The sequence below is a fragment of the Acomys minous genome, assembly GCF_964271855.1.
Source record: "Acomys minous genome assembly, chromosome: 7".
In the NCBI taxonomy this organism is placed as follows: Eukaryota; Metazoa; Chordata; class Mammalia; order Rodentia; family Muridae; genus Acomys; species Acomys minous.
Window position 1 is genome coordinate 57,788,426 of NC_140488.1, and position 288,358 is coordinate 58,076,783.

The 288,358-nt window shown below is 35.3% G+C and overlaps 3 protein-coding genes across 3 annotated transcripts; 2 read left to right on the forward strand and 1 right to left on the reverse strand.

The window, feature by feature from the left end:
- Positions 1-21,266: 21,266 nt before the first annotated feature.
- Positions 21,267-189,758, forward strand: LOC311601189 (uncharacterized protein; the record flags this gene model as incomplete). The annotated part of the gene is made up of 7 exons (XM_084788600.1): positions 21,267-21,276; positions 22,105-22,195; positions 128,607-128,920; positions 131,573-131,680; positions 131,899-131,939; positions 175,341-175,396; positions 188,918-189,758. 7 exons carry the CDS (start codon positions 21,267-21,269, stop codon positions 188,967-188,969), a joined length of 672 nt encoding a protein of 223 aa, XP_084644726.1. The 3' UTR covers positions 188,970-189,758.
- Positions 128,915-131,453, forward strand: NAP1L3 (nucleosome assembly protein 1 like 3). The gene has a single exon (XM_084789432.1). It carries the CDS (start codon positions 129,001-129,003, stop codon positions 130,576-130,578), a length of 1,578 nt encoding a protein of 525 aa, XP_084645558.1. The 5' UTR covers positions 128,915-129,000; the 3' UTR covers positions 130,579-131,453.
- A 46,384-nt stretch (positions 189,759-236,142) lies between the features above and the next one.
- On the reverse strand, positions 236,143-237,192 carry LOC311601446 (small ribosomal subunit protein uS2-like). The gene has a single exon (XM_084788900.1). The coding sequence runs from the start codon at positions 237,091-237,093 to the stop codon at positions 236,206-236,208; it is 888 nt and encodes a 295-aa protein (XP_084645026.1). The 5' UTR covers positions 237,094-237,192; the 3' UTR covers positions 236,143-236,205.
- Positions 237,193-288,358: the final 51,166 nt, after the last annotated feature.

The following is a 288,358-nucleotide window of genomic DNA, read 5'->3' on the forward strand; positions in this document are numbered from 1 at the left end:
CCCTTATTTTAAGGTACCAACAAGAAAAGATAACACAATTCACCAAGGTTCACACTGGGAAATCAGTGAGTTTATTAGGCTTTCCTGGAGAGACTATATGAGGAGTTACTTATGTGAGCATTCCTCCTTCAATAGGTCATACCTGAAATGCTTTTACAAAGCATGGATGAGTGCTTCTCTGTAGCAACTTGGATGGAGCTTAGATTCTCAGGCAAGGTTATCATGACCCTTCCTGCTCCTCAAAAAAGGAATATAAATAATCAAAGAGAACAGCAGGAGTGATCTTTTGCAATTGATAACATCCAAAGCCCTCAATATTATATTATTTTGGATTGGAGGATAGGTTGGTAAAACAAGTGTCTTCTTCTGGCATGCTCCATGTCATTTTTTATTTTTATTTTTATTTTTATTTTTGAGAAAGAGACTTCGGCTGAGTCTAGAGCTCTCTGATTCTCATGGATTGTCCTGCTGGAGAGTTCCATGCATCTGTCTATTACTTTCTCCCTAGCACAGAGACTACAGTTGTGTTTCACCATACCTAGTTTGCTTTATGTGGAGGTGGGGATCAGGAAGTCTGGTCCTCATGTTTCCATGGCAAGCCCAGCACCCTAATAAAATTTTTCTTTTCAAGTCAATTTTGTGACCTAGGAAGAATTGTACATTTCATATATTTTTATCCACAAGCAATGATAGACCGAAAGAAGAGTATTTTCTACATTTGAGTTAACAGATCTTTAAAAATTATTTATTTCATTTTATTTAGTTAGTTATTTTTTATTTGGTGTGTATGAGTGCTTTTTGCATATATGTCTGCACACAATGTGTGTGCTTCATGTCCATGAAGGTCCTGCAACTAAAATTAAAGTGAGGTAGAAAGTGGATGCTGGGAATTGAACATAGTCCCTCTGGACAAGCAACCAGTGTTGTTAGATACTGAGGAAACTCTCCCAGCCCAAATCATCTCTTCTTATAACAACTCTTAGATTATAAACTGCCAAGTACTATAAACACTCAGCACACTAAAACTTGACTCTTCATACTAATGTAAATTTTTTTACCAGCTTAAGATTATCCAAAAAATAACCACTGAGAGCACAGAAATCAGCAGTTCTTAACAGGGGTCGGGAGGCATAACCCTTTGGAAAATTGCTATCTCCAAAATATATACATATGATTCATAACAGTAGTAAAATTACAGTTTTATAGTACCAAAAAATAATTCTATTGTTAGGGGTCACCACAACATGAGCAACTGTATTAAAAGAGTCACAGAATTAGGAAAATTGACATAAATGATCAATAAACATATTCCCACTATTTAAGAAGCAAGTTATTAGCTCTTGATATACCTATGCATGACAATTTGTCAGAACAAAACTTCAAAGGTACCATTTAAAATCAAGTAAATAAGTAAGAGGGTTGATTGCAGCAATATTTCTAGGAATGCTTTTAAATCCTGGACCATATGTGGAGTAGAAAAACTTGAACGTCCATTCACCAAACCAGTGAATGTACTCCAGGCTAGGTGAGTTGTTGCTAATGCTTCCAGTTCTAATGACAAGGAACAGCTGGCTTACAGGTTGGAAGACAATCCCCTCAAGGCCAGTAAACTACACATGCACAAAAGGACATTAACTGCAGAGCTAATCTGTTCCTCTAGGCTAAAAATAATAAAGTTCATTTTTGTACAGCAGTTAATCAAAAGGCATTAGAGAAACAATCAAGGGCTAGTATGATTTTAATTGAACAGACTGTTCCTCAGCAGCAAACATGTTCCCTCTTTACAAAATTATAATTTTCTGACTCTTTATGTGGTCATTCTTTGCTGTTTTCATTGATATTATACCCTCATATCAAATTCTCTAACCAGTCTGCTCTCGATATTAAAAGGTTTCATCTCTGAGATAAGCATCAAATTATCCTCAATTGCAGCTAATTGTACCAAAGTCATATTTCTCCCCTTTAAGGAGAAGCAAAACCTACTGAATATAAATATTATTATTCATGAAGCCATGGAGGCAGTTTGTCCAACTAAGCATAACCAAAATGTATTATGCATTCAGCCACTTTTATTTCCAAAGGCAGAACAAAATTAAACAAGAAAATCAACACCACAGCCTTCTAAAAGTGCACCCGATTATTGGAAAATTCAATTTATAGTGACAAACATAAAAATACAAAACTTTTAGAAACTGAAAACATTAATATATTCTCTAAGGTCACATTGGTAATTCTAACTGAATAATGAGACAAAGATATTTTACTGTTCCTGAATACTTTCATGTTAAAAGACATTATAGTATCAAAAGCATAGTTTACATACAAAACCCCTTAACTGAGGGGCAAAAGTTCATACAATTCATTAGTTCAGTTATTTTATATTAGAGAATAACCACAGGAACATTGTGTTATGAAGTTCAAATAATACTATTAATGTAATGTTGTTATTAATTGTCTACTTGAATGCATTTAAAATTACCTAGGAAACACTCTTCAGCACATGTCTATGAGTGTGATTAAAGACAAGAATAACTAAATGGAGAATATGTACCCTTAAAGAAGGCAAAAACTTTACCCGTGGCCTGCAATGCTTTTTAGAATTAGAGCATCATATACAGCTTCAAGACTCAGGATAAGATTTCCTTTATTTTGAATGTGCCCATATATAAAAGTTAATACCTAGAACCTATTCCTAAGGGAGAACATGCATTATTTGTCTTATTGAGTATAATGCTTAATGTAATATTTTACAGTTTCATCCAGTTACCTCTAAATGTCATCATTTTTTATTATCTATTCATCTTTAATTTTTATTGTTTGAGGATACCATGCTGTGGTAGTTTGAATTTGGAACTTTTCCCATATGGTATTTGAACACTTTTTCCCAGTAGGTGGTGCTTTTTGGGGAAGTTTAGGAGATTTGGCTTTGCTGGAAAAAGTGTGCCACCTAAGACAGCCTTTGAGAGCTTACTCTCATCTCACTCAATGCCTAGTGGTTTTGGCCCACTGCACTGTATGTGTGGTTGAGGTGTGATTGCTCATGTTCCTGCTCCTGCCACCTTTCTTGGTGCTGGCTGCCATGTCTTATTGCTATGACACCATAAGCCAAAATAAACTTTTATTTTCTTCCATGGTATTTTATCAAAGCAATAGAAAGTTAATTAAAACATATGCATATGGTGTAGGGTATTTCTTACTAATTTTTAAATTAGCAATTAAAGTAAAATTATATCATCCCATTCTGTTTTAGTTAGGCTTGATATCATAAAACACAACAACAAAAACAGCTTGAGGAGGAAAGAGTTTATTTACTGTTACAGTTTACTATCTGTTATTTAGGGAAATGATGCAGAATCTCAGAGACGAAACTTAAAGGCAGACAGAAGCTGATGTAGAGGCCATGAAGGAGTTCTGCTTACAGGTTTGTTACATATGCTTTGCTCATCCTGCTTTCTTAAAAAACTCAGGACCACCAGTCTTGGGGAGGTACCACCTATGGTGAATTGGGACCTCTCATTTCAATCATCAATCAGAAAAATGTTACACAGACTCTTTTGCAAACCAATATTTTAAACCAATTATATATATACATTTATTTATTTATTTATAATTATCTCTGCCTTCATATAAACCTGAATAAACCTGAAGGCCAGAAGAGGACACCAGATCACATTATAGATGGTTATGCGCCACCATTTGGTTGCTGGGAATTGAAACCAGGACTTCTGGAAGAGCAGTTAGTCCTCTTAACCTCTGAGCCCTTTACAAATCAGTTTTATGGAGGCATGTTCTCAAATAAGATTCCTTCTTCTGAGATGAGGCCATCGTGTGGTCTATTTCACTTACCCTCAAATTCATGGCCTCTTTTTCTTTGAAAAAATATTAATAAATATATAATTATAATCTACTGAGCCAATTTACTACTGCTAGTGTGCATATGAATTCAAGGCTGACAATTTGGTTTTGGACAAACAAATAACGGGGTCATCTATTGAGAAAACTAATTCTCCCTTTCTCAATAGTCATTAGTTTTTGTATAATGGGTTGTCACTGTTTAGCTCTTGTCTAGGCTCTCATCTTATAGGGGTATCATGGGTATAGTTTCTCTGTCATTTAGCAGACTCACAGTAGACTTCCTTCACAATATTACAAATTTTGTGAAAGCCTCTATTTCTGTAATTTTTCTTGAGTTGTCAGGGCAGAAGCTATGATTTAGCCACACTATGATCAGTTCTTTGTATTTTGACTAATTGTTGTTTTTTTTTATTGACTTCCATTTCCTGCAAAGAAAAGTTTCTTTGATGAAAGGTGACAACTACATTTATCTTTATGCACATATAAGCATAAATAGAATTCAGTTAGGCCTTATGTTTGTCTGCTAAAATTGTAGTAATGGATATTCCTCTAATATACATGACCTCACTAGCCTCAGATAAGTTTTCTAGGTTTCCAATATTAGGCATGATTTCCCTGCTAACGAGCAAGCCTTTAGTTCAATTAGATAGCTATTGGTTACTGCAAAGATATGAGTGTCACTATTGTGCCCTTAGGGATATCTTAGCATTTTTATCATTGTTTTGGTTCATGAAATCACAGCAGAATAGGACAATTAATTTCTTTTCTCATTTCATGGCTTGCATAACAACTTCTGGTACTATGAAAACTAGTCCAAAGGGAGAAGACATTGAAGTCAAATCCAGCTCCAGTTCTCTGGGTCTTCTACAATATAGACATTTACCTTCAACCTTTAGTAGACAAACAAGAGCAAGAGCAATAGCCCATGTTGTTTTGGAAGTCTCTTGGAATTCCCTGAAAGAACAATATTTTGAAAAGAGGTTTCTTACATATGGTTCTTTTGGGGGAGTACTTTCAGAACAAGCATCATTGTGTTATGAAGAGTAAAATGGAAAAGATGCAATAAAGAGGTTTAATTGGAAAAAAGTCAACAGAAGAAGGAGGAGAGATAAATATTACTAAGTAAGGATGTTTGAAAAAATCTTGAAGAAACATATTATTTTCTGTTTACCTAAATATTGCATATAATGTTTATATAAACTATATACATATATGTATATATATATATATATATGGAGTATATGTTGTGTTTTAACCAAATCCACCTCTCAGCACTTCACAATTCTTCTTATACCTACCACAACTTTTCCTTTCTCACTTCTTGTGCTTTGTTTTTAATTTATTTTAATTTTATTATATATATGTGTATATATATTTGTTTTGCCTATGTGTATATGTATGTATTATGTGTGTCCCCGGTACTTGTCATTGCCATATAATAGCAATAGATGCCCTGGAACTGGAGTTATGGGCTTGCATGTGAGTGCTGAGAATCTAACCCAGGTACCACTGAAGAACAGTAAGTGCTCCTAACCACTGAGAACTCTCTCTAGTGCCACTTGCTTTGTATGTAAACCCACTGAGTACGCTTATTGCTGCCTATATAGTATGGGTGTAAGGCCATCTAAAGGAGGATGGCTAATATTTCCCGGGTCACATTCCTGAGGAAAACTGATTCTCACTACATCAGCAAACATCAATTACCAATAGCGTCTCAGCTAGAGAGGTGGGTTCATAAGCCCTTTTCCTCTCATGCAGGAATTTTTATGATTTGATTCTGCATAGACCTTAGGTATTTACTTACAGAAGCTGTAAGCTTATGTGTGCAGTAACAAATAATATTTTGTTATGTAGGTTTAGTACCTCTGACTCTTACCATCTTTCTGCCCTATCTTCTATAGTGAATGCTGAGCACTGAGTGGTGGAGGTGGCATAGATTTCACACGTAGAGCTGAGGGATTTATAATTTAATTCTCTGAATGTTGGCCAGGTATAGGTCTTTGGACATCGAGCCTGATTTCATTGTCTTATTATCATGAAGAAGGCATTGATAAATGTGTATGTGTGCAAGTGCTTCTGCAGTAGGATACAGACTCCACTGAGTCTATAGCCAGATATAGAATATAAGGGTTGGTATGAATGTAAACTGTCCTAGCAATGGTGTAAATAACTGTTTCCACAAACAGTTCCTGTCATTTTATACTCTCATTATATCATATAGCATACTTTGTAAACACATTTTCACTGAATAATCATATTATTATTTGCCCCCTGGAAAGTTCAATAAAATTAAGTGATGCCATTCCATAAAGGAATAAATAAATAAACCACACATTGATTTTATTGATGAAAGACATCATTGCTGATGCTCCTTGTGTTCTAATATTAAATTTTATGTGACAAAAAAAATCAGTAAGTTCAAGTAGGTGAAATTTAAGGTGACTGAATAATAGCTGAACTTTTGTCTGATTAATATGTAAATGTATCTTTTATTTACCTTATGTAATGGTGGTCTCTTAGGATTATTGCCTTTATCTACCAACCTAGGCCTATTCCTGGAAGCATATACCTTCTGTACAATCTGATCTTGGCCCAGAATATTTTCAGCCTCTGAGATGTAATTCTTAGTAAGCTCACCCTTTTTAGTTCTTTCTGAATTCTTTCTGGCTGGTTCATCTCAGGTGTTTTGGCTTAAACTACTCTTCAACTGACTGATTAGATTTGGTTTTAAATGTTTCTCACTGAATTGCTCTGCTTGGTTTCAAGGAAAATCTAGTGAACTCTTCTAAACTTCTGACTCCTTCTCATTCTCTGTCTCATTTTATTTTCACCTGTGTCTATCTTGTTCTTTCTGTGCCTGTACCTGTAAAACTCTCTCAGTACAACTGCCTCTGAATTCCACAAGGTGAACAGTAATAAAATCAAGTCCTCTTTACTACCCCTCAACTGACTCAACCAAACTGACTAGAACTCAGAGATCTGACTGCCTCTGTCTCCTAGTGGTGGGGTTAAAGGCATGTAACACCACACCTGGACTTAAACTTTTCTTTACCTTAAACTTTCTCTATAGCAGGCTGGCCTTGACCTCAGAGATCTGCTTGCCCAAGCTTTCTGTTATTAAAGTCATGTCTGTATTACAGCCAGATCACACAGACCTAGAAGTTCTTTGGAAGCAATGTCTTGCCAAAGCAGCCATATTCTGAATTAAAATTCTTCTATATCTTCTCCCTTTCTCTTTAAGCTAAAATTTGTACAGTTTAACTTTAGCAAAATAACCAATTATCAATCCTACAAACATAACCATCTGAACATCTTTATGAAGATCCACTCAGACATTGGTGTGATGATCCTCCATAATTGCAGTCCTGATTATCTGTTCTTCAGCAAATGTCCATTTCAGCATCAAGGTTTTCCAGTCTAAAAGTCTGATGAAAGATCTGTCCTTCAACTGGATTTCTGAGCTATCTCTATGTAGATATATCAGCTTTCTGTATCCTCTACATGGCTGTCTTTCTGTGCCTCTTCCTGCTTTGATTCATGTCTTTCATGTAGTAGCTGCTATTATTCAGATTGGATCTTTGTCAATTTATATGGAACCCATCGTCTTTTATCACCTGTGGAAATATAGGTAAAACATCTTCCCAAATATAACATATTCCTTATTTACATTGTGATGTTAGCCAAAACACTATGAAAGTAACATTTATATAATTCCTGATTGTTTTTTTTTTGTTCTTGCTGTAGGTAGTTTATTGCATATATGTGTTTCAATATAAATTAAATGTTAAAATGCCAAAAATGTTTTAAAGTATATATGTTAATCTAATTCAATAGCTTTCTCTACAATCTTGTGTCTTTCAGCTAATATTATTCTCCCTTTCCAAATATCAAAGTGTAATTAAATATTTATGAATGCTTACATGAACTAGACACTTAGGCACTCAAATTCCATGCACAACTCCGTGACAACAAGCGAGGCCTCTTATCCATTGTCAATGGACTGTCTATCTTGATTTTTAATTTATTTAGGTTCCATAGATTCACAATTTATATTTTATATTTTTATTCTTTTAAAATAATTTATTCAGATTATTTCCCTTACTTATATCTTCTTCTTCCTCCTTTCCTCCCTATTTCACTCTATTCCCTCCCCTCGACCTGCCAGAGAAGGGGACCTCCCTGCCCACCATATGACCATAGCCTATCAGGTTTCATCCAGATAGCCTGCATCACCTTCCTTTAAGTGCTGCCAGACCTCCACACCAAGAAGAAGTGGTCAAATTGGGGGCTTCAGAGTTCATGTCAGAGACAGTCCCCACTCTACCCACAACTATGGAGAATGTGCTGTCCATTGGCTAGATCTGAACCAAGAGTCTAGGTTTAGTGCATGCATTGTCCTTGGTTGGTACAGCAGTTTGTGCAGCCTTCCCTGGGTCCAGACCCACCAGACTTGATGGTTTCTTGTAGGTTTCTAGGACCATCTGGATCCTTCTATCTGCCCATTCTTCCATATCCCTCTCACCTGAAGTCCCAATAGTAAGTCCCAGCATCTGTCCCAATCCCATGCTGAGTAAAGACTCTCAGAGGACATCCATGCTGGGCTAATATTCAATTATAAGTGAATATATACCACATGGGTCTGGGTTAACTCACCCAGCATGATCTTTTCTAGCTCCATCCATTTGACTGCAAATTTCAAGATTTCCTTGTTTTTAATAGCTGAGTAGTATTCCAATAGTGCGAATGTACCACAGTCTCTTTATCCAATCTAGGTTGTTTACAGATTCTGGCTATTATGAATAAGGCTGCTATGAACATAACTGAGCACATGTCCTTGTGGTGGAGCATCTTTTGGGTATATTCCAAGGATTGGAATAGCTGGGTCCTGAGCTAGCCCTATTCCCTATTTTCTAAGAAAGCACCAGACTGATGTGCAAAGTGGTTGTACAAGTTTGCACTCTCACCAGCAATGGAGGAGTGTTCCATTTTCACTACATCCTTGCCAGCATGTGAAATAACTTGAGATTTTGATCTTAGCAATTCTGTTGGGTATAAGAATGAATCTGAGAGTTGTTTTGGTTTGCATTTCTCTGATGACTAAGGATGCTGAGCATTTCTTTAAGTGTTTCTCAGCCATTCGATATTCCTCTGCTGAGAATTCTTTTTTTTTTTAGTTCTGAACCCCATTTCTTAATTATATTATTTGGTTTGGTGGTGTTTAGTTTCTTTAGTTCTTTATATATTTTGGATATTAGACCTTTGTCAGATGTAGGGGTTGGTGAAGATCTTTTCCCAGTCTATAGGCTGTCGCTTTGTTCTCTTGACAGTGTCTCCTGCCTTACAGAAGCTTCTCAGCCTCATGAGGTCCCATTTGTTAATTGTTGACCTTAAGGCCTGGGCTGTTGGTGTTCTGTTGAGGAAGTTGTCTCCTGTGCCAGTGTGTTCCAGGCACTTTCATTTTTTTCTTCTAAACAGATTTTGTGTACCAGGTTGTGTGTGTGTGTGTGTGTGTGTGTGTGTGTGTGTGTGTGTGTGTGTGTGTTGAGGTCTTTAATCCACTTGGACTTGAGTCTTGTGCACAGTGATAAATATGGACCTATTGCATTTTTCTACATGTAGACATCCAGTTAGACCAGCACCATTTGTTGAAAATGCTATCCTATTTCCATTGTATAGATTTGGCTTCTAGTCAAAAATTAAGTGCCCATAGATGTATGGATTTATTTCTTGCTCTTCAATCTGATTCCATTGATCAACCAGCCTATTGCTATGCCAATACCATGCTGTTTTAATTACTGTTACTCTAAAGTACAGCTTGAGATCAGGGATGGAGATTCCTCTGGAGGGTTTTTAAATGTACAGGCTTGATTTAGATGTTCTGGGTGTTTTTTTTTTTTTCATATGAAGTTGACATTTGATCTTTCAGGGTCTTTAAAAATTATGTAGGTATTTTGATAGGAATTGCATTGAATCTGTAAATTGTTTTTGGTAAGGTGGCCATTTTTACTATGTTAATTCTCCCGCTCCACAAACAAGGGAGATCTTTCCGTCTTCTGATGTCATCTTCAGTTTCCTTCTTCAGAGACTTAATTTTTTTCATAAAAGTCTTTCACTTGTTTGATAATGTATATAAGTGACCCCCAAATTCCGTGGAGAGAATTCCTGCAGTTGAAAAATAATTTCAGCAAAGTAGCCAGATAAAAAAATCAACTCAAAAAAGTCAATAGCCCTCCTGAATACAAATGCTAATCATGCTAAGAAATAAATTAGGGAAACTACACCATTCATGATAGCCACAAATTTTTAGGGTTCAGGTTATCTGCTGAAGAAGGATCACAAGGCAGTATGCAAAAACAGAGTGTTTTTATTCTAGCATGCTAGGATCGCCTCTCTCTTCTAGAAGGCAATTCCAAAATGAACAGGCAGGCTCAATTTATAGACAGTTGGAGAGATTTGTGACAAGCTTTAATTGATTGGTCAGAATTGAGTAAGAGGATATGAGGGGATTCAGGATTGGCTGGCTGTTTGTTTGGTAACTGAGGACCTTTTCAGTCACTGAGGTTTTGGCTTTGACTCAGGAGTTTGCCTTTAATTTGATTGGATGGGGCGACCTGTGTCCTTTACCAAGGAAAGGAAGTAATAAAAACCTGCTATCTAGTTATTTTGTTGTATAAGCTGATTAGCTGCCCATGAGCATCCATGAGCTGTCCACAACTTGTGGTTTTCCTTGAAATAGTTAGAAACTAGGCCTAATTAGGCAGACTGAAAACCTGAAGACTGTAATAAAATTGGTCTAGTCCAGCAAACTAGAGTCCTTGGGGGGTTTGGGATCCCTGGGGTTGGGTCGTTTCAAAACAGTATAAAGTATCTACATGTAACCATAAATTCACAAATAAGCACTTCTTTTCTCTTACTTTCTCTGTGTCCTGTTCCCCAAGTCTTTGTATTATCACTGCTAATTTTTCTTGGTCAGCCATTTTTCATCCTTTTTTGAGAGGAAAAATGTAAAGATTGCAATTGAAAGTATGGCGAGGATTACAACAGTGGTCACAATTGCAATTGAGTACTGCAATGGGGTTTTCAAGTAATATTTATGTCCCCTTAACACTACCTTTAGTATTAAGGTATCTGAAATCAAGTTCATTTTTTAATGCAGGAAGATTCTATCTATATAATTAACATAGTCTTTCTTGGTGACTTACAGTGATTTGCTGTCGCAGAGACTCCTGTATCTTTCCTTGCTCTAGGCTTGAATCTCCTGCCACTTTAGAGTCTCCTGATTCTCTGTGGGTGTCCAGTGAAAGTCACAGAAATATTTAATTTGTCAGAAAATTTCATGTAAAGTTTTTTACTACTGAGGTACCTTAAACATGATAGGGAAAGTTTATTCCAATAAAAATAGGAGGAGGAGGAAGAGGAGGAAGAGAAGGAGGAGGAAGAAAACAAGAAGACAAAATGGACGTTTTTCCAATTCAGTTTCGAAAACAGTCACAATTTCATTTCATTTCACCCTCGTGTTCAGGTATACTGAGTAATCTTGCAGTCCTTTTACATCATGCCCCCAACTGTAGCTTCTTCCTAAAGGTCTTACTTGCCTTAGATGGTATGAATTCTGTGGATTTTTTCTTTTTTATTACACCCAAAGGATTGTAAGAAGAGAGATTAGCTTGCCCCATTTTCCTTTCCAGTCAGTCGAAATAGCACACTTACTCCATGACCAAATTGTTATTGTGTTTTTATTAATGTTAAATATGACTTCCTATTCACGTAGTTAAAATAATCTTTATATGTTTTACCTTATTACATAATGTTTACTATCTTCAAAAGAAACAAATGTATAATGGAAAAATCATCTCTTGGGGAGATATATAAAGAGATAGACATTTAAGCCCAAACCAATTTTGTTTCAGAAATAATGATCATAATGAGTGAGTTAACCCAGAAGCAGAAAGACTAAAATGATATATACTCACTTGTATCTGCATACTAGCCCAAGGGGCATGTCCCATGAAAGCCTTCACTTACCAGGAAACTGAGACAGAGGGGAGGATATGCTATTGGGACTCTAGATGAGAGAAGCATTGGAGAATAGCAAAGTAGAAGGATCCAGAGGGCCCTAGAAACCTACAAGTAGAACACTATGATAGGCAGATTTGGGCTCAGGGGTCCCACTCAAACTAAGTCACCAGCCAAGGACAATACAGGCCTTAAACTTTAAACTCCTACCCAGATCTAGCCAATGGACAGAACATTCTCCACAGTTGAGTGGAGAGTGGGATATGACTTTAACACGAACTCTGGTGCCTCATATTTGACCATGCCCCCTGGATGGGGAGGGCTGGTGGCACTCAGAGGAAGGATAGCAGGTTACCAAGAAGAGACTTGATACCCTATGAGCATATACAGGGGGAAGAAATCCCCCTCAGTCACAGTCATAGGGGAGGGGAATAAAGGGAAAATGGGAGGGAGGGAATAATGGGAGGATACAAGGGATGGGATAACCATTGAGATGTAACAAGAATAAATTAATAAAAAATTTAAAAAATAAAGTATAACAAGAAAAAAATAAAATAAAATAAAATAAAAGGGTCCCATTAAAAAAAACAAAAAAGAAAAAAAAACAAACAAACAAACAATCAAACAAAAAATCAAAGCTTTGGTAACCAAACTCTGAAACTGATCTCAAAGTTAAAAATGGAAGTCACATATTAATGGCTCAGAGAAGAAACATATCGTAATTCAGGCAGTAAAGGTACTGGGAAAAGAGTGTCTTATTATGGAACTTTACAAAGTGTGAACTTATCACACAGTTGCTAAAAACAGTATCTAGAAAAATCTTTTAAAATAATTGCTCTGCCAGTTCTACTACACTTTAATTCTAACATAGGGCTGGAATACAGAAAATATAGTAATACTTTAGCAGATATTTCTGGATGATTTTTGTGATATTTAATTACTATACTTTGTTGTGCATCTCGTAAATAATAACAGAATTAGAAAGTATAGTAAGCTGATTAGGTCAAAAATATTATTTTATTTTTCAGTCAATATGTGAAAATCACTGAAACCTGTTATATTCTATGCCTTGGATAAGAGCATATTTTATACAGCCAATATATCTGACTTCAGGTTCAGGCTCCAGTACTCAATAGCTCTCTCAATTTGAGCAGGTCAGTCTTTTAATCTTTCTGTTTTCTGAAAGCATAACAATACTACATATCTAATTCTTGTAATTAAAGTAGATGGCAATCCAAAATTATCTACAGTCTCTAGTACGAGGAAAGTTTTTCATAAATGTTAACAGTTAGTTTTGCTATTATGTACAGCCAAGGTTTGTATGCACATAGATGTTCCAGGCATTACTAACCCATAAAAAGACACATCGCTAAGATTTCAACTCAGCATACCTCAAAGAGAATGATGAACATCAAAGAACCTCCTTATGGAGATGGCTTCAAATGTGGCAAAAAAGCCACTGGGCAAAATGTCCTTATTTCTTTCTACCACAGACAGAATTCTGCCTTAAAAAAAGACAAGCTTGGATACAGGCAGATTTGATGGCCAAACTCTGGCAAGACAGAGTAAGCAAGCCCTCAATAATTCTTGCCTCACACATATGTCTGTCAGATATATTGGACCAGAAGGCTGAAGATGATGCTCCAACATAATAGGGAGTTTTGGGTGACTATTCAAGTAGCAAATTGTCTCTGTCATCTTCTCATTTGGAAAGCTACTAACCTGCACTCCCAGCATACTCAGGTAATCAAGTTTAGTCCTTCTTAAGTCTCTGATGGACTTCAAGACCAGGTAGCTTAGATTTACAATGAAACTTAGTTGTTTAGGGGTAAAGATGTTTAGGTCTATGTAGATGTTTTAAGTTGATAATGACAAGATGTGATGGAGATTGACTTACATTCAGAATTTTAGATGCACAAAGATAGGAAAGATGTTTTCCTCAAGGCTTTCTAATACAAATAGTCAAAACACTAAGAATGTAACATTTATATTATTCCTGATTGTGTCATGGTTATTCATGCCATAAGTAGTTTATTTTACATACATGTAATAATATAAATGTATATGTAAAAATAAAAAGTGCTCATATATTATGCACTTAGGAATATCATAAGCACCACCTGCAGACAGCAATGATAAACAGACAGACTATATTTTTAATCATTGTTTAAGAAGATAAGTGTTGCAAATTCACGGACACCAAGGTCGGAAGACTTAATCTGAGAAGAGACTTGGTATAATGTATGGACTCAATCACAACTAGCAATATGATGCTGATAAAAATCTCCTAAAAATTTTAAAGCATCAGTGATTGGATGATAGAAATCACCATATCCCAAAATGATTTTGAGAATGATACAGCATGTGTTAAATTTTCAACATAGTTTTTGGAAGTTAGCAGCATTCAGGAAATATACTATCTGCTAGAAGTAAGAACTATTGATTCTGTGAGTGGCATGAATTCACTTTTTCCCTCCTTACAAATTTACTCTATTTCCTTGAACAAAAATATCTTTGAAGCGGAAACTGGCAAATCAGAGAGTAATTTCTTTACTACCCTTATGAAAAGTACAAAATATAAGTCTAGATCATCACTGGGGTTGAACAAATTCCATGTACAGAGCTGCTTGTGAATTGAAGATATTACTTAATCTCCTACTGCTATCATTCCCACCCATGGAAAGCCTTTTGCTTGGAGGCTAAGAGAAAAGGATAAAAGGAACACTGCAGTTTCCTTTTGAACTGTAAAGAAGAGGGTAGCCATGTAAAACCAGCAAACTCTTCTTGTACCCCGTGAAAGGAAAAAATGTAAAGACTCTCATATTACAATGGGCAAAGTGTCATATAAAATTGTAGAAAACTGTAGAGTTAAACCTGAAGGGAAACCTTTCCTTTTCAGTACTGTATTTCCCTGTAGCCATTTGAGATACTTACTCCAATAGCTGTTGCTAATGATCTGAATCAAAAGAAGAAAGCAATTTGAAAGCACATTGAAAAAGAAGTGCAAGTGTGCACATATGCAGTGCACACATGCATGTGTGTGAGTGTGTTTTAAATTGTAGTACATCTTAAACATTGGGTTTTAGGAGAAAAATGGTTTCATGTTCTACAAAGCACATCTTTAAAGAATGTAAAAGGGGAAATGTTGCCTTTGCGATAGAGAAGGTTATCTTTTTATCTCAAGATAGCAAAAGAAACATTTTGTCCTTTATATCTGGTATTTAGAGACTTTCATCCTTTTTGCAAAGGAATTTTTGAACTACTGAAATTTAATGTTAAAGTTAACCTACAGCTTTAACAGAAACCCTTTGAGTGATGTGGTCAGGAATTAATAATACATTATACATAACACTGTGTCTAATGGTCTAGATGAAAAAATGTGTTTCAGAGTTCTTTAATGATAACATACATAATTAAAACATGTCATCAATGATACTTTAAATGTTAGAACCAAAGGCAGTTTATAAAACACAAATGTTACCCCTTACTGAACATACCCTATCTGTCTACAAATACAGATTCACAAAGCATGGTACTATCAAGAGATAACCATAACAGTGGAAAAGAATTACAAGATATTTCAAATGCCTTTAGAAAGAAATGCTACATGTTCAGGGATGAATTGGCCAGTTTCATTAACACACTTGGTGGTAGGTTCCTAGGGTCATGTACACCAGGTTTTAGGTGTAAATGTATTTCACATATTAAGTCCAACTTTAAAACCAAACTGAATTGGTGGGTGCCTTTAAGACAAAATGCTAGATCAAACCTGACTAGCATTTTCAAAGGAGAAATAAAATCATGAATATAAAAACAAATTTAAGACCAATAAAGTGGCACAACCATTTCTGCCTTAGTACTACCCCTGTGGACTGTCCTCAAAGGATGATCATTCTTTCCAAGTGGCCCCTAATGACATGTGGCTCTCAGTGGCTGTAAGTGCTTCAGCTGAAGAAAACTGTAGAATCTAAATCCTTAAGATCACCACTGTTGTCCATATCTAAGATGGAGGTGGGGAACAATTCAATGAAATCTTGGTTATAAAGGGCTGAGCATGGAGACAAATATGCAGCAAGTAGCCAGTCAAGGCTTCCTGCCTTTTCTCACACAGTTCTGAGGCTTAAGAGTGATGATTACTTGCTAGTGATAGCATCCATGTACCCATCGCCAGGAGTTTTGTTGCTCATCTCTGACACATCTGAAAAATGACAATGTAGCCCTATGCTATGTCCCAGGTAAAAGTTAAAAATAGCTATGTTCATAGTATCTCTTCTTGATAATAAAGGTTACCTCAAGTGTCAGCTCCCCATAGGAGGTTCATGCTAATGGTTTCTCTGTAGATAGTGATGAAGGCACATTTTCAAATTGCCTTAAGCCTTATATGAAATGCGTTAACATGAGTAGCTAATAGTTTAGGCGTGGATTGGTCACTTAGTTCTGTCCTTCAACTCTGCCTCCTTGGGATCTTATTCAATTATCAGACTAGGGTTGCAAACAATATTAGTAAAACTTCTGGGTACATATTCAGCACTTCCTTGCCTCTTTACCTTCAGGGAGTTACTCAATCTGAGGCAGATTGTTTTCACTGCAAACGTAGAGGAGGGCATGATCTAGGATGTTGCAACAATTAAATGAATGACATATAAAGTGCTTCTGCAATTAGTTCTACCATGTATTTAATACTAAATAATTTTTTTGTGTGTAACATTTACAATAAATACATAAGTATTCTTTAGAAAAAGACAAAATGCATTCTGAGTATTTTCCAAACAACTTGTGCAACAATCACTTTTTATCTAAAATCATGTGAGAGGATTTTCTGTTGCTCAAACAATTATCAGTCAAAATAGTGTCATCCTAATCTGCTTGGTATTTAAAGGTTTCACTGTATTGAATTCATGAATAACATGGTCCCTTCTACAAAATGTCTAGGCACATTTGAAAAAATCGTGTCAGTGTTTTTCTTGGTTTTATGGAAATGAGATTTTCTGTTTTATCTAACTCATAGGCATATTTTAAACTTTGAATTAAGCAGAGTTTATAACAAGAAATGTTGTTAAATCTTATTAAAGGATAGTTTTTTCTCAAAAGAAGAAAAAAATCTTTTTCTTGCAATATTCAAGAATTTCTACAAAACAAGTTTCTTGCTAGGCATTAATATTCTATCTCAAAGTTTCATTCTGAAATATCTTTAGTATTCTCTATAGAATGATATAGAAAAAATTACTTTGCAACAGTAAAAACAAATTGGAAATGCTGCCCCTTGTGTATTTCAAACCATAAATTTACCTGCTAAGAATGTGATAGATTCACTCAAGTAAGAGACAGGACTGGCAATGAAAGATGGCAAATAATTTAATAGAGCCAGTTTTATAACAGGATCTGTATAGTATGATTGGGAAAGTAATGAAGGCTATAAAAATACCTTCACTTGACTATGTCGTTGTCTTAAATTTCATCTCTAGAAGGCCTTTTTGCTAGTATTAGTAAACTTAATTTGGTTAATATAATCATCTTTTTGGCTAGAAAAACCCAGCACTTCATTAATGCATAGCATAGATTAATTTATCTAATTAACCTACTCCTAATCATTACAACTGCGGGTAATATATTTTTCTGCTTTGAAAGTAGGAGGGTTTAAGATGAATCCAGAAAGAAAATAAATTGCAAAGAGGGCATATGAAAAGGATCCAGAAATGCCATGTGACTATAAACCCAGCACACAATGTTTCAAACTAGCAAGTACTCTATCATGCATCTGGACTACATTTCAAACTTTCTGCAACTTTGGTTTTCTTAAAACAGAGATAGAGTTTTTAATTATGTTAACAAGATATTCACTAAAATAAACAAAATCTCCCTAATTGTTCATCGTAATTTTATATTGCCTTTGGCTAAAGAATATTTTAAAATATCTGAATCCATGAGTTCTGGATGATTCTGAATTAATAGAGACATAATCTTACAGGAGAAATTAAAATGATCCAATACCTTTTAACTAATAGAGAATGAACCAAGTATGATCACTATATAAATGTTATTTTGCTAATTTCTTTTCAGTTTTTGTTTTATTGACAAGAACCTTATTGATCACCTTAGCATCTGTATTAAAAGAAAAAGAACTATATATACTAACTTCAACACAACCCATTATTTATTGAATAATAAATTTTAACGTCCTAATGAAGGCAAAATATCGCAAAACTTTATGAATTTCTGTAAAGAATATTACAAAGGGCAAACATCTTGTTTAGCTTCTGACACAAATAAGCTGATATAGCATTATAAAGATTCCCTGGTCGACTATATTTTCCTTATTGTTTATCAAGATTTCAAATACTTTCTGCTCTAAACTATCATTATGTCTTCCTTTTTGCTTAACTTGTAGAGAGTCTATATTAGTATATTTGGCTGATTATGAGTCATAGTAACTATTAAAAATATAAAGAACATTCATATAAAATCGACGGTATTTCTCAGAGGACTTTTTTAGTGCTAGCAATGAGTGAAAAAATCAGGACAGAAAGTGAAATTTTCCTGCAGAAAAAGAAGGTACCCATGTAGCCTACACAGTAGTTAAGAGTGATTCATATCCACAGCCCAATTCGATGATTCAATAACTTGGCAGCTAATTGATACATGCCAATTTTATATAGTAATGACAGTGTGTTGGATAAGACAATTTATAACTTTTTTTTCCCTCAGAATACTGAGTAGCACTTCATACCAATAAACAAGCTAGTCAAAATAGAATAAGCTTCCAGTTTTGTTCTAGAACTATTTCTTTATATCATGCAATCAATGTATGTACTTTTTTTCAGTAATACAGTATTTTCATTAGTTTTGGGAGATAACCAAGAATGGCAACATGCTGTATTTTCTGGGAACTTTTGGTATCCTTTTGACAAAGAATTCATAAAGGATCCACACCTGGTAATGTCCATGCAGGACATTTCTTTTAAAAAATAACTTCTTTCGCTAATTGATTTTTTGTGGCATTTTGAGACAGGGTTTTTCTGTGTAGCCTTTGCTGTCCTGGACTCAATTTGTAGACTACATAGGTTTCAAATTCACAGAAATCTGATTGCCTCTCTTGAGATTACAGGTGTGCACCACCTCAACCACCTAGCTGTCAAAAAATTTCTTTAGAGAAACAAAAGACTATACTAAAGAGATACTTTCTCAGCCATAATCACTACAGTTCTATATACTTTAGGTATGAATTTGAACCTGCTTACATGACAGATCAACAGACCAATTGGAATGGAATCTGGTTCAACTATTAATAAAATTTAAATATGTAAGGAAATGGATGATAGTGCTAAATTATACTGAGCAAGGTAACTCAGTCCCAGAGATACAAACCTCAAGTTTGTTCTGAGATGCAGATCTTTTTTTTCCAGTTAAAAAAATACTTTTATTACTTCAAGAGGGAAAAAACAGGGTACAATCAACTCAAAATCAAATTACAACCATCCAATATCTGGAATCTACTCGGGATCTTCTAGGCTCCTCCAAAGGGATTACGTCACTTCTTCAGCTCTGCCCTCTATAGAACACAGCTTGTCTTCTAGGCTCCAGCCAACTCCACTCCACTGCTGCTGCTGCTGCTGGTGGTGGTCATCCCATAACACTGGACTTTCCCACAAAACACTGGGGTCCTTTGCAGCAACTTGGCTGCACTTCACCAGTTACCTCATAGGCTGTCTCCCTGGTACCAAGCCTTAACTTCTTTGCATGACCCCTTCCATTCTGGGCCTTCAACTACCTCTAAGGCTACACCATCACCAATGGTCTCTCCTGGCCTCTCACTATGCCAAGCCTCAGCTGCTCTCATTGGCCCCTTCAGGTCATAAAAACCATTACCACCTGGGTAACTCCTATACATTACCAAGTCTGGCTTCTAGCATGAGGTACAACTTTGGCTGCCTCTGGAATGTAGCTCTGAGATGCAGATCTTATATTTGAATCTTTAGATATGTGTGCTTAAGTAGAAATATCTGTAAAATTCAGGAATGAAATGTTGGCCACTGAGGGAAGGGATACAGTTAAAATAGGAAGTAATAGCAGAATGGAGGAAATATTAAAACAAAGAGAAAATAATGGTGGTGGAAAGTTTAATCAGAGGTATAAGGAGATGCATGGAAGAGAAGATGGAAAAGGGAAGGCCATTAAAAAGCGATATAGAACCCTACTACTTTGTAATGCAGTTTAAAAGATAAATTTAAAAGGGAGATAGACTAAACTATCTGTCTTCAAACCCACCACCTTGAGAAAGGATAAAACTTAAATACTTGAGTGAACCCGGAGTGCAGGTTAGCAGCTTCCAAAGTGAAAAATGACTGAAATAGTTTACTGCCTGAACAGTCACACAACATCATCTTCAGCTTCCTGGCCCAATATATCTGACAGACATATTTGTGAGGCAGGAACTCTTGATGACTTGCTTACCCTATCTTGGAAGTGTTTGGCCATCAACTCTGTCTGCATCTAAACTTGCCCATTTTTAGGCAGAATACTTTCTGTGGCAGAAATGAGGAAACCAGATAGTTTAGTCTTTCAATTACGCTTAGTAGGTTAGGGGTTAAGATTTTTTCAGATCAAGATAGATATTTTAAGTTAATAGAGATGAGATATGATAGATATTAATCCCCATTCAGAAATTTAGACAAAACGAGATAGCAAAGATGTTTACTTCAGGTTTGCTAAATCCAAGTATCCAAATCACTATGAATGTAACATTTATATAATTCCTGATTGCCTCATGGTTCTTCCTGCTGTATGTAGTTTAGTTTACCCATGTTTTATATTATAAATGTATATACGAAAAAAGAAACATAGTAAAAATTTTAAGTGAAAAGTAAAACAATAAAAGGGAGATAGAAAAGATATTTTAATATATTGCAAGATTGAATAAGGCTATTCCAAAATTCCTGGGTTAAAAGACAAAATGTCATATGTGCAACACCTCCTTATAAGCTCTATTCAAAGAAGCTCCACAGTCTCTCATAACAGTCTTATTATAATTCTGCTAGATTGCCTTCAAAAAATAGATGATAAGATCCTGTTGCTGAAGACACAACATACCTTATTTATAAGTTACAGAGAAAACAAGCTAGCATTGAAATAGATTTTTCTCTTAACTGGTAAACGTTTCATAGTGTTGGAAGGTGTTAGCAGAGGGCTGCAGGAGAAAAGGTACCAATAGTATTAACCCAACGCTATCATATGTATCCTATGACAAAAATAAATTTTATCTATATTCATTTTTATTCTATTCAAAAAATCTAGGAAATGAAAGCAGTCCAAACATCTATCAAATTATCAATTGATAGTGAAAATATTGTATATATACAAATGGAATTATATGTAGCAATAAAGAAAATGAAATAATAATGTTTGAAGGTAAGTGATGGAACTTGAATATATTACAGTGAATAAGGTAACCAGGACCAAAAAGATAAATGTTTCATAGTTCTCTTGTATGTGTATCCATCCTGGCTTTCAATGTTTAGATATGTATATGTGTCTAACTTGGAGTATTGACTTGTAGAGTACAACAAGGTAGAAAAAGGTCATTGTGGTGTGCAGAGTTGCTTCAAGAAGTAGGATAGAGAAATATAAGTGCTATGGAAATAAGGAGGCAAAAAACAGAGATAGAAATGTTCATATGGAATGAGGGTGGGAAAGAGAGTGATGAGAGGGCAGAAAGGTCTAAGAGGAAATTCAGGCATGAACTTCAGGCCAACCTACCTGACACTCTGTATTTCTAAATAAGAAGCATAACTCATCATACCCCAGAAGTTAGAACACTGAATTTTGAAGTGGCATGCTGCTAACTGGCCTGCAGATGAGTCTCCACACCTACTTTCATGTGGTGCACTTGTAATGACTGTAGGAAGGAAATTTTAGCTACAAAAATGGGGATGTATAAACAAACAATGAAACAATATGGAACCTAGTATTTTGAAAACCAAACCAGATTTCCTTAAAAAAAAAAAAACCCACAAAACATCCATTTGTCTAATTGTATATAAAAAACATTGTATAGATAAACTGTTATGATAATTCGGACTTTCTTTAAAATAATCCAAACCCATTAAAGCAAGATTAGCTCTTGATTAATAATGGCTAGTTAGGTGATTTATACTATGGAGTTCATTATATTTTATTATCTGCTTTTTCACATCTTCAATATTTCCAATGACTAAAACATATTGTCATTTTTTTTAGTTTTTGCACTAGATCATAGGCTTCAGAGGGCAGTGAAGATAAGAAATGAACAGCAGGAAGCTTGGTATTTCCAAATAGGCTACACCCATAAGTAAGAGAGTGAGAGAGAGAGAGAGAGAGAGAGAGAGAGAGAGAGAGAGAGAGAGAGAGAGAGAGAGAATAGCTAATTAGGTTATTTTTAAACAATTAATTGATGTATAATTTTTAAGAGATTAGGCCTTAACACATTTAGGGTTTGATGATAAATACAGGATTGCCTATACATAAATCAATCATTAGCTTAAATAACTAATTGCTGAAAAACTATCAAATATTTCTAAGATTCAGGAATTATAATAATTAAATGGTATTATGTGATACAGTATAGCAATATTAAAAAAGAAATGGCAAATCTACAATTTTTCATAGTATATAAATCCATGTCCTTTTATATTTCTTCTTCTCCATCTTTTGTCTTAATTAATCACTTTTTTGGATAATTCATTACACTTCTGGGATATAGGCTATTATCATAGAATTTAGCATAAGGAAAAATATTAAAAACTGAAATATGTAGGAACATATTAATTAAATCATCCCATTTACAAAATTCACAAGTATTCAAATTAGTGTCCTTTAAAATTTCTTTGATCCCTGCTTTCTATTTTGATGAAAATAGAAAGCCAAACAAATAACATCAGAAAGTGACTGTCAGTGTTAGATTAGGCTTGATTTGAAAATTGAGTGTATAAATCTCAACCTGAACTGCCGGTAGCATTTGGCCTATGGAAGTAAGGAAAAGAGTGCACTGCAATAAAGCAGATGAGGGCAGTATATACCAAGCCTAACATATCTATCCATAATTCCAAATAAGTGGTGGAAAAAAGAAAATTCACCAGGGTCTCACAGTAAGAAACATTCAGATATTTCAAACTCTCTGCAATTTTCACTTTGCAGGAGGATATTAGGTTTACTCAGCTATAACAATATGATTCTACAGATAAGTCCATGAGTCTATGATTTCATACAATTTGTTTAGCTGTCATGACATGTATCTAAGTGACAGTTTTTATCACTAGAAATTGCTAGTGCCCATGATTATCTTTTGAAAGCAATGGAGCTTAGCAGGGTTTTACAAAAAAGTAAATGGCATCTATTTTTAAATGTAGACTCAGAACATAGAGTTAGAGAAAGAACACTGAAATAGCAGTTTAAATACCTGAAATTCTATCATTTGTTAGCTATATGACTAAGGAGAAGTCACATTAACTCTTAAGCCCTGTTAACACATTATTAAAATAATCTATGTAAATTGGATTATTTGCATAGTATTTTGAGTTCTAATTAATTGAGTGCAAAATTATTGAATGCTTTTTTCTTTGCATTGTCAATTATTCCTGAGGGGAGATAAGAAGGCAACTCTCCTAGGTAGAAAACCACATAGTCTAGATCACATACATTTTATACTCAAGTGGCCACATGGGGTTCCTGGGAAGGAAACTTATAGAAACCATAAAATACCCCGTAATCATTTCTGAAGACCTCCAACACAACTCACCTCATTTATGCAGCCCTATTTACCCACAGACCCATCAACTGAAGTACCCTGAACTCCAAGTGGTGAAAGGAGTTGGAGCAGATACACAGGGCAGAAATCAAAAGTACCACAGAGCTGGTTTGCTTGGGAGATTCTAGCAGAGAAATTATCTTCCTTAGGAGTAGTCTGAGCCTTTAGATTCAGTTTTGGTCTGGAGTAGGAAGTGACCTCTGTCAGAATCCCGATTTCTTTCTTGACCAAAAGGACAATCACCCTTGTCTTTATTAAGTGTTTGATTAGCAATATACACTTGAATTATCCCTGTTACCTAGAAACTCTTCATTGAGACTCAGTGTACTGAGTGGAGAATCCAGGTCCTCAAATTCAACATAGTCAAAACTTTTCAACCTATCTGGATTGCTGGGTTCAATTGGTAAGAATTCCTTAATGGAGTTCTCTCTCACATCATAAGGCAAATTCCCCAATAAAGCAGTGTAGGGTGGCAATTTAGGAAGATGTCTCCTGTCGATATTGGGTTCTCATGCAGCCTATGGTACAGTGGGAAGGATGGAATCAACAACTGGAGGTGTCCTATATACATCGTCATCATTACTATGCCAAGAAGTTGACACTTTTCCTTCCAAATCTGTTTCCTCAGCCCAGCTGACTGGTTTGGGAACATAGGTGCTTCCTCCATCAGTTCCCCCACCCTCAGTTAGAAAGTATGTTAGGGAGATGGTTTCCCCCTTCTTATTCATTTTTTTTTTTTTGTTTTCTGAAGTCACCCTGTTGGGAGTGGGAGAGAGCAATGACTGAATACTTACTGTAAAAGGTACAGCATAATAGTTAAGCCTATGCTTCTGAAATTACACTCCTTAGTATTTTTATTAATTTTTTACACATGAATTTATACTATTACACATATATACAATATATTACCTACAGCAAGAAGAATCATGAAACAATCAGGAATTATATAAATAGTACATTCTTAGTGTTTCGGCTATTTGTATTTGGCATCCTTGAAGAGAACATCTTTCCTGTCTTGTTGCATCTAAAATTCTGAATTCGGTGGATCCAAGATGGTAACACCAATAACACACTGCTTCTAATTGGGAGGAAACCCAGGACTTCAGAGTGATCTAAAGACCAAACTGAGAGCTACAAAATACCAGTGCTGCTGATTCTCAGGTGAGTAGGATCTACATTGTGTGCAGCATTGGGTGGTCCAACCCCTGGCCTCCCAGATAACCTACAGAAAAACCCTGGAGGACAGACCACATTCGCTGCCATTTTGGGAAGGGCTGTGGGATATTCCTGCAGCTTCAAGCTCTAATGGAGACATCTACAGCTTGTGGGATCCTAAACAGAAAGACTGTGGAATATTCTTGCAGCTCCAGGCCCTCACTATCATTCTACTGCTTTCCAGATCCAGGACATGGAGTAGACAGGCAGAGCTAAGTTCTGGCACGTGACACAAGCCACATTAGCTGCCTCCTGAGACAGAGTGCAGGGCACCCAAATATCTTTGAGTATGATCTCTCTCAGCCCCCCAGCTGCTTCCTTTCCTAGCCTAGCTGGGTTACAGAGCAGGTAAGTGTACATCCACCATCTCAAGATGGCCTGTGGAACTTCTGAGCAGCTTGGAGTTTCCATCTTTCACAGCACCAGCCTTAGCTGCTTATCAGCCAGGCCCGTCTGTAAGAAGGAGCATACCCAGCAGAATAATACCTGACTTCTCATCAGAGACTACGAAAGCTAGAAGGGCCTGGACAGAAGTCATGCAAACATTAAGAGACCACAGATGCCAACTCAGACTACTATACCCAGCAAACCTTTCAATCACCATAGATGGAGAAAACAAGATAGTCCACAAAAAAACCAAGTTTAACCAGTACCTAACCACAAATCCAGCCCTACAGAAAGTACTAAAAGGAAAACTTCAACTCAAGAAGGCTAACTACACCCAGGAAAACAAAGGAAATAAATTACTCCAAATGCACAAATCTAAAACACAGAAACACACTCACACTACTACCACCAATATCAAAACAAAAGGAACTAACAACCATTGGTAATTAATATCTCTTAACATCAATGGCTTCAGCTCTCTAGTAAAAAGATGCAGACTGACAGATTGGATGCAAAAACAGGATACATCATTATGCTGCATACAGGAAACATACTTCAGCAAGAAAGATAAATATTACCTCAGAGTAAAGGGTTGTAAAACTGTTTTCCAAGCAAATGGACCCAAGAAGCAAGCTGGAGTAGCCATTGTAGTATCTGATAAAATAGACATTCAACCAAAATAAATCAAGAGATGGGGAAGGTCATGACATCCTCATCAAAGCAAAAATACACCAAGATGATGTCTCAGTTCTGAAATTCTATGCCCCAAATACAGGAGCACTCACATTTGTAAAAAAAAAATGTTACTAAAGCTTAAGCCACACATTGAACCCCACACATTGATAGTGGGAGACTTCAACACCACTCTCTACCCTACACCTTTTCAGCACCTCACAAAAACTTCTTCAAAATTGACAACGTACTTGGTCACAAAACAAACCTCAACAGATACAAGAAAATTGAAACAATCCCTTGCATCTTATCAGACTTCCATGGATTAAAGATGGAACTAAACAACAAAAGAAACAACCAAAAGCCTACAAACTCATGGAAACTGAACAACTTCCAACTCCATGACAACTGGGTAATGGATGAAATAAAAAGAGAAATTAAAAACTTCCTAGAATTCAATGAAAAAGAAGGCACAACATACCCAAATGTATGGGACACAGTGAAAGGAATGCTAAGAGGAAAGTTCATAGTACTAAGTGCCTGTATAAAGAAATTGGAGAGATCCAATACTAGCAAATTAGCAGCACATCTGAAAGTTCTAGAACAAAAATAAGTAGGCTCACCTAAGAGGAGAAGGCAGCTGGAAATCATCAAACTCAGGGCTGAAATCAATAAATTGGAAACAAAGAAAACAATTAAAGAATCAAGGAAACCAAGAGCTGGTTCTTTGAGAATATCAATAAGATTGACAAAATTTTAGCCAGAGGGAGAGTATTCAAATCAACAAATTAAGAAATGAAAAGGGAGACATAATGACAGACACTGAGGAAATCAAAAGAATCATCAGGTCTTACTTAAAAAGCCTATATGCCACAAAATTTGAAAACCTAAAGGAAGTGAACAATTTTCTTGATAACTACTAACTACCAAAATTGAATCAAGATCCGGTAAACAAATTGACTAGTCCTATCACACCTAAGGAAATAGAAGCAGTCATCAAAAGTATCCCAATGAAAAAAGCTCAGCACCAGATTGATTCAGCCCAGATTCCTGCTAGACCTTCAGAAAAGAGCTAATACCAATTCTCTACAAACTATTCCATAAACTAGAAACAGAAATAGAAGGAACATTACAAAACTCATTCTATGAGGCCACAGTCACCTTGATACCTAAACTATAGAATACTCAATAATGAAAGAGAATTTCAGATCAATTTCTCTTTACTTTTATCACAAGAATATACATCTTAGGTACAACATATAGATATGATTCTATAGAAAGATAAGGTAGGATTGTTAGATAAGGTCTTCAAAAAACTCAGAGACATGCAGAATATGGCATTTAAAATGTTTTTATTATTTTAAAGATCACTGAACATGAGAAAGGTTAGCTTCTGGCAACACCCAGCCTACCTCAAAAAGGATGATGAGCTTCAAAGAACCTCCTCATGGCTAAAGCTTCAAATGTGGCAAACAAGCCACTAGCAAGATGCCCTCGTTTCTACCACAGACAGAATTCTGCCTATAAAGGGCAAGCTTAGATGCAGGTAGACTCAATGGCCAAACTCTGTCAAGACAGGATAAGCACATCCTCAATAGTTCCTTCCTCACAAATACATCTGTGAGACATATTGTTAAAGAAGGCTGAAAATTATCCTCAAACACTATAGAGAGTTTTGGGTGGCTATTCAGATAACAAAGAGTCTCTGTTGTCTTCTCATTTTGAAAGCTACTAACCTTCACTCCCAGCATACTCAGGTAATCAAGTTTATTCCTTATCAAGTCTCTGATGAAGTTGAAAACCAGGTAGCTTAGTTTTACAATGAAGCTTAGTTGTTTGGGGGTTAATATGTTTTTTTTTTTTTAGCACAACTTTAAAATTCTGTTTTATTTTTTTCCAAGATACATATTATTTTATTAATTTGTTCTTGTTACATCTCAATGGTTATTCCATCCCTTGTCTCCTCCCATTCTTCCCTCCCTCCCATTTCCAATGGTCAGAACATTCTCCGCAGTAGAGTAGAGAGTTGGATATGACTTTCTCACGTACTCTGGTGCCTCATATTTGACCATTTTCCCTGGAGGGGGAGACCTGGTGGCACTCAGAGGAAGGACAGCAGGTTACCAAGAAGAGACTTGATATCCTATGAGCATATACAGGTGGAGGAAATCCCCCTCAGGAACTGTCGTAGGGGGCTAATATGTTTTAAGGTCTAGATAGATGTTTTAAGTTGATAAAGACAATATGTAAGGAAGATTGACTTACATTCAGAATTTTAGATGCACAAAGATAGGAAAGATGTTTTCTTCAAGGCTGTCAAATACAAATAGCTAAAACACTAAGAATATAACATTTATATAATTCCTGATTGCTTCATGGTTCTTCTTGCTATAGGTTAGTCTATTGTATTTATGTGTAATAATATAAATCTATATGTAAAAAATAAAACATGTTTAATTAATAAAAAATCAGTAAAAAAATGAAAACTTCTAAATGTAAATTACTATCTATTACATCTCATCACTATCAACTTAAAACATCTATATAAACATAAACACATCTTAACCTCCAAACATCTAAGCTTAATTGTAAAACTAAACTATCAGGTCTTTAACCCCATCAGAGAAATGATAAGGAATAAAATTAGTTACCTGAGTTTACAGGGGGTGCTGGTTAGCAGCTTCTCAGATGAGGATGACAGAGATAGTTTGTGACCTCAGCAGTCACCCAGAACTCTCTATAATGTTGGAGCATCATCTTCACACTTCTGGCACAATATATCTCACAGACATATTTGTGAGGCAGTAACTATTGAGGACTTGCTTATCCAGTCTTGGCAGAGTTTGGCCATCGACTCTACCTACTTCCAAGCTTGCCCTTTTTAGGCAGAATTCCATGTGTCTTAGAAATGAGGACATTTTGTCCAATGGCTTTGAAGCCATCTCCAGAGTTCTTTGATACTCATCATCCTCTTTGAGGCAGGCTGAGTATTGCCAGAAACCAACCTGTCTCATTGTCAATGAATCTTTAAAATATCAAAAAAAATTTAAATGCTATATTCTGTATGTCTCCGAGGGTTTTGAAGACTTCATCTTACTATTTTACCTTATCTTTCTATAGAATCATATATATCTGTTGCACCTAAGACATATATTCTTGATATAAATATAGACTAGTAATTGTTATGACCATGATTTGATCAACAAACAATTAACTTGTATAACTTACTTATCCTAAACTGCCTGCCATAGCACATTCAAAGTATTATAAGTATACCTTGTATTACAATTGAGTTATATGGGAACAATACTTCATTTTAAGTCATGTTTCATCTTAACATAATTGTGTGCCAATAGACTACATATTTCAACTTCTCAATGCTTCAGAATACTTATTTATTTACTTACTTATATTAAAAATATAGTTTTCTCTCATATTGCACATCCCAATCACATATTATCTATCCCCTTCTACGACTCCTAGTTTACCTGATCTTACCTTTCCCCAAAATCCATTCCTCCTCCATTTCCTCTTTTGAAAAGAACAGGTCTTCAAGACAGGATAGACAAACAAACCAAAACAAGACACAGTAAGACAAAGTAAAAGCCCTCCTTTTAAAGATGAATAGATCAGTCCAATAGGAGCAAAAGAGATTCAAGAACAGGCTAAAGAAGCACATCCAGACACTACACAAAGAAAGAGTCTAAATTGGAGGTCTCTAACTTGTACCTGACCACAAAGATTAGAGAACCTTGCAGAACACAGTATAGACAGAATATAGGAGTCACAGAGGATGAAGGATACCAGGAGGTTATGGCCTACTCAATTAATTATGCAGAGCTCATATGGACTCACAGAGACTGAGTAGCCGGGACAAGGCATGCATAGGACAGCACCAGGTTATTTGCTTATGTGTTGTAGTTGTTAACCTGGTATTTTTGTGAGACTCCAAGATGTTTATTTGACTTTTTCTTACTCAGGATCTTCATTTATATGGTCAGTTAATAATAGTGCATAACTCAGTGACTTATAAAAATTAAAAGAAAATTCTGTGCATACTGAATTTAGAAGATTAAATGGTGTTCAATACATTTTTAACTAGTATTATTATAAACTAAGCCTCAGGGACACAGTAGAGATGTGTTGGTATAAAGGAGAGTTGCAAAGGTTCATGTGTCTGTTTCCAGTTGGTGAAACTGTTTGGAAAGTATTAGGATGAGTGGCCATGTTGGAGGAGGTATGTCACTGTGGGCATGATTTACGGTGTCAAAAGACATGTGTAATTATCTGCTCCTTCAGTCTCTCCTGCTTGGGGATTAAGATGTAAGGACTCTTCTGTTCCTGCCAACAGTATTCTAACTCTCTGAAACTGAAAGCCCAATTAAATTCTTTTATAAGTACCTCAGTCATAGTATGTTGTCACAGCAATATAGAAGTGTTTTTTTTTTCCAGTAGTGATATATTGCTCTGACAGAACAGACAGTGCTGTTCTGTAAAGGAATGTAGAAAAATTTAAAATTTAGTATTAAGAAAGTGGTTCAACATTGTAACTATAGCTTAATGTCCTATTTCTATTAGGAGTTTGGAAAATTATAGTGCTGATATCTATGTGGAATGTGTAGTCCCGGCTCAAAAGATTTCAGAGGAGAACAGTGTTATGACTGAAAGACTGGGATCTTTGAAGGTCTATCTATCAGTGTATTTTACATTATGATATGGCCATCAGCTTATGGGGGCAGGAAGTGGTTTTAATAAGAATGGAAACCATTTTATACTATGTTTGAATGCTTGGTCCCCAGTTGGTGGAATCATTTCCAAAGGATTAAGAAGTATGCCCTTATTCAAAGAGATGTGGCACTGAGAGTGTTCTTTCAGGTTTCAAAAGACATGTGTCATATCCAGTGTGTTCTCTGTCTCTATACTTCCAGTTTGAAGATCAAGATGTGAATTCTCAACTGTTTCTACTGTTGTGTGTGCATGAACTGTAACACTATGAAAACATAAGTCCAATTAAGTACTCTCTTTCTAAGTTGTGCTGCTTATGGTGCTTTCTTACAGCAATAGATAAGTTTCTAGGAGAGATACTAAGGATAAGGTAATCTTTTTGTAAATGGAACATCCAATGAAGAACAGAAAATGAAATTTCAATGATGGATAAAATCATGTTGGATAGAACAGAAAAATAACCTAGTTTATGGGGGTGCAATACAAATTTTGAAGAATATACAAATTAAGAAAAGAAAGATACATTTATTCTGCTTAAGAAGGAGAGAATTGATTTGTTTTAGGCACAATCTGAGTTCAGAAATTCTATAGAGAAAAATGGTATACCAAAGAAACACATTCCATACAATAATGTGCTTACATACAATATGCTTATCAAAATATATCATGGAACATAAAAGTAAACAAATAAATTGGAAAAACATATTCATGGTACATGTATCTATCTTAGAACTTATGAAAATAAGTCTTTTATTTTGAAAAATAAGTAAAAAATTTAAAGAGATACATAATAAAGAGGTTGTACAAAGGGCTCATAAACACAGAAAAAACCTATAATTTCACCAGTTATTAGAGTAATATAAATTAACACCATAATTCAGTATAGTCATACATCCATGAAAATGTCTAATATGAAAAAAATAAAGTCAAGTATTAACAGTGCCACAGAGAAACAAAAATATTGTATAGTGCTTTTAGAACACTAGTATCTTTTAAAATTTGAGTATAATCATACTCTACAATCCTGTTGTGTTCTTCTTTCAGCTATACTTTACAGAAATGCATACATGTATTTTGCAAAGAGCCTTACCAGAGTCTTCTTTGCAATATTTTATGCAGTATATTACTATGTTAAAAGTCTTAGGATTTTTAATATCTTAATATTTTTCAACAGTAACACAGATAAATAAAGGATAGCACATTGGAATGGAAAAATACTATGTAGCAAGGACAATGAGTTATGTATAAAAATTGAAAAACAAACCTAGATTCTTACACACATATGCATGAAAAAATTCAGGCTTACATACATACTATGGAAATCCATTCATCAAAATATAAAAATTTAAAATTTCTTCTATAATCTCAGAATTAGGTTAGAGGTTACACTGAGGAAGTAAGTATTAGGAGAGCAAGAATATATGCATGGGCACCAGGTTTCTCCTAATATCCTGTAATTCAATTACAATGCTGGTAAAGTAACCTACGAATCATACTTGAGTCTTCTATTTTAAAATAGAATGGTAATACTTGTTAATTGTAGAGAGAATTGATGTTGCTCTTACAAATATTTAACAATTAACAAAAGAGATGATCATAGCAAGTTCAAGAAATTCATACATTTGTATATACCTCTCATTTATGAGTATAAGATGATGATGCCTTCAAATCCAGAATAATAACAAAAAGAAATAAATTGTGGAGAGACCACTGACAATGTGAGTGATTTTCAACAACAAAGCTAACATAACAAAGAAGCGGATGACATATCAGGTATTATAAATAATAGGTTACTCACTTTTCTTGGAGACAACATAGTATGTTTTATATATTTATTCACTAAATTTACTCATATAAGTAAAAATATTGGTGACATATCCTTTTTATGACAACTTTTGTAAGTAATTACTTGATTTCCCAGGACAATTCTTGTGCTCACCTATCAGGACACAAATTCTACCACATCCTAAGACATGTGGGTCAGCATACTCAGTCTATGGGGTTAACAGCAATCTTCTCATTTTCAATAGGGTAAATAAAGTAATCAAGATATATCTCTTAAACTTAAGTTTATGGTAATTTTGTCTCTTACAGAATCTATTTTTGACCTAAATTTTCAACAATTTAAGAGCTCAATGTAGTATACTGAGTTTAAGTTAACAGGCTATAATCCTTAGAGCCCATGAATATTACCTCACAATTAATTAATAAAATTTTGCAGATATGTTAAACATTTTGACAAGGCAAGATTATTTTGAGTTCTCCAAATGGTTCCTTAATCCAGTCACAAGTGCTTCATAACAGACAAGCAGAAAATTATAAAACCACAAATTAGAAGGCTGTATGAAGACAGCTCAACACAAAATAATGCACTAACACATATAAAAGAAATCCTGCAGCTCTTTTTGCAATACTTTTTATATTTATTAACTTTAAACCATGGTCATATCCCCTCCCTCCTCTATTCCCATTCCCACCCTCCCTCCCTTCCTCTCATCATTGCTCAGAAAGAAACATTACCAAACTCATTCTATGAGGCCATAGTTATCTTGATATCTAAATCACACAAAGAGCCAACAAAGAAAGGGAATTTCAGACTATTTTCACTTATGAACATTGATGCAAAACTACTCAATAAAATACTTTCAACCCAAAAATTAATCCAACATGGCCAAGTAGGCTTCATCCCAGGCATTCAGCAGTGCTTCAATATACAGAAATCCACATAAACAAACTAAAATAAAATAAAACACATGATCATCTCCTTAGAGGTTGAAAAGACATTTGAAAAAACCTAACAAATCTTCATTTTTAAATGATTTGGAGATATATGATACAAGTTTCATACTTGAACTTAGTAAAGACAATATGCAGCAAGCCTATAAGCCAACATCAAACTAAATGGAGAGAAACTTAAAGCCATCCCACTGAAATGAAAGACAAGAATAGGCTCTCCACTCTCTGTGAATATCTCCAGTATAGTACTTGGAGTCCTAGCTAGAACAATAAGAAAACTAAAGGAGATCGAGGGATATAAATTGGGAAGGAAGAAGTCAAAGTATCAGTATTCATGGATAATATGATAGTATACATAAATGAACCCTAAAATTCTACCAGGGAACTCCTTTAGCTGAGAAGCACCTTTATCAAAGTGTCTGGATACAAAATTAACTCAAAAGAATCAGTAGCTCTCCTGTATACAAAAGACATATGGGCTGAGAAAGAATGGGGAAATAATAGCCTTCACAACAGCCACAAAAAACATAAAGTACCTTTCAGTAACTCTAAGCAAGCATGTGAAAGACCTCTACAAAAAACTTCAAGTCTGAAAAAAGATCTTCCATGCTCATGGATAATAGTATTAACATACTAAAAAGGGTAATCTTACCAAAAACAATCTACAGATTCAATGCCATTGCCATCAAAATGCCAACATCATTCTTTACAGACCTTGAAGGGACAAGTCTCAACTTCATTTGGAAAAGCAAAAAAGCTTCAAATAGATAAGACAATCCTAAACAATAAAAAAATCTTCTGGAAGTACCTCCATCACTGATCTCAGGCTTCACTATCAAGTAACAGTAATAAAAATTGCATGGTACTGGCATAGAAACAGACAGATGGGTCAATGGAATTGATTCAAAGTCACAGAAATAAACCCATACACCCATGGACACTTGATTTTTTAGAAAGAAGGCAAAAGCATGCAATGGAAAAAAGACACCATCTTCAACAAATGGTGCTGGTCTAATTGGATGTCTGTCTCCATGTAGAAAAATGCAAATAGATCCATATTTATCAGCCTGCACAACACTCAAGTCCAAGTAGAAACACTAAATATATCAGAAGAGAAAATGGGTAAGAGCTTAGAACTCATTGGGACAGGAGACAACTTCCTTAACAGAACACCAACGGCTCAGGCCCTACAATAGGAAATTGATAAGTGGGACCTCATTAAACTGAAAAGCTTCTATAACGCTAAAGATACTGTCAATAAAACAAAAGGATAGCCTACAGGCTGGGAAATCACCTTCACCAACCTTACATATGGCAAAGGGTTAATACATATATACATGTGTGTGTGTGTGTGCATGTGTGTGTGTGTGTGTGTGTGTGTGTGTGTGTAAAGAACTCAAGAAATTAAACACTGAATAAACAAATAATCGAATTAAAAATGAGGTACAGAGCTAAACAGAGAATACTCAATGGAAGAATATCAAGTAACAAAGAAGCACTTAAATAAATGATGAGTATCCCTAGTCATCAGGGAAATGGAAATCAAAATGACTCAGATATTCCATCGTACACTTATCAGAATGGCTAAGATCAAAAACTCAAATGACAGCACATGACAGCAAGGATGCAGAGAAAAGGGAACACTCCTCCATTGCTGCTGGGAGTGTCAACTTGTACAACCTCTTTGGAAATCAATCTGGTGCTTTCTCAGAAAATTGGGAAAAGCTCTACCTCAAGACCCACCTGTACCACTCCTGGGCACATACCCAAAAGATGCTCCAACATTCAACAAGAACATTTGCTCAACTATGTTCATAGCACTGTTATTCATAATAGCCAGAAACTGAAAAAAAAAACAATAAAAGAATGGATAAAGAAGCTGGTACACCTACACAATGGAATACTACTCAGCTATCAAAAATAAGGGCATTAGGAAATTTGCAGACAAATGGATGCAACTTGAAAAGATCATGCTGAGTGAAGTAATACAGACCCAGAAGGATAAACATGATATATACTCACTTATAAGTAGATAATAGCCATATAACAGAGGATAACCATATTGCAGTCCACAGACCTAGAGAAGTTAAGTAATAAAAATGATCCTGGGGAAGATGCTCAATTCTCATTCAGAAGGGAAAGTAGAATAGACACCGGAAGCATTTAAGGAAGGGAGCAGCAAAGAAGCCTGCTATAGTTGTCCTCGGAGAGACTCTACCCAGCAGGGGATGAAAGTAGCAGCTAAGTGTCATAGCCAAACTGGCAGAGTCCAGAGTGTACTATGGAAGAGTGGGAGGAGAGAAGTACCTGGCAGGGACAGGAGGGCCATGCCTGCAGAGGACCTAAGCCACCTACTCAGATGTAGATAATTAGCCATTTCAGTCTCTACATGTGTCCCCTGTTAAGGAAAGCATGAGTTTTCCCTGTCATGGACTCCATTGGCTAAACTTTAATCACTTCCCCCATGTAGGGTGCCTTACTATGCTACATAGGAAGAAGATGCAGTTAGTCCTGATGAGTCTTGATAGGCTGAGGTCAGTTGGTAGAGGAGACGGGCTCCCTGTCTCAGAAGACTAGGGGAGGGTTATAAGGAATAGGAAGAGAGAAGGAACATGGGACAGGGGCTACAATTGGCATGTAAAGTGAATATTTTTAAAAATAGATTAAAATAAAAAACAATAAAGAACAAAAAGAAAACCAAAAGCTAATATACCACTTTAAGCACAAAATGGAAAAATATACCATAATATTAATATATGAGACCTATATTGAGACTCAATATAGGTATACATTTTATTTTTATTTTATACCATCTATGAAATCTATCAATTGTTTCATAATGTTGTAATTATAAACATCACCAAAATTCCTGATAGCAAATGCCTAGGGCAATGCTTTTTATAAATCAAATGCTGTGGTCAGATGGTGGGGTAGGAGGAGATCCCAGTCAGAGGTCTAGGGCTGGGGAATAGAGCAGACATAGGAAGGAGGGTAGGAAATGGAAGACACATGTGAGTGGTTAACAATTGGGTTGTAATATGAATAAATTATAATAAATAAATAAAAATGAAGTGAATGAATGAATGATCAAAATGTTACTCAATTTTGACATTTGATGGCATGTTTATGAGTAATCCCTAATGGTATAACTATATTCTGATACACGCAGTATAAATGGTTTTTTTCTTTTGGATGAATTAAGCAAGCTTTATTTTCTGTCCAACAGGACCATCTCCCTAAAGCAAAATTTGAGAAAATAGCAGAGAACACAGGAGAGAGTGGATTTATATAGCTTAAAAGACTGCAAGACAACTTATACAACCACTATGGAAATCAATCTAACACTTTCTCAGAAAACTGCGAATAGGGCTACCTCAAGACTCAGCTATTCTACTCCTAGGAATATACCCAAAAGATGTTCCACCACACAAGGACATATAGTCAACCATGTTCATAGCAGCTTTATTTGTAATAGCCAGAACCTGGAAACAACCTAAATGTACCTCAGTCAAAGAATGGATAAAGAAACTGTGGTACATTTACACTGTAGAATACTACTCTGCTATTAAAAACAAGGAAATCCTTAAATTTGTTGAGGGCAAATGGATGGAATTAGAAATGATTATACTGAGTGAGTTAATCTAGACCCAGAAGGACTCACATGGTATATACTCACTTATAATTGGACTGTAGCCCCAAAGGGATGTCCCATGAAAGTCTTCACTTAGCAGGAGATTGGGATAGATGCATGGACTTCCTACTGGTACTCTAGGTGAGAGAAGTATGGAGAATGGGGAAATAGAAGGATCCAGAGGGTTCTAGAAACCTACAAGAACATCATGATGGGCACATCTGGACCAAGGGGGTCTGCTCAAGCTACTGCACCAACCAAAGACAATACATGCAGGAAATATTGACCCTTATTCAGATCTAGCCAATGAACAGGACAGTTCCACACTTGTTTGGAGAGTGGAGACTGACTCTGATATGAACTCCAGTGCTCCATATTTGACCATTTCTCCTTGGTGAGGAGGGCAAGGATCACTCAGAGAAAGGATAAGCAGGCTACCATGATGAGACCTGATAGGCTGTGACCATATGGTGGGGGAGGATGTCTCCTTCTGTCCCAGACACAGGAGAGGCAAATAGGGTGAAAGAGGGAGGGAGGGAGGAATAGGAGGATATAAGAGGGGGATAATAACTGAGATGTAATCTCACTAAACAATTAAATAATAAAAGACTCCAAGTCTAGGAAGTTTCTGAGGGCTGGGAAATTTTTTGGTTATCTAGTAATTTGACTGAGCATTATTTTTGTCATTATCTATGATGCAGTCTAGAATATTGGCAACAACCAGGAATATCTTAGAAAAACAACATTATAGAGTGCAACTTGCCTCTCTTAAGGTTGAATCAGTTGAAAAAAATCTCTAATGATTCCTAGGCATATTAGATTTGAGATGTATTAATATATTTTATAATTAATAAATTCTGACCTTAGTATTTGATATTAAGAATCAAATTTCAACATTTAATATTTTGATGATATTGGGCTGAGCCTTTTCAAGTATACACACAGAAATATATATGGATAAAATTAATCCATTCAATTTTCTTTAAGCCATTCTAACAGTAATAATGGTAAGATAACAACATGCAAAGAACAATTTTAACCATAAAATAATAACTTATTGGGGCTATATAATAAACATGTGGAGGTTAATGTTATTCCCTCTAATGTTATATATAAATGAAGTATGTACTAGGAAGCCTTCCTAAAAGTTGAAGTATAAAGTAAGTTGTTTCTACAATATGTCTTATATATGTACATTAGTATATTTTCCTAATAATAGTAAATAAATCTATACTACCATTATATGTAGGGGAAAGGCATGATACTGACCCTATATTTTTCTTCTACTACTGCCACCTGATTTCTGGAAGAAAGTTTGCAGATGAGATGGATAAAATGTATCTAAAAGAAAGTGTTCATAAAGGATTCCTGGGAATTATTTGACCTTCCTCATCTTTAGAACAGAGAGAGTCTTTCCATTACCTACACAGGCCCTTTGTACAAAAGACTTTCCAAATGCTGTAGATATTCAGAATTCTTGATAGTGAGTGCAGAGCTCTAAAAACACCATCACTGTGGGATGGACAGAATACATATATTTTTTTAAGAAATGGATTTTCTGGTATCCCTTTAAGGTACACTGAAAATAAATCACTGAAAATAAAACAAGTGTAGTATCACCTTACCATTATTACAGAGAAGCATTTTATTGATGAAAGCAGTATTTTAACTGCTTCTTAAGCATGAGTCTGAAAAATTTGTGTTCCTAGGCTATTTAGTTACATTTCTGTAGTGAGAGTTTTGGTTTCTTTAATATTCCAGTAATGCTATATGAATTTGTTTTTGCTTTAATCCCAGGTGTGGGATAAGAGGCTGTTTCACAGCAGGTGATTATAATTTGTCTCCTGCACTAGTAGGGGTGTGACTTTCGCAAGCTGTGGATAGTTTATCTTTGGATTTCTGGGGACTCTTGAGAGAGTATAAATGACAGAACACTGAGAGGTTCAGGGGCATGCCAACAAAAAGAAGGAGAAAGAGGAGGAGAAGAAAAAAGGAGGCTACCCTTGGTTGGGCTTACTGCAGTTTATTAAATCTTCCTGAGCAAAGAGACTACATGGAAGAAATTGGATATCATGTTTGGGAAGATCAATTCTTCCCTAATCAACAGGAAGTAGTCCAAAGTGTTCTATGTCCCCTTTCCCTTCTAACATTCTTTTTCTCCTACCTAATGTTGGGGGTAGAGGGAGATGGGTTGAAAGGGAGGGAGCAATGTAAGAATCCAATACAAGAGATAAATAATATGCCAGCACATTTCTAGGCTGAGGATTTTTAACAGTGGTCACTATTAATCGCTCTTAAAGAAGACATCTCTTGGTACTGAAGGAAAGCTGCAGAAATAGCTTCTCCAGCAGTGATTGATAGTTGGAAACACTGGTATTTTATCCTGAAGCACTGACACACTAGGCCCTCTTTCATGAACCAACAATGACGGCATTGTTTCTGAAGTTTTGATTCATCTTTTAGTTATCATTCAAAGGTTCATTTCAGTATAATAAATTTGGATACAGAAAAGCAGAAGATATGATTCCTCTCCTCACCTCATCTTTAATCACTTATAAGGCATATAGAGCAGGCATAATTATGGCAATGCTTTCAAAAGTGTGCTTAGGTTTTTCTGCCTGCTCAGGACTTATTATGTATAACATATCAGGTCACATCCTAGATTGAAAGCCTAAAAAAATAGACAGATAAATTGGTTTCAAAAATAAGATTGTGACATAACTTGCCACTTCTTAACTACTTTAGGAGCTGAGAAGTAGATGGGTGGAGTGAGCAAGAAACAGGTTTTTAAATATAATGTAATTATGCTATATAATTTAAAATTCAATTACACTCATCTTGAGATCAATTTAATGATAAAAACTTTGTAGTTCTTCAAATGTCAAATCCCTCTCTATCTAAAGGGCACTATAGTTACTAATCTTTGAACTTAGCATAGGAGCACTTCAGGTTTAGACTATATCTTTCTTATGTTAGTCTTTAACTAATGGCACAGGTCACTTATTGTGGAAAGAAGCCTTTGGATGTGAAGGCTGATGTCAGGCACATCATATATAATGTGAAGCTGTCAGGTTGAGATAAAATGAAAAATTGTTGCCAGAAGCTTTGTATTATCTGTTGCTACCTAGAATTTAATAGATCCTTACAATAATTTCAACCTCCAGTTAAAAAATTCCAGGGCATTCCAATTCCCACAACATGGATGTAAAGTCTAGCCTAAGTGTTCAACAGATTAGAAACAAAAAAAGAAATATGTAGTATAGATACAATAGATAAAGAAAATATGGAGAGTTTACACACAATAGAATGTTTTAAATCCATACAGAAGAACAAAGCCGTGTGCAGAAAAATCTACACAAATGAAACAAAAACATATTAAGTAAATTAAGTCAATCTCAGAATGATAAATGTTTCTTCTAATGTATTTATTAGTTTTTATATAAATACATAGTATCACATATTTATATGAAATATTAAAGTAGATGTTGTGCTCATTTTACATATTAGAAATTTAAACCAGAAACAATGAATGAACAAATGCTTTTTAAATATGATATTTTAATCTACTCTATTAGGTCTTTCTGTGTAATTCAGCGTAGTTTTCCTCAAACTGAAATTTATACAGTCCTCATAATGTATGAATACTTTCCAAGAGTAGAGATAATTTTTCAATCATCTCTAAACTTTCAACTTCCCAATGCATATTTTCCCGTAAACTGTCCTCCACTTCAAAAAGAAAAAAAAAATCTCATCCCTATGTAGAAGTTGCCTAATGAGACTTGTTCCAGACTATACACCTTCCAAGCAAGAATTAAATAAGGATGAAGTTTAAAAATCATTTAAGACAGTTAAGATTTGGAGAGGCTTAAAGGGAGCCAAGATGGCTCACAGCTCATGTAGCTTGCTAGAGGTAGAAGAGACCACGTCAAGTCTCTTCATTAAAGAAATGGCAGGGTAGCAGGTCCAGTTCCTGTCTGTAGTCATGGAATATTGCTTGAGGGAGGCAAGAAATGTTGTTATACAATCACTCTTTCTTCTGTACCCTGAGAAGTCAGTGCTGAGGCACAGCCCCTCAGGTAATAATACCTATGATTGAAGTTCAGGATGACTTTCTTTTTCCCTTCAGATAGACATCTTTGGAAATAACATCACACAGAGGCATAATTCCTCATTCTTAAACCAATGAAGTTGTTGATCAAAATTGACCAACATATCATATTAAATAAATTAATGTAGATGTCATAGATTTGATGAATCATTCTGAACAGCAACTGGCACTATCAGATTAAAAATCAAACAGGATTTAAAAACAATTTAAAAAGGGTTTTTCTATTTATGAAGGAAATGCTTAATCAAGGTGAAAAACAGTGAATATGAATGAAAAATAAAAATTACATGTAGTCAAAGTACCCAAAGAGATGCATGTATATCATGTCATACAGTGTAGTCTTTTTTGTCAAATATTAGCAGATACAACTAAATTCTTGATAACTATTGAAAGAGATAGCATTTTTGAAAATGATTAAATAGAAACATTTATAGGCCATAATATTTTATACACAGAATATATAAGAATATCGAGTAAAATCTGTCAGGCTTAATATGAAACTTTAACAAATTGACTACACATGAAATGAAAAATAAGCAAACAAAAACATTTTCCCCGTGTTCTTTCACAGATGATACAATGAAAGGATAATTCTATTCACAACATTTTAATGAGATATAGAATCTATTTACAGAAACATCATAGTGAATTGGCAGTGATAAATGGGAAGAAAAGTCATGTATCTAAGTAACAATATTGAACATTCTGCCAAACGTGTCTAGACAAGTTTGACCTAACTATTTCTATCATGCTTTGCAGAGTTTCATCATCTATTTAAAATTTGTCATTGGGTTTTCCATAAAATAGCATAGTAATTGCTTCTAAATTTTTATTATTTCTGTATTTATCTTTGGAAGATAAGAAGACCTGCAAAAACAGACAGAGGAAAATGAAAGTAACAGTTATTGAGCATCTACTGCATGCATTGAATTATCTTAGGAAATTTATATTAATGACTTTGTTGGAGGAAGGTCCGTCCAACTGTGTTTTCAAATGTTAATTTTAGTTCCTTCAGATCTGGTTACTGCCCTGCTATATCATTGCTATGAATGTTGAACTATCTCCTGTGGTTACAAGGAACGTTCTCCAGTTATACCTGATTGGCTACATAAAGATGCTGAAGCCTATGACTGGGTTGAAGAGAGGAAAGCAGAGTTTTATGTGCCTGAGCTTGGGTTCTAAGGAGGAGGAAATGGGAGAGGAAGAGGAGGACAGCAGGGGAGGAGGCGAGAGAAAGGAGTGGAGAGAATGAAGATGGCATCAAGAAAGTGGCTGTGGAAATAAACTGATGGAGCAGAAGCCTACACTGCAGACAATGGATTGGTAAGTTATTGCTTTTTATATGGGTTTTAAAGATACTAGGATTAGAAAAGCTCAGAATGTACCCAGCATAGTGTTTACAGTTTAGAAGTATATCATAGTCTCTCTGTAAATCATTAGACAACTAGCTAGTTAAAGAAAACTACTTCCTTAATAATTTACTGTATTGATTATTATAGAAAAAATTTTCTTCCTTTTACAACATTACATACTTTAATTCTGGCACCTACTTGTTCAAATAAATAGAAGAACATAAGGTTTCATAAAATTAAATAAAAGGTATCTATACTATTTACTTTTAATTTTTACATTGATTCAAAAAAATCTAGGGATTATTGAAACATATTTCTGGGTGTAAATGATAGAATATTTAGAGATAAGTAAATTATGCAATCTCTGATCTAATCAGCAAATTAATAATCACTGCCGTATTCATAATATGATGACATTATTAGTGAGTGGTAAAAAGGTAAGATTTATTTGGAGAAAGTAAATCACTCACATCATGCCCTTGAGACCTACCTATATCTTGCCCTAAATGCTTCCTCTACTATGCTCTATTTTTCCCTTCCATCAAAATGTGAACAGATATAGTGGGACACTCCTTGCCCATGAGAATAGGTTTGTACTTCTGGAACTGTGACCAAAATAAATATTTTTTTTCTTTATTTTTCCTTTATATATTTTGGACATAGGAAGAAAGTGACTAATACAGCAAGTCTCATCAATTCTAAACTGTAGCTTAGAGTTTTTAGTCTCCGATCATATAATAAAATCAAACTTTTCAAATGTTATTTTTATGAGATTGAAGAAAATAACTAGCTTGTGTCTTAGTTTCTTTAGAATAAGAATAAGAGAATTAGAATACCTATTTGCATTGAGTTGGGAGGTTAAGGTTATATGATCCATGTAATTACTGGACATAGCTAGTGTCCAATGCAAAATTAATATCAATATTATTATTGTTATACATTTTAAATGTTGAGAAAGTTACTACCATCAGCTTATTTATAATATCTCTTATCACTACAGAGGTAGTGTGAATTTTAATAGCTTTTAACATATAAACTGAATATTTATTATGTATCAACATAATTCAAGACATATGGCGTAGATAAAATATAGAAAGGAACCCTATTTTGAGCAGGACCCCTGGGCCCAAATCTGCCTATCATAATATTCTTCTTGTAGGTTTCTAGAATCATCTGGATCCTTCAACTTTGCCATTCTCCCATGCTTCTCTCATCTAGAGTCCCAATAGGATGTCCTCCCTTCTGTCCCATTTTCCCGATTAGTGAAGGCTTTCATGGGACATGCCCCTTGGGCTAGTATGCAGACATAGAGCCGGGCGTGGTGGCTCATGCCTGTAATCCGAGCACTCGGGAGGCAGAGGCAGGTGGATCGCTGTGAGTTCAAGACGAGCCTGGTCTACAAAGTAAGTCCAGGACAGCCAAGGCTAACACAGAGAAATCTTGTCTCGAAAAAAACCAAAAAAAAAAAAAAAACAAAAACCAAAAACAAAAAACAAAAAAAAAAACAACAAGTGAATATGTACCATTTAACTCTTTCTGCTTCTGGGTTAACTCACTCATTATGATCATTTCTAGTTCAATCCATTTGTCCACAAATTTCGGGAATTCCTTGCTTTTAATAGCTGAGTAGTATTCCATAGTGTAAATGTACCACAGTTTCTTTATCCATTCTTCTACTGAGGGACACTTAGGCTTTTTCCATGATCTGGCTATTATGAATAAGGCTGCTAGGAACATGGCTGAGCAAAGTTTCTTGTTGTGTGGTAGAGCATCTTCTGGGTATATTCCCAGGAGTGAAATAGCTGGGTCTTGAGGAAGCCCTATTCCCATTTTTCTGAGATAGCACCAGATAGATTTCCAAAGTGGCTATACTAGTTTGCATTCCCACCAGCAATGAAGGAGTGTTCCTCTCTCTCTCCACATCCTCGCCAGCATGTGGCGTCGCTTGAATTTTTGATCTTAGCCATTCTGATCTGTGTAAGATGAAATCTCAGAGTTGTTTTGATTTGCATTTCCCTGATGACTAAGGAGGTTGAGCATTTCTTTAAGAGTTTTTCAGCCATTTGAAATTCCTCTGTTGAGAATTCTCTGTTTACTTCCAAGCCCCATTTCTCAATTGGGTTATTTGGGTTGGTGGTGTTTAATTTCTTTAGTTCTTTATATATTTTGGATATTAGACCTTTGTCAGATGTAGGGGTTGGTGAAGATCTTTTCCCAGTCTATAGGCTGTCGCTTTGTTCTCTTGACAGTGTCTCCTGCCTTACAGAACCTTCTCAGCCTCATGAGGTCCCATTTATTAATTGTTGACCTTAAGGCATGGGCTGTTGGTGTTCTGTTGAGGAAGTTGTCTCCTGTGCCAATGCGTTCCAGGCTCTTCCCCACTTTTTCTTCTATCTGACTTAGTGTCTCTGGTTTTATGTTGAGGTCTTTGATCCACTTGGATTTAAGTTTTGTGCAAGGTGACAAATATGGATCCTGTTGCATTTTTTTACAAGTAGACTTCCAGTTAGACCAGCACCATTTGTTGAAGATGCTATGCTTTTTCCATTGAATGGATTTGGCTTCTTTGTCAAAAATCAAGTGACCATATATGTATGGATTAATATTTGGGTCTTCGATTCAATTCCACTGATCACCCAGCCTGTTGCTGTGCCGGGACCATGATGTTTTAATTACTGTTGCTTTATAGTACAGCTTGAGATCAGGTATAGAGATTCCTCCAGATGATCTTTTATTGTACAAGATTGTTTTAGCTATTCTGGGTTTTTTTGTTTTTCCATATGAAGTTCAGAATTGAACTTTCAATGTCTTTAAAAGATTGTGTAGGTATTTTGATAGGGATTGCATTGAAGAAGAGACTTGATACCCTATTAGCATATACAGGGGGATGTAATCCCCCTCAGGAACAGTCATAGGGGAGGGAAGTAAGGGGAAAATGGGAGGGAGGGAGGAATGGGAGGATACAAGAGAGGGGATAACCATTGTGATGTAATATGAATAAATTAATAAAATAAAAATTTAAAAAACAAAAAATAACAAAAAATAACATAGAAAGGAAAAGAAGTGGAATGCTGATAATTTACCTGAGCTATTAATAAAAAAACGTTAGTAACATATGAATGTTACATGAAATAATTACCCTGTTCACAGGATTGCATTCCTATGTCTATGTTTCTAAGTAGCACATGAACTATGAATTCTATTTTCCACTTTCACTTAGTAAGTATCATTTAACCACACATTTGAAATATTTTGGTATCTATCATCCAAGTGCATTAATTTCTCAGACGGGAAATTGAGATTAGTTACAAATTTTCCCATAAATGAAATGATATGTAATTAGTTTCAGTATGTTTTCTTTGCTTTCTTCATGAACTGGCTTAGGAGAATATTTTCTGTGGTTTTTTGAGACAGGGTTTCTCTGTGTAGCTTTGGCTGTCCTGGACTTGCTTTGTAGACCAGGCTGGTCTTGAGCTCACAGAGATTTGCCTGTCTTTGCCTCCATGAGCACTGGGATTATTGGCATGTACATTTGCCACCATTCCCTGCTAGGAAAATACATCTAATGGGCATGAGAAACTCAGCTATGCATTTGAATTTTAATTCAAAATGTGTATTAATAAGATAGTAAAGAAGGAACTCATTCAAATGCTTTAGTTCCATAAAATCATGAAAAACACAAAATAAATCTGTAATAAGTTGTAAAAAGTGTGAGGACACATACAGAATAAGAAATTCAATCAGTTAGTGAATAATTAAGTATAGCCCAGGGAAGCCTTGAACATTCACTTTCCCTAAATCTGATTTCAGCACTCCCTTTTGAGTAACCTCTGATAAAAGAGCACCAAAATAGAGTATTTTTGGAATCACTGTGCTCCTTTTCATTTCCATGGACATTTACTATTGAAATTTCCATCACTTAGGACTCTCTTTATAAGAAATTACTTTGACTTCTTGGAAATCTAATCATATATATAGTTTGAAATAATTTTCTTACCATATATGAGGGAAAAGATAATTATTCTGTGTCATTTTTATTTTGTGTGACTAGTATCTGTTCCAAAGCATTTTCCACATTCCTGACTTGGTCTCCCTGAGAAGTGAGGTTGTGTTCAGTAATGTGTCTGCTGAGATTTGAATAGCGCCTAATACAGTAAAACTGTTATTTAAACTATTGAAACAATTCTCTATTCCTAATATACTATAAATTTTTCACTTTCTAAAAATATATTTCTTCAACAAATTTATTTAGTCTCCATTACTCTGTGACTAATCTACATTCCTGTATTTGAAAATGGTTGGAAATGAATTTTCCAATAATAATTTCCAGTATTTTTTAAATTTGGGAAGCTCTAATAAAATATTCATATTGAAGTATAACTTCATTTGAAATAGCAACAGACTAGGAGTTTAAAATCATGATGTATGTTCACTGCATGCGTGGTCCTTGGTTGGTGCAACATTTTGGCAGGACTCCTGGGGCCAGATCCGCTGGCTTTGAAGGTCTTCTTGTGGGGCTCCTGTTCAGATATAGTCAATGGAAAACTCATTCTCCACTCTTGTGCAAGGAGTGAGGGAGAGGTGAACTGCCTCTGACATGAAATCTGGTAGCCCTGATTTGATCACTTCTTCTTGGTGGAGAGACCCAAATGGCACACAGAGGAAGGGGAAGTAGGCTGTCTGGATGAGATCTGATAGACTGTGGTCACATAGTGAAGGAGGACCCCTTCTGTTAGATATCTAGGGGAGGGGAATAGGAAGAAAGAGGGAGGGAGTGTGGACGATGTTAACAAGAAGATACAGCCAAGGTATAACAATTGGGACGTAAGATAAATAAATTAAAATTTAAAAATTATGACGTAAATTGTGATTCCACTCACTATGCAAACTTGTCCATAGTTTTCTGATCCAGAAAGACAGTTGAACAAAGGCTTTTCTTTTGCCTTTGTGTAATGTTTTTGGAAATCAGTAGGATATAGTGCACACACACACCACACACACACACACACACACACAAAGGGGGGTGGGGAGCAAGCTGTGTCAGGTAATTAAAGCACATTAAATAATGCTAAACTTTCTTCCATTGTTTTCTATGGATAACATTGTTAATACTTGATTCTGAACTGCAAAAATGTTGGTATTTAAAAGATATAAAATAACTTGGCCATCTTTGTTACGTGTTTTCAACTCATGAAACTGCCATCATCCACAGAAATGTCTATTTTTATTCACAAGTAAATTCTAACTAAGAGGTTACATATATACTTAATCTTTCCTTTGGAGCTATGAAAATATTGCCATTAAGTACTGAACAAACAAAATAAAGCCTACATTCCAGTGTTATTCTTATTTACACAGACATTTAGACTTTAGCACACTATAGTAAACCTTGACCATGCAGAGGTTCAAAAAATTGTAATTTGATATTAGTTAGCTATGGACCTGAACAAATCTGACCCTCTCTTAGTCTCAGTTACTTTCTGTAAAATAGAAGTCTGTTTACTCAGCCTTTCTCTCAAAATATTTGGTCCAATCCTTAAAATGGTGTATGTGAAATCATTACTCTGCTGTATTTTTTGAAGACTGCAACCATATGGATATATCTGTTATGGTTTTAAAGCATATTATCTCCCAAGTTCATGTGCTGTCCCCTAGAGGGTGGTGTGGATTGGGAGATTATGGGATGGACCTTTAAGATATGTGGATTCCCTGGAGAAGATAGGTAACTAAGTACAAAATATATGCGTTAGAGATTAGCCTGGTTCCAACCAAAGCCTTCACTCTGTTTTTGGATCCATTTAAACAGAGCAATTAATGTATTCCTACCACTGTGAACTCAGCCATTTTCTTTATGGACTATATCCTCTCCAATTGAAAGGCAAACATAAATACTTCTTGCTTTAAGTTACTTCTTTCAGGTATTTTATTATACTTATAAGAAAAGAAGCTAATATGCATCATTTTTATCAGTAAGTTCATATAATATTTCTCCAACTAACAATTTCTTTGCATACTGTGTTTTTTGGCTCTCCTCCCTGGCTACATTTCATTTTTCTTAAATTCCACATATTCTGGATACGTCATCTATTGTGCTAACAGTACTTCGAGTAATTTATAATATTCTATAACAGATGATATTTTCTTTTTCTAATCTGTAGAAATTTTAAATTTTATAATAAGTATGTTTTAATGCAGTTATAGCATACATGAAAATATTGACATGTATATCTTTGTAATATATTTAGAGATGAATTAAGCAAAATAAATTTCATAGAATTTTCTGTGTTATAAATTATAGATAGTAATATTTTAATATATGGCATCTTATATTATATATTTTCAGTAAATTGAATGAAAAATGTCCCCTGGGTAGTGAAACTGGAGAATACAGCCTTGCTGGAGGAAATTCATTGTTTCTAGTAGTATTTCAGAATTTATTAATTCACCTTACTTACTCTTCATTCTCTGCTTTTTGTTTATGTTTGCTTGCTTGCTTGTTTGTTTATTGTTGTGGTTGTTGTTAATGAAGTGTTTTCTTGGCTCCATTCTCCACCCTCAGTGTTTCCTTCTTGCTGTAAGCACCCTCCCTCACACTATGATGGACTCATTCATCTGCAACTATAAGTCAAAACAAACTTTTCCATAGACTACTTTTGACTATGGTGTTTTGCTAAAACAACAGAAAATAAATAATACAGAAGTTGGTTTGTTCTCCTGGCTTGCAGTCTTGCTTTGGATTAGTATTTCCTAATATCCCTCCCAAAGTTCTTTTTTGGAATGGGAATGTATATCGTGTGTCATTTTATCAAGTATATACTTTGTATTTTGATTTTATTGGGGGAGGGATTACAATGAAATGATTGCCTTGAGAATCAAGAAAGACTCTTGGCACCCAGAGGAAGGATAGCAGGCTACCAAGAAAAGACATGATACCTTATGAGCATATACAGGGGGAGGAAGTCGCAGTAATTGGGGAGGGGAGTAAGGGGAAAATGAGAGGGAGGGAGGAATGGGAGGATACAAGGGATGGGATATACTGAGAGAATCTGTCACAGTATGATTCATCTACACAAAGTGCTCATTTACAAGTCAAAAGCAAACATTATACTCACTGAGGAAATCTTGCTTTGTATCTAAGATTTCTAAGACATGACACAAGGCAACAATACCAACTTTTAGTACTTTTATTGAACAAAGTAGTATACATTCTAGACAAATTATTCAGTAAAGGAAAACAAATAAGGGGAATGCAAATTTAAAAAGTGAAAAATCTCTATAACATTGGAGCATTGTCTTCAACCTTCTGGCCCAAATGTCTCACAGACATATTTATGGGGCAGGAACAATCGAGGACTTGTTTCCCTTGTCTTGACAGAGGTTGGCTGTCAACTCTGCCTACAACCAAACTTGCCTATTTCTAGGCAGAATTCTGTCTGTGACATAAATGAGAGCATTTTCCCAGGGCTGGTTTGCCACATGTGAAGCCATCTCCATGAAGTAAGTTCTTTGATGGTCATCAACTTCTCTGAGGTAGGCTGGAAGTTGCCAGAAGTTAATCTGCTTATTGTCAAAGAATCTTTAAAATTATAAAAACATATTTAAATGTCATATTCTGTAGGTCTCTGTGGCCTATGAAGACCTTATAAAAACTATTTTACCTTAAATATCTATACAATCATATCTATCTGTTAAACGTTGGGTGACTGTTCCAGCAGCAAACTGTCTCTGCCATTTTTTCATCTTTAACAAATGGTACTTGTCTAAGTGGGTGTATACATGTTGATAGGCTATGGTCATATGGTAGAGGAAGATGTTCCATTCTGTCAGAGGTTTAGGGGAAGGGAATAGGGCAGAAGAGCAAGAGAGGATAGGAACAGGAAGATACAAGTGAGGAGATAACAATCGGAATGTAATATGAATAAATAACTTATAATCTCCTTGTGGATCTCAAAATGCGGAGAATAGAGACTACTTTGGACATGCACTCTAGCTACTGAACTTAGATCACTTCCTCCTGGCAGGACAGCCTTGCCAGACTACAGAGGAAGAGATTACAGGTAGTACAGATAAGACTTGATAGACTGAGGTCAGATGTTAGGGGAGCAGGGCTTCCCTTTCTGAGGACTAAGGGAGGGAAGGATAAGGGATGAGGGAGGGAGGAAGATCCAGAGGGGATGAGGGAGGAGAAAAGATCAGGATATGAAGAATTTAAACTGCAGAACATGCAGGTAACTTATCTTGCTAGTCCCACTATATGGGAATACCTCTGAGACTGGCTGAGACATGAATGTCTAGGCATATATAATGCTTCTTGTTGGCTACAGAGCCCCTATGAATTACCATTAGATGTAATGCTTTATATGGCATGAATGAATACTTACAGATGTCTTTTTTTTCCTGCTCATACAAAGAGTAGAATCCAGCCTTAATTGTTCTGTATATCACACCCACCTTATACACTTATAATTTTAGGACTGTATAATGCTTGTGAGAAAATATATGCTTTCAGAAGAAAACAACTGGGTACTGACATTGGATTAGACCTGACACGATTCATTCCTCTCAGCTTGCTGGACAATGACATCCTATATCCTTCATGTTCCATCACAAAGTCCTTCAATTGCTGTTCGTCATCAGAAAGACAGCTCCCAGGAAACTTTCAAAGAAAGCTTCCAATCCAAATTGGTCAAGCATTTCAGACTGTCTCATACAAGACTCTAATTAAGCCTGGAATTTCTCAACATTTAGAAACTGGACCACAAATGCTATTCCTAGATTGTTTAACCATTTCCCTAATTTTATTTGGACCCCCACTAACTATTATCCATCCCAATTCAGCCAGAAGAAATCTTAAGAGAATGATGTCTCATTTCCTTAAAGGGTGGTTGGGTAGGTTTTTGGTTGATTTCTTGGGCTATAGAGGGTTACTATCTGTGGGAGTTGGTTACAAGTTATTATGGATCTTATTTAGAGAAAAAACAAGGTTAGACTCAGAGATGTCTCTCTTTTCCTTTGTCTTACATTCGTAGGTTTGGAGAAAGGTGTTGAAAAGAAAACACGGGGAATTTAGAAATATATAGGGAAGATATAACATAAAGTAGATTAGTGAATTTACTTCTCAACTTAGTTCCTCAATTGTCACTCATAATGTTATTTTTAACTCACTGATATATAATTTTGTATATAGATGCAAAAATAACTTTAATTCTTGATACAATGGTATAGAACTCAAATGTCAGATTATTCTTCACACATTTTATATATATGAGGTATGCAAGGTTTACTTCCAGTGCTTTGAAAGTGCTATTGTGAGCCGTTTAGGATATATAAGTTATACAAGTTGTTAGTTGATCAAATCATGGTCATGTCAATTGCTAGTCTTACTTTTATCACATGAATATACACTTAGGTGTAAGAGATAGATATGATTCTATTGAAAGATAAAGTAGGATAGAGACATGCAGAATATGGCATTTAAAATTGTTTTCTTTATTTTAAAGATTCACTGACTATTATAGAGGTTAGCACCTGGCAATACTCAGCCTACCTCAAAGAGGATGATGAGCATCAAAGAACCTTTTTATGGAGATGGCTTCAAATGTGGCAAAGAAGCCACTGGGCAAAATCTCCTCATTTCTACCAAAGACAGAATTGTGTCTAAAAATGGGCAAGCTTGGATACAGGCAGAGTCGACAGCCAAACTCTGCCAAAACAGAGTAAGCAAGTCCTTACAAATATGTCTGTGAGATGATATATTGGGCCAGAAGGTTGAAGAAGATACTCCTACATGATAGAGTGTTTTGTGTGATGATTTACGTAGCAAGTTGTCTCTGTCATCTTCTCATTTGGAAAGCTACTAATCTCCACTCCCAGCATACTCAGGTAATCAAGTTTATTCCTTCTTAAGTCTCTGGTGGAGTCAAAGACCAGGTAGCTTAGTTTTACAATGAAGCTTAGTTGTTTAGGGATTATGATATTTTTAAGTCTAGATAGCTGTTTTAAGTTGATAATGGCAAGATGTTATAGATGTTCAGAATTTTTAATGTGCCAAGATAGGAAAGATGTTTTCTTTAAGGCTGTCAACACAAATGGCCAAAACACTAAGAATGTAACATTTATGTAATTTCAGATTGTGTTATGGTTCTTCTTACTATAGTTATTTCATTGTATATATGTGTAATAATATAAATGTATGTGTAAAAATACAAATTAAAAATTTAATATACTAATAAAAAAGAAATACTCAATATGCTTATTCATCAGGGAAATGGAAGTCAAAACAACTCTGAGATTTTATCTTATACCTATCAAAATGGCTAAGTTCAAAAGCCAAAGAGACAGAACATTTTGGCAGGGATGTGGAGATGAGAGAACACTCCTCCATTGCTGGTGAGAGTGTAAACTTGTATGACCACTTTGGAAAACAATCTTGTGCTTTCTCAGGAAGTCTGGAAAAGCACTACTTCAAGACCTACCTGTACCACTCCTGGGCATATATCCAAAAGATGTTCCACTTTACAACAAGGATATTTACTCAACTATGTTCATAGGAACTTTATTTGTAACAGCCTAAGTCTGGAAACAAACCAGATGGCCTTCAGCTGAAGAATGAGTAAAGAAACTGTGGTACATTCATACAATGGAATACTACTCAGCTATTAAAAACAAGGAAATCTTGAAATTTGTAGGCAAATGGATGGAACTAGAAATAATCATCCTGAGTGAGGTAACCCAGACCCAGACAGACATGCATGCTTGATACTCAGTTATAAGTGGATATTACCCACATAATACAGGATAACCAGAGTACAATAAATAGACCTTAAAATGTTAAATAACAGGGCTAAGTGGCCTTTCCAGACAACAGAGGAAGAGGATGCAGTCAGTCCAGATGAGACTTGACAGGCTCAGGTCAAATGATAATGAAGCAGGGCCAGGAAATGGGGAAGGGCAGATGATGGAGTGAAAGTGGGACTGGGAGGAGAGGAGGAAGGGGCTACATTCTGGATGTAAATTGATTAAATTAAAAAGTCAAATTAAAATAATGGATTACTATTAATATCCTTCATATAAATGTATGTACAGAAAATTAGTAAAATATATAAATTCATAATGAAGTCTTAAAATATGGTGAAGGAAAGAACTAAATAAAACATAAAATAACTTCATACTAAATAACACACTTGAAAAATTAAGTCCATATTTTCATTGCCTGCCATTGTGGCACAGTTCAATATGGCCTTATTGAAAACCAGTATGTAAGCATCCCTATTTTATATGGGATATGTTATTTATTTTCATGTATTATATATTTCCCATATATACTTCATCTTTATAATACATTTATTTTTATCTTAAGTATATGGATGTTTTGCCTGCATTTGTTTATGTACATGATTGGTGCAAGTAGAGGAGAAAAGAGGCCTTTGAACCTCTTATAGCAGGAGTTTTGATGATTGTCAGCTCCCATGTGGCTGCTGAGAAGCTAATCTGTTTCCTGTACAAGAGCAATAATTACTCTCATTCACTGGGAAACCTCTATCCCTCATATTTATGATGTTTTTATAATTAGCATCTAACTATATAGCCAAATAGTATTGGCTGGGCCAGGTTTCAACTTATATCTACTTGCTTCTTCTACCTCAGTGCTGGAGTCATATGCAAGTGTCAAAGGATCAATTTGTACATAATATTTTACTTCATCCAGACCTCTGCTCCATTTTTCTCTTTTTAATTTGTAATAATCCCCATTTTAATGTTATTCTTCTCTCTTTTCAGCTTTACTCACTGATCCTTTTCTTCAATTACTTTCAAGTTGATATCCTATACTATCATATGTATATGAAATTTCCAAAAACAATGAATTGCAAATTAGAAAACATGGAAGCAATAAAACTCTTATTTTATTTTTATTCTAGCAAATTCAATTAGATATATTTCTATAAGCATAACTTACAGATTCTAACCACTGCTGACCTCCCAGGAAAAGTAGGTATTTGTCCCAGTGTCTCTTGTAGATGTTTATTCTATTTCATAGAGTGAATCTTTTCTACTGTTTGCCATATTGTACTAACCTACGAGAAAAGATATGTTCATGCAAAACCTGATGTGTTTCCATGCTTCCAAGCTTTATATTAATATCCATTTATATTAAGCATTATTTCTGTTGGTTCTATCTATTTTTTCAATATATATACACACACACAAATATGTGTATGTATATATATATATATATATATATATATATATAAGATTACAATTTTTTCTTACCTTTTAATCTTCCTCAAACTGTATTTTTTCTTCTTTTACTAGATAGCCACCATATCCTTAGTTTATTTGCTAGTTTATATCAGTCCATAAACATTTTAATGTATCTCATGTTTAAAGTGCAAAACCTTTGATCTCTCCCTATCCTCAGGTGTGGTTTGAATTAGGTCTCACAGATTTGAATGATTGCTCCCCAGTTTGTGGAGTTATTTGGAAAGGATTAACTAGTATGGCATTGTTGGAGCAGGTGTGTTAGTTGGGGTGTGCTTTGATGTTTCAAAATACTTGTACAATTCCCATTCCTAGTTTCTCTTTTTCGTGATTTGCCTTGTGATTGTGAACCAGGTGTAAGAACTCTGCTACTCAAGCAGTGGTGGCACACACCTTTAATCCCAGCAGTAGGGGTGCAGAGGCAAGTAGATCTCTGAGTTCAAGGCCAGCCTGTTCTATAGAGTGAGTTCCAGAAAACCCAGGGTTACACAGGGAACCCTTGTCGTGCAAAACAAAACAAAAATATTTCTTCTACTTTTCTATTGTTTTGTTTGCCTGTATGTTGCCATGCTCCCAACCACGATGCTCATGGACTCTGTCCCATAGAAACTATAAGAATCACCCCATAAACTCTTTCTTCAATGAGATGCCTTCCTTGTGGTCTCAACACAGCAATAGAAAAGCCATTATGACATCTCCTTTCAAGTGTTTGTCTTTCTCTGTTAACCTTACCTGTTAACCTCAGATAAGGGTTTTCTTTACTTTGCCCAGCACATTTCCTTTGTATATCCATCCATTCTGACCTCTCTTCCCATCACTGTATCAAACTGCATTCAATTCACTGTATTCTTCAGAATGCAATAGATGTCACCATAAAAGTTTATAATTCTATGACATAAAGAAACAATTTCAGGGCCGGGCGTGGTGGCGCACGCCTTTAATCCCAGCACTTGGGAGGCAGAGGCAGGCGGATCGCTGTGAGTTCGAGGCCAGCCTGGTCTACAAAGCGAGTCCAGGACAGCAAAGGCTACACAGAGAGACCCTGTCTCGAAAAAAAAAATACTAGTAAGAGTAGGTCACTTCTACCACATTTAAACTCATTTGGGAAAGTAAACAAAACAGAAATTTGGAACCAAGGGATGTTGAATCTCTAAAACCCACTCTTCTTCCTTCCTTGGATTTATTGCAAGGGTTGACCAACAAGTGAACCTAAATAGAAGCCACTTGACTAAGTTGACACCAATATTGGGATCAGACCAAGCTGCCATTTTTCAATGTGTTATTTGTTTGGTGTCTGCAATATTTGACACTGTTGTTCCTTTTGCTCACTTTAAATTGCTAGTATTTTCCATTTCATAGATGAGAAGTGCAGTTGAATATCTTATCTACTTACAGTTACAAGGCTGGTGATTTACAGATGAAATATGTAATGCACAGCTTTCTGAACTGAAGATTTATGTATCTGCCAATATGCACAGGGTCTTTGACCTTGAACTTAAAGCGAGACTACTTTGGTTTAGTTCTCATTTTAGAAGCTTACTAGTGGTTATGAGGATTAAAAAGCTCTATCTATATTGAACACTTACAATAGTCCCTGACATTTAGTAAGTACTTCCAAAATGTTAGCTACTACTATTAGACACTAGGCTTTAAGACTTTCTGAGACGTGAAGGAGTTAATGGCTTTCTAAAGCCACTACATTGATTGCTCCTCTCCTTTGACCTGCAATTGCTTTTCTGTAGGAAATTGGAACAAGAAATGTTGCTGATCCTCATTCTGCATACAGGGCAGATTTTGCCTGAAAAGGAACTGCAGCATATTCTCATTAGAAATTCAAGACCACATCCGCCTGCAGCCTCACAGCAAGAACTTGTCTTTTTGAGCAATCACTTTGTAAAACAACTTGAAAGGCACAAGTCCAGATATAGTTTCTCATTCTGTAGCAGTGGGGGAAGGGTCTGCTGTAGATTTTGTTTGTCTATTTGTTTGTCATTGGGAGAACCAAACTGCCTTTAGGCCAGTTTGGAAAAAGTACACTACCTCAATACCGAATCAATGTGTGGGGACATTATTTAATTTATAACATGTGTGTGTGCATACACACACATACACACACACACACTTTTCTTTTATTCTCTTACTATACTCTGTGTCTCTACAACATGAGTGAATCATCAAGCAAGATGACTGCTTATAAAATAAAGATATAGTAGTACCCTGTGTCTCTTTTGTCACTGCCAGCAGCTCTAAACCCTAAGTGCCCATTTTTACTTGCAACCTACTAAGAAAAAATCAGCTGAATGACTCAGACATTTGCTTTTCTCTATTTCTTACATAAACATACATGTATTCTCTCTTTATAGAATCTACAGCCTTGAGAAAAACAATTTAATTTGGTTTATACTGATGAAGATAAGTAATAAAATTTGTATTCTTTTGTTTTCTCTTATTTTTGTTACTAGAAAATTAAAATATCCATCATTTTCTTGAAAACTCTTCCTTAATTAGTTTTATTGTCATGAAAATCAATGGCTTCCATAAAAATCACATTAAAATACATAGCATTCTCTATCATCTATCTATCCATTTGTATCTCCCCTCCCCTTCTCTTTGACTTTCTTTTTTTCCTCATTCCCTTCTTATCCATCTATTCATTTATCTCCTCATAAAATGTAGTAAAAGAAACGCATAGTCAATATAAAAATATTTGATGTGATCTCTCTGCCTTGAAGAAACTCTCATTTTGAAAAAGAAAGAGGAAAGATTAAAGGACCTGGAGTTGACAGGAGCTTCACAAGAAGACCAACAGAGCCAACTAACCAGGGCTCATAGAGGCCTGCTGAGACTGAAGCACCAAGCAAGGACCTTGCATGGACTAGAGCTATGTACCCTATAAAATGTAACTCATGGCAAGCTCAGGATTCATGTGGGTCCCCTAGTAAGGGGAGTGGTAGGCTTTCTCTGACTGGGACTCTCTTGCCAGCTTTTTAAGCACTTTCCTCCAACAGAACTACTTGCCAGGCCACAGGGCAAGATGATACCCTCAGTCCTGATACGATGATGAGCCAGGATGGATGTGAAGGGAGGAATCCCCTCTTCTGAGCAATAGGGAGGAGGATGTGGTAGAGGGGGTAGAGTGGAACTTTGAGGTGAAGAGAGATAGGGCTATGACCAGGATATAAATTTAATAAATAAATAAAATTTAAAAAGAAATAAAATGATTTGACATCTATCTAATAGGTAGCTTAGCATTTAAAAGCTATAGTATGCAATCACTCACTTTTAGGTAACACAGATGGATACAAGTAGAACGTATTGTTTTAACACATTATTTTTAATTCGTGAGTAAAAAATTAAATAAATGCAATAGTAATGTAAAGTAAGTCTTCACTGATTCAATCAGAATCATAATTAAATGAGCCATATACAGTTGTTTTCTATTACTAGAATTTCAAACTTGCCATTATAAGGGTCATTTTCACTTATATCAAGGAAAACAAAAAGCAAAGACATGCTAATATGATGTCAAGACTGTAAGAAATTTTGACTTCATTAATGTTCAATCACTAGAAATATTGCTTCTCTTCTATACTCTGAATATGTTATTTTGCTTATAAAGATGATACAAAGAGCCATACTTGGGGTGATTTTTCATGGTTGATTCAAGGAATTGGATAAAAGCGCATAGACATACTACTTGAATTTCTTATGAAATAGACTTTGAAATAGATAACAGATATTTCCATTTAAAAGTTTTTTTAAGGGATGGATAAATGGCTCAACAGTTAAGAGCACAGTGGCTGCTCTTCCAGAATATTCCAACCTCAGAACCCAAACTATGGCTCAAGACATGTAGGAAAACACTGATATGCATAAAAATAATAAGCAAAGTTTGTATTAGCTACTTTTCTTGGTATCATGACAAGATATTGAACAGAAGAAAGTGAAGGAAGGAAAGGTTTACTTTGGCTCAAAGTTTTAAAAAGCTTTCAGTCTATTATAATAAGAAAAGCATAGGGAAGTGGTTCCATTTTGTGGTGGTCAGAGCTTTCATGGGCCTGTTGTACACATGGCATCAACCCAAAGATTGATAGCTAAACATAAAGAAGACAGGAGTAATATATTCTCAAGTATCCTTCCTCAGTGATCTACCTCCTTCTATTAGATTGCTAACTTTCCCAAATTGTTACAAAGACAGTGCTGCTAGGTAAGAAGCAACTGCTCAAAACATGAACTTATGAAAGTAATTTAAAACTCAAATCCAAACAAAAACAAGTTTGCTGTTGGGACTGTAAGGCAAAGCAATGTTCCCCCTTTTCCTACTAAAAATACTGCATTTCAAAGAAAAACATTTGAGGAAATACACACACACACACACACACACACACACACACACACACACACACACACACACATACATTCTATTGCCCTAACACTGAGAGTTTTGTGATTTCAAAAGTCTGACCAGCACTTATTTCGGAATAATAACATCTTCACTGCAAAGCTGCAGAACTAACTAATCCTTAGTAGCATTGATTCATCAAGGATATAATTGAGTTGGGTTTTTAGAAGTTCTTCTGGCTGTTGAGTCTTCATAGATGAAACTTTATATTTGATGTCATAAAGTATAAATTGTTGTTTAAATAAAAGACAACTGAGTCAATGTTTTTGAGGTGGCGGGATCTCCATGATAAAAAAACAGAGCCAAATAACCAAGGCCCAGGGGTGGCTTATGGAGACTGAAACACCAACCAAGGACCATGAATAGACTGTACATAGGCTCCCTATACAGATGAAGCTGATGGGAAGCTTGATCTTCATGGGGGTCCCCTAGTAAGGGGAGCAGGGGTTGTATCTGACATGAACTCTTAATAACTGCTTTTTAATCATTTCTTCCAGGTGGGTCTACTTCACCAGGCCACAGGGGAAAAGGACATATTCAGTCCTGATGCTACTTGATGAGCTGGGTGGGGCTTCCTCTTTCTGAGGAATGGGAGAAGAGGAAGAGGGATGGAGAGAGGGATGTTGGTACTGGGAAGAGAGGAGGGAGAGGGCTACAATAGGCATGTTAAGTGAATAAATAAATTAGTTTAAAAATCAACAACATCTGAAATTCATATTTTCTACTTTTTAATTATAGTAATGTTAGGAAGTTTCGCACCAAGAGTATTTCTATTTCTCGTAAATCATGAATGAGTATTAAAGAAGACCTGAGTGAAGTGTATTATTGACATAGCCATGTCAATAACCAGTGCCTCAGACTCATGGGAATTTGTCAAAGTCTTCACCAGGAAAAAATAAGACTCAGAGAGATGGTAAAGCTCTCCTTTAGTCAGAGTATGAATATTGGCAATCTCTTCCTCCCCTCAGTATATTTACAACTTGATACTGCCAATCTATAGAGACCTCCTACTAATCCTAGATATTTCATCCTCCCTGTGCTTTATATAATAAATACAAGGTTCAGGTTGTATGGTAATGCATGCATCTCCATTCCATCTGATGGTTCACAACTCACGTGACACAGTTTTTCCATCTCACTGTCTGCCATTTCTCAATATTTTCATTGCTCCGAGTCAGGTTTAGGCCCCAATTTATGCAGAACAAGACAGCCAACACTCAAAATCTGTTGCTATATGTTTTGCTGGCCATCATATGATTAAACTGTTTCAGCTTAAATTTATGTAAAAATGTGTTTTGTATTTTATCTCATTATGTATTCCTATCCGCAACACATACATATATTTTCAATATATATGTCTATATGTGTGCATGTACAGACATGTATACATATACACATGAGACAAAACATCCAAAAAGCAAAAGTAATATATTCTTTTACCATATGTCTTGTGTTTTGTATTTACTATTCTGATTTAATCTATTTTAAAATGTTTTTAAAGTCATAATATAGTACTGATATAAAATTATTTGATGCCATACCCCCAGAAACATGTTTTCTTGCTCTTTATTACTAACCCATGAAGCTGACAGCAGCCTTAGCCATTCCTACCAAACATCCTGATTAGAGATCAAAGGTGCTCTCTTATTATTGATTTAAGACCTCACTTATAGCAAGATAATGAGAGGAACTACAAAACTACAGATAGTATTTTTTATAGTTGAAACTTCCTCTGCATGGGGAATTTTAGATATGATCTATACTGTTAGATATTATCTGACTCCTTTTAGATATTATCTGTATTATTTGTCTCATCTAAGGACAAGTTTATTCTCACAGACAAAACAATGGTGGTTGAACAATGAAATGACCTTACTAGACTCTACTTTGGTAGCCTAATAAGTTAATTGGAATGAATTTTAGGAACATGAGTGACTCAGTGTTGCCAAACCCCCACCCTAATATAGGGGACTGAATCATAAAAGATGTATCTCTGGAGCCTAACTTGCACTTCAGCATCACCAGTATTAGTAAACATCTTACACAACCTTGAGAAGAGGGCCTCATGATTTTGTACCCTTTTGAGACCCTGGAGTCATGTAGGTTTCATTTGCTTGTTGAACCAGCCTAAATTTCATTTGATGTTTTAATTTCATGATACTCTTTAGTACAGTGCTGTATGTAATAGGTTCTTTTCTCAAGTTTTTGAGAGTAATTGAATAAAAACTCAGAGAATAAAGAGGTGTTCTTCAGATATGTGTTTCTTAATCTCTTGGTATCATTTATGCAAAATAGAGGTTGTCATTTTTAATGTCCCAATTAGATTAAACGTAACACATGTACTCAAGTGTATGATCAATATCAAAAGATATAGGATATTCCCTTTCCTGAAGAAAGTTTACTCACGATCTCTTGAGGTAACTCCTAGTAGCCTCTTGGCTCTGAAAGCCAGTGTTACCTTTGTTATATCTCTGTGCCTGGTTTGTTACATTTAGAATTGGAAAATCCAAGCATCCTGAAGGCACTGTTTTACAAAATCCCAGTGCTTGGATGACCTGGACTTTTCACTGCCCTTGATGGAAATTTGCTATATAACATTTGCTTATATTTATATTTATTACTCTTCAAGGCCTCTTTCCAAAAACTAGAGCTGGGATAATGTAACAAAAGCTGGTGTTAATAAGAATGAAATTAAGGGAAGTTCCCTGGGGAAAACAGCTATGTATAAAATTGTGTCTTTCATAGAACTTACTACTTAGCTGCACATTTAAATTATTAATAAGTGTTAATAGAGATCATGAGACAGATAATTTGAGAACAACTATTAAGGAAGAAAAACTTAGGGAAATTCTACAAGTTGACAAACTATATGTAAATCACTAAGATTTCATATCCAGTTTCAGAAACAAAGAACTAATATGGAAGAAATCTTGATCATACAATTAAAGGCAAACTTCAATATATTCCTGAAGGCAAATTAAACAATTTAAGGAATCCTGATGCTCTTCTATTCTTTACAGAATTTTAGTAAAGCTAGGAATCATATAGAAAAAATGTTTCATGACAGCTACACAGAGGAAAACATTTTGGCTCAGTGAACTGCTTGCCTTACTGAACAGACTTGTTAGACCAAGCGTATTCTGTTATTGTAGAAAAGCAAAGAACAGAATGCCTTTGCTTAAGCAAGGGGCTGCAGAATATTTTAAGTATCAATGGAAGAGGATGGTATGGTAGTCTTATGTCAAATACAAAAGAAAAATAGAGGAAGGAAAGGAAAATTTTAAGAGTCAAAGAGATTGGACTTCTGTAGAAAGAGAAAATTGATATAACAGGTAATAATCACATGATAAGACATACTATTACAATCTGATTTTAACAATTAGAAAACTAGCCAGGTGTAGTGGTCCATGACTTTACTATAAGTACTTATGAGGCAGAAAAAGACAGATCTATATGAGTTCCAGGCAGGTTCCCTCTACATATTAAGTTTACAGGCTAACAAGGCTATATAGTTAGAACCCCTCTCAAAGAAAAGAAAAGAAAAGAAAAGAGAACAGATTACAAAAGTAAATATATGCAAGTTAAATTGCTAGACATATTTAAAAATAGTTTGGAATTAAAGTTCAATTCTCCACTAAGAGATTGTGTTTTTACAATACCATTGTCTCTTTGTAGTTTCTAAGGACATCAAATAATTGTAAAGAAATCCTGAAACATTCATAGTAGCAGCAATTTTCCTTTACAGTATTTAGGAGACTGCCTCTTGTTGTTTGAATGCTAAATATCCCCCATAGGCTCATGTATTTGAACACTTGTTTTCCATGTTTGTAGTATTGTTTGGGAAGATATGAAAGCTGTCTTAAGCAGAGTCTCTCCAAATGTAGTACAACACTGAGGACATTCTCTAAAGTTTTAAAACATTGCTGGTCCCCACTTAATGTTCAGTCTCTGATTTCTATATGCAGATATGAGATGTTTATCCAGCTTACTCCTGCTGCCACTATGGTTTCCCTGACTGTTGTCATGTTTTCCCACGAATGGTGGACTTGAAATTTCTAGAACTGTAAGCAAAAATAAATATTTTTTTCTCTAAGTGTTTTTTTCTTAGGGTATTTTATCATGGCAAAGAAAAGATGGTACAACAGTGATTAATTAACATTATGAATTATTAATCAACTTACTATCACTACTTCCATTAATGTTTTGACTTGTAACTAAAGTTACTAACTTTATCCTTGGAAAAATTCCTTATAGAGTCATGCACCCTCTCATTTGTTTCTCTATATCTCATTCTTTTTCTCATTGTTTGGTTGGTTTTTTGGTTGGTTTTTTGTTTGTTTGTTTGTTTGTTTGTGTGTTTCATTGGTTCGTTTTTGAAGGCATGGTTTCTCTGTGTAGCCTTGTATGTCCTGGAATTGCTTTGTAGTCCTGGCTAGCCATGAGCTCATAGAGATTCACCTGCCTCTCATTCTCTATTATATATGTTTACTTATATTTTGAGAAACGTGATGTTTTCTTTTTAGTTGTCATTTGTTCTTAATATTTACCCTCAAATCCATACCTAATGCAAATGTTGAAAATGTTGTTTCTATCACAAAGGCTTTCAGATAACTTTGAATTTTTTTTGTAATTGATACAGCATTTTAAGGGTAATAATAACATTGAATTAACTATTACTTAATATGCTAATACTCAAAATTTTAAATTATTCTAATTCTTAGAAATTACTAATAATACATTACATTCAGAGAATGAGCTTGTCAAATATTTTTATACATATCACCCTTCAAAAAGGGATTCTGAACCAGGTTTACTGAATTTTAATTATAGTTCTCTTTCATTCTTTGCTGAAAAGAGTATACTTTTTAAAAAGATTCAAAACAATATTCTGTATTTTCTATATTTTAAACAGCAAAGCCAGATGATGATAGCACCTAGTAAACACTTGTTTTTAGACTGAGTATTAAAGGGGCTAGAGAGATGTATCACTAGTGAAAAGTGCAAACTAGTTTTCTAAAGAATGTGAGTTTAGTGCATATCCTATCAAGTGGCTGTAATTCCAGCTTCAGTGGTTTCTCACATCTCTGGCCTTTTCAGGCAACTGCACTCTTATACACATATTTATATACACACGTACCTACACAAAATAAAAAGAAATCTTATAAGTGAGTATATACCGTTTGTCTCTTTTTGCTTCTGGGTGAACTCACTCATTATGATAATTTCTAGGTCAATCCATTTGTCCACAAATTTCGGGAATTCCTCGTTTTTAATAGCTGAGTAATACTCCATAGTGTAAATGTACCATAGTTTCTTAGTCCATTCTTCTACTGAGGGACACTTAGGCTGTTTCCATGTTCTGGCTATTGTGTATAAAGCAGCTATGAACATGGTTGAGCATATGTCCCTGTTGTGTGTTCGAGCATTTTCTGGGTATATTCCAAGGAGTGGGATAGCTGCGTCTTGAGGAAGCCCTATTCCCATTTTTCTGAGAAAACGCCAGATAGCTTTCCAAAGTGGTTGTACTAGTTTGCATTCCCACCAGCAGTGAAGGAGTGTTCCTCTCTCTCCACATCCTCGCCAACATGTGGTGTCATTTGAGTTTTTGATCTTAGCCATTCTGATGGGTGTAAGATGGAATCTCAGTGTCGTTTTGATTTGCATTTCTCTGATGCCTAACGAGGATGAGCATTTCTTTAAGTATTTCTCAGCCATTTGATATTCCTCTGTTGAGAATTCTCTGTTTAGTTCTAAGCCCCATTTTGCAATTGGGTTGTTTGGTTTTGTGGTGTTTAATTTCTTGAGTTCTTTATATATTTTGGATATTAAACCTTTGTCAGATGAAGGGTTGGTGAAGATCTTTTCCCAGTCAGTAGGCTGTCGCTTTGTATCAAAACACTAGTCCAAGGGATACGTCCCATGAAAAACCTTACTTACCAAGAAAGTGGGTCAGAGGAGAGGACATCCTATTGAGACTTTAGGCGAGAGTAGCATGGAAGAATGGGGAAATAACAGGACCCACAGGGTCCTGGAAACCTACAAGAAGAACTTTATGACAGGCAGATCTGGGTCCTGGGGTCCTCCTCAAACTAAGGCACCAGCCAAGGAGAAATAGGCAGTAAACTTCGAACCCCTACCAAGACCTAGCCGACGAACACGATATTCTCCACCGTTGAGTGGAGAGTGAGATCTGATTCTCACGTGAACTCTGGTGCCCCTTTTCTGACCATGTCCCCTGGATGGGGAGGCCTGGTGGCACTCAGAAGAAGGATAGCAAGTTACCAAGAAGAGACTCAATAATCTTAGAGCATACATAGGGGGAAGAAGTCTCCCTCAATCACAGACATAGGGGAGGGGAGAAGGGGGGAAGTGGGAGGGAGGGAGGAATGGGAGGAAACAGGGGAAGGGCTAACAATCAAGATGTAATATGAATAAATTAATTAAAAAAAAAAGAAAAAAAAGAAAAAAAAACTGACAAAACGAAAAAAAAAATAAAAAAATAAAAATAAAAAGAAATCTTAAATAAAAATGAATTAAGCAGTATAAAAATCACATATTAGAACCCTGGCTTAAGGTAAAATAGCCTTCTTGTAAAGTTACAACTCAAAATCTAGACAAGATATAAAAATTAACTAACAGAAGAAAGATAATTGCCCATTAATTTACTTGAGTATTAAAGTAGATAGAATTGTACCCCAAAATGCTCATGTGCAATTCCCACAAACCTGTTAACACATTAATAGTAGAAACATAATTTTGTGTCTAATGTCAAAAGCAATAGTATTTTGAAACATCCAGTGAATGTGAAAAATTGTATCTGTCTTTGCTGAAGGGGAACACTGGAAAGCATGTGAGGGAAGGTGGCTAGTACCCACAAGTAAAGATTAGTCCTACTTGACAATCAGAATGTGAAGACGTTAGTATTCCACGATTGAATAACGTTTAAACCAGCGTTTTACCTGATTACCCTATATGGATGAGTTTACCTCTATGGGCTTCATGATGACTTGAAAATGGACTCTACTGACCCTTTTATCTCAGAAATGTAAGACAGTATATAGATACAATTTTAAACTAAGTTTGTGAGAATTTTATCACATCTGTATAAAATTATGCATATCTTACAACCAGATGTCCCCTTGGGGGGGGGGGAGACCTGGTGGTACTCAGAGGAAGGACAGCGGGTTACCAAGAAGAGACTTGATACTCTATAAGCATATACAGGGGGAGGTAATCCCCCTCAGGAACAGTCATGGGGAGGGGAATAAGGGGAAAATGGGAGGGAGGGAAGAATGGGAGTATACAAGGGATAGGATAACCATTGAGATGTAACAAGAATAAATTAATAAAGAAAAAAATTAAAAAAATAAAAATAAAAATATGGGAAAAAAAACTGGGAATAAGGCTTCCTCAAGATCCAGATATTCTACTCCTGGGAATATACCCAGAAGATGCTCCAGAACAACTAAGACGACTTGTTGAAGATGCTATCCTTTTTCCATTGCATAGATTTTGTTTCTTTGTCCAAAATCAAGTGAATATATGTGTGTGGATTCATTTCTGCATCTTCGATTCGATTCCATTGATCAACCAGCCTGTTGCTGTGTCAGTACCATGCTGTTTTAATTACTGTTGCTTTATAGTACAGCTTGAGATCAGATATGGAAATTCTGCCAGAGGATCTTTTATTGTACAAGATTGTTTTAGCTGTTCTGGTTTTTTTTCTTTTCCATATGAATTTGATGTAATTAGACCCATATTTGTCTCCATGCACAAAGCTCAAGTCCAAGTGGATCAAAGACCTCAACATAAAACCAAAGACACTAAATCAGTTAGAGGGAAAAATGGGGAAGAGCCTGGAACACATTGGCACAGGAGACAACTTCCTGAACAGAGCACCAATAGCCCAGGCCTTAAGGTCAACAATTAATAAATGGGACCTCATGAGGCTGAGAAGCTTCTGTAAGGCAAGAGACAATGTCAACGGAACAAAGTGACAGCCTACAGACTAGGAAAAGATCTTCTCCAACCCTACATCTGACAAAGGTCTAATACCCAAAATATATAAAGAAGTCAAGAAATTAAACACCGCCAAAACAAATAACTCAATTGAAAAATGGGACTCAGAACTTAACAAAGAATTCTCAACAGAGGAATATTGAATAGCTTACAAACACTTAAAGAAATGCTCAATGTCCTTAGTCATCAGGAAAATCCAAATCAAAACACTCTGAGATTCTATCTTACACCTATCAGAATGGCTAAGATCAAAACTTCAAGTGACACTACATGCTGGTGATGATGTGGAGAAAGAGGAACACTCCTTCATTGCTGATGGGAATGCAAACTTGTACAATCACTTTGGTAATCTATCTGACACCTGCTCAGAAAACTGGGAATAAGGCTTCCTCAAGATCCAGATATTCTTTCTACTCCTGGGAATATACCCAGAAGATGCTCCAGAACAACATAAGGACATATGCTCAACCATGTTCATAGTGGCCTTATTCATAATAGCCAGAACATGGAAACAGCCTAAGTGTCCCTCAGCAGAAGTATGGATAAAGAAATGGTGCTTTATTTACACTATGCAATACTACTCAGCTATTAAAAACAAGAAATCCCCGAAATTTGTGGACAAATGGATTGAACTAGAAATGATCATAATGAGTGAGTTAACACAGAAACAGAAAAAGTCAAATGATATATACTCACTTTTATCTGGACACTAGCCCAAGGGGCATTTCCTATGAAAGTCTTCACTTACCAGGAAAGTGGGACAGAGGGGAAGACATCCTATTGGGACTCTAGGTGAGAGAATCATGGGAGAATGGGGAAATAGAGGGATCCAGAGAGTCCTAGAAACTTACAAGAAGAACATTATGATGGGCAGATCTGGGCCCAGGGGTCCTGCTCAAACTATGGCACCAACCAAGGACAATATGTGCAGTAAACTTCGAACCCCTACCCAGATTTAGCCAATGGACAGGACATTCTCCACAGTCAACTGGAGAGTGGGGACTGACTTTTACACGAACTCTGGTGCCCCATATTTGACCCATTCCCTGGATGGGGAGGCCTGGTGTCACTCAGAGGAAAGATAGCAGGCTACCAAGAAGAGACTTGATACCCTATGAGCATATAGAGGGGGAGGAGGGGAGTCAGGGGAAACAAAGAGGGAGGGAGGAATGGGAGGACACAAGGGATGGGAAAACAATTGAGATGTAATATGAATGAATTAATAATATATTCATAAAAAGGCAAATAAAAAATAAAATAAATAAAAATATATTTTAAAGTGGAAATGGTTTATTAAGTGAAGTGTTATATTGATAAACATGTTAGATAAAAGCATAGATGTTCCTCTATATCTGGTCAGTATAAATTCAGATGCTACTTGAGAATGTAATTTAATTAAAGTAGAAAACTTAATAAGAATGGTAAATCATTTTGTGATAGTCTAAACCACTTAAATGTGTCAATAATAGACAATAGGATTTCAGGAATACTGTTGATGAAAGCTGAGAAAGGAAGGAAGCTATTTTGTAAACAGGTGCAAAGTGAACCCTTTTACGTTGACAAATATATCAATAGAATCTTCATTATGTAAATAGAAGTATTTGCAAATATATCACAAATCTAAGATTGTGAAGCATACTGATGAAGATGCAGGCTTATGTCTTCCCAGTGCTTCTCATAACATAAAAAAAGAGGAGAGATACATTAAAGGAAGAACTGTAAAGCAAACAGAAATATCTTTAGCTGCCAAAAGTCATAGAAAAGTTCACTGGTGAGATAAAGAACATGACTCACAGACTACTCTTTTCAAGAAAATCACGGAATCGCTTATTGTATTAACAGCAAACCTACAAAGTTCTTTAAAATTTCATATCACTGACACTGTCAGCATGGTTTGAAAAGAAAAGAAAAAGTACATAATTCAAGAAGGCTGTCAAACTTTCAAAACGCTGCTATAAGTAACCAGGCAAGCACTTGCTACTTTCTGTGAATAAGAAAGGATTAATGAAGGGTGAATGTGAATATTCTAGAAAGTATAACATGTATAGTGCAGAGGAGAAGATAATAAAAATTTTCCAGGCATGAATCATAGTTTATTGGTGACTTTTTATTTCTCTATTTTTAATTTAAAAATTTTTACTATTCATTTCTCCTTTGGAAAATGAGATGCCTACCCTGTTGTAGCTTGAACATGAAGCATTCCCCTAGACTTGTGTGTTTAGGTACTTGTTTCTCTTCTGGTTACATTGCTTGCAGAAGTTTGAAGGCTTAGCTGGCAAGTGCAGCATTTGAAGGCAGGCATTTGAGGGCAATAGTCTAGTCCTGGATTTTATCCCATACTTTACTTTTTACCCTGTGACACTCCTTTTCACATGCTTCTGCAAACCAAGAACTGCTAACCTATGTCTCCCTTGACAAGAACCTGTATGTCAAATGAACTTCTCTTCCCTTAAGTTATTTGTGTCTGGCATTTGGTTAAAGCAACATAAAAATAAGTAATACTACACCTTGTATTCTATGTTCATGGTACAAGTGTTCATTAGGAGCAAGCAAGTTGTTTCTTTAGTTTCACAAGTTCATAAACAGAGGAGAATTATGTTCAGTGAACAGAACATAAAACTGGGCTTGCTAGGTTTATGTCAACTTCACACAATCTAGAGTTATCAGTGAGGAAGGACCACCAATTGAAAAATTATTGCATAAGATTAGGCTGTGGGCAAGCCTATAAGAAATTTTCTTTAATTTTTTATTTCTAATCTATTCACTTTTGATCCTGATTTTAGTCTCTTCTCTCATTTCCTCCCAGTCTCACTCTCCCTCCTCCATCCCTCTCTCTCCTCCCTTAGTCCTCAGAATGTGCGAGTCCTCCTCTCCTATCATTGAACCTCAGCCTATCAAGTCTCATCTGGACTGACTGTATACTTTTCCTCTGTACTCTGGCAAGGCCATCCTGCCAGGGGGAAATGATCAAAGAGTGGGGACCAGAGTCCATGTCAGAGGTAGCCCCTTCTCCCCTATTATGAAACCCACAAGGAGACTGTGCTACCTATCAACTACATTTGAGCAGAAGAGCTAGGAACTAACTAGGCATGGTCCTTGTTTGGTGCATCAGTCTCTGCAAAATGCCCCTCCTCCACCCATATTTGTTGGCTCCATTGGTCTCCTTCTGGAGCTCCTGTCCCCTCCAGATCCTTCTGTCCACCAACTGTTCCATAACACTACCTATGCTTTACCCCAAAGTTTCACTATGAATGTCAGAATTTGCTTGGATCTCCTGGTGGATGACCTTTCAGAGGACCTCTATGGTAGGCTACCATCCTGTACCTTCTCATCAACCACATCTTATGTCTATTCCATTTGCCCTTGTGAATGATAATGCGGAATTCTCCTTAGGGGCCTCCTTGTTATATAGCTTCTTTAGGTCTGTGTATCGTAGTGTGGTTATCCTGTATTATGTGGCTAATATAGATTGTAAGTGAGAATATACCATAGGGTATATTCTGGATCTGGATCTGGGTCATGTCACCGAGGATCATCGTTTCTAGTTCCATACATTGGCCTGCAAATTTCAAGATTTCTTGTTTTTAATAGCTGAGCAGTATTCCATTATGTAAATGTACCACAGTTTCTTTATCCATTCTTTTGTTGAGGGACATCTAGATTGTTTTCAGATTCTGGCTATTACAAATAAAGCTGCTATGAACATAGTTGTTGTATAATGGAGCATCTTTCATTTATATGCCCAGGAGTGGTATAACTGAGTCTTGCGGTAGCACTATTCAAAATTTTCTAAGAAAGTGCCAGATTGCTTTCCAAGGTGGTTGTATAAGTTTGTATTCCCACCAGTAATGGAGTTTTTATTCCCTTTCTCTACTTTCTCGCTACCATGTGCTGTCACTTGAGTTTTTTTTTTATCATAGCCATTCTGATGGTTGTAATATGGAATCTCAGAGAAATTTTCTTAATTTGTGATTAATGTGGGAGGGTCTATCCTATTGGAGGTTGGGCCAAGCCTGGCTGGTGGTCCTGATTTCTATAAGTAACCAGGAGGAGCTAGCAATAGAGAACAAGCTAGTAAGCAGTACTCCTGCTCCTGTGTGGTGTCTTTATCACTTCCTGCTTCCTATGCTTCTCAAGTTCCTGACATGATTTCTTTCAGTGATAACCATTGCTGTGGAAAAGTAAGCCAAATAAATTCTTCCTTTCTAAGTTTCTCATGGTAATAGTGTTTTATTACAGCAATAATAGCCCTAAGACATAGACCATATTCAGCACCTTCTCTTCATGTGATTCTTATGTGCTTTAGACTAAGATGATTTAGATTTTTTTTCACCTGATGAAAATTATGACATTTTTGCTCATTGACTTGAGAACAAAATGGAATAACATTAAGATTTTGCAGGTACATGAATGTTTAGAATTTTTTGGAAGAACTGTTGTCTCTAGAATGGTATACCAATTCTCACAATCTAAATTATAAACAACTGTTAATATGTTGTATTACACGGAAAAAGGAATTTCAAAATACAGTTAAAGTCACTAACATTAAGGCAGAAAGATTATGCTTGATTATCAGGTAGGCTCATTGTGGTTAGTTGAGTCTTCAAAGCAGAGAACTTATTCAAGATAATGTCAGATAGATGCAGTATTAAAATATTTGAAATATGAAAATTTAAAGTCTGTTATTGTGAGGAAATCTAAATGAAAGTTATTAAGCCTAACAGAAAATTGTGTAGCACCCTAAAAAGTTCAGCTATAGAATTTTAGATCCATAAGTACCTGAGACAATGAAAATGTAATCTGAAACTCAGGAGAGTAAAAGGATGAGTGTAATATTAAAAGTCACTAGTTAATTTTTAATTACATTTTTACACTTCAGCAATTTAGATGATAGGAAGACGACAAGTGTATATGCAGACATGTAGATAGATGATAAGTAGGTAGATGGATGAATGGATGGATAGATATGCAGATAGGTATTAAAGTGTGATGTTGAGTTTCTTCAAGATAAAAGCTCTCATATTCATAAATAAATGTGTTTCTTTGAGTAAAGTATAAAGAATGAGAAGTGACAAATTTTAAGCTCTGTGAAATGGATGAATTTGAAGTTGAGTAAAAAAGGAAACTGAAAATTTTTGTGCCTAAATATGTAATTGGTAAGATATATAATAAGATAAATAAGCTAGAATAAGGAACCATGAAAACTAGAAACACCAAATTGGGAGTTTTGGTAGAGTCCAGAAGCTTGTATGGACCATAAAAAGAATTAAGAGAGTAGAAAAATAGAAAGATATGACTATATTCTAGGAAATATTAAATAATTCTAGGGTTCAATAATTTCATTTATTCAGATATCTACAGTGGGTTACCATAAGAATAAACCACAGAAGTGTTGGTGGGAATTTTTGGTGGAATTTAATATAGATATCAGAACTAAAAACTTATATATTTGAGTCATCAATATTATTTTGAATTTTCTGAAAACAAAGTGTCTCAGTATAAGAGATGACTAATGACTGATAATATTAACAGTGATGAACTAAATTCCTCCACAAAGAAAAGGCATGCCCAATATATTCATTTGTAAAAATAATGAATCTAGGATAAAGGCACAAAACAGCAATATCCAACTTCATTACTGAACAACATTTTTTAAAAAAATCTACAAAGTACTTATATGGCTTTTGGTTGTCTCTTCTGAAATTATGTGTACCTGACCATGCTCTATCAATTCCTATCACTTGGATGTATATATGTGACCCTTATTTTACTAAGTCCACTTTAGCCTTTCCTTTACGATTCTGCTCAGGAATCACCATGCCTACAAATACACTCCTAACTACTGTGGAGAGCCACAGAGCCCTTTGTGGAACTCGCCCCAAGATGGCGCCTGGCATGCAGCCAGAGCCACCTCGATTTAGACAAACAACCCCTTATTTGGAAGACGCCCGCTGTTTGTATTAGCTCCGCCTCTATGAGCCTATCAGCGTATGAGACGTGGCTTAGTGTGACTGGCTGTTTGGGTGGTATAAATGAGCATGACAGGAGTGGCTCGGGGGATTCTCCTGGAAACAAAGCCTGAGTAATGCCGCTTGAGAGAAGAACTGGTGGTCACGTCTTTCTTGCTGGTCGAGCAAGGCGCGACAAGTGGTGGCCCGTACGGGGACCCGACTCCCCCACCATTAAGTTCAGAACTCCAAGTGGTCAGGGATTGCCAGCGGGTAAGTTCCTGGTAAGTGGAGCTTACAACCCCTGGGGAAGGGGAAAGTCCTCGGGAGGGAGGCTATCCTTAGGTCTCCGGAAGGGAGCTAATTCTTAGGTCTCCGGAAGGGAGCTAATCCTTAAGTCTCCGGAAGGGAGCCAATACGTAAGGTTTATCTTGGAATAGAAAGTGAAAATATGGGTGCGTCACAGTCTCAACCTGTTTTCACCGCTCTTCAAGAGCTGTTAAAATCAAAGGGAATCGAGTTAAAGAGTAAAACCTTGGAAACCTTTTTGTCAGAATGTGATACCGTAGCCCCCTGGTTTGCTGTATCAGGTCAACTAACCTCCCGATACCATCCAATCCTTTTAACAATTGGCTCCTTTGTGGGGTCAGTGACAGCTGACGCCAATGGCCATGATTAATGGAGGAGCATTTGGTAATGCTACTTTCAGCTGGAATACATCTGACCTTTTTGAAACTTCTAATGCTTTAGTGGCTACAGGACACAATGTTTCTTTGGGCCCTACTCCTGTATGCGTTTGGCCACCGCCTTAGAGGTTCAGACTGACATAAATGCACACTTGAAAGGTGGCATCATGATTTTAAATCAACGCGTTGATCTGGTACAAGAACAAGTAGATATCCTGTTACAGGTGGTTCAGCTCGGACGTGAATGGAAATGTCAGGGTTATGCATTACATCTGTGCCATATAACAATTTTACATGAGCTGCTGATTTGTCTAAGAGTCTTTCAGCTTATCTCCAGGGGAACTGGTCCGCAGAGTTTGGACATACCCTAAGAGATCTGTGCCTTGCCATTTTCACTGTGAATTCAATGCGAGTGGATCCTCCCATGGCATTGGGCTTCTCCTCCTGGATGTCGGTGGCTATGAACCACCTGAAAGAATGGATGGGAATAGGAGCCCTGAGGGTTTTTGATGCTTGTAGTATGTGTGGTATGCTTTTGGTGTATTTGTCCCTTGTGTGCGTCTCAGATGCATACTCAAATCATGATGGCTTAGGCATTTGCAGCAGTTGAGGTGGGGCAATCTCCACAAGTGTGGATATTGGTCCTGAAGAATTGATCACCTCGTCACGCTCAGGGTGCAAGGCAAAGCACTGCACAGGAGGTACATTGTTTGCAGTTAATGGCCTCCTGGGGAGCAAGTCTGATTGCATGTGGGTTGGTACCCCAGACCCCACCTCCAGAAAAAAGGTACCGGACGGGTCCAGTGCTGAGCCAAGTGAAGGGCTTTGGCTGAGTACTGTTGTACATCAGTGTCCATTCAACAGGATGGGTTCAGCACTCAATCTGGTGGAGGGCTTAGATTTGGGGCTGTTATACATCAGTGTCCTCCTGGAGATCAGAACTCTACTCTCACCTATTGCGTCAGCGCTAATAAAACAAAAAGGAGGAACTGTGGAGAGCCACAGAGCCCTCTGTGGACCTCGCCCCAAGATGGCACCTGGCATGCAGCCAGAGCCGCCTCGATTCAGACAAACAACCCCTTATTTGGAAGACGCCCGCTGCTTGCATTAGCTCCGCCTCTACGAGCCTATCAGCGTGTGAGCCGTGCTTAGTGTGATTGGCTGTTTGGGTGGTATAAATGAGCATGACGGGAGTGGCTCGGGGGATTCTCCAAGAAGAAAAGCCTGAATAAACCGCTTGAGAGAAGAACTGGTGTTCTCGTCTTTCTTGTTCGAGCGAGTCGCGACAAACTACTTCAATGTCAACGTCTTTATCTATAACTATTAAAAAAAATCTACTCACAATTCAGTGCAGTTGTATATTTGCATGTGTACTGAGATTAGAAAATAATAGTCTGTATTCATAGTTACTAACAATTTTTCACATATGATTTTCTCCCTATAAATATAATGAGATAGATATTCTACTTTAAATTGAAATTTGTTAAGATTTTACTTCATCAAATCTCATGTGAAAAAATCCTCAATATATAATCTCTATTGCCACTACTATAATTTTATTCATAAACCAATTCCAAATTTAAAAGCTATCCTTCAAGTTTTGTCTAAATTTTGCTAAAAATGAAAACTCTAAGGCTTCTATCTGAAATATTTAATCTAAGAAATCTACCAAGTCACAAAAAATCTATTTTTCATAAGCACCCTATGTGGTTCATACAGATTTATTTAGAGTAAAATATTTTGTAAAGTATTTTCTAATTGAAATGCTCAGGAAAATGCTAATTCATAGATGTATAAATAATGAGATCTATTAGACATGACTTTATATTAGCATTTTTCTTTTCTGACACGGATTTTGTCACATTTAACTGTGATCCAGATGTCAAGATTTTGTAGAAAATATTTTATTAAGTTTCTCTATAAGTATGAGATGAGATATTGATAGTATAAGATGCCTTACCAAAAGGATAAGTTAGAAATAGAAATAATTCAGGATAAAATCTATTTCTAAGTAGATTCTGACATCATTATCAAAGTTATCAGATTTTGCAAATCATCATCACAAAAAAGAAAATATTTTCCTTGTCATCAAAATGTTAAAAGACACCCCCAACCCTGGCAATGGACAAAGAGACACCTTTTTGGTTATGCTCTTTTATCAGTCAGGATTAGATCAGATGGCAAACCATTGCTCATGCTAGCTTGGTGCTTGGATTGATGGCCAAAGCTGTTTTATGCCTAGAAAACACAAATATCAAACCAAGTGCAGGAAGTGTAGGAGGAGGAAGACACATAGAGATCAGTGTTTTGTCATGCCACACCATACAGTCAGGGAAAGACACTCATAGACCTGCTCTCTGCTCCACAGCATAAATGAGCCAAAGATACACAAAGCCCCACCTACTACCAGTATAATGAGGGATGAGGAAGACAGATCTGCAGACTGCCATGCCACCCACAGTTCTGCCTGAATAAAGGATGAAACACGGGGCCTACCAGCCACATTGTCATTGGACAGATGGGAGAAAAAATGTGAAATAGCTTGAGTATTATGAAGAGAGATGGAGCTGGACACTTGAAAGTGGAGAGGAGTATCCTGTTGTGAGTGGCCAGCCCTGCCACATGAGGCCATGGTGAGCTCTCAGCCTAGCTACCATGAAGGAGACATCCAGGTCTCTGGATATGCAGCAATAGGGGATCGGTGTTAACGTGTATTGCTCATTTTTCCACTAGAGAACGTGGGGATGTCCCTGGTCAGGGAAATGTTCAGAGACCATGTCCAAGGGATATACAGAATTGGTCCTCTACCTTACTGCCTGTTGGGCTCTGGAGAGCTGCTGCCCCAACCTGTCACCAGCCTCAGCACTTGTGAAAGGAAAACCTGTACCTTACCCAGGAAACACAGCACATCTGGTTCTGGTAGTAGGGGTGTGGTTGAGCCTCACCAGGGCTATGCGGGTAGAAATGCAGACTGTGGAAGTCATAAAAGCTGCCCAAAGGGTCATGAGTGAGAGAAAGCTATCCTTGCCCCTCATCAGTTGCACCATTCAGCAGAACAGGCCCTGCTCCTCACATGGACAGCACAGTAGATTTTACCATGGTGGTGGGGGCACAGGTGAGCTGGGCCCAAATGTGAGGGCTTGGGAGACCCAGTCCTGCCATGAGGTTGCATGGATGTGGGTTGATGGCCTTCTTCACATCTGCCCAACCCCCCCTTGACATCTCAGGAAGTCTGGAGAGATGACTCCATGGGTAATAAGAGAAGGTGAGCTGACCCTGTCCATTGTTAGCTGTAGCACTCAGGAGAATGGGCCCTGGACCTCACCTAGGCAGCACAATGGAGCTTGCCTTGATGCCAAAGGCATGGGTGACAAAGCCCAGAGAGTATAAGAGCATGAGAATTGAGCCAACCCCTCATATGCTGCATCACTTGGGAAATTGGGCCTCACAGGGTTACTGGGAAATATAGTAGAGCTAGCTTTTGAGGCATAGGGGCAAAAGGGCTGGCCCTTATGGCATGAGATCAGGAGAGTTGACTCTACCTTTTGATGATGGACTTGGCTTCCCTAGCAGGAGCAGTGCTGGAAAGCTTACCTTGATGTTGCAGATAAAAGAAGACCTAGAGCGCTGACCTGCTCAGCTACCACCCAGGCCCAGATCCAGGGCTCCCAGTTTTCCTACTGCAAAATCTATATCATGTGTGAGTGGTTGGGACACAAGAAATGGCCAGTCCTTCTGACCCAGTGCTGCACGCAGGATTTCCATGACACAGCATAACAACAGGACAACCAGGAGGAGTTCCAGTAAGGATATAATATTGATGGCATCACAGAAGCCCAAGACATTGATCCAGACCAATGACTCATTGCATTGAACATTTGTAAGTAAAGACGTGTGGACAAAGTGATATACTGTGGGACACATGTAACATACCAAAGTCTCTATGAGGAGATGCTTTTCTATGCTGTGTGTGTGTGTGTGTGTGTGTGTGTGTGTGTGTGTGTGTTTTAGTTTCAGAGGAAACTAGTAGGTGTGGGGTGCATGATGTGAAATACACAAAGAATAAATATAAACGTTTAAAATATTAAAAGATTGTGTTAATATCTCATGAAGATTTACAACCATAAGAATGTACCAAAAAACCAAAAAATATTTGTGATCATATTTCCCTTTCATTATTATATAACATGTTGAATATATAAAAGGGTAGGGAGAATGATATGATGTACATCTACTTTAAGATATAAAATATGAAGGTTTATTCTTAGTCTTCTCTTACCATATTCAGTTGATTTCACTTGGACGCATGCTTTTTTTCCAAAAGGACACAGATGAACAATGGATTTGCAGGAGGACCGGGATGGAGGGAGGGAGGGAAGGAGGAAGGGGAGGCTCTTGATTGGATGTATTGTATTAGAGAAGAAAAACATTAAAAATTTTAAGGTAAAAGATATATAATATTTCAAAGACACATATTCTGGCAAACAAAGCCCAGTAAGCTTTTTCTATTCAAAACCAAAATTAAGTGATAATCTTCCATTTTGTGATTAATATTCATTTCATGGCGCTGGAGAAGGAGTTGAGAATTCTAAATCCAAATCAGCAGGCAAAAGGAAAAGAGTCAGAAGAACATTATGTATAGGATCTGTCTTAATTTTTTTTCTTGTTGCTGTAATGAAATATCAAAATGAAAAAAGCAGCATAATGATCAACGGTTTTATTTGGCTCACAAGTCTAGAATACAATCCATCCTTCCCAGGAAATCAAGGCTATTTGCTGCATTTAGTGACATTACATCTAGAGTCAAGAGAAGAAAGCAATGAGTTAATGGATGCATGCTTATGCTTATCTCAATTTCTCCACTCACACAGTTCAGAATTCTCGGCCTACATAACTGTGCCACCTACAGTAGACAGCTCTTCCCACCTGAATTATCATAATCAAGATTGTATCAAGTTATTAAAGTTAACCATGAGGAAGGCCAGTGGAGAGAATAAGTCCACTTCTGACATCTGACAGCAGCCAGGGATGACTACAGAGGAGCCACTCATGGGACACATAGGAACAGCAAACAAAAAAAACCAAAGATGGGAGCCAGCTTAGGAGCATGAACACTGAATAGAAACGTTGTGTGTTCTCAGCAAGAGATGAGAGGAAGTGTGGCTCTTGAGATCATGTAATGAGAAACAGGAATAGAAAATGATTCACAGATGGAGGCTTCCCCTGATGACTCATATCTCTTAAAGCTACACACAGTTTGTGTCCTTCTTGTCTCTCCCAATTTCTGGATAGTATAGAGAAATGGATCAGAGTTCATTAGGGAGTCCTTGCTACCTTGGAGACTTCTAAAGGACACCCCCTTGGCCTGGGGCAGAAGGCTCTAAAGAGTCCTGCAGCCTCCCTACACTGGGTAGCACTTGCATTATAGAGAAGGACTAGTGCCTCTTGCTCACTCAGCCAATCTGACACAACTGGGCCCACAGCAACCCCAACAGCACCTGTTTGTGTGGTCTCTAAGCAAGCAGAAGCATCTCAAACTCTCCTGTAAACCATAGTTCTTAGGGCCTAGACTGTTTCTTAGGACCTAAAGGAGTGAATAGAATTAGCCAGTAGCTTTGGCACACATTCAGCAGAAAATAGAATAATAATGAATACTTTTTAAATAGAGCCTAATTGAAAAATAGAAAATGATACCATTTGAAGATTCATATATCCACCCTTTCATTATGCATTCTCCTCTCTACTTTCTCCTGGCCTTCTCGAAGACCCCCACCAATGCTACCTCCTTCTGCACCTCCAGGTAACCTACCCTCAGTCCTGGCAAGATGTGCCCACCTTTCATGCTTCCTCAGACCTTCCCCACCTGGGATTTTCCCATCTGTTCCCTTGTCTAAAAGAGAGGTGCTGAGTGCCTCACCCAGCCTCATTCATAGACCAAAGGTATATGATGCAAATTCAGCCACCAACGAAAAGGAACGCACAGCAACCATCAGTGGCAAGCTCCAGATCACCAGTCCCAGGACACAGGACACATGATTTGTGCCCACTGCAATGAGAATGCACCTGGATAATGGGGGGACTACTGCTGTTCCCAAAAGAAGGTCAGAGGATGACTCTGCTGTGCCTGTTGCCAAAGCAGAATGGAGTATTACTCAGCTATTAAAGAACAATGACACTATGAAATCTTCATACAAATGAATGAAACTAGAAAAGTCATCCTGAGTGGGGTAACCCAGACCCAGAAAGAGAAACAACATATATATTCATTTATAAGTGGATATTAAAGTACAGATAACCATGCTACAATATACAAATCAAAAGAAGCTAAGTAATGAGGACTCAAGGTAAGATGCTTGAATCTCACTGAGCAGGGGAAAATAGACATAGGAGATGGATGAATTGAACTGGGTGGGAGGGAGGGATGGATAGGAATATGAGGAATCAAGTGAAGGGAGTATAGAGTGACAAAGTGAGAATACTGGGAGAGAGAACTGGCTTCTTCAGTGATGCATCTCTAGGACTAGCTAGAAATCTTGGAGAATTGAAACTTTATGAGGTGGCCCACTAAGAATCCTAGCAATATGGGATATAGAAGCTGATATGACTACCTCCTGTAACCAGGTAAGACTTCCAGTGAAGGAATGGGAACATGAACCCAGCCACAAAACCTGCCCACAATTTTTCTGCCTATAATATATACAGGGATAAAGAGAGAGCAGAAATGGAAGAGTAGTAGACAAGACAGGAAGATGGGGGTACTAGAAGATGAGGCAGGGAAATTGGAGTCAGGATGAAATATATGAGAGAAGACTAAATAAATAAAAACAAATTAAAAATAGAAACCAGGATTTTCAAGACATCTGTACTTTCTTCTTAATTTACTGTTAGTATAAAACTGCTCTAAAAATAACACCGATAAAAGTTAAGAAGCATACACCTTGGACTCTTATGATGTATGACTTGTCCTTCAATTTATCTATTACTTTATGAAATTAACCTTAAAATATTATGCTAATTGGATGCAGGAGAGGATTTCAAGGTCTGACCCCTAGCTGAGAAGCTGTGGGCAGTTGACGGCTGAAGATGGAAAGAGAGTCATTTTCTTTGAGTGTGTGGTGAGTGATGGTTTTACATTCATGTGCATTAATTTGACTTGGTGGACATTTTTTAAAATAAGGAAAGGAAGTTACGAGGGGCCATGTTGTGGTAAAGATTCCAGAATCGGTTTCTTGGGGGAATTGAAGTGTACATGATGAAAATAGATTGTATATATTAACAAAATTTGAAAACAGTAAATAAATTTTAATTTCAAAACAGTAGAAATATGCTAGCTAAACAAAGCTAGAGCTAAAGGGGTATCATTCTACTTGTATGAAATGATAAAATGGAGAAAAAAACAGAGACAGAAGGTGGATCAGTAGTTTTTAAGTGCTTGCAGAAGAATTGCTGGTGGAGGAAGAAAGTACAGGGGGAATAGACTTTTGTTGAATTATGTTTATTTATTCTATTCCTACCTTCTTCTCTCCCTCTCTCTACCCTCCTCAGTGTGTGCATGTGTGTGTACACATGTGTGTGTACATGTGTGTGTAAATGTTCTGTGAAGTGATTGAAATGTTCTTAACCAATTATAGTTATGCATATATGTATTTGTGAATATAATTAAAGTTGGATTGAGTCTAAAGAATATAAGTACAATATATTAATTACATCTCTAGTTACTGCAAAAAGATAGGGTTTATTTGAAAAATCAGTATATTTATTTGTTATCTCCTTTCTTTTATGAACTGTCCAACTACTTTAAATTAAATGAGGAGCTCACAAACACCATCATAGCAAGAGAAAAAAATAGAATACCTTCTAGCTTTAAGAGAGTAAAAATACACTCCATGCAAATGATTGTACAATAATATTGATAAATATATTAGAATATAATGATAGTATACTGGGCATACACTCTTAATCCAAGAATTTGGGAAACAGGCAGAAGGATATCTATGAATTCAAGGACAGTATGGTAACTATAGTGTGTTCTAGACTGCCAGGGCTACATAGTGATTCCTTGACTTAAAAGGAAAAAGAAGAAATTGATGATAATAACAAAAGAATGAGGTGAAAATTAATGTCAAAGTTTATTGTGTACCATGTACCTGGGACTGAGTTTAAATGCTTTAAATGTATCTTAGTCTTTGAGATAATTACTATTGTTTTCATATACTACTTTGAGCTCTAAGCCTGATTTCCCCAGAATGATAATGTACTGTGATGTACATGTATAAGTAAATATATCCCTTCCTCTACAAGTTATTTCTTTTCATGCTTTTCCTCAGAAGAATAGAAAACAAGTTAGAACAGTGTCACTAATGAATCAAGAAAAAAAATGCTACTCAGTCCCCTGCAGGCATAAACTTGTTATGGTGTTACTCTTAGCTTTCCAGAGGCAGGCTGATTACAAGTTCAAGGTTATTCTTGGGCCTCATGGTGATCTTTGAGTTTTACCTGTGATTTACCATATTCTGCTACAAAAAGTTTTTTTTTTTAAGATAGCAATGTTGATGAAAATAATGTCCTATGTGCAGTTCCATTTAAATACAATACGAGGATATTTCTGAATGCCTGCCAAAAATTTTCATAAAGTACAAACTATTTTCCTTTTGAAGGTAAATTTATGAAACATAGGTAAACAGAAAATGACTGAGTGCTGTGGAAAAGCTTCAAAGAGAAAGTGCTTGAAATAAATACACAAGCGTCTGAGTTTAAATCACAAGCATCACCTGAATTTTCAGTAAAAAGGCATATCGGTAAGCCAAGTGCTCAGAGTAGGGTATGAGGTAATGGCTACCCACTTGGCTGAATCAATGAGGTTCTACTTCCATAAGAAGCCTTGCCCTACATAAAAGATAAGGTAGAAATTGATGGACAAATGTCAACCACTGGCTTAAAGTTATGCTAACCCTCATACACATGAATCTATAACACACAACAGCAACACATACACACACATAACACACAAACATACACACACTCAAAACAATTGCAATGAAATTATCATGTGTAATAAATCAAAATAAATTTATAGTTGTGAAATTATCACCAGAGGAAAAGACTGGGCACTTGATTTTATTGATTCTTTTATCTCAGTTGAAACTCTCATCTTCAACTGAAGAGCTTTCAGATATTCTTGCAATTAAAATTTTCATCTAGATTGTACTGATGTTTCCAGTCTCCCATGTTTCTTATTGATGTCTGGCTGCTTCCCTTTCTGTATTAAAGTTAGTTGAATGTTATTGTTGAAGCTTTCTTACTAACCACATAAAGCAAAGAAAACAATACCAGTGCTTTACAGGTAGACATAATGCTTCAATATGGAGACTACATGTTAAATATCCTTACATTTACTTATACAAAAAAAAAAAAGAAAACAATATTCTTCCTCATCAAGTAACAATGAGTGTTTTAAAATAACATTTTTCCTTAAATTGGTTCCTGGAAATGTGTTTAGGCTATAATAAGAGGAATGAATTAGGATATAAAACCAACCCATTCTAGTATTGGTATGTGAAAATGAATGCAAATAAAATAAACATGTTCTTTCAGTATGACACACATATATATATATATATATATATATATATATATATATATCTTTTGGATTAATCAGCCATCTGTAGAAATATCTAATAAAGGTAAGTGAATTACTTTTGTAAATGATGAACAGACGTTTTAGAGTTCTCTGTCCTGTGCAAGTTATTTTAAATGGTGATACAAGAATACAGGACTCAAGTGGCTGAACACATAACAATTTATTTCTTACTCTCAAAAAGTCAATTGCAAGTTCATCAGTTTTCCATGGCAAAACCCTTCTAAAATGTGACATAAAGATCCAGATTTCATCTTTCTTGGTGGCTGGCCTCTGCATTACAGTTATGGTTAAAGATGCAGGAACATCTAATGAGCATGTTTCTGCTCCAGAAGGGAAATGAAAATATCACTTCTTTTTTCAGTCCCTCTGCTTGGAATAGTCAAACAGGTTCCCCTAACTACAAAGAGCTGGGAAGTGAATGGAACACAGAGATATAAGATGAATTGTTAGTATTTTTGTCATATTCAACAAATAATACATCTTTAAAAACATTTAATGAGGGATTCAAGATGGCAGTGAGCAGTGTGGACCGTGTATGAAAGCTCCAGTGAACAATTCAGGGAATTGCACAGATTTCTGAGTCAGGAACACCAAGGTCCCCACACCACGGCAGCAAAAGTGCTCCACGGTTCGGAGGGACCAGGGTGCTGAGGACCTGCTTGCCTCTGCACACGGGAGGAGCACGGACTTTCTCGGATGAGAGCAGCAGCAGCAGAGACAGCAGTGTCACCAGCGGCACCAGCGGCACCAGCGGCGGTGGCTGAGGTTTACAGCTCAGAGCCTTCCAGTGGAGGCGATTGGTGTGGTGGACAGTGGGAGTTGCTGCGAGAGAGGGGAGTCTGGACTGGATTTGGGTTGCGTGGTGGCCTTGAGACCCAAACTGGACTCAGCAGACAGTTCAGCCCCAGAGTCCTGGGTTTGCTCAGTGAGCTGTGCCTTGGAGAAGCTGGCTCAGCTCAGCAAGCAATTCTGCCCGAGGCACAGCTCCCCTGCTGTGACACAGGCTGGGCGGAGCACTCAGTTCCACCCTAGGTGCATGCTCAGCGCAGACGCAGTTCTCCTGCAGTGATGCAAGGTGGGCAGAGCACTCAGTTCCACCCTCAGCGCTTGCTCAGCGCAGTTGCAGTTCTCCTGCTGTGACGCAGGCTGGGTGGAGCACTCACTTCCACTCTAGGCACCAGCTCAGCGCAGCCGCAGTTTTCCTGCTGTGACGCAAGCTGGGTGGAGTGCTCAGTTCCACCCTAGGCACTTGCTCAGTGCAGTCACAGTTCTTCTGCTATGACAGACGGTTCAGGCCCTGAGAATCTAGCTGAGCTCGAGGCGTGGCTCGGGCCCAGTATCCCTAGCTGGACTTGGCAGGGGACCCAAAAGGCTGTGGATACCTTGGCCTGATCCAACGCTCATTCAGAGACCCAGAACAATTGCAGGACCCACAGAAAAGGGGGGCTGAGGATCACTGGCTGTGAGAGCCCAAAACAACAGGGATAACCTCCTGCCATCCACACCAGTGAAGTATCAGGGCTTCCAGCCTACAGAAATCGTGAGAAAACAAGTGAATCTATCATCAGACTCCCTCAACCCAACTCTGGAAGTTACCCAACAAAAACAGAGATGGCAAGATGTCTAAAGGACAGCAAAAAAGCATACGCAAAAAACCCCAAAACAACATGGCGTCTCCAGTTTCCAGCTATGCCAAAGAAAACAACCCAAAGAACTCAAATACAATGGAAACACAAAAAAATGACCTCAAATCCTTGGTAATGAGGATGATAATGGAGGAAACAAATAAAATTCGAAATCAGATGCAGGAATACACAGCCAAGCAGGTGCGAGACATAAAAGAAGCACATAGAGTGGAACTGGAAAATTTTCAGAAAAAATGTAAACAACCAGCTGAAAGAAATAAAAAAATCTGTTGAAGATATGAAAATGAAAATGGATTCAATGATAAACACACAGACAGAAGAAAAACGAGAACGTGAGACCTCAGAGAAGAAGGCGAATGACACAGTGCTGAGCTTTTCTAAAGAATCCAAGAAATGGAAGAACGAATCTCAAGTCTAGAAGATACAATCACAGATCTTGAAGCAACCATTAAAGAAAATGCCAAATCTGAAAAAGTCCTGACAGAAAACATACAATAAATTAAGGACACCATGAAAAGAAGAACTCTGAGGATAATAGACATTGAAGAAAGAGAAGATATCAGACTCCAAGGCCCAGAAAGTATTCTCAACAAAATCATAGAAGAAAATTTCCCCAATCTAAAGAAAGAGATGCCTATAAACATACAAGAGGCATACAGAACACCAAATAGAATTGACCAGAAAAGAAAAACTGCCTGTCACATAATAATCAAAACACAAAACATACAGAACAAAGAAAAAATATTAAAAGCTGCAAGGGAAAAGGGCCAAATAACATTTAATGGCAAACCTATCAGAATTACACCCGACTTCTCAGCAGAGACCATCAAAGCCAGAAGGGCCTGGACAGAGATCCTGCAAACCCTAAGAGACCACAGATGCCAGGCCAGACTACTTTACCCAGCAAAACTATAAATAACCATTGATGGAGAAAACAAAATATTCCATGACAAAAACAAATTCAAACAGTACCTATCCACAAATCCAGCTTTACAGAAGGTGCTAGAAGGAAAACTCCATCCCAAAGGGTCAAGTTACAACCCAAACTACTCAGGAAATAGATAACTATACCATGGCAAAATCACAACTATACAAACGCTCGACTGGAACCAACATCAAAATTAAGACTCTTAACAGTCACTGGTCATTAATATCTCTCAACATCAATGGTCTCAATTCTCCAATAAAAAGACATAGACTAACTGAATGGGTGCATAAACAGGATCCAACATTCTTCTGCATTCAAGAAACACATCTCACCCATAATGATAGGTATTACCTCAGGATAAAAGGTTGGAACAAATGTTCCAAGCAAATGGTCACAATAAGCAAAAAGGCATAGCCATTTTAATATCGAACAAAATAGAATTTCAACCAAAATTAATCAAAAGGGATGAGGACGGACACTTCTTACTCATCAAAGGTAAAGTCAACCAAGATGACATCACAATTCTGAACATCTATGCTCCCAATACAAGGGCACCCACATTTGTAAAAGATCTGCTAAAAAGGCTTAAATCACACATCGATCCCCACACAATAATAGTGGGAGACTTCAACACCCCACTCTCACTGAAGGGCAAGTCATTGAAACAGAAAGTAAGCCGAGAAATAACATCATTAATGCCATGTTTCAAATGAATCTAACAGATATCTATAGAACCTTTCACCCCAAAAAGAAAGAATATACCTTCTTCTCTGCACCCCATGGAACCTTCTCCAAAATTGATCACATCGTAGTTCACAAAGAAAGCCTCAACAGATACAAAAGAATTGAAATAATACCTTGTATCCTATCAGATCATCATGGGCTTAGGCTGCAATTCAACAACAGAAATAACAAAAAGCCTACACGTATGTGGAAACTGAACAACTCTCTGCTAAATGACACCTGGGTCAGGGAAGAAATAAAGAAATAAAGGAGTTTCTGAAATTCAATGAAAATGAAGGAACAACATACCCAAATTTGTGGGATACATTGAAAGCAGTGCTAAGAGGAAAATTCATAGCACTAAGTGCCTTTAAAAAGAAATTGGAAGCATCGCACATAAGCACCTTAACGGCACAACTGGAAGCCCTAGGAAAAAAAAAGAAGCAGAAACACCCAAAAGGAGTAGACGTCTGGAAATAATCAAACTCAGGGGTGAAATTAACAAATTAGAAACTAAAAAAACAGTCCAAAGAATCAACAAAACCAAGAGCTGGTTCTTTGAGAAAGTCAACAAGATAGACAGACCACTAGCCAAACTAACTAAAAGGCAGAGAGACAGTATTGAAATCAACAAAATCAAAAATGAAAAGGGAGACATAACAACAAACACTGAAGAAATACAAAGAATCATAAGATCCTACTTTGAAGGCATATATGCCACAAAATTTGAAAATCTAAGGGAAATGGACAATTTTCTTGATAAATTTCACTTGCCAAAGTTGAGTGAAGAACAGATAAAAAAGCTAAATAATTCCATTTCCCCTACAGAAATTGAAGCAATCATTGATAGTCTCCCAACCAAAAAAAGCCCAGGGCCAGATGGTTTCAGTGCAGAATTCTACCAGACCTTCAAGGGCGAGCTAATACCGATACTCTTCAAGCTACTCCAAAAGATATATAGGGATAGAACATTACTAAATTCATTCTATGAGGCCATAGTCTCATTGATACCTAAACCTCACAAAGACTCAACAAAGAAAGAGAATTTCAGACCAATTTCTCTTATGAACATCGATGCAAAAATACTAAATAAAATACTTGCAAAACGAATACAAGAGCACATCAAAGATATGATTCATCATGACCAAGTAGGCTTCATTCCAGGCATGCAAGGATGGTTTAATATACGGAAATCCATCAATGTAATCCACCGCATAAACAAACTGAAAATAACCACATGATCATCTCTTTGGATGCAGAGAAAGCATTTGATAAAATCCAACACCCATTCATGTTTAAAGTTTTAGAGAGATCGGGGATAGAAGGCACTTTCCTCAACATAATAAAGGCTATATATAGGAAGCCAATAGCCAAAATCAAAGTAAATGGTGAGATACTCAAGGAAATTCCTCTAAAATCAGAAACAAGGCAAGGCTGACCTCTCTCTCTCTCTCTCTTCAATATAGTACTCGAAGTTCTAGCCAGAGCAATTAGACAACAAGAGGAGATCAAGGGTATCCAAATGGGAAAGGAGGAAATCAAATTATCCCTATTTGCAGATGATATGATAGTCTACATAAGTGACCCTCAAAATTCCACCAGAGAACTCTTACAGCTGATAAACACCTTCAGCAAATTGGCTGGATACAAAATTAACTCAAAAAAGTCTATAGCCTTCATACACACAAATGACAAGCTTGCAGAGGAAGAAATTAGGAAAACTACACCCTTCATATTAGCCACAAGCTATATAAAGTACTTAGGAGTTACTCTAACTAAGCAAGTGAAGGACTTGTTTGAAAAAAATTTCAAAACTCTAAAGAAAGAGATTGGAGATGACATGAGAAGATGGAATGAACTTCCGTGCTCATGGATCAGGAAAATTAACATAATAAAAATGGCCATCCTACCAAAAGCAATCTACAGATTCAATGTATCCCTATCAAAATACCTACACAATTTTTTAAAGACATTGAAATTTATATTCTGAACTTCATATGGAAAAACAAAAAACCCAGAATAGCTAAAACAATCTTGTACAATAAAAGGTGCTCTGGAGGAGTCTCCATACCTGATCTCAAACTATACTATAAAGCAATAGTAATTAAAATAGCATGGTACTAGCACAGCAACAGGTTGGTTGATCAGTGGAATCGAATCGAAGACCGAGATATGAATCCACACACATATGGTCACTTGATTTTTGAACAAGAAGCCAAATCCATTTGATGGAAAAGCAATAGCATCTTCAACAAATGGTGCTGGTTCAACTGGATGTCTATGTGTAAAAAAATGCAACTGGACCCATATTTGTCACCTTGCACAAAACTCAAATCCAAGTGGATTAAAGACCTCAACATAAAACCATAGACACTAAGTCACGAAGAAAAAAAGTGGGGAAGAGTCTGGAACATATTGGCACAGGAGACAACTTCCTGAATAGAACACCAACAGCCTAGACATTAATGTCAACAATTAATAAACGGGACCTCATGAGGCTGAGAAGGTTCTGTAAGGCAGGAGACACTGTCAAGAGAACAAAGCGACAGCCTACAGACTGGGAAAAGACCTTCACCAACCCTACATCTGACAAAGGTCTAATATCCAAAATATATAAAAACTCAAGAAATTAAACACCACCAAACCAAATAACCCAATTGAGAAATGGGTTGGAACTAAACAGAGAATTCTCAACAGAGGAATATCAAATGGCTGAGAAACACTTAAAGAAATGCTCAACCTCCTTAGTAATCAGGGAAATGCAAATCAAAACAACTCTGAGATTCCATCTTATACCCATCAGAATGGCTAAGATCAAAAATTCAAGTGACACCACATGCTGGCGAGGATGTGGGGAGAGAAGAACACTCCTTCATTGGTGGTGGGAATGCAAACTAGTACAACCAACTTGGAAATCTATCTGGTGCTATCTCAGAAAAATGGGAATAGGGCTTCCTCAAGACCCAGCTATTCCACTCCTTGAAATATACTCAGAAGATGCTCCAGCACACAACAAGAAAATTTGCTCAACCATGTTCATAGCAGCCTTATTCATAATAGCCAGAACGTGTTCACCTTTTTAAATCTGTTTTCTCTTGTTTCTTTAATATGTGCTCTGAACTAGCCAAGCACTAATAAAGCAGATTTTTTTCAGAAGCCCTCCAGGACATTTGGACACCTTTTCAATCCATCTGCCTTTTGGCATAGGCAGAATGAAAACTTCTGTCTTTTCTCATATGCCTAGTAATGATTTCTGCATAGCAATGTGGCCTCACTTGAGTCAAGGAAGGACAAACGATAGCTAGAGCTTCCTTATTGCTACACATTTTACTGCACTTCCCCTGCCCTGCTCCTCACTCTCTGCAACAAACTGACACACACCTGCTTACCTGGCAGACTAAGATTGGCATTCAGATCATATCTGCAAGATAGTGGGGGGGGGAAGGGGAGGGGCCAGGAGGTGGTGAGCATGAGAAGGGATTTTGGTGTTACCACCCATGCTTCTTCCTGTTCGTTCAGATACACTGAACACTGCATTAGTTTCTCAGATGGAACACTGAAGACACTGGTAAGTGACGTCTTTGTTGATGTCTGATGGACAACAATGAAATGATAAGGAGCACCGTAATTCCCCACTCCTTTTGGTGGTGGTGGTAGTGAGTGTGTCTTGTTGTCTGAAAAATAGGTAGGTATAAGGTTATTATTTAACTCAAATGGTGATTTCTGTATCCCCACTGCCCATCAGGTTGTAATCCGTCTTCTGAGAATCTTCTGTTTCAACATTACATAAACACTGATTCCCAATTATCCCCTGATAGGCCCATAAAGCAGCTTCCAGCCAGTCACTAAGCAAGGGAAATAAGACATAGCTGTATAACATATAGCTAAGTCAGTCCTAATTGAAAAGTCATATATTCTTGTAAGTTTTAGACCTTGTTAAACTTTAGGCCTTGTCAACTCTGAACTTTCTGTGAACTTATGTTATGGATATATAGGTAAGAAATGTTTAGCTTTAAAACATGTAACCTGTTGTATTTTAGAATTCATGTGTTCTTGTGATTAATTGCTCTCTTTGACTATGAGGTAATTCTCCTTTTTCAGAAGTATAAGTATGGTAGCCAATGATAAATGGCATTGAAATTAGGAAGCTTAACTTCAGTTGACGTTAAGATGCCTAACTTTATTCACCTTTCTCTTGAAAGTATGTGTGTGTGAGTGGTTTATTTTCTATCTCTCTCTTATTTCTTATTTTTCTGCAGATTCACAAATAAGTCAGCAGACTCAGGGCTTTACCATCAACCTTCTAGGGCTAGTAGGCCTTAGCTTACTGAAGACCTCCACAAAGAGGCCTATCTACAGAACAAAGAGCATCCTTTTATTACTTCCTTCAGTTTCTAACTAGAAGCTGCCTTTACAGCCTCAGCTATAGGAAAATTATGGTCAGTTTAAGTTTTGCACCTTGGTCATTGTACAGCTAGACTCTAGAGAAGGAACCATGAGATCCCTTTCCTCTTTCTTCTTTCAATCCTGATAAGTTGGAAAGAATCTGCATCTGCCCCCCCCCCGAGACCCTTCCCTGGACCTTCCCAGAGCAACAGCTGTGCATTAATAATCTGGGCCACTACAAAGGTATTATTTGTCCCAAATCAGCCAGAATAAACCTTAAGAGAATGATGCCTCATTTCCTTTACGAGGGGTAGGGTAGGTTTTAAGTTGCTTTCTTGGGCTATAGAGTGTTATTTTCAATGGCAGTTGGTTATAAGTTGTTAATGGTCTTATTTAGAGAGAAAACAAGGTTGGACTCAAGGATGACACTCTTTTCCCTTATCTCTTATTCTTATGTTTGGAGATAGGGATTGAAAAGAAAAAAGAGGAAATATAGAAATATATAGGAAAAATAGAACAAAAAGTAGATTAGTGGATCTATTCCTCAACTTAATGCCTCAATTGTCACTCACAATGATATTTTTAATTCACTCGTATAGAATTTTGTATATAGATGCAGAATAAATTTATTTTTAGAAACAGTGGTATAGAATTCAAATATAAGATTATTCTTCTCACAAATTAGATATATTTCTACTCTAATATGAGGAATTGTACCCATTCAACTCAATTATTATACAAGGTTTACTTCCAATTACATGTTTTTTTTTAAAAATCACAATTAGGCTTAGGTTGTATGTTATTTCAAAGAAGAACACAAAGAGAAAGTATTGTTGTCATCATATCATATTCATACTATACATTACTCATATGACTTATCATTAATATTAATTTGTTTGATCATTTGAATGGTAGTATGCCATTTTGTCTACTGTATGATTACTCTTCCTCCTTTTGCTTATGGTACTCTATCTGGTCTTGAGTGAAGTCAGTACATTCAATCAACACATAAATCTTAGGAATATATAATTTACTTTGCTGATGAAGAAGTAACAATATAAATTATTCATAGCTATGAAAGACTCTTCAATTCATTCCCATTTATTTATTGAGTAATTTATTGTCCATTTCTGAGTGTTGATATTAACCTTTTTGAAGGTATTAATTAATTTTGTCATTCAAAATATATTAGTTTTGGCTATTAACAGTTCTTCACTTAGCTCTTTTTTATCTTGTGAGCAGGTATTACTTTGTTTTATTATTTAAATACTTTCAGAATTAGCAGTTATAAATATGGTAAATTGTCTCCTTTGTACATAAACACATAATTTTTTCTCTTCAATATTCTTATACTTTCTGACACTTAGAAGGCACTGCAAGATATTTATGTCCATATCCTACATTATCCCTGGAGTCAGCCATATCTACAAGAAGTTCTAGGTCTTTTACTATACAATAATCTTTTTTTAAAAGACTAGAGTTCTGGGCATATTATTGTGGTGTTTAGCTTTATCTACTTGAAACAATCTAGAAAAGCCTCTGGAAGATAATTTCAATTATGCTGTAGATTCTTAACTGAAAATCTACAGTGGGTTGACCTTTAATCACATTTGTGGGGGATTGTCTTAATTAACTGATGTGGAAAGACCTAGGTATCTTTAGGTACCAGTGTTTCAGATGAGAAAAATAGAGCTCACCACATTTTTCTATTGACATTTTACAGCTCTTGAGTGTGCATATGATGTGACCAGCTGTTTGTAGTTCCTCTACTGAATTTCACACAATGATAAACCATAAGTTGGAGTTATGAACTGAAATACATCTTTCCCTGCTAAATTGTTCTTTTCAGGTTTTTTTTTTAAACCACAGAAAGAGAAACTAGTATAAGTAATATTGCTCCTAGGCACTCTCACTTACTGAACTAGGAAACATTCAAACTGTTTTTAATAATATACAATATATATTATATAGGGATGCTATATGTACAGCTTTAATAACCATATAACAATATCTAAGCGGAAAGATGGTTTCATCTTAACTAGACTTAATCTTTTACTTATCACTGAAGTAGTATGAAGATAAGTCTGTGTATATTTCTCAAATTGCTTGAAAAGACCAGGAGCATGATTGGAACAAAAGAGCAAATAATATCAAAAATAGCAAAATCACTAGTGTTGTCCATTTTGTTTTAGCCAAGAAACCACTGGAAAAACAGAGGTGATTGTCAATATAAATGCTCCCACTTAACCATTTCTCCAATTATATTTATCGAGTCAGAGAAGTTGACACATTTTTGATATGCACACTTCTATTCTTTGACCAAATATGTTTTTCTAGAATATTGCTTTTATATGTATTAAGACATGGCTATATATGATAGATCTAAAAGGGTCTGAAAATCCTAGTTATTATTCTACATAAGATATTATTTAACATAAACCAAAACTAGCTGAACTTTAATTATTTTTCATCTGTGATAAAATGATTATAAATATATACCTCAAACAAATAAAATTTTCACCTATTCTCTTCCCATTATCCTAGTTTCTATTTAACTACATCATTGTATAAATGTTATAGAAACTGTTAACAAGAATTCTTTTTTGCAATTTTTTATCATATTTCTTTTTACATATACATTTATGTTATTAGACATAAATAAAGTAAACTACGTACAGCAAGAAGAACGACAAAAAATCAGGAATTATATGTTACATTCATAGTGTTTTGGCTACTTACATTTGCCAACCTTGAAGAAAATATCGTTCCTATCTTGGTGAGTCTAAAATTCTGAATGAAAATCAATATCTATCATATCTGTATCAACATAAAATATCTCTTTAGACCTAAAAACATCTTAACACCTAAACAACTAACCTGAAGTGTAAGACTAAAGTATCTGGTCTTCAACCTCATTAGAGACTTGAGAAGGAACTTAATTTCCTGAGTAAATCAGAAGTGCAGGTCAGCAGCTTGCCAAATGAGAAGATGACACAGAGAGAGAGTTTGCTGCCTGAAGAGTCACCCAATCATTTTCAGCCTTCTGTCCAAATATATCTGAAAGACTTATAAGTGAGGCAGGAACTATTGAGGACTTGCTTAACCTGTCTTAGCAGAGTGTAGCTGTTGACTCTGCTGCATCCAAGCTTTCCCATTTTTAGGTAGAATTCTGTCTGTGGCAGAAATGAGGACATTTCCCACAGTGGCTATTTTGCCACATTTGAAGCCATCTATATCCCACACACCTCATACACTTATAATTTTAGGACTGCATAATGCTTGTGAGAAATTATATGTTCTCAGAACAAAAGAACCAGCCAGAACGCTGGATCAGACCTGACAGGATTCATTCCTCTCTGCATGCTGAATTCTGATGTCCTGTATCCTTCATGTTCTATGCCCAGGTGTTTCTGTTGCTGTTATTTATGAGAACAGGAGAGCTCCCAGGAAAGCTTCGAAGAAAGCTTTTGATCCCAATTTGCCCAGCATTCCATACTGTCCCACACAGGACTTCTCTTAATTCTGGAATTTATCAACAGTTAGAAACTGGACAACAAATGCAATTCCTGGCTTGTTTAACCATTTCTCCAATTTTAATTGGGGCCTACAAAGTTATTATTTGCCCCAAATCAGCCAAAGAAACCTTAAGAGAATGACACCCCATTTCCCCTAAGGGAAATTGGGTTGATTTTGCTTGTTCTCTTGGGCTACAGATGCTTATTTTCATTGGGAGTTGTTATTATATAACATAATAAAATATAAGTTATTATTGAAAATTGAAAATATTAATATAAATGTAGAGATATACTTATGACAGTTATTATCCATCATATATCATGGTAGCAACTATGAACACTCTGGTGATCAGGTACTGTTTGAGTGGTTTTCATGTATTTTCATTTAGCTTTCAATAATTCTATGGATTACCATTTTCCTTAATTGACAAATGAAGAAAGAGTCTCAGAAAGTTAAGTAATGTGTCCAAATTCCCTTAGCTAATAAAAGATAAATTAAGGTTAGTCCTTTAGCAGTGTGATTTAAAGTCTGCCTGTTTAGGAAGACAAATAGAAGAGGACACATCTTTTTTATAACTTTATATTATACTTGGTGTTCAGGTATGAAGTCAAATATTTTCTTGAGAAAGTAGGGGATAGTATAATGAAAATTAAATATAAACAACCTGATGAGATCAATTTTTATTCACTGTGATAACTTTAAGCATTTTTGGAAAATTTATAAATTTAATCTAACGTTTCAAATATTTATAGCAAAAAATATCAGTGGTATGGCAAGGTAGCAATGAGGTTCTAGATAGATTAGTAAATGGACTATTCTTCACTGTCATGAGGCTACTTACAATTTACTTTTTCAATACTGCTTATAAATTTGGGGTAGGGGCAGAGATAGATAAGATACTTCCAAATGCCACTCATTAGTTTCAATGTCTTTCTTTCCTTATTCAAATTGATTATTAGTTCTGATAAAAATTCAAGGTTTCAGTTGTCTTTATACCCTTGAGAAAATTGATGGCTAGGGAAATATGTTATTTAACCAACAAAGATGAAATGAAAACTACACAGTTATACCTTAATTATCTATAACTTCTACTAAATGTTTCTTCCTTTTCTATTTCAGATTACTACCTATATATCTTATTTGGCAAACCAATATTTTTCTTCCATTTTATCTGTAAAGCATCGTTATAATTTTTTCTCACTAGGATGATAAGCCTTAAGGATGTAAAAGCATAGGCCCACACATTGTATCAAATAGTGGGCTGTATTTGTCACTTTCACAGATACTCTGAGTAAATAGACAATTAATACCATATCAGATAAGCCAGACTTACAAGTTAATGTTTCATATTTACTAGATAATTTCAAGGAGCAGTTGTCATATAGTAAAGTTCCAAAGTAAGATGACAGTTGTTTTAACATAGCCCTTGTATTTTTTTTTTTTTACTCTTTGACTGACATTAAACTAACCTTCCTATCTACATAGTACTTGAATTATGGTTATAAAGATGTCAATATATACATGCTATTTACCCTAAACTCAGCAACTGTTTGCCTCTGTATAATAACTTAAGAAATTAACTTTTTTCCTTTGTAGAATACATTTTAAATTCTACTTCAACAATAACCATGAATGTAAACACACACATAAGCCATTTCACACGCTAAGTATTCTAATAAGCTCCTCTATAAAATCCCTTAAATTCTACTTGATACAAGGCTTCAAAATGTATCAATACAATGTTACTCCTCATTAGAATAAATTTAATAATTAAACAAGATAGAAAATCATGAACAAAGTGTGGTGGCACAAACCTGTAATTGTAGCATATGTAAGCAGAGGCCAAAGTTGTATAAATTCCAAGTAAGTGTCATTTTCATAGGGAGTTCCAGCATAGACTGCACCATGTGACAACAGTTTTTCTCAGTATCCAAAGGAAAAATAGATGAGCACTTTAAAAGTTTATAAACAGCTGACATAGAGGACAACTTGCTTTTCATAAGTTTGAATTATTACCTTAGAAAATAAAGCATGACTACATAATTTAGATACAACCATCATTTTCAAATGCAAAAATAAATTGACCCACAGTTTAATTTGTATGGAAAAATCAGGCAATTAGGACGTGAGAGTCTTAATGTTTAAAGGAAGAAATAAAAGTTAGAAAAACTAAGTTTTACTTAAAATGTCAAAAAATGATTGGAGCCAGTGGTTTGTCAGAAAATAATCATGATGTATCATGGAACGTACAAAGAGAAACAGGTTAAATTATGTAGTGAGGAGATCTGACCTATATTAGTGGAAAAACGAAGGCTGGGTCAGAAGGGAAATATTTAAATAGATATAATTAAATGCCATGGTTTGCCTTTACTTTGATTTGAATAATATGTGTGTGAAAATATCAAAACTCTATGACGTAATTAGTACACATATGACTGTAATAAACCTACAAATTTTATATGCTGTAAAACATATTAATTTTTAACAGAGAAAAAAGTCAGTAAATTATGTTTATAGATGACCATAGTAGTTTGTTATTTATCATCTCAACCAATTTGCCTAATGTGTGGATTGAATACCTAAAGTTCTCCCAGTTGCTTGCTAAATACTGAAAAAGAAACATAGTTAATTACAAAATAATTGATTATAAAATCATAAACTTGATAATAAACTCATGACTGCAACATAATAAACGACTACATAATTCACTTTTCCATCTGGCTTCTTATTTGTTCTACTTTTTGATTTTCAGTTTTGGCTGGTACATTTTTCATAGCTCAAGAAATAAAAGTTAATATCTTCATTGTTCCTAGCCAAAAAAAAAAAAAAAAAAAAAAAAAAAACAAAAAAAAAACCTTAAATGGCTCATTTCCGTTTAACATACTCATCCGTCCCTTTCTCTTTACTTCCAACTCAATGACCTTCCACCACTATTTCTGATATACTACATTTTTTTTCTATGCTGGGTAAATAGTATTACATTCCCTAAGCAAACTTAATATTATTTATTTACAGGAGACTTTTTATACTTGAAAGAGTTAGGTCTCATGAACATACTTAGATAAGATTTGATTCATTTTATTTTAATATGCATAATATTTAACAATTAACTATTTGTATAAACATTTGTATTTTTATCATCTAGATTATATTTCACAAAAAATGATTGATGTAATGGGACTCTAGATGAGAGACGCATCAGAGAATAGCAAAGTAGAAGGATCCAGAGGGTCCTAGAAACCTATAAGTAGAACATTATGATAGGCAGATTTGGGCTCAGGGGTCCCGCTCAAACTAAGGCACCAGCCAAGGACAATACAGGTGGTAAACTTTAAACCCCTACCCAGATCTAGCCAATGGATAGAACACTCTCCACAGTAGAGTGGAGAGTGGGATATGACTTTCTCACATACTCTGGTGCCTCACCTTTGACCATGTCCCCTGGAGGGGGAGGCCTGGTGGCACTCAGAGGAAGGACAGCAGGTTACCAAGAAGAGACTTGATACCCTATGAGCAAATACAGGGGGAAGAAATCCCCCTCAGGAACAATCATAGGGGAGGGGAATAAGGGGAAAATGGGAGGGAGGGAAGAATGGGAGGATACAAGGGATGGGATAACCATTGAGATGTAACAAGAATAAGTTAATAAGAAAAAAGAAAAGAAAAAATTAAAAATAAAGATTATTTCAATATAAAAAATGATTGATGTTTGTGATCTTTGCAAAAGTTCTCACAAGCATCTGTATAGTAACATGTCATAGTTTCTCATATGTAAGAAAATACCCAGAAACCACATATCTAAATGATATTTCTTCTATCATCTATCAATTCTTTATTTCTCTGCTTCTTTTATAAGAAAACTGTAAGAAAAAGCTTTTAGAAAAACTCACTACTTTATTCAGTTTCTCTTGAGCCCACACCAATGGCAATTTAACCTCAACCACTCCATGGTAACTTCACTTGTCAAAACAATGGTAAGCATGGAAATGCACATGAGCAGAACATGCCTTTCCATGAAACATCACCATAGCAATGCAAAATGGTTGGCTGTCTCCAGGAAGCTCACTTGCTCACTGCAGTTCCTCTTTCCTGGCCTCTTCCAAGTAATACTGATCAATTTTCTCTGATTTCTAAGCCAGTCTTTGACAATTATTGTTCTTTTAATCTCATTATCAGCATGACTTGAGAGTACAATATTCCCTTTTCCTGGTATATTCACCTAATTTGGAATCTTAAACATCACATTTTTTCTGTCATCTCTCCAGATTTTTCCCTTCAAATTCCTTTTCTGGTTCCTTTACTTTTAGCAAATATGAAAAAAATTAAAAGTCTATTAAAATCCTTGCAGTTACTTGGCATTAAGTTTTAGATTATAGAATAATGAAAGCTTAAAGTAACACTTGTAAATAAAGTTGGTGAAGAGGGCTAAGAAAATTTTTAAAAAGTTTCTTTTATTTAGATAAACTAAATACTCTCCTTAAAAAGTGGATGCATATTTTCCTACTATTACTAATATATTCAGTTATGTATGTCTACCATAAGCCAATAGAAATTGCTTTCTACTCTCATTTTTGTATCCATACTTGTTTACCAAATACATGTTTTTCACGACTCATAAACTCCCCCTCTATCGTCAGTCACATAAATGTCCATATTAACTTTCTACAGTGCTTTAAAATCAAGAAACTAATAGGCTATTGTAGCCATTTTAAAGTTTTTATTAACATAGACTAATTATACATAATTATGGATTATTACATTTTCAGGAACACAGTATGTAGTTTGATCACATTGAACGGCATTGCACACTCATGCGCCATTTCATTCCCTCTAATCTATTTCCACTTCCCAACTATTTTCCTTCTACATTCGAGCCCTATTGTTATCCATTAAATTTAATGTGGCTTGCTTACAAGAGTATGGGTAAAGGGTTATTTATAAAATGGGTAACTTTTATATACCTACACTGGAGAAAATGAAATACTTTCTTCTAGAAATGTTTCATTTTCTTCTAGCTATTGTTAAATTCCTACGTATTCTTAGGGTCTAGGCATTCTGGAACTTCTCCCATCTGTGATTAAATATCAAAAAGTCTAAATTTCTGCATCTCTTTTGCAGGCAGCTTAACTACTTAGAGTTCAAGAATGCACAGCCATAACATCACCAGAATCCAGCGGTCCACACTACTCTAACTCTATCTCCTGCTCTTATATTCATTCTGCTCTCTTTTTCTTTATGTTTATTCAGCCTTGGAGTAGTTGATATAGACTTTAATAAGTTTCTAAATTTCATACTGTACTGAAATTGTAATGTCCAATGTATACTGATTAATATAGAAATTTCTAGTGACTCTCACAGATATGATATAGAACTTCAAGGAGTGGTTACAAGGTATATGTATCTTCAAGAATTTTCTCTTTCTAAACATGTATTTACAAATGAGGCTTGATTGTGTTTATATATTCAGTTAAAATATACCCTACAAAAAAATAAATGTAGAAGATATGAAAAATATTAAGTTGATAATTAAGAAACTTGGAAAACATAAATGATATTTTCCTTGCAAGTGTTTTAATGTAAATATGATATTTAAACAAATTTTATGTAAATAGCATGCAGTAGTTTTATAATTGCTATTCTCAAAAAATTTAAATACATATTTCAGTTTTAAAACCATAAATTCCAAAAGCAATGTTATATACCACATACTATTTACCACACAAAATGATGTCCTTTAGGGCCCTCACTATAATGTCAACAGTGTAAAAGAATCCTAAGACCAAACGGTTAAAAACCATAGCTTTGAAAAAATGGTTTTCTGTTCAGGAAGTTGTCTCCTGTGCCTATGTGTTCCAGACTCTTCCCCACTTTTTCCTCTAACTGGATTAATGTCTCTAGTTTTAGGTTGAGGTCTTTAATCCACTTGAGTTGAGTTTTGTGCATGGTGACAAATAGGGGTCTAATTGCATTTTTCTATATGTAGACATCCAGTTAGACCAGCACCATTTGTTGAAGATATTGTCATTTTTCCATTGAATGGATTTGGCTTTTTTGTCAAAAATCAAGTGACCAAAAGTGTTTGGATTCATCTCTGGGTCTTCATTTCAATTCCATTGATCCACTGCCTATTGCTATGCCAGTACCATACTGTTTTAATTACTGTTCTCTATAGTACAGCTTGAGACCAGGTATGGAGAGTCCTCCAGAGGATCTTTTATTGTATAGGATTGTTTTTGCTATTCTGGGTTTTTTGTTTCTCCATATGAAGTTGAGAAACGTCAACAATTAATAAATGGGACCTCATGAGGCTGAGAAGCTTCTGTAAGGCAAGTGACACTGTCAAGAGAACAAGGCGACAGCCTACAGACTGGGAAAAGATCTTCACCAACCCTTCATCTGACAAAGGTCTTATATCCAAAATATATAAAGAACTCAAGAAATTAAACACCACCAAATGAAATAACCCAATAGAGAAATGGGGCCCAGAACTAAACAGAGAATTCTCAACATAGGAATATCAAATGGCTAAGAAACAATTAAAGAAATGCTTGACCTCCTTAGTCATCAGAGAAATGCAAGTCAAAATGACACTGAGATTCCATCTTACACCCATCAGAATAGCTAAGATCAATAACTCAACTGACACCACATGCTGGCGAGGATGTGGAGAAAGAGGAACACTCCTTCATTTCTGGTGGGAATGCAAACTAGTACAACCACTTTGGAAGTCTATCTGGCACTTGCTCAGAAAAATGGGAATAGGGCTTCCTCAAGACCCAGGTATTCCACTCCTTGGAATATACCCAAAAGATGCACTACCACACAACAGGGACATATGCTCAACCATGTACATAGCTGCCTTATTCATAATAGCCAGAACATAGAAACAGCCTACGTGTCCCTCAGTAGAAGAATGGATAAAGAAACTGTGGTACATTTACACTATGGAATACTACTCAGCTATTAAAAACAAGGAATTTCCGAAATTTGTCGACAAATGGATTGAACTAGAAATTATCATGAGTGAGTTCACCCAGAAGCAAAAAGAGTTAAATGGTATATACTCACTTATATTGAGACACTAGTCCAAGGGGTACGTCCCCATGAAAAACTTTACCTACCAGGAAAGTGGGTCAGAGGGGGGGTCATCCTATTGAGACTTTAGATGTGAGAAGCCTGGGAGAATGAGGAAATAGAAGGATCCAGAGGGTCCCGGAAAACTACAGGTGGGTCTGATCCCTGGGGTCCTCCACAAACTATGGCACCAGCCAAGGAAAATATAGGCAGTCAACTTTGAACCCTTACCCAGACTAGCCAATGGACAGGGCATTCTCTACCGTTAAGTGGAGAAGGAGATTTTACTTTCACACAAACTCCGGTGCCCTATATTTGACCATGTCCCTTAGATGGGTATGCCTGGTGGCACTCAGAAGAAGGATAATAGGTCACCAAGAAGAGACTCTTGTATATACCCTATGAGCATATAGAGGGGGAGGAGGTCCCCCTCAGTCACAGACATATGGGAGGAGAGTAGGGGGGTAGCAGGAGGGAGAGAGGAATGGGAGGATACAAGGGATGGGATAACAACTGAGATGTAATATGAATAAATTAATAAAAAAAAGAAAAAAAGAAAAAAATTGTTTTCAAAAATATCCTCTGAATACTTATATTAGAGTCATTTGGGACACTATAGATCTTGGAGCTTTGCATGATGACAGAAATCTGTAATTCAAGAACACAATGTGGACAGAAGACAATTAACCACTTAGTGGCAGCTTCAGCCACACCAGAAGTAATAAGCCTACCTGGATTACACTAAAAGTTCCAGAAAACAAGTCCCTGTGATGAAATCATATTTCAAAAGCAAGAGAAAAATAAGTTATATATAATAAAACTGGAACTCCATCTTTATAAGCCTCAGCATTACATTTCCCTTCTAATATATTCCCCTACCACTAATCCTGTACATTATTTATAAAATAGTCATTTCTCTTTTAAATACTATGTTTGTTCATGAATGAATAATATATATATATATATATATATATATATATATATATATATGTGTGTGTGTGTGTGTATGTATAGATAAGTACACCCATTGAACACACACACACACACACACACACACACACACACATATATATATATATATATATATATATATATATATATATGTCATACTGTGCTTTTTATCACATTTCATACTCCTTTTTAGGTTAAAAATCCCTTATCACTGTTGTTCACTGATTATTTTCTGTAGACAGACCAATTCACTTCATTGAACTATTGTTGTTACCAGAACATTTAAACATGAAAGCATTGCTTGTCTCCTTTGTATTTGCTTTATAGTACTATCTTTCAAAATAATTTGAGTCCATGTACTACAATGCTATCTGTTATTATTTTATAAAGTTATCCTCTTATCTCAAAATAGCAAGTCACCTATACCTCATATTTATCTAGTTAAGCCTTGAGCTTTATACATTTTTATACCAATAGCACTGATGTATAAGATTTACATTTGGCAGTGTTTACATATTTGTATGATTGTCTTTTCTTATCCCTCTGCTTTTATTTATTGTCTCTTATAAAATAGATTGTAAAGTATATCTAAAGTTTCAAATTTGTTTCACTTCTATGCCTTCAGAACAATCACTATATTGGTGAGTACGCAAAGAGTTATTATGTTATTATATTAGTGTTTAGTGTTGAATTAAATTATTGTACTTAGTATCACAAATAAATGCCTTTTTATGAGCTTAACAATAGAGTAAGTGCTAAAAGGAAAAACTGATTAAATGACATCTTATCATGCCTTAACGTTTATAAATCTATATATCAAAATTATATCACATAAGAGGTTAAAACATAATTGCCATTCAAAAATATAAAGTAATCTATGATTACAAGAGAGTGAGGGAGGGGGAAGCAAATTAGTGATGTAAGTCTTGAGAAAGGGTGTGTGTAACTTGAGGCTTAAAAGATATCCTGAGCACATTTTCAGGCAGAAGAAACATACTGACTAGCAAGAAAAGATATGAGAACATGAGGTTTTATACATAAAATTAGAGAGAAACATAGACTTAAAAATGCTTACACCAAAAATAAATCAACATGAATATCAAACAAAGGCATCTAGACTTGTTAATACAGCCAATTCCTAAGCACTTATATGACTTGTGCCTTCTATGCAGAGTGGGCATCTATTTTCTCAGCCTCATGTCAACAGTCCAATGGGATCATGAACAGAGGCTTACCATTATTAAGAAACATGAAGTAATTAAGTTGACAATAAAGCTCCAGTTTATCTCATCTTTGAAATACTGCTTGTTCATTTATTTTAATTGATAACATCCTCTATATGATCACTCCATGTTGAGATAATATTTACTTCTTCAAATGGGACACTGTCTACTATCTTACCAATATAATAATAGTAACTGTATTGTTAAGGCAATTGAATCTAGCAACTCTGACAAATAGGATTATCTGAGTCTCTTTTCCTCAGAATACAATTGGAACTAGCACATACTCAGTAATGATCAATTTAATAAGTAGTGTTTTCTTTCTGTTTCTGCATAATAAACATGCAAAAACTTAATCATATTAGTGTTGTTTATAACTAAGAAATCCTAACTGACAGTTATGTAGTATTTTCTACATTTCAATGGTAAGATATTTATAAGATAAGTTGAGTAAATTTCTGAGGCCATACATGTAGCAAGTGATAAATATAAATATTCTTTACTCTGGAATCATTTTTAAAAATATTTTTCTCTGAAGTATTAATTTCCAAAAACTTACTTACTATGGACTTTGTGACATGGACAACATTTAAAATCGAAATCTTCAGTCTATTCTTTATTTGTCAACATGTTATTGTTTACTGAAAAGTCTGTATAGATATTGCTGAAGGAAAAGTATGACATAATGATGATAATATTTTAGGAGAGTTTTCCCAGCATTATACACTTTGGAAGCAAAGTAAGAGAGCTGTAGTTAAGTGGATAAATGAAGAAGATGAGGTGAATAATCTGGATATGACATGACATATCTGAATAATGAAATGGAGTTTGGAAACCAGGAACATATAGAAGGTAATAGCTATAGGAATACTTGTTCCCTTGTCATAGTTATCTCTTCAAACTGTGCATCCCATTAATGGCTTTTCATGGTGTTCTATAATAACTTCAGTTCAGTGATTTCAAATTTAGTCCAGTAAGCACTAGTCTTATAGAATGAAATAGAATCTCTTAGTAAGCGTATTACAAACTTATAAGCAAGCACACATAATTTGCAGCCAAATTAGGAGCATATCACTTGCATAAAATTTCTTAAAATCATCACAAAAAACACAAGGAAAGAAAGGATTTCATAAAATTTAGACAGATATTTGAAGGAACTGGCTGACATATTTTCTACCAGACTATAATTAAACTATTTAGAAAAGTGGTTGTCCCATTAATAATAATCATTTTCCAGGAAACTAAAAGATATAGAAGCAAAAGTTTCTTCTAGCTAATAAAACTAGCTTCCCAAGGGCCATTGAGGTGGTTTAGAGCATAAAGGAAATCTGCTGTCAAGACTGACAACCTAGATTTGATCCTAAGAACCCATATGGTGGAAAAACAGAAATGACACCAGCTACAGCATGGAACAAGTATGCTATACATGCCCACATGCAGACACACACACACAGACACACACACAGACACGCATGCACACACACACACACACACACACACACACACACACACACACAGACAGGCACAGACAGACAGACAGACAGACAGACAGAGACAGAGACAGATTGATGTGTGTGTGTGTGTGTGCGTGCATGTGTGTGTTTGTGTGTGTGTGTATGTGTGACAGAGAGAAAGAGAAGAAAGAAAAAATTTAAATGTAGATAGAAAAACCGCCCAAATTACTAGAAAACTTATATGAATTTTGAAGTAAATGAAAATATTCAACTGAAGAAATAACCTCTGATAACTTTGTAACCACTCAATAAAGTAGTGTGGAAAAGAACAGTTTTTTACAATGCTGTTCACTAACAATAAGAATAATGCATGGACCCAAGAAAACACATAGAATAAATAATTACACTGTTGCAAAACCAAAAGAGAAGAATGTACATGCATGTGAGCATATGCACATGCACGCATGTGTGTGTGTACAGACACACACACACACACACACTACCACCACCAATATCAAAATAACAGGAAGTAACAATCATTGGTCATTAATGTTTCTCAAATCAATGGACGCATTCCCCCCCTCCAAAAAAAGGAAAGAGGCTAAAAAAATTGATGCCTAAACAGGACCATCATTTTGCGGCATATAAGAAACAAACCTCAGCAACAAAGATAGATATTACTTCAGAATAAAAGGATGTCTAAAGGTTTTCTAGGGAAACATACACATGAAACAAGCTGGAGTAATCATTCTATTAATTACTGAAGGAGACCACCAACCATAATTAATCAAACATGATGGGAAAAATCACTTCATGCTCATCAATGAAAAAAATCCACCAAGATGACATATACATTCTACATATCTAAGTCCCTAATACAAGGGCACCCACAATGTAAAAGAATTAGCAGTAAACCTTAAATTACACATTGCACCCCACCATTAGTAGTGGGAGACTCTCTCTAATGGAGAGTCATCTAGACAAAACTAAACAGAGAAATGATTAAACTAAAAGATGTCACCACCCAAATGGACATAACAGACATCTATGGAGCATTTCAGCCAAACACAGAATAATATTCCTCTTCAGAGGAATTCCTCTTCATGGAACCATCTCCAGAACTGATCATATATTTAGACACAAAGCAAGTCTGAAAAGATACAAGAAAAATCAAATAATCCCTTGCATCTTATCAGACCACCATGCATTAAAGATGGGATGCAACAACAGAAACAATTGAAAGCCTACAATCTCATAGAAACTGAACAACTCTCTATTCAATGACCACTGTATCAGGAACAAAATAAAAATAAAAATTAAAGACATCCTAAAATTCAATGGAAATAAAGCCCAACAAATCCAAGCTTATGGGACACAGTGAAAGCAGTGCTAAGAGGAACATTGATAGCACTAAGTACCTTCATAAAGAAATTGGAGAAATCTCACACTAGTGACTTAACAGCACACATGAAATCTCTAAGAAAAAAGAAGCAAACACACCTAAGAGGAACAGACTGCAGAAAACAATCAAACTCATGGCTGAAGTCAATAAATTAGAAACAAAAACAAAGAACCAACAAAACCTAGAGCTTGGTATTTGACAAAATCAACAAATAGACAAACCCTGGGCAAAACTAAATAAAAGGTGGGGAGAGTATCAAAATTAGGTGGAAATTACAACAGAAAATGGGGAAATCCAAAAAATCATTAGTTCTTACTTCAAAAGGCTATATTCTACAACATTGGAAAATCAAAAGGAAATTGCTAATTTTCTTGATAGATTTCACTTACCACAGTTAAATCAATGTCATTTATACAATTTAAATAGTCTAATTACCCCTAAAGGAATAGAAGAAGTCATTAAAAGCCTCCCAACAAAAATGTCCAGGGTCTGATGGCTTCAGCACAGACATCTACTAGACTTTCAAAAAGAGCTAATACCAATACTCCTTAAACTATTCCACAAAATAGAAAAAGAACGAACATTGTTAAACTCATTTTATGATGGTACAGTCATCCTGATACCTAAATCAAACAGACTCAACAACAAAAGAGAATAGTAGAGCAATCTTCTTTATGAAAAATACATAATAAAATACTTGCAAACCGAAAGCATGAACACATAAAAAACATCATACAACATGATCAAGTCAGCTCAACTCCAGGCATAGAATGATGAATAAATATACAAAATTCATCAGTGTAATCCACCATATAAGCAAATTGGAAAAAAATACACATGACCATCTCATTAGATGCTGAAAGAAACCTTTTAACAGAATCCAACCTCCTTCATCCCAAAAAGTCTTAGAGAGATCAAGGAAACAATGTGCATATGTAAACACAATAAAGAAAATATGCAGCAAGAATATAGACAACATAAAATTAAATGGAGTGACATGGATAAGACAAGGCTGCCCATTCTCTCCTTATCCATTATACTACTTGAAGTCCTAGCTAGAGCAATAAGACAACTAATGGAGATCAAGGCTATACAAATTGGAAAGGAAGAAGTGAAAATATTGCTATTTCCACAAGATAAGATAGTATACATGAGTGGCCCCAAAAGTTCTACTAGAGGACACCTACGGTTGATAAGTGCCTTCAGCAGAGGAGCTGGATACAAAATTAACTAAAAAACAATCCATAGTGCTTCTGTTTACAAAAGACAAATGAGCTGAGAAATATATTAGAGAAACCACATCCTTCAAAATTGCCACAAATAATATAAACTGTCTTCTTATAACTCTAACCAAGCAAGCGAAAGGCCCATGTGAAAAGATTTTTAAGTCTCTGAAGAAAGAAAGTGAAGAGGACATCAGACGGATAGAGCTCTCATGCTCATGGATCAGTAGGACTGGCGTAGTAAAAATGCTCATTTTACCAAAACCAATCTACATATCCAATGTAATCCCCATCAAAATACCAAACAGTTCCTTAGAAATCTAGAAAGAACAATTCTCAAATTGATATGGAAAAAGAAAAACAAACAAACAAACAAACAAAAACCTGAATAGTTAAAACAATCTTATACAATAAAATAACTTCTGGAGGTATCACCATAGCTGATTTCAAGCTGTATTACAGAGCAATAGTAATAAAAAGGTATGGTATTGGTATAAAAATACCATGATCAATGGAATCAAATAAAAACCCCAAAAATAAACCCACATACCTACAAACACTCGACTTTTGACAAAAAAGCCAAAACCATTCAAAGGAAAAAAGAGCATCTTCAATAACTGGTCCTGGTCTAACTGGATGTCTACATGTAGAAGAATAAAAACAGATCCATATTTATCACCCTGCACAAAACTCAAGTCCAAGTGTGGAAAATATTCTTGAACTCATTGGCACAAGTGACAACTTCCAGAATAGAACACCAACAGCTCAGGCCGTAAGATCAACAATTAATAATTTGGACTTCATGAAAGTAAAACGTTTCTGTAAGCTAAGGAACACCATCATTAGAAGAAAATGGAACCCAACAGAATGGGAGAAGATGTTCACTAGCCCTACGTGTGACAGATGGCTAATATCCAAAATATATAAAGAACTCAAGAAATTGGGCACCAACCAACTAAATAGCCCAATTAAAATGGGGTACAGAGCTAACTGTAGAATTTTTAACAAAGAAATATCACTTGGATGGGAAACAAAAATTATTTTAACATCCTTAGTTATCAGGGAAATGGAAATCAAAATGACCCTTAGATTCCATCATACACCCCTCAGCATTTCTATGATCAAAAAATTCAAGTGACAGTACATGCTAATGAGGTTGTAGAGACAGGAGAACACTCTTCCATTGCTAGTGGGAGTGAGGACTTGAACAACCACTTTGGAATTCAATTTTGAGAGTTCTTAGAAAATTGGAAACAGTTTTTCCTCAAGATCCACCTATACCACTCCTGGACATTGTTAAAGAAAATGTGGTACACTTACCCAATGAAATACTACCCAGACATTAAAGACAAGGGATTCTTGAAATTTCCAGAGAAGCGGATGGAACTAGAAAATATCATCCAGAGTGAGGCAAACCAAACCCAAAATGACATGCATGGTATGTCCTCACTTATAAGTGTACATTCACCATATGATACAGGAAAAGCATGCTACAATCTACAGACCCAAATAAACTGTGTTACAAGAAGGGAAGAAAGGAGGATTCACAAATCTCACTCAGAACGGGAAATAAAATAGGCATTGGAGGTCAGTGTAGGGAGGGAACTGGGTTGGAGATTGGGTGTGGAGGGGATTAACGGTGGAGATTAGAAGTAAGGATGACAACCATCCTAGTTTATACTCCTGACAACAGGTATTATGGAGTCTCAAGTATATTGTAAGGAAGGAATTACAGTGGAGGGATAAGAACAGGAAAACACCTACAATATCTCTGACCCAGAATTTGTCCCACCTACAAGATGTACAGGGCCAAAAACGAAGCAAATATTGAGGGAATAGCCAACCAAAGACTGGCCCTTCTTGAGACCCATTCCATGGGAAAGAAACAATCCCAAACAGACACTATTCATCCTATTCTGCTATGCTTGTAGACAGATTTGGAATAGGTGTGTAGACAGGAGGCTATCACAACTCCTCTGAGAAGCTTTACCCATTAGCTGATGGAAATAGATATAGACCCACAGTCAAACATTAAACAGAGCTTGTGGAGTCCTATAGGAGAGTTTGGATTAATTGAAGGAGCCAAAAGGTCAAGGACTTCACTAAAAGACATACACATTCAAACAACCTGGGCCCAAGGGGGCTCACAGGGTCTGAACCACCAGCCAACTGCACATATTTAGCAGATGTGCATCTTGGTCTTCATTTGGATTCCCCAAAATGACCTGGGTTAAGTTTCAAACACTCATATGGTGCAACTCCAGTTCCAATTTCATCTTCCACTCTCTGTAGGCACTACACATATATGAGGCACATACATCCATGCAAGCTAAACATTTATAAACAAAAAAATGTTTTAAAATGACATGGAATTAAAGAGGATTTAAAAACATGCTTTAGGAAAATTTTTCAAAGAACTGTGTGTAGTATATTTAAAATTCGAGGGAATAACTTGGAAGCTACAGTAATCATAGTTGCAAACAAGTTTAAACATTTGTCTAACTTTCTCACTATGCTAGAATTACTTCTAAGTAACAAGAAAACTAAGGACACTCTCATGATGTCAGATTATGAAATAGTAATTGGAGTTTCTCGTTACTTGCAATCAGAGAGTATTTCATTATTTTCTTTAATTGACAAATATTGCTTATAAGAGAATCTTGTTCAATATAATGATTAAAAATAGTTTAAAACAGAATTATAAAAATATCAAGGAAGCAATACTATTCACAATAGCTTCAAACAAGATATCTTCAAGTCTTTAAGGAAAGAAATCGAAGGAGATATCAGAAGCTGGAAAGATCTCCCAAGCTCATGGATGCATAGGACCTATAGTAACAGTGGCCTTCTTACTAAAATAAATCCACCAATTTAACAAAATCCCCATAAAATTCCAACACAGTTCTTCACAGACCTTGAAAAGAAAATTCTCAACTTTATATGAAAAAATACAAAATCCAGAATTGCTAAAGTAACATATAAACAACAGAAAAATAAGAAATCATCTTAAACAAATGGTGTTGGTCAAACTGAATTCCTGCATGTAGAAATATGCAAATAAATCTGTATTTATCACTCTACACAAAACTCAAGTCTAGGTGGATCAAAGACCTCAACATAAAATGGCACATATTGAACTTGATAGAAGAGAGACTAGGGAATGGCATTGAACTCATTGGCATAGGAGACAAATTCCTCAACAGACACCAACACCTTAGGCACTATAATCAACTATTAATAAATGGGACTTAATGAAACTGAAAAGCTGTAAGGCAAAGGACACTGTCAATAGGACAAAGGTGCAACCTATAGAATGAGAAAACATTTTTACCAACTCCACATGACATAGAGGTCTAATATACAAAATATAGAAAGAAGTCAAGAAAACATGGGGTACAGATTTAAACAGATATTTACTATAATTGGAACCTCAACTGCCTGTGAAACAATTAAGGAAATGTTCAACATCCTTAGCTACCAGGGAAATGCAATTCAAAACTACTTTGTGAGTTTAGCTTACATATGTCAGAATGACTAAGATCAAAACTTAAGTGGTAACTAATACTGGTGAAGATGTGGAACAAGGTGAACACTCCTCTATTGTTAGTGGGAGTGCAAACTTGTCCAACCACTTTGGAAATCAATATGGTGTTTTCTTAGAAAATTGAGAATGGATTTAACTTACGTCCCAACTATAACACTACTGAAATATACCCAACAGATATTTCATTCTACTATAAAAACATTGCTCAAGTATCTTCTTTTCTATTCTACTCATAGTAGCCACAAAATGGAAACAACCATAATGCCCCCAACTGAAAAATGGATAAAGAAAGTGTGGTACATTTACACAATGGAGTATTACTCCATGTTTAAAAAAATGACATCATGAACTTTGCAGGCAAATGGATACAGCTATCCTGAGTGAGGTAACCCAGATCCAGAAAGACAAATGTGGCATGTACTCACTTATAAATGGACATCATCTGTTAAGTAAATTATAATAATCAAGATACAATTCACAAGCCCAAAGATATCAGGTAGAGGAGGGATACGGGGGAAGCATGTGTCTTCGGGAAAGTGGAATTAGAATAGATTCTATGGGTTGACTGAAGGCAGGTAGGGTTGCGAGTGGAAGGAATCAGGTAGGGAAATGAAGGTACAGAGTATAAGGCGGGACAACTGGAATTGTGAACATTTGAGGAGTGGTATGGAAACTTCCTATGAAGGGTAATCCTAGAGAGGACTCCTTGTCATGAAGGATATACTGTTTGAACCAGCCATCTTTTGTAACCAGGCATTGTTTCCAGTGGTGTGACTGGGTTATAACTGGTTGAGCTCTTGGTCAAGAAGGATTCTTGGAAATCCCTAAACAACCCAGGCTGATGTTAGGACAGAAAGTGGCCCTCTGAAAACTGAAAGCAGGACCCTATTGATGAGCAATACTTGCATTCAGCTCATTGAACATAGACATGTTGAGCTGGTACAGGCTTGGAAACTTCATCCCTATGTTTTCATTTCTTTTGTGAAAGAATGTACTCTACAGGCTATGGAAAGAGAAACCTGAGCACCAACCTGGCAACAAAACCCTCCATCTACAATCTGTCCTGCCTCTTAGATGTGCTGGGGCAATATTGGCACAGAAGATGTAGGAGAGGCAAATGATTAGTTTAACTCCACAAAGTAGAGCCCATGTCTTACACTGCCAGGATGACCAGGAACTAGGGATTGGATAGTCTAGAGATCTAGGTTAGAAACAAGCATGACTGGAAAAAAATCAATGAAATGATTCTTAATGATATTCTGCTATATTTAAAGATTGATGCATTTTCTATTCATCATCAGAGATGCTTACTTTGGCAGCAGATGGGAATGGGTTCAGAGACCCAAAGCCAGACATTATGAAGAGAGATTGTGTAAACTGGTGGTCTCCATCAGTTCCCTGTCTTGAAGATATGAAACGCTATGGAAAAGGGGGATTAAAGACTGTGAGAGTAATAAGGGATAGAGAACATGACCCTACAAATCAACTGACATGGACTAATAGAGAACGAAACAGCAAGCAAAGGCCCCGAATTGGCTCTACACCAGGTCCTCTGCATATGTGTTATGGATATCTGTGTGGTGTTCTTGTGAGACTCCTAAGAGTAGTAGCAAGTGTAATACTGACTCCTTTGCCTACTATTGGGATTCTTTTCCTCTTATTGGGTTTCCTTGTCCATCCTTGATCTTCACGTTGCCTTAATTGTATCTTGTTTTGTCATGTCCCACTGTCATCTTTGGGACGTGCTCTTTTCTGAAGAGGAAACAGAGTAGCAGTGGTTCTCCAGGAGGGAGAAGTTATGAGAATCCACAAGGAGTGGAAAGAAGGGACATTTTTGTTATTATGTGTTGTACGAGAGAATTTATTGTCAATAAAAAACAGTAAAAATGTTTATAAATGGAGATATTCATTTAAGAAATAATGGATTTAGAAAGAGTTATCACTCTATTTCATGTTTGTTTCTCAATACTAAATAGATTTTTATGATATCTATAAATTATTGATTCATGAGATACCTTTCTTATTTAGTACTTCCATTTAGTAATGGTGCACTCACCGTTCTTTCATCACTGAATTAAAGAACACTGATGTATAAAGTATCTTCCCATTTAACATATTAATAGTAGATTGCTGAAGCACTGATATTCTCTACATGCAAGAATATAGCTTAATAGAAAATCCTGCCAGAGGACAAAATAATTGATCCAAAAATACCAGTTGTCATCTAATAGAAATTATGACTTTCAGCTACAAAGAAAGTTTTACTTATTCTCTGATTTTCAAGAGATGGCACATTCATAAAATATGCCAATATAGATCAATAAATTCCAATTAGTCTTAATGCTGAATCATGCATATTTAATGGAGATAAGAATCTCTAAGTATCCTGGAAAAACACATAATAGACAATACTTATTGATATGCAATTTACATTAACAAATTATCAACATTTACTTATTTATTCATTTTATAAGTGTATGAGTGTTTTGCTTGCATGTATGAATGTGTACCACATGTGTGTCTGGTGGCCAGAGAATCTCAAAGAGGGAATGTTATCCCCTGGAACTTATAAACAGTTGTGAATGACCTCGTGGGTTCTGGAAATGGAACTCTGATTTTCTGCAAAAGCAACAACTGATTTTAACTGTTGAGCCTTCTCTCTAGACTCCATCATCTTATTTCTTATACAGTTACCACATGGTACAATTTCTATATCTATCTTTCTTTTATAGATAAGAAAACATGCTTATAGAAATGTGACTTATCCAAGTCCATATACCCAGGAATGGTATAGCTGGGTCTTAACATAGATCTATTCCAACTTTTCTGAGAAACTACCAAGTTGATTTCCAATGGGGATACACAAGTTTGCCCTCCCAGAAATGCAAGAGAGTTCTCCCTGTTCCACATCTTTGCCAGAATGAGCTGTTGCATGAGTTTTTTATTTTACCCAATCTCATGGCTGTAAAATGGAATCTCAGAGTCATTTTGATTTGGATTTCCCTGATGACTAAGGATGTTGAACATTTAAGTGTTTCTTGACCATTAAAGATTCCTCTGTCCAGAATTATCTGTTTAGATCTATATCCCATTTTATTTTTATATTATTTTTTAGTAATTTATTCTTTTTACATCTCAATGGTTATCTCATCCCTTGTATCCTCCCATTCTTCCCTCCCTCCCATTTTCCCCTTATTCTCCTCCCCTATGACTGTTCCTGAGGGGGATTACTTCCCCCTGTATATGCTCATAAGGTATCAAGTCTCTTCTTGGTAACCTGCTGTCCTTCCTCTGAGTGCCACCAGGTCCCCCCCCCCCCAGGGGACATGGTCAAATATGAGGCACCAGAGTACATGAGAAAGTCTTATCCCACTCTCCACTCAACTGTGGATAATGTTCTGCCCATTGGCTAGAACTGGGTAGGGGTTTAAAGTTTACCGCCTGCATTGTCCTTGGCTGGTGCCTTAGTTTGAGTGGGACCCCTGGGCCCAAATCTGCCTATCATAATGTTCTACTTGTAGGTCTCTAGGAGTAATTTGGTTAGTTGATGTCTAGTTTCTCGAGTTCTTTATATATTTAGGATATCAGCTCTCTGCTTGAATGTCAGTGAGAAGTTTAAATAAAATAGACAAGGTGGATGGACAGGAGGAGGGGACTGGATAGGGAAGGGCATTGGTGTAGTAACAGGAAGGCCAAGTCAGGAATAGTCGGAGGGAGAAAATACTTGGAGAAACAACTTGAATTGGTGGTGGTTTTGAATCTCTTAGATGGGCTCGATACCTAGAGTAATGGAAAATTCCATGAATCTATGAGGGTGTATCTAGCTAAGACTCCTAGCAATGGGGACTATGGGTACTAAACAGTCCATCTCCTGTAACAAAGACTTACTAAAAATATACTTTACTAATTTATTCATATTACATCTCAATTGTTATCCCATCCCTTGTATCCTCCCTTTCCTCCCTCCTTCCCATTTTCCTATTACTCGCTTCCCCTATGACTGTGACTGAGGGGGACATCCTCCCCTTGTATATGCTCATAGGGTATCAAGTCTCTTCTTCCTCTGAGTGCTACCAGGTCTCCCCATCCAGGTGACATGGTCAAATATGGGGCACCAGAGTTCATGTGAAAGTCAGTTCCTACTCTCCACTCAACTGTGGAGAATGTCTTGTCCATTGGCTAGATCTGGGTAGGAATTCAAAGTTTACTGCACGTGTTGTCCTTGGCTGGTGCCATAGTTTGAGCAGGACCCCTGGGCCCAGATCTGCCCATCATAATGTTCTACTTGTAGGTTTTTAGGACCCTCTGGATCCTTCTATTTCCCCATTCTCCCTTGGTTCTCTCACACAGAGTCCCAATAGGAAGTCTTCTCCTCTGTCCCACTTTCCTGGTAAGTGAAGACTTTCATGGGCCATGCCCCTTGGGCTAGTGTCCAGATATAAGTGAGTATATATCACTTGACTCTTTCTGGGTAAACTCACTCATTATGATCATTTCTAGTTCAATCCATTTATCTACAAATTTCAAGAATTCCTTGTTTTTAATAGCTGAGAAGTATTCCATAGTGTAAATGTACCACAGTTTCTTTATCCATTCTTCCACTGAGGGACACTTAGGCTGTTTCCAGTTCTGGCTATTATGAATAAGGCTGCTATTAGTGGAGAGATTGAGACACCAACCAAACCACAAAATGTTCTACCTGAAATTTTTGCTACCTACAAGAACTGCAGGTATAAAATGAATCATAAATTGAGGGAATGGTCAACCAATGACTGGTCCAACTTCAGATCCACACCATGAGAAGGAGCCCACCTTGGATGCTGTTAATGATTTTCTGCTATATTTATAGACAGGAGCCTAGCATAACCATTACCAGAGATACTTCACCCAGTAACTGATCAAAACAGATGCAGAAGGAATCTTTTGGAAGAGGGTGATAAAAGATTTTAGGAGCTAGATGGATCAAGGATATCCCAAGAAAACCTACTGAGTCAACTAACCTGGTTCCATAGGGGCTCACAGAGACTAAACAACCATTAGAGAGCATACATGGGTATTGAGGTCCTTGTTCAGAAGCCAGAATATTGAAGCCCAATTTTTATATCACCCAGCATGTCTGAGGCAGGGTGTAGATCCCTCTCTGAGAGCAAATCCCAGACCAGAACTGATTGTTACCTGCAAAAGCTTTGACAGATGGTGGCAAGTAGGGACTAAGAATGATGGTTCCTAGCAGGGGCATCCATTGATGGTGGCAAGCAGGAGGTAGAGTTGATGGCATCTAGCGCGAGTTCCACTGATGGTGGCAAGTACCTTAACAAGAAAGGTAAAGAAGGAGAGAAAAGAAACACACACACACACACACACACACACACACACACACACACACACTTATACTTGATGAAATAAGACAGAACCCAGCAGATAGGTTTCAACAAACTTCTTTCATGTTTCTCTTACTTTATACATTCACATACATACATACATACATACATACATACATACATACATGCACACACACACACAGACACACACACACACACACACACACACACACACACACACACACAGGCACACATCTTTGTAAATGTAACAAACCCCAAAGAGTGATTGTCAACCCAACCAGTTATTGTACATATGCATAAATACTTTGGTGGTGGAACAAACTCCAGAGGGCAAGTTCCAACAACTTTATACACATCTTTGTAGATGGAAAAATATACCAACAGCCTTATTATTTTTCTCACAGCTTATATATCCCAGAAAGATCTTTCAAGTAGTAAAAAAAAATCACAATGGTTACATTCTATTTCTTTTTATGTGAATGATTACAATGAGTATATGTAAGAAAAACATGTTCTTCAATACCTTCACATGAACAAATATTTTACTTGTTACGGGTGAGAAACAAATAGGAAAAACAAATTATTTCCAAGAACCCACATACATTTTTACCCAAGCAACTTGTTACATATTAACAGAATATAAGCAAACAAGGTAATTTCTTAGCCAACTTTTCTTTACTGGCAAGATGCAATTTTCAGTTACAGAGAAAGAATCAATTATCTTAAAAAGTAATCTTAGCTGCTAACTCGCACTCCCTGTTTACTCAGGTAATTAATTTATTCCTTCTCAAGTCTCTGATATTGCTGAAGACCAGACAGTTTAGTTTTACAATTAAGCTTAGTTGTTTAGAGATTAAGATACTTTTTAGGTCTAGATAGATGTTTTATGTTGATAATGATGAAATATGATAGATATTGATTTACATTCAGAATTTTGGACTCACCAAAATAGGAGAGATGTTCTTTTCAAGGATGCTAAATACAAATAGCCAAAACACTATGAATGTAACATTTATATAATTCCTGATTGTTTCATGGTTCTTCTTGCTGTAGGTAGTTTGTTGTATATATGTGTAATCATATAAATGTATATGTAAAAAATAAAAATAAAGATCTTAAAAGAATCATAAATCTAAACTCATATATAAAAAGAATCAGCCATGTCTACTTTAAATCTTAAATGTGCTCATCTACTCATTAATATGTTTTATTAAATCGCATCAGGAAGGTGAAGAGAAAATAGAATAAGGAAATAAATCATCATCTCACTCAGCAGCACAGCTTGAAAGAGACAAAATAGCTAGTGCTGTTATGGGCCATTGTTCCTCCTTTGCCAACCCGAAAAATCCCTTGGCTTTACTAGGAAGAGTGTACTTTTTCTAACTTCAATTGTTCCCTAAGATTTCCTGCATCAGAGCCAATAGCAAAATCATCTTTACCTAAATTTGCTAAACAATCTATTTTTCTAGAAGACTTTCTACATCAGAGCCAATAGCAAAAGCATTTTTACCTAACCCTGTTGAACAATCTATTTTTCCAAATTCTTTCTAAGGGTAGTAGTCATTGTTAGCAATCTACAACTGCAGGTTGATTTCCAGGGTGGTGGTTGAACCATTAATCTGCTCCAGCAGCAGTTCCCAAAAGAGATCAAGCCTTGTTATTGTGTATGCCAATGATATTGCCCAGTGATGGAATGGAAGACCTCTTTATGGTAATAACACAATTCATATATTAAGGCGATTATAAGGACCACAGAGGTAACAATCAGAGCTATGCTCAGTAACAGAATGAAGTCTTCAGGACACATAGGTTCTGGGGTTATGCCTCGTCAAAAAACATCCACCATGGGTATGCTAACAGGTTGGCCTTGTTCCATGAGTTCTAGAGATATTTCACTGTTCCTTCTGCATTGCCTTCAACACATGAAACTAATCTAGGCCCTCAAAACATATGTAACAGTTGTGTAGCTTGTTCTTCGTGTGGGACTCCTAACAGTGGAAACAGGAGCTGTCTCTGACTCTGTTTTCTGCCTTTGGAACTCTTCACTGGGATGCCTCTTCTAGCCTCAGTTGAAGATATATGTAGTCTTACTGCAACTGGATATGCCAAGGCTGGTTGGGAGGCCTCCCATTTTCTTAAGAGAAAGGGAGGAGGTGGATATGGGAGGAGAGGTCAGAAGGACTGGCAAGAGGGGAGGGAGGGGGAACTCATCAAGATGTACAGTAATTAATTTAAAAATAAATTAATGAAATTTATTTTTTGTCTTTTTAACCTCTTGTTATTTCAGTACCTCACTATTTCAGCTTGAAAACTGGTGCTCCTAAAGTTGATGATTCTACAAAAGTATAAAAGGTATGAACAATAGTTCATTCAGTACATTATATGTATTATTTTGAATCTCAGTATATAACGTCAGACCACTTCTCTGGGTTATTTTGTTAATAAAATGTGACTTTGAGCAATTAGAATACCAAGGAACCTTTACTGAGTTGAATAAAATGAAACCGTTGAAAAATTCACTTAACCAATTGTTACAGAGAAAATGATAACATTAGATGTTAGTGTTCCATCACAGTTATGTCCAATTTCTACAAGGCACTGAGGACAAGTATCCACTACTATTGCACCTGAAAGTTATATTTATTCTGCAATCTATATCTAAAGCAAAATCTTAATATCACTTGTATAATGGATACATAATAATAAACACAAGTGTAGGAACCCCAAAATTTTGTAGTTGAGTACATAGAAACACAATGTCTGTCAACTGTCTACCCAGTGAACATAAGATTGGAATAGCTATCTCTCAAATACCTTCCACTTCCAAGGGAAACAACTGATAATCCTGAGGTTCATAAACAGAAAAACATATGAAAATGAATATACTAGCTGGCTATTTAAAATGACCTCACACATACACATTATATAGACTGCTAAACTGCTGAGCATGGTGGTGCAAGCCATTAACTCCAGCACTTGGGAGGCAGAGGCAAGCAGATCTCTGTGAGTTTGAGGCCAGACTAGTCTACATAGAGAGTTGCAGGACAACCAGGGCTACATATACACCTTGTGTAAAATAAATGAAATGAATAAATACGAAGAGCAATACACACACAAAGTATGCTAAGTATTAGCCATATTTACAAAATACATATGCAATTAGAATATAATAGTACCAAAGTTTTGCAATAATAGCTTCTGTTCTTGATAAATGGGAACAGATTATAATCTGACAAATAAATTTAGAATGTTTTGATATTTATTTTTATTTTAAAATATTAGTATTATTATTTTTCTTTGTATGTGTATGACTTTTTTGCTTGCACATATGTCTTTGCACCATATGTGTACTTTGTGCCTGTGGAGAGTAGAAGAGAGCCAAAATCCTATGAACTTTTGTTACAGAATGTTGTGAGAATTTATGTGGGTGCTGGGGATCAAAAGTTGGTTCTCTGGAAAGGCACTAGTGCTCTTAAACACTGAACCATTTTTCCAACTTAAGGTATTTTCTTTTAAATGCTATTTTCAGGTGGGTGTTGAAATGAATGAGGTCATTCTACAAGTAAATAATATCAGACTGGCTAACTTTTTAATGACCTGAGAACTATCTGAATCAGGTAATGTTACAAATATCAAGAGAATGCCAGGCTGGGCATGGTGGCACACACCTTTATTCCCAGCACTTGGGAAGCATAAGCAGGTGGATGGCTGTGGATTTGAGGCCAGCCTGGTCTACAAAGTGAGTCCAGGACAGCCAAGGCTAACACAGAGAGACCCTGTATAAAAAAAAAAACAAAAACAAAACAACAGCAATAACAACAAAAGAGATTGCCACTATACATGATATTTTACCCTCAGGTAAATTAGAATTGGTAAGATTTTGTCTGTATGTAGATTTCTTTGCTACCTCCAAAAGGCAAATTAGAGCATATTCAGGAGAAATTGCTATAAGTGTTTGAAATTATAATAAAAAAGATTCTGTATAAAAACTATTGACAATAAAATATACAAAATAACAAAGCCATTAAATCTCTATTTTATGATTCATTACTAGTCCCCTTTTAAAGAGGAAAAGCAAATGCAGTAAGGTGAAATGAATTGTCCAATATCTAGAAGACTGAGTAAAGGAACAAAGCAGAAACCAAGTCTGGGAATTATGATCCCAGAGGATATACTTAAACATATTTACTATGTTAAGGAAATGAAATTTTATTATTTCAAATCTCTTTTTAAAAGTCTTGTATATTTTATATATATTACTTTGTAAAAAAAATGGCCATCAACTTTAAATCGTAATGATCATGCATTTGTTTTTATCTGCAGGGATATCTGCATTATGAGATTGCATTTTTCTCAACACAGGCATATGATGAAATTAAATATTTGTTTTATTCTGTATAGAAGTTGACAGAAAATATCAACCCATTTTGTTGCATGTGTCCAAATAAATTGCAACTTTTATAGTAAGTTATTGAGGTTAACTACATATTAACACTGTTTATTATTTAAATACTTTGATTTTCTTTTCATCTATCTTCAATAAATTATGTAAAGTAAAACTAAACTTATCATTTAAAAGATACACTTATTGGAACTATAGTGAAAATACTTTAGATAAGTATTGCAAGAATAAATCCTTGAACACCCTTGTAAAAACATCCCTCTGGAATATGACTATTCTAACTTGAATAGTATATGCAATTTTAATTTGAAAATTAACATTAACCAAGAAATGACAAATAGAATTACAATAACTTGAAAAGTTTCTGCTCAGCAAAACAACCAACAAAATGAAGAATCAACCTAAAAAATGGAAAAATAAATTTGCCAACTGTTGATCTCATACGTGGTTAATCCCCCAAATACTTAATCATTCAATGAATCAAACAAGAAATAATCAAATTGAAAAACAGATAAAGCAACTAAATATACCTTTTCAAAGAAAGACATACAAATAGATAGCAGATACATGAAAAACAATGCTGTATAGTGTTAATCATCAAGGCATAAAAAATAAAACCACAATGAGATATCACTTCACTATTGTTGAAATGTTTATCATGAAAAAGAAAGACAACTAATTGCTGCTGAGGATGTAAAGCAAAGGGAAACCTTTAACACTGATGAAAGGAGTATACATTAATAAGCCATTATGGAAATTAGTATGTTGAAGAAACAAAATAAGTATATTAGGAAAGTATCTGTCTGTGCTCACTGTATCATTACTTGAAATAAGAAAGATATAGAATCAATCCATGTATCTATAAACATGAGAAAAATGGAATAGGTACAAAATTAAGAATATTTAGCATTAAAAAACAAAACAATGGAATTGCTGTAATTTGTTACAACTTATATGAGTCTGGAGGACATTACATTTAGTGAAGAAATTCCAGCACAGAAAAATAAATACACGATCTAACAACCTATGATCAAGCCCGTCTAAACTGTATATGTGAATGTATATGTACACATATGTACCACATATAATTTTACTTTAAAAATTACATTAAACTATCATTATACATATCATTCAAATCATTTATTTTTTCCTTATTTGCTATTTCATGATCTTTAACTTTACTTTGTGCACTTTACTACATATTAACTTAAATATAATTAATTCACAAGCAATTACATTTTAAAATAATCAAAATCTATGCCTACTTACCACATATTCTTTATTTGTATATTTTATAAAAGGAATAAAAATAAGGTGTAATATTATACTAAAAACACTTGTGAAATGACAGACAATATAGTTTTACTATTATTTTTCTATCATAACTTATATCTTCGTAAAATACTTTGTATTTCAATTGTAGTAAACATGTGTCTCTGTTATAAGAAAGACAAAGGCATTATATATGCATGTGAAGAGTGTTTAATATTATTTTTATAGTTATGCTGTATATACCTATACACTGGCTACTTCATAAAATCAACTTGTCTTTAATTGTTTGTTTGGTTTGCTTTTACTTGTTCTCTAGGTTTATGCTGCTACTTTCTGTTCCTGTCTCTTAAATATTTGGGGGGCAGAAGTGAAAGATCATTGGTGAAAATTTGCAACTTGATTGTCTCCATTGTAATAAAAGGCTCTTATTGCACATTGATTTGTATTCCATCTCTGAATATGTCTAATAAGTATATTCCTACCAATTAGGGAATTAAAATGGATAGACACCTGAGTATAACTGCCTATCATAGATACACACATATACAGAGAATTTTTGTTTGACACTCTGAAGAGTCAAATTGATGGTTAAAAGAAAGTCTCTTGACTTTGAACCAATTGTATATCCATATGCAAAATAATAAAATGACTTCATTCCATATATTTTGCCATATACAAAAACATCAGCCTTAGTATCAAACTAAAACATATTAAATTTCAAGAAAATGATAAGAAAGTGTTTTTCAGTTTGAGCAATGACACACGGTACTTGGAAAATATTTCTTTGACTTTATCATAAATATATAAAATCTGATTTTTGAAAATTATGAAAGGCAATTTTAAGAGAAAATAGTGTAAGTTCAGACTGAATTTGCTAATGTTTTAGTTAAGGAAGGATTCATATATAAAAGAACACTCAAAGAATAATAGCAATGCCACTAGCACACATTATTAAAGAGGCAAAGTATGAATACATGTTTCACAAAAGATATATCATTGGTAAATCAAGATAAGAAGAGATGCTTAACATCAGTTGTCATTAGGGAACTGCAATGACACAAAGAATGTGCCATCACATACCTATTAGAACATTAAGACTGACGACACCAAGTATTTCTACTGTTGGTAGAGCTGAAAATAAGAAGTTATTTGAAAAACAAGTAATTACTTATAAAGGAAAATATGCACTTACATTGGGTTCCAGCCATTCCACTCCTTGGAATGTTTTCTAAAAGAAACAAAAACATATGTCCTTACAAATACTTGTACAAAAAGGATCAGAACAACTTTATTCACAGTAGCCACCAACTCAGAATCACACAAATGAATATAAATAAATTATTGTACTTACAGAAAGTGTGTCATGCCTCAGTAAAAAGTATGAATAAAAACTCTTAGTACATATAAAATGGATACAATTCTAAATTCTAAATATTTATGTTAGAAAAAGAATATAGGAAAAGGTGTCTAATGTTCCATGATATTGTTTACTTACAATTGTAGAAAATGCTAACTAATCTAAAGAAACATAAAATGGATTTGTGATTGCAAATGGACCGATGAAGGAATTGTAGATGGACACACATATGAGAAAACTTTTGTTATGTCAAAAATTCAATTATCTGGGTGGCAGTAGTTATTTTTAAATGTGTGTACAATTATTATATTTTGCTGTGTATGTTATATTTTAATATATTTATTAGAGAATGGGCCACGTGTTTACTCAGATAAAACTGTTAGGATGATCCTTAAACTCCAACATACAGAGGGGGGGAAGGTACGAGGGAGAGGGAGAGGGGGAGGGGAAATAAACAGAGATGGAGAGAGAGGGGGGGAGGGAGAAAGAGAGACAGAGAGAGAGACAGAGAGACAGAGAGACAGAGAGACCGAGAGAGAGACAGAGAGACAGAGAGAGAGACAGAGAGAGAGAGAGAGAGAGAGAGAGAGAGAGAGAGAGAGAGAGAGAGAGAGAGAGAGAGAGAACATTGGAAGCTCCAAATAAATGAATTCACATTCGCAGTATGGCTCAGTGGGTAAAGGTTCTTGCCATGCTAACTTGGACACAGTGGAAAGAGTGAACCAACTAACTCTATAAGTTACACAACACACTCATAAACTCATGCTTTTGAAAACTTGCACACACAATTTACACAACTTTAATTTAAAAGTTTATAAGTGAGAACTGGTTATACATAGCTTTATAGATAATTGCAACTTAAGATAATGCTGACACATTTGAAATTGTGTAGTGTGTGTGTGTGTGTAAGAAATTCAAGGGATTGTGTTATATATTCACATCAGGAAAGTTATAACCAGTCCTCAATGAGCTATGTACAGCCTGAGTAACTAAAAATTATGTTATAAACATTATTTATGAAAAGAATGAGAATTTAGTCACTGCCAAAACTTCACAAAACAATAGAACAGGCACAGCGTTTATTGTTGAAGAAGTAATACATAATGATACCTAAGGAAAAAAATACACACACACACAAACACACACACACACACACACGAAAATATACTATGATTAGAAATCGTCAAATAATTTCAAAACTCAGTTTATAGAAAGAAATTTCATAAAATCATAAAGTTCATAAATAATATTATTTTGTATTAGGTATTTATAAGGTTCTTTCCCTTTTTCTCAACATATTTTCAATATAAGTATGTGAATATGATTTATAATGTAAAATTATGAAAAACTTTTAAAGAGATAACATTGAATTAAACCAATATTAGAGTCCTATAGGTATGTTAGAGCAGAAATATTTAACAAAATATCTATGGTTGTCTGAATTCAAGACCCAAATTATTTTTTTGATTTTGAGACTGATTGATTTTTTTTATTCAGTTGGAGAGAAGATAAAAACTAGTGTTAAACCGACAATAAACCTATGAAAAGACACTAATCTAAGTGGTGGATGTGTAGAGCATTGAGAAAATATTTAGAAAGTATAAGTTAAAATGAAAATAGTAATGATTTCTTGAAATACACAGAGTTGCATTTGACTTTTTTGTATTTAGCATGCCAACTTATTATAATCAATACAAGTAATTTCAAAATATATAAATTGACCTTTAAACTCCTTTACTACTGAAACAAATATGGGATACACAGAAAGTTTTGAAGCCATCCTGGAATGCTTAGTGATATTGTCGTTCAAAACAACAACAAAATCTGCCTCATTCCATTATTTGCTGAGAATTTGTATCCAATATATAAAAACATAGAATGCAGAAATATATCCAATCAATTTAGTTACATGGTAAATAATAGGATTCAATAGGTAAAGAAAGAAAGTTTTTTTAAATAAATGACTCAAAAAGAAATAAATAACTACTAAAATAAAAATTTAAATATCTGTGGTTATAGGTATGGCTCAATGCTGAAGCACCCTAGCATGCACAATTTTTGCATTCTATACCCACCTCAGGAAAACATACAAACAAATCTACATCTTAACCCATAACTGACTCAAAAATAGTAATCTCTGATGGTAAAGAAGTTAATATGTAAATTATAACACTGAAGTAATATAAAATATATAAATGTTCATTTATAATATGCCTATTACTGTAAATACAGGTAAATGGCAGTACAGTATTTTTCATGCAACCAATTGATTTGAATTATTGTTCACATAGTGTTTGTTTAAATTAAAATTACAAAACAAGCAGTAAAGACAAGCATCTTTCAACTTAGGATTCCTTATATTAACATACATCACTAATATTCTTCTCACAGGAAATTCACAGGCATTATTGGTTGAAGGTTGGAATGGATAAGCTCTTTTGAACTTTAAATTACGAGAACTTTAATGGGCATTTTAATAGGTACAAAATTACAAAATATCCATAGATACTCTGGTGCCTCACCTTTGACCATGTCCCCTGGAGGGGGAGACCTGGTGGCACTCAGAGGAAGGACAGCAGGTTACCAAGAAGAGACTTGATACCCTATGAGCATATACAGGGGGAGGAAATCCCCCTCAGGAACAGTCATAGGGAAGGGGAATAAGGGGAAAAGAGGAGGGAGGGAAGAATGGGAGGATACAAGGGATGGGATAACCATTGAGATGTAACAATAATAAATTAATAAAGGAGAAAAGAATTACAAAATAAACATAAGATTTTGTCTATCTTCCAATATCTAAGAATATATCATATGTTATTGTTCTGAAGTACATAATAATAAATAGTATAGGTATCTAGGAGCAAGTTTTATAACAGTAAAAACATATATGTATATGGAATATATATATATACATACATACACCTTACAACAGGACTCTGGTTAAATGTATCAAGGCAAATATTATAATTTAATATATATTTTTAAAATAAGCTCTTGATTATTTTCTATTAAAACATAGTCATAAATCAGCAAACTATAAACCATCACATGATGCCACATAGATAAAAAGTATTCATAAATAACCATGTGTATACATGCATAAGGAAAGTTCTGGAAGGAAGCTTATCAAAATGGTACAAATGTTTATCTTTTGGTTGTTAAAATTAAACATTGACTATCATCAGAATCATCCATATTGAATTTTAATCCTTAAAATGTACATACAATTTGACAGTTATAGATAACAAATATAAATTCATTTTTATACAATGCATTTCTTAAAAATACATGACTAAATACAAAGCACAAATCTATCATAAAATGTAGTACACAAAGGATAGTCTTGTTTTAATATATTTTCTGATTTGAAATTAATAATGAAGTGTGTTTTACATTTTCAGATAGCACTTATAGTTTATTATCAGTTTTAGAGAATGAATGTAGTTAAGTAGATTATTTTCTCATTTGTATGCCAAATCACCTCTGCTTTTCTGGAAATACCAATATATCTTCCAATCAAATTGTTAACAGAGTATACCCTGCGAATTTTTATTTAAGGACAGATGGACAGTTCTGTTCATTCATTAAAAAGCGGGGGGGCTAATATGTTTCTTACCTTTCAGTGAAAAGTAAACACTGATCTTTTGGGTTGTATCAGAACTAAATCTTGTAAACCAAAATAACAAATATGTTTTTAAATTTCATTTAGCAAAGTTTGTTTACATATTATTTGACTTGTAAATCATCCTTTAATATAGACAGAATTCCACACTAGAAGAAAATTGGTGTCAGATGACATCTTAAACATTTGCAGAGGATACACTTGCATTAAAACAAATTCACCCTCCCATCCTGCTGTTCCTGTAATTGAAATCTGCTGCACAAAAGTCTGAAACAAACCCTGTGCTTGAACACTCGTTTGTTTTTTTATCTAAAATGCTGCTACACGCATTAAAAAGCACTATGTGAAAATTTAGCAATACGATTAGAGTATATTATATGCCAGATTTAAAACAGAATTACAATTTTAAAAAATGGTGTAACTGACTCACGGAAACATGGGTTCGCAAACCTAGTAGATGTATAAAAACCAGACTTGACAAACATCACAGACAACACTTAATAAATCTGCTACGGGAATGCAATATGCCTGCTGTCTAGCCCCTCCCCCTTCCAATAAAGGACTCTCTCCTTTCCTGTGTAAAAACACGTTCATGGGATATTTAGAGAAAAACTCTGTGTGTGTGTGTGTGTGTGTGTGTGTGTGTGTGTGTGTGTGTGTGTGTGTGTGTGTGTGTGTGTGTGTATGTGTGTTTCCTCAGTCACCCACAGTCACACTATCCAATGACGCCACTTAAAGGGTTTTCACTTTTTTTTTTTTTTCATTAACAGGCCGTGATCAAACAAATAGTTCAGGATAGCCAGTTTAGCTAAGGGGTTATTTTTCTTCCGTTGCTAGGAATTATAGCTGGCATTTTCACCTCATGTTTCCGCTTTTTTTTTTTCCTACCTTTGAATTAAAAACAACATAAGGGGAGAATTTTGAACGGAGGGAGGGAACTTGTCTTTCCGAGCCCAGTGCCTTAGCGACCAAGGAGCAACTAGGAAGGTGGGAGGAGCCGGGAGGAAGGGCTTCTGGCTACAGCCATTCATTGGTCTTAATACTAGTCAATCAAGGCCATCCGTCAAATGAGGAGTGAACTAAAGGCATCCTGGGAACGAAATCAACGGGAGGGTGGTCAGCAAGGGAGGGGCTTCCCATAATAACCTCGGAGGGATTCTGGGTCCCGTACTGCGCCATTCTACTGCGGCATGTCCTTTCCCCAGTCTATTGCAGCCTGACAGGCCTTGTAGTCAAGGCTCCCGGCCCGCCGAGGCTTCCCGACTACAGCCTTCGTGGGCCCCGCCCCAGCCGCACAACTGCTACAGCCTCTGCAGTCCTTGCTGCTGCCAGTCGCCTGCCACTGCTGGCCACCACCGCTGCCACCGCCGCCGCCGCCGCTGCCGCCTGACCAGCCTGGGCCTTCACCGCCACCGCCAGAGCATCCGTGAGTCATTTTGGGCCCATCTCTGGGTGCGAGATCTCTGCTGTTGTCACCACCTTAGAGAGGTGTGCGGGGCTAGCAGCATGGCAGAAGCGGATCCTAAAATGGTCACAGAAGCTGCCGTCCATGGGGTTGCTGAAGAGGCTATGGCTAGCTCAGCTAGTGATTCTGGGGAAGAATCTGACAGCAATAGCTCTAGCAGTACCACTAGTTGCAGCAGCAGCAGCAGCAATAGCAGCAGCGGCAGCAGTAGCAGTGCCAGTAGCAGCAGTGGCAGTCACGTATTCCAAAAGAAGAGGGTACCTGAGCCTTCCACAAGGGCCCAGCGGCATCCCTCCGGGAAACATTTCATGGATAAGCTGCCCCAGGCAGTGAGAAATCGGGTGCAAGCACTCAGAAATATTCAGGATGAGTGCGACAAGGTAGACACCTTGTTCTTAAGGGCAATTCATGATCTTGAAAGAAAATATGCTGAACTCAATAAGCCTCTATATGATAAGCGTTTTCAGATCATAAATGCAGAATATGAGCCTACAGAAGAAGAGTGTGAATGGAATTCAGAGGAAGAGTTCAGCAGTGATGAGGAAATGCAGGATGACACACCTAATGAAATGCCCCCCTTAGAGGGTGAGGAAGAAGATGAAAGCTGTAAAGAGAAATCTGAAGTGAAGGAAGAAGAAAAGGACATTCCAAGAGAAGTTCCTGAGGCAACAGTTGAAGAAGAGGAGGCTCCCAAAGAAATTCCTGAGGTAAAAACTGAAGAAAAAGAAATTCCAAAAGAAGGAGCTGAAGAAAAAGTTGTAGAAAAGGAGGCCTCTGAAGAAATTCCAGAGGTAAAGGTTGAAGAAAAAGCAGACTCTAAAGAATGCATAGAGATAACTCCTGAACAAAAAGAAGACCCCAAAGAAGTTCCCCAAGCAAATGCAGAAAATAAGGATCAGCCTACAGAAGAATCTAAACCTAGGGCTCCAGTGAGAGAGGCCCAAAAAAGAGTTCCAGAGACAAGGCCTGAAGGAGTGAATATTAAAAGAGCTAGAAAGGGAAAACCCAAGAGAGAAGATCCTAAAGGTATTCCTGACTATTGGCTGACTGTTTTAAAGAATGTTGATAAGCTTGGGCCTATGATTAAAAAGTGTGATGAACCCATTTTGAAGTTCTTATCTGATGTTAGCTTGAAGTTCTCAAACCCTGGGCAGCCTATAAGTTACACTTTTGAATTTCATTTCCTACCTAATCCATACTTCAGAAATGAGTTCCTGATGAAGACATACATAATAAGGTCAAAACCAGATCACTATGATCCTTTCTTCGCTTGGGGATGGGAAATTGAAGAGTGCAAAGGCTGCAAAATTGATTGGAGACGAGGAAAAGATGTTACAGTGAAAACCACCCGGAGTCTCCCAGCTGCTACTGGAGAAACTGAAGTCCAGCCAAGAGTAGTTCCTAATGCCTCCTTCTTCAATTTCTTTAGTCCACCTGAGATTCCTTTAATTGGGAAGCTGGAGCCAAAAGAAGATGCTATCCTTGATGAGGACTTTGAAATTGGTCAAATTTTGCATGATAATGTCGTCTTGAAGTCAATCTATTACTTCACAGGAGAAATCAATGATCCCTACTACCATGATGTTAGGGATTATGGAAACCGGAAGTTCTACAAGTGAAAAGGGCAAGCTGAAAGAGTTTCCAAGAATCTTTAAAAGTCAAGCAAGCAGAAGGGAAACAGATTCACCTAATCTTATAAAAGATAAAACTTGCCCTATAACCTGAACACTATTATTCCTTATAGTCTTGTGTTTTCATTTTCCCTGGTAGTGTCCTAAAAGGTGTCTTAAACATCTGTTTATTTTACCTTGCCTGGTGTATTGTAAGATTCTTAAAAATATTTAAATGGCTGCTATTTTCCAACGCATGGGTTTTTTTGTTTTTGGTTTTGTTTTTTTTGTTTTGTTTTGGGATTTTTTTTTTTTTTTTGGTGCTAAAGTGTTGGTTTTGTGAAGTCGTTTTGTCATGTTCCTATTAGATTGTACCTGTGAAAATTGTCAGACTTGTTAGACAAATCTTTGCCTGAAAATGCAAAACTTTAAATGCCAATGTATATGTGTTTTCTCTTTCTTTTTTCAGCCCAGAAGACTAAGGACTCAAATCTGCTTGCACTAGTTGTGCCTTCATTACTTTGCCATAGAAATGTAGTAATAATACCAACTAAAATATTCTATTGTGAAATGTAGTTGCTTGAAAAGAAGATGAGAATATATTTAAAAATGTCTTTCAAGATCACTTTAGAAATTGTGGATTTGTTTGTGTAATGTGATCAATAAGCAAAAATATTGTTTACCATTGAGGTGTAAAATATGATATAGTATTTTAAAAAGTTGCCTCATTGTTTATTATGTAATTGAAAACTAAAGAAACCATATTTTCTCTGTAGTGTGTTTTACTTTGCCATTCATTGAAAATTATTTTATCATTTGATATTTTTCATGTTCTTTTATTGCAACCTAAAATAAATATTAAATAAACTGGTATGCTATGAAAATGATGCCATTTTCTCATAATTATAAAATTTGTACTTATCATAAAAATACAGAATGCTGAGGAAAATGACAGTTTAATAAACATAAGTATTAACATTCTCATATATTTCCTCAATTGTAGTTCTTCAACTGGAAGATGCCAATGGAGATATGGAGAGGAATGGGACCCGAGAAAGAGGAGAACATGGGAGGAAGAAGAGGAAAGTGGAAGTAGATAAGGGAAAGAAGGGTGAGAAAGAAGAAATGGGAGGAAGACAGGAGAGAAATATGGGTGTAGAAGAGGGAGGGAACAAAGTGTATGTGTTTGGGGGGGAATAATTGGGAAGAACGAAGGGCGACTATCTCACTCAGAAAGATATGAGCTGTTAATTGCACATGCCCAGGGCCTGTCCTGTGCTTTGACTCTGAGAGAGGTCCCACTATCATGACTTTTGTTTTTTCTTATAGGTGACATCATTTTTCATCCGTACTTCACAGATGGTCCCAAGGTAATCATATCCTGAAGTTTGGTGTTTAGAATAGGAAGAGGACTAGGCTACTAAATTCAGCATTACTAAAGTACTCTGAACCATGTAGAAAGAGTAGAAAGACATAATAAGCACTGGATGTAGTTCAGTACCTTATTTCATAATTACCATTTCTCTGTATACATGTTTTCTGACAAGATAATAGGAAGTGAATGTGCCAGGAAAAAGAAAGGATTACAGAATTTTTGGGCCTCTGAGCATAAAGTTTGGTAATAGTCATCCTAGGTGCCCCCTTGTATATATATAGTTCAGAATCTTCCCTTTATTCCTACTTAATGACAATTTTATCTTTTATGTATGTAAAAAGAAAAATACGCATAATATGTGGCATGTATATATAACTAGTCAAATGCACTTGGAACCTTTAGGGTAAAATATAAATATGAATAAACAATTTGTCTATTTTACCAGTACCATTAGGCAGACAAGGATGCCCTTTTTAATTGAGATTTTTGCACTTATCAAGAGTCCTTAAAACATAGGTGACTCATCCACAGATGAGCAGAGTTATTTATAATCAGCACTTAAACCAGTTATGAGTCTCTATATTAACTGTTATTCAATACAGAAAAGAGCTTTTCTGACCAGAGTTGAGACCAGCACAAATCAATGGCAATAAACGTATATATTTATAATAGTCTGTCAGCAAGAACAGTTAGCATGTACCTATAGACACCACTAGTTGAACCTAGTGTTATTAATAGCAAAAAAAAAATACAAAAAGTCATGAAGAAGGGAAGGTGATGAAGTGGAGAGCTCTGGGAGGAAATTAGTGAGTGGTGTTGGATGGCCATGGTTAAAACACCTATAGAAATTATTTTAAAAAGAATTTGTAAGGAAGACTTACATTTGTGACAGAGCAAAACTGAAGACTGATGAATATGCTACACCTTGTTCTGTGGCTGCATAGGTTGCCAAAGTGGATATGTACTGTAGCTGATAGCCAACACATATAACAGAACCTTTTTTGTTTGTTTGTTTTGCTCTGGTTTGGTTTTTAGTTTTTATCTTTTTGAGACAGGGTCTCTCTGTGTAGCCTTCGCTGTTCTGGACTCACTTTGTAGACCAGGCTGGCCTCGAAGTCACAGCAATCCACCGGCCTCTGCCTCCCAAGTGCTGGGATTAAAAGCATGCTCCACCATGACTGGCAGGCATAGCAGAACCTTTTAAAACTTTTACCTAGGATGAAGCATTATTCTTAGAATTTTACTGAAGTCTGCATGTTTTCTCTCTGTTTTTCATAATGAAAAAATAAAGGGACAGAAACATATTACATTAAAATATGCCTTGCTTGCAGATCGTGGTTTCTTCTCCCAGTTCTTGACTCAGACCCAAAGGTGAATTATACTGGATAGGTATAAGAGAAGCTAAATGCATTGATAACATTAACACTCTTGAAACATAAGCTGTCTGTACAAGATGCTTCAACTCCATGGACAGATTGCAGAAGGTAAGAAGAACAGGGAAACCTATAAGCCAGTGACATTCATTGGAATGCATGTCGTCTATTGCCAATGGATGTTATAAAAAGAAGTTTCCTGAGAATGAAGCTAGTGTCACTGTGAGAGATGCTTAGAAGGGCTTTCATGCCTTTCTTATGCTCTCTGTCATTTTTTATTGTGATTCAAAGCTGAAGCCAACTAGCCACTTTGATGCTGCCAACCTGATCAAGCAAGGCTTCTGCCACTTCTGTCTTTTGTTGTTTTGCAACAGTTAATACCCTATGCTATTTTCTTTAACAGGCCAGGCTGAGATAACAAGAGACTGTCAGTAGCAGGAGCAACAGCTGCAGCAACAACAGCAGCAACAAAGTTTACTGAAGAACTCATAGAGCAACACTTGGAAACTGGAGGCAGGAGAGGCAGAAATTCAAAGTTATGCTTGGCCACAGAGCAAAATCTGGGAGACCAGCCTTGGCTACTGAAAATCCCATCTAAAAATAAATAAATAGGGCTAGAGATCTGAGTTCATGGTAAAGAACACTTGCACTTGCCTCTGTTTCAGAGGACCTGGGTTCTTTTTCCAACACCCATATGCGTGTTCACAACACTTTTTAAGTTTAGTTCCAGGAGATTTCCATGTTTTCTTCTGGCCTTGGGAACTAAGCATATATGCAGTACACATACTTACATTCAGACAAACATAAACATAAATTTGTTTTAAATCTTTAAAAAATAAAGTAATTAATAAAGAATCAATGACAAAAAAATTAGCACAAACAATGGTAATGCCTCATAGGACCATATAGGTGTATTTTCACTTAAGATGTTACAGGGGTGAAATAAAATTAGAGTTAAATTTGTTCAAGATTACAGGATCTTGGAAAAAATTGTGTAAACTTTCATTTGAGACAGTTGAAGCCACCATAATAGAGATGAGTACTGTATGGGGTTTGTTGTTGTGATGGATTAAAAGCTAATGTCCCAAAAGTGAATGGGATTTAGATTTTGAGAGAAATGGTAAAGTTGAGAAATAAGTGGCAGAAATTGGAAACAAATTTACTATAAGGAAATTGTTCTATATGTATGTTCCATCTGAACGTGTATATTTTAAGTATAATGTGTAGCAGATCTGAGCTGATGTTACAATGAGATTTGATTCTCAGAATATTCAGAAATTGAGAATTATAAGGATATCTGGAGACCAGGGGAAAATAAAGAATATCTTTCTAAAAATCAAGAAAAAATCATATTTTAAGCTGACTAAATTTCCACATTTCCTCTTTTGAAGATTTTCAGTACTTGTAATTGGAACCCATGGGAAAAAAAAGAAAAGCATGCTCAAATATCTTTGTAAGCTGGGCCTTAGTGTGTGTGCTTTTATTATTTTATTCATATTACATCTACATCTGAAATTAGTGGATGATATGAATTGGCAGAAGCAGATTGCTGCTTCTTTCAATAAAACTTGAACAAAATTTCACAATATTTAAAGGTTTTGTGCTTTTCTGTTTGTAGATTATGTTTTAAAATAGCAAAATAACATACTAAATATTAAAAAAAACAAAGGACTTATAAAAAACAGCCACAACAAATTTCTTAAAGCATCTTCAGTTACTTTAGTTATTGCAGTGTTATAAACTGTAAGGGAAAGTGGAAAATTCTCAGAACTCTCTATGAAGCTACCATTTACTTGTGGCCAAATATACTCAGTTAACCTTGGGGAGGGTTTCAGTTTACTTTGGTTTCGGTTTTGGTTCCATCCCAACTTGCATCAAATATCCCTATATTATATTGTTTTAATGAAATGATTATACAATGGTACATTATTGTGGAGATGCAATATTCTGAAATATCTTTTATATCCTAAGAGCCAGACCTGATGAACCTCACAGACATAGTTAATACACAGAGGTCACTTGCTAGGCTACTGTGTACTCAGTTTGTACGCAACATTTAAGAGAACTATTTAACAGTCGACCTTATTTTCCTTGAGTGTCTCATGTAATCAGAGATTTATAGCCTAAGCTAATACATAATTCCTTTTTTTTATAATTTCAATCTTAAGCTATATACACTAACATGCCCCTGACAGAGAACAGTGCATATGTATCATTTGCTGAAAACAGCAATTGCAGAAGTTGAAAACAACCTAATGTCTTCCATAAAATTTAAAGAAACACTTATGGATATTGATTGCGTAAAAAATGGATTTTGTTATCCGAATCAATTGCAATCAGTTGGATTCCGTCTAACCCTGTTAAAGATTTTTGTAAAGTATCTTATTCCTTCCCTATATGATGCTTCCTGCTTTTAAAAGAAGACAGAACAAAGTGTTTTGATAGACAGACACCACTCACAGATTCACAGTCATGACAGAGAAACACAAGGATGGACAGGGACAAACGTTCACTACTCAACCTTCAAGGAGGTACAGAATCAGTCATGCAGACAGATGGAATGGAAAACAGGGCATGTAAAGTAGAGAATTCAAATCTAGACTAATTCTTGGCTAAATGATTCCAAGGGAAAGAGCTTTTTTGTCTTTCCTTAATGGGACACAGATTTGTTATTGGTGACTAGGAGTTAATCATTAGTATGCATAATCCACACACTTTTTAAGTATTTGTCACTTGAAGAAAGTAGTAAAATGTTTAGTTACATATGTTGCCTCACATGAAGGATCATACGTATAATCCCAGTACTTAGGATGCGGAATCAAGATCAGGAATTCAAAGTTGTTCTCAACTACATAGTGAGTGGCAGCCTGTTCTATTTAGAACACTGTCTCAAAAAATGATAGATGATGATAATAATAATAATAATAATAATAATAATAATAATAATAATAATAATAATAGTTAAGAACTTTCAGAAACAAATTAATATAAATTATTTTATATTATGTTTTCTTGGCATACAACTGATCAATATGGAAAAATAATCAATGAATTATTAACCATAGTGGTCTTAGTAAGAGTATTTGTAAATGTTTTTTATTTCCCTTTAGTTTTTTTATGAAGAATATTAGGGATATTCCCTTGTAATAACACTTTTGTTTAATTGCCTATTCTGAAGAATATGAATTTTCAGGATGAAAATGCCTCTATTGTACTACTGGGAAATATTTGGCTGAGTCTGTTATTGTGTTTTATAGGCTTTAAAGCTGGATTGAACTATTATTGCTTCTTTTTCTGTGTAGTGTCTTCAAGATTGTGAAGGCAACCAAAGATAATGGCAAGTTTTAAGTGTCCACAGGTACTCAACCCCAACTGATAGCTCTTTAGTATAACCCTTACAGCTAAGGCTAAGGAAAGAAGCATCACAAAACAGGTGACAGAAAGTTTTTAAGAGCCAGAGTACTATGATGACTTTTCTAGATAATGTTTCCTAAACATAAATGGGAAAATGCACTGATACTCTCAACAATATGATAGCTTGAGCAAGACTAGCATTACAACATGAGTTGACAGGCTAACATGGACATGGGAAATTACACACAGTCCTACCACAAATACCAAGAGCCATAAGTGGGCAGTGGTGGCTGAAAGAGAGGTAGAGTCAGTTTCCTTGATGGATGAGTTTCCACACAGTTTATCCAATCCCAAGTGGTTAGCCCTGTACATACTAACATGTTGAATGTGGGCATACAGTTGTTCTTAAGATTTGGAGGTTAGCCTGTCTATATCTTTCACTGCAGAAAAGTTTTAGTTTTAGTTTAGTTTTAGTTTAGTGCCATATTTAATCTTTTCAAATTGTTGAATTTTGGCATTTCTATTATAAATAGCACACCAAAAATTTTATTTTCTTATCTTTCTAGAACATTTACAACTTACTTGCAACATAAAACATATTTTTCTCCAATGGCATTCATGGACTATTGACTAACCAATGTAAGGAGTTACCTTGTCATTGTCTAATGCACCCTTTTATGGTGTAGGACCTATTTCTTGTTGTTCATCTTCAGTTATGTTTCTGATAGCATACAGTTTCCAAGATATAAATTTCTAATACCTACTGTAATATGAGGTAAAACTTCTCCTAATAAAAGTTGTTTTATAATTTTATTGACATTTCAGCCTACTTTCCATGAACTACAGCACCAAGCATTTTATGAGCCTGACTTCTTAAGCCTAACAAAGATAGTTAATATTAAAATTGGGGTCTCTTTGAATTTATATTTAAATTTACAAAGAATTGGGGGCTTCATTTCCAGTCTTTTCTTCCAAAGGCCAGTGTGACTTGATATTTTAATCAAATCTTTCCTATGTCCTTCAGGAGTGTTGTTATTCTTAAGTGGTTTGTGAGTGTTTTTAAAAAGTCCTTTCCTAGGCTACTTTGTTTACCTTCTTGTCTGCATTTTGTTTAAATGATTTTCTTAATATTAATTCATCTATATTTAGAAGCTTCAATCCAGGTTTGTCTCTTACTGTTCTCTTTTCAAATTGGCACATCTGCAGAGGGCCATTTCTCTGTTCAATTAATGGTGCTTTTTACATGCTTGGCCTTCATAATGAGCTATTGTTCAGCATACTTGAGTAAAATGCTGTTAGTCAGAGATGTTTCCTCTTGATTATAAAGTTCATTTCTGTTCACCTAACCAGGTCACGTCCTCAAGTTATTTGTCTCTTGTCTCCAGAGGCAAGATGGTATATATGCTGCTATGTGCCAAGAGCTACCATGTTAAGGGAGCTCTCTAGGCATGTGGGCTTTCTAGGAGGTGATATGGTGTTTGCACAGTCTTGTATCACTATGCAGCCCAAACTGCTTCTAGTCTCTGACATGCTGTCAGGAGCCATTGATTTGGGGAAGTCCACTAGGCATGAGAGACCTCTGGCGGTGATCCAGTATTTGCAAGGTCTGTATCGTGATGTACCTCAGAATTGCTTCCAACCCCTGACTACCCTGTCAATTGTGCTTTGCTGCATATCTTTAAAATCTGGTATTAGAGTCATGCATGGTGGCACATGTCTTTAATCCGAGCACTCAGGGAGGCAGAGGTAGGTGGCTCACTGTGAGTCTAAGGCCAGATTGGTCTACAAAGCAAGTCCAGGACAGCCAGGACTACATTCATGACCATCCAGGTCTACAAAGCAAGTCCAGGACAGCCAAGATTACACAGAGAAGCCCTGTCTCAAAAATTCAAAAGTGAATACATCTGGCATTGGTGTAAACTGTTATTTTCTGGGTACTGGCCAGCTCTGATTGAGCAAACTTCCTACAGGTTCTTATTGAAGATGTACTATTTGTTATTTAGATGAATTTATTCCTGATTATGGAATTCCAGATTTGATTCAAATAGCTTTAAAAGTTAAAATTAGCTTATGGGCACAATAAATATCTGTGTGGACCTCCAGATGCCTCACTAAAGATAGCCTACTAGCAGATTTGTGGCTTCAGATAAGCCTCCACTCCAGATGTCACCACGAATCCTAGTGTTTCACCATAAATATAGGCAAGTTTGTTTAAATTTCACACGAACCTAAGTGGAATGAAGCTACCTGGACATGTCAGAATTTACTCTGTTTCTTAGAATGAAAGAAAGATAAACTTATTGTCCTGAGCTCATTATGAAATAAGAGATAGCTGGATAGTGTATAGTTAGGTCAGTCCTTGATAATTTGTATACTCTTGTAGGTTTCAGACCCTATTAATCTTAGACCCTGTCAACCTTTGTCATTCTGAACTCACTATGAACTTATGTTGTGGATACGTTGATAAGAAATGTTTAGATTTAAAACATGTAACCTGTTATATTTTAGAATTCATCTGTTTTTAGCACTAATTATACTCTTTTGACTACGAGGTAATTCTCTTTTCTCAGAAGTATAAGTACGGTCTTCTAAAATAAATGGGGCTGGAGAACTGGGAAGCTTAAATTCAGTCAAAGATAAGATGCCTGACTTCATCCATCTCTTGAAACCTTCTCTTGAATGTATGTGCTGAAAATTGGGAAGCTTAACGTCAGTTGAAATCGAGATGCCCAATTTCATCCACCATTTTTATTGAATGTATGTGTATGGGTGGTTTATTTTCTATCTCTTTTATTTCTTACTTGTAGATTTGCAAATAAGTTAGCAGACTCGGGGCCATCAGCCTTCTATGGCTAATAAGCTAAGTTTACATTGACTTATTGGAGATCTCTACAAAGAGGCCTATCTACAGATCAAAGAGCCTCCTTTTATGACCCCTGTGCAGTTTCTAGGCAGAAGCTGCTATTACAGCCTCAGCCATAGGAAATTTGTGGTCAGTTTAAGTTCTCCGCACTGCTGCAGTATAGCCAGTCCCTAGAGAAGAAACCTTGGGCTCTTTTTCCCTTTCTCTCTTTTCTCTTTCAATCCTAATCAATCCTAATCAGTTGCCAGCCAAGAGATGAAGTGAACTGAAAAAGCATCCACATCGAGCACCAGAGACCTTATCCTGGACCTCTTCCAAACAGTAGCCAGGTATTAACAACTATGACATCTGTTTGTTTTTGTTTTGTTTTGTTTTGTTTTGTTTTGTTTTTGTTTATGTTTTTTTTACTTTAGCTCCCATTCCAAGTTGTGGAGCTGTTTTGTTAAGCACACAGACTTTAGTTTAATGCATAAGGGAAGCTATACCATTCTTGAAATGTGCAAAGATGTATTGATTGGTAATAGTATATTGTTTGAGCCTATGTTTCACTAACTGGAAGAAAGACTCTATGAGGCAAGTTTTTAGCACTCTCCAGATGTATTAACTTGGAGAAAGTTTTGTGCAGCACAGCTACTAACAACTTTCCTAACTGAATGATGCTCCAGAAATAATGGTTTTGAGAACAATAGCTTCAGTCAACTAAATAATTCAGCTACATTTTACCTATAGATAAAAGCATCCTTAATCACTAACATTTTAACATTTTTTTGAAACAATGATTCATACAGGTTTAATGGAAAGTTCCTCCCCATCTTTCATTCTTCAGGCCCCAATGGTAACATTTTACATTACTATCTTCCAATAGTAAAAGTAAAAATTCATCAATAGGCCAATATAAATATACAAAGATTACAGTTACATAAACGTCTGTGTATGTATACATCTGTGTTTGTCATTCTAAGGAATTTACTATACATGTAGTTTTGTGTAATTAATACCAAAATCAAAATTAAGAATTATTCTATTACCGTAAACAATAATCCCCCTGGCTATAAACTTCCCTTCTCCTACTACCAATGGAAGAGCGTTCTCCTTTTTCCATATCCTTGACAGCATGTGCAGTCACTTGAGTTTTTGAGCTTAGCCATTGTGATAGGTGTAAGATGGAATATCAGAGTCCTTTTGATTTGTATTTCTCTGATGACTAAGGACTTTAAGCATTTCTTTAAGTGTTTCTCAGCCATTCAATATTCCCCTGTTGAGAATTCTCTGTTTAGCTCTGTACCCCATTTTAATTGGATCATTTGCTATATTTAACTAGGCTGTATGACTAGGGGAAAAGCCAATGAATAAAAAATAAAATGCAAGAAAAATAATATATTCCTAAAATTATCATTGCTATTTAAAAGTTCAGATAAAATATCACTATTAGAGACTTGATGAATCAGTATTAATTCAATCTATTTTTATTTCAACAAGACAAATCAATACAAAAAGAGGACTCTGGGAATCCAATATATTACTTATAATTATTTAGGTGTGTGTCAGGTTTTAATAAGCCTCTTCAGGATTTGAGTTGAAATACAGATATGAACTGTGTAAAGAGAGATAAATCTCCTGTTTATTATCTTAATTTGTTGTTGAGTTCAGGGTACAAGCAAAGCACATAAATTCTTGTTGTATACTTTTAACTATTAAAAGAGTTGGATTATCACAGCAGAGTATCTGTCCGATTGCAAATTAATTGTTTGAAATTCTTTTATAAAAACTACTGCTATATTTAACCAGGCTGAATGACTAGAGATAGAACAGCTATTTTTAAAAGTTTGTATGGATTATGAAGGTTTAGGAAAAGGAAACCTGACTTTTTGCATTTTGTAGTAAGTAAAGAGTCTCTAAGTAACACACGACAAAGAACCATAAAATTTTATTCATGAAATCTTTCATTGACTTCTAAACAATAGTCTTTGAAATGAAATATTTTAAACTGTTTCTTCTATTATTTGTCATCCCTATAAATCATAATTAGTACTGATTTAACAACTTTAAAAGACCACACTAAACAAAAGTTATGAATTATAGCATAGTTTTAAAGACATATTTACCAAGCAGTCTGATGTTCATTTTAAATATTTGTATTTATTTTTTGTTTTAAGCTGGTGTTAATCATATATATGATTGTTCAGTGTATTTCCATGGTAGACTCACATAGTATGAATTGTTAACGGCTAACTATGATTCTTCCCCCTTCTCTACTTTCTGTACCCTTTCTCAACCCCCAGTTATTGCAATTCTATTTTTAGGCTAGGATTTTTAATTTCCACTTTCTGTGACTGGCTAATTTCACTTGACATAATTTCCTGTTACATCAATTTTGCTGCAAATTACTAGTTTTAATATATCTCTGTGGCTTAAAAACACTCATATATATGAGAAATATTTATCTGTGTTTTTATTTATGAATGCTTGTGTGGTACAATGTGCAAATGACTACATGTGCTTATGGAAGACAGAAAATGGTTTCAAATTCCTGTAAATAATGCCAGTAGATTTGAGAATTCACAGTATTTTATGGTAAGAATTTGTACAAAATAAAATATGAATTGCTTGCTTTGAACATTAACTGTAGATTAGAGTGGTAAGACAAGAATTCAGCAAAGGTTTACTGGAGTATAACAGTTTTTAAAGTAGTTGTTTCTACTTAGATTTGTAGTGATGATGACATGATGCTTCTATTGGGGTTCTTCAGCATGTGCTTAGGAACATAGAGTGTTTTGTTTTGTTTTGTTTTGTTGGTTTTTTTTTTTTTTTGGTTTTGTTCATCTATCTTTGGGCCTATGACTGAAGTTGGGATGTTTTTCACCTGTCAATTTCATGAAAAGAGAATATTCAGCCTTTCCATTTGAAGCTGAGATTACCTTAATATTTCATTTACTTCAGATACTTGATTTGTTCTTATAGTAACATCTTTTTTTGGTAACATAAGTTACTGTGTATAATAAAGGTATTTTTAATTAAATTTTTTCATACAATATATTTTGGTCACATTTTCTCTCCTGGAACTTCTAGATCTTCCCCACCTCCTTATACTACCAACTTCATGTTCTTTCATTTTAGAATAAATTTTTTAAAATTATGTATTTATTTATTTATTTACTTTATATCCTGATTGTAGCCCCCTCCCTCCTCTCCTCCTGGTCTTACTCTCCCTCACTCTTCCCCTATCCCTCTGTTCTATTCCTCAGAAAAAGGGAGGCTTCCTGCTCACTCCAGCTCATCAAGTCTCATCAGGACTGAGCATGTCCTCTTTCCTTGTGGCCTGGAGAGGTACTTCTGGCAAAGGGTGGTGACCAAAATGCAGGCAAACAAGTCCATGTCAGAGACCGCCCCCATTACTCTTACTAGGAGGCCCACATGAAGCCTGAATTGCTATATCTGTGTAGGGGGCCTAAGTCCAGTCTATTCATTGTCTTTGGTAGGTACTTCAGTTCCACAAGCCTCGCTGGGCCCTGGCTAGTTGGCTCTGTTTTCTTGTGGAGCTCCTGTCACAATCAGGTGGTTCTATCTATCCTATCACTTTCCCATAAGACTCCCTATGCTTTGCCCAATGTTTGCCTATAAATCTCTTCATGTGTTTGGATCTGCTGCTGCATGGAACCTCACAGAGGACAACTATGCTAGGCTCCTGTCTACAAGCAGAGCAGAGTATCCTTAATAGTATCAGAGGTTGACTCTCTCCCATGGGGTGTGTCTCAGGTTGGGCCAGGCATTGGTTGGATATCCCTTCAATTTCTGCTCTATCCTTATCCCTGCACATCTTGTAGGCAGGGAAAGATTTGAGTTGAAGTTTCTTTGGATAGATTGGTGTGCCCCACTCTCCACTAAGAGTCCTGTCTAGTTAGAGGATGTCCTCTTCAGTCTCCATGACCCCTGCTACTAGGGATGTCAGCTAGAATCACATCCATATCCTCAAAGAATCCTCCTATGTCCTATGTCTCCATATTGTCACAGATATGCCTCTACCCATGGTTTCTTTTATCTCTGAAGGCCCTCTTCTCCTGTCCCTACTATCCCCAGGTCTGATCTCTGCCACCATTTCCCTCTGTGTTCTCTCCCCTACTTTGTTCCCTCTTTTCAACCACTGCTGCTGTCTATTTGATTTCCTCTTCTGAGTAAGCTTTAGTCATCCTTCCTTGTTACTTATCTTCTTGGGTCTGTGAATTAAATTATGTTTATACTATACTGTATAGATAAAATTCACTTATAAGTAACTACATACAATGTGTGTCTTTTTTGTAAAAATTGCCATCTTACCAAAAGCAAACTACTGATTTAATGCAGTCCTTATCAAAATACCAACACAATTCTTTACAGGCCTTAAAAGAACAATTCTAAACTTCATATGGAAAAACAAAAAAACCCAAAACAACTAAAACAATCTTATATAATAAAAGAGGGTCTAGAGGTATCCCTTTCCCTGACTTACTTGCTAATACTACAGAATAATAGTAATAAAAACTGCACGGTACTCACATAGAAATTGACTGGTTGGCCAATAGAATAGAATTGAAGACCCCGAAATAAACCCATATACCCAGGAACACTTGATTTGTGACAAAGGAGCCAAAACCATACAGAATAGATTCTAAATCTCTATCAAATGTATAATAGGTAAAGAATTTTCCCATTATGAAGGCTGAAACTTTGCTAACATAATAGTGTCCTCTGCTACACAGAAGCCTTTTAGCATTCTGAGGTCGACTTATTAATTATTAATCTTAATGCCTATGCTAACAATGTCCTATTTAGAAAGTCCATTCTTTGGCCAATGAGTTCAAGCCTTTTCCCTTTCAGATGCAGGGTATCTGGTTTTATGTTTAGGTCTTTGATTTATTTGGAGTTGAGGTGGTATTTTGTTGTTGATTTGTTTTTATTTTGTTGGATTGTTTGTTTGGCATGGTGACAGATATGGATTTATTTTCATTCTTCTTCATGTATCCATCTAGGTTGGTAAGCACCATTTCTTGAAGATGCTGTTTTTTTTTTCTCCAGTGTGTATTTTTTACTTATTTGTCAAAACTCAGGTGTCTGTGGGCATGTGGAGTAATGTCCCGGTCTCCAATTCTATTTCTTTAGTTAATATGTCTGTTTTTATGCCAATACTATGTGCTTTTATAATGTAGCTCTGTAATACAACTTTAACTCTGGGATGGCAATACCTGCAGAAACCCATTTATTATTCAGAATAGTTTTAGATATCTTGTATTGTGTGTTTGTGTGTCTGTTGTTGTTGTTGTTGTTGTTTGTGTGTTTCCATATAAAGGTTAAAGCTATTTTTCGATTTTCATGAATATTTTTCTTGAAATTTTGATGGGATTGCATTGAATTGCTATATTATTCTTGGTAGGATGGCCACTTTTATTACATTTGTCCTACTGAACCAAGAGTTTAAGAGATCTTTCCATTTTCTTGTGTTTGAGTTTGGTGCAAAGATTTTTTAGAGCTGTGACATCCTTTTTTACTGTTCCTTTAAAGAGTAAGTACTATCCTATTTTTTTCTGATTAGTTTTGATTTGTTATCTGTTTTGACAGATATTAAAATAGCTACATCTGCTTGCTTCTTGATTCAATTTACTTGGAATACTTTTTCCCATCTTTTTACTATAAGGTTATGTCTGACTTTGGTGATGAAATGCATTTCTTGAATAATCAGCTAGGTAGAGGGACTCTGCAGGCAGGCTGCAGCAAAATGAAGGTTAAAATCTGGAGAGACTGGAATAGAGGACAGGAAGGAAGATGACCACTCACTATAGAGTTCCAGCCTAATATGGTATCTTTGGGTTCCTGCCAGGAAGCTGTGTTGGAGGTCAGTGGTGTTAAAAAGACACTGGAGATGGGCTAGTAGAAAAGGCTGAAAGGGGTCATGAGGAAGAATTAGGGGAACCCTACTAGTAAAAGATTTTAACTCAGAGATATAAATATATTTATGTGTTTTCCAAAACATCTCAAAAGTATATTTTAAGTTGAATTAATTGACATGGGATGATAGCACCTCCATGCAGAAACTATGTACAGTCTAACAAGTGCTCTAGTGTCCTTCATGTTGATATTCAAAGGGACCCAGGGATGGACACTCATGAAAGCTGCAATCTATCGCTCTCTACACAACTTTCTGGCAGCTCCATAATAAAATCTACTCAGACAGCAAATGTTTAGTGCTTATATAACACTGAATAATGACTCCTAAGTTTTGTAACTTTTTGAGATTGCCAAACCTTATGAGCCCTCTCCTCTCCCAGGAGGCTATCCTGCAATTCAGAAAAAATAACTAAACAACAGTAATGAAAATATAAAATAAAGAGGACTCTGGGTTACATTTTTATTCTATTTTATGATCTACTTTCATGTCCTCAAGTAAAGTCTGTATTGATATCACCTATAAAACAATGTGAAACATGAATGACAAAATTCAGAAAAAAAATTATTTGCAAATGGAAGGAAGGGGAAATCTAGGGAACTTAACCAAAAAACATAGTAGTAAGTGAAAGCAATTATAATATTGTTCCTGTCAGTGGTGCTTGTAATTCTAACATATGAGAAGCAATGTAAATGTCCAATAGTATATCAGCTTTTATGTTATTCATAATATTAAATAAGATGAAAGCATTTAACATCATAAAATAGGTGTATGCTGACATTAAAAAATATTTGAGATAAACTGCTTAAACAAAATTGTTAAAAGATATGAAAATGTATTCATATATGATATGTAAAATACACAGAAAATTTATAGTGATTTTTAAGAAATAAATGTTTAAGTTATCTTTATTTGAAAATGTTGGTGTTCTAAATGTTAAATGATCAGAATTTGCTCCTGTGATTAAAAATGGTAGAAAGTAGAGGTATGTGCAGCTATAGTATATGTTTCTGGCGTCTAGGAAACAATTCTCTGAAATTGCAGACCAAAAAACAGGTATAAAAATGTAGACATGCTGAATGAGTACCAATGCAAAGTAGTATATTAGAAGGATACACATACGTGTTCCTTAATGGTGAAAATGTATACAGAAATTGTTTATTCAAATAAAAACAACAACAACAACAACAGAATGTTAAAGATTCCCTTGTTTTTCATCTCATAGGTCAGGAATTTTAGGCTCATTGTTTCTAAACACTCAAGAACAAACAATAGTTTAGATATGGATAATCCACAAAGTTATATACTTTCTCCTTCAAATTATTTTGTTAATAATTAATCTAGATCTCCAGGGATTCACTTTCCATTTTAATATCTCAGAATTTTTCAGCCTTCCTCTTCCAAGTAAACAAATTAACTTGACCAAGTAACCCAGTCCCAGTCTACGTTTTATTCAAATATTTCTGAATAACAGTAGAGGTTACTTGGGTATATATAGAAAAATTGTGTATGCATTCCAATTTTTTATTTTTTCCTAGGACAGATGATACAGAATATTCATGTTCCATGCCATTTCATAAACAACTTTGCATGTTACGCTGCAATCTGTATGACACTCAGAACTAAAATATCACACTAAGGAGCACGTTCCAGTTTAAATATAAGTTTAATGCTTAGCAAAAATGTCCTTACTGTATGTACATAATGAAAATAAAATTAAAAGACAGCTAAAAGAAAAATTCAAACACTCTGTCAGAGTCCTTTTGTGTTGATCTCACATGTGTCCTTTAATCACAGCCTATCAAGTGACAGTGGCACTGCAAATGCCAACGAGTTTCCCACACTTTTCTCAATTGTCAAGAGTCTTTATTCTTTGGGGGTTAGTGAACAAAGGAGGATTTTTTTTTATACTCTATGTTGAAGAATTGGTTTCTCAAGGAAAAGTGGAAATGTGATACCTTTAGTCCAGCTGAAACACCACTCTTGCCATAGCTAATCAAGTTACTATGTTCCAGACAAAAACAATTACTAGACCACATTTCCAAGTCTTTCCCTTAGGTTCAACTTTCTCAAATAGCATTTCTTCCTTGTATATACCATCTTTTCTTTTACTTACCAGACAGATGGCTAATTCCATATTGCTTTCAGTACTACTTTTTTTTGCTATTTATATGCAAAGTTCAGTATGCTGTAATCTGTAAGACTGATCTGGTATAACAAGACATAGATTTTTTTTCTTCTAAATTATTTAAGGTGATAATTCTATCAGTTAAATTAATATAATACTGTGAAAATTAGCTGATCAAGCATTTAGCAAAAATCAATGTCTTTGTAAAGAAATAAAATAAATAATAGCAAGTGACTCAATGTACATAATGCCTGGGAAAGTTTAGGAATCAAGGATGAATAACTCAGTTTTGAATATAGTTTATACTTTATTTTTACTTTATTTATTCTGAGACTTCAAAGTTCTGTCAGCCTTGGCTACATAGGATTTTACATTTACTATGCATATTAAATAAGTGTATGATATTTGATTTTAAATAATTCTTAAGAAATGGGGTTAAGATGTTTTTAGATCAAGATAGATGTTATAAGTTAATAGAAATGAGATATAATAGATATTGATTTTCATTCAGAAATTTAGACTTGACAAGATAGGAAAGATGACTTTTTTAAGTTTGACAACTACAATTATCCAAGTCACTATGACTGTAGATTGCCTCATGGTTCTTCCCTCTGTATGCAGCGTATTTCATTCATGTGTAATAATATAAATGTATATGTTACAATTAAAAAACTTTATAAATAAATAAAAAGAAATGAAACTGACACAGTAAAACATCATACACACTTCTATGCTTATCCCAATATTGGTAAAAATCTCCAGAATAGAGAGTCAACCTCAAGTTTAACACCTCAAGAATGTGTTTAAAATTGTGCTACATGTACACAATAGAACAGTTATTTGACCAGTAAAAAAGAGCCCCTCCATTTGCAACAGCTTAAATTTATCTAGAGATCCATGTGTTAAGATAAATAAGCTAGGCATAGCATAAGTACTGTATGATTGTATTCATATGTGAGAATTTTTTAAAAAGTTGATTTCAAAGACGTTCAAAGTAGAATCCTGGTTATTAGGATAGGAATAGTAAGATGAAGAGAGTATTAGACACATAACTAAATCTTATGTTTATATCTGTGATAAATGGGATATTAATTTTGAGTGTGTTAAGGAACAAATATTGTTTTTCTTGAGGATGGACAAATAATTGTCTTAGCATCATTTGTTGAAAATATATTATCTATTCAACTTTCCTTGGTGCCTTTGATAGCACTGTTATCATATGGAATAGATCTTTGATCGACCAAGAGAGGGTTCCTGGAAGTATTTCTACAATGATTAACTGAGACTAGGAGACCATATGCTCACCGGAAATCCTTAGAGTTAGTTTCTCAAATGGGCTAGACCCAGCCATGTTGAATGGGTGGTTTCTGGTTTTCAGCCTGTCATGTGTGCAAACATTCATTGTTAGACTATCCAGCTCATATTACGCAAGTCCTTTTAATAAGTTTCCAGTATAATAAGATTTATAATCCAGTGATATTTTAGATGATAGTTCCTCGTGAATACTTTAAGTAATGTTGGACTAAGGAAAGGGAAATGGCTGAAGTTACTATTATATTGTCCATCTTTTTGTGATATTAGATTCTTTATATAAAATTTTTATTGTTTCTAGTTTGACTAGTAGTTTGGCTAGTCACTAAGACACATTTTCTTCATTTCACTTATAAAATGATTTTCTGCAAAATGTAGTTCATTTTATTTCTCTCTGTCTATAAAGAATGCATACAAAGATTGGTGAAATTCAGAGACAGTTTTTAATCCACTTTAAATAAGTGACAATAAATTTCAGCTCTTTGAATATGTAATGAATCAAGATGGATAACAGAAAGAATTATTTATAGTTATAGAAGAAACAACGAAATTATTTATCAAATAGGGCATACCTAAGATATTCTACTTGAAAATTCTGATTAAATATAAGAGAATTTCAGACATAATTTTCCAAACTAGTCAACTTTTAACACCACCTATCATAATACAGTCCCAGTCCTTGACAAGTTTCTAAGCAAGCAGAAAGCTATTAATCATATGATTCTAGTTGATCACAGAGAATTTAGTTATTTATTTATATAAAAGTAAAAATGATTGCTTGATTAAGTTTGCAAAAATCTTGGTAGACATGAGTACATGTATATTATCAGCAAGATATCCAAGAATTTATTTTACAATTAATTTTACTTTCAATTTAAATATAATTACATCACTTTCCTCTCCCTCCAGGGCTCCATGCTCACTTCATTTTCAAAATGACGGCCTCTTTTATTTAATTATTATTGTTACATAGCCATATTTTATATATGCTATATATGTGCATTTATATGTGGATACATAAATGAATAAGTATACAACTACTTGCTGAGTACATTTAGTATTGTTTGTATTTGTGTGCTTTTACAACCAAAACCTTGGTGTTGGATAACCATTTAGTTGACTCTTATAGTACACTAATTCTCTTTCTTACCAGGCATTAATGTGCTATAGCTTTTCATATTGGGCTGTTATCATGTAAAAATTTCCCCAAACACATTACCATATCAACTGGTGTTGTCATTGTTCAGGACCTATTTAGGCAGCCATACTATTGAGATTTCATGGGTACTCTCTTGTATACAGAAGACACATTGTTGAATCAAACATTCTGGTTCTCTAGTTCTTATAATTGTACCATTTGCTTTTCTGCAATGTTTCTTGAGCCATGATAGGCTGTGCTGTGCTTGGATCAATTGGAGCTAAGTACCCCACAGCCAATTATTTTTTATATTTTTTACTAGTTAGGGTCTTCTATAATGGTCTCCATCTGTTGCAGAAAAAAGCCTCCTTTAATGATAGAAGTGATACTTATCTGAGGGTATAAGGGTAAACTTTAGGATACAGTAAGGAATTATACTGATTGGATCCATGAGCTCAATACCCTTGGATCATTGACTGCATTTACAGAACCAGGAATGAATAACTTCCTGTGGAACATGCCTTACTTCCAATTAAACAACTGTTGGTTTCCTCTAAAATATGAGTTTCACTATTGCATCTTTAGGGATACTGAGCCATTCTGTTTATTTTAAATGTGAGTTTTATTTCCATGGAGGAACGATGAGATAATAGCCATATCCATGGCTTGGGCTGAGCCCAAAGCATTTCTTTCTCTGTCCTAGCTACACTTATGTCTAGTCCCGGAAGATTCTAGCCTCTGAGCAATATAATGTTCTATAAGCCTGGACCTTAAAGGCTTTAACTTCCAGCCTCCATCTCTTAACCTAGGTATAGACTGTCTTCATTCTCCAGGAATTACTGCTTAATAATGTCACCGTTTCTTGTTATTTCTGAACTCTGGCTGGCTCTTTCAACTCAGCTTTTCTGGCTCCAACTCCTCTACAAGCTGACTGATTCAAATTGCCTTCTCTCAGCTTCTGATTGACTTGCTTTTCATGGAAAAACTGCTTCTGAACCCCATGAACTGAATGTCACTGACTGTGCTGACTGCACAAACTGAACAGAACACAACTTCATTCAACAGAACTGAATGCAATTGAACTCTTTCCTGTTTGAGTGTATCGTGTCTCTGACTCATTCTGTTTAATTTTCCTTTGATTGTCACTTTGTCTGCCCCTCAGCTAGACATCATTTTTTGGGATTAAAGGTGTGTACTATATAGGAATAAGGTATGGCTGAATTCCATCTGGGTTGCACAGACCTAGGTTTTTGGATGTGATCCCTTGCCATAGTAGCCATCTTGCTGGATTAAAATTCCTCCACAGGTCATTGTTGTAGTTCTTAGGATTTGGAGCTAAATAGAACTATTGACTGTTTTTCTCCCTTGAAAGCTTACATGGCAACTTCTGGTACTATGAAAGCTAGTACTCAGAAGGAGGAAAACAGATCAGACCAAGCTCAAATCCTTCAATTCCACTATACAAAGTTAGTAGTTTCTTTAGCAATAGTAACTTACTTTCAACTTCTAGTAGGCAACAAAAAATAACAGCAATAGCTAGGTAGTCTCATGAACTCCTCTACTCGACAACTTGAAGGATGGTTTCCTTTGTCTGCTACTGGGGTTTTTGTAGATAGTCTATGCTCCAAGTGGTGTATCACCATTTAAACTATGACTATCTATCTATTGTCTATCTACCTACCTACCTATCTGTCTGTCCATGTATATATATTTATATTATTGTATGTAATTTTAAGTAAATATAAAGTACTATGATGGGTCCTCATGCCCTTTTCTAACACTCCTAGTGTTATGTATCCTTCCAGTCTCCTTTTTTTTTTTTTTGTCTTGTCCTCCCTCCATACCAATCAACTAAATACCACCATCTTTTTTTCCTTGTCCACTTCATATTACCTTTAGTCTGCTATTCTCCACCCCAGGTCCTCTCCTACTCCATGGTCCCTTTTAATTTCCTTTTTTCTGAAGTTAATCCAGGTGATATACTCTGACTATTTGGATCTAGAATCCACAAATGAGAGAGAACATGGACCAAATCTCTTTCTAGGTCTGAGTTACCTCACTCAATATAATATTTTCTAGTTCCATCAATTGATTAAAATTTTCAAAATTTCATTTTTTACTGCTAAATAGTATTTCATCATATATACATATATGTATATATAAACACATTTTAATTGTTTATTCATCAGTTGAAGGACATTTAGGTTGTTTTCATGTAATCAAATTCAGAAAATACATTGGTGCTTAGGAAATGAGAAATATCAAGGGATCATTACAGTACTAAGTTGTTTCAAAAGAATACAGAATTTGACAAACGCTTCTCAATTATCCATGGATAATGACTCATGGCCTGGATAAGCCAAAAAAAAAAAATAAGGGCATTGATGTACTAGTTGATTATGAATTAATTTTATGTAAAGAAAGGTGTTCTACACTGAACTGATGCCTTATAATTGATGTACTAGGATGATCTTGGGCTTTATAGTGTCAAGGTCTGGGATTCAAATACTGCTATACCAATTATTAAGCATTCTGTCTTCAATAAGTGAATCATTTTTAAAATAAAATTGATATAATGTTAAGATTAATGCCTATGATTCCAAATTATTTATACTGTGAATTTTCCTTCTGCATTAATATATTAATACATGCATAGATTTATATCATTAAATGTATTTTATTGTAGGACATTGTTAGAGATAAAAAGATTTATAACTAAAAGACTATTAAACTAATTAATAATATGTAGTTCATTTATTTACAGAAATTTGAGTTTAAAATAAAACTGTATGATAGCTCCATGTCATGATATTGACTATTTCCAAAACCATATAGAAGTAGGTAAGATATTTCCAATAGCCAAGTAGCACACATTTAAAATAAAATGTTCAACTATTTCATTTATAGATATAGCCACTATCAACATGTATTTTTCCAATTAAAGCAATATAACACTTCTACCCAGCTTTAGCACCTATAAGTCATGACTATTACCAGCATGACAAGAAATATATAAAAATGCAATAAATAGTATTCACTTGTCAGTAGCAACCAATAGCTCTCTAATTGCTTTTAATTCTCATTCCACAGGAAAGAAATAATGCTTTGTACTGGAAACCAAGATAGATTCCCAGGGTTAGTGAGGTCATGGACATTATAAATGAATCTTCTTCTCTCTTTGCTAGAGAAGCATAATTCCTCACTATATTGTAAACAATATCCTTGTAAACACAGATAAATGTGTCTATCTCCACTCATCAAAAATTCTTCCTTTACAGGAAGTGAATAAAATCACAGAAATCCATATATAGGCATAATGAAAAGATCAACAGATTGTAGAAAGTCTATCCCCAATTGATACATCTTCTTCATAGTTCCTGCATCTATCACACAGTAAACATTGTGAGAGAGTTATCAAAAAAGGATTGAAGATCCAGAATGCCAAGAAATATTCTGTAAATCAACCTCTCCTATATATGGCTACATAAACAAGACTTGGACAATGACAATATCAGTAAACATGTTATTGTGAAAGGGAGAAAAAGCCATGATGTCCCACTCCTGGACAAAGAACTATGGGATACTAATGACTTTTTGGAGAAGGATTAGACTTTCCCAGGGATAAACCCATTTCTTGGTTGTCCAATGCAGAGTGGTAAGCTCTAAAATCATAAACACACAAACAAGAAAAATAACTCAGCAGATTGATATATAAGTGTACATAGCATACATATTCGTATTCATATCTATGTAAAGATAAAAAACAAAGCTATAATGTTGTGAGTTGAGATAAGATGGGATGGTTTTGAGTGAGGGTACCTGGGAGAGCATAGAGGGAGGACTGGAAGGAAAAATAAATAATATTATTTTATTTAAATTAAAACCTTTTTAATCTAATAACATTTTGTTGTAATATTGGCAATAGTATATTGGCATGTATTTGTGAACTGTGATCTAAACTTGTTTTTTCCATAATATTTCCTGCAGACTTTAGGTTTCAAATATCCATGATCAGTAATATCAATGACAACAATAACTAAAACTTTCCTCCTATTTCCTGTTTATTAAGTAATGAATCCATTCTTTTCTTTAAAGGCATATCAGTTTTGGAATCTGCCTGCCATATTTGAATTCCACCTTGATCACTTCCTGATTGCATATTAGTTGACAAATATTTAGCCTCTCTTCATCCCAGTTTCCTCATTAAAAAAAGAGAAATGCTAATGATTGATCTAAAAGTGTTTGCACTTCTCTACATCTCACAAAATATATTGATTTACTCAGAAGAAATTTTCTTCATAAATGTATAATCAAATGAAAACAAAAATTTATGACTTAATGTACTGTTTTAATCCTTGGATGACTCATCCAATGCCATTTTAAATATTTTTGTTTTAGCTCCATCTTAACTTATTTCCTTACTCAGTAAAATATTCTGCATAGCTTGAAATTTCTTTTTATGAAAGGAAGAATCAACTGAACCAGCAGCAGTTATTTTTACTGCATCCTTACTAGGTGTCCAGCATAGAATTTTTCACTATGTGGAGTACAGGAGTAATACATGCTGCAATCCCTGCATTTAATGAACTCAGCATCTAATTAGAGAGGCAGGATAAAAATCAGATATGAATGGAAAGTTAAAGTAATTTAAAAAATCTTCAAGGCAACACAAGAAACAGCAGAAGATGCTTGGGAGAGGACTAGGGTGTACTGCTTATGGATAAATTCATTGTATACTATTTGTCATTAGTGATTACTATTTCAGTATGCTTTGATATTATGTTAAAATTCCTATAAAAGCCAAATTCATTATTAAAATATAAAATGAAAAATGTTTTTGCAATTTATACCAGTGTTTTTCAAGCCCACATAGTAAGTTTTATTCACTTTTTATTTAGAAAGCAAACATGTGGAAAACTCCTCTAATATCATAATTGGAGTGGACATTTGAACACAAATGAAAATATGAAGAAACAATGTGCCATTTCCCTATGATTTTCTTATGGAAGAGGAAGACAGACAAATAATATCATATGATAGTGGCTTTAATTAAGGTATGCTAGAAATATGCAGGAGCACAGATGACACTTGTGTTTTTTTCTCTCTAAATCACTTAGGATTCTGTGCTAAGATACAGTGCATAAAAAGACTTTCTCTGGTAGTAAGTTGGAGAAAGGCAGGACATGATGTTATGGTGCAAATTAGGAGGTCTGTGTAAAGAAATCTGGCACATTTTACCAATTTTGTTCCAGCCTGCAGTATTATTTGCTTTGATATCTTAGCACTTCACTTTCCAATGTATTCCAGAATGTTTTGTGTGGAGTTAGAAACCTCCCTCTATCTTTCTTGTTGACTAACTTAACTGATTACCATGCAATTTCCTATAACTTATCTGCTTCAAGACTGTCAGCTTTATTACCCGAAGGTAGATAGAAGTAGAGATGAGAAACATAGATAATACATATTTGGGCGATAAAAATTGGTTTACCTCATTCATCAATAATTCTCTTGGCAGCTGCCACTGATAAAGGTCAACATTCTTTCTCATATCTGCATTGTAACAGAAGGCTTGTATGATAAAAGTATTAAAATTTTGCCCAAAGACTTATTTTCATCAACATCTATTAGAACAGACTTCTATTGCCCTGTGCTGCCATGCTGCCACAAAGTTTAGCCAAATGAATCACTTTTTTCATACACACACACACACACACACACACACACGCACGCACGCACGCACACACACACACACACACACACACACATATAATGTCTGTTTCATCTTAGATTTGTTTTCCAACTAATAAACAGTTTTAGTTTGACCTCCATATGATAACAATAAGAATAAATATGAATTTTCTGGGATGAATATCCACAAAGAAATGATGTTCTGATGTTATTTTGTTTGGTTGGTTGGTTTTGATGTTTTAATGTAGCTCAGAGTAGCCTAAAGTAGCCACCTTCTGTAGACAGGTGCGACTTCCGCTGGAGGGAGGGGGACACCAACTCACACAGAAAACCTTTGTCCCAGCCGACCAATGAATGACCCAACTTGTGTTGCATGCCATGAGAGAGAGAGAATCCACTAGTGACACTTTCAATAATATTCTGCTCTGCTTGCAGACAGGAAGCTAACATTTGAGTAGCTTCACCCAGCAGCTGATGAAAAAACATGCAGAGACCCGAAGGTAAATATTAGGTGGAGTGGGGGGTATCTTATAAAAGATGGGGAGGAAGGATTTAAATAGCAAGAAAGGTCAAGGACACCACCAAAAATCTACCAAATTAACTAACCTGGGCCCATAGTGGATCACAAAAACCTAACTACCAACCAGCAAGCACCCATGTGATGGATCTATACCCTGCATATATATGTAACAAATGTACTGCTTGGTCCTCATGTGGGACTTCTAACAGCAGGAGCAGGGCTGCCTCTGACTCTGTTGCCTGCTTTTGGACCTCCTTCCTTAACTGCCTTGCCTAGCTTCAATTGATGATATGCCCAGTCCTATTTGATATGCCAAGAAGGGTTATATCCATGGGAGGTCACCCCTTCACTGAGAAATAAGAGAGTTGGGTATAGGGATTGGGGAGGGGAGGTGAGCATAGTGGAGAGGGAGAGACAGGGAGGAAAGAAGAAAGTGGAAGTTCTGATTCAGATGTTAAATAAATATTTTTTTAAAAAAATGAAATAATGCCACTAATATTTTGAACTTATTACTTACAAGCATTTGATACATGTACATCTTTAACCTTTTTAAAAGATATAAATGAAGTCCACTTATACTACTTTCAGAGTAGTAATAAAGGTTCATTAGTGGAAACCACCTAGTTAAGAGAATAGAATTTGTGGTCTGGGTGCATCTCTGACTATATAAGTTGAGCCAGTCAATCACCTGGCTAAGGAACCAACCCCGAGGAAAGAGGGACCATCACTAAGAAGGTGGAGGTACCTCAATCCATCCTAAATAGATAGAATAATTATCTATTTCATGAGATACTATGCTTTTCCTTTCCCAAATTCTTGCCCCTTAACACAGACCCTGCAAGCAGTAGTGATATTCAATAGGGTGTAAAAACATTACTGCAAAATGTACACGTTTTTCTTTTTCTTTTGTCTATTTCTTTAGATCCTGGCTAATACTTCCATATGTTTTATTCTGATACTTTGGTTTTCTTTATTTTTCTTTAATGCTGTCCTTCAAGTCATGTTGTCTACTGCCATGTGAAGGGCTTCCATGTCAGTTATTCAAATTGTATCTATTTTTTTTTATCCATTTCTTCCTCTGGCAGCTACGGAGCTTCAAGGTATACCTATGTGTGATTTTTTTTAAAGTTCTACTAAAATTATTCTCAAGATTACTTTGAATCCTTTCTAATTTTTTTTCGTAATAACAAGACTAAAAATTTACAAAAGATGACTCTGGAAACCCCATGTATCACTATCAGTAATAAGCTTGTTTCATAACATGCTATTTTCTTTTGTCACTAAATAATTACATCAAAACTGAAACAATTCAAATTCACTAAAATGTTTCCATATAAATAGAACAACTGAGTAGAATGTCATGATGAATCATTATTTGAAATTAGCAATTTTGTCAGTAGAAGTGATAATATTGTGTGTTAATATAAATAAATTCAAATACAAAATGAGAAATCAAGGATGCTTGAAGGCAAATTATCTTTCTCTATGCAGTGAACAATAGCTCATAAGGGCTAGGGTCCTCTAATATTAACAGCTACTATAACCACCCTTTTCAAATGGCTGGATCTTTTGTCTTGTGAATAAAATTCAAGGTCAATCAGGAGAGTGAATGTGTTTTTAGAAAGGAGTTTGTTATTTGCTCATAGGTGAGATCTTAGGAAATATAAAGGAAATGGAGCTTCTGTATAACAATAGCAGGTCTTCCAGTGGGGGGCCAATGAACTATTTTGTTTTGTTTGTTTGTTTGATCCAGGGTTTCTTGATGGACTTGGTTATACTGGAACTCAGTAGACCAGGCTAGCCTCTAACTCTAATCCATCTGCCTTCATCCCTGCAGTGCTGGAATTAAAGGCATGTGCATTGTAGCAAGACAAAATTTTCTTTCTACATTAAATAATGAAGTAAATTATTATATCAGTAGTTTTCTTTAACCAGCTAGTTTACCAATGACTGATACAATGAGTTTATGCTTTATTATATAAGCTGTAAGCACTATCCTGGGTAGATTCTGATTTACTCTAATTCTAATGCCTTTAAAGCCCTCATAAAAAGCAGTTTCATTTATGGAAGAAATGGGGACATTTTGCCCAGTGGCTGATTTGCCACATTTGAAGCCAACTGTATAAGGAGGTTCATTGTTGCTCATCATCTTTGAGGGAGGCTGGGTGTTGCCAGGAGTTAACTTGTCTTATTGTCAAAGAATCTTTAAAATTATAAAAACAGATCAGATAGTTTGGTTTTTACAATTAAGCTTAGTTGTTTTGAGGTTAACATGGTTTTAGATATATCCAGATGTTTTAAGTTAATAGAGGTGAGATATGATAGATATTTACATTCAGAATATTTGATGCACTAAAGATAGGAAAGATGTTTTCTTAAAGGTTGCCAAATACAAATAGCCAAAACACTATGAATATAACATTTATATAATTCCTGATTGTTCCATGGTTCTCCTTGCTGCAGGTAGTTTATTGTATATATGTTTAAAAATATAAATGCATATGTAAAACAACAAATAAAATTAAAATTAATTAATTAAAAATTTAAAAAGCAAAGGTGAAAATCTGATGACTCTATGGGCAGCTTCTGCTCCATCAGTATGTTCCTACAGCCATATGCTCCACCTTCTTGCCTTATAGCAACTCCTCTCTCCTCTGTCTCTGTCTCTGTCTCTGTCTCTCTCTGTCTCTCTCTCTCTTTCTCTGTATCTCTCTCTCTCCTCTACCTCCTCCTCCTCCATCTTCTGCTACTGCTGCTGCTGCTCTGCTGCTTTTCTTTCCTTCCTTTCTTGAACTCAAGCCTGGGAAGCTAAAACTCCACCTACCTCTCTTCTACCCAGACATAATTTTCAGCCTCTTTATCTATCTAATCAGACATAATTGGGAAACACTCATTATCACCACATGGTTACATTAGATAGTTCAACGTTCAAAACAGTGTCCATGGCAAGGCAGTAACCAGATTTCAAGGCATTGAAATTAGCATTTGAAAACACAGTTGAATCTTCTTCCACCACATGTACCACCACTACCTGGCTCTTTTTTTGTTTCTTGATATAAGTTATCAATTTGTTACTAGTAGTTGGCATTCTCTGTGTAAACAAATACCTTGATCCCAACCAAATTGCTAATCTTAATGTAGTTTTCTTCTTTGTTTGTACATAATTAATCTCCATGGTTCTGTCTTATTTCACTGTAGGTCATGGTTTTATGTTATTATTAGATCAAAGTCAGGACAATGGAATGGAAGTTTTAAGAAGCATTGTGCAGAATGTCCTGTCCATTGACTAGATCTGGATACAGTAGAGTGGAGAGTGGAGACTGACTTTCACATGAACTCTGGTGCCCCATATTTGATCACGTCCCCTGGATGGGGAGGCCTGGTGGCACTCAGAGGAAGGATAGCAGGCTATCAAAGAAGAGGCTTGATATCCTATGAGTATATACACAGGGAGGAGGTCCCCTGCAGTCACAGTCATAGGGGAGAGGCGTAAGAGGAAAATGGGAGGGAGGGAGGAATAGGGGGATACAAGGGATGGGATAACAATTGAGATGTAATATGAATAAATTAATAAAATATAAATAAGAAACATTGTGCTTAGCAAATTTTAAATTTATTTTGATGTTTATTTTTTCTTTTCTCCATTTATTTATGTATTTCATCACTTTACATCCCAAGCTCAGCCCCATCTCTCCTCTCCTCCCAGTTCCAAGTCCCACCCCCTCCTACCATTTCCCCAGTCTTCTTCCTTCCAGAGAAAGGGAGGTCCCCAGCTTGTACCAATCCACCCAGTATCTCAAGTCACTGCAGAACTAAGCAAATCCTCTTTCACTGAACAGTGACAAGGCAGCCCAGCTAGGGAAAAGTGATCAAGCAGTATGTAATAGATACAAAGATAGTCTCAACTCCTCGTATTAGGGGACCCACATGATTACCATGATGCAGTTTGCTACATATGTATAGGACGTCTAGGTTCTGCCCATGCAAGCTCTTTGGTTGGAGGGCCCAGGTCATATTAATCTATAAGTCTTTTTGTGGTATCTTTGACATCTCTGCCTCCCTCTATCCTTCCTCCCACTCTTGCTTGGCCTTGGGTCTCTGCATCAGCTGCGACACAAAGCCTCTCAGAATACAGTTATGTGTATTCACTGTCTGCAAGCATAGCAGAGTATCCTTAATAGTGACAGTGGTTGACTCTCTCCCTTGGGGTGGACATCAAGCTGTGTCAGTTACTGGTTTGCCATTAGAACTTTTGGCAAAAACTGAGTTGATGATTTGCGCTCTCTCTCTCTCTCTCTCTCTCTCTCTCTCTCTCTCTCTCTCTCTCTCTCTCTGTGTGTGTGTGTGTGTGTGTGTGTGTGTGTGTGTCTATGTGTGTATACTGGTGTTTTGGCCACACCCTCATAGAATTTTTAGGCACCTGTGCCTGACAAAGATAACAAGAAAACAATATACCAATCAAAGTCCTTCAAATATTTCTGTCATTTCTTGTCTCTGGCAGGGACAGTGCTGTCAAGAAATCTATAGACATTTCTAGTTTCCAGGAGAGGATCAAATTCAGAATTGGCCATTTTCTAGGTAGGTCACAGTCATACAAATTCCTGACTAGTTTCTGTCTCTTGTTCTGATCAGAAACTATTTAAATGATTTCCTTGAACAATAAACATTTAACTTTGAAACAGGCTGAAACATAAACTATACTTATTTGTGGTTCAAAGTTCCAAAATAAATAGTTCCTATGGAATGGATATGACCCTTCTGAATGAGCACAGGAAGCCTTCTTGTTGTGTGAATTCTTCAGTATTTGTGAGCTCTGCTGCCAACCCTCTGACCTAATTTAATGAAGCTGACTACCTGGACACAGAAGTAGGAGTGCATGCAGTGCTAATGGGAATTGAAGAGCCACTTCATTGGCAACCTGTCCTTTACCTCAGTGTGAGTGGCAAAGTCTTGTTAATAGTGGGCTGGTGGTGTTGTTTTTCATTCTTTTCCTCTTTTTTTTTTTATGACAGGGTTTCTCTGCATAGCCTATTCTGTATGGGAAATAACTTTGTAGACTCAGAAATTTGCTAGCTTCTGCTGGGATTAGAGGCATGCATCACCACTGTCTGGTTAAGAACAGTTTTTGGAAGTTAAAATAAACCACATACATGAAAAATAAAAGTAAATAAAAATCCCCAAATGCACTGTTCATTGTATGCTGTTGAAAGTTAGGGAAAAAAAGAAAATAAGTAAATGTTTGTTAATTCAGGAATCATTAAAGAATTACGAGACTTCTGTCATTTACCTCTTTTCAGAGTTTGTAGTATACTTTATATGTATTAATGCTTCATTAATACATGAATTTGAGGTTAAAGACAACAAAGGAACAAGGACTAGATTGAAGAGATGAAAAGTGAGTAATATATTTTATATATTTATATTTGAATAATTGCTTGTATAGTTCTCTTGGGTACTTTTCTGTAGAAATAAGAGGACATGAACATTAACTCACATAGGTACATATTTTCTAAACCTCTGTGTTTAATTAATATCTTCATACATGAACAAATATTTTACCATCTTTTCTAATTTCTGAAAAATGGAAACTAGGGCCTAGTCAGGCAAAGTGGAAAACTGAAGCCTGTCATGGAGTTGGGCTAGCATGTAAAAATTTGTCCTCTTCAGTTTTTAGCATATTTGAGACTCCCAAAGAATTAGACCATAATGCCAATAAAAGGACAAGAACAAAGTCTGGCTTCTTCCATGTCCTTTAAATAGACTGCAACTGGCCCAAATTTAAGATGGATCTACAAAACTCAAAACATCAGGATTTAGGGTAGGTCTTCTCTTTTCAAATGATTTAATTAAGAAAATCCCTCACAGTTGTATCCAGCTGCTTGGGTTTTGGTTAATCCCAGATACAGTCTAGTTGACAACTAGGAATATCGATCACAAATCTGTCTTTTTTCATCTTGACAGAAAATTGTACTTAATTTCTAAATGGAAACAATAGCCAGGTCAAAATTATACTTAACATTACATCACTGTCCCACATATAGCTAGCTACAAATGTTATATATTTAGCCTGGTCCATATCTAACATGCTGTAACTATACTTTGTATAACAACAGATGCATACATTTATCTAGGTTATAATAATGCATAATATGATAGTACTATCCTATGGAAAAAACACAAATCTTTTTTAAATATTAGAACAGGTGGCAATGTCTGTTGAAGAACACTCCTCTCAACTTAAACATGATAACCACTGCTATCCTCTCAATTGATGTTATAGTACCTGATAAAGAAAGCAAATACAAATATCTATACAAACACATTCTTAACAAAATGTGACAAAAACATTTATGTCAAAATATTCTTCATTTTGCAACTGGTCACATGTCTTAAGCTGGTATTTGGAACTATCTTCCTCTATAACCTGTTCTATATTTTCTCTGCAATCAGGAAGTACCTCATCAGTACTTGATTCTTTTCTTAGAGGAGTGACTCATAACTTCATTCCCAAAGGTTTTCCTTTGTAATTTGGCCTAAATTGTGTTGAAGTTTCTGACTCACTTTTTTTTCTAGGACATGGTAGCATCAAGAGATGTTTAAAGGACTTTCTGAAGTCCACACATAATGTTTCCTACCTACATAATGGACAAGCAATCCAATTTCCCTTTGGTAACCTAGGTCTGTCAACCCTGCTAACACTTAATTTTTCTTAATCTGTAAGCTTAAAGCAGTCTTTCTCAACTTGTATGGGTTGTAACTCCTTTTGCTGTAGTCCAAGAATAGCCACACAAACCAGTGAGACACCATTTTTTGTTATATTTAGATGGTTTGTCAAAGCAACTCCCCTAGATTGACCATGATCAGGGACACAGTGGAGTCAGGAGCCAATATGTGACATCAACCTGTTCTTAGGGCAGTTGATTTCTTATAGGAAAACAAAGTACAGAAGAAAAGAGGGAGGACAGTAATACACTGTAATATATTTTGGCCAGTTAAACAAAGTATTATCAGCTATCTTTTTGGTTGACTGTTCCCAAGTGAGGCAAGTTAGGTGGTACTTAAGGTCTTCGAAGAGTACAGACAAGTGTAGAGATAATAGAGTACAACCAGAATGTAGCCAAGTGTGGAGATAATAGAGCATGAATTATGGCTCCATTGAATTATAATAAAATATAAGGTTAACTTGACCCTTTGGCAGCATCTATTAGTGTAGTTTAACTTGACACCCTGGCAGCATTTACTAGTATCAGCCATGAATAACTACTTTTAGGAATCAGAGTTAAAAATATGTTAACTTAATTTCACCTTATGAACAAACATGGATACAAAATGGCTTCAGCTATGTTACAAAGAGCAGGTTTTGACACTTAGGAAAACCTCTGTCTCCAAAAGTATTTACATTATGATTCATAACAGTAGCAAAATTACAGATACAAAGTGACAATGGAAAAAATTATGTTTGAATTCATCACAACATGAGGAACTGTATTAAAGTGTGGCGATATTAGTACAGTTTAGAAGCACCAGTTTGAATGATTCAGAAGCCAAGAGTGGCCAGGGGCAAGTCTGAGTTCCAAGTTCAATGAATTGATTCTTGTGTCTTCTTTCAGAAGTACTCCCTTTTCTAACTGATTTATGACATAGGGCTATAAAGTTAATACATCCTTGAAGTAATACTGTATATATTGGAAGAATCTTACTGTTTCAGGTGGCAGTCCTGGTTTGGATAGCCACTCTGAGCTCAGTATTAGGTGTAAGACTCCCTCTCATCAGCAGGGCCTCTGGCTCTCTGCCTGACTCCATCTAGAGAGTAGATACCCCTAACTGCACTTGATGTGTGGTCTTTGACACATTTCCTTGCTAGCTCTCTGCTCCCTTTGGCTATAGGATAATTCAGTACTATGTTCCTGTTCATATGATAGGAGCATGCTGCCAAATGCAGAATAAGCATCTTTAAAGTGCCTGGTTCAAAACTATTATGAATGTCTATCCTGAAAGGCCCCCATCCACTCCCCAAAGGGTAGGTATATAGCCTTTGTTTTCCTTGATTAAAGTTGAATTATCTTCTGAAGTGGTTCCTGGAGTATTCAGTCTTGCTGATAGCCTGACAGACCCTGTGTCTTATCTTCCTCTCCTCTTACCTAGGTGGGCTGGTAGCCAACAACTCCACAGTGAAAAGAACCACAGCTGGCACCCTACTTGGGGCTCAGATCTATACCAACAAATGTAAGCACCCACTTCCAAGAAGGGTAGTCTGACTCTAGACTGTATATTGAGTCTGTAAACCCTGCTACCTGCTTTCCCAACTACAGAGGACAATAGGTAGAAAACTCTCCAGCTCAGACCCTGTATTAATATTTGACCATCTCCCCTTGGTGGGGAGGCCTCATGACACTCAAAGTAAGAATAAGCAGGCGACCAAGATGAGACTTGAGAGCCTATGACCATATAGTGGGGAGAGGTGGTCCCCCTCTGTCATAGACCTAGTGGAGGGGAAGAGAGTGAAAGAGGGAGGGAGGAATAGGACAAGTGATGGGATAACAATTTAGTTGTAATCTGAATAAATTAATTAAATAAAAACAAAACAAAACAAAACAAAAAAAAAGCATCTTCCTACTTAAAAGAAAAAGTCTGAAAACCCACCACCACACTGTAGGCAGCCAAGCTCCAGGCTCTGCTAACAGTCTGCGATAACACTCCCTATAGGCAAGGGGTAGAGAAACTCTGCCTGGCCTTACCAACCTGAGTACTGGTAACTTTCTTTGTTATACAAACTTATGTTCCTTAGGGCTATTCACTCTCCAGAGCTGATTGCCCCAGGAAAATTTAAACTTGCCCTCAGAGACCTTAAAAATCTCTAAGAGCACCTTCCTTCCTTTATAACTATGGAAAACTCAACCTCATACCAAATATATCTCCAAATTTGCTCCAACAGATCTTTACTTAAATCTAGAGGACTTAAAATCTCCCAAAAAGACTGCTTAGAATTATGGAATGAGGTGCTTCAATTTGCACCTTGGGTCCTATCAGCAGATATTTCAGACCCAGATGTTTCAAAACCTGCCCCCCTACCTTGCTTGTAAAAGAGAGGCCCAAGAAAGGCTATAATTCACCTCTCTCCTTTCTCCCAGTAATAGCTATTATTGAACAATGCATAACAAAACCACCCCAAACCTCAGAATGATTCATTGCAAGAATCAAACTAATGCCACATTCTGTATGTTCTGTAACTAATACCATGGTCTATATGTTCTGTGAGAACTTGTCCTCTAGGTGATGCTTAATTCTCCCTGCATTCCAGGAGTGACCAGGTACTGCTGTAAACTGTCCCTGCCAGCAGTCTCCAGATACTCCACTGGAGCGATTAGATACATCCAATGTTCCCCTGAGATATGACACTTCCCCTTGAGATCCAGCTTCCACCCAACCTGCCTGAAGATTGAAATTCCTGTGACCCACAACTTCCCCTTGAGATTCAGTCTCCACACAACCTGCCTAAAGGTCGACATCCCTGTGACCCACAACCTGGTTTTTGGTTTCTCTTGTTATAAACCCATTGTCCTTGAAGCTCTCTGCCACTCTCTATCCTATTGCATCAGGAGGGATGTTCCAAGTTCAAATCCGTAATATAGGACCCTGTGTGTGTTGCATTGGTATCGAGTCTTGGTTGTCCTTTTGGGGTTCTAGCCATATGGGCAATCTGGGTACTATACCATCGGAGGGAAAGACACTATAAAATGAAGGACAGGACTCAAATGAGAAGGAAGACCACAAAAATCATCCAGTAGCTGACCTAGTTACTTTAAAAAAAAAATACCTGATGCTCTTAAATAAACCAATTGATTTAATTAAACAAAAGTTACTTCATAGCCCACAACACACCCCTCTCTCTACTCCTCTCCTGCCTTATGTGCCTTCACTAGCCACAGAGAACAAAGAGTCTAACTCTTCATTGGATGCAGAAGGTAAAGACCCAGGAAATAAGACTCAAATAAGCCCTCTCCCACCTCCCCCACCTCTGCCTATGGCACTTACACCCACAGCCATAAAACAGCTTTCTAATCTATGGATAATCATCCCCAGCCACCACTGTCCCAATTGCCAGGAGCCTTGGGACCTCCATCCATAGGAATTTCTCCTGTTAATTTATGTTTAACAAGACAATAAACACTAGCCTGGTACCTCTTCTACAGCAGAATTAAAAGAGCTACGCCACGCTGTTCAAGAGGATGGAATTCATGCCCCATGGACCAAATCTATTTTATAATGATTTTAATATAAACCTTTTAACTCACCAAGCCTAGAATGAGTTATGAGGATCTTCCTTCCCCACCTCTGTTTATACAATGAGAGGCCCTATTTAGAGATGAATACCAAAATGCAAGATACAAAAATTAAAATATATAATCAACAGGTAGGATTACAGCAAGGGCAATGCCCTACCTCCACCCCCGCTCAACCAATAAACTGGAATTACGTACTTACCAACAAGTGTCTGGCCAAAGAAATTTCCCCACAGGAATTCAGGAGGCTTTACTCCCTGCTGTCTGTTGTGTTACACTTCAGGCCTCAGACCACCTAACTCCCTTGTCCACAGCAACTTGAGAGAGGCCTCTTAAAACAAAACCAACTGAAACTCTCCCACAATTTATACTAAAGATACAAGCCAGTTTAGACCAAAAGATAACAGACCCTGCTGCAAAAGTAGCGTTCCTAAACAATCTTATCTGGGAAGAATGACCTCAGAACACAGGCAAAAATGTCAGGGACTAAAACACGAACATGATGACAAATGCATTATAACCAATGATAATGGGAGCATCTCTTATGAGGCCTCCTCCCTGTCCCAAGCGTTTACAGTTACAGGACACACAGCTTAATTCAAAATGTTTTAATTATGAAAAGATAAGAAACTGAAAAGGAAATTTCCCCAAGAAATAACTCAGCTGCCTTCAAACCTCCTAATTTTTCTAAATGAAATCACGTATCAAGCTTTCTCATCTGCCATTCCACCATGGCTATCCTTAACAGTAATGCTTCAGTATCTCTCCACAGCTTTTACCAGGAGCCAAGCCTCTGTTAACTCATAATAATATTGTCTTACAGGAAAAAAACAAAGGATATCAAGAACATCTTACTAGGTAACAATCTCCAAATTGATATATTTCCTTCATGAAAACAGGATTATCCTCAGAAACTTGATTTCTAATGTTTCCATTTCAAAAAGGTTGCCAACACATACAAAAAAATTTATACAGGTCACACAATTAGCATGATATTTGATGCTTCAACTCTTTTAAACAGGTGGAATAAATGATAAAGGAAGCTGGGCCAGGATTGAGATTCCTCTAACACCTTCCCCCAGATTTCTGCAGTGCCCACAAAAAAAAATCTCACTAGTTTTCACTTGCTAGACATTTCCCTTTTCAATCAAATGTCCATCCTACCCCTCTAATTCTCTTCTACACCTAAACCAAGGGACCATTTATGTGCTGTCTATCAAAATGTTACCAGCTCAACTTGTGAACTTTCTTTCTTAGACACACCCTCCACCAGGGATCTTTGCACCTTTGTGATTATTTCACAGGTCTATCTCTGTGAGGAAGAGGAAACTGCTACAAACCAGACAGAGACAAAAATATCCCTCCCTGAACCTGTGATCCCCTTGGATATGCCTAGACAACAACAGACTCCATGGACCAGACACACACTTCTGAAACAAGCTCAAGCAGACAATAACATCTACAGATGTCAGCCCTGAGTTTCTCCAATGACAGATGAACTCTTTTGCTGTGATAATGCTCCAAAACAAAAGAACACTAAACTTAATGGCTGCTGATCCTGGGGATTTGCATGATATTGGGAAAGGAATGTTACTTTTATGTAAATGTATCAAATGTTTTCTAAACCACTGTTAACACCCTCAAAAACTCTGAACATACTAGTATTGAAATTTCAACCCGCTGAGCAATGATGTTGGTTCAAAATCCATTGTTTTCACAGCTTTTACCCCTAATTAGCCCTGTATTTGTATTGTCTTTTTTTGAAGATTGGCCCTTGCCCCATACAGTTCCTCTGTATACAGATTATCACCATTGCTAGAATCAGTACCAATCAGGCCAATGGACTTTAACAGACCCTAGATCACTTTGAAATACATGAGAGATTTCTTAAAGTTCATGATGACACTTACCCATTTAAAAAAAAAAAACAGGAGGAGATGTTGGATAACCCTGCTGTTTGAGGTTGCAGTCCTCCTAGTCTAAATAGCCACTCTAAACTTAGCTCAGTATTAGGTACAGGACTCCCTCTCCCCTTCAGAACTTCTGGCTCTCTGCCTTACTCTACATGGAGAATGTCTTTAGACATAGATGCTCCTAACCTCATTTCATATATGGCCCTTGACAAAGCTCCCTGCTAGCTCTCCCCTCCCTGCACCTATAGGATAATTAATATTGTGTTCTCATTCATTTGCATGTTGCCAAATGCAAAACAAGCATCCATAAAGTAACTGGTTCCAACCAATTATGAATGTCTATGTGGGAAGTGCTGTAGCCACTCGCCAAGGGGTATATAGCTTTTGTTATCTCTGATTAAAGTGGAATTATTTCCTGAAGTGGTTCTAGGAGTGTTCAATCTCCATCCTTCTTATGGCCTGCCAGGGTCTGTGTCTCATCTTCTTTTCCTCTTGCCTAGGTGGTCTTGTGGCCAACAGCCCCTCAGGGAAGAGGAGAACCACATTTATAGGTATAATTCTGGCCTTCCAAATGAAAAAGAAATGCTTTTGGTAGTCATTATGGAGAGGTACCAAGAAAGAAACATTTCCTAGATTAATAGCTTTATACGATGTACAAGGAGATATGCCAATCTGCTAAATTAAGGATACCACATCTGGCACAGTAGCTGCAACTGTCATTCTCCGTGATCCAAATATTTCTTACAATGGCAGGAGCGAATACTTAGAGATGTGGTGGGGACCACAACCCTTGCATCTTTCAAGTTCTTATTGGTGGCACTAATTTCTGCAGTTCTTACTAGTATGTGATGCTGTCTTTGATTTGTTATTTTCCATGGTAGAGGCAAATCAAATGTATTCTCTTTGGCCTTACATTCATAATGGCCCTCACACCACAGGTCAAGTGATAAGTGGGAGAATTCTTCCAACTTCTATGTATATTTGTACCAGCTCTTCATTTTAAAACTGGATAAAGAACTACAGAATGAATTTGATGACCCACTAGACCTACTGTACATCAGAAATCATCCAAAACTATATTAATCGCTTGACCTTCCTAAGTCCTTACTTTAACTTGGGGGGCACAATGCTTTTGGGGGGGTCTCATGGAATTAGTGTTAATTCTGTACCAGTATCTAACAGACCTAGGAAGAATTCATTGTTTCTTTTCCCCTTGTGTACAGTTTCCCTTGCAAAAGTCTGTAGGCATCTCTTGGGAACAATTGGAGAAAAGGTAACAGTAAAAGATGTTAGGTATTTTAGTAAGTCTTTCATCAGAGGGCTCTGGCTGTCTCTTAATTCAAAGTGTTTTGAGTCTACACACTTGCTCAAACCTAGAAACTGGCTTCACAAGCTGAGATTACTTTTAGACATGACTCAATGAAACTTTTCTCACATGTTTGAGAATTTTTCTGGTCACACATAGATCAACAAAAATCAGTAAACGTACCTATTTCGTGCCTGGAAACACCATTATTTACAAGCCAATACCAAATATCTATATGAGTTGAGTCATCCTATCAAAAAACTGTATTGTCTGTGCTTCGCATTATGGGTCTGGCCATTATAGAGATTGCATTGCCTATAGTGCTCAGTATGATAACATTGATCTCCATGTCTTTGGCAACTCAGTGCTGACACTTGGCTCCTGCTACTTAGGGGCCTGATGCTATTCATCTCACCGAGCTACAGAATCTCCAACCCTAATAAATGTGTGTGTGTGTGTGTGTGTGTGTGTGTGTGTGCATATGAGCGTGCTAATATACACATACATGTTTATGTATATATGTATGCATAAATGGAATTTATAGAGTGGTTTACAGTCTGTGGTCTAGCTAGTCAGATATGGCTACCTATGTGTAGAAGGCCCAAGAATGTAGTAGTTTTCCATTTTAAGAGGCTAAATATCTCAGCTGGTCTTCAGTACACACTAGAATCCTGAAGAACTAGGCTCCATTGCTAGTGAAGGGAATAAATACCATTGAGAGGGAGAAAAAGAAGACAAAAGGGAAAACTTTCTTCTTCCATGCCCTTTATATAGGCTCCCTGTAGAAGTTGTGACCCAGATTAAAAAAAAGCATCTCCTCATGTTAATTATTTAATTAATGAAAATCCTTAAAAGTATTCCCATTCAATTTACATTTTAGTTAATTCTAGATGTAGTCAATTTGACAACCAAGAACAGTCATCACATTTGTACGTCAACATATCATAAAATTGCTTTTCTGTATTCTTTAATAAATAATGTGGCTAATCTAAAAAGTAAGATATAACAGGGAAAAATACTTAAGCAATATCAAGCCTTTGTGAAATGGAATTCCTGGAAAGAAGCTGTGACTATAAATGCTAATTGACTGATTAGAATTTCAAAGATTCGGAAAGATTGGAATGTTATAAGCCCAGAGCCAAATGATCTTGGACCATCTTTAGTCTGCTTAACAACCATTTATTTCTATGATTGTTAGTTTTAAATGTCAATGTGCTACAGCCTAGAATCACCTGAGATGAGAGCCTCAGTTGAGGAATTATCTGCATCAAATTGGATAGTGGGGATGGCTTTAGGGGATTGTCTTGTTAATTGATATAGGAAGAATAGCTCATGGTTGACAGAAGAATTCTCTGTATAAGGGTCCTGAGTTATATAGGTCAGGATAAAGCTGGATGTAAGAAGAATAAGTGACAAACAGATAGTCCGGAGGCATTCATTTTCTTTCTTGACTGTTGATGTGATGAGTCTCTTTGCTTGAGTTCCTGCCCTCATTTCTCTTCAATGATGGGCTGTCACCCAGAATTGTAAGCCAAATAAACACTTTCTACCCTTATTTTGCTTTTTGTCACACATTTTAATCTCAGGTACAAAAATTAACCTAGTTAATTAACCACATCTCTTTGTGGTTTAACATCTTTGTGACACTAAAAATGCTAAGAAGTTTATATGAGACCTATATCTGAGATTTCCAAGTTTTTCTGAAAATAATATCCCTGGTTTTCTATCAATATATTTTAAAAATGAATAAATTTATTAATTTCTTTTTTTCTGTTACTAAAGCCTTCATAAAATAATTCTCATGTTGGTCCCCTTCCTCTGGCTTGTGGGTTAGAAGTGAGTTTGAACTGTTTCAGAATCCTATATAAAGAAGGTTTTTAAAAAAAATCTAAGAGAATAAGGGGAGAAATAATGTTAATAGGAAAAAGAGGGTTGTGGACCTGTTTAGATGTTGTTCCTTGGACCAATTTCATTGTGCATTGTCTGGATATCAGCAGTCCACACCAAACAACAATAGCAATCTGTAGCAGCATGATCCAGCAGACATAGTAAGGCTCTGCTGAATTGACAGAGTCAGCAGAAGTGCCCAGTATCAACGCAATTACCAGAATAATTCTCTGGAATATTTCTCTCTGAGAAGCAAAGACCGAGAAGACCAGAGAAGCATAGCCTGTTGGCATAGCAATGTAAAAGCATGGCCGCGCTGTCCCTGGGCTTCAATTTACTCCTTCCAACATCATGGGCCCCCTCCACTGTCTACTTCCAACAAAACATGATTTCTCACAAGACAGCTTCCAGAAAAATATCACTTGCCCTCTCACAAGACAACTCCCAACAAAACACCACATGTCTTAAAGAAACCAGAAACTTCCATTAAAATTAGGAACCATATTCTAGGAAATTAGACACTACGGAAAAGAAAAATCTATAATTTATTCAGGATAATTGCTATTACTGTTTTCATTCCATTATCACAGAAAAGTAGCATTAAACAGATTTCTCTTGTCAGAGGCTCTTTAATGGTTTATTTAAACCTTGTAATAATTTCCATATTGAGCAAAGTTTTGACTCCACTTAAAAGTAAGTTATAAAACTGAAAAATGATAGGACATTTAAAGCTACAGTTTTTCATGAATGTTTACTAAACCTGAGTTTAATAACAAGTGTTCTCTATTAAAATTTTTACTGGAGTCCCTCAAAACAAAATGTCTGCTATTATGATGTTACTGACCATTAAGATCATGATAATAAATTGTCTTCCATAATCAGTTCACTAAAGTTGCTTCTGGAAATTTCACTAGTGACCTAAGAAATAACAAATCTCACAAGCAATTTCCAATAGAACTTTTATCTGGCTGCTGGTATACAGAAATTGACACCTTTAAATCTTTGCCTTCAGGAAAACATTATGTTCCTTTATGTGAAAGAATGACTCCTATTTTTACCATGCCATCTGCAGTTATCAAAAAATTTTATGGTATGGTATTCTTCCATGTAGATTCCACAATACTAATATTCTTGAACACAGATTTTGTTTATTTATTCCTCCAACTTATTCTTAAAGTCTTTCATTCACATACCTGGCTTACTTGGGAATTTAAATAGTAATAACATCCAAATTTAGTCCACTTATTAAGGAGAATATATATATATTCATGAGAGTTTAAAAATATTATCCATTTTTCATACAGTAATGGGGAAAAGAAAATAATGTAGATCTTCGTATAAGCTATAGATAGGTAATATGTGGGTTTTGTATTTTATTTTTTAATGTTACTGTGTGCTTTTTTATAGTTTATTGTAATGTATGCATGATACCCTATGAGAATATACAGGGGGAGGTAATCCCCCTCAGGAACAGTCATAGGGGAGGGGAATAAGGGGAAAGTGGGAGGGAGGGAAGAATGGGAGGATACAAGGGATGGGATAACCATTGAGATGTAACAAGAATAAATTAATAAAGGAAAAAAATAAATTAAAAAAAAACAATTATAATTTGCACAAAGCAAAACATATCATCTTTGCCTTGAAATCCTATTGCACTTCAGAGTAATATCACTCTAAAAGTCTTTATAGGTTTCCCTCCAAAGCTGTCATAAGAGTGTTCCAGAAACCATTCTACAGAGTAACATCTGAATGTTGCTTTTTAAACAAACTTCTTTTCAGTTCCGTCCTCTATCCTTTCTGTTCTTTTTGATGTTTGTTAGACAGCTTACAAATGGTTTGTTGCTCAAAGATTTTTTTAGAAAGGAATTTCTCTTACCTTGTTTTTGTATATTTTTCTCCATACTTAAGTAGGTCTCTTAATCTCTCATGAAAGTATTTGGACTAATAGCCACTAACTCATTACAATATTATCCTACTAATTTTACTAAATATTACCAATTTTTAAAAAGTTAAAAAGAAAAGTGTTCTAGATTACATAATTATCATATGTAAATTTATCAGGTAGATTTTTTTATATTTAAAATTGTGCATATGTGTTTTACTTATACACATGTATGTGCATCCTGTAGAAGTCAGAAAAGTATACCAAGTACTCTATACTTGAAATTATAGATAGTTGTAAGTTACCCTTGTGGGTTCTGGTAATTGAATCTGGGTCCTCCTATAGAGCAACATGTCCTCTTAACTTTAGGCATGAAACTGGTCAGTCACTTATTAAGTACTCTATTCCCACCCTAATTGCCTTAATGATAAACTCAAAAGTCTTATCCTAGTATGTAAATTGGTAAGTTTAAAATCATTTATTGGATACTGTATTCCAACTCTAATTGCCTTAATGATAAACTTAAAAGTCTTTGCCTAGATGCAAAATCTTTCAAGACATTTATGAAATTGAGTACAGTATTAAGTCTAATAAGGTGTACCTATTCTCTTCATACTCTAGCTATTGTCCGTCAATCTAGAATTAGTCCTCCTTGCACTGTCAAACTTGCACACTCGTAATTCTGAAGTACTCTGTATTTCTAAGAAATTTCTATTTTCCTTGTTTATTTGAAGATATGAAATATTTTTCTGGCGTTTTTCCTTTTCTTGACTGCCACTTGCCATGGTAACATAACAGCACATAATATTAATGTTCAACAGAAGTGTTATCATCCCCAGAAAATCTTTACTATCACTAGCTGCTTCAAATAATTCTAGAGGACAGCATGTAATTATTATATATTTGGATGGTTATTTGTAGTAAGAGAATTACCTGCTGTATAGTTCTAAACAATAAGAACAAAAAACATTATCCATAATTTTATTGCTTACATGATCCTAATTATATTGACAAAATGAGAAAATACATACAAATTTTGGAATAGACTAGGTTTAGGCGATGGCTTATATAGTAATTATAATTTTATACTTTAAAAATTTGTCAAAGTTTAGATATTGCTCATGTTTTGCATATACCAAAAAGATATACATATTAAAAGCTTTTATTACTTCAATCAGCAGAATATTTAGGAATCATCTATGTATGTCCATCAATACTTATATAGGTCTTGACAGAAAATAGGAACAAAAATGTAAGTAATCAATTGGTTTGCTTTGGGAAATTCTGTAAGTAAGGGTGATTATGATTTATGGTTGACATAAACACTTGTAATGAAAATTAACATTTAATAACCTCATCTGTGTGTTATTAAATTTAGCTTTGAATATTGAGACAAGAAGTGGATCAGAAAAGAACAATTTTTATTGTGGTAGGTTGTTTTGAGACTATGCCAACTATGCACTGTTCCATAGTTCCAAATACAGAAGGATCTATTATGTTAAATCATGTTGTGTTAGCTTAGGTTAATTAGTTTTGTGGACTAGTGCAATGAACTGGTTACTAATGATGGTTTGCTCTAAAAAATAGATGACTGTCAAATTACAGAATCAGGACAGTTAAGTAGAACCCACTTTAATTATATATAACCTATTGCTTTTATTGTTTACAAAGGGTGTTATTGATCACTTGAATTTAGTTTTATATCATATCTAGAAGGCTGTCATTGACATCCATTTCACACTATTAAAACTGACTCTCATTAGCTGTGTTTTGATTCATTTCTAAATTCCATATCCATTTTATTGTTTTAAATAAAATTTTTGCTCTCACCAGGAACTATATTCTCACTGTGAAATACTGAAGCAATTCAAATACCTACACAATGAAAGGTGAGTTTTTTCTCACAGTGCACCTAACTTCCTTTACCTAGTGAATGTTTTCTTCTAAAAGGTAGCCATCACTAATTTTGATGTGTTTTTCCAAAAAACTGCATATGTAATTATATACATACATAAATGCAAATGCTCATGTGCTTTCACATATATCTATTTAATTATGGAAATATATGTTTGTATGTATATGTAAATATGCATATAACATACACAAAACATATAAAAGTGTGAGATAAATGGGCAGTATCTTGTATACAGCATTCTATAATTTAATTTTTCATTGAAAAACTTTTAACTACAGCAGTATGAACAGAACTATCTCTTTGTTTCTATTACATTTCACTTAATAATATCAAGGTACCACATTTCACTAACCACTCTCTTTTTGAGTGATAGGAATATTTCATATACATTTATTGTTATTTATGTGCATGGATGTTTTGCCGACATACATGCAAGAAGCCTTAGAGAACAGATGAGGGCATCAGACTCTCTAAAACTGGAGTCACAGATACTTGGTCATTATGTGGGCACTAAGAATCCAACCAAAGTTCTCAAAAAAAAAGCAACAAGTGCTCTTAAATGCTGAAACATCTATACAGAACCTTGAGTAACAGATTTTAATTCTGACTTGAATTATTTGTTAGTATTTTCCTACATTGAATCCTGTGGAAATTAACCTTATAAATGTTTCTTTGGGTTCAAGTTCAAATGTTTCTTTATAACAATTTAAAACAGTACTATTGCTAGGTTCACTTTTATCTTTAAAACATACAGCCAAAATGTCCTTCAAAATCACATCTCACCTAATAATTTATTGATGTATCCATTTCATTTTTCATTCTTTTTTTTAACTATAATTTTTCACATGCCATCCTGGTTGTAATCCCCTCACTCACATCTTCCTGTTCCCACCCTCCCTCCCTTTTTCACCCTATTCCCCTCCCATAGACCTCTGACAGGTGGGGTCTTCCTCCTCCATCATATGACTAGAGCCTATCAGGTCTCATCTGGATAGCCTGCATTCCCTTGCTCTGTGTTCCCACATGGCCTCTCCACCAAAGGGAAATGGTCAAATGCAGGTATCAGAGTTTATGTCAGAGACATTCCCTACACCCCCTACACTTCCTCATGTGAAGAATGAGCTGTCCAACAGACATATCTTAGCAGGGTGTCTAGGTTCTCTGCCTGTAATGTCCTTGGTTGGTTCATCAGTTTGTGCAGGTCCCCCTGGGTGCAGATCCACTGGATTTCATGGTTTCCCTGTGGAGCTCCTGACCCCATTTTTCCTTCCACCCCTACCCCCACTCTTCCATACAACTCTCAGCTCTTCACCCAGCATCAGGCTGCAAGTCCCAGTATCTATCCCAATCCCCTGCTGGGTGGGATCTCTCAGAGGACATCTACGTTGGGCTAATATCCACTTATACCATGCATATCTTTCTGGGTCTGGGTTACCTCACTCAGGATGATTGTCTCTATTTCCATCCATTTGCCTGAAATTTTCAAGATTTTGTTGTTTTTGATAGCTGAATAGTATTCCATTGTGTAAATCTGCCATAGTTTCTTTATCCATTCTTTGGTTGAGGGAAATCTAGTTTGTTTCCAGACTTTGGCTATTATGAATAAAGCTGCTATGAACACATTTGGGCAAATGTCCTTGTATGTTGTAGAGTCTTTTGGGTATATGCTAAGGAGTGGTATAGCTGTGTCTTTAGGTAGCACTATTCCCAATTTTCTGAGAAAGAGCCAGATTGATTTCCAAAGTGGTTGTACAAGTTTTTACTCCCATCAGCAATGGAGGTGTGTTTCTCTTTCTTCACATCCTAGTCACATGTGCTATTACATGAGTTTTTGATGTTAGCCATTCTAATAGGTGTCAGATGGAATAAGAGTTATTTTGATGTGCATTTCCCTGAAGACTAAGGACACTGAGCATTTATTTAAGGTTTTCTCACTTATTTGTTATACCTCTGTTGAGTATTCTCTATTTAGGTCTGTACCCCATTTTTTATTTGAGATATTTTGTTTGTTTGTGTTTAATTTCTTGAGTCCTTTATATGTTTTAGATATGAGCTCTTTGTTGAATGTAGGTTTGGTGAAGATATTTTCCCAGTCCAGACTGTCCTTTTGTTCTTTTGACAGTGTCTTTTGCCTTAGAGAAATTTTCAGTTTCATGAGGTCTCATTTATTATTTATTTATTATTTTTATTTATTTATTTATTTATTATTTATTATTATTTATTATTTATTATTATTTATTATTTATTGATCTTGCAGACTGTGTGTGCTATTGGTGATCTCTTTAGGACGTTGTCTCCTGTGCCAATGAGATCAAGGTTCTTCCGCACTATTTCTTCTAACAGATTTAGTGTGTCTCATTTTATGTTGAAGTCTTTAATCCACTTAGAATTTAGTTTTGTTCAGGGTTATAAATATGAATTTATTTACATTTTTGACATGTAGACATTCAGATAGACCAGTATCATCATTTGTTGAAGATGCTATCTCTTTTCCATTATATGAATTTGGCTGCTTTGTCAAAAATCAAGTGGCCATAGATGTGTAGGTTTATTTTTGGGTCTTCTATTAAATTCCGTTGATCAATCAGGCTATTTCTGTGCAGAAAAATGCTGTTTTTATTACTGTTGCTCTATAATATAGCTTAAGATCTTCGATAGAGATTCCTCTGGAAGATCTTTTATTGTACAGGATTGTTTTAGCTATTCTGGGTTTTTTGTTTTTCCATATGAAGTTGAGAATTGATATATCAATGGCTGTAAAGAATTGTGTAGGAATTTTGATGTGAATTACACTGAATCTGTAGATTGCTATTGGCAAGATGGCCATTTTACTATGTTGATTCTCCTGATCCACAAGCATGGGAGATCTTTCCATCTTTTAATATCTTCTTAAGTTTCTTTCTTCAGAGACGTGAAGATTTTTTCATATAAGTCTTTCGCTTGCTTGGTTAGAGTTACCAAGATACATTATACTATTTATGGCTAATGTGAAGGTTGTAGTTTTACTAATTTCTTTCTCAGCCAGTTTTTCCTTTGTATACAGGAGGAATACTGATTTTTTTGAGTTGATATTGTACCTAGCCACTTTGCTGAAGGTGTTTATCAGTTGTAGGATTTCCTTGGAAGAATTTTTGAGGTCACATGTATACTATCATATCATCTGTGAATAACGATAATTTGACTTCTTATTTTCCAATTTTTATCCCCTTAATCTCCTTTAGCTGTCATATTTGTCTAGCTAGGACTTCAAATATTATATTGAGGAGATATGGAGAGAATGAGCAGCCTTGTTTTCCCCCCTGATTTCAGTAGAACTTACTTAATTTTCTCTTCTTTTAGTTTCCTGTTGGAGATAGGCTTGTTAGAAGCCCAAGACGCTGGGGTTTTTTGCAGCCTACAGTTCTCTGTGACCTCTGGAGGTCAGAAGCTGGGCACTCACCAGGCTTGGGGAGGCTAATCCTCAGAGTGCCTGTCCATGCCTGCAGGGACCCAAGGACATTTCTCTGTATTTGCCAGGTGGCCCAAGGCTGGACGCACCTATGCACCATAGATTGCACCCCTCTCACCTAGCGATCAACAGCACTGGTGTGTTCCCGTTCTCAGTTTGTTCCTTTGGTTGCTGTGCAATCACTGCTCTCCTTGTAATCAAACAAGGTGTGTGTTCTATTCCACCATCTTGGATCTCCTTGAAATATACATTTATTTATACTCTAACAAACCATGGAAATTTTTCTGGATGGGGATAGTTTGTTTTCTTTATGAATACTTTGTAGGCACTTACTTCATGTTTAAGGTGATTAAAATTTGAATTAACTGCTATGTGTATAAAAAAACATAAAATTTCCCAGAGTGTCACATGTCTTTTCTTTCCATATCTGCACTTTATAAGCTATTCTCATTGTGCTTTCGGATTTCAAACCAGAACACAGAGTAATCCTTTGCTTTGTTCCTGTATAGTTATGGCTGTGGTACTGCTTTTGTCATTAAGCTCCTGTGTATTCTCTGTGGGTCCTAATTTTCTAGACCTTAGGTTTTGTGTTAGTCATTAATTTAGTAAAAGTTTTTTACTCTCCTGGACTGGAGATGTTGTTCAGTGACAGAGCACTTATCTAGTATATGCATGACCAGGACTTTGAGTCTCAGTGACATACTGTTGCATCAACTTTCTACATTAGAGGGAAAGTCATTATAATAAATGATGTTCTAAAGAAAGGTGGAGGAATTACATCCTGCAGGGAAACTTGTTAAGAACCAGAATGTTGTGCATTATTGTTGTCCTAGCATGTCTTGCAGGCAGAAGTGGCCAATCAATGTCTTATTTAACTTGGTAAAACACTGTGTTTTGTTTCATGTTTCATGCTCCTATAACTGTAGAAGTTAAACATCTTCAAGTGTCTCCGGGAACAATTAATCTCCTTTATTGTCTTTGGGACTTCCCCAAAACTCTGCCTAAAGTCAGTAGCTTTAAGTTCATTAATCCAACATGTCCATTGCTACTAATGTGAAATTTATGATTTTGAATTATTTTACATATTATATTCTCAGTGTCTCTGCCTATTTGTCTCTTCCTGAATGTATTTTTTATTTTCAATACATGCCCTTAACACAATAACTAGTGTTCTTACAAGTTTTCTGTCCTTTGTAGCAAATGTGTTATATCAGAACATGGGCAGATTTCTATGCAGACTCTTCACACCATTTCTTAAGTTAGACTATTCTTTGGTGTATGTGTGTGTGTGTGTGTGTGTGTGTGTGTGTGTGTGTGTGTGTGTGTGCACACGTGTGTGTGTGAAAATTTGATGTGCTGCATACATAGTGTAATAGAAATTGAGTCTAGTAACCTTTTAGTGAATATTTCAATGTTAGCTAATTTTTGTGTTTTGTTTCATATTTTGTTTCTATAGCTATAGAGACTGAACAACTTCAAATGTCTCTAGTAATGTTCTCTGTCCTTTATTATGTTTGGACTTCCCCTGAACTCTGCCTAAGTCAGCATCTTTAAGTTCTTAAACCCTCGGTGTCCACTGCTACTGATGTGAGCTCTGTAGTCAGGTAGTAATATATGGAGAAATTTTCTTTATTTAACTTTATGTATCTTTTATTATATCATTAAAACACTATCATTTTTAAAGATGAATCTTTTCATACTGTCTGAGATTTATTTTCTTGTTTAAATTTAACATTTACCATTTCAGAGCTACCTCAGGATTTTGATGATACTATATTTTATTTTTGCGGTTCTTCATATTTGGTTTTTAGATTCTGTGTTTTGTGTGTGTGTGTGTGTGTGCATGTGTGTGTGTGTGCATGTGTGTGTATGTGTGTGTGTGCATACACATGTACTTGTGCATATGTATCTAGAGATCTGTGAATAGAAAATATCTATATATCTGAAAAGCTGTAAACATGAATTTATGAATTTGACTCATAGGTTCAGAAATGAGGTATTTAGAAATGTGACACTATCAATAACTTAAAAGTCCCTTATATTATAGTCACACTTACTTTCATGAAATAACCATTACCATAAATACTGATTGTTATTTTCTTTTTTCTTTCTTTTGTCTTTTGATATACTTTAATTGTTGTTAATATTAGTGGTGGATGTGGTATGTGTTTATATGATTGTGAACAAATATTCATGCATGGGAACATGTTTCTGGAGGACAAATGTTGAGGTTAGGTGTTTTCTTCCAATATTTTCCTCCTTATATTTTGAGATACAGTCTCTCAATGAACTTGGTGTTTTCCATTTAAGCTATACTGGTAAGCCAGTAAACCCCAGGGCCCAACTTGTATCCACTACCAACACTGGGAATACTGGTATTCTCTGCCATTCTTGATTTTTACAGAAGGAGATTTTTATATAAAGAGTTGAAGAATTTCAAGTTCTAAATCTATTATGTAGGTCAGAAGCTAGAGATCCAATTTGTTCTGACTACAAAATGTGCAGGGGTGAAGACAGAGAAGAAATTGAGGGAATGGCCCATTGGGGCAGCTTACAACCTATGCCCTGAGAGGAAGCCCAACTCCTGGTACCGTTAATGATATTCTGCTATAGTTGCAGACAGAAGCCTAACAAAACTGTCATCAGAGAGGCTTCACCTAAAAACTGATAGAAACAAATGCAGAGACCCAGAACCAAATGATTGGTGGATCATGGGGAGCTTTGTGGAACAGTGGAAGTAAGGATTGAAGGTACTGGAGAGGTCAAAGACACCACAAGAAAACCTATAGAATCAACTAAGCTGGGCTTATGCATGGGACTCATGGAGACTGAACTACTAACCAGGGAGTGTACACAGGATAGACCTAGGATCTCTGCATATATATGAGTGGTATGCATCTGAGACTTCATGTGAGAATCTTCACAGAGGAACCAGAGGCTTTCTCTGATTTTGCTACCTGCATATAGATTCCTTTCCCTTAACTTGGCTGCCAAGATTAGCCTCAATAAGAGAAGATGCACCTAGTCATTCTGCAACTTGATACACATGGCCGCATATCCATGGGAGGCTTCCTATTTTCTGAGGAGAAAGAGGTACGGGGGAATGGGGAAGGGAAGAGGAGTGGGAAGCACTGTGAGACGAGGAGGAAATGGAAGCATTTATGTAGCTATAAAATAAATAAATAAATAAATAAATAAATAATAAATTCAGTTGAAATTTGGCCCATTAGGAAACTCAGATTCTATTTCATCTATACTTCTGAACATCATACATACAAAATTAATGTGTGGTCAGTACCACTTGTATGAAAGAGTCTGTAAGGGAGGTTTTGTTCCATGAACAGACCTGTTCCTGAGGGCAAGAAGCTGTACTCATCTTCTGACTATACAACTACACTGTTGACTTGCATTTTAACAAGTCTTTCCTTCCATATAATATCTTTGCAATTTATTTCTGTATGGATATTTGTGCTAGATTTTGTTCCTAACCATGTACCTCATTATCTTCTACTTATTACACTAGGAAAGGATTTGGCTCTGAATAAGTTCTGAAGATTATGGTGTGAATTGGTCTTTCTGGGTCAGTCATTTAACTTTAAAAATATGTGTGTGATTGTTTACCTGCATTTATGTATATCTGGTGCTCATGGACGTTAGGAGAGTGTGTGAGGTCTGTTGTAACTGAACTCACAGATATTTTTGAAGAGAATATGGTTCCTGAGAACCAAACCAAGGTCCTCCTGAAAGAACAAGTGCTCTTAACTGGTGAGACAGCGGTTCTTGCAAATTTCCTAATGAAAACTTGACCCAAATAAAAGAAATTATATGCTATATAAATTTTAGAGGATTTTGTAGTGTTTTAAAAAGTATTTCATTATTTATAACTTATTGTAATGACAGAAATAGTAGATTCATTGGACAAATTTCACATTTAGGAATGTGCTATATCTCTTAATCTTTTCTGCATGTTTTTTCATTTGTTGGAAATATATTATCTTTGAGACAGAATATCTGGCTCAGCAGTTAGAGTTCTAATTGTTCTTGCCGATGACTGGGTTTTAGTTTTCAGCACTCAAATAGCAGCTAACAACTATCTATATCACCAGCTCCAGAGGCCCTGATGCCCTTTTGGCTTCCAGTTACACTGCATACATGTAGCACAAATGCATAACCATTGATAAGGAATTTACACATATAATATAAAAATCAAGTTTAGAAAATATAGAGAATAGAGCCACTGGAAACTACCAATATAGTTCTAGAGCTGGCTGTCTTTAGGGACTACCAGTAGCAGTGAGATCTGTTCCATGGCCTCCATTTGTCAGCACCAGGGAGCTTGCTCTGCCTGATGTCTCAGAAATAGCAACCGTTGGAGACTATGAGCACAGGACCTGGGTCTGTTCCAAGTCCTTCAAGTGCCAGGTCCTAGGCCCCAGTTCTGCCTGAAATAGGAGAGGCAACAGCCATCATGGACTACCTGCAATGGTGAAGTCTGTTCTGTGACATCCATGCACCAGTTCCTGGGGCCCAGCTCTGTCTGCAGTCTCAGAGGCAGCAGCAATAAGCAACTACCAAAGGAAACAGCCATCAGGGACCACCAGGGACCTCCTAGCTTGCCAAAACCAAGGACAACAAGATGGCTAGAAGACAGCATATGAACACACTCAACAAAACCCAGGGCAATATAACACCATCAAAATGGAACTATCCTATTATAAGCCCTATATATCATAACACACCTGAAATACAGAAAAATGACTTTAAATCTAATCTAATTAAGATTATAAAGACCTTTAAAGAGGAAATTAGTAAACTCCTCAAAGAAATACAGGAAAACACAATCAAACAGGTGAAGTAAATGCATAAATCCCTCACAGAAATACAGGAAAATAAAATCAAGCAAGTAAAGAAAGTGAAAAGATCTCTTAAATAAATACAAGAAACCAAGAGAAGAAAATGAACAAAACTGTTCAAGACCTGAAAAAGGAAGTAGAACCAAAAGAAAGCACAAACTGGGGCAATACTAGAAATGAAAACCTAGCAAAGAGACCAGGAACTACAGACAGTGGCATCACCAAAACACTACAAGAGATGGAAGAGAGAACCTCATATATATACTGTACAATAGAAGAAATGGATATATTGGTCAAATGAAATGCTAAATCTAAAATGTTTCTAACACAAAACACAAAGGAAATTTGGTAAATCATAAGAAGACAACATATATGATTACTAGTAGGAGGAGAATTAATTCCAACTCCAATGACCAGAAAATATCTTTAACAAAATCATAGAAAAAGTCTCCCTAACCTAAAGAGATGTCTATAAACTAACAATAAGCCTACAGAATACCAAAGAGATTGGACAATAAAGAAAATTTTTCTGCCATGCAATAATGGAAACACTAAATATACAGAACAAAGAAAAAGAAACTAAAGCCTCAATGGAAAAGGACCAAGTAACATATAAAAGCAGACCTATTTGAATTACATAAGACTTCTGAGCAGTGATTGGACAGAGACTGGACAGATATCTTGCAGATTTAAGAGCCCACACATGCCAGCCCACACTACCATATTCAGCAAAACTTTCAATCACCATAGATGGAGAAAACAAGATATTCTATGACAAAAACAAATCTAAACAATATCTCTTCACTAACCCATCACTACAGAGTATACTAGAAGGAAAAATCTAGCACAACAATGGGAATTACACTCAAGAAAACTCAGGCAATAAATAATTTCACACCAGCAAAAACAAATGAAGGGAAGCACACATACATTACAATCTCCAATATCAAAATTACAGGAATCAGCAATCGTTGGTTATTAATATTTCTGAAAATCATTGGACCCAATTCATCAAAAAAAGACACAGGTTAACAGAGTAGATATGAAATAAGGATCCATCATTCTGTTACGTACAATAAAAATACCTCAGCAACAAAGTTATACATTACACCAGAGTAAAGGGCTAGAAAAAAGTTTTCCAAGGAAACAGACCAAAGAAATGAGCAGTAGTACCTATTCTAATATCTAGTAAAATAGACTTTCAAGCAAAAGCAATTGAAAGAGATAGATAATGATACTACATACTCATCAAAGGAAAAATCCATCAAGATGATGTTTAGATCTCAATTCTAAACACCCATGCCCCAAATGCAAGGGCACCCACATTTATAAAAGAAACATTATTAAAGCTTAAATCACACATTGAAACCAATGCATTAATACTAGGAGACTTAAACTCCTGACTCTTAACAATAGATAGGTCAATGAGACAGAAACTAAACAGAGAAATAATGGAAACAGTTGATGTTCTGAATCAAATGGCCTTAAGAAATATCTACAGTCGATTTCATCCAAACACAAAAAGTATACTTTCTTCTCAGCACCACAGGGAACCTTCTCAAAAATTGACCATATACTTGGTCACAAAGCTAACCTCTACAGATACAAAAAGATGAAAATACCCTTTTTTTTTTATTTTATTTTATTCTTGTTACATCTCAATGGTTATCCCCTCCCTTGTATCATCCCGTTCTTCCCTCCCTCCCATTTTCCCCTTACTCCCCTCCCCTATGACTGTTCCTGAGGGGGATTACCTCCCCCTCTATATGTTCATAGGGTATCAAGTCTCCTCTTGGTAACCTGCTGTCCTTCCTCTGAGTGCCATCAGGTCTCCCCCTCCAGGGGACATGGTCAAAGGTGAGGCACCAGAGTATGTGAGAAAGTCATATCCCACTCTCCACTCTACTGTGGAGAGTGTTCCGTCCATTGGCTAGATCTGGGTAGGGGTTTAAGGTTTACCGCCTGTATTGTCCTTGGCTGGTGCCTTAGTTTGAGCGGGACCCCTATGCCCAAATCTGCCTATCATAATGTTCTACTTGTAGGCTTCTAGGACCCTCTGGGTCCTTCTACTTTGCCTTTCTCCCATGATTCTCTCATCTAGAATCCCACTAGAATGTCCTCTCCTCTGTCTCAGTTTCCTGGTAAGTGAAGGCTTTCGTGGGACATGCCCCTTGGGCTAATATGCAACTTAAGAAATTAAATACCACCAAACCAAATAACCCAATCGAGAAATGGGGCATGGAACTAAACAGAGAATTCTCAACAGAGGAATATCAAATGGCTGAGAAACACTTAAAGAAATGCTCAACCTCCTTAGTCATCAGGGAAATGCAAATCAAAACAACTCTGAGATTCCATCTTACACCCATCAGAATGGCTAAGATCAAAAATTCAGGCAACACCACGTGCTGGCGAGGATGTGGGGAGAGAGGAACACTCCTTCATTGCTGGTGGGAATGCAAACTAGTACAACCACTTTGGAAATCTATCTGGTGCTATCTCAGAAAAATGGGAATAGGGCTTCCTCAAGACCCAGCTATTCCACTCCTTGGAATATATCCAGAAGATGCTCCAGCACACAACAAGAAAATTTGCTCAACCATGTTCATAGCAGCCTTATTCATAATAGCCAGAACATGGAAACAGCCGAAGTGTCCCTCAATAGAAGAATGGATAAAGAAACTGTGGTACATATACACTATGGAATACTATTCAGCTATTAAAAACAAGGACTTCCCGAAATTTGTGGATAAATGGATTGAGCTAGAAATGATCATAATGAGTGACTTAACCCAGAAGCAGAAAGACTCAAATGGCATATACTCACTTATATCTGCATATTAGCCCGAAAATACCCTTTTAAATTGTCATACCACCATGGATTAAAACTAGAACTCAAAAACAATACAAACAACAAAAATCTCCTACAGTTCATTAAAACTGAAAAACTCCCTACTCAATGACCACTGTTTTGCTGTTAATTCAAGGTATGGCCTAATAAGTTTTATTATTAGGCTTATAATTATTATGGCTGTAATACCTAACCTGTCATCATAATCACAAAGACACAGACACCTATTGTATTTTAGAGTAAACTTTATTTTGTCTGGGGCTGGGCAGGTATTAATCCACTAACTACCTTTCAATATCTCTCAAACTCCATCCCATGCCATCTGCTTCTAATAATTTCTATTGGGGTACCTTCCATACATTATCCCAAAATACTTGCTAAGATTGTTCCTATGGATCATGTCTTTCCTGTGGAACTTTAAGAGTCCCTCCTCTGGCCCCTGGTGAATGTTGGAGGTTGGTCTGATGCTATGTATTTTGATGCTAATTACTAGCTGACAAGATCTAGTTGCTGTCCTGAACCTTGCCTCACTGATTGACTGAATAAAATACCTAGACCTGGGCAAGGCAGAAGGAAGGGGCAGAGCAAAGTTTCCAGAGTTTTGAGTAGAGGGAACCTTGGGAAGGAGAGTTAGACTGGGTGGAGGAGGAAGAAGGAGAAGAATTTTCACACATAGGAAAGCCATGTAGACCAAGAGGAGGAACTCTGAGGTCTCATATGAAAGAAATGACCCATATGAACAACCTTAACAATTATTTTGATATTATGGATGGGAGGTAAATCAAATAGAAATTATTAAAAGCAAATGGCATGGGATTGAGGATAGGGTGTAAATGAAGATAGCTTAGGAAGTAATATCTGCCCCGCCTCAAGTGAAATCTAAAATAGATCAGGTATTAGTGTCTTTATTGATTGTATATGTGGGTTAGATAATACTGCCATAATAATTATAAGCCTAATCATAAACATTTATTAGGTCATACCATTAAACTAACAGCAACATAATGATGCCCAACATGGGGCTTGAATCTAAATTTACAAACTGAGAGATCCTGGATAAAAGGTGGTTTCTTAGCCAAAGAACTCAAGCTTAAAAACTACTGAGGGCAGGCTGCAGACAAGCGGAGCCAACTTAGCAGAGCCTCTGGCTTGTCCTTCTGACACCTGCCCCAGAGACATAAGCCACTATTAAGACAGAGGAGAAGAAGAATTCCTTAGAATGATCGTTTCTCCCCAAATCTTTTGTGGTTGCACACATACTAATTTAGTGCATGTGCTGTCTGCTACAAATCTTGCAAACTCAGCTACTGCCTACAAAACCACCAAAGAGGTAGAATCTCTGATGATCTGGAGAAAACTATCCAGATCAGCTCACACAATGATATCTGGGAAAACTTCCAGGAAACAGCCTAGTTTGGGTCCACATGTGAAATAAAACTTAAGGAACTCAGAGTGACACAAAATAAATAATTAATTCACATTCTGAGTACCCTAACAGTGTTCAAGTGTGGAACTTACACGGAAGCTGAAAGGTAATTTAATCTGCATTAAATAAATAGCACACAATAAATAATGCTCAGAAAATCCTACAATTCACAGAAACTATTAGGAACTCTAACACAAATTAATTAATTTATGTCTTTAATCCCACCACTCTTGAAAAGACAGAGACAGAGCTGCACAGGAAAACCCTGTCCTCACAAAATAATTATTATATCTCTATGAAATATGTATTTTAAAGTTTTTACAAACTTATTCTAATTTATCAACATAAGGATGTCTTTTTATTCAATGATAATATTATTCATCCCCATTGGGAAAAATCAAAATATAACAGACCTGAATAATAATTGAACTGCTAAACTGGATCATTCTATACTGACAATAATTTCAAACTGAAAGGCAAAGACTATATTATGTTGGAAGGCAAGTCTTATTTTTATGTTAACAAGAAAAGGAAAAGAGCTTTGCACTCCACCCAGAATAAGGATCAGATATGACAAGGTAAGACCTCCTGAATATCCTGGCTATAAACACAAGAAGAAAGTAATCAAGAAAATCAACAGGACAGATAACATAATCACTGAACCCTCCACATAGGAACATCTATAAGACTGACTAAGACATGAAAATATTTTCAGCCAGAACTTCAATAAATCCTTGGCTTCAATATCCTCAAAATTTATTTTGCCATTCATTTAAATGACATAGATAACTTAAAGTTTGTTTACAATCCAAACTGACTTAAGGAAAGATGCCCTTTCTTCTGCTCATACAAAGAACAAAAAAAACATCCTTAATTGATCTTAACATCTTGAACATCTCCTTCTTTTGTAATTATAGAACCGCACAATGCTTGGGAGAAGTTATATGTTTTCAGAACAAAAGAACCTGACAGTGATGATACTGGATCAGACCTGACTGGACACAACTATTCCAGCATTTTGCATCTTCCAAGCTCAACTGATGTTCCTCATCAGAGACTGCACTGATGAGAGCTTTGAAGAAAGTTACTGATCTCAATTGGTCCAAGATTTCAGATTGTTCCAAACAGGGCTTCTATTGAACCTGAAATTTCTCAACATTTAGATACTGGATGTTATCATTATTGTTAGCTAGCTTAACCATTTTTCCTATTTTATTTGGGCCCCCCAAAAGGCATTCTTCATCCCCAAATCAGCTAGAAAGAGCCTTGAGAATGACCTCTATTTCCCTTCTATTTGCCTATTCTTGCATAAACTATGATATATGAAACATTTGTATGTGTGTCCTCAATGACACTGAATATAAAGTGAAAATGAAAGTGGCTGGTAATGCTGTGTATGTATTAACAATATTTTGGAAAGAAATATGTCATTGTCATGTTGATGTCTATGTGCAATGTAAACAGGAGCCTATTTGTTTTGAATATTTAAACACTATGAGCCCAATTTAACCCTATTTATTTAGCTTATTTTATTCAGACAAGATACCTGAAAGTTTCTACTTTATTTGGGAACTAAACAACTATAAGTAATTGTTTTAAAATAAGAATACCAAATTATAATGTAAAAAAAAAATGAATAAAATTCTGTATTATTGTGAAGGTAAATTGAAAATAAGGGATACTATTTGTTCTTCAAAAAGATGACATCAAATATATTATTATTGTTTTTTGTACATGACAATATCTTTCTTAATACACTAATGTTGTGTACTTCACAGTAATATTGTCTGCCTTATATTAAATATCATTCAGTAGCAATAATTTGAATTGTAATTTGCAGATAATTGTCTCTTGAACAAAGTTTGGTCAGCGTGTAAATTAAGGCTCTCTTGCTTTGAATCCTGTCTTTATGACATCCTATGTATCTGACAGCTGAGAAGCAAATTACAGTCTTCGATTCATTATTTAATATAGGAGAGTTAAATCTGTCTAATATAATTGTGAAAATGGAATGAATTGTTCCATGAAAGATTTCTGACATGGTACTTAGGATTCAGTAAGTTCTGATTTACTATTTTCAGGAAATGAAAGATGGAGGAAATACATTTTGCCTATTTTTATTGGAACTACTGTTAAATTCTATGGCGGTGAGAGGTTTATTTGTTTCATTTTCTTTTCTTCCCTCACTACCTGTCCATCCCCCTCTCCTTTCTCTCTCTTCCTTTCTCTCTTTTTTTTCTTTTTGTTTGATACAGGTTTCACTATGTAGCCATGGCTTGCCTGGAACTTGTTCTATAGACCATACTGTCCCCATAGTCACTTAGATCTGTTTATCTCTATCTCCAAATCAGGGATTAAAGTGGGCACTACACTTTAATTGTGAGTGATCAGTTTTAAATTTTTAATTCTAATTAAAATGTTAGAATATAAGAATAAATAAATTTCAGATTATTTAAAATGCAGAGTTAAAATCACATTGTGAAGTTCAGAGGACAACATGGAAAAGAAACAAAAGAAACAATAGCTCTGAAAGTAAAATGCTTTTGAAATATGTCCCATAATAAACATGCATAATTTACTTAATATTTGCTGTATTCTAAATTGAATTATCATTGTGTAAATTTATATTATACAATATATTGCTTTGTTAGATGTGTATGTTGTGGAAGGAAAAAGTCAGACTTCTTAACATATGCATCACTTTCTACACTAGCTTCTTTGTTGTAGGAACACTTATATAATTCACTGTTAAAAATGTATTTGTTTGTGTAGTGGAGTATCTGTTGCCTGTCTTTCTTGTATCATCATTATCATCATCATAATTGTGGAGTGTGTACATATGTATGCTTGTGCATGTGTATTATTGGAGAAAAGAGGATAACTTTCCGGATTCAGTTCTTTTCCACTTTGAGATGGGGTCTCTTTTCCTTTATTTTATTTTTGAGATTAAAATGATCAAAACTTTTCTCCCTTCCATTTCTTCCTGCCAATCTTTCTCCATATACTCCCTGCCATCCTTGAAATTCATGCTCTCATTTTCATAAATTATTGTTGCATATATATTCCTAAATATAACCTGCTTAGTCCTTATAATACTACTGATAAATATATTTTCAAGACTGATCATTTGGCACAGGAAAATAAATTGCTGTGCTCTTCCCTAGGAAGATCAACTTTCTTACACTAAGCTTTTATTGGTGTTGTGTAGTTTAGACTAGCTGGCTAGAAAGCTTTCTATGGATTCTCTTGTCTTCACATTCTGTTTTTCATGAAGAGTATTGGAAAAAAAGTTGGGTACCACCACATCCAGTTTTTGTTTTGTTTTTAGTTTTATGTTGATGTTGTTTTGTATTGTTTTGGTTTTTTTACTCAGATTTTACTGCACATTTTACTCAGATCATCAGATTTTCCAGATGAGTGCTCTTACCCACTTGCCATGTGACTGAAGCTATAGTGGGAAAATTTCAAACCCAATTTCCCAGAACTTACTACTTTAGTACAAATTCAGTATTACATACCTTTAATAATGCTCCTTCTTTCCCTGTCCGTCCTGCCCATCTATCTCTACCTTTTTAAACTGATACTCTGGGTTTAACATATGCCATTCTACTCTATATTTCTATGAACTTAAGGCTTTTGGGTTTTTTTTTTTATAAAGATTTCATGTGTTTTTAGTGTAAAGGCCCTTCAATGATGGTGTAGTTCAATGTGTATAATATCATAAATGTATTTTCAAGTTCTAATATTAACTTGAGAAAAAGCTTAAAATATATGTACTTATGGATAAACATATTATTTTAAGATATACATGAATGTTATTTTTAATTTGGAAAATGTACATGAAGCTATTTCTTTTCAAATTCTGGAATATAAGCAACCAATGTTAATTGTCTAAATGGCTTATTATAAATTATTTTCTCTTATTTCTTAGCTTTTAAAATTACTACAATAATTATTTAAAAATTTAAAGTATGTTGATGAAACCAAATTCTTATTTTAGTTTTTGTTTTGAGTCAATGTTTCACTATGCATCTTTATCTGTTCTGGAACTGGCTATATAGACCAAGTTGGCCTTGAATTCAAAAAGACCCACCTTCCTTAGCCTCCTTCATACTGAGATTAAGGATGTGCAACATCATGCCTATCATTTATTCTTATTATATTATGAAGCTTCTGGTGCTTTGAGCAAAAATGGATGCCTAATTCAAAGACATGAAAATAAGTCTCATTCATCTGGAACAAACCATAATGATTCTCCATCATAAATATGTGTCACTTCTTTCTATTAATGAAGAAGATATAATGCTCTTATTACATATCCATTTATTCACAATTTCTTTTACTAGGGATCAAATTTATGAATAGCTTAGATAGCAGGGCTTCCTAAACCAAAAAATATATACTCATGTTTATGTGTATTACAAATTATTCAAATATATGAGAAAATATCCAATCTGCACAGGAGAGTTTGACAAGTATGGGTGGCACATATGGGGATTATTTGCTTTAAGAATTGATCAAGGACAAGCAAGATAAACAAAACTATATTTTGAGGGGATGACAGATTATCCAGCTATGTTTTATATGAGATATATTTCATTATAAATTTTTATTATAAAATGGTTTATTATATGATAATCAGAATATATACATAATCAAAATGTCAAACATAGAGGGGACTATAAATTTTAATTTCATTTATAAGTCATAATAAAAGACTACTATGAAATCGATTTGCTACAACTCTGAAATTATAAAATTGTATCAGTAGCTTAGTTTCAAAAAAAGCATGCAAGCAAGCAAACAAACAACAAAAATCCCACTGCCCTTGTGGCGGCTAAAAAGATCAAACAAAAGTTATATGTTATTTACATCAAAGATTGAATATTTAGGCATCTGTAATAGTATGATTTAAATAATAAAAAGAAAAAACTAGAATACTTTCTTTCAAATCTCATTCTTAAAATCAAACATGTAATATTAGCTTTGCAGCACACACAAAGTGACAGAGTGTGTCAAAATTTTAAAATATATTAACCTCTGTTTTATTGCAATTACTGTGAGAGAGGAAAATAATTACCATTAGCGTGTAAACAGGAGGTAAGTGAAGAGATCATGTGATATTGATTAAGATGTTATTAAATGTTTCAAAAGGAGATTGGATTGAAGCCAAAGCAATATTGTAAATATTCCCCTCCTGATTTTATCAAACCAAAGTTTATATCTTGCTCCTACACCATGCCTTACACAGATCAGAATAACACTTACTATTTAAAAAATAGTACATGTACTTAAGGACCTAGAGAGTTTCAACGACCTAAGAATGAAGCATGCCACATTGAACGAGATTGAGTGCACCTGGATCTGTGCAGTATTCCACAGGGTGGCCTGAAGTTTGTGTTACATACTATCCAAGAGAAGCTGCAATATAGGAACTTATGCTAGTCAAGAGCTTAGACAGTGAAGAGGCAGCAGAGTTTTTAATTCAGCAAGCTGTGCCTCATGCTTCTTTGGCTAAAGCTATGTATATTTAATTAGTGTCCTCTCACCTTCACAGTACATGTTTTTCCACTTGATAGTTTCTGGCACCACAAGAATGTCCTTGAGAAAAAAGTCAGGCGTATTGACTGCTAAGCATATTATTTAACTGGGTGTTCAACCTTTCTGAATAAAGAATTGGGAATAATGAAAGACAGTTGGGCAGAGAAGCACTTTAAATGACAGTGTCAGGTTGGTCGAAGTTATTGAACAGTTCCTATTAAATTAGCTTAGCTTCATCTCAGCTAGGTAAAGCTGGCATGCTGACTAATTAGTTTCTATCTAAATAGAAAAAAAGAGTAAAGAAAAAGAGATTCACCTTTTGGGGCTTAGTGACAGTCACATCACAAGGTCAATAAGAACATGCCCATCATAGGACTGTACATGTATCATATCAATACATTGTATGATAAACATAAAAATATTGACCAGGTAAGGATATTCTTCCTGAGGAAACTAACTTTGTTATCCTTTAAAGGTATTTTATCATATAAAATTGTTTTGAGAGTTGTTGGAACATCTAAATATAAATTTCATTTAGCATTTCTAGTAAAAAGAACAATCGCTCACAATTATTACCCTTATTGTACAAATAAATATATTTGTTTTCTTTTTAAATACTCATTTGCCTGCTATATTTTTATTCTTTGGCTTAAATATACACTGACATATCTCATCTTAGCGCACTTGTATTTTGCAATTATATGTCATTAAATGGTTTGATATGTAAAGAAGGTTGATATAGAACACACCCAGACAAAATATTTTCAGTACAAAGGAGATTTATTGCCCTAAAGGTGGCAGCAAATGCAGGAGGCTACAAAAGAAGACAGCACACAGCAGCAACAACAAATGGCAAGCATGTGTTTTTTTGTCGAAGTGGGTTTTTAAGGAAAAAAAGATGGAGTCCGTGCTAGGCTTATTTGGTAAATCCTGATTGGACATATTTGCCAGACAATGAACTTTCATTGTTGGACCTTTGTGTTTTGTCACAAGAATGAGTCAGTGGCCAAATAATGGAAAGAACCTTACAGGGCTAGCTTTAGGAGTGTAAATTAATGGTTTATAGCAAGGAGGGGATGGCCAAAGGAACATCTGAGGTTGGTGAGTTGCTGGAGTTGTTTGCAGTTCATTTGAAATTGGCTGGGACAGACAGACTAGGCACAGAAGGTAAACTTAAAGAGTTTAGAGGACCTTTTTTTATCTTGAGTATATTTTTGAAAATTTTAGGTTTATGATCAGGGTAGTTGGAGAGTTCCAAAACTAAGGAAGGAGCCCAAAGTTCAGGTAAACTTCCTAGGTAAAGGGGAGAGATCTCATCTTTCGGAATAGACAGGTGGTGAAACAGGATTTGTTTGACAGGGGTGCTTATCTGGAATGCCTTTGAACTGTGGCAGATAGATTTAAGTAAATTTCTTAGATCTTATAAGAATTTTTAGGGTTATAATAAGAGGTAAAAATTTTATGTATTTCAGCAATCAATACTACAATTTGTAGTTTGTATTAAGATGAATATTGTATAAAAGGCAATATATTTATGTCTTGAATTATAATAAAACTTTGTGAATCAAAAAATAAATTTGGACTAAAAGCATTAACATTTTTAATAATTTATTCATATTACATTTCAATTGTTAGCCCTTCCCTTGTATCCTCCTATTCCTCCCTCCCTCTTGCTTCTCCCCTTCTCCCCTCCCCTATGTCTGTGACTGAGGGAGACCTCCTCCCCCTATATATGCTCTTAGAGTATCGAGTCTCTTCTTGGTAACTTGCTATCCTTCCTCTGAGTGCCACCAGGCCTTCCCTATCCAGGGGACGTTGTCAGAAAAGGGGGCACCAGAGTTCCTGTGAGAGTCAGATCTCACTCTCCACTCAACGGTGGAGAATATCCTGTTCATCAGCTAGGTCTGGGTAGGGGTTCGAAGTTTACTGCCTATATTTTCCTTGGCTGGTGCCTTAGTTTGAGGAGGTCTCCAGGACCCAGATCTGCCTGTCATAAAATTCTTCTTGTAGGTTTTCCGGACCCTCTGGATCCTTCTATTTCCCCATTCTTCCATGCTACTCTCACCTAAAGAGCATTAAAAATTTTTAACTGACAAAGGAAAATTAAATTTGAAATTTGTGACTCTGATAATAGTAGCAGTGTTTTATTAGGATTAGATTCAAAGCTTATTATAATTTTTATTTATTTATGTTAAACATATACTTTTGAAGATTTAGTATATACAACATGTTAAAATCCTGGGTTAAGCAAGTCTATTTGTGCAATTTTCTCCATAAACCTATGCTCATTTCATGTCCTTGATATATTCACCAATTCCTACACATTTTAAACACAATCAATATTAAGTTTTTATGGTTGTTTATGATTAATAATCTTCTCTTTGATTATACACATAATATATGTGTGTATGTATATATTTATAATTGTATATGTGTATGTGTGTGTGTTCTGACTTTTTCATAGACCAGAGAATGCTTCTTGCTGGTTACAGAATCCCTGTGATTTATTATTAGATGCCATTCTTCATATGGCATGAATTAAGATTTACAGATGTCTTTTTTCTGCTCATACAAAGAGCATAGAACCAGCCTTAATTGTTCTGTGTATCAGGTACACATCATACATTTATAAACTTTATGACTGTATAATGCTGTGATAAATTATGTCTTCAGAACAAAAGAACAGTACAATGGTGTAGGATTAGACCGGACAGGATTTATTCCTTTCAGCATGCTGGACACTGACATTCAGCAGTCTTCATGTTCCAGCACCAAGTGCTTCAGGTGCTGTTCCTCATTGGAACAGGACAGCTTTGAAGAAAACTTCCAATCCTAATTGGTTCAGCAATGCAGGCTGTCTCTCTCAGGACTCCAAGTAAGCCTGGAATTTCTCAACACTTAGAAACTGGAAAACAGATCCTATTCCAAGCTTGTTTAATTGTTTTCTCCAATTTTGTTTGGGCCCCTACAAAAGTAATATTCATCAAAATAGGCCTGAAGAAACCTTAAGAAAATAACATGCCATTTCCCTTATGGGGGTTGGATAGGATATTGGTTGCTTTCTTGGGCAATGGATGTTTATATTCATTGGGAGTTGGTTATAAGTTATTATGGGTCTTTTTTCATTCTTAGGGTTGGAGATAGGGGTTGTAAAGAAAGAATGGGGAATATAGAAATATTTAGGGATTATAGGACAAAAAGTAGATTAGTGAATCTACTCCTCAATTTAATGCCTCAGTTGTTACTCACAAGGTTATTTTTAAATCACTGGTATAGAATTTTTATATAGATGCAAAATAAGTTTAATCTGATATAGAATTAAAATTTAAGATTATTCTTCCCCCACATTATATATATTTCTACTCTTATATGAAGTATTGTACTCATACAACTCAACTATAATACAATATTTGCTTCCAATACTCTGAAAATGCTATTGCAGGCTGTCTAGGATAAGTACATTATACTAGTTAATTGTTAGTTGATCAAATCATGGCCATATCAATTACTAGTCAATTTTTATTACAAGAATATACATCCTAGATGTGGCATATAGATACGATTGTATAGAAAGATAAGGCAAAATAGTTACATAGGGTCTTCAAAAACCTCAGAGACATACAGAATTTGGTATGTAAAGATGTTTTTATTATTTTAAAGATTCATTGACAATGAGAGAGGTTAACTCCTGACAACACTCAGCTTACCTCAGAAAAGATGATGAGCACCTCTTTATGGAGATGTCTCTAAATGTGGCAAACCAGCCACTGGGCAACATGTCCTTTTTTCTACAAAAGACAGAATTCTGCCTAAAAATGAACAAGCTTGGATGCAGGCAGAGTTGATGGTCAAACTGCCAAGACAGGATAAGCAAGTCCTCAATATTTCCTGCCTCACAGATATGTCTGTCAGATATATTGGGGCTGAAGGCTGACGATGATGCTCCATTGTTTTGGGTGATTGTTCAGGAAGCAAACTTTCTCTGTCATCTCATTTTGGAAGCTGCTAACCTGCACTCCCTATATAATGAAGTAATTAATTTCATTCCTTTTCAAGTCTCTGATTAGGTTGAAGATCAAATAGTTTTGTTTTACAATGAAGCTTAGTTGTTTAGGGGTTAAAATGTATTAAAGTCTAGATAGATATTTTAAATTGATAATAACAAGATATAATAGATATTGATTTACATTCAAAATTTTAAACTCACCAAGATAGGAAAGATGTTTTCTTCAAGGTTGCCAAGTATAAATAGCCAAAACACTATGAATGTAACATTTATATAATTTCTATTTGTTTCATGGTTCTTCTCATGGTAGGTAGCTTATTGTATATATGTGCAAAATATGAATGTTTATGGGAAATAAAAATTAAAAAAGAATAATGAATCAAGACAGAAACTAAGAAAGATAGTAAAAAATTTCTAGAATTAAAATGAAATGCATACACAACATACTGAACTTATGTGATCACAATGAAGGCTATTCTAAAATGAAAGCTTTAAACACCAAGTATCTACATTAAAAATAATTGGAGAGATCTTATTCTAGCACTTCACAGTACATTTAAAATATCTAGAACAAAATGAAGAAATAATATTCAACATAAATAGTTGGCAAGAAATAATTAATAGCTTGACTGAAATCAATGAAATAGAAACAAAAATATAGAAGAAGGAATCAATGAAACATTGAGTATATTCTTTGAGAAAAATCAATATGATTTAACAACTTTATCCAAGTTAGCTAAAAGATGAAGAGAGAGAATATGAACAGAATTAGAAATTGAAATGGCAGTATAGCAGCAGATGCTTAGAAAATTTAGAGACTCATAAGGAAATATTGTAAAAACCTGTACTTGACTAAATTGGAAAATCTAAAATAAATGGTTAATTTTCTCAATACAGGACACTTAACAAAGTTTAATTAGGATCAGATCAGCAATTGATTCAAACCTATAACCTCTAGTGAAATAGAAGTGGTAGATAAAAGTCTTAAAACACCAACAACAACAACAAAAACAAAATAATGTCTAGAATCAGTTGTTTTTAGTCCAGAATACCATGCTTTTAAATAACAGTTAATGTCAATACTTCTCAAATTATTTTACAAAATAAAAACAGAAGGAACATTTACAAAATCATGTTATGAGGCCACAGTTTCCATTACCCAAAACAACGTAAATACTGAACAAAGGGAGTTACAGACTACTATCTCATGATACTAGATGGAAAAATATTCAAAAAATACTTGCAAACTGAATCCAAAAGCAAATTAGAAGTTTATCAATCAACATTACATAGGCTTCAACCTAGAGATGCTGTAATATTTCAATATTTAAAAATCAGTAAATAAAATCTGCCATATAAAAAAACCCTAAAAGACAAAAAGCACATGATCACCTCCTAGATGCTGAAAAGGTTTTTGACAAAATCCAACACCCTTTCATGATAAAAATCCTGGAGATATTAGGAATACACACTTTAACATAATAAGGGAAGATTATATAAACTCCACAGCCAACATCAACTTAAATGGAGAAAAACACAAAGCAACCTCACTAAAATCAGAAAGAAGACAAGGTTCTCGATTCTCTCCATAGTATTCAATATATTACTTGAAGTCTTAGCTAGAGAAATAAGTTGATAAGGTGATCAATGGGATATATATTGGAAAGGGAGAAGTTGAATTAATTTATTTGCTCATAATATGATAGTATACATTAGTGACCCTAAAATTTCCACCTCGAAACTGATACAGATGATAAACATTTTCCACAAAATATGTGTATATAATAGTAACTCACATAAATCAATAGTTCTTATTATATTAAAAAATGACAAACAAACTGAAAAGAAAATCAGAGAAACATCTTTCACAATAACATGTAATAATATAAAATATTTTAGGGTACTGCTAACCAAGCAAGTAAAAGCCATGTATGACTAAAAATTTAAGACATTGGACTAAGAAACAGAAGAAGATGTAAATATCTCCCATGCACATGGATCAGTGTGATTAATATAGTAAAACGGCTATGCTACCCCAAGCAATCTATAGATTTAATACAATACCCATCAAAATTCCAACAAAAATCTTCATATATTTTGAATGGACAGTTTCAAGATTCATATGGAAACACAAATAAAAAATAGCTAAAAGAATAATAATAAAAGAACTATTGTAGTTATGATCATCTTTGACCTTAAGATTTACTGCAGAGCTTCAGTAATAATAATAAAAATAAACTACATGATTATTGGTACAAAAACAGACACACTGATTAATGGAATTGAACTGAAGACCCAGAAAAAAATCCATACACCTGTGGATAGATGATCTTTGATTTTCAAATAAAATCAGAAATATGTACTGGAAAAGACAGTACTTACAACAAATGGTGCTAGTCAAGATGGGTAGCTACATGTAGAAGAATACAAATAGATGCACACTGCACAAGCTCATGTCCAAGTGAATCAAAGACCTCTCCATAAATCAGATACAGTGAACCTGGTTGATAGAAGAGAAACTAAAGCATAACCTTGAACACATTGGCACAGGAAAAAAGTTTCTAGACAGAACACCAATGCCACAGATGCTAAGACCAACAATTAATAAATGGAACCTCAGCTAGGCATGGTAGCACATGCCTTTAATACCAAACTCAGGATGGAGACAGAGGCAAGTGGTTCTCTGTGAGTTTGAGGTTAGCCTGGTCTGCAAAGTGTGCTTCAGGAAAGCCAAGGCTGTTATATAGAGAAAACTTTTATCCATACATAGATAGACAGACAGACAGACAGACAGACAGACAGACAGACAGACAAAAGGAACTTTATGAAACTAGGAAGCATAGAAGAGGACACCATCATTGACAAATCAGTAGCCAACAGAATGGAAAATATAAAGATTTTAAAAAACCATACATATACTAATAGACTAATATACAAAGTATATAAAGATATAAAAAACCAGATATAAAGAAAACAAGCACCCCCAATTAAAAAGTGTGTTACAGATCTCAACAAAGTATTCTCAAAAGAAGAAACTCAAATGACTGAAAATTACTTAAAGGTTCAACATTGTTACTTATCAAGGAAATGAAAATCAAAATTAAGATTTTATTTTATACCCATGAATGGCCAGGATCAATAGAATGAGTAGCAGTTCTTGCTGGCAAGAATGTGGAACAGGGGGCACAATTATCCATTGTCTCCATCCATTCCAAAGTGGGATTGTAAAATTGTATGGCCACTCTGAATATTAGCAATTTCTCAGGAAGCTAGGAATCAAGCTACCTCAGATATAACTATATTATTTTTAGGCATATAGCCAGAAGACACTTCATTTTACAATACAGAGACTTGATCAACCATGTTCATTGCTCCTTTATTTTTAATAGCCAGAAATTGGAAGCAACATAGATGTATCTCGACAGAAACGTTGACAAAGAAAATATGGTACATTTACACAATGGAATATTGGCCAGTCATTTATGAAAATATTAAATCCTCAAGTAAATGGATCAAACAAGAAAATAATCATCCTTAGTGACATAACTCAGACTCAGAAAGGCAAATATTGTATGTATACATTTGTATGTAGACATTAGCTGTTAAGTATATGATAACTAAGATACAATCTATAGAAACACATAGGTTAGGTATAGAGTAAGGGACTTGGAAGGGTAAAGGTCAGACAGATATATCTTATTGATAAAGGGAAATACAACAAATAGATATGGATGGGCGGGGACAGTGGAATGGGAAGATCAAGTGGGGAAAGATAGGGGAAAAGTGGATAAAGGAGGGATACAGAGAGAGACAGCTAAAACTAAGAATCACTGACCAGCATGAAAACCTAATACATAGATACGTTTAAAGTATATGAAGATGATCTGAATGAAATTTCCTAATAATGGGGCAGATATAGCTCAAACTGGCTATCTCTGGTCATTAAATTAATCTTCCAGTCCTGAAATTGTGTTACATGTACTTCAGTTGATGGCCAAAGGGGTCTCAAGGGAATTCCAAACATCCTAGGCTCTTGCCAAGACATATAGGTTGTTCTCCACAAACTGACAACAAGGCCCCAGTAACATGGGGGAAATGGAGCTTGTGCCTACATATAGACTACACCCCTAGCTTTTTATCTTTATCTATCTTACAGGAAGGAACTCTGTATTCTACCAAAAATGAAATGCGAACATCAACTCAACCACAACCCTTTTGTTCTACAATGTTGTCCTTCCTGAAAAATATGCTAGGGCAAAGGTGGCACAGATCTAATGGGAATAACAAAGCAATATGTGATTTGGCTTAAGACCTACTTCAAAACATGGGACCTATACTCCACATGGCTTAGATGACTAAGAAACAGACTAGATAGGAAAGGGATCTAGAATAATGCCACATACTACTGTCCTAAAATTCAAACAAAACCCTTAAGCAAAAACCAACCAAATAAACAAAAACTAGCATTAGAATAACTCCTAGAGATATTCTCCTATACTCTTAGATCAGCACCTACATCAGCCATCATTAAAGAAGCTTCTTCTTGCAGCACATGACAATAAAAACCCATAGCAAGATATGCAGAGAGAGAAAGAGAGAGAGAGAGAAACCTTGGAGAACTCAACTGTAAATGGAATGTCTTCATCAAATCTCTCTCCTCAGGGTGCAGGGAGCCCTGCAGAAGAGGGTGAGGAAAGAATATAAGACCTAAAAGGGAAAAAATAGACCAAGAAGAAAACAAGACCCTCTCAATCAATATGATTATAGTACATATGTACTCATAGAGACAGAGGCAGCATGCACAGGGCCTCCTCAGGTCTAAAACAGTTTCTTTGTATAAACATTATAATTTTAGTTTAATACTTTTATGTGATTCCTGGTATGTTTATGAGTGAATCTCTCTTGTTGGTGCCATCTCTTGGATTCTTTTCTTTCTGCTTTTTTGTTTTGTCTAATAAAACGCTTAGTATTTTATTTCATTTTTATCCCTTAGAAGCCTGTTTGTTTTCTAATGAATGACAGGAAAGGAATGGATCAGAATAGACTGGGAAGTCTGGATGAAATGGGAAGAATAAAGGGAAGGAAAACCATAATCAGGATATCTTATGTGAGGAAAAAAATTATTTTCAATAAAAGGAAAAATAAATAAAATCCATAATATTGCACAAACTTTTAATTGAAAAGGCAGCAGTACAGATTAACAGGATTGAGGTGGTTTCCAGAGGAATTCTCTAGTGGGGAAAATGTTACCAAACAGTATTAGATATTTCAAGATATCTTCCGTGAAAGGAAAATTTAATTAAAACAATTTATTAGTTACTTTTCTATTATTTGGATAAAACACCCTGATTGAAACAACTTATAAAAGAAACTGCTTAATTGAACTTTCAGTTCCAGAGATTCATAATACATATTGGATGAGAGAAGGCATTTTAAAACACAAGCAGTAGACTGAGAGAATAGTGGGCATGCCACCATGCTTTGGAATCACCAAATCATATCCCTTTACAGCTTCTCCAGCAAAGCTGCACCTCTTAGCTCTTGCCAAATAATTTCACCAACATGGGACTAAGTATTCAAACATATGAGCTTATGGCGATTATTCTCATTCAATCTATCACATACAGCAAATATTATTGCTGTTATATCTTAATAAATTTCTACAGCTAACTTATCTGGAGCAGCCACCAATGTGATCAGCCAGCTGCTATTATAAGTAAGGAAAAGGATCTGGCATAAAAATAGTTAAGAGTAACTGAAGGGTTAGATGATATTTATATACTATGAGATGTAGTATATGTATTTATACAAACTAAGTATTATTTGTTTCCCTTGTAAAGTCTCCACTTCATTACTGTTTTACTGCTCTTGATCTGTCTTCGCTTAGATGTGCAATTATATAAGAAATGCTGCTCAACGGAGGAAGAAAATGTGAAAAATTATCAAGGAAAATATAATACATTTATTTTAAATATATATATGTTTACTTAATTCTCAACATAACACGGTTTATGGCTGGTGAAACATGAAATTTACTCTAGTAATTTATTTCAGATTTTAAGCATTTATTTAACCATTTATTTATTATGTTACTGTATCTCCTTTCTTTTAATACATTGTTATAATGTTTTCATGACACTTTTGCTTAAGAATGATGCTTGTAAATTTAAAATACACAGAAAATAAATAAAAATACACTGTTTCACTGTCAAAATGATGCTTTGAGGTCTTGGCATTCTGTCAAAAAGTACATCACTTTATCAGATGCTTCAAATAATAGCAATCAGAATATTTTATTTCCCCTTTTTAAAGATAACCAGTAATAATTCCTTGGCTATTGTTAAAAATCCATATGTATCAAGTTGGCACATTTAACAAGCTATGTTAAAAATCTTGTTGGAATAAAAATGTCTCTACAGTTATGCATATTTTACCCTGACACATATGAATATGCTGTTGTTATAGTGTGATTTTTTTTCCTCCTGTTCTCAAATGATTGTCCCATCACCATTTCAGAGTAGAGAGAATACTTTGGCCCACTCCTCATGGCAACAAAATAATCAGAACAATTGCAGTGGAAGGTTTTCTATGGTAACAGTAATCGAGATATTTAACGTTCAACATATGGTATAAGTAAGAGAGAATCATGAATGTCTTCACCATATATTCTATCATTACTCCCGTTTTCCACCATCCTAGTTACGAATGATCTGGAACCATGCTAAATAATTTAGTAACTGCAATGCTTAATAAAGTAGGGACACTATGATGCTGCTTCCATGAGGCTTACATTTATGATGGGATGAGACTTCATAGTGATATAACTATTTTTGAGTTAGGATCTTTTAAGTAACCCCAACTTCATTGTCTGTAAGTAAGCCACTTAGTTTAGTAAACTAGACTGGATGTAATCATTACTTTGTCTATCTGTGGTACTCTGAGGTAAAGGGGCATTCATTTACATATTCCTAAGAAAAGACTTGATTCCCTATGAGCCTATAGAGGGGGAGGAGGTCCCCCTCAGTGAGGGTCATAGGGGAGGGGAGTAGGGGGAAAGTGGGAGGGAGAGAGAAATGGGAGGAAACAAGGGATGGGATAACAATTGATATGTAATATGAAAAAATTAATAAAATATATTTTTTAAAAAGAAAATAACAGTCTTCCTTTTAGTAAAGACAACTTTGTTGGCTATTCACGATGACTCCAGGGGCAGGGAAAGCCTTCAATACCATGGACTCCCTTTGTAAAATTTGTAGACCTTGTATACTTTGTAAACCCTCAAGGCAGAAAAGTGTCCATACCCTCACCAGAAGAGCTCCAGCAGCCAGTGTCCACACACTCCTCCAGACATCCCTTACAGCCCTAATGGTAATTTTCTAATGGCTGTAACTATCACTCCCACCTCCAAGGTAGGAGAGTACTCAGACCCCACTGTGCAAGAAAAACCTCACCAATCCTTTAACAAGAAAATCCACCAACCCCTGACTTCTCCCAAGGTCAGGACTTGAAATCCCACCAATCCTCACCCTGGAAATCTCCTCTGAGGTAAGCTCTGTGCTCCAAGAAAACCTATGTAAGTCCTGCCCTACTGTTCAGTTCTACGGTGTTGTGTCTTCTCCTGGGAAGAGAGGACAGCCACATCTGGATTTGTCTCTCGCAATGGTGTGACTCTTTCATACAAAGAAGCCAAGAAGCTAGAAAGGAAGTAGGGAAGAAGTGAGGTGAGTCTTAGGCTCCTCAGCTCCTCAGCTCCTCAGCTCAGCTAGGGATACCTTGCCTTGTGAGGTGCAAAGCTGAAGAGGAAGTGCAGAAATGCACAACTGTTACACTGTAGCACTCCAGTTCATTCAGGGATATCCAGCTTCTGCTAAGCAGGCTTTCTCACAGAGCTGTGTGGTTTCTGATCTCCTGTATCTCAGAATATCTTTCCACTGGGACACTGTCCCACATCAGTCCTGTGTGGTTTCTGTGAGCCAAGGATACAGCTCCATCCAAACTAGAATGCCAATAAACTTTGCACAAGCTATTAAGTAAAAACCATTAAGGTTAGCAATCAACATATATTTTTTAAAGTATGAGATATGAATGTAACTATTGAAACTATTTTTTAAAACGAGAATATTCGGACAGAAAAGAGAGGAAAATGTGATGACAAAAATAGAGTTCAGGCTGATGGTATTTCTGACTTTGAAAATGTAAGGAGGCATGAGCCAAGCAGTAGAGACAATTTCTAGAATCAGAAAATGCTGAGAGAATCAGTTCTCTCCTAGAAACTTGTAAAACTGTAGAGCCTTGTCTATATCTAAACTTTAACCAATAAAGACAGACATATACTTTCACATTTAAGCCGATAAGACAATAACATATGGTTGAAAACACTCTAAACATTTTTTTTTCCAACAGCAACTTCAGTCCCTTGAACTGTTCCTTTTGTTTTAGTTCTCCTTCAGTGAATTCCATTATGAATACTTTGGTATGCGTTAAGGTGCCCTACAGATTTCTGATTATTTTTCATCAGATTTTCTTTTCTTTTATGTTAACAAATTTTATTTGGGGTTTTGGATTCATTCTTCTGTCAAATTAATATAGTCTTGCATGTCTTAGTTGAGCTTGAATTTTATTACTCGATCTTATAATCCCCAAATGATTTCTATTTGATTCTTTAATAACTTTGATCTTTTATGATTTTCTTGGGAATTTTTGTTTTTTTACAATGGTTTTGGGGGTTTTGTTTGTTTGTCGTGTTTCTGCACTGAACCTGTATTTTCATGCATGATAGACAGTCATTCTGTCACTATCCTGCATTCCTAGTCATTTCTCTAGTTATTCTCTAGCGTTTTATAAATAAAGTTAAATAGCTGACTTCAAAATATTTACTAAGTCCAAAATCCTGTTTGCGTCCTCTATGTTTACCTGATCATTTCCTCTCCAAGTGTGGCATATTCTTCTTTCTTTTTCCATCTTTTTTTTTCAGAATTAGGCATTTTAATTCATATCTAAAACATCTTTGTTTTTTGTTTGTTTGTTTTTGTATTAAGATACTTTTTGTATTCCCGTGAAAAAATACCCGAACAAAGCAACTTAGAGAAGGAGAAAGGTAGACAAACAAAAAGATGTAGAGGATTTTTAATACAGCAACATGGCTCCTCTGGCAATGTATAATAATCCGAAATCCTAGGTCTATGTGATCCATCTGGAATACAACCATGTCCTTAGTATATGCCCTAATTCCCCTGGCTGGAACACAGTTACATCACAACTTTAATCCCTCTGTATGGAATTTAATACATTTAATCCAAACAATGACATCTAATTGAGGGGCAGACAAAATGATGAATCAGAGAAAGATTTGACAGAATGAGTCACAGATAGGATATGCTTAACTCTTATGAGAACAGACAGAAAAGAGAAGCTAGTTAGGACCAGTGCAGAGAACCACAGACATAGTGCAGTAGAGTTTAGGTATACAGTATAGTTTGGTGCAGTTGCATGCATTTAAATGAGTGCAGTTTAATTTGTAATATTGTGTTTGTGGAGTTCAGAGGCAATTTTCCAAGCACAGCAATTCACTGAGAATTATAGAGAAGCCAGTTTGAATCAGTTGTCATGGAGAAGGGTTTTGAACCAGAACAACTGAATTGAACTAGCCAGTCAGAGTTCAAAAAGAAGTTGAAAGTATGAGTTTTTCAGCAGTAAGCCTCAGAGTCTGAAAATATTCTAAACCTATGCTAGAAGTTGGAGGCTGGAAGCTGAAGCTTTCAATATCTGAGCTTGTAAAGATTGGATTATATAGAGGCTAGAAGTTTCCAGGCTTAGGCCTATGGATATTTAGATAGAAACTCTCTAGGTTCAGCCCAGGTCACATATTTGTAAAGCTTGGGAAGGGCATTCCTCTCATCCCAGCATCCGAGAAAACAAAAACATTTACAGGGTGTTTAGGGGGGAACCTCAAACACACCCCCAATGACATCTTCCAACACTTCTAATCCTGCCTTTCTATCTACCAATTGGGATCTAAAAAATCAAATAAATGGGCTTAGGGAGAACATTCTCATTAGTATCAGTACAGGTGTCTAGGTTGGTTCTCTTATTCAGCTATTCAACTTTTTTTTCCAATTATTCCAAGAATATGTATGCTTGATATAAATGATATTTTTCTCTAACTCTTTTCTGAAAATTTCACTTACTCTTTTTTTATTTAAGGGATAGACATATCTGACAGAACTAGACCAAAGGTACAAACATTGGCCTTTCACCTGACAACCAAACTTTAGTAGGTTCAGAAATCCCTTGTCTATAAAACCTATTGTTACTTGAAGGGAGAAAAATCTAATTTTGTTTCTTAATGCCTCTGCACTATCATTGTTATTATAGGTTGAAAATTTCATTTTCAGTCATTTACTTCTACCAGGGGTAGGGCCTCTGGCAGTAGACCCTCTCCTTTGTTTCTAATGCATGACTACAGGAATAGAGAAAAATCATTATTACACTTTGAGCGATAAAACTAGTACTTTTTGTTGGTTTTCCTATGTCTGATGAGAATAGATCATTAACAATATTTTTCTGAAGTATTCTGGGTTTTGTCAAAAGATTTCTGTTTAGCTCTGGTGTTTCCTTTCCAGTCTTATGACAAAAGAGGGGAAGGCCTTTAAACAAATTTACCTTAGAATGAAGCAATTCATAGTCTTTGTTTCCATGTTTTCTAAAGCCCAGTCTTACTTTAGGAAGCATATGATAGCTAATCTTCATTGGTTACTTGACTTAAGCAATAGAGTCACATATCCTGGTGATGGCTGTGAAGTCACTTCTAGGGGATTATCTGAAATAGCAGCTCTACTGTAAATGTTGGGAGCAAGATTACATGTGCTGGAGCCACTTACAATAAAAAAAAGTCAAAAGAAGAACTCATAAGAGTACCAGTATCCCCTTCCTCTGAACTACTCTGCCATTCTTTCCTCACAAATGATGGAATTAGCACTCTATAACCATGAGCCAAAAGAAATCCTTCACATCTAGCTTCTGACCAAATGTTGATTGCAACAACACCAAATACACCACAGGAAAAAATTATAAAGAGGCTCCAGTGCAATCACTGTCTTTCCACTCCTTATGTCTAATGTTCTTTTGCTTGCCTAACTTTTAGTAACCTGCATGTATCTCATTAATGATTGGATTTTTGCTGCCTTCCTCTTGTGTAAGTGATATTTAGATAGCCTCAGGTGCTATGAGTTCATATTTGACATCCATGTCCTGTGCAGAAGACACTATTTCAGAGCACTATTCACTATATTCTAGCTACTACAGTTTTCTGCCTTTTCTTCTGCAATGATTTCCAAACTTTGGTGAAATAAATATATGTTGTATCATTTAGAGATGAGCATGAATCTCTTATTTTAAGTGCTTTGAATCTTTGAATGCTTACATATCTCTTTACTGACTTTTATACACTGAAAAAAAGAAACGTCTTTGACTAAGGTAGAGAACAGCTCAATGTAATGTATGCGAACATAAATAATTTGCAAGGTAATTTGTTAGCATTGCCATTTAATTATTTAGATTTCCTTGATGTCTGTTGTTATATCTCTCTTTTTATTTCTGATTTTGTTAATTTGGATATTCTCTCTCTGTGGATCTTTTAATTAGTTTGCTTATGGATTTGTTTCTCTTGTTGATTTTCTTAAACTAAATTCTTTATTTCTAATTATTAATTTCAGCCATGAATTTGATTATTTCCTGCCATCCACTCCACTTGTGTATGCTTGTTTTTTTATTTTAGAGCATTGAGGTGTGCTCTTAATTTTATATTATGATATCTCTCTAATTTCTTTGTGAAAGCACTTATTACTATGAGATGTCCACTTACCTCTACTTTCATTGTGTTCCATAAGCTTGTGTATGTTGTCCATTCAATTTCAATGAATTCCAGAAAATCTTTATTTTCTTTCTTTATTTTTTTTTCTCTGTGGTTATTGACGAAGGAGTTATTCCATTCCTATGGTTTACTAGGGTTTCTGGTGTTTCTGTTATTGTTGAAGTTCAACTTTTTAATACATGGTGGTCTGATAGTATACAAGTGATTATTTCAATTTTTTACATCTGTTGAGACATGTTTGGTGACCAAATATATGTTCGATTTTGGAGAAAGATCTGTGAGGTGCTGAGAAGAAGGTATATTTTTTGATGTGTGAGAAAATGTTCTATAGATATCTCTTTGGACTTTTTATTGAAAAGATATGTTAGTTTCATTATTTCTTTGTTTAGTTTCTGTCTGGATGACTTGTCCTTTGGTGAGAGTAGAGTGTAGAAATCTCCCATTGTTAAAGTGTGTGTTTAGATGCATGACTTAAGTTTTAGTAATTATTCTTTCATGAATGTGAGTGCCCTTGCATTTGGGGCATACATATTCAGAATTGAGCTGTCATTTATGTGGATTTTTCCATTGATGAGTAAGACTTATCCTTCCCCATCTCTTTTAATTACTTTTAGGTGAATATTTATTTTATTACATATTAGAATGGTTACTGAAAGTTGCTTCTTGTGAATCTTTGCTTTGAAAAATCTTTTTCCAGCCTTTTACTCTGAGTCAATGCCTATCTTTGATACTGAGCTGTGGTTTTTGTATGCAAGAGAATGACAGATTTTTTTTGCATCCATTCTGTTAGCCCATGTCTCTTTATTGGGGAATTGAGTCTGTTGATGTTAAGAGGCATTAATGAGCAATTATTGTTAACCTCTGTTATTTTGATATTGCTGGCGATATTATGTGTGGATGTATGCCCTTCCCTTCTTTTGGATTTGCTGGTGTGGACTTGTTTATTTTTTGTGTTTTCTTAGGTGTAATTAACCTCTTGGGCTGGAGTTTCTTTTCTATTATCTTTTGTAGGGCTGGATTTTTGGATAGATGTTGTTTAAATTGGTCTTATCATGGGATATCTTATTTTATCCCTTCTATGGTGATTGAAAGTTTTGCTGCATATATTTAGTCTGGGCTGACATCTGTGGTCTCTTAGTAATTGCAAGACATCTGTCCAGGCCTTTCTGGTTTTTAGAGTCTATGTTGAGAAGTCAGGTGTAATTCTAAAAGATCTGACTCAGGTTTATAAAGAAATTATAGAAAAATACCCTTGGCAATAGCCACAAATAATATACCTCACATCAAACTGTATAATACAGTAATAGTAATAAAAACTGCATAGTATTGGCATAAAAACAGAAAGGTTGGTTAACAGAAAAGTAAATCCACACATACATGCACATTTGAGTTTTGAAAAAGATGCCAAATCTAAACAATGGAAAAGAGCATCTTCTACAAGTTTTGCTGGACTAACTAGATGCTTGCATCTAGAAGAATGCAAATATATCCACCAACAAACCAAATAACTAATTAAAAATGGGATACATAGCTTAAAAGAAATTTGTCCACAGAGTACTCTCTAATGGTCAAAAGCACTTAAAGAAATGTTTAACATCATTAGTCCTAGGGAAAATGCAAATCAAAACAACTCTGAGATTCCATTTTATACCTCTCAGAATAGCTAAGGACAAAATCTCAAGAGACAGCACATGCTGGCAAGGATGTGGTACAAGTGTAGTACTTCTCCATTGTTGATGGGAGTGTAAACTTTTATAAACACTTTGTAAATATGTATGGCATTTTCTCAAAAAACTGGAAATAGGTCTACCTCAAGACCTCACTATATCACTCCTGGGCATATATTTAAAAGATCTTCCACCATATAACTAGGGCACTTGTTCAACTATTTATGTGTAATAAGCAGAAACTGAATAAAGAAAATATGATACATTTATACAGTCTAATATTATTCAGATATAAAAAATGACATCATAAAATTTGTAGTTCAATGGATGGAACTAGAAAGGTTCATCCTGAATAAGGCAAACCAAATATACAAAGATAAACATTGTATCTACTCACTTATAAGTGAATGTTACTCATAAAGAACAGGAAAACCATGATATAATTCACAGACCCAAAGTAGTCTTGTCAGAAGGAGGGTCCAAGCAAGTCTCAGGAATCTAACTGAGAATGGGAAATGGAATAGACGGGGTGATGGATGAAGGGAGAGTACTGTATGGAAAAGGAGATAGGAGATGTTGATGAGCTCAGAAGGTATCAATTTTGGGGAATTGATTGTAGGGAGAGACTACTGGGAGATAGAAGTAGATTCAGTGGAGGAGGCATCAATAGGACTAGCTAAAAACTGACAAGAATATATGAGGGAGATTTAGCTAAAATTACTAGCAATGGGGGATATGTAACATAAAACAGCCATCTTTTGTGACTAGAAAAATCTTCCAATGGAGGAATTGCAATAGCAACCCAGCCACAAAGCCTGTGGCCCACAATTTATCCTGCCTACAAAATGTGCATGGGTAAAGACAGAGTAGAAATTGAAGAAATAGACAAGCAACAACTGGCCTATCTTGGGATCCATGCCAAGAAAGAGTACCCAGCATGATACATTTAATGTTATTCTGCTGTATTTGTAGGATGCTAGTGTCACTGTCATCTGAAAAACTTCATGTAGCAATTGATGGAAACAAGTGCAGAGACCCAAAGCCAAACATTAGGCCGAGCTTAGATAAATCCTATGGAAGAGGGGGAGAAAGGATTGAAGGATCCAGAGACATCAAAGACATTACAAAAAACACACAGAATCCACCATCATAGGCCAATAATGGCCCATACAGACTAAACAACCAAACAGAGGAAGCATGGAAGGTTCTATGCCTTCTGCCCATATGTAAGAATTGTGAAGCTCAGTCTTCATGTGGGGCTCCTAACAGCAGGAGCAGGGTTTGTCTCTCCATCTGTTGTCTGCATTTAGAACCCTTTCTCCTAACTGGGATGACTTGTCTAGCCAAAATAGAAGATGCTTCAATCACTTAATATGCCAAGGTTGGCTGAAATCCACAGAGGGCCTCTCTTTTTCTGAGAAGAAAGAGAATGGAGGTAGGTGAGGTGAGAGGAATTTACTGGGACCAGTGGAGGTAGTAGAAGCTGAGATCAGGATGTGAAGTAAATTAATTAATTAACTAATTAATTAATTAATAATAAAGACAAAAATTTCAGAGCAGTGTGTTTGAACTTGATGAGAAATATTCCATGCTTTCAGACATAAGCTGACTTCTCACAGATGATATTGATCTATTAATAAGATATGATATTCATTCTACTAACCTCGTTTGTTCTTTTGAAAACTGAGACTAAAAACTATGAAAATATTTTATCATGATAAAAATCAAATTATGAGTGTTAAAGTTATTTTTTTAACTGTGTTTATTTCTCAATTTCTCTCTTAACTCAGTTATCACACAAGTAATTTAGACTCCATTATATTGTTTTAAAGAGCTCCATAGCATAAGAACTGTGCAGTTATTACACTTTTCTTATCCCTCTAGGCTAATTTCATTTCCTCTCAGTATATATCCCAGAGTTACTTGCACTTTGTAGCTTTTCTGCTCTGGCACCTCTCTCCTGATGTCTCCTGGTTCTCTGCTCCTGGATGAAACCCCTATGTCTCCAAACCCTTCCTCCCCTTGATGGCAGAAGGTCCAGCCCTTTTCCCTCTCATTGTCAGTGACTGGCTGCCAAGCCTCTTTATTGACATATTGGAGCAATTGGGAATCAGTGTTTACACAACATTGAGACAGGAGATTCTCAGAACAAAGATATTGGGGGTACCAAAATCAGTATTTGATACCAATTGGATACAAAATAGTCTTAAGCCTATATATGAGAAATGCTGATGTGAGTATGGAGAAAAGAAAACATTTCTTTACTGCTGCAGGGAGTGCAAGTTAATGCAGTCACTATGGAAATCAGTGAATATTTTCCTCAAACAGTTGGAAATATGTCTATCACATGATCCAACTCCATGAACAGTTTAAAATAATCTTTCATTTACTTGCTTTTGAAGTGTTTTACTCATATGCAAGTAACTAGGCTTTGGGAATTGTTAAAAAATACTTAGGCCATGAGGTGTGTTGCCTTATGAGTAGGATTAATATTCTAATTTCCATAGCTAAAGTAGTTATTCTTGCTGAATCTCACATTGAAAATTAATTAGTTTCATTTTTGGTGAAGAAGTATGATATGTGGCATAGAAAATTAGAATTTAGTAATTAGTCTATTTTTTTTCTGTCTCAGCAGTAGTAATCCTATGAAGTGTTTTTTTCATTTGTGTCTATTGAAATCCTTGAATGAGCCAATTACTATGTATACTAAATTAACTATTCTCTTGAAATGAAGAGATTCAGCCTTCATCTTTATTGTGTTTAGAACAAATATGTTTGATATAAAAAACAGAATTCTAAGTATAGATTTCTACTAGAGGCACATTAACATTCTGACTTCATATATTTCATTCATGTGTGAGATTAGAGAAAGTAAGTTAATGTTTCTTCTGTACCTAATAGGTGAGCATATATTAGTACAATATGGAAATCTATAAAATATAGGAATTGCTGAAAGGTAAATGTCTAATCTTCAAAAATAAAGCTTGCTCTTTTGTCAATATCATTTCTTTGTATTTTGAAAAAATGTTGAAATTAGGAAAAATTTCCCCTAATTTTTGTATTCTCAAATAGCTTACTAGTTAATGTGTTATGATTTTAATATCATTAAAAACAATGGAGTATTAATTTTAAGTATTTAAGCGTGGAGTTTGAATCTCTTGTTCCAGAACACACTCAAACAATAACTCTGGGTTTACAAGAGGAACTTGCATAAATTTCTTAGGGCTGCTAAAATGATTCACCACAAATATAGAGGCTTAAGCAACAGAAATTTATTCGAATAGTTCTTGATATTAAAAATCCCAAATCATTATTACTGAGATGAAAGCAGAGTCATTATGGCTATATCCCTCTGTGAAGGTCCAAGAAATGACTGTGAGCACTTGATCCTTTTCTTTCTTATTTTGGTAACAGCCAAAATATTGGCTTTTGCTGAGTTACTATTCTCTTCTCTGGTCATGTAATGCTCTCCTATGCTAATTTCTGGTTTCTCTTTTTTCCCATTTGTTAATAACATTAGTAGTTTAATTTAGAGCTAAGCTGCATAATATAGAGTATTCTTTTGTCAAGGAATTTGAGACCCTAAACACATAAGGTATCAGGAATAAATTCGCGGGCTTAAGGGATCATTTTAGTGTAGTAAACATTTTGTAAACATTTAGTAAACATTTTGTTTATCTTGAAAAGCACATAAGCCTTCCTGCTCCTTCCTTCTCTTCAGTTCCTCAGCAATGTTATATTAGCAGATGGATTGGGCAGAGGACAAACCAAGCCTTGGGTGTGATACTTAGTATCTCATAAACTGGACATCATGGAATACATGTGTCATCTCCAGAAATTGGGAGTAGATACATTAAAATCATAAATTTACAGTCATAGTAGGCTACATAGAGCTGTGGAAGTTAGTTTGGCATATATAGATACTGTCTCTGGAAAGAAAGAAACATAAACCTTACAACACTTTCGGAAACAAGTTTGTCATTATGGCTAATCCTAGCACAATAAATAGAAAATGGTAGAGGCACCAATAAAATACTATTTCAGCATCTAAAAAAATCTGAACAAAGTCATATATTTAATTAAAAAATAATTGTTTTAGATTATTAATTGATTTGGTATGATGCTATGTATTTTAATGCAAATTACTGGCCCCCAAAGCCTGTTCGTCTCTCAGAGGTGCACATCCTTCTTGTGTAAACCTTGCTTCACTTAATTTAAAGTGATTGGTTAATAACAATGCTGAAGCTTGGGATTTGGCAAAAGAAAGAGAGGCAGAGTTTGGGGTTCACAGACTGGGGGCAAAGGACCACAGGGAGGGGAGAAGGAGGAAGAAGGAATATAAGATCTAAGGAAAAGGAAATGGACTGGTACCATAGCTTAGTGTGGGAAAGGAGCACATGGCTTGGCCAGCATAGCTGGAGGAGAAGGTGAAACTTAACAAGTATTTGGGGACCATGGATGGGAAGTAGCCTGAGATGGGACTGGGTAGTAGTTAGCTTATAAGTTTAATATCTGCCTAGTCCACAGGTAAAGGATTGGTCGAAATAATACAACAGGTGTCTGTGTCTTTATTTGATCAAAAGTGGATTAGAGAATGCCACCATATTTATAGCCTAATAAAAATATTAATTAAGCATACCATTTAAATTAACCACAACAGATAATAATATAATCACATCATTTCCCCCTTCCCTCCCTCAAACTCTTTTCATTCAACAACCTTCTTTTTCAAATATATGACCTTTTTTCTTTAATTGTTAAGAAATATACACATAGAGTCTTTTTGGTTAGTATAATGTTCCTTGTATGTATATGTTTCTAGGGCTGACCATTGGACTGAATTAAGTTGCCAATACAGAACATAATGAAAATTTGTGCAAAGACATGTTTCTTTTTCTCCTTCTGGCTAAAATTGTTGTATCTGTGATCTCTTATGATGAGATAGCCTCAAATATATATTACCTGCTGGTTTATTTTTCTTTTTGATCAAATAAATGCTTTAATTTTTAGAACAGATTTAGGATTATGGAAAAAGGTAGTATAGTAATTCAAAGGTACCCATGTATCCTGAGAACAGTTCCCTCCACTATAAATATTTTTCATGACCACTACGATTTTTATTATTAATAAAATGCTTTTGATGTTTTATTTATGAAGAAAGACTATAAAGGTAATTCTTATTTCCAAGATTTAATTGTTGTTTTGGAGGATTACATCTGAATAAAATCACCCATTATAACTGGTACTCAACATGACTAGAGAAGAAGAAAGCCAACCAACATTTCAGAAAGCAGAAAACATTTGGCAGAAATGTCACAGAGTACAGGAGACATCTAAGAGAAAGCCTCAGAGGAGAAATTAGCCTGGGATCATCTCGAGAGGAAACATTAGTTCTTCCTGTTCATCTAGATGCCCAGAAAGACTAAGGAGACTCTGCATGCACAGGAGCCTCCAACTCAGAGCAAGGAATACAGTAAGCCATACCAAAAGCCAATTTTTAGTTATATAGACACATGCTTCCTGCAATAAAAACTAGTAAACTTCATTTCTGTTCTCTCAAGAGTAAGGAAAGAACAGGACAGCATAGAAATGTTACTTTAAAAAACCATAGCAATGCTTATTCTAACTGTGATCCCTGAAGTAAACCTTTCACTACTTTGAATTGCAATATTTATATATTTAATCTCAATAAAGGTTGAGGAAATAACTGTACAACAAGAAAAAATAGATATGGTAATACAAAGGCTTAAGAGACAAGAGACAAAGGAATAGGAAGTGCTTAATCATGAACCTATTGTACTTAATGAAGTTAAGGATGAAAAGAGATCTTTGAACCTATGGCACCATGACCTCTTAATAAAATTGAAGAAAGGTGACTACCTACTGACTTTCCTAGTTACCCAGGAATAAGTGCCAGAAAATCATGAAAATTTGAAAAATGAACTTACTTTTGAAACCTGTAAAAATACATTTTAAACATTGTAAAAAATCAATAGTAATTTATGTAATTCATTCACTCTGTGGAGACAAATGTTAATTACCTGGGCTACCTTAAACAGGATTATCCTCCAAGATTGGAGAGATTTAGCAACAGCCGTACTGGAAGCTGATTCTCTATAACAATGGCTGACATTGTGGGGAAATGTAGCTTCAATTATGGGAACTCATAATAGGTCTAATGAAGGTAAAATTGTGAAAGACCAATTGTTAAGTGAAGGTCAATTTACTGATTTAAGATAGCAGATGCAATTTGATGACTGATATTATACAGTGTACTTTAATAGCTTCAAGCCTCAAGAGACTTTTTATTGACTTCTTACATAGACTAGTGTACTCTCTAAACAGGGCAATATCAGATCCAAATGTAAAACAAGGACTACTCGACACTTTAGCTTCCAAAAATGCAAATGCAGAGTGTAAAAAAGTTCTTAGACCATTAAAAGCTCAATCAGCACCCATATATGAGTGGATTAGAACTAGTGCTGGTATTGAATATAATGACTATATAATTTGGCAAGCAATAGCCAATAATCCTAGATATCAAAATGTCCATTGTTTTGACTGTAGGAGACAGGGTTGTTTGAAAAGTAGATAAGACATGTGCCTCTCCCTTGTTCCTGGGATTGTTGGCAACTGCACTTGTCCTCAGGAACAAAGGAGCAGAAGTTACAAACTGGAGGTTTGGTGGCCAAGTAGCCAGGACCAGCTTTATTGAGACAGATTGAATTTATTTGGGGAGATGAGGGTTATATAGAACTTTGCAGAAGAGTTAGGGATATCCATGTTTGGCAAAGGTCATTTGCTGAAAGATTAAAATACTGAGAAGCCTCCTTTGAATAGGAAGGAATTCCAGGAATCCTAGGTGCTTTCTGAAAGGCTTCTTATCAGGACAAAGGGAGTTGCACCTGTAATTTCCCCAAGGACTACCTGATATTCTTCAGGTGAATGATGGGGGGTTCAGGATTCTTAGACAGAGAAGAGGAAAACTTGCCAACAAAAGGAGTCCTCCATATTTCACTGTGCTCAGGGTTTTCTGGTTTTGGCAGACTTTGACCCTTAGCAGAAGGCTTTCCCCACAAAGGAATTATTGAGACTTCTCAAAGAGCTTAGATTTCCAGGATTTGTAAAAGGTTTCATAAAAGTAGGCATCAGACTAATAAATTCAGATCAGTAAGAGGTATACAAGGTAATCCCTTATTGATAGGAAAATGTCTAAGAGGATTATCTTGTACTTTTGCAAGAAACAACAGGCATGTCCTGTCAGAAATCCATAGAGAAACTAGAGAAAACTAAATTAATTATTAGAGGCACTGTATATTAACATCCTAAGTAATATGGCTTGATTGTTTCTGTGTTTAATGGGTGAGAAAGCCTGCTTATTGTCACAGAGCCAGGTGTGGAATGTGAATACCTAAGTGTCTAGTTTATGTGTGGATTCCATAAACATCTACATATACGTTTATAAACAGAAAGGATGAATAAAATAAGCTGAAAGACACTGGATTTTAGAAAAACAACAACAATAAAAAGATGAATTTGATAAACTTGTATACTTTAATGTTGTTTTAACATAACAGTGGAAGTCAAGAAATGTGTTACAACGGGGAAGAGGTTTGTCCTATGAAAGACTGTAGGTTCCATAAAAATGGATAAAGATCAGGATCCAAGTAAAAAGAGCTTCCACATGAAAGGCATGAATCCAGGAAGGCCCAGATTCAGAAAGACAGCACTGTAGATGACACAGAAAGCTGACACCCCCTGAGTGGAGACAGCTTAAGAAAACAGCTTAAGAATGAAAGAGCATTTATCAGATTAACAGACTGAAAACCTTGATGCTGAAATGGACATTTGCTAAAGGACAGATGATTGTGACTATGATTATGGGATAAGGACCATTACATTAACATATCTTTATAAGGATATTTGGACTTTTAAGTTTAAGGACATTTAGACTGTTCAGTTTATGGGATTGATATTTTTTTATGTTTTAACAGGTAAACTGTATACAATTTATATCTTAAACAGACACTGAGAACATATAGAGGAATTTTAATGTAGCAACATGGCCGCTCAGGCAATAGATCATATCCAAAGACCTTTTATGTCTATGTGATCCAGCTGGAATGCAGACAAACCTTTACTCCCAATGAATGAAAGTAAGTTTAGTTTACAGAAGGAAGCAGGCATGTTTGAAAGTTGAGTCTAACTGAGGAGCAGATAAATGACAAATAAGAGAGGGATTTGACAGAATGAGTCAGAAATGGGATTTGCCCAACTCTCACAAAAAAGACAGGAAAGAGAGGTTTTTAAGATCAGTGTAAGAAGAGTGAGTGAGTGAGCTGAGTCAGTGGAGACCAGCTGAGAGGCAGTAAAGTGGAGTTGAGTTTGTGGAAGTTTAATAGGTAGCAGTTTAGTATTTGGAGTAAGAGGCAGTTTTACTGGGATAGTTGTACAGAAACTAGGGTTGGGGGGGGGGAGAGAATGAGAATGAGCCAGAGAACAAAAAGGAGGCAGTTTAAAATGTATTGCTAAAGTTAGTTTGAGGCCAAGCAGTAAAATTTGGTCAAGAGCTGAGGGAAGCCAGGAGGGAAGCCAGGTTAGATCAGCCAGCTTGGAGAGGCTTTTGAACAAAAACAACTGAGTTGAAACAGCCAGTCAGAGTTCAAAAAGAATTAGAAAGGGTGAGCTTATTCAGCGATAAGTCTCTGAGATGAGAATTACATCATGTGAATAAAAGTTGCTATAACAGAGGACCACACAGGTTAACTGACATTATAATCATCTCACTTGTACTGCATCAACAAAATTGATCATTAATCACTTTAACCATGGTCATTAGATTTATTATTATATCATTTTTTACAAGATGTCATATATCTCAACTGCTTACAATTCAGCTATTTTCTATCTATTTTAAATTGTGATAAAGTACAAGATATGTCCTGTTGCTAACTGGCTTATTTCAGTTAGTATATTGGTCAAAATGTTCATTAATGTTGTAGCATGGGCCAAATTTTCATTCTGTAAGAAAAATTTCCAACATGTCACTTTCCTCACTTTTATATGTACATGAATTAAAGAGTATCTTTAGTTTTATATGTCTTTGATTCAACAAGTAAATAATAATATACATCTATTACTGCAATTTCATTATTTGATTTTACAACCTAAATCATTGTCAATGAATATCATACTTTTTCCTTTAAATCCTAAGCAGATAAATAAAATTTAATACTCAAAATTGCAAATGTTTTAATGATGTAAATTCTAGAATTCATAACAAGAATTTAACATTTATATTTAATTTTTAAAATACTTTGAAATATTTTCTTAAGTCAAACAACAAATCTAGGTGGTGGTAGGGAAAATATTAATATCCTCATCTCAAAAAAAAAAAAAAGAAAACTAGAAAGCTAAAGCATTAATAGTTCAGAGGATATTTTAAATTCATACAGTTAATAATCATATGGGCCAACAAAAAGTAGGTGATATAAAACCAAACACTTAGGATCTTTGTACAATATTGTCACATTTGTATAATATTCTGAGTAGTTGATATTCTCCTTTTATTTGCTATAGAACCACATTATACAAAAACATAAAAGCATCTTGTTATGAATAAATTAATAAAATATATTTTAAAAAGCATCTTGTTTATGGCATTTGTTTCCTAAAATTTCATTTACTAACTTTATCTTGTTAATAGTTCTAATATATGAAAACTCTATAGGGACTAGAGAGGTGTCTCAGCTATTAATAGCATATACTGCTGTTGCAGTGAATCCAAAGTTTAGTTCCTAACACCCAAATCCAATGCTTTACAAGCAGATATATTTAATTCTCGTTATAAGAAGTCTGATACGTCTGTTCTCCTTGCACACCTCTACTCATATATACATGTCCCATCAAAATCTCTTCCACAACACACTTCATCCTGTTTTCCTTCCCTCTCTCTCTCTCTCTCTCTCTCTCTCTCTCTCTCTCTCTCTCTCCCTCCCCCCCTCTCTCTCTCTCTCTCACACACACACACACACAATGTAAATAATTCTTTTAAGAAAAATAAGAAGCCTGTCTAAAAGTAACACATCCCAATGCTTCAAACCAAGCGTTGGAAAATCAAGCTCCAAGCAATTAATTTAGAACAGTTAAAATGAAAATGTAATGAGAAGGGGAATGGGTTGAATATTTGTTAGAATAAGTTCAAAATATATTAGAACTTTTTCCTTTCTTTGTCATATTCCTATAATATCTTTAGAGTCTTTGCTGACTATACCTGAATATGTAGGCAAAATTAGTGTCCTTCAAAACTGACATAACTGAGAGCAAAAAATATGAGAATCAAAGGTATATATAAATTGAAAATTTGAGATTAATAAAAGATAATCTTATTAGTTTATGAAAATGATAGTGCTTGAAAACAAATTTTTGTATAAAGTTTATGCTTTTCTCACTCGCACATTCTTAAAAATATGTGGTTATAAATATGTTTTTTACAATGTTGTAGATAGTGCTTTCTGTATGCAAAATAATTATTGTTAATTGGCATATGAGGTAATTCTTATGTTGTTTACTGATTATTGACTTTTTCTTAGTTTAGGCAAATGACAAGATTGTAATTTTTCTTCAACTGTGAATGTGACTAGATGATTAGCTTTTCCAGTTAATCCTGAGAAGCTAAATACTGCTATCCTTTCTAGTATAGTGACTAGTGAAAACTCCAGACTGTGGCTAGTTTTCTGTAAACCTTAATTCCTTGCTCACTATATTAAGAAAAAAATCTCTGCAAACTCAGAATAAACATATAGTGTGAAAGATGAATAAGCCTAGATTCCTGTGATGCTAGATTCCTGCACCACAGATAGTTGTTTCGGACTGTTGGAGACATCGAAATGACACTTAATTCAATCATAGAACATGCAAACCATAACCATATATTCATTATATACCATATTTTTATGAGGCACCTGATACTGCTAGGCTTCATTTTAGAAAACTTATAAAATAGGGTGAGTATTCTCATTCAAATCACACTTTAAAAGTAGAGACATATGTGCAAAGATATAAATAAAACTTGGCAAGAAAAGAAATAAAAGGCCGTTTAGACAAATGCTATAGAAAAATGAACTCTAATCGGAGATAAAGAAAATATTCCCAGTGAATATAATATTTAATTTATATCTTGAAAGATAAGTAGAAATATATCGGGAAAAATTATTCTATGCAACAAGAATATGTTATGTAAAATATATAAGTAACCACATCATTAAAAGAAAGTGTGCTGCTCTGAGCAGCTTTGCTATTCAACACTAAAAAATTCTAAAGTTACCATGGCTAATTTGTAAGATAAAACATTTGTCAGTAACTTACATTCATGCAGCTTGACTCTCTCTCTGTCTCTCTGTCTCTCTCTCTCTCTCTCTCTCTCCCTCCCTCCCTCCCTCCGCCCCCCCTCTCCTCACTGTACGTAATTGTTGTCTCAATATGTAGACTCTTGGCTACTGCTACAGAGACATGTCAGAGTGTCTGCTGTCACATTCCCATCATGATAGTCATGGACTCTATAAACTTTTGGAATGGTGAGCTCCAAATAAAATGTTTTCTTTTATAAGTTGTCTCTTTATAGCAACAGAAAAGTAAGGATGACATTATCTATTCTTTAAAACATGTATGAATTGCTAATGTGTTTCACAATTGTAAAACATATAACTATTGAATAAAAAAAATTGTGATTCTTAATGAAGTACACCAAATATTGGCACTTTTAAAATAATTTTTTAAATTCTCATACATAGATAAAATGTATTGTGGTGAAATTTTGCCCTTCCCCCCAAAAAAATTTACTGCCCTTCCCTCATCAACTGCCTTTAGCTCCCATGTTAGGAATGAAATTTTGGGATCCCTTCTTTTATCCCTGTTGGAATTTTAAGTTCCCTTATCTTTTTTGTCTGTTTGTTTGTTTTTGTTTTTTGTTTTTTGAGACAGGGTTTCTCTGTGTAGCCTTGGCTGGACTCGCTTTGTAGACCAGGCTGGCCTTGAACTCACAGCAATCCACCTGCCTCTGCCTCCCGAGTGCTGGGTTTATAGGCGTGTGCCACCACACCCTGCTTAAATTCCCTTATCTTACAGATATTCTCTGCAGGTGCAAACAGCTACTGCAAAGTTCATATAAATATATAGCAGTCATGTTATATCAGAAGACTGCTTTCAAGAACACTTCTTTGCATTATCTGAGTCTTTTGTTCTTTCTACTCCTGCTTCTGTGATGTTCTCTGAACTTTGTGTTTTAGGCAGTGGTGATGATATAGAAGTTACGTATATTGCAAGCACTTTCTGTCTCTTATTCTTAGTAGTTTGAACATTTAGGAGTTTCTGCATTAACTACTGTCTTCTGTAATCAAAAGTTTCTCTGTTTAAGACTGAAACTGTTTTGAATCTTTTGACACCGGGAGATGGACCAATAGCTAATTTCTCTTTTAGAATAATTTAAAGCTCTTTATATATCACTCTTTTAAAAGTTTCAAAAATATTTAATTTCTGTTTCAGTTTCCTGACATAACCGACTGAAACACCATCCAAATGAAAATAGTTCCCCAAGTTATAATTTCTACACTCTTATATGATGTTATGTCAAGAAATGAAGCTAGAAGTTTTAAATTTTGTTAATTCTGTCAGCAGTCATTCTATTTAAGTACTTACACTGTATGTAATGCATTTGATAAACACTCTAAAACTTAAGTTTGAAAAAATAAGTGACTAAGTCTTCCCAGTTGCATTACTCTAATTATTAAATTTGTCTTTATGAACTATTTGATCAGGTAGTTTTTATCCCCACTGATTCTAGAATATTAGCTTGTCTCAAGCTGGAAAATGTTCCAAAATCATAATCTCAACTTTTAATATTGTAAAATCTATAATTTTATGTATTAACATGAATGGGCAATGATTTCCAGATATTTAACCAGATATTGATATTTCTGTGGAGGTGATTTTTGGAGTAGAATACAATTTAAAGTGGCTTACTCTGAATAAAGTATATCACCCTTTACTTTATAGTACACATGGACTAAACCCTTTCATTAGGGAGCAATACTACAATGAATAAATCTGAATTCTCTACAGCAAATAGGAATTTTGCCAGCAGAATAACTTTTAATTTTTTCCTGTATCTCTTCCTTTCTAGTCTACTCTACATATTTGGACATTTCAAGTCTGCCTTAGCATGTGAATTAATTCCTTAATATATGTATGTAAGAACATGCATCACTCTGTACGTCTAGAGGTCTGAGGATAACTGAGGCTTGCCAGTTCTCTCCTTTCATGTGAGTCCTGTGGATCAAAATCAGATAATCAAATTTGGCAGTAAGTACAAGACATCTCTATATTCAAAGAATAAATTAATGTTAATAAATTTGGTGAAAATTCTGGTAGAATCAGTACAGATATGGTAGTTTCCATATACTATGATTAGACACACATCAACAAATAAAAATATATGAAATCCTTTCACTCATTTGCTTCACTCAGAAAAATATCTTCAAATTCTCCAGACATGAAAAGAATGCTAAAACTTTCATATTGTGTATCCAATTTGTTATGTCATGAAATATAAATTTGATAATAGAAAAATGTAGTAATTCTACAGAAGACAGGAAGAGACTCTTCTGTACTATGTAGATAGAGTGAATTTGTGGATAACAGCTATCATAGAAGGTATTAAATATTAGTATCATCCATAAATAAATATTATTTGAGGTTATTCAAGTAGGAATAGATGGATTCCAGGCAAAGAACGCTGCCCTCAAGAGAATGCTTGGTTTTGACTTGTTGACAATCTTTGGCAAGTCAATTTCAAAAAGGCAGTAAAGGAAGATTGCGGCATTAAACTAATTAATTATTTTTCTTGTATTTTTCAGTGAGGGCAAAATGTCAGACCCACATAGTAATTAAAAAAGAGTTTTAATTTTTCATTAACTCTAATTAATGTTGACTTTTCATGTTCATTAACATTACTTCTACTGACTAGGGGAATTTATCTAAAGTACAGGTAGGATCATCATTATATGTCAGATAATATAATCTGTGTATGGGAAGAAGGGTGAAATTTCAAATATATTTTAATTCTAGAATCATATGAAGTTCAGTTACATGACGTTACATGACCAGCAGAAAAATTGTAAGGCAAAAGAAAACTTGGAAAATTATCATCTTCTGGTTCTTAGTGTTGGGTGGTATCACTATTATTTTTATTTAGTCTAGTGACATGTGTTTATTGAAGAATTCACCATTATGTTTCTCCAAAGAAACAAGTGTAGGATGATTTGTTTGCTTAATGGAGAGCTCCAAGGTCAATTATTTTTAAATTAATAGTTAATGAATATATTCCTACACTACCTTCCATAGCATAGAGGGAGACAACACAATTTGTTGATCACCATCAGTTATTGTCATAAACACACTGAGTTGCAAGGCTCTCAGGAAGGCTAAAAGTTGAAAGCTTAAGAGAGTGAATAGATTCAGAAAATTGAGAGACAATGAACCTTTTGAGAATAAGTTAATTACAACTAAAATTTAATTTGCTATGACAAATCTCTAGGCATTGTGTTGGGCTATTTACAAGAATAACTCATTTTGTTATCACTAATCATTTTTCAATATACATAAAATTATATATTGATTTTAAGTAATTCAAATTAAGAATTAATGGCATTAAATATTAAATCAGGATTCATATCCTGGATATAAATCTGCATGAGCTGCAGATCTCTCCATTCTTATAACTGTCTAATGCCATAAATTAAAAATCTATATACATATTGGGGTTCAGGGAAAGTTCTAACAGTGGAAGGTCATCTGTTCGGTGAAGTATTTCAGTGGTTATTTTGAGGCACAAAATAGAGAAATAACATGCAGAGCTGGCGAGAACCTTTGTACATATGGAAAATTAGTTGAATTAGTAAAAGAGAAGCAAAATAATGGTATACGTAATAAAACAAGGAATTTTGCATTGGTATAAACCAATCAATTTGAATAAATATCAATAGATTCTATTCCTACACATGATATATTCAGTGTGCACATGAGTAATGATCTCACAACTAGTTAAAGTAGAAGTTACTGGTTTCTTTGAGGACTCAATTCTGTCATGTTAATGTGTTTCTTATTTTGGTCCCAAGTGTGAGATGTGAGAGTATTTTTCCACTGCTGAAAATAGACATGTAAGATGGCATGTTATGTTTTGCTGGAAGCTGTCTCATGAGGGGGAATGGTTTTTGCCAGTGTAAAACATCCTTTGTGTACTCTATGAAGGGAAAATAAATGCCCACAGATAGTGAGACAACACTTTTTGCATCACTATGCTTTGTAGTTGTTTTTATTTTTTTCTTTGCTAATCTTCATATTTCTACAGTTCACTTCATAGAGAAAAAAGTTCCAGTGACCTTCTCATGGTGCTCTGAGTCTTGTCACTTCCCTTGACTCGTGGTGATTAAGTGGAGTTTTGCAGTTTCTACTGGTTTGTGCCAGTGTTACTGATTTATGTTTTGGTTTAGTGTTTGCTATTTGACTGAACTGATGTTATCTTGTCAAAGAAGAGTGGAATCATCCCAAGAATCTATGTCTAAAAATCCACAGCCCCTTTTTCTACTAACTTTCTTTCTCTCCTACATTTGCTTGGTAGGTTAGGAGTGAGGCAGAAGCATTTAAGAACCATAAATAAAGTAGATTTTTGAAAACTCTAAGCTTACAATCAGTTGCTATCAAAAAGGAATTATTCCCTCTGTTTTTGAATTAATTTCAAAATATTTTGTTTTAAACTCAGTTCACTGGAAATTAACTCTCATCGCCATTTATTGTTAGCTGTGACATGTACTGAATGAACTCTGTGAGTTTGAGGCCACCATGATCTACAAAGCAAGTTCAGGACATCCAGGGATACACAGAGAAATGATGTTTTGAAAAACCAAAAAATATTTTTTTTTGGTTTTTTTTGAGACAAGGTTTCTCTGTGTAGCCTTGGCTGTCCTGGACTCACTTTATAGACCAGGCTGGTCTCAAACTCACAGTGATCTGCCTGCCTCTACCTCCCAAGTGCTGGGATTAAAGGTGTGTGCCACCACCGCCTGGCAAAACAATTTTATATGATTATTTTAACCAGTCTTTGTTTTCTGTAAAAATTAGCATGTCATGTAAGTGTGCTGTCTCTTAAAAATTATTCAACAGATAATTTAAGATAAAAAATAGCTCAAATTCTAATTTACTTAAAGAACTAACCAAATGAGAATTAAAAAAAAACCACAATTTTTATTTACGTTCATTTTCCTAGCTACATTGATATTTATTTTATATATCATAATATACACCACAATATTCACCTAGTTAAAACCGAGAGACTTTTTTGTTTTAACAAAACTATTCAAGCATCAATCTGATATAATTTTAGAATATATTAACAATTCAAATTATTTCTCTGTTTTTTAGCTACTTCCAACCCAATGCCTTCCATAGTTCACCTAAATTTGGCTGTTCACGAAACTGTTATAACACTTATGGTTGTCACTGAACTATTTCCCATAAGCATACTATTTTCAAAATTAACCCATTTTACAGCATGTATCTTTATTTGTTTTCATTTTTACTGTTGGATAACACTCCTTTGTATATGTATACTACATATAACATGTTACTTCCATACTTTTCAATTCTTGGACATATGAATCATTTCCAATTGGGAGTCACTACTAAGTAACTCAAGAGAAAAAAATCAATGTGTCTAAATAGACATGGCTTCAATAAACCATGAGTGAATTGAAGATAAACACATAAAGAATTTCAACTTCAACAGTCATCAAAGAAATATAGAAATTCAGTAAAAATCAATTTCTCATCCATGCTACTCACCTTCCACTGACCCTCACATTCTCTTTTAAATGCATAGCTCCTTTTTTAAAAATTATTTTTTCTATGCTGTACTTATTTGGCTTAGGAGTGAAGTTAGTACTGGTTTCATAAAACTGTTTGTTGGCAGTTCTTCCCTGTCTAATATATGGAATACCAAGAAATGCATTTGCATTAGCATTTTGCTTTGTTTTGATTTTTGTTCCATTTTTTAGAAAGGTTGTCACTTTCATTGAACACATAGAGATCTGTCTGTTTCTCCTGAATGCTGGTATTAAAGTTGTGTACCATCATGTTTGGTGGTATTTAGAGGATGTCTTTGTTTTTCAATTTTTTAATTTTTAATTTGTTCACTTTACATTCCTTTTGTAAATAATTGATTGAAGTTAATAGTGAGCCAACCTGAGCCTGGACTTCTTTTAGTTGGGAGAGGATTTTAAAGTAATTAATTGATTAATTAATTAACACCCTCATATATTACAACAAAACCACACTACCCCCGCCCATCTTTTCCTCTCAGCTGGCCATCATCTCCACGATACACTGTTCCTCCATTTTCCTTCAGAAGATAGTTGGCTTTCCATGTTTATCAACCAAACATTGCATAGAAATTACAATAAAACTAAGCATATACCCTCATATCAAGGCTAGAGATGGGTTGCAAAAGTGACAGTTTCTCATGGGAAAACAAACAACCTTCTGAGGAATAATAATAGAATAAAATATAGTAAGCTAAAACACAAACAAACAAATTGAAAAAAAAAAACCCAAGTAAACAGTGCCCAAAGAAAGGCATTTTCTTCGAACTTTCACCTTGAGGCTCTGTTCACTTTCACCCTGAGGCTGTTTCACTTTTGTCAGTAAGATGTATTTCTTCGAGGATACTAAAAGATGCTTTTTTATATAAAATATAATCTTCCACCCTGTGTATGGTGTCTAACATGGCTCCAGGGATGAATCTGATGGGTAGCAGTGAAAAAAGGAAGCTAATACAAACCCACTGAAACATAAAAATTCTGGTATCATGTAGATTGTGCTCTCTGTTGGAGAAACTTTAACATCCTAAAGTTTAGTGTGTTTATTATACAGAATTGGACAGAGAGACAGAGTTATTACATATAGCTGAATAAGAAGGAGGGATTATTTCTTACAGATAAATAGATAATTTCTAATGGCTATAGAAATATGAGGTATCATGATTTTGGTATTATCATTATTAATATCTTGGTAAATATTTGGATCAAGATCAAGGAGAAAGGTTTAACTGATCTAGGTAGGAACAGTCTCTGTAAGATAGCAGTTTTCAGGCTTTAAATATATGGAAGGAGAAAGCTATGGTAGAAATTTTCTGTATGTTTTATCAATAGCTGTAAATGTACTAAAAAGAAAACATTTGAAACTTCCCTTTAAGCCTCACTCTTCTATCCCAAGGAACAAGGCTTTACCATTTTCCCATTAATCCTAGTCTGCAGTCCTTGGGATAACACATATTCACTCAGGGCTTCATTCACTAGTGGCTTTCTTGGCTACCTATCACTTCCAACCTTTTGATTGGCAAATTGAGACCCTTTACCTTCAGTGCTATTAGTAACACATATGTATTAGTTCCTATGATATTGCTGTTTGTGCGATAGTTACTATTTTCCAAATTCTTAGTTCCTGCTAAAATGTCATTGAAGATTATTTTTCCAGTGATTTTGTGTGTGTGTGTGCTTGCTTACCTTTCTCTGCTCTGTAAGATTATTTCACATAATATCTATAGTGTTAACCTGGTGATTGTGGGTTCCATTAATTTATACTTATAATATATTTTTTTTCTTTTTCAGTTATGAATGAAAGCTTTGGAAGTATAGTAACCTGTATTGGCAGTTATTATCTTTTAGGGATTGTAATACAGAAGTCCATGCCATCTTAGCTTCCATAGAAATCTTTTGTCATTATAAGTTTGACTTGATATTGGACATAATGCTTTACTATGACTTTCAAAATCTTCTCTGTATTATGTATATTTAATAACTTAACAATAATATGATGGGAGAGGTTCTTTTCTAGTCCTGTTAGGTTGGCATTCTAAATATATCTATGTGGAGAGCCTTTTCTTTGCCCAGATTTGGGAAACATTCCTTTTTTTTTTTTTTTTTTTGCAAATCTACATTTAATGCCTTTAGCTTGAACTGCTTCCCCTTGCATGCATATGATTTGTAAAGTTAGTCCTTCTTTAGGTTTAATTTATTTTTAAGTTATTTGTGTTTTCTTGTAGGTTTCTGTATGTAAGTACAGACACGCATGGAGGTCACAAGGGGGCCATTGATCTCCCAGAGATGGAATTACCATCAGTTGTGAGCCAACTGAAATATATGCTCAGAATCAAACTAGAGTCTGCTATAAGAGCAGTACAAACTCTTTTTTTCTATATTTCTTTTATTGAAAATAAATTCAATATAAAATATATTCTGGTTATTTTATGCCTCCCCAATTCCTTAAAGCCTCTCCCCTCTTTGTCTTCCATCTCAATCTATAAACTTTCTAAAGAATAAAAAAAAAATAAAATAGAGATAAAAAAAAAATCAAACAAATCATGATAGGAAAACCGAACAAACAGTGGAGTAATAGCCAAAGACAGTGCTTAAGAAATGAATATTAGATGCAGGCATACACACTGTCACACAAACAAGAATTTCATTAAAATAATACAACCAGAAGCTATAATATATATACAAAGGATCTGTGTAATTAAAAGGAAAAATGTGCTAACTAAAAATTATGAAACAAAGAACCTCCAAAGATGCCTTGAGTTCATTGTATGATGGGCATCTACTGATGGGTAGGGAGCCTATACCTAAGAGTGGTTTATAGTCATAAATAATACTCCATTGGGGAACACTAATTCTTCATTTGCAAGAGGTCATCAATTGGACATTGATTCTGGGTTAGTGATAGGAGATTATAGCTATTTCCTTTAGTGCTGAGAACTCTTTTGGTGCAGAACCTGCGCAGGCCTTATGCATGCAGCTATAGTTTCTATGAGTTCATATACACATTCATAATGCTGTTTTTAGAAGGCCTGGTTTGCTTGGTTTCCTCCACCCCTCTGACTTTCACACTCTCTCCACCTCCTCTTTCTCACAGTTCCATGTGCCCAGAGAGGAAGTGTGGGAAAGATTAAGCTTTGTCGCAGGTGGAAGCAGTCTTGGCGGGCTTTACCCTTGGGGCACACCATGAATACCTTGTGAGAGACTGTTTGGAGCCTTCCTGGGCTTGGAATTCAGGAAGCCTACCTAGGAACCCCACTGTGGCTATTGTTTTCCTAATTGACCCTCGAAGGGAGAAGGGACCGCCCTTTGCATATGACTGGGAAGGTGGGGGAGAGAAAAACAAGAGGTAGAAGGAGAGAAGGAGGAGGCGTGGAGAGAGAGGAAGGGACTGGACCAGCTCGAGGGACAGAGACACCTAAGGACCTGTCCTGCTGAAGGATTCCAGGAGGTTTATTCTTCTATCCCTTTAACCTTTTTTTCCTTCTTGTGTGTGTTAGTTGGGTTGTATAATAAAGTTTAATTGTTAATAAACTGAGCCAACAAGGAAGGATTTAGTGGTAGGGATATATATCAAGAAAATTAGATATTTCATTTAGGTTTTCCTATTTCTAGAAGTATGTGATTTTAAAGAACGTCCTTATGATTCTCTGGATTTTCTCAATGTCTGTTGTTATGTCCTCATTTTAGTCTCTATTTTTGTTAATTTGTATTATCTCCCTTCATCTTTTAGTTTGGCTAAAGGGTTGTCAATCTTAATGATTTTTCTCAAATAAATAAATATTGTAATACTCTCTCTTGTTTAATTGATTCCTTGTAAATTTTTGCTGATGCTGTATCTCTTTTCTTGATTTCAACCCTGAGTTTGATTATTTATGCTCTCCAGTACTTTTGGATGTTATTTATTTTTTATTGTTCTTGTTCTAGATCTTTCAGGTGTGGTTATGTTGCTAATACATTTTTAATGTTGATAATTAGTGCTATGAACTTTTCTCTTAGAACACTTTCATCGTGTGCCATAAGTTTGGGTATGTTGTGCTTTTATTAATTGCATGGAATGAAGCCTACTTGTTCATGGTGAATGATATTTTTTATATGTTCTTGGATTTAGTTTGAGAGTATTTTATTAAATATTTTTACATTGATGTTCATAAGAGAAATTAACCATGACCAAGTAGGCTTCATCCCAGGCATGCACGGATCATTCAATATACTGAAATACATCAATGTAATCCATCATATACACAAACTGAAAGAAAAAAAAAAGACATGATCATCTCCATAGATGCCTAAAAAGCATTTTACAAAATCTAATACCGATATATATTAAAAGTCTTGGAGAGTACAAGTCACATACCTAAACATAGTAAAGGCAATATACAGCAAGCCTATAGCCAATATTAAACTAAACAGAGAGAAACTTAAATAAATTCCACTAAAATCTGGGACACAACAAGGTTATCCACTCTATCTGAATCTCTTCAATTTCTTACTTGAAGTCCAATCTAGAGCAATAAGAGGACTAAAAGAGATGAAGGGGATAAAAATTAGAAAGGGAGAAGTCAAATTATCACTATTCTTGGATGATATGATAGTATACATAAGTGACCCCACAATTTCTACCAAGGAATTCCTATAACTGATAAACACCTTCAGCAAACTGGATGGATACAAACTCAACTCAGAAGAAATTTCTATGTAACAGCATGTCTTTGAGAAAGAATCTAGAATGAGCTGAGCTAGGAATGCCCACTGTAGTCATTGGCATCATTCCATGATGGAGTTCTTAAACTGAATGAAAAGGAGAAAGGCAGCTGAGACCAGCCTTTATCTCTCTGTGTGTTTTGATGACTGCAGATACATGATTAAAATGAATCTTCATGCTCTTTTCTCTATGACTTACAATGATAGAGTGTGCCTTAAAATTGTGAACCAAAACTAACACTTCCTTATTTTGTTTTTATCTTGTGAGCTTTGCAGTTCCAAAATTTCAATTTCAATCTGAGTTTTCCCTTTAATATTTCATGTTGATGTCTTTATTTACTCAGTTACTTGTCTTACTTTTGAAGTCTTTTTATTATTTTCTCATGAGTTTGTGTCTTCTATGATTTCATTAAATAGACATATAATTATTCATTTGAATTGTTTTCTAATGTTTTAATCAAGTTTGTTTTTACTGGAGTCATTATTAAATCAGTAAATTTAAATGGAGTCCCAATTTTTTGATTTTTCTATATTTCATTTGATTTTATGTGGAGATTGTACATCTGAGGTTACCTAATTGCTTAGATATTTTATTAATTCATTTTCTTTCAACGAAATTGTGTGCAACATTGAAGTGAGTTTGGGTTGCAGTAGAGTTGGCATACCATTATTGCTCACTGGACTGGCTAAGTACTAAAACCTGTAGCTCATGTGCTCAGGACTCAGAGCTTAATCTATCACATTATCCAGTGTCTAAAACACAAATTACAGAAGCAACCACAGTGAATGAATAATCTTACTATGGGAAACAGCAATAATGGTCAGGAATAATTACTTCTTTTAGAGCAGGTTCTCAACCTACAGTTCATAACCCCTTTCGATGTTGAATTATCCTTTCACAGTGGTTGTCTCAGATTATTGGAAAACACAGGGACATACATTCTGATTCATAACAGTAGCAAAATTGCAGTTATGAAGTAGCAACAAAAGAAATTTATGATTGAAGTCACAAAAGCACAAGGAACTCTATCAAAGGGCTGTAGCATTAAGAAAGTTGAGAACCACTGTTCCAGAGCAATAATGTTGGGGGAGTAAAAGAACAAAAATAAAATGTATGATAATTTGAATAATAATGGCCCAAATAGACCCATATATATGAATGCTCAGGGAGTGGAATAAAGAGGTGTGACTTTGTTGGAATAAGTATATCAATGGATGTGGTCTTGGCCAATTAAGGTTTCAGAATCTCAAGTTATTTCTCTTCTTAATGTCTTCTTATCCAGAAGTAGAACTCTCAGCTATTCCTTTACCTTTATCTCTGTCTACATGTGTGATATATCCTTCCCGCCATGACAATAATGAGCTAAACTTCTGAACCTATAGGCCATCCTCAATTAAACATTTTTTCATAAGAACTGACGTGGTCATGGTGTCTCTTCATGGGGCATGTAGGCCATGCCACTAGCATAGAGATAGAGTGAAGCTGAGATGTATCAAAACCTCAAAAATCTTAATTTGAGACCAGCAGGAGTAAGGATTGCTCCCTCCCTGTTCTTTGCCTACATGCCCTGATGCACATAGTCTCAATCTTCACACCCGCAATTCTAGATATAGTCATGTAGCATACCACCTGGATTTCTTCTCTATGCAAATAAAGTATCTCCAACATCCCAGTCCCAACCAATGATATGAGCACATACTGAAAATCCCTTCCTACTCCCCAGGGTTCATATATTCCTTGTTCACCCATAATGAATGTACAAGCTATTTCACCGAATATCATCTAAGAGTTGCAATGTGACTGAGAGAACTCCAAGCTAAAATAGATGGAAGGAACAATGAAGAAAAAGGGAACAGGTAAGATAGATGAAGCTGAAAACAAAATATGGAATGAAAAAGAGGTGAAAAAAACAAAATCAAACAACTTAAAACAATCCCCAAACTTAGGAGGACAAAGCAGAGAGATCCTCAAATTCAGGCCAAATGATAATCTTAAGGAGTGCCCACCGCAACTCCCATATGCATAAATGAAAAATAGAACATAATAGGGCAAAACTTGTCTAATAAATTGAAATTATATATTAGGAGAAGTGGCGCAATGATGTAGTGGTACAGTCTGGATGTAGTCCATCACCTGTGCATATGAGCCAGGCTCATTATTGTATAATATTTTGTGTTATCCCTCTCGCTGTGGTCTTTTGCAGGGGTGGTATCCAGAGACTAAGTCTACTTTGCTGTGGTACCTCATGGAATCCGAAACATGGATTCCTCAATGGATGAATAAGATTGTGTGATTTTTCTTTTCTGTTGTTGCTTCTGTGAGTGTAGTTGCCAGACATGCTGCTTTGCTGTCTCTCAGAAGGCCATAGTTGCTGATGGTCCCATCTTTGTGCAGATCCTTGGGTACATGGGAAGCAGTTGTTTCATTTCTGTGCTGTCCTTCATGTGGCCATGGCATGCTTTTCAGGTTTGTGTCAATTTGGTTTGAAGCAGAAAAGCAAAGGGCAATGTAGGACAACACTTTGGGTTATTAACAGGGCCATCAACTAACAATACACTTGGCAGCCTGTCTCCCTTGCTTTCATGTACTATGCATAAACACTCTTCTCTGAAAAGTGCACATAGCAACTCTGACAGCTATCATCAGTGGGATCCTTGCACTACTTTTGCTAGATAAGGTGAAAAGTTCCCCCTAACAAAAATCATAATATTAATATATCAGATAGCAAGAATACAAAGCACAATCTGGACTGAGGTGGCTCAGAGTGTATCAATAAAAGTCAAACTGTCTTCAAGTGAACTTTCAGGAAGGTTGTTCTGTTTATCACCTTATTCCTTTCCACAATTGGACATGCATATGAGTAAAATCAGATGCATTATAGGAAAGAGCATGTATAAATAGAGGAGTAATATAACACAATGCATCAACCAAAACAGATCAATGTATATATATGAAATAGTCAAAGAATAAAAGAAAAGAGATACACCTTCACTATTCATCATCCTAATCAAATTCCCTTTGAACTCTGTAAAAGAAAAAAGCAAAAAGAAATAAACAGGGCCTTTGATTATGCTCTTTTACAATGCCTGCTATTCTTTTGCAGTGCATTATGGTCTTCTGTTCTGATTTAAATAACGTTTCCCCATTACTTTTGTAGGTCTGTGAAAGCTTTTATTTTAGTTCCTGGAAAAAAGGTCAGGAACCTGGAAATAACTGATCCTGACCCCAGGCTATAGTCCACTCTGGAGTATCCTTCTCAATAGACTTCCAAATTGTGGAACATTGCAAAGTTCTGAATCAAAATTTTCATCCTATATCTACAAGTTTTCTGCAGGCTGGATCTCAGATTATAGTCTCTTGACACTTCTCTGGGTCCAAGAATCCGGTGGTTTTATTTCTGCATTGGAAGATTCTTTTTTTTTTTTTTCAACTTTTAGAGATTTTATTTTCTTTCCATTTCTCCCTTTGCTCAGGTGTCTGCAGAGCAGCTCAGGACCACTCAGTGGTGGCTCCAACCCACTCAGTGGCCTGCGCAGTGGGAGCTGCTGACCAGTCCTCAGTGGCTGGCTGGGAGCTCCAGTCCTCAGTAAGGAACTGCTGGATAGGTACGGAGGGCACCTGCACACCCTCAGACCAGTCAACCACCTCTGGCTGCGCAGCGGTGAACTGAGGAGCTGGTGCAGTCCATTCTCCCTGGAATTCCTCCTTGGTCACAGCCTTCTCAGCAGCAGCCTGCTCCTCCTTCTCAATCTCCTCTGGGTCTCTGTAGAAGTAAAGATCAGGCATCACTTCCCATGGGTGCTCACGGGAGATAGTGCCACGCATGCGGAGTACTTCCCGGGCCAGCATCCACCACATCAGACTCACTGAGTGAGCTCCCTTGTTGTTGCATGAGATGGCAATGTCAACATAGCGCAGAGGAGAATTCGTGTTGTGCAGAGCGATGGTGGGCAGGTTGACATAAGAGGCCTCTGTGAGGGGCTGGTGGTGAGCCCTGGGGTCAGTCACCACTAGAAGCCGTGGCTCCCTGAAGGCTGCTTGGATCTGGTTGGTGAAGGTCCCTGGTGTGAAGCGGCCTGCAATAGGAGTGGCTCCAGTGGCAGCAGCGACCTTCAGCACAGCTTGCTGGCCAGTGTTCGTGGAGGAGATGACGCTGACGTCAGCAGGGTTCTCAATGGCAACAATAGCACGAGCTGCAAGCAGCAGCTTCACCCAGGTCCTCTTCAGATTTATGATGTAGATACCATCACTCTTCCTTTTGTAGATGTACTGCTCCATCTCAAAGTCAAGGTTGGTGCCACCTAAGTGGGTTCCCGCAGCAAGGAATTTGAGGACATCCTCCTCCTTCATCTGCAGGACATCAAGGGCTCCGGACATAGTGTAAGCTTCCCTGTAAGTTACGACAGGAATCAAGAGCAATGCCGTATGGACCCGTCCCTGGGCAGCGTGGAAAGCGCATTGGAAGATTCTTAAACATTAAAGTTAAATATATTATATATTATTTTATTATGCTTGTATGTATGTATGAATTATCATAGCCAACACTTTGCAAATATTTTCTCCTATCTAACTTGGTCTTGCTGAAATTTTTATTAGGATAGTAGTGTTTTCTCTTGTAGGTGAAGACTGAATTAATGTTTTTTGCATTATTAAAATTATCTATATGAACTTCAAAGTAACTTTTCTTGGCACAGTGGGTGCCACCAACTTATTTAATATCCTAAAAAAGTCTTTTATATTATCAATAGACATTTTCATTTGTATGCTGTGATTAACATGCTGTCTTCATAAACTTGTGACAATTGAAATACTGAATCGTATAAAACTTGTAGTGTACAGATGGGTCTATAATATGTACTCACTTAACTTTAGTCACTGTACTGTAGTTTAGTTTTAACATAAATTAATATAACTAGATAAATATATTCTTTTAGATACTGTAAAATCTACTGACCTTCCTATAGCAATTTTGAAACCAATTTTTGCAAAGGCTAATATGAATAAGAAGCTTGTCAAATATGCACACAGGATTTTCCTTCCAATATACTCAATAGTTTTTTAATAGGCACACACACACACACACACACACACACACACACACACACACACACACTGAGAGGAGGGGGGCAAGAGATATTTGTGTCCTCTATCTTCTCTGGACAGATTTTTCTTTACAAAGATATCTTACCATGGAAACCAATTAATCTCTCTCCTGAGGCAAAACAATCATTTACAAAAGAGTGCTCTCAAGTGCCTTCCCCAATAGCTTACTAACTAGGATGGCAGCGGGGGAGGGGGTTGTTCCCTTGATTCTCTGACTGATGAAAGCAGTTAACTTGGGAATCCTGTGTGTGTGCGCATTCTAGCAGAAAGAGCTTCTGAACTTAGAAGCTCTTATACAACTTGTTGAATCATTCAAGATAGACAGGCATTATGTGTAGTATGGAAGACTTTCTAGATATAGACTATTAATTGTTACCTTATCTTCCTCACTGTCTGTAGACTTATTTCTCTTCACTTCACCAATGCCAATAATTAACCAAGAGAAAAGAAAACTTGAATGTTTCACAATTAAAGCAGAGGCTAAGTTAGTTGATATCAAAGATATCTGACTTTGTTTTTAAAATGTATTTTATTAATTTATTCATATTACATCTCAATTGTTATCCCATCCCTTGTATCCTCCATTCCTCCCTCCCTCCCATTTTCCCCTTACTCCTCTCCCCTATGACTGTGACTGAGGGGGACCTCCTCCCCCTGTATATGCACATAGGCTATCTCTGACTTTGAAGCTTTAATCTTGGGCCAATTACTTTGTAAAGTAAAAGACAATTTATTTTTAATACCTAAGCAATAACTCAAGATTTATGAACTTTCTGAAAGTTTAAATGAAGTAATGTATATAAAGCTTATCATATGGTGTATCATGAAAAGCACATAAGGTAATGCTACTTATTTCTTTGAGGATTTATTTAAAATATTTGAAAATTACAAACAATATGACAGTGAGTTTACCTTCATCAATACGTGGGTTATATAGACTAGTTCTTCAATGTATATAGGATAGTGGGAAAATAAAATTGATAAAAGAAATGAAAGCTATAGTTGAAAAAAATGCAGTTTAGGTGTATATAAGGTATACTAAAGGCCCACTGGGTATTCTTCTGGGTACATCCCCTATGACATTTTTTAAATTGAAATATAGAGAAAATGATGAAGAATTGTTTAATAATAGTCTGCACATTTGTCTCCAGTACTCTACAATTAATATATGCCATATTTGTTTTATCTCTTTATGAGCACCTTTTCATTCATTCATTTAGACACAAAATCTGCTGTATTTTAGCAGATTTTGAAGTTGGAGACATGTGAATGCTCAATTGCACAAAATACACATTATTAAGTAATGTTCAACATTTACTTATGTTCTATTTCATGAGGTAGAATTGACAAAGTGTTATGCACAATATGAAATGTCTTATAACAAAATTTAATAAGTATGTAAACCAGAACTCATAAATATATTTACTAGAACAATAATAATGGCAATAATAATTTCCTTATTTTACTTCCCTGTTCTTTTTTCATAAAGCCATCATTCATCCCATATTTGCAAATATGCTTTTGATTTCTGTCAAAAAGGAAAAGAAAAATATTTTATCCACTGTCTAAAGTTTCACTGAAACACAGGTGTATAAGAGCAAAGCTTACACATTTATTTGCCATGTTAAATGTGACATGAGGATACTTAAAGACTTGAATAAATACAAAAGCTGTGAAAATTTGTAGAATGTACATAGAAGCATATTTGGAAGACAAGGAGACATGCTCCAATGGCTATAAACTTTATGTGGGAGTGTTGTTTAGAAAGGAGGACTGGCTCTTCAGATTCTTTTCTGTGATAGCTTTCCTCTTTTTCCTCCAAAGGAAGGAGTTCCCTGTAGGGAGGATTGTGGGTCTGCTTCAGGGGAAAAGTGACAAAGTGATTCTAGTACAAATGGTCTGTTTCAGGAGATAAAGTGGATGAAGAAAGTTAGCTCTGAGATTTTTCATACATCTATTTTCCATTTCTTTCAGCTAAAAGTGTTTTCTAGACTAGGATGTCATATTTGGGACCAGTATGTACTGAATAATAGCATTTAAAAAATTTACAGTAGATTAGTTCTTCAAAATTCAAAGAACTTCTTGTCAAAATGCAGGGATTTTTTCTGAATAAATACTAGCTCTAATTTAGAAATATAAAATATTGTAAAGAACAAACAATACTGAAAACGAAGAAAACCTTTCTCTTTTCTATATTGAGGTCAAGAGAAGGTTTTGCTCTGCCATATGCAGCCACCCAAATCATGAAGTTTGTAGGATAAACCATTTTGTTTATAAAGTGATGACTTTAGGTATTTGTCATAAATTTTGATAGCTGACTATGTAATATTCAAGAATTCATTTCCAAATCAATACCACAAAGCTTTCTCCTTTTTTCTAAAAGTAATTTTTTCAACAGAACTTTTACTCTGTGGCTTTGGACTTAAAATTCTGATATAATATAGCTCATTTCCTGAGTTAATAGCTTGGCAAGGAGGCACACATCAATCTAAGTAAATATAAAATATATGATTAAAATTGAGCTAATAATAAGGAACAGTATTCAGAGCTATTGTAATATATAGCACAGGGATATAATCTTTTTTTGTCACAAGGAAGAGAGATGATTCTGACAGAAATCCTTACACACATGGGAGTAAAAACTTGAGTATTGAATAGAAGTTAAATGGGGGAATTAGAAGCTAGAATCAGAAGTGTAGACAAAACCAGAAGAACAGCATGTACAAAATCTCCAGGAAATAAAGAATCATGAAAAGTGCAAGAACTGGCTAATGGTCCATATGGCTTGAGCACCAACATGTGTGGGAAGAATTAGGTATTTCAGGCTAGAACAAAATACAGGATTGATCATTTTAACTCATCAGAAAAACAAATTTAAGATTTTGATGTACTTTGTTTCCACAACCTACTGTGCATCATCCCACCAGTAATGTTTCAAAGTTTCACTTTAGTTGAATTGTGGGGAAATTATTTGAGTGGGAAAGTATGCATTCAGAAAGAAGATTTAGAAAACCAAAATTTTAGAAACTTATATCTTTTAACAAGGGTACTAGAAACTGAAAAGAAAAAAAATATATAGAAAGAATCTAGATCTAGGGTTAAAAAAAATCAATGGAAATTGATAATGAGATGTGGCTAAAGATTTATCAGGATGTTCAAGACTATAAAATAGGGATTTTGAAGGAGAGAAACCTGTTCTTTAGGATCCCAAGTGTGGGATCGAACTGTCTAGTAAGAGAACAGGTGATGTTAATTCACTAGAAAAGCAACCACCTTGTGCAGGAGCTTAATTGCTACCAGATGAAAAAGATCCTGTGAACAGACTCTGGGAGGAGCTATATAAATGAGCCCAGAACAGGCGGCTGCGTGGATTGGAGACTTGGGATAGATTTGGCTATTCATCGCTGCCCTTCAAGATGCTCCTAGAGAAAACTGCTTGAGAGAAGGCTTCAGAGCTCTGGCTTCTGCTGAGGCTCTGAGGTCTTGTTACCCTCCGTTCCAGTGGAAGAAATCCTTCAGCTCCTGACTGGAGAATCATTCCTCGGGACTGATATCCTTAAGGTTTTGTTGTTGTGTCAATTAATCCTCATTTCCTACTGTCTGGGTCAATCGGGTTATAATTGACGTAGGCTCAGTCAATAAGCTGTTAATAAAATATTTTGGTTAAGAAAATAGAGTCAACAGGATTTAGTTGATGTGAGTGGGTACCAATGTCATTGTAACTCTATACATATGATGCACCCATTTGTATGGTATTATACATACACTTATACACAAAAATCTGTGACACAATCAAACTTCATTCTATAAAGTTGCTCCAAAAGTTGTGTAAATAATGATGTTTCTGCTTATATAAAGTGAGACACTGACACTAACTTAAAGTCACTTTTGGGCGAGTTGGAGAATGAACCTGAGCTCCACCTTGTGACACATTAAAATTATTTTTTAATAAGTGACATGAATGACACTTTGGAGACTTACTCTAATACCATAGTTTTGTTCTAGACAGCCTTAATCAATAATGTAAATGGTACCTACTTGTATAGATGAAAAATTTGTCAGCTTTTCTGTAATTCAGAAGGGAGTTCATTACGCATAAGCTGCCTTCTTGTGGCCACTTAAGGACATTTTTCAAACTGTATATAAGAGGAGTTATATGAACAGGAAATTGCCACTGATTTAAGAACAGATGGACCAGAGATTGCAGGAGTTATAAAAGAAAATAGTTAAGTCCAAAATATAAGGAACTACAAGATAAAGTATTGAGCTAAGAAAGTTCTTTACTGAGTAGAGACCTAATTCCTGCTTCATCACAGGAGGATAACCACTAAGGAAGAAAAATAATTTGTTAAGTGAGAAAGCAACTTGGCTTTGATGATCAGAGAGCAAATCAATATCTACATTAAATGATTCACTGCTTAGTAAAAGCTTTGGCAATGCATCAAATTTAAAATCTATGCTCTTTATAACTGGAAATTGGACATTTTATTCTACTATGGCTCTTGCTTTTTCAGGATTTTTGTCTTCTGTCTAAAGTAGACTTCTAAGAAGAGGAAAGATCATGAGTTTTCTCAAAATCCCATCTGCTGTATGCTTTCTTCCCCTTTCTGGACAACCTGGTTGCTTTCAAACTGCTGCTGAAACAAGACAGGCATCTATGTTTACCTAATGACTCAACAATGTTAACATAAGTCAAAAGATTATGTCATAGTGGGAAATTTATTCATTGGTTTAAAAAATAGACACTATCTGCAATGCATATCAGGCTTAGAAATTCAAGTTTCAGAATACCATTTGGAAATCTTATTATTTGAAATGAATAGGGGTGGTGGCAATCAGCCGTGTACAGTTTGCTCATTTAACCGAGGAGCTCAGGTGCTTACAATCTACGCCAGTATAGCAATTGCTTAGATTTATCTGGATCCAGGCAGAGTCATAAGAATGAAATGTACCTAATAATTGTACACTAGTTAGGCACTGAAAGAGTTGCTTCCTTAAAGCATGTAACTTTCAACAGAAAAAGTATGGAACCTGTAGCAGATCACAGAATGAAATCATTCAGTGAGAGACATTCATGCCATACAACAGAAGCTTGAGAGCTGTTTTCTTAGCCAGTTGGGCATAGTAAATGTTCCCATCCACTTGAAAGCTATCAGCAAAATTTAAGAATCATAATTTTGGCCTTCATTGTGATTTTGTATTTATTGTAACATTTCTTTATATGAGTCTACTTTGAAATTTAATCTTTAATTTTTTTTTAAACAGAGAAACATATATCTGGCTTAAAAGGATAGTGTGCCAAAAGCCATCCATTTACAGAGCTAATTAACCATGTGGGATTTCTAAGGGGTGATCCCATACTTTACAAGGTCTGTACTGTGATGCACCCCCAGAATTGCTTCCAACCTGTGACACGATGTCAAAAGCCTTTGATTTTATGAAGTCCAGTAGACATGGGAGATCTCTGGAAGGAATCTGCTATTTTACAAGTTCTGTACCTTGATGCATCCATAATTGCTTGCAACCACTGACAAGCCCATCAATTGTGCACTGCTGGATCTCACTAAAATTTTGGAATCAGAGCCAGGCATGGTGGTGCATACCTTTAATCCCAGCACTCAGGGAGGTAGAGGCAGGTGGATTTCTATGAGTCTAAAGCCAGCCTTAGACTACAAAGAAAGTCTAAGATAGCCAAGGCTACATTGAAGGCCAGCATGGTCTACAAAATGAGTCAAAGACAGCCAAGGTTACACAGAGAAACCCTGTCTTGAAAAACCAAAAAGAAAAATATCTGGCATTGATATGAATGGTCGCTTTCTGGGTATTGACCAGCTCTGTTTGAACAAATTTCCTATAGGATCTTGTTGAGGATGTACATGTACAGTTGTTCAGATGAAATAATTCCTGATTATGGAATTCCTGATTTGATTTAAGTAGTTGAAAATGTTAAATTGTTTTAGATGATCTTCTAAAACAATTTTAGAGAGTTTATGGCTGCAATAAATACCTTTGTGGACTTCCAGATGCCTCACTAGAGGATAGTCTTTGGTTTAAGTTGGTTTAAACTTTCCATGAAGCCAACATATAATGGGGATACCTAAAAATGTAAATTAAGCATGAGTCTTAATGTTTAAATATAGAAACTGTTCGATTATAATTTCTTATACCTTTTCATTTTGTGGCATCATATGTTGTCATTTTAAATTTACTCTGTTTCTTATAATGAAAGGAAGATAAAATTATTTTACTGAACTGGTTATGAACTGAGAGAAAGCTGGATAATGTATAGCTAGGTCAGTCCTAATTGAAAAGTCATATATTGTTGTAAGTTTTAGACCTTGTTAACCTTTAGGTCTTATCAAACTTTGTCATTCAGAACTCACTGTGAATTTATGTAATGTATACATAGATAAGAAATGTTTGGCTTTAAAACATATAACCTGTTGTATTTTAAAATGCATCTGTTTTTGTGATTAATTGTCCCTTTTTGACTACGAGGTAATTCCCTTTTTCTCAGAAGTATAAGTATGGTCACCAACAATAAACGGTGTTGAGATTGGGAAACCTGACTTCAGTTGAAGTTGAGATGCTTAATTTCATCCACTTTTTCTCTTGAATGTATATGTGTGAGAGTGGTTATTTTTATAGTTCGATAAATTTATTAACCCATTAATAACCATTTAATCTATTATTACCAGAGTAGAAATTGCATATATATTCCAGGGGAACTGCTTGCCTGCAAAGTGCAATAGGTGATTTTATACCTTCTGAGAATGGGCAGATGGTAGCAGCAGCAGCGGACCCCTTTTACATGACTGGGTAATACCATTTTCCAACAGAATACGACTAAAGAATAAGAAAATTGATACCCCTGCTCCAGTTGTTCTCTACTGCAATCAGTTCTCATTTTGTCTTTGCTGAAATATATCATTTTCTTCTTTCCTGGTGAAGAGATGGACTTCTACCTACATGACCATTTCTAATTTCCTCTATGATCCATGTACCTTTTTAAAAATATATTTTATTAATTTATTCATATTACATCTCAACTGTTATCCCATCCCTTGTATCCTCCCATTGTTCCCTCCCTCCCATTTTCCCTTTACTCCCCTCCCCTATGACTGTGATATGAGTATATACAGGGGGAAGAGGTCCCCTCAGTCACAGTCAGAGAGTGGTTTATTTTTTATCTCTCTCTTATTTCCCTGTAGGTTTGCAAATAAGTTAGCTGACTCAGTGCTTTACCATCAGCCTTCTAGGGCTAGTAGGCCTAAGTTTACATTAGCTTTCTAGAGATCTCTGCAAAGAGGCCTATCTACAGATCAAACAGCCTCCTGTTATGACCCCCCTGCAGTTTCTGGCTAGAAGCTGCTTTTACAGCCTGGGCTGTAGGAAAATTGTGGTCAGTTTAAGTTTTGCTCCTTGGCTGCAGTGCAGCCAATCAGTAGAGAAGGAAACCTGTGCTCCCTATCCTCATTCTTCTTTCAATCCTGATCAGTTGCCTGAGTAATCAGCTAGGTGACCTATGAGATAAAGTGAACTGTAGGGGATTCTGCATCCAGCACCAGAGACCCTACCCTGGACCTTCCCAGAGCTGCAGACAGGCATTAACATATTGAATTGTTCTATTTATTAAAGCATCATAGTTGAACACACTCGGAGTTTTGCCACTAGGTTGTCTATTTTAAGTAATATATTTACCTTTAGGAGATAAAGTTCCTTGGGTCTCTTTCAAAGTAAATACATTATGTACTAGTACAAGAAATATTGAGGTTGTTTCACTCAGCCATCTCATGCTTTTTTCTCAGACTTGATTTTCTTAAGGACTATTGAAGATGCATTTTTATTGCACTCCCATACAGATATAAGCAGTTTCAATTCCTAAGGTATATGTATTTGTCCCTAATTTACAATTCACCTTTTGCCCCTTTTAATTTTCTAAATTGAAAATTTCAAAGTAATGACTCACCACATGGCAATTCTCTCTGCAAAGAGTCATAGAATCAAGATAAAAAGTAGAACACGTGTGTAACATATCTAATTGTGAAAAGGAATTGCCAGTAGCTTTTCCCTGTAGGATGTTAGGAGTTAATAGATATATTAATAACTTTGAATCAAATTCTTTCCTTTAAATAGACAGAACTATTTTAAAAATACCCATTTAGGCAATAAATTTTATATTTCTGAATTAACCTGTCATCAATGGAGATAGTGCTCTTAGAATATATTGTGATTGCTGCATTGAAGACATGTTTTAATGCTGTACAGGTGTACCTTTATTCAGTGTAATCTAGCTACTTTTCATCACTTTCCCCCAAAATTAACAACTTTGGTACCTAATATTGATGGCTTACCATTTACTGTGGTTGAAGCAAAAACGAATCTAATCATGCACCATTGACCTTATTCTCTTACCAAAATTTATTTCCACCCTACAGGAAAGCTACTGAGTGACAAATCAGTACCTCATCAGTATATTTCATCCTTCCCTGTTCTACAACATAATCACTTATATTAAATCCTCAGTTACAATGAAGGCAGGATGATGGATGCAAGGCAAATAGATATGTACAAATCCTCTCTGAGGAAGAACTTCAAGGTATATAGGCCTGGTATATTTTACCAGAACAAGGGTAGTAAGTCATAAGCACAATAAAGTTCTCCTTTTGTAAAAACTTCTTAGAATTTCACAAAACTCATAGACATAAAGTGAGGTTGGGCTCACATCTTGTGAAAAAAGAATCGTCTATTTAGCACACTTAGAAAAACGTTGAGATAGTTATAGAGCCATTCTAAATTTATTCAATTATTGGAAGATAGTATTTAATAAAAATTTTAGCATTAACCATTGTAATAGACAACAATTATGTTTTCTATTTTCTTCACAATATATTTGTTCTGACGAGCATTATTGAATTTACTGTACTGTTTTCACTCAGGAGAAATCAGGGACAGTAAAAGTGCTACTGCTGAATGATGGTTTATCTTTGCAAGGTGTGTCTTTCATCATACATATTAGAAAGCTTAGGGTTAATACTGTCTTCTTTTTTATATTGTAAAAGGCTTCATGGTGGTATATTTTCCTTCCTAACACAGCCTTTTTTTTTTTAAATTTTTTCTTGTTGTTGTGTTGTGTTTTTTTTTGACACAGAGTTTCTCTGTGTGTCCTTGGCTGTCCTGAACTCACTTTGTAGATCAAGCTGGCCTGCAAATCAAGGAGATCCACATGCCTCTGCTTCCCTGGGTGTTGGGTTTTAGGCATGTACCACCATGCTTAGCTTTAATACAGGACTCTTAAGTCTCTCTTCCTTGCTTTCTTTTATTTTTTTAACCTAATATTCTGTCTTACCTTCACTTTATTGTATTATACTTGGTTACATGGTATGTATGAACTTATGATTTGACTTATAATGTTCTTAGAAAATGAAGGAAAGAGAGAGGAAATTAAAGATGAGAAAGAATGAAGAAAATAATTTTTCTAACGAACACATTTTAGTTCTTTTAATCTGCAGAATTAATTCAAATTTCTGAGAGGAAGAAAGGATGGCAATTTCAATAAAAAGTTAATATTCAATCATCCATAACCACAAGGCTCAGGGCCACTGATATCCAACCTAACATTAAGTAGTACCATAATAGGAAGTTGTAAGTTCTTCAAGCAGAAAAAAAAATTTGGAAAACATTTCTTCCAGTAGAGTTATAATCACCTCTCTTATCTTCTTCGCTATTTCACTGTAACTGTGTTTTGTATTTAATTATTCTGAGTCCTCAACTAATTGGCACCATTTTTATCTTATTCAAAAGATATGGCTCACTTCCATGATGTATTCCTTAAAATTACGCTATTAGCACAATATGATCATGTGTATATTACCTTCCTGTAACTCCCTCAGTTTTATGTATGTTGATTACTCTCCTTAAAATTAATTTCTCACACAACAAATTAGCAAATTAGTAATTTTTCTAGATTCAGCTCAAATTATCCCTTCCCAGGGAGTCTTTATGAACCAGCTCCAGGCTGGTTGGATGCTTGCCTAAGTACTGCCATAAGAACTTTGCCTACCCCTTGGTACACATAGAACCTATTTATACGTCTCTCTTCCTAATAGATTTTGTTCAACTTGAAGGAGCAAACATGTGTTCTTATTTATTTCTGTCCATAGCACATTTCTTTATATATTTCTGCAAGATGTATCTAATCAAATGACTTGAAGGATTGTTTGAAAATGTTGTTCAGTTTAAATGCCCAGAGCTGCAGATGATCTAAACACATTGAGAAAATGGTAGCCTCTTTGAAATTTTATGATTTGACTGATTTTGAAATGGACTCAGCCAGAATGTCATCTCTCTAAATATATCTGTCTCTATGTCTAATTTAGTGACTGCACATTTGGAAAATTCCTATGATACATCTTAGTCATTTAGGTAAGCTTACAAGGACATTCTTCTGTGGGTGCCAGCTGTCCCATGGAGTACCTGCTTTGGGCTGTCTTCGCTAAGCCCCAAATCACTAGGCAATTTTCCCTCCAGTGCCTACATACTTTGAAAAGCCCCCAGTAATTGTTTTCAACCCTGTGGAGGCAGTTAAACTCTTCAGTTGGTAAGGACAACCCAATTATAGCAAGAACTGCTAAATCTTTTAGATAAAATCAGTAATGCTGATACTAAGGTACTGAATGCCTGGATTCTCAACTGTATTGTGAATGAATTTCTCATTTTCTTCAATACTGTGTTATAAGATTCATTTTTAAAATGCAAATGTCATGAGATGCCCTGATGTGCCATGTCCTTAACTATCAGTATGTTTTTAATGAGAATTTAAAATTGTAAATTTCTCATGCAAATGGGCTAATAGAAAAACCTCATTAACTTAGAGTTAGCTCAAATAGGTTAAGTGTTAGGGTGCCTCTCCATTATGAATTTCTGGAAATACTTGTCATTTACTATGGTCACATAATCACATACCTAGAAATATTTTTCCTGAACATGTGGCAGAGCAAATTATTACACAGTAGGAGGGTTAATGAAATTGTCTGCCAGTGGAGTAAATAATCAAGGGACAGAGAATAGGGTATTAGGTTGATTAGCAGCTTTGTGCCCTAAATCATGCCTTGTTAGAGGTAGGGAGTCTATTCAGTGTGTTTAAGTGGAAACAGATGATTTGAATTAAACGACAATAGACACCTAATGATTTTATGGTGATAAGCTACTGTTTTTCTCTCAAATTGAATAATTACAGCTGTAAAACTGTACTTATACTCAAATATTTCCTTCCTGATCCTGTGATAATCTATTCATAGGGAAATAGTGATGACATTTAGGAACAGTTATGAAAATAACAACAAATATGTTCTCTCAAACATGGTAACAGCTATTTATGTAATCAATAAAATTTAAAATCTTGGCCTATGATTATTTAGAGAGTAAATATCTCTGTATTTAACAGCTTACATGGACTTTTGAGGTATTCTCTTTTACTCTTCTCTGCTCTTACTTTGAAAATAAGAGAAGTTACTTTTGTAAAGCTGGATAGTTCTTTGGTATCATATGGATAACCATACAATTACCCTGACTTAAACATTCTTATTTTGATTTTTAGTTTTTGAAGTAGCACTTTTCTTGTCTTTTATCAATAGACAGGCTTCCAAAACAATGACATCATTAGTGAACACAGTGACAAATTATATATATATTTGTTTTGTAATATCACTATCTTCCTAAAATATAAAAAGGACAATTTTGAATTTTGGAGTTTCTTAGCTTATTTATAGAGACAAGAGAAAGCAGAATGATGGCTTGATATCTGTTTCATAATTGCCAAATTACATTTTAATACCAATAATTTTATGCACCTCTTGCATTATTTTGGGTGGAAGGAGATAAGTGTTTTCAAAGAAAATTGCTATACAAAATATGAATGTTTAGATGCAAAAACGTTTGCTGATAGCAATTAGACATTAGAGTGAGGCAAAAAGTATATGTAATATTTATCGTTTAAATAAATAAAAAATGCATGTCTGTCTTCAGGATTAGATGAGTGTGTGAAAAGTGTTTGGTACACAATAATTAATAAGCTAATGATAATTATTTTTGATAAGTAATAGAATGTAGCCTCAAAAATAAATTGAATAAATATAATGTAAAGAGAGTTTTGTCTTAGAAGAAGGAAGTGGATCTGCATAGGAGGCTAGGAATGGAAGAACTTGGAGAGGAAATCATAATCAGGATATATCATGTGAGAAAAAAATGTCTATTTTCAATAAAAGGAAAAATAAATAAGAGCTTATATGTAGGTAAAATTAACAAAGTATCCTAGTCATTTCATAAAATAATATTGACATCATGCTAATTATCTTGAAGTAAATAATAAAATGTTAACTAGCATGATTCATCCATGCATCATTGGCAAATTCACCAAAATGTTTTAAAAACGTAGATCTCAATCTTGTTCCTGAAGGAGATTACCTCCCCCTGTATATGCTCATAGGGTATCAAGTCTCTTCTTGGTAACCTGCTGTCCTTCCTCTGAGTGCCACCAGGTCTCCCCCTCCAAGGGACAGGGTCAAAGGTGAGGCACCAGAGTACATGTGAAAGTCAGACCCCACTCTCCACTCTACTGTGGAGAGTGTTCTGTCCATTGGCTAGATCTGGGTAGTGGTTTGAAATTTACGGCCTGTATTGTCCTTGGCTGGTGCCTTAGTTTGAGCGGGACCCCTGGGCCCAAGTCTGCCTATCATAATGATCTACTTGTAGGCTTCTAGGACCCTCTGGATCCTTCTACTTTGTCATTCTCCCATGCTTCTCTCATCTAGAGTCCCACTAGAATGTCCTCCCCTCTGTCTCAGTTTCCTGGTAAGTGAAGGCTTTCGTGGGACATGCCCCTTGGGCTAATATGCAGATATAAGTGAGTATATACCATTTGTGTCTTTCTGCTTCTGGGTTAACTCACTCATTATGATCATTTCTAGCTCAATCCATTTATACACAAATTTCAGGAATTCCTTCTTTTTAATAGCTAAGTAGTATTGCATAGTGTATATGTACCACAGTTTCTTTATCCATGAGTAGAAGAATGGATAAAGAAATAATTTCTAATCTCACATGATATGTTAAAAGTTTTGGATTTTGACATATTGAATTTTGTTACATTTTAGAATTTGGATTTTTAGATTAAGAATGCTCAACTATTAATGTGTAAACATATACTCTAAAAACATGTCTTGAAAATGTGAATCATTTTATGTCTCAAGTTACTTCAGTTATATATAATTCTAGAATATGAATGTCATAACCCTTTTAATTCTGATCAGAGTGATTATGCCTTGGTATAGCCTCTGGAAATTATACTTTGAGTACAGTCCTTATTTTTCTACATTGCTTGATATTAGAGTATACCACAGTATACTCTTGCCCTGAAAAATATTTTAGTATATGTTTAAAGTAGTATTCCCAAATATATTTTGAACGTAAAATGACAGTATTCTTTCCTACATTGTGGGAAATAAATATTTTTAAATGGAAATTTTTTTCTTTCTCGTTTTGTAATTTCTAGCTTTCTCTTTCACCTTAGCATTTGGAAAATAAGTTGTTGCTTGAGCAAACTACATGACACATCTATGCTGCAACCTCCAAACACTCTCTATGCAGACATTATTTTGATTTTACTGAAAAAAAAAAAAAGAAACAGTAGGAGAACTGTTTAAAACATTCAAGCTTTAGGGGAACATCCTGGATTTGTGATGTTGAAAAAAACATGAACTACATGAATAGATGCATAATCATTATTTTTGTTGTATTTTTATTTATTTGTGTGAATGTTTGCTGTATCATTAGTATTCTGGTATCCCTGGAGTCCAGAGAGTGTTAGATCCCCTGGAGCTGGACTTACAGTACTGGTGATGTAATCAAATGCAGAAACTTGGTAGAGCAATAAGATTTCTTAATGACTGAGCCATTCTTTCAGTCTCAGAAGTATAAGTTTAAATTGGAAAATAATAATTTTTATAGAGGAATTGGACATGTGGGGTGGAAAAATAATAGAGGACTGTTAAAACTGTTTTTATAGCAAGTTACACCTTGTTTATTAATTTTAATAGGTAGAAGGGTAAAATGTAATTCTCATTAATTTCTGAGACCAGAATTCTGACATATTTTTTTAGGTACAGCCATTGAAAATCTACTCAAGAAGACAGCAAGAAACTGTTATCCAACAAACTTGAGAATAATGTGACATAGTCAATGAATAAGGCATTTAGATAATAAGATACAGGGAGAAGTAGAACACCTTATTAGGTATTCTTAAAATAATTTTCAGATTTGACTGACAAGTCAAATTAAGGAACTTGTCTGTCCTCTGTTTAAAATCTATTCACTGTGCTATTTGTAAAGATTTTATACCTATTATTCTGCAATGCAATTTCATTAAAATTTTATTTGGCTATCTCCTATGAAACATCTGGCCTTTACATTGAGCATCCCTACAAACTAAGAAAGTAAGAGGATAAATTTAACACCTCAAGAAAACAAGTGAGAAAACAATAGACCTGTGTGTAACTGGAGTGAACTGTAGGTAATATACATCTGGGGAAAATCTGGAAGGGTTATGAGATTCAGAAATTAAAAAGCAGGTGAATGTTTGAAATAGTCACTTGCTAGCCTTATCCCCTCCACAAAGTGGTTAGCATATGTTTCTGTTCTTTACCATCACTTAATATCTTTAAAAATTGCCACATTCTAAACCAATGTATCAAAATTAAACTTATTTTGCATCAATATAGATAATTCTTTACCAATGAATTAAAAATAACCTTGTGAGCAATATTAATGTCTTAAATAGAGTAGCAGACTCAATAATGTAATTTTGTCCTCTCATTCCTATATATTTCTATATACCTCTTCTTTCTTTTCACCAAACCTAAGAAAGAAAGATAAAGGAAAAGATAGACATACTTGAGTCCAACCTCCTTTTCTCTTTGAATAAGACCAATAGTAATTTATTACCAACTCCCAATGAAAATAAACATCTGTTTAGACAGCAAACTGTCTCTGTCATCCTCTCATTTGGAAAGCTGCTAACCTGTATGCCCTGTTTACTCAGGTAATAAATTTTATTCTTTCTCAAGTCTCTGATGGGGTTGAAGACCAGGTAGTTTATTCTTACAAATAAGATTAGTTGTTTAGGGGTTAAGATGTTTTTAGGTCTAGATAGATATTTTATGTTGATAAATATTGATTACATTCAGAATTATAGCCTAACCAAGAAAGGAAAGATGTTTTCTTCAAGGCTACCAAATACAAATAGCCAAAACACTAAGAATGTAACAATTATATAATTCCTGATTGTTTTGTGGTTCTTGCTGTAGGTAGTTTATTGTATATACATGCAATAATACAAATGTATATGTAAAAATTAAAAACAAAACAAAACAAAAAAGAAATAAAATAAAATAAACATCTATTGTCCAAGAAAGCAACCAAAAACCTACCCAATTAGTTAAGGGAAACGGGATGTCGTCCTCTTAAGATTTCTTCCAGTTGATTTGGGGTGAATAATACCTTTGTAGGGGCCCAAATAAAATTGGGAAAAATGGTTAAACAAGATAGGAATACCATCTGTGCTCCAGTTTTTAAATGATGAGAAATTCTAGGCTTAATAGAAGTCCTGTGTATGACAGTCTGAAATGCTGAACCAATTGGGATGGGAAACTTTCTTCAAAGCTGTCTTATTCTTCACCCACATCATATATATTTCTACTCTAACATGAGGTGTTGTACCCATACAACTCAACTAGAATAAAAGGTTTACCTCCAATACTCTGAAAGTGCTATTGCTGGTTGTTTAGGATAATAAATTATACAAGTTAATTGTTAGTTGATCAAATTATGGTCATGTCAATTACTACTTTATTTTTTCACAAGAATATACATCCTAAGTATAACAAATAGATACTATTCTACAGATAAATAAGGTAAAATAGATAGAAAAGGTCTTCAAAAACTTTAGAATCCTACAGAAAATGACATATAAAGATTTTTTAACTGTTCTAAGGATTCTTTGACAATAAGACACAGGTTAACTCTTGGCAACACTAAGCCAACCTAAGAAGATGATGAACATCAAAGAGCATCCTTATGGAGATGGCTTCAAATGTGGCAAACCAGCCACTGGGCAAAATGTCCTCTTTTTGGCTGCAGATATAATTCTGCATAAACATAGTCAAGCTTGGATGAATACAGACTCAACAGCCAAATCCTGCCAAAGCAGGGTAAGCGTTCCTTCAATAGTTCCTGTCTAACAAATATATCTGTCAGATATACTGAGCCAGAAGGCTGAAGATGATGCTCCAACATTATAGAGAGGTTGGGGTGACTGTTTAGGGAGTAAATAGTCTCTGTCATTTTTTTTTCACTTTGGAAACTGCCAATCTGCAGTTCCTGTTTACTGAGGTAAATAATTTTATTCTTTCTCAAGTCTTTGATGGGGTTGAAGACCAGATAGATTAGTTTTCTAATTAAGCTTAGTTAATGGTTTAAGTTTTTTTTACATCTAAGATAGATGTTTTAAGTTGATAGAGATTAGATATGATGGATATTGATTTATATTCAGAATTGTAGACTCACCAAGATAGGAAATATGTTTTCTTCAAGGTTGCCAAATACAAATAGCCAAAACACTATGAATGAAACATTAAAATAATCTTAATTGTTTCATTGTTCTTCTTGCTATTTATATTTTATTTTATATATGTTTAATAATATTAATATATATATATAAAATATTTTTAAAACATAAAAAGTATTTTCCAATTTTAAATAATTGGGGGACCTTATATAAAAATATCTATAGGTATAAACCAAATACACATTTCCTAGAGAATTTCAATCTATTTGAAAACTTTAACGTAAACATTAGAAATGATAAGTAAATTAAATAATTCCACGAATGATGAATGTTTGCTTGACTGGTTTACTTTCGTCTTGTCTGCTTAACCTTTATTTCCTTCAAAACTCAAATATGTGAATGCAACAAAGATTTTGGTAAAATCTTTTGCTATATCAAGCAGTGGTAATGAATTATGAATCTTTAGAAGATAATGATTATAGGTAAGACAATGGGATATAGTTAGAAAAAGTATTGCTGATCCTTAAGATTTAGTTTTCACAGATTCTTTATTAATTCAGAGACATTAAGAATGCTTACACAGTAAATCAACCAAGAATGGAAAAGGGGAAAAAACTTACTTTTTTCTGTTTTGTGGTATTTTACATATCTACAACATACTAGACTATGTTCTTTCCATAATGGTATCAGCATTATTGTTAGTAGTTGAAAAGAAATTTTCATTAACAGATCAAAGATTGATTTTGGAAAACAAATTCACCTTAAAATTTATATAAACTACAGTATAAGGGGCTCTATAGTCAGTGGTTGGCTAAAAATAAGGATATACAACTTTCACATCCACACAATTTTGAATGGTGAAAGTATAACACAAAAGGCTTCTTTGAAAATTGTGATAATCTGGTCAGCTTTTGTGTCTGAATTACTTCACCTAGGATGAATATTCCAAGCTTCATACATTTGCTTGCAAATGTCATATGTCCTTGTTTATGATACCTGAATCATATTTAATTATGAAGATGTACCACAGTATCTCTATCCATTCTTAAGTTTAGGGAAATCTGAGTTATTTCCAGTTCCTGGCTATTATGGAAATAGTTGAGCAAATGTTCTTGGATGGTGGAACATCTATTGGGTATATGCTCAGGAGAGGTACAGATGGGTATTGAGGTAGAACTATTCCCAATTTTCTGAGAAGGTGCCATATTGCTTTACAAAGTGGTTTTCAAAGATTGTATATTCCCCCTAGGAATGAGGAATGTTCCTCTTTCTCCACATCCTGGTTAGCATTTGATATCATTTGAGCTTTTGATCTTAGCCATTCTTATAGGCATAAGATGGAATCTCAGAAACATTTTGATTTCTATATCCCTGATAGCTAAGGACACTGAGCATTTCTTTAAGTGCTTCTTGGTCATTCAATATTATTCTGTTAAGAATTCTGTTTATCTCTGTGCCTCACATTTTAACTGGATTTTTTGGCTAGTGGGTGTTTAATTTCTTGAGTTTTTTTTTTTTTTTTTTTTATATTGGATATTACCCTCCTATACGACACAGAGTCAGTGAAGGTCTTTTACTACTCTGTAAGCTGTCATTTTATTCTTTTGACAGTGCCTTTTGCCTCACAGAAACATTACAGTTTCATGAGGTCCCATTTATTAATTGTTGAGCTTAGGGTCTGAGCTGTTGATGTTATGTTCAGAAAGTTGTCTCCTGTTCCAATGAGTTCCAGGATCTTTCCCAATTTCACTTTGAATAGAGTTAGTGTTTCTTGTTTTATGTTATGTTTCTTAATCTACTTTGACTTGAGTTTTGTGCAGAGTGTCAAATATGGATCTATTTTCATTTTTGCATGTTGTTGAAGATATTATCTTTTTTCCATTATATGTTTTTTTGGCTTCTTTGTCAAAAATCAAGTGTCCTTAGGTTTGTGGGTTCAGTTCTGGGACTTTGACTCAATTCCACTGATTTATCAATCTCTTTCTATGCCATTACCATGCAGTTTTTAATTATTGTTGTTCTATAATACAGCTTGAGATCAGGAATGGAGGTACCAGCAGATGATCTTTTATTATACAAGATTTTCTTAGATCTTAGACTTTTGATAACTGCTTCTATTCAATTTTTTTTTACCTGATCTTGATTCAATTTTGGTTGTTGGTAGCTATCAAGAAAATTGTCCATTTCATTTCAGTTTTCAAATATTGTGACATATAGGCTTTTGAAGTAAGACCAGATGATTCTTTGGATTTCCTCAGTGTCTGTCATTATCTCTCCCTTTTCATTTCTGATTTTGTTTATTTGAATACTCTCCCTTTTCCTTTTAGTTAGTTTGGCTAAAGGTTTTTCAATCTTCTTGGTTTTCTCAAAGAACCAGCTCTTGGTTTCATTGATTCTTTGATTTGTTTTCTTTGTTTCGAATTTATTGCTTTCAGCTCTGAGTTTGATGATTTCCCGGTGTCTACCCCTCTTGGGTGTGTCTTCTTCCTTTTGCTCTAGAACATTCAGGTGTGCTATTAAGTTGCTAGTATGGGATCTCTCCAGTTTCTTTATAAAGGCACTTAGTGCTTTGAGCCTTCCTCTTATCACTGTTTTCATTGTGTCCCATAGGTTTGGGTACGTTGTGTCTTCTGTTTCATTGAATTCTAGGAAGTTTTTAATTTCTCCTTTTATTTTATGCCTTACCCAGATGTCATTGTGTAGGGAGTTGTTCAGTTTCCATGAGTTTGTAGCCTTTCAGTTGTTTTGTTGGTTGTTGAGTTCCAACTTTAATCCATGGGGGTCTGATAAGAAACAAGTAATTATTTAGATTTTTTTGTATCTGTTGAGGTTTGCTTTTTGGCAAAGTATATGGTCAATTTTGGAGAAGGTTCCATGAGGTGCTGAAAAGAAGGTGTAATCTTTTGTGTTTGGGTGAAATGTTCTGTAGATATCAGTTAGGTCCATTTGTTTCATGATATCTATTAGTTTCCTTCTTTCTCCATTTATTTTCTGTCTTGATGATCTGTCTATGGGTGAGAGTGGGGTGTTGAAGTCTCCCACTATTAATGTGTAGGGTTTGATATGTGGCTTAAGTTTTATTAACATTTCTTTTACAAATATGGGTGCTCCTGCGTTTGGGGCATAGATATTCAGAAATGAGAAATCATCTTGGTCTATTTTTCATTTGATTAGGATGCCAATCTCTTTTGACAATTTTGGTTGAAAGTCTATTTTGTCCGATACTAGAACAGCTACTCCAGCTTGTTTCTTAGGTCCATTTGCTTGGAATACAGTTTTCCAGCTCTTTACTCTGATGTAATGTTTATCTTTATTACTGAAGTTTGTTTCTTGTATGCAGCAGAATGACGCATCCTGTTTTTGCATCCATTCTGTCAGCCTGTGTCTTTATACTGGGGAATTGAGGCCATTGATATTAAGAGGTATTAATTACCAGTTTTTGTTAGTTCCTTTTGTTTTGATGTTGGTAGTGGTAGAGTGTGTGTGATTCTGTGTTTTGGATTTGTAGATGTGGAGTTCTTTGTTTCCTTTGTTTTCCTAGGTTTAGTTAGCCTTCTTGGGTTGTAATTTTCCTCCTAGTACCTTCCATAGGGATGGCTTTGTAGTTAAGTAGTGATTAACCTTGGTTTTGTCACAGAATATCTTGTTTTCTCCATCTGTGGCGATTGAAAGTTTTGCTGAACATAGTAGTCTGTGTTGGCATCTGTGGTCTCTTAATGTTTGTATGGTGTTCGTCAAGGCCCTTCTAGCTTTCATAGTCTCTGAGGAAAAGTCACATGTAATCCTGTTGAGTTTGCCTTTATATGTGACTTGACCTTTTTCTCTTGCAGCTTTTAATATTTATTCTTTGTTCTGTACATTTAATGTGTTGATTCTTATGTGGCGAGGGATTTTTTTTCTGGATGAATCTACTAGAGTTCTGTAGGCTTTTTGTATGCTAATGGGCATTTCTTTCTTTAGGTTAGGGAAGTTTTCTTCTTTGGTTTTGTTGAGATTGTTTTCTGGGCCTTGGAGCTTGGAGTTTTCTCCTTCTTCTATTCCTATTATTCTTAGATTTGGCCTTTTTATAGTGTCCCAATTTCTTGGGTGTTTTGTGTCAGGAACTTTTTAGTTTTAACAATATCTTTGATTGATGTATTGATAACTTTGATTGTATTGTCCACACTTGAGATTCTCTCTTCCATTTCTTGTATTCGGTTGGCGTGGCTTCTGTCTGTAGTTCCTTTTCTCTTCCCTGTTTTCCAACTGTAAGATTGCCTCAGCTTCTCCTTTCTTTGTTACTTCTAATTACCTCTTTAGGTCTTGAATAGTGTTAATAATTTCTTTCTCACATTGCATGTATTTTCTTGTAGTTATTTATAGGATTTTCTCAATTCCTTCATCTGTTTCCACATATTTTCCCATAATTCTTTATAGGATTTATTCAATTCCTTCATCTATTGAGTGTATTTTCTTGTGCTTCTGTGAGTGATTTATTTTCCTCTTTCAAAGATTCTATCATTTTCATCACCTCAGATTTAAAGTCTTCTTTTTGTGTTTCATGTGTGTTCATATCTCCAGGGCTTGTTGTGTGAGGATCACCGTTTTTTTTTTTTTCTGTTGTTATAGGACTCTCAGTTTTATTGCTAGTCTTCTTGTAGTGTCCACTAGTCATCGCGTTGTCTCTGGTGTTAGCAGCCATATAGGGCTTCCTCTAATGAGGTCACTGTCTGAGAATCAGAAACATTGGTGCTTTGCTGTTCTCAGTTTTGTCTTTAGGTCGCTGTGAAGTCCTGTATTTCCTGCTAATCTGATGCAGTGTGTGACTGGTGCTGCCATCTTGGAAATTTGGTAGTTCTTTTTATTTTGATGTAAGTTTTAGTGGTGTGTTTATATTATTGTCTTCTCTTGTTTTGCTGTAATAAAGTTATTTGTATCCTTTTGGGGGGGCATCTAGTTAAAATACTCTGGTTGGAATGTTTCTTCTAGTATCTTCTGTAGGGCTGAGTTTTTGCATGGATATTGGCTAAATTTAGTTCTATTTTGGAATATCTTGTTTTTAAAATGTATGGTGAAATTTTTCTGGGTATAGTAGTCTGGATTGGCATCTGTGGTCACTTAGGGTTTATAAGGTGTGTGCCTAGGCCATTTTGTCTTTTGTGATCTCTGTTGAGAAATCAGGTATGATTCTGGTAGGTTTGGCATTATACATTACTTGATATTTTTCTCTTGCAGCTTTTAAATATTTTTCTTTGCTCTATACGTTTAATGTTTTGATTGTTATGTGGCAGGAGGATTTTCTTTTCTGATCCAATCTATTTGGTGTTCTGTAGGCCTTTTGAATGATTACAGGCATTTCTTGTTTTAGATTGGGGAGATTTTCTTCTTGTTTGAACTTGGAATCCTCTCTTTCTTCTATTCCTATTATTCTTAGGATTTGGCTTTTCATGGTGTCCTTGATTTATTGTATGTTCTGTATCAATTATTTTTTAGATTTAACGTTTTTTTGACAGATGCATCAATTTCTTAGATTGTATCTTCTACATCTGATACTCTTTCCTCTATCTCTTCTTTTCCACTGGAAATGCTTACCTCTGGAGTTCTTGTTTTCTTCCCTAAGTTCCTCTCCAGGGTTTCCTCAGTTTGTGTTTTCATTATTGTTTCCATTTCCATCTTCAGACCATGAATCCTTTTTTTATTTCCTTCACATGTTTGTTTATAATTTGCTGTATTTCTTTGAATTATTTACACTTTTCCTCTTTTAAAATCTCAAATTGTTCGGGTATATCGTCCTATATTTCTTTAAGACTTTCATCTTTAAAGGCCATCATTATCTTCATTAGAATAACTTTCATGTCATTTTCCTGTGTTTCAGTTGTGTTATGGTACCCAGGTCTGGCTGTTGGTGGATAATTGGCTTCTGGAGATTCCATCTTGTTCTTGCTTTTATTGATTGTGTTTTTAGACTGGCCTTTAGATATTTGGTTATCTCTGACTTTGTCTGGTAGCTCCTGGTGACTGCTGGACTTCTCAGGGTTATGGGAAGAGAGCTCGCCTGGGAATTGGCTGTTCCTGCAGGAGCACCCCTCGTATTGGTGGATATGTCCTAGACTGTCTGGCAGTTGGTTCTCAGGGAATTTCCTCAGGTTCTCTTCTGATTTATTTTCCTCAGGACTGACTGGCGGCACTCCGTACATCAGTGGATATCCAGGGAGTCAGCTGCTTCACCACTGGCTTACTTTCTCTTAGAATAATGAGCTTCAGCTGCCCAGACACTATGTTCCCTGAGCATTGTCATGTTGGAGATCCTGTGAGCTCAGATGTCTGGTTGTTCTCCTTTGGGAGGTGTGTTGCTATTTGGAGTGGCAGCTGGGGCTCTCTCTGTGGATCCCAGGCATCATGGAGCTCAAGTTTGGAGCCACACACGTTGGTACTGAAAGTATCTACCCATAAGAAGGTGGGAATATGTGGGTAGCTGGAGGCTGACATTGGGCTCCAGTGCATCCTGAGGATTTTCCCAGGATTAGCTGGGTGATCTGAAATTGGACCTGTCATTTCCCTCTCTGTGGGCTTTCTTCTCTCCTGGGAAACACAGACACTGGAGTTTTGGGGTCAGGAGTCATGGCTTGTCTGTCATTCTGCAATCACTGCTCCTCCAGCAGATTGGATACTCTGCAATATTGGCAATATTATCTTGGATCTCCTCTAACATATTTCTTCTATGAAATATTCAGCACACTATTCAGTTCTGGCATTACATATTTAATAAAATGAATAAGTACAAGTAATGAGTCTCTACTACCCTGATGAATAATGCTGTTAATAAATGAACTGAACAACTTTTTTCTTTTTCCATTTTATTAAAAATAAAATTTTCCTCACATAATATATCCTGATTACATTTTCTTGCCTCTCTACTCCCCCAAGCTCTTATCCTACTACCTTGATCCCCCTTTTCTGTCTCTCATTAGAAAATAAACAGTATTCTAAGGTATAGTAAATGAAAATAAGACAAAATAAACTCATACATAACAATTAAACAAAACAAACACGCAGAAAAAAGTGCACGAGAAGACACGAGAAACAGAGGTCGATTTGTTTGCATACTTAGAAATACCATGAAAATGCTAAACTGAAAACTGTAACATATATACACAAAGGAAGCTAAATACAGAAGTACATCTTCACTGGTATGAGATATCTACTTTTGAACATTAGCTTATTTGGTTCCAGTGGTACTTTAGTTATTGTTGTTGCAACTTTTATTTGAATAGTATATCAGAGAAAAATATCATTGTGATAATTATTTACCATCCATTTCATAGCTTCACACTTGTGATGGGTATTTTTGATCACATGGATTACTTAGGACACACTGTCAAGTAATTATTCAAGTTTTATCTCTATATGCAAACTATACATATAAAAGTTAAAATTAATAAAAATCAATACTCCTCTTTAATCCCAGCACTTGGGAGACAGAGACAGGTGGATCTCTGTGAATTTGAGAACAGCCTGAATTTCCAGACTGGCTTAGCTACATAGGGAGACACTATCTCAGAAACAACACAAATGAAACCAAACAAAAAATTGGAACCAAACAGTCCCACTAAAGCCAAATAACCATTTTTTCTACTAAATGATACAATTTTCTTAACCATATTGGACTAACCAAATCAATTGTTCTTTGGCTTCATGTAAACCTAATTATAAAATATTGTTCTGGAGAAAGAAGACCATTTGAATAGCTTCATTCCCCACCCCCTACAGTAATATTCTTGCACTTAAACTGTAAAAGAGACAACTTTCCTTTATATATCTTTGAGAATTCAAAATATTGGAATGCACAACTGTCACAATGTTATTTCCATTTACATTTTTATTACAGTAATTCTTACTGCCAAGTTAAGATTAGCAATCCCCCGAAGAATTGTTTTTTTAGTTTTTTGTGAATTCAGAGACATTTCTATGTATACTTTTCACATCATTACATAGGATTACGACAAAGAGAGATTTAGTAACTGTTTTATATATATATATATATATATATATATATATATATATATATATATATATATATCACTTCAAGTACATGACGTAATAAATACTCAGTCTAAGACTCTTTGTGACTCTAAAATGGTACAGAACAGTGAGAATACCACTCCAATGCTTTTCTAAATACACAATTCCATATGAAAAATAGAATTGTAATTGAATAGTAACATGAAGATGTTTGCAAAGATTTTAGAATTATTTTAAGTTTTGCTTTTGAGCTTATTATTAAGCACATTTCTCCCTTCCTTTTCCTTACTCCAAATCCCATATATCTTTCCATATCATCTCTCAAATTCAAGACCACTTTTTTCCACATTTTTATTGCATAGCTTTTAAAATAATTTCAGTATCATGTTATTACTAAAATATTAAAATATCTTTAGTATAATAGTATAAGTGATTTTATTTGAAAATTTAGAACAATAACGTCAAGGAAATCACTATTATCAGTAGGTTAAAAATTAATGCTACTTACCATTAGTAAGAAAAAATGTTTATAAATTATAAATAAATAATATTTCACAGCACTACAAAACACCAGATTAAGATTAAACAGATGGCTGAATATAAAACTTCTGAAGCCTTTATCTGACTCCATTTCCTTATCTTTAATTAAAAAATATTAATAAATATAATTAACTATAATTGTTTAACATGGATTGTTTTTATTATGGAATTATGTATTATGTATTAATCATACATAAGTTCCAAGTGAAGAGTTTAAGAAAAACTTCATAATATTGTAGGAACCACAATTTATTCTTAGTTTTCTACACATTTAGATTAATATGACGATATGTTTTATGCAGTACAATATAAAAGAAGGTTTAAAAATATTTTTGCTTTTATTTTGTGTTTTTGATATAAGATTTCTCTGTGTAGCCCTGGATTTCCTGAAACTTGCTCTGTAGACCAATGTAAACTGGAATTTGGAGATTCCCAAGGAATTCAGAGAACTCATGCACTCTGTATTTATACCTCCTGAGTGGTGGGATTAAGGTCATATGCCGTCATTCTTGGCTACTTGAAATATTTTAGGAAGATAAAATTTAGTTTCATGTTAGTTTACAAATTTGTTCATAAGCACTTATTTTAAAAATGACTAATTTTAAATTATTTGTTTTAATTGAGCAATAATTATAAAAATGGGGTACAGAACTAAACAAAATTCTCAACACAGGAATATTGAATGGCCAAGAAACACTTAAAAGAAATAATCAACATTCTTAGTCATCAGGGAAATACAAATCAGAATGACTCAGAGATTCCATCTTATTCCTATCAGAATGGCTAAAGTAAAAAACTCAAGTGACAGCACATGTGGGCGAGGATATGGAGAAAGGGTAACACTTCTCCATTGCTGATGGGAGGGCAAACTTGTACAACCACTTTGGAAATCAATCTGGTGCTTTCTCAGGAATTTGGGTGTAGTTCTACCTCAAAACCTAGCTGTACCACTCCTGGGCATATACCCAAAATATATTCCACCATACAAAAAGTACATTTGCTCAACTATGTTTATAGCAGCTCTAATTGTAATAACAAGAATCTGGAAACAACCTACATATCTCTCAACCAAAGAATGGATAAATAACCTGTGGTACATTTAAAAGAGGGTTATTCTAACTCTTTGTTTCTGGTGAAAGATTAAGGAAGCTAATATTTATGTTTACTTAGTGACTGGAATGGGGTATAAACATCACAGTTATTTGTCATTAGTAGGTATTTTACTACTCTATTTCATACAAAAGGGTCACAGTGTTCTGTTGTCTACGCCATTTCATAGCCTCCAGAATTGTTCTGCTAAGGAAGGGAAAATACTTTAAGGCTAACATATTTTGTAATTACAACCATCTTGCTGAGTACTGGTATTCTAAAGTATTGACCATAGCTATTGTAGATATCTGTGTGGTTCACAGTATAATTGACATAAAAGTGTATGTGTGTGTACCAGGATAGACTAGTTGAAGTATAAACCTATATAACATATGTAATACATGTAACATAAACATAAACATAGCATATGCATATATATAGTATTGTTATATATGCTATACTGGAAAACAATGTTTTAAAATGTGAAGTAATTTTTATCCAATCAAATGCATTAATATGTATTTATACTATGGTATATTTTAAGGGTTTTTTTTTATCTTTTGTCTTCTCAATCTCAAAGGGGGTTTGTCATAACTTACTCACCATATACATATAATGTCTTTTGTGAATGTTAATCAAATTAAGAATTTATTCCAGTATTTTACAACTATAGAAGACTTTAGTTTTCTTACGAGATCTCTTTAAAAAGTTGAATTCTTTTCAAAATTTGTCAGAGAGTATTACAGCAGGTTTATATAAATCCATAAACTCCTAACTAATTCTCAGCATTAATTTTTGTAGCAAACAGGAGTATAAGACAGAAATCTAAAGATTAACCCTTGAGAAACCCTTCCTACTTCTTCACCTTTCACAATGTTTCTAAGCCAGGTTTTTGTTTTTGTTTCTCAAATCTGTTCTTTCCTTATAATATTAAAAAAAAAAACTTTTAGTTTTGGGTGTCATAATTTCCTTTTTTACTATTTAAATAGTTTATTAAGATTACATCATGATTTTTATCCTCTCAATTGTACCTTCCTGTTCCTTCCTCCCTCCCTCTTTCACCCTGTTCTCCTTTCCTAGGCCTATGGCAAAAGGGGACCTCCTCTTCCACCATATGGCCACAGCCTATCAGGTCTCTGATTCCCCTTCCTCTGAGTGCCACCAGGTCTTCCTAACAAGGGGAAGTGGTCAAATAGTGGTCACCAGAGATAATTTCTTTCCTTAATAACTAATGAACTTTCTTAATTCTTCTTACTTTTAGCGATGCCATTTTCCAACGTATTTTGACCTCTTGATGACTTTTTCTAAAACAAATCAGCCTGTGTCACATACCTGCTTAAAAGCAGTCTCATTTCTTTCTTTATCAATATGAAATTCTCTTAAAATGACAAACAGTGGTTCCCATGGGCTTCTAATCTAGTCTGTGTCAATATTTGAGTCCCATTGTCATATTCAAGTATTCAGTTTTAAAAAATCTATATATTTCTTGTTATGATTCACTTTTATTTTAGCCTGCAATATTCTTATTTCTGGTCCTCCTTTTCTTTTTTTCCTTTTTTTTATTAATTTATTCTTGTTACATCTTAATGGTTATCCCATCCCTTGTATCCTCCCATTCTTCTTTCCCTCCCATTTTCCCCTTATTCCCCTCCCCTATGACAGTTCCTGAGGGAGATTACCTCCCCCTGTATATGCTCATAGGGTACCAAGTCTCTTCATGGTAACCTGCTGTCCTTCCTCTGAGTGTCACCAGGTCTCCCCCCTCCAGGGGACATGGTCAAATGTGAGGCACCAGAGTACGTGAAAAAGTCATATCCCACACTCCACTCAACTGTGGAGAAATCCTGTTTGTCCTTTGTGTCTTAACTTAGGAGCCCATAACTTCTGGGAAGGCTGGCAGACATCACACAAATTGCTCCTCCATAGGACTTCCTGCTTCCTCTAACTTGCTCTACCAACTACTGAAGGAGTGACTTTGGGCACTTTGCATAGTAATAACAATATTCCACTTGTATTCTTAAGATCAAATACTTTTAGTATATCACTTGGAATATGATGTTTAATAAATGCCAGCTATCATCAATACCTCACTTACTGACATTATTTTCTAGATTCCCGAGTGAGTCACTCCACTTTCAGTTTTGTGAAACATGTATATATTCTATAACAGTCACCTTTTAAAAATGAATGAAAGACTCCTTATTTTCCTAGTGGAATAGCTATATTCATTCCATTCCTTTAGAAATGTTCAGTGAAACAACTTACTCTGAACAAAAAAGTTCAAACAGATATAATTTATATTTAATTCTTAACATTTGGAAGGCACAGGTCATTGTGTCTCCTTATTACACATATGCCATTTATACATAAAAAGAATTTTCTTTTGTATGCCTGGGTGTTAAGACACTATGCGAAGTGGTTGTCTAGGTAAACATCCTAGGTTGCCTGTACTTTACAGAGTCATTGCCTATGCTTAAGTAGTCCCATACAGGCTCCATTTACCCTATCTTTGGAGACCATCTACTTCACTAATATTCAGGGGAAGTACCTAATAGAGTCAGAAATATTTTCCATACTATTTGAGATGGAAGTGTATTACTTTTAGGGTTTACTCTTTTTCCCAAATGGTTAACATATGTCTGTGGCATAACTAATAACTAAATAAAGTTATAAATTCCTGTGCTCAGCCTTCAAAAGACCACATCATATAAATGTGTTCTCTAATCATCCAAGGTTTCTTTTATGAGTTTTGTCATGTAGTTTGATATTAAATAACTAGAATCAATAATAACATTCATACACTTTTATAACTTAATAGATTTTGTTATTTGCTTTTTGCTTTTGTTGTTTGATAGAAATACATTAGTAATCCAAAAAAAATAGGATTAGTAGCATAGGATAGGATGAGGTTATCAAAGGACTGTCTCTATAGATCTCCTAAATCTAGTAAATGCTCTCGCATAATATATTTCACTTTTGTATCAATGCTTAACACAAATATGAAGAAGTCTGATAAAGGAAATTCCCTCTGTTAATATAATATAGACTTTATCGACAATTGTAAAATCTACAGAAGGAAAGCAGTGAAATCCTTAACTCAGCTATGGATAAGGTGCCTTTTTGCCACCATTTTTTTCTGTTAAACTTTTCAATTCCATATATTACAATGCTAATGAGAGGAAACAAACTGTCAGATGTGCAACTTTATGCCATTTAGATGTAAAGATAGAAGCCAACTCTACAGATGGATCCATAGTAAAAGAGTCATCCTTACAGAAATGAGGTTTTTAAAGACTTCATTATCCCCTAACATACCCTCTGTCCACTTGTATAGATATGTGTAAAAGTCAGGAAATACAGATCTTTCCAACATATGATCATTTCATTGTTTTGTTTTTGTTTGTGTCATTGCAAAATACATAGCTGTTCTTAGGAAATGTTATTTTATCTACTTTTTAAGTATAAAACAGAGCAGTCCAATATAGAAGACTAATGATTCAATTTTTTAAAAAATCACTATCCAAAAACACCTCCATCCAATAATTTGAAGGAAAACATGGCAAAATTTTGCAAACTTGATTTTTCCTTTACTTGGGAATAATTAAAGAGAAAAGGCACAGCCTCCATTCTGTTCACCAAAACTTCACCACTGAAGTGAACTGAGCTTTAGTTATATTTCTAACATTGTTTCTCTCATTTTAAAATATGTTGGCTTCATGACTTGCCAATAGGTGGCAATATAAGATAAGGAAGATGATTAGTAGAAAAAAAGGCAAAATAGACCTTTGGAAAATAATGTAGGTAAGGCAAATTCAGAAATTAAAAATGTGAAAACTTCATTTAATCTTTTTTTTCTTGTTAGATAAGGCAAAACCATAGATTTTTTCCCCCCAAAGAAACATTCTAAGATATGAAGACACATGATTTTCAAGAATCAGTAATTGTACTAGCTAGCAGTTTTGAGGTCCTTGTATTGTAATTTAAATTTGTATCAAAATTTGCATTATTTAGAGCTTTGTGTGGAATTTCAGCAATTTAGGATATGTTAAGCTTTTGAAAATGTGGCACAATCAAATGAGCACACACATACAAAGATGAATTTGCCAGCTTTGACATTCAAAGAAATTACTTATAAGCTAAGAATTATAGACAGGCAAAGTGTCACTTGACTATTTCAGTAGGACATACTTTCCTTCTTTTATAATTGGAGCATGTGGAATTAGATTGCTTCCATTTATATTTTATCTTACTCTTCCTTGTCCATGAATTTGTAATTTGCTCATAAGTGTCCAATAAGCAGCTTTTTGGTTGTATTTCAAGCTTTAACAAAAATAGGAAATAAATAAGATGGCGTGGCTGCATATATTTGAAGTTCATTTTAGGCCCACATTTTTAACAACAATGCCCTTTAATTGAAAAGAATCCTAACAAAACATACTTCATGCTGGGTGATATAGGCAGCTAGCTACCAACAAAGAAACACATCCATTCATGACAAATACTAATAAAAAAGAAACCTTATCTTAAATGTTGCTTTGTAGTTTTGTTTCTGTGATCTTCTGTAAGAAAGTTATCTTCTTTTTCTTGCTATGACTTTTCATATAGCTCTTTCCTTTCTTTCTTGTTTCCCTCACCCCTTGTGGTATTTAGAAAATTATGGTATGCAAGGGAAAAAAGAGGATAAAACAACTTAAATAATTGTTTAACCTTAAACTTCTAAGAATAGACCCAGTCTATTTTTCATATGAAGGAAGGGTTAAAAATGAGCATTTAATCTCATTTTGGAAACATGTCAGAATGTTATGACCTCCTATGGTTTTATATTCCCAACCCTTTAGGCATCAGGTATTAGGAGATTATTTCCTTGGAAAATTGAATTGAGGTGAATTGGGTTGACTATTTAGTTGATTCTCTACATCTCAAGGCATTAATTCTCAAAGGTACCATTCTCTTCTAGGTATCAAAAAGAAAATAGGAAACTCTTCTATATTAGTGAATTTCCTTTGCCTATTCCTTTTCTACCTGTCCTAATACAAATAACTCATTGAAGGTAGCTATGGTTTTTTTATTTGTTTGTTTGTTTCCTCAAGATTATATTTGGTAGATTTTGTTCTTTTGTTGTTTGAAATGTTCTTTATCCACACTATCAAAGACCGTGCACAGAATAAAAGTAATCTGATAAATATCTGTTACTTCGATGTACAAGTGTTGAAACATGCCTAATTTCAATCATATATATTTTGTTAAAAAGAACTGCCCTTTTTTTCTATGCCTCTTTTTCTAGCTGAGGTACAAATCAAATTTAACAAAAAATTTGGGCTCGATGAGAATATATGGAATGCTTTGCCTCAACAAAATATTAATGGGTAAAGGTGAATTTGTTCAAATTGGTCTTTTTCACTCCGTATCTATTACAACCCATTACTTGCATTTAAGAAACCAATGATATAGTAAAAAATGTGTTTGGGTTTTCTGATCAAATGAACTTGTAATGGATTCATGATTTCCAGTATGAGAATGACTACCTACTACTCTTTGTTTTTGAGTAATTCACAAGCTTCAGTTCCTTTGCTTGTAAAAAAGATTGTTAATAACTAAGTAGTTGCCTTCTCTATCTCTATTTATCTCTCTCTACCTCCCCTCTCCCCCTCTCTCCTTCCCTCCTTTTTTCTTCCTTTGTTTCTTTGTATCTTTTTTCTTTTCTTTCTGCTTTTTGCTACTCACTTTCTTTCTGGTCCTTGCTAACAAACATATGATCTTAAACATACTAAAAAAGCTTGCTACCACTGAGCCTGGATACCTATCCAGCATATACAGTTTTCAAGAGGACTAAAATGTTCTCTGAATACCTGTTTGGCATTCAGCTGTTCAGTAAATGGTATTTTCTTTCTATAATTACTAATACTATATGTCAAAACAATTTCATGAGGTATACCTCTATGTACACATATGTGTGAGTATGTACATATGTGTAAAGGTAGTATCATCACTATTAGAGTATAGCTTGGGAACTAGAGGCACAATGAATTTACTGACTTGACCTGACCCACCCCTAGCCCCCAAAAAAGGTAAATGAGGAAAGAAGTAGAATTCTTGGACATTCTTAAATTTTTGATATTCTAAAATCTATGCTTCTATACTTTTACCTATTCAATTAATTTTTAAACTATTAATGATTATTCTTGGGAACAGAAAATTGAATGAACAGATTGATGACACATTGTTAGAAAAAGTACTTTCATTTATTTATATAGGAGTATTTCACAGATTTAATCTTATTGTAAGAAGCCTTTCCAATAATTTCATTACTTGGTTAAGGAAATATGAACCTAGCCTGGATTATTGGAATATCAAACTAAGTTATAATATCATTAATGTTTTCGGGCTTGACTCTATTGACACCATCTTTTAGCTCAGGAAATTAATGCATGTTACTTGCATAAGTTTAATGAGGACAGACTTATGTAAAGTAAAATTAAATCACATTTGTTTACTGAAGTGTAAGGTATCCATTAGGCAAACCAATCTAATTTAGAAAACGTTGAAAGAGCAAAAAATTAGGAGTTAAAATAAATGTGAGTTAGTACATTCTAATACAAAGATTTTTTGAAAGAAAAGGCTTATTTAATACTCAATTTAGAACATTTTAATAGGACACCCAAGATTTTAAATGATTGTAGAAAGATAGTCTACATTATCATAGTGGACATGATTATTTAATGAATAACATTTGTGCAGACATTAAAATCAATAATTACATGATTATTATAAAAGTATTTAATTCCAGAAAATAAATAGCTCAAAAGTTAAGCCATACAAATGGTTTTATATCATAATTCCATTATAATATATAGTGCTTCCATAAATATTAGTTATTGTAAGTAATCCTAGAGAAAAATAGCAGAAGCAATTTTCTGATGTTGGGTTAAAAAAACAACTGTTTGCATATTTCATGGAGCAGTTATAAATGCAACATTTTTATTATATAAAAGGATCAGATTCTAGTTAATGGACTTTTAACAAACTAACCTAGAAAGTTTCTGTTCAAGAATGTCAGGTAATAACTATTACAGTTTTTCATCTTTCTCTTAGTAATTTATCTTTTTTTCAATTTGTTCCAATGTTCCAATGCTGAAGACACCTCCTGCTGCACTTTACCCTCTCCCTTAGGTCCAGAACACAAAGGGATCATCCGTGGATTCAGTATACTCACTGTTTCCCAGAGTGCAAGGTCATCTGCTTTTGTGCCTGAATGGGTTGACAGTGATTAACTGGTCCTAACAGCATTTCTTTCTCATTTAATGTATAGATTTCTGTGTTGCTTATAACCTCTAAGGGAAATATTACGTCCAAAGAAAGGAAACAATATTTTCTGAAGAAATAATACATCTGTGAAGAATGTGATAATTTATTTTCTTCTCCTGCTTTCAAATCTAAATTATTTGTAGTGATTAAAATAACCTATGTATGGACCCATGTATCAGATACATGTATTTCTTCCATTATCCAAAGATGATTACCACACTGAAAATAACAATAAAATAACAACAAAACTATGTCTTGGAACCCAGGATGTCCCATAGTTTCATGACTACCAGAGAATGAAGAATATTGAAAGAAAGTTACTCCTTGATTACAAGAAATAAAGCTGTGAATTTTGAAATTTTGTCTTTTCCCTAGCTCTTCTCTTGCAGAGTAAACATTTTTTCCAAGCAAAAATTGATTGATTATTGTAAAAGTGCAATGCTTTTGCAATATACACTCTCTTAATATGACAGTTGTGACGAATGATTTACCTTAAAATTTATAGACTCAGCGACTTCTTCATAATCACCTTATATTCTACTTATATATATGGACAGATAAAATTTGTGGGTCAGAGTTGTTTTTACCCCTTTTAAGTATTGTAGAACAAACTAATTTTTTGGCTGTTATAGCTGTTTTGGCTGGAAAAATCACATGGTATAATTCATGCCATAACAGTCAATCCATGTCTAGAAGAACAGCAAGATAGGTTTACACATATGAAAAATTCTAGAATTCTAGAATGTTAGTACCATTGAGGGATAGACTTGCTCATCTGTTCTGTATCTTTCTAGATGTATCTGCTTCCTTTCTTGAATAATTACAATGTTTTTGATGTTGTACTATCATGACTTTTCAATTCTACACTTTCCCCCCTCTTTTAAGACTGAAATGTCTCCATGAATTCAGTTGGCTAAGGATTGTCATTAACATCATGGTCTAATCTTTGGGAACCAAAGAAATGAAGATTCAGATTTCTTCTAGTGAAGCAGGGTATAGGATGCAGAGAAGGGATAAGAGGAGATGAGGGCAGAATTAACTGTAGAAAGATAAAGCAATGTTAATAAGACTAGCAGCAGTCTCACACAGTTCATGTTAAAGCAGAGGGATGCCATTCCCAAATTCTCTGTATTCTATAAGGAGAGTATTTTATCAACACATTTCTGGACCCAGGACATTGCAGCTTATTATTTGATTGCTTAAAAATTGCTAGATTTGGCCTAGCTGTTTATGTTGCTTTGTTAGAAGGTGTTGCATTGTGTTCTGCCCATTTACAGAGGGAAGTCTCACTTGCTTTAAGGCTGCTGCCCTGAACCAATGAATTCGTGACCAATTGTGGAGTTTGCTATTAACAGGCCTACCACATTAGCTGAACTAATACTACATTCTTACCTTTTATCAATAATAATGGTTATATGGTTCTGAACCAAACGCACCTTTGCTCTGATTTTCAGTTTGCTCAGATGAGGAAATTCCTTCTAAAACTCAAATGTGTGCCAGAAAATTCAACTAAAATGTTGAATGAGTACTGCATTTCATTGTTTTATGCATATTCATTGAAAAATTGAAAATCAAAGAACAAATTCAATTTTAATATGTTACATTTTGGAAAAATATCTTCTCATATATATTAAATATTTAAAATTCAAGGAAGTATTAAACCTGGAAACCTTGAACTCTGATGTTATGGGAACTTTGTTTTGGAATTTTACCTATTTTTACAGGAAATGAAGCACAGAAAGGATAAAGTTGAAGTTGACTGAAAGTATGGTGTTTTTCTTTAATATTTTTAGTCTTCCCTCAGAAAAAAACGTGAACTCATTCTACTTATGGGAATATTTGGTTTATAGTGAAAAACAAATTTCTAACACTTAAGAACACACACACACAAACACACACCTTTAAAAGAAATCCATACACAAATTTTATCTTTATTTATTTATTTATTTTTACCTACGAATTATTTTTTATTATTAATTTATTCTTGTTACATCTCAATGGTTATCCCATCCCTTATATCCTCCCATTCTTCCCTCCCTCCAATTTTCTCCTTATTCCCCTCCCCTATGACTGTTCCTGAGGGTGATTACCTCCCCCTGTATATGCTCATAGGGTATCAAGTCTCTTATTGGTAGCCTGCTATCCTTCCTCTGAGTGCCACCAGGTCTCCCCCTCCAGGGGACATGGTCAAATATGAGGCATCAGAGTTTGTGTGAAAGTCATACCCCACTCTCCACTCAACTCAATCTTTAAAGTATTGATACTAATGAGTCTTATACAAAAGAACAAAATATTCTTTCTAACGAGATGCTCTCAATAAAATTTAATGGTATTATAATTTGTCAAAACATGTTATTGACCCATCCATTAGTTACCTTTGCAGGAATGAGATGACAGGCAGAAAATTAAAAGACAAGATCTTAGCACCTAAATTATCATTTAGTATGGGAAAGTCTTTTCATTAAATTCTTAATTAAAACCCATTTCACTCACTCATAAAGATACCTCTTTTAAGGTTTTATAAGAATATAGTTGATTCTAGTATGTAACTTTATGCCAGAGTAGTTACTCACAGTGGCTCAATTAAGGATTTTAAATAATTATAAAATAACTTTATTAAAATATAAATTTTTAAATTCTGGGTTTGGGATGATACACCATTAAGAGGGGTATTATCCTATTGTACTGTATTAAAGCCTAACCTGGCCACAGAGTATGTCTCCATCAGCATTTATTAATTTCTGTGATTTTTTCTTAAACTTACCTGTCACATACTAACTTGGAATATAGAAAACACTAAGGAATCAAAGGAACTTAACTCTAGTCCTGGTCATGTTATTTTGAAGTATATAATATCAGGACAACCACTTGAGATTTTGAACTTCTGCTTTTACACACCTAAAACAAGAGATGGATTCTTTACTTTCTTTCCCTTTGAACATACAAATTCTAACACCTACTATAGGAATTAAAAGAATAAAAACAAAGAGATAAAAATTTGGCATTTAATTATTGATGAAAATAACCCATAGAAATCTGGGAACACATATTTTCCACTGATCAGATTAATTTTGTGGAATTTAAACTGGGCCAGTATGGAAGACGTAATCATTCTATATACCCATATTTATATACAAAAGATTTTGTGAGATTAATATTTGTAGGGTGTTCAACAAAATTTATATACATGCACTACTTATTTAAAATTTATATGCTTAACCTTTTATCTTTGTTCTAATAAAAATTAAAACATCCTATTGGTGGCAGCAATAATTTAATCTTATAATTCATAAAAATAATCTAAGGATAAGATTTATGGATAATTAAGCAGAAGCAAGTTACTTGTATTGTAGAAGTAGATGTTTCCAACTACAACATGTTGAAACACAATTTAGACAACTAGTGTTTAAAACCAGTAAAAAGTATTTCATTGTTACATGTGTATATTCTTCTATGTCTTCTAGATTGAGAATATACAAACACCAGTGTTATTTTAGTGCTGCATGAATGATAAAATATTTTTATTTATATCCAGACATGATTATCTACTTTGTACTTATCCATAAATAGTTGAATATTTTACTGAGATTGGTTTGCAAATCAAGATTCACAAACTAGTAAGGGAAATATTGAGCAGCCAGGTTATGGGAAAAATGTTTGAATTCAAAAGCTGTTTCCCATCTACTTTGTCTTTCATTTTTCTCCTTTTTTAAATTGACTGTTCTATTTTAGCTCTAAAACATTTGATATTTTCAGATATAAGCATGCATTTCTTATATGTATAAGTGTTGGATATTGATTCTGTGTTATCCACCTAAATTAAAGGCATACAAATTGTATGTTCTGTTGGTAATGACTCACAGGCACAACACACTATCAATTTCTACAAAAAGAGAAACAATAGTGATGGCCCTTGCTACACAGTAGCAATAGTTCTACCTTCAGATCCAGCTACAGCACACATGGGTATACACTCAAAAGATGCTCTACCATATAACAAGGATATTTGCTCAACTATGTTCATAACAGCTTTGTTCATAATATACAGAATTTGGAAACAAACTAGATGTCCCTTAACCAGAAAACAAAACAAAACAAAACAAACAAACAAACAAACAAACTGTGGAACATTTATACAATGGAATACTACTCAGCTATTAAAAATAAGAAAATAGTGAAATTTACAGGCAAATAGATAGAACTAGAAGAGATCTGTCTAACACAGACCCAAAAAGACACACATAGTATATACTTACTTATAAGTGGATATTAGCCACATAATACAGGATAACCACACTACAATCCATAGACCTAAAGAAGCTAAATAGCAAGGAGGACCCTATGTAGAATGCTTAATTCTCATTCAGAAGGGCAAATATAATAGACACCAGAAGTGGTTGAAGATAAAGTCCTCTAAAAGGCTCTGCCAATCAAGAGACCCAATAGAGTTGAGATTCACAACCAAACTTTGGGGTGGAGCACAGGGAGTCTAATGGAAGACTTGGGGGATAGAAGTACCTAGAGGGCATAGGAGCTCCACAAGGAGATCAAGAAGCCAATAAATCTGCCAGAGGTGGGGTGTGCTGCAGAGACTGATGCACCAACTAATGACTTTGTATGGGGAGGACCTAGACCGTCTGCTCAGATGAAGTTGATAAGCAGCACAGGCTCCTGGTGGGTCCCATAATATGGGAAGTAGGGGCTACATTTGACATGGACTCTGGTGCCCACTTGTTGATCACAACCCATGGTGGGGCACCCTTACAAACCTACAGAATTAGAGGATGCAGACAGTCTAGATGAGGCTTGATGGGCTGGGGTCAAAAGATAGGTTAGGAGGGTTCTCGTTTTCTGAGGACTACAGGAGGAGTTTAAGGATTTTGTGACTGAGGGTGGGACTGGGAGGTGATAAGAGATGGGGCTACTATCAGGATGTAAAATGAACAAATTTTTAAAAATGAAAAAAAATTTAAAAAAGATTTATAAAAAAGTCAAAACATTGTTTGGAACGTAGTGAGAAATACAAAAGCTCATCCTATTTTATGAATCAGTCTGTACTTGTGCAATTTCCTACAGGTTATCTGTATTCAGATTACAATTTAAAAACTGAGCCATCATTCATAAGGTAATGACACTTGTGAGGTCTGAGTACATGATTTCAATCCACAGGACACATGATGTAGAAGCAGAGAACCACTTGCCACAAATTGTATCTTGACTTCCACCCATGAATGTACATGGACGTGCATAAACATACATACACAAAAATGACAACAAATAAATAAATTGATGAGGTAAAATTTAAATCTATGGGCTAGGCACATGGTTTTCATGTATCCTTACCACTTAATAATACTGGGATGTTATATAAAACCATGATATATGGAGCACATATCAGACTTGAATACCTAGAACTACATCTTAGATACAGTGTTTGTAAAGCTACTCCTAAGAGAATCCTGAACACAACCAAGGTTAAATTCAGTTTAACAACTTCCCACTTTTAATCCGTGGATACCAGGTATAAGGAAATGCCAATAATATTAAGAAAACATCTACTATAATGAAATATTGAAGTTATATTGGACAGCACTGGTATGTGTGAACATGTTTGTGGTTGAACAATATACAAGGAAGGAATTGTTCACTATAGAACAGCCCAAAACTCAGTTTTTTAAAGTAGCTACAACTCTGGACTGGGCTTTAGGTATCAAAGTATCAATAAGTTAACATAAAATTCTCTGTTGTTCAATGAAATGAATCAGGTATGTACACAGATGTATAAATGAATCGTCATATACAAACATTGCATTTTTCCTTAAATATATCACCATTGCATTCTGATGTGTGTTTCAGAGTTTCCAGCTGTAAATATATTATGCTTCTGTAAGTAACTTAGGCTATCTGTTGTTTTTCTCTTTCTCTTTGTCTGTAATATCAATATTTAAAAGACATAGCCCTTTCCTTCTTGGAAAACTATCATCAAAGAGAAAAGCTATTTTGATAGCAGCAACTGAGAGAGTTCTTTAAACTATTTATGTATGTAGAAGATTCTGTCAGAAAGAAAAGAAAAAACTATCAAAGTAAAATAAAAAATATTAAAAGCCATGGAAATCGGGGAAATGAATATACTTGTTCCTTCATTGTACCTTTAGGAAACTTTTGTGAACTACAACAGCCCTTAGGAGTTCAGACCATTTCAGTTTCCTGTCACCAGCCTTTGTCAGAGAATTATGGAGTTGTTACTTTAGAAGCTGTACTGTAGTAACTCATCTCTGCTTCCTTTTCTTGTTTGTATCTTTCAGTAGTGTCTTAACACTATGACCAGTTTATGTTGTAATGTATTTGCATCAAGTTCTCTGAGCTACTCATACCAATTACCATAGGACACATTTCCTTAAATAGGAAAAACTATTAAGACTGAAGAGAGAGCATAGTGGTTAAGAGCACTGTCTGTTCTTGTAGAGTATTTGTGTTTGATTCCTAGCATACATACCATGGCTCACAAACATCTTTGACTGTAGTTTCAGGTCACACATATGTTACAAAGACATATATGCATGTAAAACACGTACACATATAAAAAGAAATGTATCTTTTCATAGTTTTGAAGGCAGATATTCAAGCTCACTACCACTGTGTTGAAATTAAGGTATGTAAGGTGAGAACCATTGTTCTTCTGCAGGCTTAAGAGAAAATATTATTTCTCTGTATTGTGTCATGATGGTGGTTGTTAGAAATACGTGAATTGGTTTGCATCATCACCCAAATGTATGTCCTCTGTTTGTCCTGCCCTTTCCTCTGTGAATATGTTAGTATACCTTCATTTAATCTCATATTCATAAGGCAGCTGAGTTTACATTTAGGATCAACACAGAAACCATAGTATGTTCTGTCTCAAGACATTTACCTTAATCACAGCTAAAGCCAACTCTTTGTCCATATAAATTAAGATTTATATATTTCACGGATGCCTTTAAGCAATAAAAATGACCTCTGTGTAAGTTAGAAAAAATACTTGGGTTATATCTTACAATTATAGTACATATGTAAGTATATGCTTCTTAGGAAATCCATGTCTTTGAATACCTATGTTCCTCATACAAGATTTACTTTTTTAGCACAGCCTTTTCAATCTAGATGTCCCATTATGTTGAATTGCTAAATTAACCCTTGTTTCATCAGTATATTAAGCCAGCATCTTAACTCTTTGAGTCATGTACCTGCTTTGGCTTCTAAGTATTATTCTATAAAATGCTGGTATCACAAAAGCAAGATCTAGTACATGTTCCACTACAGAAGACTAAATATTCAAGCAGCTACTTCTATCCAGTGTCCACACTTTTGCAATATAAGACTGATGAAATGAAGCCTATGTAAAGACTCTAACATATCTATATTAGGAAGCATATGTACAAAATGCTTGGTATAACAAGTGACTTTTTTTTTTTACGGATCTCACATAAACCACTACAGACTAGAAACTATTGGATATTATTCTTATTTCAGCTGCGTTAATTTACTCACAGAAAATAAATAACATTGGAAGTACAAGAATAAGGCTATCACATCGCTTTAGCACAAATTAGTATATAAATATGAAAGTTAAGTTCTTCAGGTGCACAATTTTTCTTTTGATTTGATCAGCAATATATTTATAGGCCAGAAAAATGGCTCACAAGAGAAAGATGGTTGCTGCCAAGTCTGACAACAAAAAGTCTATCACAAGCAATGACATAGTGGAACAAAACTGACTCCTGAAAGATGTACGATTATATAAAAATTTCTTAAATATGAAGCAACCAGAACTTTTTCTGGACATCACAGCCAGACTTACTAATACACCTTGAGGTCACACAAGATTTGAAACTGCTGTCCTACTATGTACTCAGCCTGTTTCTTTGACCTACCTTGATGAGAACAATGTAGTAATCAACCTTACTTATCTTGAATTTCCTATGTAATCAACTTTTACAATCTGAGCTGATATATAGCTGTAATCTTGTACTAGTGGTCTTCAATCCTTCTGACTCAGCCTAATGCATCTATATCCTTTGATAATACCCATGGTTGATGAGAGTAAAGTTACAAAATAAAAATTATTATTAACAAGACATTTATAGATATTAGTTGATAAGCAATGGTGCATGTAGTACAATTTATTGTATAGTTCATTTGGGGTCAGTTGGAACTAGAGACTTAATTCCTAGTTTGGTCAGAGTCTAGATGCTATAATCCTCATTTTTAATGTAAAGTTCCATTAGAGATTTCTGTAAAGCATTCCATTCCATCTCCATGTGATCCTTTCTGTGCTGTTTATAAGGACAGAGCAAAACCCTTTGTGAAGGACTGACACACAGTCTCACAACAAAATATCACATAGAAACACACAGATATATAATCACAGGCACAGGGACAGATTCACAAGATAACTTTCATTTGCTAAAGAATCATAATGATAACAGGAAGTGTAACACAGACACACACACACAAAACACATAGATACAAACATACTCACACAAAAGTAAATGTAATAATTATAAAAATACTGTGTTTACAAGGCTTACCCAAAACCCATCTTACAATTGTTACTTAAAAATCATGTGTTGACTCATTTTTAGAAAGCAACTTGCTGAATGATTGAAAAGGAATATTTTCTTTTGTTAGGGAAAATTCTGGCTGAATTTTGGAGGAATTCTGATTTAAAGAATCTGGCATGACCTGCCAATGGTTATGATTACCTGCATTGCATTAAAAATTGCTTTGTTAAAGAAAAAAAGAACTTGTTTTCTCCTAAAACATTCTAAGTATTTTACAATTTTTGTTCTTTATCATATACCAAATTTATTATTTTTTATTTTTAAACTTTTTATGACTTATTATGATTACATCCAGATTGTTATCCCCTCCCTTTTATTTTCCCATTCCAACCCTCCTTCCTTCTCCTGCCCTTTTCCCTCACCTAGACCTCTGACAGAAGGGGGCTTCCTTACCCACCATATAACCACAACCTATCATGTCTAATCCAGATTGTCTATTTTCCCTTCCTCTGTATGCCACCTGGGCATCCCCACAAAAGGGGAATTGATCAAGTCAGGGTGAGGGGGTGCCCAGAGCTCATATAAAAGGCTGTCTCTGCTCAGCCCACCACCATGGAAAATGAACTATCTATTGGCTATATCTTAATAGGGGGTCTAGGCTCACTGCATGCATTGTCCATGTTTGGTGCATCAGTTGGTGAAGGCCACCTTGGGTCCAGATCCACTAGTCTTGATGTTCTCCTTGTCAAGTTCCTGAGACCTCTGGGTCCTTCTGTACCATAACTCTTCCATATCACTCTTAGCACTCTGCCCAGAGTACATTAGCAGGTCTAAGCATCTGTCCTAACAACCCCCTGGGTGGAGTCTCTCAGAGGGCATCTATGTTGGGCTATAATCCTCTTATAAGTGAGTATATACCATGCATGTCTTTCTGAATCTGTGTTATCTGACTCAGGATGATCATTTCTACTTCTATCTATTTGCCTGCAAATTTCAAGATTTACTTATTTTGAGTAGTTGAGTAGAATTTCATTGTGGAAATATATCGCTGTTGTTTTTTGAAAGAGATCTAGGTTATTTCCAGATTCTGTCTATTACAAATAAATCTGCTATGAATCTATTTGAGTAAATGTTCTTGTTCTGTGGTAAAGCATCTTTTGGTTATATGTCCAGGAGTGGATAGCTGGATCTTGAGGCAGCACTCATCCCAGTTTTCTGAGAAAGCAGCAGATTGATTTCCAACACACCACCAGCAATGGGGGAATGTTCCCCTTTCTGCACATCCATACCAGTATGTGCTGTCACTTGCACTTTAGAGATTAACCATTCTGGTTGGTGGGAGTTGGAATCTCAGAGTCCTTTTGATTTGCATTTCCCTGTTAACTAAGGACAATGAGGATTTCTTTGTTGTTTCTCATCCATTCAATGTTCCGCCATTGAGAATTTTCTGTTTATCTCTGTACCCCATTTTTGGATTGGATACTTTGTACAGTGGTGTTTAATTTCTTGTGTTCTTTATATATTTCAGACATTAGCCCTTTGTCAGATGTAGGGTTGGAGAAGATATTTTCCAAGCTTGTAGACTATTGTTTTATTCTGCTGACAGTGTCCTTAACCCTACAGAAGCTTTTAATAAGGTCTCATCTACTTTTTTTTTTATGTTAGAGCCTGAGCTGTTGGTGTTCTGTTCAAGAAGTTGTTGATTGCTTTTTGGTGAGATGGCAAGTTTTACTATGTTGATCCTCCCAATCTACAAGCATGAGAGATATTTCCATCTTCTGATATCTTCTTCAATTTATTTCTTCAGAGACTTGAAGTTTTTTCATACAAATCTTTCACTTGCTTGGATAGAGTTACACCTAGATACTGTATACTATTGAGGGGTGTAGTTTCCATAATTTCTTTCTCAGCCTGTTTGTCATTTGTATACAGGAGGGCTAATGATTTTTTAAAAATTAATCTTGGATCTGGCCTTTTTGCTGAAGGAGTTTATAAGCTGCAAGAGTTCTCTTGTGGATTTTGGGGAGTGACTAATATATACTATCATAGCATCTGTCAAAAGTTATACTTTGACTTCCTCCTTTCTGGTGTAGATCCTCTTGGTTTCCTTTTGTTGTCTTACTACTCTAGCTAGAACTTTAAGTACTATACTGAAGAGATATGGAGAGAGTGAGTATCCTTGCCTAGTCTCTGATTTTACTGGATTTCTTTGAGTTTCTCTCCATTTAATTTGATGTTGGCTACTGGCTTGTTGTATGTAGACTTAATTTTGAATAGGTTTGTGCCTTGTAACCCTGATCTCTCCAGTACTTTAAACATGAATAGGTGTTGGGTTTTGTAAAAGGCTTTTTCAGCATCTAAGGAGATGATCATGTGTTTTATTTTTCAGTTTGTTTATATGGTGGATGTCTGATAAATTTATGCATATTGAACCATCCCTTTATGTCGGCATGACGCCTACTTGGTAATGTTGAATGAAATATTTAAGGTGTTCGTTTCAATTTTTGAGTAATTTATTGACTATTTTTTAAATTAATGTTCATAAGATAAATTGGTCTGAAATTCTTATTCTTTGTTAGGTGATTGTGTGGTTTAGATATCATGGTCACTGTGGTCTGATTTAATGAGTTTGGTAATGTTTCTTCAATTTCTATTTTGTAAAATACTTTGAAGAATATTGGTATTAGCTCTTCTTTGAAGGTCTGATAAAGTCTATGCAGAAACCAGCTGATATTGGGATTTTTTGGTTGGGAGACTTTTGATGACTGCTACTATGTTTGCAGGAGATATAGGATTACTTAATTTGTTTGTCTGACCTTTATTCAACTTTGCTAATTGGAATTTATCAAGAAAACTGTCTATTTCATTTAAATTTCAAACTTTTTGGTGTATAGGCTTTTGATGTAAGTCTTAAGTAGTCTTTGGATTTCCTTGGTGTCTGTTATGTCTCCATTTTAATTTCTGATTTTGTTGATTTGGATAAGGGTTCATCTATTTTATTGATTTTTCTCAGTGAATCAACTCTTGGTTTTATTGATTCTTTGACTTGTTCTCTTTGTATTTTATTGATTTCATCCCTGCATTTGATAAATTCCAGCAATTTACTCTTTTTGGGTATTTCTGCTTCTTTTTCCTAGGGCTTCCAGATATGTCATTAAGTTGCCTATATGAGATGTTTCCAATTCCTTTATCAAGCCACTTAGTTCTATGCACTTTCTGCTTTGCACTGCTTTTAATGTGTCCCATAAATTGAGGTATGTTGCACCTTCATTTTCATTGAATTTTAGGAAGTCCCTAATTTCTTTATTTCTCTTTCTTTCTTTCATTTCTTTCATTTCTTTCTTTCTTTCTTTCTTTCTTTCTTTCTTTTCTGACTCAGTTTTTATTAAGTAGAGAGTTGTTTGATTTCCATGTGTTTGTAGGCTTTTGGTTATTTCTGTTGTTAAGATCCAGCTTTAATACATGGTGGCCAGATAGGATACAAGGCATTATTTCAAAAATCTTATATTTGTTGATGCTTGCTTTGTGACCTAGTATATGGTCAAATTTGGAAAAAGGCTTGAGATGCTGAGAAGGTACAATCTTTTGTGTTTGGATGAAAAGTTCTGTAAATATCTGTTAGGTCTATTTGATTATTGACATCTGTTAGTGCTATTATTTCTCGATTTAGCTTGTTTTCTTGACCTGTCTTTTGGTGAAATGAGGGTGTGAAGTCTCCACTATTAATGTGTGAGGATTGATGTGTGGTTTAAACTTTACTAATGTATATTTACAAATGTGGGTTCCCTTGTATTTGGATCATTAATGTTCAGAATTGTGATGTCATCTTGGTTGAGTTTTCCTTTGATGAATATGAAGTTTCCTTTCTCATCTCTTTTGATTGATTTTGGTGGATATGAGAATGGCTACTCCAGCTTGCCTCATGTCAGTTTGCTTGGAAAACACTTTTTAGCCTTTTACCCTGAGATAATGTCTACCTTTGTGGCTAATATGTTTAGTGAATGCAGCAGAATATTGGGTCATGTCTATGCATTCTGTTACTCTGTGTCTATTTTTGGAGAGTTGAGACTATTGTTGAGAGAGATTAATTGTGTGTGACTGTTAGGTCCTTTAACTTTGATGTTGATTGTGGTAGTGTGTTTGTTTGGTTTTTGCTTTGCTAAAGTGAAGTCATCTATTTCCTGTGTTTTCCTGCTTGTAGTTAGCCTCTTTGGCTTGGAGTTTTCTTTCTAATATCTTCTGTAGGGCTGGATTTGTGAATATGTATTGTTTAAATTTTTGTGATTGAATATCTTTTTTCTCTCCATCTATGGCCAATGAAGATTTTGCTGGGTATAGTAGTCTGGACTAGCATCTGTGGTCTCTTAGGATTTGCAAGACCTCTTCTCAGGCCCTTCGGGGTTTTGTGGTCTCTGCTGAAAAGTTGAGTGTGATTCTGATAGGTTTGTCATTGTGTATTATATGGCCTTTTTCCCTTGCTGCTTTTATTATCTTGTCTTTGTTCTGTACATTTTTTTGGTTTGATTATTATCTGGAGGGGGCCTTCTTTTCTGGTCTATTCTACTTGGTGTTCATCAGACCTCTTGTACATTTATAGGCATCTCTTTCTTTAAATTGGGGCATTTTTCTTCTATGATTTTGTTGAAAATATTCTGAGTTTTGTAGCCTGTCATCCTCTCTTTCCTCAATTTCGATTGTCCTTAGGTTTCATCTTTTCATGGTGTCCTTGATTTCTTGAATGTTTCATATCAGGAATTTTTTGATTTAACATTTTCATTGATACTTGCATCAATTCTTACATTGTATTTTCTTGAAATTCCTTCCTCCTTCTCTTGTATTCTATTGGTGATAATAAGCTCTGCTGTTCTTGTTTTCTTCTCTATATTCTCTCATTCCAGGCTTCACTTAATTTGTGCTTTTATTATTTTTTTCATTTTAATCTTCAGATCCTGAACCATTTTATTGATTTTCTTCAACTTACTGTTTGCATTTGCCTGAAAACTTTTCAGTGATTTCTTCATTTTTTCCCTATAAACCTCTGTCATGGCCTCACTTAGGACCTCGATCTGTTTGGCTGTATCTTCCTGTATTTGTTCATGTAGTTTATTCATTTGCTCCATTATAATCTTCATAAGAAAAAATTTGAGGTCATTTTCTTGTGTGTCAACTGTGTTATAATGTCTAGGGCTGATTGCTTTTGTATAATTGAGTTCTAGAGATGCCATATTACTTTGGCTTTTGTTTGTGTTGTTATACTGAATTTAGCCATCTTCCTGTCTCCAGTATTGGGTGGCAGTTTCAGGTGTCTTGCCCTAGCCATTGAGAGTGGCTGATATGTGAGTGGCTATAGGTTAAGACCCCTTACCTGCAGGGATTAGAGAACTTTTAAGGTGGATCAGGTGGGAGACCTGAGATCAGACCTGGGATCTTTCTATGGAAGAGCTGGGTGAGCTAAGGTCAGATCTATCTGTGATCTACACTGTGGTGTCTCCTCTTGGCAGGGAGACTCAGATACTGTTGTTATGTGGCCCACAGTTCCTTCTGATATATGGGTTTCTCAGTTTAATCACCTGAGTGCAGGTGCTGCAGGCCCCACCAGGCATGTAGCTAGACCTTGAAGCCTGTGCCCATGTGGGGGCAGAAACTTTGCATGGATTGACCAGGTGACCTGAGGTCATTTCCATTTGTTTTCTGACTGTTCAGTATGCTTTGGGCTATGAGACCCAGATTCTGGTGTTTTGTAGTCCATATTTCTGTCAGCGATACAGAGCTCAGGTGTTGAGTGCCACTACTAGATATGGTGGCTGTACCTCTGAGACTTTAGCTATGCCTTCTTGTACTTTGGAACTTTCCATGGATTGGAAATACTTGTGTTCCAGACCATGGCGTGTACTCTGGGCTAGAAAACCCAGATATTGTTGTTTTGTAGTCTGTAGTTCAGTGTGAAACCCAGAACACAGGTATCATGTGCAAGCAAAAGAGATGCTAGACTTTTCAGACTGCCCACACATATGCAGTGACCCAGGGACTTTTCTGTGGATTAGGCTGGTGGCCTGAGGCTAGAAACACTCATGCTCCTAACAATGTGCACCCATCTCATCTGGGAATCAATCACCTGCAGTGATGTTTTGTAGTTCTTCCTTCGATCCTTCTGTCACTGTTTAGTAACTACTGTCCTGTTGCTCAGACACTCATTCATTCAAACATTCTTTCACTCCCCACACCAGAGCTTTACTTCACTGATTTAATCTGATTAAAGTACCTTTAAATGTGATATACCTGTTTACTCTCTAATTAAGCACATTATGCTGTAATTTAATTATATATTAATTACTCAGGGTCATTATTCCAAATTTATGATTGGCGAAAGTCCAGATGCTGCAATGACCTCAGTATTGTTCTGAGGTTTCTTTTTGAAAAAGTCTGAGATACAAGATTTCATTTGAGTTTTGTTCTTACCTTTCTGTATAGATGTAAAGGACTAAATCTTGAGCAATATGATATGACCCTATATAGACGCAATTAACTATATTTTTTAATGTTGAAACAAGGTTCTTTTCTGATATTCCGTATCTTAATCACCATCTGCATCATTTTCTTCTGATTTAGCTGCAGGATTAATAATAATAATAACCCTCATTTTTACATGCTTTTCCAAATATATTATGGACTTCATGAACATATATGTAATTCTGTTTTTAGCATTAAGTACTGAGGATTAAAGCAAATTAACTTCCACCATTAAAAAATAAAATAATGACCCACTGGCTGGTATAAGGTATGAGTGACATATTTGTTCATAATCTCTGCCAGATAGCAATAGTCCAGGTGATGAATTCCATACTTAAGTATTTTGTTTTCCTTCAATTATGCTTGACTGGTATCAGAATTCCAGACAAAGGAATGCTTTTTGTGTTAAAATCAAAATGAAATCCTTGATGATTCTTATACAGTAAACTGACTTTCCTAAGAAATGTCATCTTTCCTATGCATCATATCCTGAATTCCCTCTAATTTTTCACAGGAGCAATGAGGTCATTTCACTGATGAGGAAGAGGGAGAAGACTGAATAAAAGAGAAATTATACCTAGAATACCTACATATATACTATATTGATATATGAATGCATGCATGTATGAATTTATCTCCTGTGAAAAACTTATATTGCCTTTTAAAGATGAAAAGTTCAGAGCTCTACATCATTCTCAGGATGAAAAACTGTCACATGGTAATGTGTTAAATAAAAGTTCCCTGCTCTCTGAATTTTTGATTTAATATGAGGTAACATCCAGGATTTTCAATTTTTAAATAAATACTCCAGATGTTTCTAACACATGTGATTCAGAAATGACAGATTGAAATGCAATGTCTGGACTTATAGTCTGTAACCACAACTAAGGAAATTTGAAGAAATCTGAGAACTTGATGCTCATCGCAGACCAACAAAATAAAATATTTGAGTGTGAGGCATGGGTGTTGTGATTTTTTTAAAGCTGTCTAAGTGATTCAAGGTATAACTATAATTGAGAACAAAGAGTATAAAGGTAGATAGTTTATTTTTTCCTTTGTTTTGAAGGTCATAAATTATAATGGGAAAAATGAGGGGGACATAGAAGAAAGGAAGCAAATGTTTCTTTGTCTATGAAGTGCCTCATTCATTTTGTGTTATCAGGGTCAAGTGTGATACTTCGGAAAAATCAAGGATGATTATTTGTTCTGAATTTTCCTTCTTGGGATTTTACAGAAATACACTGTGAAAATCATTTCCCCAATTATTCCCAGTTAATTTTAGACTGTTATGTTGTGCAGCTGCATAATAGTTCTCCCATCCTAAATGCAAGGACGATATTGGTTCCTAGTGTACTCAAGCTTTCTTCTCATTGCAGAGCCACTTTGCTGCTACACAGAAAGTTCAAAATCTTGTACTTACCAGTCACTAAGCAGGAAAACAATACAAAGGCTTACACTTGTAAATTACCTGCTTATTGTTTATCTTTACACCTTGTACTCTGGTTTTATGAATTGTGCTTGTCTTACTTACCTTTCTGTTTTTGTTAGTTTTCACATAAACCAGAAATATACAGAGATAGTTTCAAATTTTCTCACTTTTAAAATATATTTTATTAATTTATTCATATTACATCTAAATTGTTATCCCATCCCTTGTATCCTCCTATTCCTCCCTCCCTCCCATTTTCTTGTTATTCTCTTCCCCTTTGACTGTGACTGAGGAAGACCTCTTCCCCCTGTATATGCTCATAGGGTATCAAGTCTTTTCTTGGTAGCCTGCTATCCTTCCTCTGAGTGCCACCAGGCCTGCCAATCTAGGGGACGTGGTCAAATATGGGACACCAAAGTTAGTGTGAAAGTCAGACCCCACTTTCCACTCAACTGTGAAGAATGTCCTGTCTATTGGGTAGATCTGGGTAGGAGTTCGAAGTTT

Bases quoted from the DNA above. Each gene is read 5' to 3' on its own strand.
- NAP1L3 (XM_084789432.1), top strand. From the start codon at position 129,001: ATGGCAGAAGCGGATCCTAAAATGGTCACAGAAGCTGCCGTCCATGGG.
- LOC311601446 (XM_084788900.1), bottom strand. From the start codon at position 237,093: ATGTCCGGAGCCCTTGATGTCCTGCAGATGAAGGAGGAGGATGTCCTC.